We start from the raw sequence: 245772 nt of genomic DNA on the forward strand, positions 1-245772 counted from the left end.
GCCTCTCCCAGGGTCGGTGTAAAAGTCGGGGCCACGGGATTCAGGTGGGAGTGATTCTCTTCCTTCCTGAGCCCGCGGACACCCTGACGGGCTCTGCCGTCAGCTCTCAGCACCTCCGCAGGTGTGCCGGTGCCGCCCAGTCAGACCCACTGCTTCTCAAACTGGTCCCCAGTCAAGGCATCCCTGTGTGTAACTCCCACTCATCTCCCCAAGTCGACAGTTTCCCAACTTTGAGTCCATAATTCTCCCTCCCTTAAAAGTTTCTGCTATACTACTATATAGCCTGGTATCAGATTTAGCAGATCCTACATATTTTAAGTTTAAAACATCAATATTTCGTGATCTTCCACAAATGTTCCACAATCCATTGAGCTAGTTTGAGAATCACTGACACCACTGGTCTAACTTCAATCTCTTGCTGAAATTCTAGTTCTGCTTCCTTTTTTCAACCTTCAATACAGCTGGATAACAGCTGGCTACCATACTTGTAATAACCCTCCACATACTGTACTTGAAGATTGCCATTAAATCACCCCTCAAATTTCTCTTCTCCAGGCTAAGTAATCCCAATTCCTTGAACCTTTCATCATTGGTCCTTTAATCATTTTCATTACTATCCTCTGGAACCTCTCCAATTCCTCCTCATTTAGCCCTAAACTTGAACCAGGGGAAAATATCTATTATGTTCAGGGGACCTACTTGTTAAAGGTTTCATACTCATTTGAAATTCTGTTTTCTTAACATACATGAACCAAGTGGTTGTAACTGTTTAAAGCTGCTACTGTGTTCTCTCCGGAGTTAACTAGAAAATGCTCTAGGAAGTGACACTGTACTTTGGAGGGAAAAAACAGTAGAAGCAACACATTGTCTCTTCTTGAGTTTTAGAAAGAAACTGATTAATAGTAAAAAGTCTGTCCACCAAGCAAATAGAGCAAGGATACAAGTGAGACTCAAGCCTCAGCCAAAGCCCACTCACGTCTCCTCTCCCGGGTTCCTCCTCTGCATTTAAAAAATGAATAAATGATATTGAATAATGGCTTGTTTGAATCTCCTGAGCCAGTCGTTTCTTCCACAACTTGGTCCCTCCTAGTTCCCGGTATTTCCTTCAGAATAACTCTTCCCAGGTAACTTGGATGTCCTGGCAGTGCCCATCCTGGCCCATTCTACCCAAATCCTGCTTCTGCGGACAGGAGAGTCCAGAGTGCCCGAGAGGCACACACAGAACGGGGACGCTCTCCTGGGGCATCAGGGCAGAGGGACTCCCGGCCCCTGCTTCTCTTCAGTCTTGCAGGGATTCTGCCTCCTTCCCCGCAGTGAGCTCTGAGCTGGGCCAAGAGAAGGACAGGCCAGCCTTCCTGTTGGGGCTCAGTTTTTCTCGAGGTTACAGCTGGCCCTCACAGAGGGGTGCTTTCCTCTTGGCTTTAGTTTGTTTGCTTGTAGGGTTGCTAGCAACTACCTGTTTAGCTGGAAGAAATCTTGAACAGTTTCACTGTCCTAAATGTCACTTTTTTCCTCTATACTTTGGTCTAAGGTTCCAACAATATGGAAACCTCTGATCAGAGGCCCATGAGCAATAACGAGATGTCTGCATAGGTTTCCTTTTAAAGGAGAGAAGTCAGGAGGGAGAGAAGAGAAACTCCACGTGACATAGTAGTTGTACAAATGATTACATCTGCCACAGGATGTTATTGTTCATACATAGAAACTTTAAGAGCTGCCCTGTGAAACCTAGGGATACATACAGATACATGCACACAAGATTTGAACTACTTTTTAATAGAAATTGAATAGACTAACAAAGGGCCATCTAGTCAAAGCTATGGTTTTTCCAGTAGTCATGTTATGGATGTGAGAGTTGGACTATAAAGAAAGCTTGAGTGCCGAATTGATGCTTTTGAAGTGTGGTGTTGGAGAAGGCTCTTGAGAGTCCCTTGGACTGCAAGGAGATCCAACCAGCCCATCCTAAAGGAGATCAGTCCTGAATATTCACTGGAAGGACTGACGCTAAAGCTGAAACTCCAATACTTCAGCCACCTGATGCAAAGAACCAACTCATTGGAAAAGACCCTGATGCTGAGAACGATTGAAGGCAGGAGAAGGGGACGACAGAGGATGAGATGGTTGGATGACATGACCAACGCAATGGATATGAGTTTCAGTAAACTCTGGGAGTTGGTGATAGACAGGGAGGCCTGGCATGCTGCAGTCTATGGGGTCGCAAAGAGTCAGACAACTGAGCGACTGAACTAAGTTAAGCATCTTAATACTAATAGAAGAATGTGATCCTCAGCAGTGTCATAGGCATAGTAAACCAGCATTAAACACAAATGGTCAATGCACTCATTCAATACTTATTTACTGAGCACTTGCCCACGGGCTCTACTGAAATAACTTGCCCCCTAGGAAAATGTTTTTTGCTGTTGGTAAGCTTGTTCACCACCTGCATTTGTTATAACACAGGCATCCTTCTCTTCCAATAGTAAACTTTAAATATCAAGTTCTTATAATGGAAAGAGGTTCACAGTGGGGAAAGCCCAGGTTTGGAGAGCTGGACAGTGTCCTCCAACCCTCAGTCTACACCTCCTCTTGGGCTGGAGAAGACCTCACTGACCTCACTGAACGGACAGGGAGTGGAAAATGAGAGATGCTCCACACATACAAAATAACTAGCAAATGAATTTGTCTTTGAATTGCTTCATAATCTATTATTAAACAGGTTTCCCCCCCCCCAATGTAAAAATATACTTTGTTTTTATCATGCCTATAGCCATAGAACATGGGAACATATTTCTTCTATCCATGGAAGCAGTTAGTAACCAGACCTAACTATTCTGTTTTGGACCAAAGACAGAGGAAATACTTACACAAAGGGGGCAGAGTCTGGATTTTATTGTGTCATTTACACTGCTGTGTTTATTATTTTTCTTTACCTATAATACCTTGAGATGTTACCACCTAAATTAACTTTTGATCTCCATTAAATACATGGAAAATCTGGTAGGAAATGTATTATTTGCTGGATGGAATGAGAAAACTGCCTACAAACAGACAATCACACAACGGTTTCTCTTTGTAGTCACAGAGGGATTAGTAGATTAGTTAGTCTCTTCTGTTTGTAACTTAATTGTCTCAGAATTTGACCTGAGTAGAATCACTGGCTTATGTTCTACACTGTAATAATATTTTCTCTCATCAGGAAAAAGGTACAAAACAAGCAAAGTAAAATAGAGCCTTACACAAAGTGGCCTGAAGTTCTGACAGGTCCTATCAATCTTGCTCAATTGGAGAAAGGCAACCCACGGTTTTAAAATCTAGCTCACTCTAATGCCCGGTTCTAGCCATCAAGTTGTACATAAAGCAAAGCCTGTGCAGTGCTCACGGGGACTTCAAAAAGCCCAGAGGTACCTGCTGAACAACTTCATCTGTTCCCCACATGCCAGCATCTAGCACAGGCTGTGCCTGCTCCAATTCCAGTGTTCCAATTAGCTGGGATTCTTCTTTCCTCAGTGCCTGATCTCAGAGAGCTCCAAACCATCCAGGCACCCCTTACAAAAATGGCCCATTTTCCAGAAGACCTAAAGAGACACTTCTTCAAAGAAATACAGATGGCCAATAGGCAGGCACATGGAAAGATGCTCAACACTGTTAATTAACAAAGAGATACAAATCAAAGCTACAATGAGGTACCACCTCACACCACTCAGAATGGCCATCATCAGAAAGTCTACAAAAAAATGCCGGAGAGAGTGTGGAGAAAAGGAAACCCTCCTACACGGCTGGTAGGAATGCAAGTTGGTGCAGTCACTGTGGAAGATAGTACGGAGGTTCCTTAGAAAACTAAAAACAGAATTACCATATGATCCAGCAATTCCACTTCTGGGCATATATCCAGAAAAAAACGGGATAATTAAAAAATATACATACACCCCTATGTTCATTGCAACATTATTCACAATAGCCAAGCCATGGAAACAAATTAAATGTCCAATGACAGATGAATGGATAAAGAAGATGTGGTAAAGATATGATACATATATACAATGGGATACTACTCAGCCATAAAAAGAACAAAATGTCATTTGCAGCAACATGGATGGACTTACAGATTATTCATAATAATGGAATTCAGAAAGAGAAAGCAAAATACCATATGATATAACGTGTGGAATCTAAAATATAACACAAAGGAACCTATCTAAGAAACAGACACGCTCAGGGACAAACAGAATAGACAAGGGGGAGGGATTTGGGAGAGGGATGGAGTGGGAGGTTAGGGGATGTAAGATTTTATAGAGAGGATGGATAAATAATAAGGTCCTACTGTAGAGCACAGAGAACTATATTCAATATTGTATAATAAACCACAGTGAAAAAAATATAAAAAAAGAATGTACATGTATATATATAACTGAATCACTCTGCTGTACAGAAATTGTTCAGTTGCGAAGTCCTATTCAACTCCTTGCAACCCCATAGACCCTGGCCCACTAGGCTCCTCTGTCCATGTGATTCTCTAGGCAAGAATACTGGAGTGGTTTGCCATGCCCTCCTCCAGGGGATCTTCCCCACACAGGGATCCAATCTGAGTCTTCCGACGTCTCTTTCATTGGCAGGGAGGTTCTTTATCACTGGGCCACCTGGGAGCCAACCCCCGCACCCACCCAAAGGGCAGCAGAATTCTCTCTAAACATCCCCACACGCGTAGGTTCTCAGCCTAGGATGTGCGGGCATCCGCTGAAGCTCTGCCAGGTGTGCAGGCCTCCTCTCAGGATGACGGCTTCCCTCCCTCACGCATCACCTTTTCCCTGACGCCAGTTAAGCAGGAGTGTCACCTGGGGGCATTCAGGGTGGACAGTCTCTCCCCTGGACGCGACTGGAGGATGGAAGTCTATAGGACCAAGCGGGGCACACCCCTCTGCCTGCCTGGCCTGCCCCGAATCCATGTGGCAAGGCAGGCTGCCGCTGTACCCGCACGCTTCCCTGGAACTTCAACACGAGTGGAAAAGCTCTGGAAATCCACCTCCCACGAGCAGGCGGTGAAACCTCCAAAGGGCTCCAGAGTTCAGCCCTTCAAACACTGCGACCAGAAAGTTTGGCTCAAACATGCCTTACTCCCCAGGTCTGTGGGGGACGCTTCTGTTTCCTGTCTTCTAAACCTCATCGAGGCAAGTGATTATTTATGAGTTCTTATAGGTTTTCCCTTCCGGCACGTGCTCGCTCGCCTGAGAACAGGCTCCGTGTTTCTGGCGGGCACGAGGCCTGGACACCCAGCCCCGCCACAGCCCTGTCCTTGTGAGGCCTGCCCTTCGCTCAGCCTTGCTGACCAGTGGCCCTCGCATTGATCCTGTTCGCGTACCACCCCTGCCCTGATTTCCGTCTCTCTTAGGAGCCTTTTTTCCGAGGTCTTAAATCATCCGCAGCCTACCAAACACAATATTTCAAATACCTGGGAGACAGATGCCTCACCAGCTCGCTGGACGCTTCCTGCGAGTTTCTTTTTCTGGGTCAGCCTGGAAAGGCCAGCACCGCTCCCACCACTTTGGGAAGCACTTCCGGAGCAGCTGCAGAAGTGGCCCCACGGCTTCACTTCTATGACTCTATTTTACTAGACCAGTGGGACTGTTCCCAATGTCAGCCCACTCCCCCAAGAGTTAAAGTTCAGGCTGTCTGTAAGCCTGTAGGTTTGAGGTGAACCGTGACTTCCTTTCAAATAGGGCGCAGAGGAGGGAGGTGGTCGCAATCCGTCTATTAAGCCCGGCAGAGAGCTCAACACCTGACATCCATCATCTCATTTAGTCTCAGCCACCTTGTGGGACAGGACCCATCATTCTGCCCATTCTGCCAGCTCTCTCCAGAAGACAAGTAACCCCCCAAGGTTAGGCTGCATAGGTAAAAGAGTGGAACTCAGCACTAGATCCCAAGTCTGTTTAATACCAAAGCCCTTGGTGTTAATCATTTATACCAATTAATTCTGCAACAACCATAGTTGGTCATTTTAAATAAAACATTAAATAGAATTAGATTTTTCTTTCAGGAGTTAAAATTTGTTCTATCATAGAAATAAAAACTGTGATTATGAAATATTGAGTGATTTTAAGAACAATTTACACAACAAAATGAGTTGAAAATGCAGCAATGCTTCCATTGTTCAAAGCACTTTTGATTAATATTTATGTACCATCAGTGCTTGTTGTTTACAGGAAAATTGGTTCCACAAAATTACAGCCACACCTTGTATTTTGGTAAGACTTAATCAGTTACTTAGATTGAAATGTTAAAGGGATTAAAACCAAGGTGGGTCAAGACAAAAGCTTGTTTCAAAGTGTGAAAAGTGTAATTTGCAAACTATGGAAGTGTAACTAGCGTATGTTGTTTAAGTGGTGACTGTACAGTAGCCAGTCCTGATTTAAAAGCAGGGGACCTGACTGACCGCAAAGACCCTTCTCCCCTCGCAGCCCTTGGCAGGCAGTAGCCGTGCTCCCTGAGAAGGCAGAGGCTGGAGCACAAGGCTGAGAAAGCCACTCTCCACTCCTGTGTGTAAGAAGATGTTCAAAGTTCTGTGCCAGACCCAAACATGACACATGCAAGAGAATTTTCGAAAACAACAAAAGAATATGCAGAGGCCAGGTGTTTGGACTTTCTGGCTGAGAGCACACCAAGAAGCCGCAGCCAGGGAAAGCCAGCTGCGACCCCCACCCTCACACCGGGCAGGCTGACGCCACATCACTGCGTTTGCTCCTTCCTGGAATCCAGTGGTCAGGAGTGAGCCCTGCCATTTCCAGGATGAGGGCCCTCATCCTGTGGGCAGTCCAGGCAGAGGATGAGAAGCAAAGAACGCCCCTCCTAAGCCTGGGGCTCCTGTCAAAGGCCAGGAGCCAGCCTGAGAGTGAGCAGGGGGCTGTCAGACCACAGGGTAACCTTCAGTAATGGAAATGGTGATGGTGTCACAGGTGCTTCCTTTTTTTCGTTAGGAAATATAAGAATAACCTACAAGTTTCCTAAACCAGGTTCTATGTGTGGTAGAAATGTATGTACATAGTTACTTTTCCATTATGCTCTAGTTAGAGTCAAGTAAAAAAATTTAATAAGCTCCCCTTTAGCCATCATGAAACGGGTGGAGGACAATCTCTTAAGCATGAGCATTGCGACTAAGAATTCCAAACAAGGATGCCTGTTTTAGGGACAGTCCTATATGGAAGTCTGGATTTGAAATTTTCAAATTTGCTACCTTATATTTTATCAAAACCTAGTTCGAATCCTGGCTCTGTCACAAAACTTCTGGTGGCCCTGAGCACATCACGTCAGCTGTTAATGGGGCCACTGGACCTCAGGGTTTCTGATGTCTTTCCAGCCTCAAAATTCTATCCTGGAAGACACTTTCTCAAGCCAATGATTATAAGAAGCTTATGTTACACTATTTCTTTTTATTGGCAAAGAAGAAACAGATGTTCCTGAAAAACTGGTTTTTGTGCCTTTATTACTGCTTTCCTGGTAAGAAATCTGGAGTGACAGCTACAGGCAGGTTGTACATAAACACCTTCTCCTGCCACTCCTTCCTCACCGTTACCACTCAGAAAAGTGACTACAGGCCAAAGATGGCACAGCTTCCACCTAAATTACCAGCCTTTACTTTTAGAACCATTTAAACATATTATGATTTTAAACTATACATGTTTATTTCAATTCAAATTTTCATAGATTAAAAAAACGGCATTTCATTAGAGTCAGTTTGCAGCAATGATTTCTCATGAGCAAAAAAAAAAGAGACAGACAATAATCATTCAGATTTCGGATATGAACAAAACATCTTTCTGCACTTGGAGATCTTCCCACGAATCCAGCAGCAACATCTCAGTGATGAGTGGAATCAAGACATGATACCTGACATCATGCCCGAAGGAGGGTAAGGCTTGAGGCTGCAGGCAGTAGATAACCCGGCAAAGGCAAGAGGCAGGTGCTGCCTCGCAGCCCTCCACAGACACAACACGGGTGTGTCGGTGGCTGGCGACTTTCCCGTGTGGCAACAATGGACACAGGATGCTCTCATTACAAGTAAACGAATTCAGGTTCTGGCACTCTTTATGAAAACAACAGGTTCAAAAGAAATGTTTGCTCCAAGGCACCAAGGGTGTAAAGCTTTTTAGAAGATACACAGAAATGAACAGACTAAAAAAGGGAAAGGGAATTAGTTTCTCAATGGAGGAATCTGCTATTACTCTAACTCTTGTAAATGATTAATTCAGATAGATGACAATCAAAATGTACATGGAGCAGACAGTGCTGTGGGAGGGACCACCTGACAAAGAGCATCCCCGCGGCACTTGGGGAGCTGCTGGTATGTGCTTACGGGGCTTCGTCCGCGAGCCAGAGAAGCTGCTCACTTGTATTTGTAAAATCCTTCTCCAGACTTCTTGCCAAACTTTTTCTCTGCCACCAGCTTATTCAGGGATGGGCAGGGCTGAAACAGGGGGTTCTTTGAGTCCATTTCATGCCAACCTATTGAGAGAAGGAAAAAGAGCTTAGGATGAAGTGCTGGGTTTATTTTACATCTCGGCATTCCCAGGGTGAGTCTGTTGGCCCAAGTGGCATAAGTGAGGCTCGTGGGCCTCTGCCACATCAGAGTAGGAACCCTTCTCCCCACGCTCTGCCTCCAGACTCGCAGAGGCAGAGGGAAGGCTGAACATGAGCCTCAAAGCAGGGGTCATCACTGGGCCATGTCTCGCTTGAGGCCCAGCTCTCCCATGGCCCTTCTGTTCATCCAATCCCTTCCTGGAAATAGCTGATGCTAAAGGTGTCCATTAATCTGGTGGCTGGACCCCTCAGTGACACAGTGAAATGACTTTCGGGCATGTTAAAAATCTGAATTTGCTGCTACTGGTATTTTGTATCCTCATAAAATTTTGAAGTTCTTGCTTCCACTAGAACCTCCCCTTGCTCCTTCCCATAAGTATTCTTTGTACAACTTGGTACTATGAGCTGCATTCAACTTTAGTAGCCACTACAGTAACATGAATACACATTTTTAAATGGTTTTGCATCTTGAATGCAGTGGTTACACAAACCAGGATACCTGACAGAATGACTGTGTACCAATGCCAGTTTCCTGGCTCTGAGATCGTATTATGGTTGCCATATGAGATACAACCCTAAGGGGAAACCAGAAAGGGGTACACAGGCCCTGTTTGCTATATTTTGCTGAATGTGGGACTTCCTATGAATTTATAATTCTTTCAAAACGAAAAGATTTTTTAAAAGTTGCCTCATGAGGAGACTAGGCAGTCATATTTTTCCTTCTGTCATGTTACCTGAATCTTTCAGCTGGTGGGACAGGACTTTGGAAGGTCTACTAAGACTCCTTATCTATTTAAATAGGCATTTAATTTAATTCACAGTTGAAAGAGACTACCTCAACTCAACTAAAGACAGACAACAGAGAATTCCAGTTCTTACCATCCAGGATGAACTTCGTAGTATCCAGCCCAACATAATCGAGAAGCTCAAATGGACCCATGGGGTACCCGGCACCCAGCTTCATAGCAGTGTCAATGTCTTCCTTGGATGCTTCACCTAAACAGAAGGGGGCAGCACTGAGTCACCACCGTCCTTCCCATGATCATCCAGTCACATAATTCGCTTAGTCCCGGAATACTAGTGTTTTACATATAATGCACATTCAAGAAAGTTCTGGAGTCAGGATTTCCAGCTTGGGTAAGATTTTTCTAAGAGGTCACAAGATTTTCAAAGCTACTACATGAAGTTACTCTGTGAGGTAAACTCTTTAAGCACTATTATTCCATTCATGGAGAGAGAAGGCCCCTGTGGCCTGGAAACATTAGTTACTTTCTAATGGATTGGGATTCTCCTTCTCTGAAATAACTTACTAAAAAATCCTTTAAAACTACAGCATGTTTGTGATTGATAAAGGGACTGTTTTTTAAAAAAGGAAACAATGAAGCTGTATGTTTTCCTATGTATTGTATGGATATTTTTCTTTTTTACCTTTCTTGGTTTTGTAAGTAATGAGTCATTCCTTTGGAATCCCATGCATATAAACTCTTTAGTCAAGATAATGTTTAAAGAAATGCCCAAACCTGATTTAGAACTGCCACTCTATTTTGAAAGTGTGCTGAGGAAACGAAGACAAGAACCAAAGTGTTTTATCCGTGGAGTATTATCTTTCACATAATGTCTGTGGACCAAAAGTCTTTATAAAGAGCAACCTGTCCCCTTTCTCCAAAATCAGGAACACAACTAGCCTGTAACAAGTGTCTATCTAGAATTTTGTTCCAAAGCATAAAGAAACGGTCAGTTAAAACAAAACTAAATTTAAAAAGTGATTTAAAAAACTTGAGAGGACGTCACAACCTAAATATTTGAGATATTTTAGGCATGAGGAACAAGAACTACTTAAACATGCATAAAGGTTCTATTTTTAAAAGCATATGAAGTACTAAGATAATGCCAAAGGATTTCAAGGTGGTTCAAGATGATTAAAATACCAACCAATTATTTTTCCTGGGTGACTTTATCAGTACTCCTCTGATTAGTCAACCAGAGGTTCCTGAAAATGATTTGAGTTTCAGGTCAGAAGAAAGCAAAAATGATCACACAGACATTAGCCTTATCAGGCAGCCTCACTCATTCATTCAACTTCTGTTTAATATCTGTTATGTATCAGGCACCAGAGACTTGGAATGAAATGAAGAAAAACAAGACAAGCACTGCAGTGTCCATGATCTAATGGGAGGATTCAGATGTGCAAACCAAAACTTTCATCTAACAAATGCTGAAGGTTCAGGAAGATTCACACGGCTGTGTGGGCAAAGATGGAGAGGTTTACTCACAATGCTATGACTTCACCAAAACCACCACCCAGGCATGGGTCCCGATGGTCCTGAAGAGAATCCACAGGGAAGAGCGGGCAGGGAAGGGCATCCCAGGCGGCAAGAACAGCATGTGCAAAGCAGGAATGAGAAAGAACATGGCAGCTGATAAAAGAGTCTGCTGGGAGGATTTCATTAGGCTCCCAGGCTTCTGCGGTGCAGAAGGCTGAAGCAAGCCTAGCATGCTCCTGGGGCTCGCTCCTGCTGCTCCTTGTATTGGGATCCTGTCCTCCATATCTGCAGACCTCTGCTCAGGTGTCAGAGCATCAGTGACTCCCCTGCTCTCTGCATATAAGCTGGGAGCTATCAAGACTCCAGGCTAGGACTCCTGCCACTTCCTAGCCTGTATATTTATCTTTCTCAAGGATTATTGGTCACAACCTAACATGTTATCTATTGGTTCACTCGCTATAGGCTGTCTCCCCTTATTAGAATATCAGCTTCCTGAGGATAGAAATCTCACAGCATAATGGTTCCAACTTACCTTAAAGCCATTTAAGCAAATCAATATTCAGGAGAGACAATAAACCCTAGAGTCAAGACTGTTATCCTATATTCAGAGACTCACTTGACTATTTTATTTCTAAAAAATAATATGAAGACATGGCACATCATGGGGAAAAAATCTGAACAGTTTTACAAAGTCAGCACAATTCTAAAAATTCTGTTCTGAGTAAGACAGTAGAAGGTGGGGGGGAAAAGAGAGAAATATACAATAGAGACTGGTATGCCAAGTGGAAGTTAAACATGGTATCATGCTTTAGACCATTAATTCCTAATCTTTAGAGTCAAGCACTTAAAATCTGACACCTTCTCCAAAGAAAATGTGCATACACGTGAAATTCTGCATCAACCTTAGAAGGTTGATAGGGCCTCCCTCCCCATCCCCTAACTCAACAACAAAGAAAAGCATCCTCAGTGAACTCCCAGCTCTTCTACAGGCCTGGGAACTGGGAACCTGCCCGAATAGGCTTCTTCTGCTGGCTCATCACCACCACCTACCGACCATTCTTGGCAAAACAACCAGTCAGGGTCACAGGCAACAGGATCAGAACTGCAGTGCAGCCACCATTCCTTTATGCATCAACAGCTACCTAAAACCTGGCTTACACAAGCACTTTGGAAGTAGGAAGATGAGGACCCAAACACTGAAAACGGAGCACAGTAGGAGAAGAAAGTCACGCACCATGCGGCAGGCACGTGCCCTGAAGCAGAAGCAAAGCAGAGAGTTTGACAACGACCAAGATTTACATCCAGCTTGGCGCACTGGGGACGGTCCCCGTCCGGCCCTGAGAGAAGGTGGGAGTAAGGCGTGAGGCGAGAAAGAAGGCAGAGGGTGAGGAGAAGGCTCCCTGGCGAGGGCATGGTATCTGGTCGGCTCCGACGGAACCACTGACCGTGTCCTGAGCACGGCAGGGACACTGTGAGTAGGATGTCACACGTGACTGGGGGACAGGCTCGTGACACCCCCAGGTGTCGCCCAAGAAAAGCTAACCACGCAGCCCCACCACCCTCCAGAGCTGACTCAGACCACTCAGTGGGTCCGACAGGAGGTGCTGTCTGCTGCGGTCACCAGCTTGCTCAGAGGTCTGCAGAGAGCACCCTGACCCCAGGGACGAGATTATCATGGGAATGCCAACAGCACCAGGAGAGAGGACAGAGGCTGCGAGGCACTGGGGAGGAAGGCCTGACCCAGAAGCAAGGAGGCCCACAGGCAGTGAGCAGCGCTGAGGGGCAGTGGTGCACCCAAGACCCCACGGACAGCTGGCAGAAGCACTGCTAAGGGCCTGTGAACTCTGAAAGCTGCTCAGCTGCCCAGGAGGCCCGAGTGGACAGTGATGGAGCTGACTGTCTGTTCTAACACCCCACACATCCTTCTGATGACCCCCTACCGCTCAAAGCAGCATTCTGCCCACCTGTCTTAGAGGCATGCTCACCTCAGGTATATCAAGTATTTGTTATGTGCTCCAAATTCACATTGAAGCCCTACTCCCTAAATACAGTGGGGTAAGGAGGTGGGACCTTGTAGCAATTAGAAGAGTCACGGGGGTGGAGGGCGCATGAAAGGGATCAGAGCCCTTCCCAGAGTCACAGGAGAGCTGGTTTCCTCGCTCTGCTCTCTACCATGTGAGGACCCAAGAAGTCAGCGGTCTGCAGCGAGAGGAGGGCTCTCACCAGATACTCGATCGTGCTGGCACCCTGGTCTTGGACTATTGTCTCCAGAAATGTGAGAAATAAACTGTGGTCATTTATATGCCACCCAGTCTATATTGCTCTCTATTTCTTTTCAAGAGCACATAAGCTGACCAAGATAATGTCACGCAGAGACGTTCTCCACCATGAGTTCCGAAAGGGCTGGGCTAAGCTGCCTTCATGGTCCAATTCTGCTGCCATGCAGAAACGGGATGCACGGTCCCCTCACCCTCCCGGGCAACACAATATTTGCGGAGACCAGTTTGGAAAAGACACAAGGTAAGTGAGAATCCCTTGTTGCCTGAGGAGCCGCACTAAAGGCAGGCTGACTGGCACAGGGAGACCAGATGACAGGAGTCGTCAAGTGACAAATGAACAGACATGGCGGGTGAGAGAGGGTAATCCAAAACACTTTCAGATTTCAAAGTAGAATGGAGGCAGCTCAGTCAGTCACTCCAAGGAGGTGAATGCAAAGGGGATGGCAGGCGGGCATGTGAGCATGCTTGCCGCAGGCAGAACCATGAGGTGGCAGAAGGGACACAGTAAGAAGCCTGAGGCTGAGGAGTCTGGACCACAGTGTGGCTTTCCAGGAAACAGCACCCACCCACTCATAAAACTCAGCACCTCCAGGATACAAGCAGCACCAAGGGCAAACTAAGAGCACTTCCCCCGTGGGCTCAGATTCCCTGCCCACTTTCATCTCCCAGGTGGCTAGAGATGGTGAAGGTCAAAGGTACTCCATCTGTACAGAAAAGGACCACTGCTGACGGGAAGAAAGCAGAAGACAAGAAAGTGACTTTCAACTTACAGCCAGACACACAGTTCAGGTGAAAACATATCCAAGTGACAGTATGTGTCAGTGAGAAGAACACCATTAAGAGGTGGATCACCCACATGCTATATTCTAAAACATTACATTACCAAGAAAACCCCTGTCTTTCAAAGTAGGGCAAAACGCTTCATGCTGTCTTTGAGGTGTAATTAGATGTATTTGTTGATAGAGAAACACAGAAGTGTTGGTTTGATCTTGAAGCAAAAGTGAGGCAAATGCCTCCATAAAACACAGAGAAAAGTTTTAATATTTAAAGCAGATTTTGAGGAAGCAAATATGCTTTCATCTCTCTGGAAGAGCTGGTATAAATGTTTTGTTTCAAAAATGACATTCTCAGGAGCAAGCATTTGTGAATGAAGTAACTGAAAACAATTACAGTTGCTTTTCATTCAGTCTTATTAAGGCCTGTTTGCCTTTGAAGCAGAGATGAAATAATTACCTTTCCACAAATGCCGTAGGGAAGGTAGGCAGGAGGATACATGACATTTTCTAACCTTGGATCATGTCCCAAGTCTATTTCTACAACAGGGAAAATCATTCTTTGTCAATCTACCAGTATTGAGGAAAAACCATTTTAGACCATTCTTCAGGTTAAAAAAAAATGCATCATAAATAACATCATTCAGTAAGAACAGACACCACTGTCAGAAACATTCCCTGACACATTACAATCTTGTTACTAATTTCCCATCTCCTATCACAATTTTACAACCTTAGGGAATTTTAAAGGTTCCCTAGCCCAGTGATTTTTATATCACTGTCATCGTTTTAGGCAATAAACCTCTTAGCCAGAGAGCCAGGATACAAACCCACATTGGCCTATGACTGCTCTGGCTGAGACTGTAGTTGGAGGTGGCAGAGTGGGAAGTCCCCAGAGTCATCCCAGAGGCCTCCAGGGGAATCGAGGGGGTCCTGGGAACACAGTGACAAAGGGACCAGGCTCAGGGCGAGGCTGAGTCACAAGAGTCTGAAAACAGAAGTGCCTGCCCTGCTCCACAGAAGGACTACGGGCCTGCTGCTCCCGGCCTGGGTGGGGCAGCTACCTCGTTCACACAGCCTGACTGCTTCCATGAGGTACGGCACCAGAAGACGGTTCACGATAAACCCAGGCGTGTCCTGTCAGAGGAGAGAGAAACACAGACAAGTGAATTTCTGTGAACTTTACCTTCTGTAAAGTCACCAGGTCGCTCCTTCTCACCCTGGATCATCACACACATTTATCAAGCTATACATTTTCAATGTTTCAAAGCGCCAAGACAGCCTCACTTCTAGGCCACATGACAATTTAACCAACTATTACAGTAACCAGAAGCCCCTACTGCCTGGGTCACTAGAGAGGGGGTCACTAGAAAGGGCACAGCTTTGGGAGCGGGTGGATCTGGGCTCAGGTTCGAATACTCTTTGACCTTGCATCATTCTGATACTCAGTTTCATCATCTGTGAAACAGGAGCAGTAATTTCTACCTCACTAGTTGTGAAGGCAAATGAAAGCACATAAAATGCTGCGCATATAGCATTATTATGCTCCACTCAAACAGCAGGCCCTTTACTCCTCTCCTCTCCTGCATTTCTTAACGAGTCTAGAAAAAGTCACACTCCTTCCTGAGCACGCCTCGGGAGCACAACTTCCCAGCTGTTGAGGCTTTCCTCAGGCTCTTTCCGATGTGCAGTCCGGTGCTTGGCACAGGATGGTGGAGCTGGGGACAGGGCCCGGGACCAACAAGCAGGTCCCGGTGGACCAAGGGCCTCTCACAGCTCACCGACCAAGACTCCTCCCCGGAAGACCCCTTTCTTCCTGTGCCTCCTCACTCAAACACTCCACCATCTCTCCTGGAGGGATGGTGGGCATGCAGATTCTGCCTACTGCGAGCTTGTGGGGCAGGCTTGCTTGGTAACTTTTCGGTGGCTTTTATGGGAAGTTGATCTCCCCTAGGTAAACAGAGTTCCCCTCTTTTAACAAAAGGTTGTGACCCTCCCTCAGGAAAAAACCCTCACCCTGGGCCAGGCTGTGAGTCCCGTGTCAAGTACACGCTGGGCACCCCATGAGCATCTGAACAGAAGACGCCCAGGCTCCTGTATTGCTCTTACTGCCCGCCTGCCTGCATACTGTGACCTCAGGGTCATTCCTCCTTTCACTGGACACACTGGAACCACCCCACCCTACCTCCCAGGAATACACAGATACACAAAAGGGCTTTATCTGTTTAACCAAGACTATATTAATATAATTATGCTGATTTATTAATAATAACCAGGGCAAACCTGTTTTTTAACTTCAAAAAGTTTATTGCAGAGATTCAGGACAGGGTAGGGTGCCTGACTACAGGAGGCCACACCATACACAAGGTTAGAAATTGGAAAGTAGTCTGGGAAAAATATTTTCTACAATATATGGAGTGTTCATATAATATCGTTACAAGGCTGCTCTGGTGGCTCAGTGGTAAAGAATCTGCCTGCCAATCCAGAAGACATGGGTTCAGTCCCTGGGTCGGGAAGATCCCCTGGAGAAGGAAACGGCAACCCACCCCAATATTCCTGCCTAGGAAATCCCATGGAGAGAGAAACCCTGCAGGCTACAGTCCACTGGGTTGCAGAAGAGTCGGACACAGCTTAGCAACTAAACAACAAAAACCGAAGAAATATTCAGTAGACCAAAATAGCATGTTACCAGTAAGGTTACTGGCAAGGGGCTTTTTCCCCATTATGATATTCAATGCTGTTGAAGATACAGAGAGATACTCTCATAACAGTGGAATGTAAAGAGACACAGCCCTTTGATAAAGCAATTTAACTTTACATACTCATACACCTTATATTTTTCATACACATTTACTTATTTATTAAACACACTGTATATACTATACTTATTATATAGCAGGAATTGTTTGTCCTAAGTACTTTACAAATAGTCATTCACTGATTCCTCACAGTAACCCTGTGAGATGACTCCTATTGTCGCCTCTGTGCGAGGGAGCGGACACCGAGGCACAGGGAGGCTGCGAGACAGGCCTCAGATTACACACCCAGTTAGCGCCAAAGCCAGGATGTGAGCCCAGGCAGGCTGGCCCGAGGCCATGGCCTTCACCTTTTCACAGCACACTTTGCCTGTGAAGTCTTCCTATGAAGAAAGATCCATTTTAGGCACATTGATGTCATTCTTCTATGCTGGGTGTTCCTAAGCTATCATCCTGGAGGTCAAATCCACATCCATTGTGTAAATCAAGTTTTAGCGGAGCACAGGCACATTCCTCCTTGCAGGTATGGCCCACGCTGCTGTCCTGTTGCAGCAGCAGCCTCCAGTAGTTGCAGCAGACTCTACACCCTAGAATACTACCATCTGGCCCTTGACAGGAAAGTCTGCTGACCTTTCGTCTATGTGATTTCCTCTGCTCTCTGATGCCTCACCAAGGGCCTGAATAACTGATCCTGAGAGTTAATCAGGGTCTAAAAGACTCTCTGAATGCCTAAGGAGCACCTAAAAAGAGACTTCTGCGATGACGTAACAAGTGCAGTTTCATGAGACCACAGTTCCCAGGCCTGCAGCTGCCACGGCTATCCCGAGGGAAAAATGGCTCATCGCACTCCATGCGTTAATGACTCTGCTGCTGAAGACCTGGCTTGTTCCTGCACTCGCTTCACACCTAGCGTTTCATTTGCCGCACACTAATGTCTTTTCTAACACAATGGCTACTTCTTGCCATGAACAAAGCAAAAACTGGTACCAAAGTACAACCATACCCTCTGGTTACTAATGTGATATATATATTTTTTAATCCAGAAGATTTAAAATCATAAAACTACACCAACAAAAAATGAGTGTTAAAAAATGACATTCCCTAATATAACACTACAGTCCTGGAATGCAGGGGACTGGCAGGCTTAAGTCTGCTCTCTTTGGCTGTTGGGGTCCACGCTGACAGATGACTTATTTAGATGATTCATAAACAACTGGAGCTTTCATGGATTAATACAATACTGTGAGTTCACACTTGAGACTATTTTGGAAAGTAAAAGTATGCTATGAGAAGAACCACAATGATATTGAAAAGATTACAGTCAACTAGCTATTCCACACCTGGGTATATATCTGAAAAAAACAAAAACATTAATTCAAAAAGCTATGTGCGCCCCAGTGTTCACAGCCAAGACATGCAAACAACCCACGTGCCCATCTGCAGACACTGGCGTGAGGAGACAAGGTGTCTATACAACGGGATACTGCTCCGCCATATAAAGAAGAGTGAAATTGTGCCCTGTGCAGCAACGTGGATGGACCTGGAGAGTACTATGCTAGGTGAAATAAGTGAGACAGAGAAAGACAAATACTGTACACCACTTACATGTGGAATCTAAAAAATACAACAAATGAATGAACAGAACAAAAGAGCAGACTCACAGACATATAGACCAAATTAGTGGTTACCATGGGGTGGGGTTGGGGTATGGACAATATAGGGGTGAGAGTGGGAGAAACAAACTAATGGATATAAGACAGGTCAAGGATGTATTATTATTGTACAACATGGGGAATAGAGCCAATATTTTGTAATTGTAAGTGCAAAGTAACCTTTAAAATTTACATTAAAAAATAAAAATTTTTAAAAATGTAAAAAAATTAAATTATGGTCAAAAAGATAAATGACGTATTTACAAATAATTGGGCTTCCCTGGTGGCTCAGTCAGTAAAGAATCCGCCTAGAATGCAGAAGACCACCTGAAACGTAGGAGACACAACCCACTCCAGTATTTTGCCTGGGAAACCCCGTGGACAGAGAAGCCTGGTGGACTACAGTTCATGGAATGATAAGGGTCGGACACGACTTAGTGACTAAACCACCAACCATCATAAAAATTTGTAATGGCATCTTGTGACACAATTGTCCTTACAGAAAAACTACCTGGGTCATGCAGAAGTGCCGTTCCTAAATTTGGGGAAAACTAAACAAGAACTACAGCAAATGCAGAGACTGAAGGTAATCAGAGCAAAAGTAGGTGAGAGCACCAGGAATAATTTTACATATAATCACCAGGATTCCTTGCTAGATGCAGCTTGCCCTTCACAGCCTGTGGACAGACCTGCAGTTAAGAGCGCCCCTCTCCCACATCAGCCTACAGCAGAAGAATCCCTCCTGGAATAAGTCAGGGTCCCGGAAAAATCACCCCTCCCCCGGCTACCCATACACGACCTTGCAAGCAACAGGATGCTTTCCCAGGGCTCTGCTAAAGTCTAGCAGAGATTCAAATGTCTTCTGGCTGGTCATTGGTGTTTTAATGACCTGGAAATGCAAAGCAGAGAAGAATTAAAACCATAAAATCAACAGTTAAAGGAAACATTGAGAAAAAACAGCCACACAGGTGGCAAAAATAATTTTTTGTTTCAGAAAAGAAGGATCTCAAGCCAGAAACAAAATGTCCACTTCAAGACACTGGACTATCACAGAACACACAAAATCAAGGCTAAAAAAACTGATATAAATGTGTGTATATGTGTGTAGGAAGAGTTTTACAGACTTTGTCACTGAGACTTGGGTTCAAACCCCAATCACACCTCTTACTGGCTCTGTGACCCTGGGAATGTTTCTAGAAACTGTAATAACTGAAATCACTCTACCTACCCTCAAGGGGCTGAGATGAGAATGGAATTAGATTAGGAAGTAAAGCATTAAGGGCAGCTCCAAGGAAATGCTCAGTAAATGCTGGATCTTACTAGGGTTTTACTTGAGGCTGTTCATGAGTTCAGGGAAGCAACTGGAAGTCTACTAGAGTACAAGGCTTGCCTTTAACACTCTGCATGAAAACGCACCTTCTCTTAGTACAAAGATGAAGCAAAGGAGCCCTAGGAAAACTGAGTGATGCGCCCAGGCCACCAAGGTCCTGTGGACTCTGAGATGAGTAACCCGCTATTACTCCACCCTCTCCCACACAGATGCCCCAAAGGCCAACAGCTCGCTCTGCCTCAGAACAGGCTCATCCCATATGGCTGGGGCACGCCACCTGCCAGGACCGCAGGAAGGCCCAGGCCGCCCCCTGACCCTCTCTGTGAGGGGCACGGCAGGAGCACGTCTGCTGCCCTGGCACGGCGGCTGCAGGGCTCAGCGGGGGCCAGCACCCAGCACCACGCCCGGCAGTCAGCTCGCAGGAAAGAACTCGCCTGTTGGGAGTTAGATTTCAGCCGATGAAGAGAGACCCAGAATTTATATAAACTAAATATGTAATTTAAACGCCAGTTAAGGGACTTCAATGAGAGTCAAGGCCGAACAGGCTTGGCCTCTACAGCAGACCCTTTATATAAGCTCAGGTGAGTCAAAGCAACCCCTGGTGCCTCACCTTTCACATATGAAACAGGGATGACGATATCTGACACATCTTCCCTCTTTAAGAGGACTGTATGGGGTAATGAGCTAGTGTCTGTGCAGGATGGAAAGTGCTATATAAATGAAGAGGATCATTATCATCCACCTTTTAATGTGATCACAGCTTGGGAAGTGCTGATATGCCATAGCAAGAAGGGAAGTTAACGAGTGAAAACAGAAAAAAGGCACCACTAAGATGGGGTTGAGGAATGGGAATGATACTGCTCTGCAGGTATCACAAATCAAACAGCAACCTGAGGATTGTTCAAGAAGATGTGGACCAAACAGACTGGGCTGTGACAAGCGCTGCGAGTCAGGGAGTTTTAACAATAATTTGGTGACTTAAAGGAGTCAACAGGAAAGAGTTTTGTTTTGTTTCTAACAGGATGAATGCATATTTATTCACTCATCCAACAATGTGCTGCAGATATTCTGTTCCAAAACAGGGTCTGAAAAATTAATACACATACACATATAAATGTGCCCAGTCCCAAGTAAAGGAGAAGAGCCGCTCAACTTACCATTTTGGTGTTTACCACCAAGGACATACACTCGAATGCTCAAGTTTAAGAATAATAGTTGCATAAAGAAGAAGGCTTTTAGAAAACATTTTCTAGAAAATGTTAACATTTGTCAAACATTAACTGTTAATAATCAATGTACCATATTTCCAAAGACACAAATGGACATTATCAGCTAAACGCAGTTGAAAACAGTATTAGAGTTGGAATATGTCTTTATCTTCAAAAGACGTATGGTACATGATATGGTAACCGAAAACATGGAAAATTTCATTTCACTTCCATGCTCTTTCCTGTGTAAGGGAAAATGCTTTCTATTCCCTGTGCCCCTTTCATTCCTCAACTTCTTCAAAAACAGCCTTAGAGGCTGGCAGTAAATTGGAAGAAGCCAAGAAGCAATGAGAGTGGAAGAGAGAATTCCTATCACAGGATGGTTCAGAGCAGTCCCTGAAAGAAAACTGTAAGGAAATTCAGTCATGCTTAAACTCGAGGCTAATGCTTACAGAGCGGAGGGGCTGAGCATCAGGAGGTGGCAGACACAAGGGGACACCGGAGGGAAGGGGGCCTGGAGGAGAAGGCAGCAGTGGAAGACCACATCTCCACTCTCTCCCAGGGAGCCCCAGCTAGTCTCTGGAGGGCTGCCTGGATCCACAGCCCCCACACTTCGCACGGCAATAACTCTTCAACCTCAGAACAAATGCTGTTTTAATAGAAGCTGCTCCTCAGACCCTGTAATTAGCCCCCCTATAAAAGGCAAGTTGCCGCATTTCAGGGCAAATTATCTACCGTGACTCCACCTCCCTTGTACCCGAGTCTCAAGCAAGCAAGCAAGCGGCAGCAGCCCAGCAGCCCTCCCTGGCCACTTCCCTCCACCCCCCGGAGCTGAGGTCAGGAGGTTCAAGGCTATGAGGAGCTGCTTTGATAGCTCTGGTCACAACACAGAGGGGCTGTGCCTCCTGTGGGGACAGTACAAAGGCCCGTCACCTGGAGCTGACACCACTGTGACCCACCAGCAGTGGACAGTGAAATACAGCGGCTCCTGCAGGAAACCAGGCTCCTAATAAAATTTCTCATCCAGCCTGGACAAGACAACACGCACACGTGTGGTTCTCCCCTCCGTGGTCTCATCAGGCCAGTGGTCTTCAGTACTGCCTTCCCAATCTGATGCTTCTCTCTGCACTGCTCACCAGCCACGGCACAAACAGTAAGTGATAACCCACACAGTTGACAGCCCTCCTGCACACCACTGGTCAAGAGAGGCCTGCAGAGAAATAAAGTCCAGGCGCCTTCCTAAAAATTAGGTGCTGTTTCTTCCTTTGGCTCTGAAAGGAGACTCTGGCTAGAGAAACCCAAGCACAAGCACAACCAACCTGCCAACCTCCCCCTAAAATCCGTGCAGTGCAATCCTCGGTGGCAGGGCAGGTGCCACTCAGAAGCGGGGCTGAGAGCGGGCAGAGCAAGCAGGCATGCACAAGCAGACCCCCACTGACCTCCACAAGCTTCATCAAAGGCACTGGGTTGAAGAAATGGAGCCCGGCAAATCGGTCCTGTCTGGTGGTGGAATTGGCTAGGCTTGTGATCTGCAAAGAGGAAGTGTTGCTGGCAAAGATTGTGTGTCTGTGGAGAGAAAGACATTGGAGTGTTGGAATGAGTCCCATCTTTGGAAACAGTCAAGGAAAAGACACAACTTCACTAACATTAGGCTGAAATCAAGTGACCTGCTTCATTTAAATTCTGAAATTTTTAATTTAAAAGTTACCTGCTCCAAAAGTCTGCTTAGTCTTTGCTAATCCTTCCTTAATTTTAGGGAACAAAATTTCTCCTGGTTACTTGCATTATTTAGTTTATATGGGACGTGAAGAACACAAGGAGGCAATAACGTCCGTCACAAGATGAAACTGCAAGTGAACAAAGACTGAGGAAAAACAGGATGCATCACAGACACTCAAAATAAACAAAAAACTGTGAAGACACCTGAATCCTCCATGAGAAACATCTGACGTGAACTAAAATCACCTCCCCTCAAATGAAAAGCTTTACTTTCCCACTGATTGGGAATTAAAATGAAAACAGAAGAAAACCAACATGGTCCAAAAGAAATTTTAAGGTTACACGGGTAGATTTGGAGAAGGAAGGATACCTGTATACGCATGATAAACACAATTCAACATATTCTTATTGTAGTGAAAGTGTTAGTCGCTCAGTCATGTCCAACTCTTTGCAACCCCATAGAATGTAGCCCACCAGGCTCCTCTGTCCATGGGATTCTCCAGGCAAGAATACTGGAGTGGGTTTCCACTCCAACCATTTCCTTCTCCAGGGGATCTTCCCGACCCAGGGATCAAACTCAGGTCTCCTGCATTACAGGAAGAATTTTTACCGTCTGAGCCACCAGCAAAGCCCTATTCTTATTATAAAATCTCCTTAAAAAGCAGTACCATCTTCCTTTGTGTATATAAAATATTAAATTATTAATTTTAAAAACTCCATGCTGATTTCAAGCAAATTTAATTTTTAACGACCTCAGTAGAGTGGGGTGCCAAAAGCATGACAGGCAAATCTTCAGAGATGGGCAAGACTTGTCAGCTTTCCTAGAGCACCACCTTGTGGATAAATTTACACAAAACGGCCTAACTCTTCTAACCACCACCAGGGCTTGTCCACACACAGCACAGGAAGCGCAGTGGTTCCTCACGGCCAGATTAGGGTGCTCCTGCTTGCCCAGAGGGCAGTACTCCAGTCCGCCTGAAATCAGGAGCGAGTGGGAGGAGAGAAGAAGGGAAGGGGGAAGAAACCAGCAATCTGGGAAGAGCCGAGAAGAGTGAGGTGAAAGCAGCTGGTGTGCTGGCAGTGTGCACCAGTACAGCCATGCGATGGAATACACTCAGCCACGAAAAAAGGAGAAAATCACGCCATCTGCAGCAACATGGACGGACCTAGAGATTATCATACTGAGCGAAGTCAGTCAGAGAGAGACAGATATCACATGATATCACTTACAGGTAGAATCTAAACTGTGGCATAAATGAACCTACCTATGAAACAAACAGAATCATGGACATAGAGAGCAGACTAGTGGTTGTCAAGGGGCAGGGGTTTGGGAGAGGGACAGAGTGGGAGGCTGGGGTTAGAGATGTGAGGTTTTATACAGAGGATGGATAAACAACAAGGTGCTACTTTACAACAGGGAGAACTACATTCAGTATCCTATGGTAAACCATAACGGAAGAGAATATAAAAAGAGAATGTATGTATCGCTGAATCACTTAGCACTACAGTGGAAATCAAACACTGTAAATTCACTATGCCGCTGCTTCTTAGATGCTTCAGTCATATCCAACTGTGCGACCCTATGGACTGCAGCCTGCCAGGCTCCTGTGTCCATGGGGATTCTCCTGGTAAGAATACTAGAGTATGTTGCCATGCCCTCTTCCAGGGGATCTTCCCAACCCAGGGATCAGACCCGGGTCTTCTGCAATGCAGGTAGATTCTTTACCACTGAGCTGGTATACTTCAATTTAAAAATGCTGATAGAAAAAAACTGACCAATTTCATGAGTAGTATTCCACTGTATATATATACCACATCTTCCTTATGCCAATGGATATTTAGGTTGCTTCCATGTCTTGGCTATTGTAAATACTGCTGCAATGAACATTGAGGTGCATGTATCTTTTGAATTATGGTTTTCTCTGGATATATGCCCGGGAGTGCAATTGCTGGATCATATGGTAGCTCTATTTTTGGTTATTTAAGGAATCTCCAAACTGTTCTAGAATCCTCCTGCCAATGCAGGAGAAACAGGAGATGGGGGTTCGATTCCTGGGTTGGGATGATACCCTGGAGGAGGAAATGGCAACACACTCCAGCATGCTTGCTGGGATAATCCCATGGACAGAGGAGCCTGGAGGGCTACAGTCCATGGGGTTGCAAAGAGTCAGACATGACTGAAGGGACTGAGCATGCGTACTGTTCTCCACAGTGGCTGCACCTGTTTACAGTCCGAGGACCAGTGCGAGAGGGTTCCCTTTTCTCCACATTCTCTCCAGCATTGACTGTGCAGAGTTTTTGACAGCCATTCTGACTGGTGATACCTCTCTGTAGTTTTAATTTGCGTTTCTCTAATAATTAGTGATGCTGAGCAGCCTTTCATGTGCCTTTTGGCCATCTATATCTTATTCTGAGAAACATCTACTTAGATCTTTTGCCCATTTTCTCATTGGGTTGAATGGTTTTTTGATATTGGGCTTCATGAGTTGTCTGTATACTTTGGATGGCCAACATTTCATAGGGCTTCCCTGACAGCTCAGACACTAAAGAATCTGCCTGCAATGCAGGAGATCTGGGTTTGATCCCTGGATCGGGAAAATCCCCTGGAGAAGGAAATGGCAACCCACTCCAGTATTCTTCCCTGGAAAATCCCATGGACAGAGGAGCCTGGCAGGCTACAGTCCATGGGGTCGCAAAGGGTTAGACACGATAACATCTGATGGAAGTACTTTTTCCTCATTCTGAGGGTTGTCTTTCATTTTGTTTATGCTTTACTTTGCAATGCAAAACATTTCACATTTAATTAGGTCCCATTTGTTTATTTTTATTTTTGTTTTCATTACTCTAAGAGGTGGATTGAAAAAGATCTTGCTGTGATTTATAGATCAACACAACAGGACAGAAAGCCCAGAGATAAACCTACGCACCGACGGTCACTCCATCTACAACAAGAGGAGGCAAAAATACACAGTGGAGAAAAGACAGTCTCTTCAATAAGTGGTGCTGGGAAAACTGGATAGCAACATGTAAAAGAATAAAATTAGAACACTGTATGCAAAAATAAACTAAAAATGGATTAAAAACCTAAATGTAAGGCCAAATACAATAAAACTCTTGGAGGAAAACAGGGGCATAACACTCTCCTACATAAACAGCACTTCACCTTTAAGGCATGAGAACAGTGACCTTTCTCAAACAACCTCCAAGTTGGCCGATTTAAAGGCCAGGCAAAGGGGCTTCTCCTTAAAAAACAAAAACAAAAAAAACCTTTTTAGCCAACACCCCTAACCAAGACAGTCTGGTTTCTGTCACATGGCGCTACAGCCCCTAAGAGTAGTGAAGTTGCTCAGTCGTGCATGACTCTTTGCGATCCCATGGACTGTAGTCCTACCAGGCTCCTCCGTCCATGGAATTTTCCAGGCAAGGGTATTGGAGTGGGTTGCCATCTCCTTCTCCAGGGGATCTTCCCGACCCAGGGATCGAACCTGGGTCTCCTGCATTGCAAGCAGACGCTTTACCCTCTGAGCCACCAGGGAAGCCTGTAAGGTACGCGAGCATGCTGATCAGCTGAGTGACACCCTGGGGACATAAAAACAGCCCTCTTCTCTTTGTCAGGGTCCCCAGACCACACCGCCAAGGGCCATCAGTTCAGCAGGCTAGTCTGCAAGTGTCTCTCTTTAGCCACTGCTCACTGGTGGCTGCCTAAGAATTACGGTTGTTGTATAATCTTAATCTGACTTTAAGTCCCAATCAAGATGGGTGACGCATGGCCAAGCAAACCACAAGATGAGCATGAATGAATATGTCAGGGGTCAACATCACCAGGAGCCACAAGCAGAACTAGAGTTGCACATGTGCACGGCTTGCTGAAGCCGCAGACAGTCCTGAGTCAGGGGCCCTGTGTCTGACCTGCACAAGGCTAGCTCTCCTCGCCCACCCTTTGCCAGGAAGCTGGGTAACAACTCTGTGCTCCTTAAAGGATCCCAACAGTTTTGACTTAACCCACAGAAGGCTCAAAGCAAGAGGATCCTGGAAAACCATGGAAACAGAAGGCATGCCCTTCAATTATATTGTTCTCTGGGTTTCATCCAAAAGATGAGACACACCAAATTGCTCTGACATTGCTCACAGACGTTTAAGGACATGACCGAGCGCCTCCATCGGTCTGGGAGGGGCCATGACACAGACGCTGCAAGAGACCAAGACCTGTCCCTGGATGGACCCTCCAATTCACGTGGGAAAAACTCTACCCTCCTTTGGGGACAAGGATCAGATTCAGGGCAGCCCACACCTCAGGAAGCAAACTGGGGGTGGAGGATGGAGAACAATGGAAACAGTGTTGGCTCTTCTGGAACCAGCTGTAGAGTAATAAAAAGAAGTCTTAGTGTCAGGAGACTCCTTCCCAGGAGGAAAGCCCAAACGCCAGGAAGGGAGCCCCCAGCACCAACGAGGTCTCCCAGAGATCACGTACTCAGCGGCAAACTTGTCCAGCCTCTTGAACAGCTCGTTCTTCACCTGTAGATTCTCTACGATGGCCTCCACCACCAAGTCTGTGCTGTGGACCACGGATGCTGCATCCGTGCTGGTCGATATGCTGCTCAGAGTCTTCGCCACAAACTCGTCAGCACCCTAATGCCGTGGAGGAAGGAGAAGAGGACAGTCACTGGGCTCACTGGAAAATGGTTGATGCGCTGCAAAGGAGGGAGGAAGCAGGAGGGAGAGGATAGGCCAGAACACCCCAGACAACCTGCACGTGCTCTGAAATTCCGAGAAATAAAACTGTCTACATCTCTTCTTAGGGTAAATGGCATCTCAATGTACTTCTGGACCCTAGGGCAAGAACCAGTCTGTGAACGACCTCAAGTGCTGGTCAGCACACTGCCGTGTGTCAGTCAAAATCTTTCAGGCTCTTAGCCGGCTCTGCTCAGGTCACTAAGCTGTTTGTTCACAGCATCGGTGCTGGCCTGTTCTATCTGCTCTGTGTGGACAGCCATGTACTATTCTATGACGGGCTTCTTGGAAGCCTGTGATCTGTCTTCCAGAAAAGGGTAAAAGTGGATCTCAGTCCCATCCACAAGTCTGAGAGGTGGTGCTGACTATTCCCCTCTAGTAGGAGGCAGGGAAGAGCTGCCTGACTCAGCAGTTGTTTATCAACTAATAATCACCCATCATGTGCCAGCAACTGGTGGTTCAAGAGCACACACCAGACACAGCCTCTGCTCTAGAAGAGCGTGCAGTCCTGTCTTTTCCTCATTTGTACCTCCAGGTTTCCACAAACAGATCTCAATCAGGGCAGAAACAGGTGGTCCCCTTATTGGCTGCCATTTTACTTCAAGATATAATTTGCCCCTGAGGATTCAAAACGGTCCAGCAAAGGCATCCAAAATCATCAAGGAATAAACAATTCTCAGAGCTGTTCCAATGTTATGTGGCATCCTGGGGAGGAAGGGAGTTTAGGGGAAAGTAGTTACATGTATATGTGTGGCTGAGGCCCTTTGCTGGCCACCACAAACTATCACAACATTGTTAATTGGCTATATTCCAGTATAAGATAAAAAGTTAAAAAAAAAACTATCAGAGCTGATCAACAGAAATGTAATACAAGATGATAGCTGATTTTAAATTTCTATCAGTTGCATTTTAACATGTGAAAACAGGTCAAATTTTATTTAACCCTAAGATATCTAAGCTACTATCACTTCAACATGTAATCAGTATAGAGATGTCTCATGTTCTTGTTCTAATCAGTCTTTGAAATCTGATGTCTACCTCGGTTTGGACTAGCCACAGTTAAAGTGCTCGACAGCCACTTGTAGTCAGTGGCAACTGTCCTTATCAGTGGAGAGCTAGATGAATACAGCTTATGTCAACTCAGCAAGCAGAAGCTGACCCTTCAAGCACATCCCTGGCAGAGGTGGGAAACACCAGGAGACCAGACTCCTGAGGAGTGACCAGTCAGGAGCAAATCATCTTGAGAACAGATGCCACCTTTTTACCCTCAGGATGGGGCCCAGAGCCTCGGCCCAAAGAGGGACAACTGGCAGAGGTGTGCGGAGTGAGCAAGTGAGAGTGCAGGTTATCTGGATTCCACTCACTCTGTCCTTGCTTCCCTCAGCCCTCTTCAAATCCCACCTGACCAGACCCTCGTCATAACAAGCTCCTCTCTATCACAATCACTAAGGACAGTGAGGACATGTGAAGGAGATCTTAATCTGCTGTGATACATTCTGCTCAGATTTCTTTAGAGAGAAAATAAAACGGTCTCCTCCCCTGCTCCTCTGATTTTAAAAGATGACTAGATTTTAAGAAGATGCAAACCCAAATCACAATAAGATACCACGTCACACCTCCTGTGATGGATGCTACAAAAATAACAATAATAATTATAGGTCAGGATGTGGAGAAATTGGAACCTCTGTACATTACTTGTAGGAATGCAAAATGGTCCAGCCATTGAGGAAGACAGTATGGTGGTTCCCCAAAAAGCTAAGCCTAGGATTGCTATATGACCCAGTCATCACACTTCTAGGTATATACCTGAAAGAACTGAAAGGAGGGACTTGAGCAGACAGTACACTCATGTTCACTACGGCACTATTCACAATAGCCAAAAGGTGAAAAGAACCAACAATATGGCTATTTATTTCTCCTGTTCTGTTATTCTATTTAGTGATTATGCTGTTATACTGGCCTAAAGTCAGGCCTGTTTTATTGGCCTCAAGTTTCAATTCAAACATTTAAAAAGCAAGCAAAGGCCATAACCCCCTAACAAATGCGAAGTGGTCAGAGAACTGGTCTTGAAGATACTGATGACAAAAAATCACCTTGGGGTTTTCTGCAAACTTCTTCTTGGCCACTTTCCGAAGACTTTCCTCAATTCCCTTTCTAGATTTTGCCAGGATGTCCTCTGTTTGGTCCACCAACACTACTGTGTGGCCAGTGGCTGCAGCAGCCTAGAACAACAACCAAAAAAAAAAGCAAGAAAACATAAAATTAAAAAAAAAATTAGTAGATAGGAATTCTCTGCAGGCCAGTGGTCAGACTTGGCACTCTCACTGCCGGGGCCTGGGTTCAGTTCTTAGTTGGGTAACTAAGATCCTGCAAGCTGTGCAGTGCAGCCAAAACAAACAAACAAAACCTGGTAGAGTTTCATACTCTACATGAACTCTAGCACTATTCAACTCAAAATACCACATAAACACAATAATAAGCCAACAGTAATTAAACACACACTTCTTCTCAGGCACTGCTTTCAATCCTTAACATGGATGACAGCAACTCTCAAAACAACCTTACAAGATTAAGAGATGGGCCCACAGTTACACACTGGTGTCTGGAGATGGACATTTGGAGAGGGTCCATGCTCGACGTACCTAAATTGTTTGCACAATGTGGCTTACACTCACATCTGCTTTCCTTCCGAGGGTCTGAAATTTTGGCACTGGCCAAGCAGAGGGGGCCTGTGTGACCAGCCCCAGTAAAAATTCTTGGCTCTGGATCTCTGATGAGCACCCCTGGCAGACATTCACAGGACCCGTCATAACTGGCTGCTGGAGGAATGAAGTGTGTCCTGTGTGGCATCAGCAGGAGAGGACTCAAGAAGCTGGTCCCTGCTTTCCTCCAGACCTTGGCCCGTGTGACTCTTCCCTCTGCTGATTCTGCTCTGTGACCTTTTGCTATAATAAATTATAGCCATGACGATGACTATATGGCAGTCCTGGGCTTCCCAGGTGGCTCAGATGTTAAGGAATCTGCCTGCAATGTGGGAGACCCCGTGTTAGGAAGACCCCCTGGAGAAGGGAATGGCAACCCACTCAGGTATTCTTGTATGGAGAATTCCATGGACAGAGGAGCCTGGCGGGCTACAGCCCATGGGGTCACAAACAGTCAGATACAACTGAGCACCTAACACTGAGAGAGGTGAGCAAGTCACCAAAGCTGGAGAAGAGGGGTGAATTTGGTGGGGAACCCTGACATAGAAACTAAGAAAACAAACTCAGATTTCAGATGCATCTAAGGGCAAAACTGAACTGCTCAGAGACAGGCACCCCTGAGGCGCAACAGCTGAAGGGAGGAGTGATGACCGCCAGTGGGGTACTTTCTCCACAAGGGGGCAAGCAGAGGTGCTGGCTTGGGGACCTTCTATTCTTGTCTCAGCTCCTCTGTGCAACAGTCCCTCTGGAATAACACAAGTGATTTTCACCTTGTTCCTCTTAACCTCTGCCCTAGCTCATCCTTTGAATAAGCCAGACAGGATTCCTCAGATTCCTCCCTGCCCAGTCCCAACACACTTTCCCTCACGTCCACTTCCAGCATCACTCAGCCTTTTTTGCCCTCAGGGGGTTGGGGAGGAAAATTCAAGCACATTTGGAACAAGAGAAAAAGCTGAAGGCAACAGAGACAAAGACAGCAGAGGGACTTCGCTGATGGTTCAGTGGCTAGGACTCTGTGCTTCCACTGCAGGAGGCATATGTTTGATCCCAGGTTCAAGAACTAAGATCTCAGAAGCTACAGCGAGTGGCCAAAGAAATAAAAAGAGAAAGTTAAAGCAGTGTCCTTTTGTTTTGAAACTTTAAAATCCCATTGAGAAAAGACGGGGTGGGGGCAGGGGGTGGGGACCACTCAAGAATACAAAGCTCCGTATGTCAGAAGTCAATGAAAATAAAAGCCACATGGTGAAGAACTCTGACAGGAATCAGATCTCAGAAGGTTGGGTACACCTTCTGTACCCAGAAGGAGGGGTACACCTGGAAGACGCCATTTTCCCAAAGAATAAGGTATTAACCTTAAAGAGGTTGAGCGGAGTCAGTGAGGGAGGTGGGATCACGCCATCTCCCTAGAAAGCCACTTGCAGAGTTGGTATCATCATGTTTGACTTTGACAGTAACGGGGCATCTTTGGTTATGTTGCAGATAAGCTATAACGCTATCCCCTTAAGATTACTTTTTTAAAAAACTGCAAACAGAACCAAACCAAGAGATGAAGCAACCCTCAAAAATTCAAGTGAACCAAGACAGACTTACAAGAATACTAAAATTCAACTGGGAAAATCCGTGGCTAAGAGTATTTTCAGCCTAAATGAGGACTTATCCAAAGTCCTCTGATAAACACCCCCAGCTCCCCCAGCCCCACTCCCGCCCATAAGGAGACACTGGGCAATTCAGTCATTGCTTTTCTTCATCCCGCGTCTGCATAAGCACACTGGAGGTGATAACAGTATGCAGACACCAGCAAAAAATCAGCTATTAAATCAAAGCCTTCTAGGCAATGTTCTAGAAGAACAAAGTACACATGTCAAATGATCCATGTCAAAGTTACTGTGTGCGTAAAATGTCTGTTTACTTTCCCATATCAACCAGAATATACAGGAGGTGCAAGGAGGGGCCAAGTCTCAGGAAGGGGGCAGACAGACCTTCCCGGTGTATCACTGATCACAGCCTCACTCTGCAAAACGTCCCTCAGCCCCACAGCGCCTCAGTGGTCTTTACAGAGGCTGCTCTTGTAGGAACTTCGTTTTAACTGTTTTCCCTATTTCCCTCTGTTGCCTTGAACATTTTCTATAATTTCAGGATCTTCAAAATGCCTAGACTAGTGAGAAAGCAATAATTGCATGCTCTAAATGGTTATCCCTCTGAACACTTTCTACTTTAGCTTTCCTAATCTTGATGTACTCATAAAGCTTCAATAAAATATGAAGAAAATCTTATAGTATTGCTATTCCACAGGCAGAAAAAGATACTCTAGCTTAAACCCAAAGTAGAGATGGCTGGTGAGGAATTTCCTGGCAGTCCAGCAGTTAGGACTCCAGGCAGATTTCACTGCCATGGCCTTTGTTCAAACCCTGGTCAGGGAACTAAGATCTCACAAGCTGCATGGCGTGGCCAAAAAATCTACAACAACAACAAAACCCCACCCAAAGGGGATACAATTAAGACTGAATGGAGGAAATTCAGATGAAAAAGATAAATTTAAATTCTTGAAATATTATCCATTTTAGGATGAAGTTCTTGGCTGCATAGCAATAAACTACCATTTTAGCACAACTTCAAGTAATTTCAATGAAAGCAGTGTTTTCATTCTACCCATCCGCAGACAGCAACCCCATCCAACCTAAAGAACTTTCCTTACAATCATTTGTTTGCAGACATACCCAAGAGACACAAGGTTGGCAACATCTTGAGGGTAACTTCCTGTCCTATTCATCTTCACAAACCCAGTGCCTGGTGCATGGTGGTGAGAGGGTAATAGGCAGGAAGACCAGGGGTCTCCAAACAGAGGAAATAAGCTGCAAGTGTCAGACAATTTTTTCTCTCTTAAGCGGTAGGAAGAAACAAACAAGTGTTAGATTCCACCCCCCCCCCCACTCCCCCGCCCCGTCTCTACACAAATTTAAAAACAGGTTTCTTCTGTGTTGCCATGACAACATGTGGTTCCACCTGCCCTTAACTTTTCTCAAACCTTGAGCTAACCAATGCATTTTTCCTATGGAAATATGTCTTAAGCTATGTTGATGAACTATGTATTTACCATTGCCTAATGGCCCCGGACAACTCGCCCGGTGCCAGTGTTATGCCAGAAGGCATGCTGTGGGTGAGGGCTGGTGCCAGTCTCTGAGTTCTGAGACGCTTCCTTTCTCCAACTAGCAGCCTGCTAGTAGCTGTATAAAGTCCGGCTAAAGACTAGCAGCAGGGCACTCTCTCTGCCCCCTTCTGATGTCTATGTCAGAAGCCTTCTCTATCTCTTTTATACTTTAATAAAGCTTTATTACACAAAAGCTCTGAGCGATCAAGCCTTGTCACTGGCCCCGGAGAGAATTCTTCTCCTCCAGAGGCCAAGAATCCCAGCGTCTTTCATGGCACAACAACAACCTTTTGGCAGGCACTCAATGTATATCTGCTGAATAAGTAAATGAACAAACAAACCACAGGGAGTCCACTGCCTGGTATGCGGCAGATACCTGACATTTCCATGGCATGAGTCCAGTGTTCTGATTTTATTCATCTACTCCAAGTGGGGTTGGTATTCCTCCCTACTGCTGTGTCTAACGGGCTATCATTGAGATAGAGTGAGCATGCAGGCAGCCTGTCCCTCGGCCCCATGCAATCCATGTCAGACCTGAAAGCTACATGACTGAATCCCAGACTGGTGCAATAAGCAAATGCAACCTTAAGCATGGCCAGTAGTTAGATCTTCACTCACAGCTTCAGCTACATGCTGGTTTGAAGGCTAAAGCCAGAAAAAACATAACAAAAAGTGCTGTGTTTTTCTTGGAAGCCAAGTAATTGTACTGGGATATACAAACAATCTGGATAGTGGGGGAAGCCTTCAAATAGTTTGGGTGAAAAAAATGCAGATTATTAGAACATGATTTACACCAAATGACCAAGGGCCACACAAAAACTTTGGCTTCTCTGAGGTGAGCACTCTTGCCCCACCACCCCAACACCTGAGCTCCCCTGGGGGAGAGAGGAGCCCCCTTACGGCAGCACGCAGGGCATAGCTCTGCATTCATTCCCTTCACTACTGCCACCTCCTCTCGACTCAAAACCGCGCGGTGCCAGTTTCAGGCCCCGGGATAAAGTGAAGAACAAAACAAATCCCCTGCTCTCAGCAGCTTTCACTCCTCACAAATTATCCTGTCTGGTCTTCATAATAGCCTTCGGAGGAGGCCCTGTAACAGTAAGTGAACAAAGTCTGGATGTGAGGGGCTTTGAAGCTAGGCATGCCTGTATCCCGAGCTCACATGCTGCCTCCAAGGGGAGCCAAGGCATGGCTGGGTCCGAGGGGAACGGTCTGAACCAGCTCTGAACTGGGCTAGAGCCAGACTCTGGAGCCTGTCTACCAACTCTGAGACAAAAGAACTCCTTAACTCTCATAGGCTGTCTCCTCATCTAAAATTGGAGCAGAAGAGTTGCTGAGAGGATCAAAAGAGTTAATACTTGTTGAGAGGATTAAGAGAGTTAACACAGTAGAATTGCTGAGAGCATTAAGAGTTAAAGAACATGTGATATGCTAGGCACCCAGAACAGGGCCCAGGATATCACAACAGCTTAATGATTTTATTCTAGGCAGGCCCCTCCTTCTGCCTTCTGTAAGAGTCCAAGGCCTAATAATAGATCCAGGTACTGCCTCTAAAGGAAACTATTTTACTTTGTCTTTAAAATTACATCTTTGGATCTCACGACTTGCCCCCTTTCTGGTTTTCATTTCCAGGTTTTCTTTTCTGTGTCCCTGTCCCTACATTTTTACAAACAGGTTAGGATCCCTCTTCATTTAAAAAGAACGTTTAAAAAGCAGGGGGACACCCACAGACCTCGTTAGCCACCTGAAGCTGACCTGTGCTTCAGGACAGAAGTCCTTCACTTACCGGGGGGCCCAGCTGTATGTGGAGCTCCGGCACTACTGGAGGCAAGGACGCATCGATGGTCTTCTAAGCGCTAAAGCCAACGCCTGTTCTAGGCCTCATCTTCTACTTTCCCACAGCACTACACACTGCCCACTAAGCGCCCCCATTTTAAACGCTCCAATTTCTTATCTCTATCTGTTCCTTTTAGCCATATTAATTCTCTCAATCTTCTCAAAGGAATCTCTCAGGGTTCTGCCTTCAGCATTCTCCTCTGGCTCTACACCTTTTCTTTCTGGAACCTTACTCATTCTCATGATTCCAGCTAGCTGTGAAACCAGCACATTCTGTCCTAAGCTACAGTCTGTACCACGTGCAGGCGTGCTAGGTTGCTTCAGGCGTGTCCGACTCTGTGACCCTATGGGCTGTAAGCCCGCCAGGCTCAACTGTCCATGGGATTCTCCAGGCAAGAATACTGAAGTGGGTTACCAGGCCCTCCTCCAGGGCATCTTCCCGACCCAGGGATCGAACCTGTGTCTCTTACGTCTCCTACATTGGCAGGTGGGTTCGGTACCACTGAGCCACCTGGGAAGCCTGCAGTCAATACCTCGTGACCCTAAAGCCAGTTCTCTTGACCTCCATTAACATTACCACTATCCTGAGGGTCACAAGCGTTGCTGGACAACACTTTTTTTCTTAACTTCCGCCCTAATTACATCCAAAGAAGCTCTGTCCATCATTTAAGGCCCATTTCAAAAGCTACCCTCTCCACATGCATGTCCTTTTTCTTGTTTTAAACCTTAGAGCTAGGTTTTTACTGCTGTCACCAGACTGCCTGACGCCAAAGTCCACGGTGCCATGTGGCCTCTGCTCTTAGATCTCTCTTAGCGGCAGGCACTGATCTGGTCCTTGCGGCCCCTGCCACTCATCACCTGCACGCGGTGCTGGTCCGGTAACTAACTACTCAATACCAGGTGCCGAGAACAGAGTGACCCAGGCCTGTGCCCGCCCCCAGCGCCGTCACACTGCTCCGTGGGCTGCCTCCCGGCTCCACCACCCCGCCCCGAGGTTCCCTCCACCTCACGGATGCCAACCCATAATCGGACAGAGAGGCCCTCTCTCCCTCTGTCAACCTCGAGCATAGGCAGTCACTCCTCTGTGCCTCTACTGATTTACAGATACAGCAGGTCCTTCCTGCAGTACCCTAAATATAGAAAGAAAAAAAAAAGAAAAACAGTGTGGAGCTGGTGAGAGTCACAGCTACCAATGATCACTCAGTGATGTTAACAGTAGCTCAAACCCCAGGACATGAATATAAGAGAGAAATAAGAAACAAACGGTTGTAAGCGACTTCAAGTTGCAAAAATCTCACAAATTTTAGAATAAAGGTCATAAATCAATGAGGATGTAGGAGAAATTCCAGATGTGAAAGATAAATTAGATATGGAAAAGTTAACTACCGTCAGCTTTTGATGATGAACTCAAAATACTGAATAATAGCTAGAGACCTTTTCAAAAGACCTGCCGCATGGTCCACTTCTTCAGAATTCGAAGTAGCTGTTACCACAAAGTCCAACATAGGGTAATTCTGTCATACGCTGAACTTCAGTCCAACCAAAATTTCCAGTAATGCAAATTTCATATACATATATGTAGTGCAGTTACATATATGCCTTTCTTTAAACATATACTTTTTAATGTCCCTTTTTCCTTACCTAAGAAGATATATCCTATGTATCTATAACATCATATTTTCAGTGTCTAAAGACTGTATCTTAAGGTAAGGTATTTAACCCACTGAAACTTTCATCTGTATCAGATGACACCCCAGATAAGATAAGCAGGTCATCTGTGCCTTCATGACAGTTAGCTGTTCATACCTGTACCTCCTCTGGATGGTGAGCAACTCAAGAGCAGCAACCACACATTACCTCTCACCCGCTTCAATGCCTAGCACAAAGGTACACTTAATCTTTGAGAAAAGAATGCATGAATAACAGATCTAGTTTTTAAAATCTTCAATTTGTGAATTATCTTAGGAAAAAGTTCTCAAGAAATCATGACTGGTTTTGCTACTAGAAACCCTTTATAACAAATTTTACACAATCAAGTTACTGATATAATTATGAAAAATCACACACAAAAAAGAATAGACAGAAAAAAAAATAACAACTGGATTCTTTAGTCAATTACCAAATTTAAAAAAAATACCACAAAAAATCTCTATTATTTTGGTGGGCAGATCAACCATTTTCTGGCACTGGTGGTGGAGATGCCAGGCTAAAGGGGAACTAGAGGGCAACTGCCGTGTAATATGACCACCTCTGTACTTTCCAAACTGGATTTATGCTTAATTTCCTCCAGCATGTCAATGTGTCCTATACCATTTATCCAAGGGGCTGTGGGCAAAGAGACCCGCAGACCCTGTGTGTGTCCGTCCATCTGTGAGGGACATGTGTGAGCCAGGTCAGGGATGGCCGCAGACACACAACACAGCTTTCCCTCCAATGCCGCTTTCTTCTCTATCACAGTGGGGAGAGTGAGAAGCACCTTAGTCTCTCGAGAGGGAAAGCATTTACTGTTCAGCTTTAGTAGCTACAGATAACAGAGATCATCAACCACCAGAGCAGGAAGGCAGTGCAACAGTTCTCAGGCTTTCTAGCCATGAAATTATTCCTCCTAAGAAGGTATGCAGAAGAGCAATACATAAAGCATAGGTCAGGGGAGAGGGGTTTGGGAACCACCAAGGAACCACACTGAACTCCTAACCCTAAAGTCCATCAGAGTGTAGTGTTAAAAACCTCTGATCTGTAAAGTAATAGCCTCCAATTAAAATATTTTTTAAAAAATTAAAATTAAAAAAAAAAAAACCTCTGATCTATTCAGGCCTACTATGATGGCTATTATTAAAAAAAAAAAAAAAAAAGGAACAAAAACAAAAACATAAAATAAGTGTTAGCAAACATATGGAGAAACTGGAACTCCTGCACACTGCTGATGCAGCCCCTGTGGACCGTGCTATAAGAGTTCCTCAAAATACTAAAAATAATTACCATATTATCCACGAATTCCACTTCTGGATATATATCCAAAAGAACTCTAACACAGACTTCGAAGCAAGACTCTAACATAGCTGCAGACCATGTTCACGGCAGCATCCCCAATAACCAAAAGGTGGGAGCAGCCCAAGTGTCCAGTGAAGGATGAACGGGCAAATAAAATGTGCTACAGACATGCAATGGAATATGACTCCACTAAAAGTATCCCACTGTAATATTATTCCTCAAAAAGGAAAGAAATTCTGGCACATGCTACAACACAGATGAAACTTTTAAGATTTTCAGATGAAACAAAGCAGTCACAAAAGGACAAACACTGAGTGATTTCTCTCATACGAAAAATCCAGAACAAATTCATTGAGACTGAAAGTAGAAAGATGGCTGCCAAGGGCTGCGGGAAGGAGAGATGGGAAATTATTATTTAACAGGCATGTACTTAAATGTCACTGAACTGTACAATTTTAAAGTAAGTTTTCCTGTTTTGTTTTTTTTTTTACCACATACAACACAAAAACCTTTAATCCAACATACCTTCATTTTACTAAGAAAAGCAGCAGCAACGAAAGCAAAAATATTATTCACCTAAGATCACATATCTATCAAAATCATAATTCTGTAAAAGGTACTTCTGTCTAGATTACTAACTAAGCTTTTCAATGGCTCCTGGTGATCACAAAATAAAAGCGCCTACACATGGCATGCAAGGCCCTCCAGGAAAGGGATCCACCTCCTCTCCAGACACACTGCTCACTGTTGCCAGAGACCACCGCAAGGCGTGTGTAGGTGCCTACATCTGCTATCACCTCTCACCTCCAGGCCTCTGTACTGTCCATTCCTTCTCCCCAACTTCCCCTCATTAACTAAGCATTGCCACCCCCAAGACCCTCTGAGTCCCAACCAGGGAGTCCTCCGTGTTCCAGCAACAGCCCGCACACCCTCACCGCTGCACCACCACACTGGGTTACAACCACCCGTTCCAGCGCCATCTCCCCCACTCCTGTGCTTAGCACCCAGTTCCTCAGTAGTGTCCAACCTCTGCGACCCCATGGACCGCAGCATGCCAGGCACCTCTGTCCATGGGGTTTCTCTAGGCAGGAATACTGGAGTGGGTTGCCATTTCCTCCCCCAGGGGACCTTCCCAACCCAGGAATCGAACCCTGGTCTCCTACATTGAGGCCAGATTCTTCACTGTCTGAGCCACCAGGGAAGCCCAAGAATCCTGGAGTGGGTAGCCTATCCCTTCTCCAGGGGATCTTCCCGACACAGGAATCGAACCAAGGTCTCCTGCATTGCAGGCGGATTCCTTTCCAGCTGAGCTACCAGGGAAGCCCCTCCTCCTGGATTCTGACTAAATGAGACCCACACCAAGACACACTGTAATTAAAATGTCAAAAGTCAAAGACAAAGATTAATATTGTAAAACATTAAAAGCATCAGGAGAAAACCAACTTGCAACACACAAGGGAATTCCACCAATAGCAGAAACACTGTAGGCCAGAAGGGAGTGGCACAATGCATTCAAAGTACTGAAAACAAAAGCAAAAACTTACAACCAAGAACATCCTCCCTGGCAAAGCTCAGAGTGAAGGACTTCATCACTACTAAATCTGTATTACAAGAAATGTTAGTGGGACTTTCAGCTGAAAAGAAAGGGCACCAATTAGTAAGAAGAACACATATGAAAGAATAAATCTCACTAGGAAGGTAAACATATATAACAAAGGTAGTAGATTAATCATTTACAAAGCTAGTATGAATGTTAAAAGACAAAGAAGCAGTTAAAAAAAAAGCTACGATTACTATAATTAGTTCAGGGGTTATTGTTGTTGTTCAGTCACCCAATCATATCCAACTCTGTGCGACCCCATGGACTGCAGCACGCCAGGCCTCCCTGTCCCTCACCATGTCCCAGAGTTTGCCCAAGTTCATGTCCATTGCATCAGTGATGCCATCCAGTCATCTCATCCTCTGACGCCCTCTTCTCCTTCTCCCCTCAATTTTTCCCAGCATCAGGGACTTTTCCAATGAGTCAACTGTTCACATCAGATGACCAAGACACTGGAGCTTTAGCTTCAGCATCAGTCCTTCCAACGAGTACTCAGGGTTGATTTCCCTTAAGGCTGACTGGTTTGATCTCCTTGTTGTCCAAGGGGCTCTTAGGAGTCTTCTCCAGTACCCCAGTTCGAAGGCATCAATTCTTTGGTATTCTGCCTTCTTTACAGTCCAGTTCTCACAACCCTACGTGACCACTGGGAAGACTATAGCCTTGACTATACGGACCTTTGTCAGCAGAGTAATGTGTCTGCTTTTCAACACACTGTCTAGGTTTGTCATCACTTTCCCGCCAAGAAGCAGCTGTTTTCTGATTTCATGGCTGCAGTCACCATCTGCAGTGATTTTAGAGCACAAGAAGAGGAAATTTGTCACTACCTCCACCTATTCCCCTTCTATTTGCCATGAAGCAATGAGGCTGGATGCCACGATCTTAGTTTTTTTAATATTTAGTTTTAAGCTGGCTCTTTCACTCTCCTCCTTCACCCTCATCAAGAGGCTCTTGAGTTCCTCTTCACTTTCAGCCATTAGCATGGTATCAGGCACATATCTGAGATTGTTGATATTTCTCTGCCTATCTTGATTCCAGCTTGTAACTCATTCCGTTCAGCATTTCTCATGATGTGCTCAGCATATAGGTTAAACAAAACAGGTTGACAGCAGACAGCCCTGTCGTACTCCTTTTCCAATCTTGAACCAATCAGCTGTTCCATACAGCATTCTAACTTTTGCTTCTTGACCGTACAGATTTCTCAGGAGACAGATAAGATGCGCTGATATTCCCATCTCTTTAAGAGCTTTCCACAGTTTATTATGATCCACACAAAGGCTTTAGCACAGTCAATGAAACAGAGGTAGATGTTTTTCTGGAATTTCCCAGTTTTCTCTATGATCTAGCAAATGTTGGCAATTTGACCTCTAGTTCCTCTTCCTGTTCTAAACCCAGCATGGACATGTGGAAGTTCTTGGTTCACATAATGCTGAAGCCTAGCATGCAAGATTTTAAGCATGACCTTATTAGCATGAGAGATGAGTGCAATTGTCCGATGGTTAGCACATTCTTCAGTACCACCCTTCTTGGGAATTGGGATAAGAAAAGGTTCAGTCCTGTGGCCACTGTTAGGTCTTCCAGATTGGCTGACATATTGAATGCAACACCATGATGGCATCATTATTTAGAGTTTCAAATAGTTGTACTGAAATAGAATAGTTAAGGGATACACAAGATAAAAAAGTGTGAAATGTGACATCAAAAACATAAACCAAGGAGGGTTATTAATGTTGAGCTTCAGAATAGGGCCAAACTTAAGTTGTTATTAAATCAAATACAGACTGTTACACATACAAGTTACTATATGTTAGCCTTATGGTAACCACAAAGAAAATTAAAGTCAATGCAGGAAATTGAAGATATCTGAAATACATATAAGAATTCATAATCAGAATTTATAAACATTTCCTACAAATCAATTAGGGGAAAATGTACAACACAATTCTAAAATAGGAGTTAAATCTATAAGATATTAAATAAGAATATATATGGCCAATAAACATATAAAAAGGGGTTCACCTCATTAGTAAACAGGAAATTCCAATAAAAATACAATGAAATACCACTAAACCTACTAGAATGACTAAAGGAACAACAACATAATCCTATAGAGCAAGGAGGACCTTCCGACCCTGATGGTAGAACTCTAAACTGATATAACCACTTTGGAAAACGGCTCAGCATTATCTACTGAAGTTGAATATATTCATATTTTGTAATCCAGCAGTTTCACCCAAGAGAAACATGCACACATGTGTATCAAAAGACAGGACCATGAGTGTGGATAGCAACAGTGCCGTGAGGGCTGATTCCAGCAGGTCTAGAATCAGTCCGAGTAGCTCTGCTGAAGTTCCCGCATCACAATGACCCCTGCTCCAGGTGTGAAAGCTACTGCTTCACAGTGTTGCTCTTAACATGAAGAAGTCTGGGGGTGGTTGTATCAGCTTATCAACACTGCTGATAAGAGTGATACTGATGATTCACACCTGATTTTTAAAGTTACATTATTGAAGGTTCTTACTTAGAAAAGAATTTCACATGTCTTGGATGCAAGGAAACCAATCATACTCATTTTTCCCAAATTAATCAATGAATTATTCCCAACTTCCCGAGGAGATAGCAGTGGAAGAGTAGATCACAAAAAGAAGCGATCTTTTTTCATCTCCCATAGATATACTTTCAATAAATAAGGAGGACTTTCCCTGGCACTTTAACTTGAGTGCCAATAATCTGAATCAACCCATTGAAGATCCACTGAGGACTCTAGTTTTATATGATAGTGACTACAAGACCTCCAAGACAAGAAGTTTGCAATGGGAAAAAAAAAATGTATTTGAAGGCTATGTCCTCAACTCCACGACTTCTCTAGCTTTGGTGGAAAGCAGGCTTAGCCAAAGAGAAATATTTTTGGACAAGGATGCTTCAGAGCTATAAAAATAGGCCCAGTAAATAGCACATTTGTCAAAATGCCCGAGTACTCCAGCCACAGGGCCAAGGAAACATGCCAAGCAGAAGCGTAATGGATTTCTATATTTTTGCAAACATACCACGACATTTGAAGCCCCTTCTCTGAATTATTGCTTGAGTGATCAATTTGTGAGAATTGCAACAACTGGTCCAGTGAGGGGTTCCAAGTGCCGTTACACTACAGGAGGGCTGCATTTCAACATTACATTCTCTCTGAAAACCACTGAGCTGTATGTACCCTCTGCCACAACCAAATTCTGACTTCTTGATACCCAGAGGAGGTGTTCACCCAGAACAAGCACACTGAGTCACTGCTCCCCCTGAGGCTGCTGCACCTCTGCATTAAGACCTGCCCTTGAGTTCTCAGGACTTGATCCAGGGAGGAAAAAAGTCATAAATCAGTTTTATCTCCCAGAGCTGGCAAGTCTGGGTTCATGATTCTCTCTGGTTATGCAATGCCTTGAACTTTGCCATCAATACAAGCTGTGTTCACTGACTTTAACAATCGGAAAAAGGCCTTCTGTTGAAGTGTTCAACCACCACCACAGCTGGTTTATACTAAAAACCATTAAGTTCACTGGTTGGCCTCTTTTTTTAACTTAGATTTTTATACCTAAAAAAGTATTTCTAAAAAGCCAAAGGAATGTGCCTCCATTTTTTAAATGAGTCTGTTAAATACACAATTTTTTTAAAAATTCAATAAGCATCTGGGTTTGGTGATGGAGAGAAAAAATAACTTCTCTTCCTGGACTCTCTACTCCCATCTCCCACAAATTCTGGAAAGGAGATGAGATAGACGGACCCATCAGTGGCATCAACCAGCTCTCAGTTATATTAAGAATCTCTGAAGGACATTGCCAGAATGGACACTTTCTGAGTAGAGAAGAGAGCTGCAAATCCTAACTATTCTCCAGGAAGATTAATATGGCAATGGTTATTAGGATGAGGGTTTTTTCCTCTATTAGATTCTGCTGAAATGAACCAATTAAGATGCTTCCTCAACAATTCAGGAATCAATCCTTGTTCTAGGAATTAGAAGGGAAAGAACAGGGGCAGGAGCACTCCTCAGAGCCTTCTGCAAAATGGTAGACATTCCGACAGGAACCCCGTCTTCAGAGGGCATGAGGTGGCCACAAAGTCAACAGTGGCAATCACAGAGGGAGAAAGCTCTCTGGGAAAGCTGGAGAGAACAAAGAAGTCATGCCAGGGGAGCCTGAGTCTATTATGGGCAGAAAGATGGTAGCAGAGGATGGAGATGATCAGCTGAACCTGGAGCTGAAGAAAGGACAAGCTGCCAACTGTTGACTCCAGACACACACAGATTCCCTTGACCATGGAGGCCACACTTCTCCCCAAAAGACAGTAGAGGCCAAAAGGTACAGATAGGACTGTGGTCATCTCAGCCACAGGAATCTCCAGCCAGCAGAACCGTAAGTGAAAGATTTGAGTTCCAGCCTCAGCTCTGCCTCTGACCCTTGGGCCCAGGTGACAGCTCTGCTAGGATGATTATCATAATGGTCACATGAAATGACAGACATTAAAGTACTTAGAACAGGAAAAAAGTGCACAAAAAAGACCACACATTTGTAGTGTTTTTTAAGTGCCAGGCTCAGATTTAAATGCTCTATGAGTATGAACTTATTGTAATAACCAAATACAAGTAAAGAAAGCACTAAGATTATCTCTCAACAACCCACACAATTAGTCTTAAAATCTTTAGAATTATCTGAACTCTCCCAAGCTATCAGATCTTCAAGCATTGCTAAAAGAATCTAAAATAAGAGAAGTCATCACCAGATCAGAGCTGATGGATCTACACTACATAAAAGCAGCTAACAATTATTAAACAGCTTCCACTGAACTCACTAGCACAGCTCTTAGCTCATTTCCACCCTCAAAACACTAAGACAAGTAACATTATCTGTTGATAAGGGAAGAAGCGGGGAGAGGCTAAGAGACTCGCTAAAGATTCCCACAGCCAGGAGCAGAAGGGCTGGAACCCAACTCCAGCAGGCACCTTACAGCTTGCTCACTTTCAACCACACTCAGCAGAAACCATCACACGTTTCAGCATAACCTGGAGGAAGATACAGAGCAGCAACCAGCAGCATCACCTGCCTGTGAATCCAGGAGAGCCAGGCAGTGAGGTATGTGCCTAAGGCAGAACTGGGGAGAAGATGGAGGGCAGGGAAATGAAAGGGGCAGATAATTGTGAGGTGCATCCAGACACAGCAGAGAAAACCCCAAACCTGACTGAGGTACCATTTCTGCTCCAAAATGTCCAAACATGTTTCGTGGCATTCATTTTTCTGCCTGTCAGCCCCATCTCTTCTAGAGTATCCCCAGCCACACTCCACGTCCAAAGACTAGCATGCCAACAGAAGCTGATCCATTACATCACGGAGATCAGAGAACAGACCAAAAAAGAACTGTGTGACAACACAGGAAGTGAGGGAAGAACTTCACTACACACCCACCCCATGTGCTTGAGGACAAAGTTAATACCTGGGAATAAAACTATTCCCTCCATAAAGAAGTCTGAGTCCCAAAGGACAGCTTACAACTTAATGGTGGTGCCAGTCTCCTGAGATCTTAAAACTTCTCTTAGGCCCCTGCACTGCTTTCAAGCAAATTTCAGCAGAGGCAAACTCACTGAGGCAACAGGGGAAACGTACAGCTAAATAACACAAAGCAATTCTGATCATTCTTCTATCCAGCATCAGAAAATTCAGAGTGGGGGCGGGAGGGTGGGGGGGCAGGAAAAAGAGATGGGCGAACCAATGCAGAGCCGAGAGAGAAGACTTCTAACCTACTTGAGCCCTCAGCAGTACAATGTCAGGGGAACTTATCTGTAGTTTAGAATATGGCTCCCCCAACCCCATCCTCTTTTAACAGCCTAAGGAGTTCTCCCCAGAAAAAAGTGCACTTTTTGCTCTTTAAGAGGGACCAAAAAAAAAATCTTTGGGTGCAAACCCAGCTCCAACCCCCTTCAAGATGCAAACTCTCTCTTCCTCAAAGTATGGCATACTAAAAGGAAGGTAAACCAGAAAGCCAAGAAGTCCACTCCTGAAATGCCATTCCCAGAAATCCCACTGGCTGCACACCAGTAACTAAATGAAAGCCATAAACTCTCTGAGCTCCTTATATGAAAAAAAGGCAATTCAGGAAGCAAAGCTTAAACTCATTCTACAAATGGAAGAAATGCACAGCTAATAACTTTCTTTTTTCCCTTTCTTTACAAAGCAAAAAACAACCTATCCCCTACTCGAGGGTCAATTACTGGTGGAAGCTTCTTTGCTGGCCTAAGTATCCAGCTGAAGATAAATTGGCAATCAGACCCAAGTAAGAATAATGTGTGAACACACAAAACAAGTTAACCTTACTTAAATATTAACCATGAGTCAGGTGTGTTTTTTTTTTTTTTTTAATTTAAAACAACCAAAAAAAATGACAGGCAAAGTACTCTTGGACAAGACAAATATACATATGGTCTGTGCTCTGATCAACTACATATTATTAAACACAGAATTCACTTGTCTTAAATTGCTTAATTGCTTGAGAAATGTGTCAGGCTCCCACAAAATCTAGGGTTGTTTTTTTTTTTCATCCTACTCAACATGAACTGAAACACATGCCAAAAATGACATTTTTAAAGTATTAAAAATGTTTTTAAATTATTAAAAAGTTTTAAAAATTTTATTAAAAATTTTAATTATTAATAATTAAAGTATTAAAAATGTAAATAGAACTACACCTTGATTAAAATTTAAACTATTTCAGAAAGAGTTCTGCAGAATGAAGCTAAATGCAAATTAAGGGCATAATTTAGGTGTTACTTTGTGCTTATGCTTTTAAAGCTTTACTGAGGACAATAAAAGAGGCCCTCCCTCTCTTCAGAGGTCCCTGAACAAACTGCATTGCCAACTGGCATTCACCTTGAAGATCAAGCAAGAAGGGACAGAACCACAGCCAACACTCTCCATCTTAAGGTTACAGTCCTACCACAGCAGCAAGATCAGAGATGGGAATGGTGTGAGGGGACGATGGCAAAAGGACAAGGGTAACGCCATAAAGGTAATAACCCTCAAGACAGCTAACATTCAAGTTCCTACGAAATGCCACTGGGCTAAGTGCTTGATGTGTGCTAATCCATTTAACCCTCTCCACTCTCCTAGGAGGCTGGTCCTACCTCAGAGATTAGTAAAATAAGGCACAGAAGCACTTTTCCCATGTCAGTACAGCCAACGTGAGGCAGGCCAGCAGAGGCCATCCCAGCTCCCCACAGTGAACTGAATACAATCTACAGTCAAGATATGTAAACTAATAAGTCTATGGCACTAAATAAGCAAAACAGATTTACCCAGTACCAAAAGCTGTAGGTCAAGGAGCATAAAAAATGAGGCAACACCGCCTCAAACAGCATGATCTAGGGTAGAGTGCAAAAACAGATCAAAGCCAACCAATGGGCAGAAAGTGGCACAGAGATATCTTTCAGGAAAGGGTGGTTCCCCTCCACAGGATTAAAACTGCCACCCACAGTGGCCGAGGCTCTTTTAAACCTTGTTATGTAAGGACAGAATTACTTAAATCTTTGGTCTTTATCAACTTCTTGATCAACAGTTCCATTATATTTTAAGCAAATATAGTATTTTATACCTGCCCATGATAAATCTCTCTCTCTCATGGCATTGGGAGATTTGGGTGGAGCAGGGAAATACAAATGCACTCAACCTAAACTTTCTTTTGAGTATCATGTAGTATGTAAAGTGTGGAAATTTCAAGGTTAAAGGGACTTACCCCTCCCACCTCACATATAATAAAGATTCCATAACCCAGGCATGTACACAACAAACAGGGTGATCTGAGAAGAAATAGGAGCGTCTCAGGGTAAAAAATTAATGAAATACAGATTTCAGGAGAAATTGCTATCAAATTAATATGTTGCAAAAAACCTGCAGTGTAGGAAAGTTTAAGGTATATAGTAATAATAATAAAATATTTTTCTAAAAAGGAAGCACAGAAAACAGACGCTGTGGCTAGAAACAGACAACTAAAAAAAAACAAAAAAATTAAACTCTTTCATGATCATAGCCACTTAACTTGAGTACTCCTCCAAGAAAAATTAGATAAATGCCTCCCCGCCCACAATACAAGTAGCAAAGCACTGAAATGCTGAGAATATTATCAGCTAAGCTATGAAAATCACGGCTACCTGATTCGATCTGGAAAATAACCGCTAAATATCAGTAAGTAAAAATACAAGTATCACAGCGTGTGTGTGCGCACGCGTGCTCAGTCGCGTCCGACTCTTTGTGACCCCATGGACTGCAAACCCGCCAGGCTCCTCTGTCCATGGAATTCTCCAGGCAAGAATCCTTGAGTGGGTTGCCAATTTCCTCCTCCAGGGCATCTTCCCAACCCAGGACCTAGGTAAACTGCACACCAGACTGTGAATCACAGTCCAGCTGGAACCAAGCAGAGTCCTGCAGATGCAGCGAGATTAAAGGCTTCTTCAGAGCCCTCAGCCGCCCGCTCCCCCAGTCTCCCCAGCGCCAGAGGGCACTGGGTCAAAGACATCTCGTGCAGCTGTTAGTGAAGTCTCAGGGCCTCATACGCTCCGATTAGGTAACTTTACAAAATGCTACAAAAGTGCTGACTACTATTCTTTTCAGCAAGCAAAGGAAACATTCGGAGGGGAGAAAGAAGACCATTTAGGAGAGCAAAAAACTGCTCTGACTAACGACTGCAGAATAACTGATAAAATTAAAACTGATCGCAGTCCGGGTCTCGAGAAGCAAACCCCAGAAACAGGCTCGGCCCAAAGACACTAGACCTTCGGAGGAGTGGAGACTCAAAGGCCCAGAAATTTCAAACTACACGCGGGAGGGTCGGGGTGAAGACTCCCCGAGTCTCCGTGGGCGCTGGCCTCGGGCTGGACACCCCACTCTATGTCACGGCCCGCCAGCGCCTTCCTGTCAGGAAAAGCGAGCGGGCATTGGTGCCCGCGGACGGCCCACCTGGGCAATGCCGGCGCCCATCAACCCACCGCCGATGACCGTCACGTGCTTGACGAGGATTTTCTTCGCCGAGGCCGCGGCGGTGGAGGAGGAGGACATGGAGCGCACGAACTGCCTGGTTACGAAAGCCATGGTGCAGAAGGCGAAGGCAGCAACAGGCACAAGACCTGGCGGAGAAGCAACCTGCAAAGAGCCCGAGAAAGAGATGCGAGCCGACGTCAGGGGGCGGAGATCCAGGCGCCCAGGAGCCCGCGCGCCCTGGGCGTCGCCGTGACGTCATCGACGGCGGGGCGTGGCCTCGCGGCCCGCTTTCCCCATTGGCCGAGGCCCCAGGGACGGCGTTCGAACGTCCGAGCGCGGCGTCCAAGCCCAGTTAGGCTGGTTCGGGCAACCGCCCTCCTCTGGAAAACCCGAGGGCCTGGACTCAGTCACCGCCGCCAGGCCAGGCGCAGAGGGGCGGTTAGCGCTCGGGTACCGGCCCAGGGCAGGTGTTTCCTCGGAAAAGCCACGGGCCCCTTGTAAGGGGAAGTCGGTGGTGTTGCCTTGTTGAATCCTCGCTGTTTGTCCTAGTGTGTAACTCGGCGCCGAGTAAATACGGGCTATTTGGCAGTGGTGTTGGGGAGACCAAAAATGAGCACCTTCCGTTCACGTCACCAAATAACCAAGACTAGGGAATATTCTAACCCAGTGCGTATTGTTCCTGCTAAAAACGGAAGGAAACAAAGTGCTCACACCCAAAGCAATGTCTACTGACACACGAGTTTTAATGTAAAAATCAGGCCCATTAAGCGAAAGAGGTTTAACCTTTAATTCCCCGTTTCAACTTTACATCTTTATCAATGCAGGGAACGAACGTGTGGACGGTTTAGTCAAAGAGCAACCTTTGTAGTGTAACTGATAACAATAGGCCAATCCTCTCGCGTGAGTAATTTTTAGTTACTGTGCCTTAGTAATACGGCATTCTTAAATTTTATTTTAAAATATTTTATAAGGATTCACCAACCCACCATCCAAAGTCGGCCTCTTCCTATTGGAAGTAACTTACATAGTGAATCCCTTGTTCACCATTCCTTTGCTTTCATCTCATTTCTATTTCTAATTCTGTAAAAATATGGGAGAAGTGCTTGTGTTGAGCACTCCATTAGGCTTGGGACATTTCTAAGGAGATCATTATTGGCTGAAGACACTGTCACATCCAAATAAAGTCTGCTAAGTGCTATAGAGTGTGTGTGTGTGTGTGTGTGTGTGTGCGCGCGCGCGCGTGCATGTGTTAGTTGCTCAGTCGTGTCGGGGTCTTTGCAACCCTATTGACTGTAGCCTGCCTCCTCTTGCAAAAAGCAACAAGACTAGAGATTACACAGAAAACCTAATAACTTGAACAGATGAGTTAATTTACGAAGAAAAAAGCATTCCAGGCACAGGAAGCAGCACATGTAAAGGTAGAAATGTAAAAAAATATTGCCCATGTGAAAAGGATGAGAAATTAGATACGTTTGGGGGTGAAGCTAGGATGGTAGAATAGGAGTATGCACAGATGATTCTGTCAGTGGATTTTCGTTCTCATTTCAAAGTTGTGTCTAATGCTAAGCCAAACACATTCTAATTACATTGTCATCACAACATACATTTTTTAATGAGTCTGAATGCTAAGTCGCTTCAGTCCAACTCTTTGTGATCCTATGGACTGTAGCCCACCAGTCTCCTCTGACCATGGAATTCTCCAGGCAAGAATACTGGAGTGGGTTGCCATGCCCTCCTCCAGGGGATCTTCCCGACTTGAATGGAATTCATGGATCTCACTAACAGGCAGTTTCTTTATCACTAGCACCACCTGGGAAGTGCTTTACTGTGTGTAATGTAAGACATAATGCCTGAGAAATTGGTCCGTTTTCAGATCTCTGATTTCCTTTCCTCAGAAAAGAAAGAACAACCACACAGTATTTTTTAGCAAATCTGAGGCAGTCTGTATTACGTGAAGAAAGGAGCACTGGAGTGAGAGTCAGGAGTCCTGCTCAGTCCCTGGTATGGAGTGTGACCATCTGCAGACAACCTTCCTGGGCTTCAGGTCCTCATCTTTGAAAAGAAAGTACTGAACAGGTATCTTTCGAGCTGTTACATACTCAGAATCTAACCCTCATTTATGCTCTTCTGAACCAGGAAGACCACACTGACCTCTATTCCTGCCCAGTCCTGATCAGATGACAGTTATAATAGAGTCATTCTTCTTTTCGCCAGAACTGCAATTCTTTTCCTAAGTGCAGCCTTGGACTTTTGGGCACCTGGTAACAATTTCTGTGGTCCTTGACTTGCACCTTCACCCTGTTCTTGGGGGAGTGCTTCATTTCTCTCTGCAGGAAGAGTGGTATATCGGGAAGCATGGCCCCGGTCACCGATTAATTCAGAAACAGCAAAGGAAAGGGTATCCCTTTTTACAGGTAAGGAAACTGAGGCCCAGGGAGGGTCAGGAACTTAACTGAAGTCACACAGCTAATGAATGGCACATTAGAATTCAACCCCAAGACAGTCTGTTTTAAGGACTCATGTTCTTGACCACTGTGTTTTTTTCCCTCCCTTCATAGCAACCCTAAGGTTACCACTGCTATCCAACTCCAAAGGTGAAGAAACTGAGGTTCTGAGTGATTAAGTCATTTGTTAAATGTAACTGAGATTAATCACTGGCTAGGCTGGGATTTGAGTCCATTCTAACGTCACTCCTTTCATAATTTCATACTCCTTAGAAAGTGCTGCTGCTGCTAGAGGGGAAAGAAATTGGGGAATGGGCTCCAGTAACACATCTGTAAGTCTAGATTTGGAGCTTTAACTGTTACACTGATGTAATCATTAAGGTTAAGCAGATTAACTTTTTTAGACCTTCCTGCTAATTAGCCCCAGTGCTGTAAGTTTTGCACAGTGATTCCAGCACTTACACCTGAACATTCTATACAGCCATGTGTTTTATACCATCCTGATTTCCAGCATGTGGACTCAATGCTTTTCAAATGGAAATATCCATTGGTAATTGTCTACTGATCACCTCTACTGGGAAACCCCTCAGCTACTTCACTGTAACTTACCAAATTTGAACCTATTATTTTTCTCCTTCCACAATGCTTGTTGCTTCCTTTTGCATTCATCATCTCAGTTCATGATGACCCTGGTCATCAACCAAGAGTATTTTCCTTCCCACTCACCACCATGTTGGTTGGTCAGATGTCATCAATTCCACCTCATTGATTTCATCCAGGAGTCCTCCCTTTTGTCCCCCTCTGCATTTATTCAAACTGTCTCCCGAGTAGAGGCTGAGCCCATTCCTAACATGCCTTCATGAAACTAAGGTCTCTTCCTCCCAGTTAACGTTTCACATCCTTCTCAGACTGATTTCTCAAGTTATAAACTGGATCACTGCACTCCCATCCTTTTAAAAACTTTGTCCACAGGATAATGACCTAACTTCTCAAATCCTGGCCTCACTACTCTAAACTCACTTATTTCCTTCTACTCCTTTTCAAATACTTTAAATCCTAGTCACAAAGAACCAAGTCGATTTCCTAGCTTATAAATTGGAAACTATCTGATATAAAGATCCTAATATTTATAAATGAGTTGAAGGGTAAAATATATTTTGACTAGCTATACTTCTGAGATCTTCAGAGCCAGGTATTTATTTATTATTTTATTGAACGGGAGGAAGCAAGGGTAAAACAAGCATTTAACGAATGCTTAATTTGCCAGGCTCTGTGCCAAGCATGTGATGTGTATCTTCTCATTCACTCCCATCTAATGTTGTTGTTTCATAATGTATATGTTTATTTATATTCATTCACTATATTCATATAATTATATATAATAATACCTAATTATACTCATAATGTATATGTATATTTCATAATGTATATGTTTCACATCTGGGACAACTGAAGCTTAGAGCAGAAAATAACTTGCCTGATGTGTGAGAGGGAGAGAGTTTAGAGCCAGGTGTTGAGCTTCAGGCTACCCGAGTGCAAAATTGTTGCTTATAACCGGTGTCTTAACCTACTTCATCATGATGGATGTGTTACAGCAGAGTGGTGAGGATAATTAGAAGGTTTTCAAGCAGAGAAGATGTTATAAGCACATTTCAGACAGAAAAATGTATATGTAGCCTGTACAGGAACAAAGCATAGAGAGTGGTCTAGAAATGGATAACAAAAGCCCGGGGAACTTTCAGGTGAATGAAGGTAGGCAAGGGCCAGATCAGACTGGATGTCTTTATGAGAATCATAATCACAATCATGTTCTTTTCAGTATTTTTGTTTAGAAATAATTGAACTTATAGAAAAGTTGCAAGAATAGTGGATAGAAACCTGTATACCTCTTACCCATATTTACCTATTGCTAATGTTTCATCAAATTGCTTTATCAACTGTCTATATTTATTTATCTATAATAGATATTTTATATACATATGATGAATAATTTCTGAACCATTTAAAGGTAAGTTACATACATCATGGTCCTTTATAATATTTCAGTGCATGTTTCCTAGGGATAGGGTGATTCTCTTACATAACAATAGTAATCAACTTTAGTAAATTTAATATTGGTACAACATTTCTATCCATTTGGGCACCTGTAATCCAGTTTAGCTAATTGATCCAGTAATGTCCTCTATAGTTTTTTTTCTTCTAGTACTTAGTTCAGTCTAGTGCCTCTAGACTGTTCCTGTCTCTTTCTCTTCCTCTTTACAATAACAGCTTTATTGAAGTTTTAATTTGTTTTTATGTTGAAGCACTGGCTTTTCCATGAACATGAGTTTGTAGACAAGGAAACCATAGAAAGGGCCAAATATCCTTGGAAGATATCTTTCAGAAACTATAATAATCAACAACTCACTACAAGTCTTTGCATTTCAAGTAGGAAGAGGATTGCTCAACAAACTCAGACTGGGAAAAAAGCACAGTGAGAACAAATGTTGCCAAATGCGGTATAAGGGAGAAGAGAGTTCTCAGTGGCGGAACTTCCATTGTTAGTGTCATGTATTAGAAATGCCAAACTGGTATATTTGTTGTGGAAAATTTTCTTTCAAATGAGGCACAACCTAAAGAAAGAAAACTGAATAGTAAATCTCAATAAGAAGGAACTATACAATATAGGTCATTTAGTAGTAGTCTTTTCATTGTTGCATTAGTAATTTAAACATATTTGAGAAAAATAACCATATTCTTCTGGCCTGTGTGACATTCTAAAATATTTTCTAGGGCTATTTTGTCAGTATATATTTGTGCTGTGCTGTGCTCCATCGTGTCTGACTCTTTGCAACCCAGTGGACTGTAGCCTGCTAGGCTCCTCTATCTGTGGAATTTTCCAGGCAAGAATACTGGAGTAAGTTGTTATTTCCTTCTCCAGGGGATCTTCCTGACCCAGGGATTGGACCTGTGTCTCCTGCATTGGCAAGTGGATTCTTTACCACTGCAGCACCTATATCCCTTGTCAATATTTACAACTCGAGATGAGCCATCCTTGCAAGACGTATTTTACATTATGAATATGCTCGTGTGATGTATCTGAAATTTGCTTCTTAATAAATCAGTACAGAATGAGGCTGGTGGGAAGTGGGATAATGTAGATGAAACAAGATTTGACCTTAAATTCTGTGTTTCAAAATGTCCATAACTTTTTTATGCTTGGAAAAGTCGCTTCCCATTCCCATATAACGTATTTCAGGAATGCATACAAATGTATTATGTTTACTTATTAGACCTCTTGGGATTAATTTGGGTGTTTGGAAAAGAGGGAAGAGTTGTTTAATTTTCTAAGCAATTAACCAAGTGCCTTTCCCAGGTTGCACCAGTGGTAATGAATCCACCTGACAATGCAGGAAATGCAAGAGACGCGTGTTTGATTCCCTGGAGAAGGAAACAGCAACCCAGTCCAGTATTCTCGCCTGGAAAATTCCATGGTCAGAGGAGCCTGGCAAGCTAAAGTCCACAGGGTCAAGAGTGGACATGACTGAGCACGCACACAGCAACAGCCAATTACCCTAGCACTGTTTTTTTGTGTGTGTTTTTAATATTTTGTTCTTTCATAATGTGATGCCAGAGGAGACTCTTGAAGAGTCCCTTGGATAGCAAAGAGATCAAGGATACCAGTGAATCCCAAAGGTAATCAACCCTGATATTCATTGAAAGGACTGACGCTGAAGCTCCAATACTTTGGCCACCTGATGCAAAGAGCCGGCTCATTGGAAAAGACCCTGATACTAGGAATGATTGAGGGAAGGAAGAGAAGGGGGCAACAGAGGATGAGATGGTTGGATAGCATCATTGATACAATGAGCATGAATTTAAGCAAACTTCAGGAGACAGTGAAGGACAGGTAAGCCTGGTGTGCTGCAGTCCATGAAGTCGCAAAGAGTTGGACACAACTGACTGAACAACAGCGTGATGCCACTTTTATATGTAGAGGATGTGCTATTTTGTTTCACTGATTCATCTGAACATTCTGATGTTAGTGCAAAACTGTTTAGTGATTCATTACTTTAAAAGTACTATCCAGTGACTTCCCTGGTGGTCCAGTGGCTAAGACCCCACACTTCCAATGCAGTGGATGCAAGTTCCATCGCTGGTCGGGAAATTAGGATCCCGCATGCTTCACTGTGCAGCCAAAATAAAAAGACAATGAAAGAAAGAAAAAAAAAAAGTATCCACCAAGAAATAAATCCTTGTGTATATGGTCAAACAATTTTGGACAAAAGTATCAAGATCATTAATTGGAGAAGACAGCCTTTTCAATAAATAGTGTTGGGAAAATTATTATTATCCACATGCACAAAAGTTAGACCCTAACCTTACACCATATACAAAAATCAATTCAAAATGGATTAAAGACCTACACATAAAAGCTAAAATTATAAAACTCTTAGAAGAAAACAGGGGAAAAGCCTCATGACATTAGATTTGGCAATGATTTCTTGGATATGACACTGAAGACACAGGCAATAAAAGAAAAAAATAGACGGACTGGACTTCATCAAAACTGAAAACTTTTGCATCAATGGTCCTCTGGCCAGAGGTGGAAGAGATGATGGAAACTGAGGATTTTAATAAACAGGGTAACTGTAAATAACGAGGAGGTCTCTGGAGGAAATAAACTGGGTGATAAATCAGGGAGTATTTTATATATTTATGGTATTATAACAAAACACCATAGACTTGAAATTCTTACAGATAAATTTATTTCTCATGGCTCTGGAGGCTGTAGTTTAGTCGCTAAGTCGTGTCTGACTCTCTTGTGACACCGCGGACTGTGGTCCACCAGGGTCCTCTATCCAAGGAATTTCCCAGGCAAGAATGCTGAAGTAGGTTGCCATTTCCTTCTTCAGGGGATCTTTCTGACCCAGGGATCAAACCTGCGTCTCCTACATTGATAGGCAGATTCCTTACCACTGAGCCACCAGGAAAGCCCTTCCTGGAGGCTAGAAGTCCAAACTCAAGGCATTTGCAGATTCAGTGTCAGGTGAGCTCCTGCTTCCTGGTTCATGGATGGCTGTCTTTGCACTCCGTTCTGATTTAACAGAAGGGGTCAGGCAGTTCTCGGGCTCTTATAAGGACCCTAATCATTCATGAGGGCTCCACTCTCATGACATAATCACCTGCCAAAGATTCTACCTCCAAATATCATCACACTGGGGATCAGATTTCAACTAATGAATTCTTGGCGAGGGACACAAACATTCAGTCTATAGCAGAGTTCTCGGGAAAGGCCACTTTAGATTGGACTTTAGCGGAAGCTGAGCCTGAGGAGGTAACCTCTGAGCTGTAACCTATAGGAGGAAGACTGGGCCATGGAAAAAGGCTGGCAGTGGGCTCATCTAGAGGAAAAGTCCATAGGGTGGGATATTTTAAAAATTCGTCTTCCTGAGCTAAGAAGTGTAATTGAGACAAGCACTTGGTACTTTGCCACCAGGGGCTTATAGAGATTCATCCATCCTTCAAATCATGCTGGATTTTTATGTGGGAAGTAAGAAACATGGGCTTTAAGACAACTCTGAGAGTAACTATGTAAAAGAGAGCATATTTTAAAAGAAGTATCCTTCTGCCTAGAGATTATGCTTATATGTGGCCATCTCTCTCTTTATGGAGGTCTGTCCCTCTTGCACTTCCTACCTTGACATCTGGTAAAAGAGAATTTTGCTTAGCAACTAAAATAAACCCCCCAAAACCCAGAAGTGACACTATCTCAGTTAAAATTAAAAGTTTAATAAAAACATCAAAAATTATGTTCATGATGAGGGCTAAAAGTAGGTACTAGGCAGACTTATAAAACAAAGTACTATTCTTTTTACACTTCAAGTAAATCATAAAGTACAAAATTGTAGAACATCAACACATCGGAAAGCACTAACAGTCTTTGCAGTGATTTGCCATAAACAGATGTTTTTAAAGTGCTACAGTTTAAGGCATTATGTTTTAAAGTTTAATAAACATCTGATTTCTCACAGAATAGTTTTTTCTCAAATTAGCTGCAAACTGTTTAGGGAATACTGAAAATGTATTTATAAATCGAGGAGTAATACATTTGCTATTGCAAAGTTAATAGTACAATTCCAAAGCATAAGCAATTCCAAATGAGGAACAAACTGCCCTGCTCATAAGGCAGGGTAATCCACACAATCCATCCAAGATCCACACGACAAACTCTCCATTCACTCTTAGGTGCCTAGGCATTTCATTCATTAGTTTTTCTTTTTTAATTAACAAAAAATGCTCAAGGCACCTAAAGATTGGCCTGTAGTTCATTTATCCATGTTGAAAATGCAGAGAGATAGGCTGCAATGGATCTAGTCGAGGCGGTACTAAGAAGTGGTACAGGAAGAACTCTCCTGTTATAGACTGGTAGGTTCGAAACAAACAGTGGTACTTCTTATTAATAACTACAGGAAGTCCTTAACTTTTCTAAGCTTGACCTTCATCAGCTACAAAATATCATCCTATTACTGGACAATCTGTAAGAATTACATAAGTATTCAACTGAAGCATAAAGTATGGTGCCAGAATGAGAAGGCTCAAAAAGTACAGCTGCTCATATTGTATCACAATTCCTTCTATATACAGAGTATAATGGGAGAATAAAGGAAAGTCCTGTCCACTTTTGGAGCATGTTCTCTATGGACAGGTCTGCTCTTCATTGTCTAGGACTGCTCAGACATTTATCATCCTGGCTTCATGGCAGCAAAAAAGGCCAAGTAGTACCCCCATGATTGTGATAACTGGAAACACAACCCCAAATTTCCAAACACCTCCTGAAAGAGGTCATTACTTTTTCGAGAACTGCTCTTTCAGAAAGAGCTTATTTATTTAGAAACAATTTAGTTATCTTAATAAGCAAAAGAATGCCTTCCTGTCTTTGCGAGTCTTCAAGGATGAGATATGTTAGGTCTAGTGGCAGGAAGGAAGAACAGGAAAGGAACATTCAGTACAGCTCGAATCCTTCCCTTATAAATCCCAGTATCAAAATTCCTGAGCTCACTATTCAGGGCTCAAGTCAAAAGCTAGAGCTACATCCTTATTGGTAAACACAGCAGAAAGGAATCCTGCCACGAAGCCACTTTTTCATCTAGGCTCACTCTTCAGGTAGTTGAAATAGAAGGCAGACATATACATTCAGATCATATCCATTCCTCAACATACTGAACAAGGGTTCTCTTCATCCTATGTCTACAAAAAGTAAAAACTAAAATCATAAAAGGGTAACGATAACAAGTCCCCTAAAACTGACATAAGCTCTGTTCCAAGATAAGTTCTAATTCATTGTCACTCAAGCCCACATCCTTCACTGATGAAGTATTAAAAGTCTGAACACCACTTTCATGTTGCCATGGGTCTTAAACAGGTAGGTCTTCCTTCTCCCGAATTTGTTCTCCAGACATCTTAGTGATGTCAGAAAAGATATGAGGCATTTGACCATCGTTCAAGCAGAGATGAGTGTCTGCAGTAGCTCAATGGTAAAGAATCTGCCTGCAATGTAGGAGCTGCAGGAGACCCAGGTTCAATCCATGGGTCTGGAAGATCCCCTGGAGACGGGAATGGCAACCCATTCCAGTATTCTTGTCTGGAGAATCTCATGGACACAGGGGCCTGGTGGGCTACAGTCCATAGGATCACAGAGTCGGAGACAACTGAAGTGACTTAGCACGCACACATGCATGCCAAGATATAAGGCAGGTTTTGTTACCTCCACCTTCCATGTGGAAAGACTGAGGCACTGAGAGATGAGATGAAATGCCCACTGGTGGAGCCCGCTGGGCATAAAAATCCGTATCCCCTGCTTCCCCATCCACTACTTTGGTCGCCATCCCCCAAGTCACATGCATTATTGAAATGGCTGAGGTTTCCTGCAGAGGAATGCACCCCCCAAAAGGAAAAGTCCCACAAGTCCCTCTTTCCAATCTCTCTCTAGTCTGAGCCCAACCTAGATCTTCAGAGTTGCCAGATCCACTGTCAATTACAGAAGGAAGAATCTGTTTAGAAGGATGTGTATTTACATTCTCTGCACCATCTCTTCATGGAGATGTTCTTTATCTCTTTGAAATGATTATATTAAATGGATGTGGGGCTAAAGTTAGACCATATTTCCCAGTCAGGATTGGCTTTGAGTCCTTAGGCAAAACAAACGTGAAACTCTGCATTAGGCTCACGAACATCAGAAACAGCTCCATCTTTGCCAGCTGCTCTCCCATACACACCCGCTTCCCTAAAAATGAGACCAGAGAAAAGGGATTACAAGACCACCCCACCCCTTTTCCTACCTCAAAAGGGATACATTTATACGAAAACTCTAAATTGAGTGTTTTAAAGGCAGACATGGAGAGGTCTGAAATAAAATTGCTACATATAACCCAGGGCTTCCCAGAGTCTATGTGGATCAGAATTTTTACCAAGTTCACATTTTAGCTAACTTCTACTCACAAAAATCTATGCTCATCCTAGATAGAAACTGGAGACGGAGCCAACAAGGCAGGCTAGCTCGTCTCCTCCATACCTACTTATCTCTTTCCCTGCTCTTACCTGGAAGGTTGAAGAGAAGAGACATCACATGAGAATCTCTGGAGCATTCCTTTTCTATAAAAAGAAGCCTCCTTGCCCTCATCTAGGAACCTAAAAGAGTAAACTGCTGAGATCAGAGATCCCACCCTCTCACCCACCATTCAGGCAGGTCGAAGGCTGCTCTTAACTCTAATAGGTCTCTGAGACTTAAAATAATCACCTGGACAACTCAAAAAGGAAGATGTCTAGTCACATTTACCAAGTTAAAATCAACTGCTTTCCTTTTTTAAAATATGAACTGAACATAGTGGAGATGCATTATCTAAATTATTTCTCTCATATATTGGCTTGTCAAGAAAGACACATTTTTAAAACAATATCATGAAATAATGAAAGATTCTTCTGGTTCTACTTCTTTCTTAATTATACCATTAAGAAAATAAAAGTTTAACTGACCTATGCCAAAAGGAATAAACGTTTCCTTTTTAATAAGTTGTCCTTGATCATCCAGAAATCGATCAGGGTAGAAATCATTTGGTTTCTCCCAGATGGCTGGGTCTCTGTGTACTGACCATAGGTTGGGTAATATTATCGTGCCTTTAGGAATGGTATACCCTTGGAGCACTAAAACAGAACAAAACCACAGAATCATTCAACATGCTTTTACTAATAGCTCCCGGTAAACATCACTGTTTGAAAAAAAAGAGCTAGTTACATGTCTAGGGTCTTAACCTTCTAAACGGAGAAGGCAATGGCAACCCACTCCAGTACTCTTGCCTGGAAAATCCCATGGATGGAGGAGCCTGGTAGACTGCAGTCCATGGGGTCGCTAAGAGTCAGACATGACTGAGCGACTTCACTTTCACTTTTCACTTTCATGCATTAGAGAGGGAAATGGCAACCCGCTCCAGTGTTCTTGCCTGGAGAACCCCAGGGACGGGGGAGCCTGGTGGACTGGCATCTATGCGGTCATACAGAGTCGGACACGACTGAAGTGACTTAGCAGCAGCAATAGCAGCAAACTTCTGAGAGTAAACTTTCAGGTACTTTGAGGGCAGGGGAAAAGGCCTTATTAACTGTCATCATCTCCACATGGTCCCTGGACCCAGCCTAAGACAGAACACAGGAGCTGCTCTGATGCATGTTGAGTTAATAAATTCAATCAAACCATTAAAAATTATAATTCAGAGAAACATTAAAATAGAAATCATGTGGGATTTCAAGTAAATTATAAATCCCTCCCTGGTGGCTCAGTGGTAAAGAACCCACCTGCCAATGCAGGAGACAAAGGTTTGATCCCTGGGTTGGGAAGATCCCCTGGAGGAGGGCATGGCAACCCAGTCCTGTATTCTTGACTGGAGAATCCCATGGACAGAGGAGCCTGGCAGCCACACTCCACGGGGTCACCAAGAGTCGGACATAACTTAGCAACTAAACTCATATGGTAAAGAATCCACCTGCAATGCAGGAGACCTGTGTTTGATCCCTGAGTCAGGAATATCCCCTGGAGAAGGAAACAGTTACCAACTCCATTCTTGTCTGGAGAATTCCATGGACAGGAGGAGCCTGGCAGGTTAGAGTCCATGGGGTCGCAAAGAGTCAGACATGACTGAGCGACTTTCACTTCACTTCACTTCAGACAACAACAATTCTTATATGTAATTTTACAGCTCACAGAGTCTTTTATGTCCACAAAACAATGCAATGAAGGTAAACTAGAGGGATATGTCGGACATCAGCACTGGCTCTTACCAGCTGACAAGATCATATGTGCTTTAAGCAATGCCCCAAAGATGCCACACACAGTTCGTATCTAATTTCCACCAATGAAACTGTTGAGTTATCCAATGTCATTTATAAGTGATTGCCTCCTGCAATTGTCTTATAAGTAGATGTAAGCCCATTTCATCACAGGCTGTCTCCAGAGGACAACCCCTGGCTATGAAGGACCTTTAGAGTCTGAGCGCCTGTATGTGACTATAGGTGAGAGGCTGAAACGTGTGCCCTCAGAATCAGATGGGCTCTTCTAATCCTTCACCATTTGTGCTTCAGTTGCAGAATTGTTAAAAAAACAATGCAGGGTAACTCCCGGTTGAACTCCTTAATTCCAGATTTAGGCTAGCTCTTCGGACCGCCAAGAACAGGAGGACTGAGGGACCTTTGTTGATTATTGTATCTGCCAATACGGCCACCTTAAGTGGCAGCACAATTTGCTGACCAGTGTACCTGAGCACGCTTTGAAGGCTGCAGAGCTGTTTACCAGGAGGCAATGCTGGAACTCCGGCCAGGACAGCAAACAGGGACAGTGGGGCTGAAGCATCCCCTCGACATCTGATCACCCACCACAGTGCCAACCCCCGCCGCACCCGCACCTCAGGTCCTCTGGGAGCAGGGGCTGGGTTCCCCTCAAGGGCCCGGGACTCGCCTGTTTTCTCTGAGGTCATGTGAGGGATGGAGAGCGGCACCACGGTGCTCAGCCTCTGCACCTCCATGATGGTGGCTTCTGTGTAGGGCATCCGCGCCTTGTCAGTGAGGGAGGGGGCGCGCTCAGCACCAATGACCCTTGCAATTTCTTCATGAACCTTTTCTGTACAAAAACAAGAAGAAAGCAGAATCCAAAGGATAAGCCAGGAGAGACTGCCCTCCCACGCACACTTCCCATCACCACACCCACACAGCTGGGAAGTGGAAAGGAGAACCTGACCCAGCCTCTGTGAAGCGAAGCACCGGTCAGATATCCCAGTAGAGGCAGCTGGTCCCAGGGACACTGTACTAGCCTGAGACTCTTAATGGAGCGCGGCAGAGCACATAGAGGGGCCCAGGGGAAGGTGCATTGGATTCAGGACCTGCCTGAATCACTCTCTCATATCAACTTTGAATTGGCTCTAAGCCAGTTCTCTAAGCTAAACCTGTGACAACGTGTGACAGCTCAACATGACCCCCAGTGACCCCACCTCTTAGTGGTCACATATTTGTGCCGTCCCCTCCCACTTGATACCAAACTGGTCTCTGTGACCAACAGAATAGGGAGAAGTAATGGTATGACCATTCTGAGCTGGGGTTAGAGTTGACCACTAGGGCTTTTGTCTGGACCACTCACTCTCAGGTCATTCACTCTGGGAGAAGCTGGCAGCCAAGTCAAGGTCTGAAGGGTAAGGCCCACCAGCTGTCATGTGGATGAACAATCTTGCTAGAGGATCCTTCAGTCCTAGTCAAGTCTACAGGTATTTGTCGCCCTGGCCAACAACTTGATGATAATTTTGTAAGAAATCCTATGCAGAACACCCATGCTTTGCTGCTCCAAACTCCTGATCCTCAGAAACTATGTGACATAATGAATGGTGGTTCTTTTAAGATGCTAAATTTTGGGATAATTTGCTACTCATCAATAGTTAATGAATGTAGGTAGGCAAAATCCCATCTATAGTAGGCAGAAAACGGTCCCCAAGATGTCCATAATCCCTTAGAACCTGTGAATATGCTATCTTATATGGTAAAGGAACCTTGATTAAATGCAGGACCTTGAGCTGGGGAGATGATGCTGGATTTTCTTGGCGTGCCCAGTCTAATTACATGGGTTTTAAAATTGGAGAACTTTTCCCATTTGAGTTTAGAGTCAGAGGGAGATGTGACTACAAAAAAAAATGGCCAGAGGGATACAAGATTGCTGGCTTCAAAGATGGGAGCAAGGGGGCCCAGTCAAGGAAGCTAGAAATGGCAAGGAGATGGATTCTCCTCCAGAGTGTCCAGCAAGGCATGCAGCCCTGCCAATGGCTTGATTTTAGCTCACTGAGACAGTGTCAGACTTCTAATGTGCAGAACTCTAATATAACAAATTTGTGTAAAGACACTAAGTGTGTGGTTATTTGTTGTAGAGGCAATGGGAAATGAACACACTTCTTCCCCCTGTCCTTCCACTGTGAACTTCCACTGATATTCACTACCTACTGGTATTGATGTGGTGGAACTAGCTCTGTGACCATGTGAAAATCACAGAACTTTGGGCCTCTGGTCTCATTTTCAAAAAAGATAGATGGGTTCAGATGATTATGATACTCTTCAACTCTAAAAGAGTCTTCTCTAAAGTTCTTTCTTCATCCTAGATTCCACACAGAATCAGACCTGTAGAGATTTAAAGCAGATGCATGCAAGCTGTGACCTTAGAGCCACTGTCTAGAATCTTGGAGTTTCATTGTTAACACCTTACCAATTCCCTATGAGATGCAAGCATTTCCATTTTGTTTTCCAGCCTGAAGACGTTGCTTATTGATAGGAGCCACAGGATCACCAAGGTTGTTGATCCTGATTTAAATATCCTGGTTTTGCCATGAATAAAGGAAACACCTGTTTATTACCTTGAATGTTGGGGTGCAGTGACATATACAGGAGGCACCAAAGCAAAGAGTTAGTTGTGGTATCAGTGCCAGCAATGAAGAGATCGCCAATGATATAAAATAAGTAATCTTCATCAAAACCACTATTGCTATTATTTTTCTTCTCCTCCTCCACATGGAGAAGATACATGTCTATGAAGTCTTGAGGGTTCTCTACATCCAAAGACTCTCGATGGTCTTTGATGATTTTTTTAAGGAAAATGGTTAAATCCTTTTCAATCTGTCTTAATTCCTTAAATGGTCCAAAAGGAAGGTAATAAAGCCAGGAGCATATGTTGACCAGGAGGAGCTGGGTGTTCAGACAAATTTCTAATGCTCGTGACATAAAATTAAGCATTTTCTTAAATTCACTGTTGGTGTAATCAAAGCGCCGACCAAAGCACAAAGAGCAAATGATGTTAGAGACGGCGTTGTTGACGATGGGGAAAGGATTGAAGGGGGCTTCTCCATGCTTCTGAATTTCCTCTTTCACATATCTGAACTCCTCAATGATCTTGGGCTCCAAGCTCAGCTTTCCCAAGCCAAAATGACGAAGAGTTGAATGAGAGAACTTCCTCTGTTGTCTCCAGACTGGACCATAATGTGCAAATACAATCCCTGCAAAAGGAAACCAAGGAAAGAAGGTGAGAGACAGCAAAGCTTGACAATTAATACTGAAGAGGGCCAACCATGAAGTGGACTCGTATTTCTCCAGTCACTTGTGCAAAGCTCACATACGTACAGATAAGGACCACCAGTCAAGAAGAACGACTGGCAAGATTTAGTTATCCAGATAGTGTATGTTTCTAATAACAAAAATCATATCTAATTTCATTAGAAAACTTTGCTAAAAAGCTTATTATTATAACTCCTGGTGAAATAAGAGAAAACAAGTTTCGATTTCTAGAGTTACATAAATTTCAAAATATTATTTTCTTAAAGTGAACCCAGACTTAGAAAATATCTCAAGCTAGGTACACCCATATTCTAAACATTCTGAACAGAAGAAGCAGCACGTAAGAGTGCACATGAGGGCAGGGACAATATCTGAGTTTGCTCATCATTAAAAGCCAAACTTCTGGCAGAGTGCTACATACAGGGGAGGAGCTTGTTAAGTATTAGCTGAATAAATCAATGACTCAACTGAATTAGAACAGTGCTCATCAAAGCTTGGATCAAAGAACTGGCAAGTAATCTAAAATGTCTGTTGTTGCAAACAGCCCTAATTTAAAAACATCTGAACTCTAGGACGTTCACAACTACATCTTATTTGATTCTCATTTATGTTTTACATCTTTCACCATCAAACCCAACAGAATAGCTCTCAGATGTTGTATCAAATTGTTCTCAAGCATTCCTTGCTTCCTGTCACTTACTTCATCCTCCTCTTTTCCATGGTGTGCTTTATTGTTTCAGCCAGCTCTCCTCCTTCCTTCCCATTTTTCATCTACTTCATTCCTGCTAACTTCAAGGACATGCTTAACAAATATTTCTGAATGCCTACTATGTACCAGACATTGGGATGCTGTGAATACAGCTGAGAATGAAAGAAAGAACCTCTCTCAGTGGTTAAGACTGTCTATGTAAAATTATTCTCAATTTAAAAAAAAACAAACAGCCATATGGTCAAACATTTTGAATGATTTATCAGGTTCATTTTCCTTCCCGGAATCTTCCACACATCTGCTTAAATATGATATTCTTTCAAGGCCTTTTGTTTAGGTGTTTTATGACTTCCATTTGTCATCATCTAGAATTTTTTTTAGGGGCTTCCCAGGTGGTGCTAGTGGTAAAGAACCTGCCTGCTAAAGCAGGAGACATAATGAGACATGGGTTTGACCCCTGGATCGGGAAGATCCCCTGAAGAGGGGCATGGCAACCCACTCCAGTTTTCTTGCCTGGAGAATCTCATGGACAGAGGAGCCTGGTGGGCTACAGTCCGTGGGGTTGCAAAGAAATGAACACAACTGAAGCGTTGTAGCGCAGCATAGAAATTTTTTTGGACCCTCCTGTGTTGAACCCATTTCCCTGGAATCTATGTCTTTTTTCTTCTTTCACTCCTATATTTTGTTGAAGCCCATCCTCTAGTAGTTTCCTGGGAAAGGATACATCAGAGAGAAATTTCTAAAGACTTTTAGCAAATGTATTAATTGTACCTTTCCCCCTCCATCAGAATTTTGAAAACATTGCTAAGAGTACACTGATGTGTCATAAAATACATTCACCTTCAATGTGACTAGATATTGCCAAACTCCTCTCCAAAGTGGGGAAGACCCCAAAAGTGTGCCTACCAGAAGTATATTAACGATCTCTTGTCAAATAGTTGCCATCACTTGGTAATCAATTGTCAACATGTTATTTTTGCCAATCAGAGGGCTGAAATGCATCTCGTCTGATTTTTATTTGCATGTCCCTGATTGTTACAGTGAGTTGGAACAGCTTCTCAAATGGCTATTGCCCAAGTTTCCTATTCTGTGACTTGTACTTATAAACTGCAATTTTCTTCTTCTTATATATTCTACATGCAAAGCAGATATTGCCTTCCATCACATGAATTGCTTTTTTCATGTTTACATGCTATTACTTGATAAACAAGTTTTAAATATGAGGGTAGTTACATTTACCAATCTTTTCTTAGTGGTTTGTGGTGTGTACCTTATTTTAAAAATCTCTTCCTACCACAGGTTCATAAATACAACTATTTTCTTGTAAAATTAAAACATTCTGCTTTTTCACATTTAAGTCTCTATAGCCTACCTGGAGTTTATACTTATGTTAGGTATTCCTACTTGTTGTGAAGAGGGAATCCACTTTACCCCCTATTTTGATAATCAAGCACCATTTGTGGAACAGCTCCTCCTTTTCCCGACTGACCTACAACACTGCCTCCGTCATGCATTTGCCGTATACAGGCAGCTCCATTTACAGCCTTTCTAGGCTGCTTTACTGTATTTTGTTGCTGTTGTTTAGTCACTAAGTCGTGTCCAACTCTTTGGGACCCCATGGGCTATAGCCCACCAGGCTCCTCTGTCCATGGGATTTCCCAGGCAAGAATACTGGAGTGGGCTGCCATTTCCTTCTCTAGGGGATCTTCCCGACCCAGGGATCAAACCCACGTTTTCTGCATTGGCATGCAGCTTCTTTATCACTGAGCTGCCAGGGAAGCCCACTAATTTTCAGACCTTCATCCCGATAAAGGATAGTGAAGGCTCCACAAGGGCTTCCCTGGCGAGTCAGTGTAAACAATCTGCATGCCAATGCAGGAGACAGCCTGGGCTGGGAAGATGCCCTGGAGAGGGGAATGGCTACCCACTCCAGTATTCTCGCCTGGAGAATCCCATGGACAGAGGAGCCTTGGGCTACAGTCCATGGAGTTGCAGAGCCCGACACTATTGACAGACGTTCACTTTTCAAGACTCTATAGTCGCCTTTGAGGTCCACTTTAGCTGCAGTCCACAAGTATTGTCTGCATGTCTCTTCAATGCATTTGAAATATAAACTTTTTCTTCTATTACGATTCTCTTTTGCCACCTAGGTTAACTGGCTTATGCTGATTTTTTACATCGATGAGGCTAGCTTTTTATAGTCTAGTATGTGATCAATTTTAATAAATCTCCAAATAAAGTAGGGAAGAATTTTTATATAAGCAATTGTTGGGTATAAGGTCCTCCTTTTTTGAAATTTTTTAAAAAACTTTTAATTTTATATTGGAGTATAGCCAATTAACAATGTTGTGATAATCTCTGGTGAACAGCCAAAGGGACTCAGCCACACATATACATGTATCCAGTACAACTGAAATTCAGCATTTTAAAATTGTCATTTTGAAACTAAAGAAGAAACTGAAAAGACAGTGATTTTTGCATATTGTTACATGACCTTATTAAATCTTTTTTTCATATGAAGGACGAGAGCACTAAGAAATGATCCACTACAGGGTATAAATACACTAAGCATGCCACTGTATGGTCCGTTGCAACAAAGAACGCTAGATAACTGTTAGAATCAAATCTTCTTTATCCTTACCAAATTTTTATCTGCCTGATCTCTCAACTATTCAAATACTTACATTAAAATATTTTGCTCTAACAGTACTTGTCAATTTCTTTTTACAATTATGTAAGTTTTTGTTATGTGTCTATCTATATATCTATATATATGTATATAAAAAATATTTTAAAAATTAAAGTATATAATTAAAATGCACAAAAATTTTATGTATCTATGTTGCACATATATCAGGTACATATATTAATATATGCCAGACAACACTGTCAGCTACATTCAAATTTAGAAATATTTTATCTGCCTGGTTAAAAAAAAGGGTTCCTCTTATCACCATGTAATGCCTTCCTTACTCTTTATTTCCTTAGTTTTGGGGCTGTGCTAGGTCTTGGTTGCTGCACTCCGGCTGTCTCTAGTTGCGGCAAGTGGGGGCTACTCTCTAGTTGCAGCGCACAGGCTCCTCACTGTGGCAGATTTTCATCTTGCATGGTACAAGGTCATACCTCTCTGCCCTCATTCCCCTCCCTACTTCAAATCACTGGCTGACCAAGAGGTCACTAAAATCCAAAGTTCTTCAAAAGCATCTATTTTCTATTTTCTGCAGGGAAGGTGGAGGTGATAAGGAACTGGTCTAACTATAGTTTATATGCACTTCAAGCAGTTGCTGTTTTCAGCTCTCTGGCTCATCCCTATCTCCTGTCATCATTGGTACTTCCGATTCCCGAGCCTTTCTGGGATTCCTTAGGAAGAACTGTATCACACTCCATTAGTACCTCCCTCTGTAGAAACTTAAGGGTAGTCACCCACCACTCTTTGAAGTCATTTGCCAATCCTGTCTCCGCTTTTTGTCTTCAGATGTTGTGGCACATTTCATCATGGATGGGGTAAGTGCTTCTGTGAAAAGTCCCTCTGGTGTACTGTGTGATTTTCAAGACAAAGAAGGAATAAAAATACATTAACTATTCCTGAAACTAGACTCTCTTTGTTTACTAAAGCCCTATAAACTATTTTATAGGGAACCACAGCTTAGTCACACTTCCTGTCTTTAACCATGCCCAAACCTTTTGCTGCTGTCAGCATTCAGAGGCTGTGTTATTGGGCTCCCTTCTCTTTTCTTGGAAACATATGGTTACTCTAACTTCAGGATTTTACCCTAATTTTAACTACCATCTAATTTAAGATGTCACATATGACATCTCCGGTCTGTCCTATTTCTCAAGGGATTGTATTCTTTTGTTAGGTCCTCAGTCTGTGTCACCTACTCATCATCTTTCAAACTCTCACCTTTAAACTCATGTTTAAATCCATACATTTGGATTTTAGAAACATTTTATCTAGCAAAATGCCCTCTGTTAGTTTTTCCAATATTTATTTAGAGTCCCCTATGTGCCAGCTATTAAGGGCATATGGATTTAAAAGACACAGTCGCTGTTCTCAAGATGCTTTCAGTTTTTTGAAGAACTGGATAAATCAACAACTCTAATATACTGTTTTACACGGGACTCTACTGAAGTTGCATAGCATATTGAATGTTGTATGGTGGGTCGCACTAAAGTTGCATAATTCGTATGTATGGTATTGAATGCTGCATTGTTAGACTGTACAGGATTGAAGGCTATATTTTGGACTATACTGAATGTTCCACTGTTGGGATACATTGTATTAAATGTATGTTGGAGGCTATTGAGGTCTCAATGTAGACAGAGGAAAGAGCACCCTGTCAGCTGAGTGAAAGCAGTACTCCTCAGGACATCTGAGTGATACTTCATTTGTAAATAAGGATGTATATGAAGGCACATTTTAGAAAAATAAAGAACTTGGGGAAAGTTAAAGAAGGGCTGGATTATCTTTAGGGAAAAATTCAGGTTTAGATAAGGCAGGGAAAAGGAGGGAACCCTCTCAAGAGAGGCTGGTACTTGGGCACTGGGTATTGACAACAACTTAACAGGTATGAGGACTTCCCCCGTAGCTCAGATGGTAAAGAATCTGCCTCAAATGCAGGACACCGGGTTTGATCCCTGGGTTAGTAAGATCTCCTGGAGTAGGAAATGGCAACCCACTCCAGTATTCTTACCTGGAGAATTCCAGGGATAAAGGAGCCTGGGGGGCTACAGTCCATGGGGTTGCAAAAGTCAGACACGATTGAGTGACTAACACTTTGACAGTTATGAAGTGCAAGACGTAAGAGGAGATCAAGGAGACTGTGTCTGAGAATGCCAGGGATGAGAGGCATGGACAGAATTAATGGCATCAGGGTTTCAAACCTTGTAAAATACCCTGGTCGGGAAGCCAGAATGGCTTAGAGTCTGAGAGTGTTTGGAAGAGGTTCAGGTACATCTTCCAATTGCTGACACCTCCATTCTATTTTTTTTTTTTTTTTTTTGACATCTCCATTCCTACGTATACAATGGTTGTCTACAAAGACTTCATCTCATAAAAAACACTGAAAAATAAAAATGACTCCAAAGCAAAATCAGGACTCTGGTTTGGAAATAACAAAACATACCCTCAAGTTAGTTTGGCAAAAAGTAGGCTGTGGATGGAATCAAAAAGCAAAAAGAGGTGGGTATCACCACCTCAGAGAGGACTAAATGTCACAGAACTCCTTCTCTCCACACCCACTTTCACTTCTTTCTGCCTGCCTTTCTTCTTTCTTACTGTGAACCAGCTTCTCCAAGAATCAGGAGCTACCCTGAGATGCCCCTTCTCCCGTTTTCACCGCTAGAGAGAAAAGACCTTCTAAAACCTTCTATTCTCTAGTTATAACCTGAAAAATGCTGGAGAAGGACTCAAATGTTTCAGTCAGGTATTCCATGGTGACACCACTTTGGAATAATTTACATTTATTAGTTGTGCCTTGAGGTTTTCAAACTATGCCATTTTGACAAGTAAAGTACTTCTTGGGTAGCCTTGGCTCTGACTTAATAAACTTTTTTTATTTGAAGTAGAGTTGATCTACAATATTATATTAATTTCAGGTATACAAAATTAGTTTCAGGTATACAAGATGATTCAGTATTTTTTAATTATACTCCATTTAACATTATTATAAACATTGGCTATATTCCTTGTGATGTACAATATACCCTTGTAGCTTATTTATTTCCTACCTAGTAGTTTGTACCTCTTAACCTGACTTTGTAGCTTTATTAACTATTCCTGCTCAGGAACAGAATCAGATGGATCAGTAGGTTTGATGGGCATAGCTAATGTAGAACATCTTTACGGCCAATCTAGCTGACTATAGTTTTTATGCTTAAAAAGAACAACTTGTCTAAGCACAATCATTTGAAAAACTCAAATAAATAACTTCCCTACATGCTAGAATTCGTTGACAATGTGTTAAGTGAACAATTTCCAGCACATCACTGTTCATGAAACATTCCTTCTCTGCTAGTCTCACCAACTTTAGTAGCAAAATTCTTTAAAAAACATCTTGTAAGAAACATTTAATAACACTATTGGTCTCCAGTTCCTACTATCACCTTCTCTTACAGCCTACACATCCTCCTTCTGGACAATTTCACATTGTATAATGTTGCCGTTGGAAACAACACTGAAGGGACTGAGCACCAAAGGGAGAGAGGATTGCCTGGGCACTCCTCAAGTCTTGCTGAGCTGTCTCAGCCTTTCACTCCTGCAAGCTGACCATGCCATCCACTTCCAGATCTATGAAGTCAACCCAGAACTCATCTGCTCCTTTGTCCCTTGATGGGCATCTTGAGATAAATTCACCTTCTCCCGTTTTATTCTTCGCCCTTGAAACAATTCCATTAAAAGATTCCTTGACTATCTACATATCCCTATGCAGATGGCCTACTGTTTATTCCAAGTAAAAACCATAAGCATTTCCCTTGTTACATATGGTTCTTGCTTTACCGTCTCCTGTCAATCACCTTCACTAGCAACAGAAATTTCTTCCAGCACATTTGCCCAACATGTGTCCACCAGAACACCAGAGCAGCATCACCTGAGAAGTCCTAGCTGTGTTTTGGGGGAATTAACACTTTTAGGTTAAAGCATATCATCCTGGGCACCCAAGACTTTCCTAAATAAGGAGGGATCTAATAACAAGCTGTGATCCAACTGATACTTAAAAACTGCCTTGTTATATATAACAACTGCCTTATATATGTAATAACAACCACCTTATTATATATAACTACCTTATTATGTATAATAACAGCCTTACAATATATTTATGTATAATAATTGCCTTATTGTATTACATACAACAATAACTGCCTTATTATATATAATAAAGCAGTTTTAAAATATTAGTCAAATCACAGCTTGTTATTAGATCCCTCCTTATTTAGGAAAGTCTTGAGAGCCCGGGATAATTTGGTGCTTCACTTAAAGTATTAATTCCTCCAAGAGACAGAGCCTATTGTACAGAGTGAAGTAAGTCAGAAAGAGAAAGACAAATATTGTATATTTGGAATCTAGAAAGATGGTACTGATGAACTTATTTGCAGGGCAGCAATGGGGACACAGACATAGAGAACAGACCTGGGGACACAGTGTGGGAGGGAGAGGGTGGGATGAATTGAGAGAGTAGCATGGAAACATATACATTACCGTATGTAAAACAGATAGCCAGTGGGAATTTGCTGGTGACATATGGAGCTCAACCCAGTGCTCTGTGACAATCTAGAGGGGTGGGATGAGGGGGGAGATGGGAGGGAGGCTTCAGAGGGAGAGGACATATGTATACCTGTGACTGATTCACGGTGACGTATGGCAGAAACCAGCACAGTATTATAAAGTAATTATCTTCCAATTAAAAAAAAAACTGCCTTATTATGGATTTTTTTTAGTGTTTTTTTTTTATTAGTTGGAGGCTAATTACTTCACAACATTTCAGTGAGTTTTGTCATACATTGATATGAATCAGCCATAGAGTTACACGTATTCCCCATCCCGATCTTATTATGGATTATTGACCAAACTATACATCCACCAAGAAGGACCTCAACTAAGAAAATCTAATTCTTACCTTTAAAAAATCAGGAGGAAAAGACAGGCAAGCAACAACAGTGACAATACAATGTGGTAAGTACAACAATAGGTGCTTGGGTGCATGCATTCATTCATTTCTTGACTACCTACTGTGTGCCAATTAGTGGGGGTACAGTGGTTAAGAAGATGACCTAAATCTTTACCCTCACAGAGGTCACATTCTGGAGGTAGGTGGGGTTGGTAATAGGCTAAATGCTTTCAAAATGTTTAATGAATGAGTTTAGGGAAATATGAATGAGATTAAGTTATGACACTGGACAATGTCTAAAACAGGAGTGAAAGGTGACATTTGACCTAAGAGATGAGAAAGAGTCAGCCAAGTAAAAAGCTATTCCAGGTCCAAGAATAACAAAACCCAGTAGCCTGAGGCAGTCACCGACTTGCCAGGAATCAGCTTAGGGTGTCCAGAGCAGACACTGTACTTGAAATGAACAAGCAAAGGGAGAGTAGAAAAAGATAAAAGTCCGAAAGGCAAACAGACACTAGATCCTTTAGGGCATGTAGGTTAAGAACAGGGTCGGAAGCAATTAGTTTCAGTGGCAGAGTGACATGATTTGTTCTGATTCGTGTTTTTTAAGAGATCCCTTTGATTGCTTTATATATGAATGATCGGAGCAGAGGCAAGCAGGCTAGTTAAGAGGTTTCTGCAGTAAGAGATGAGAACTGATTGTAGCTTGGATAAGATGGAGATGGGGAAAAGTGAATGGATACAGCACATGGATGTATCTGCTGCAGTAGGAACTGACAAGACTTATTGACTGACTGGTAGGGAATGAGATGAGAGTTTAAATGGAAACAGTGGTATCACAGAGAAAAGAGTAGCTCACCTCTGCCTGGGAGGGTAGAGAAGTATGTCATAGAACATATTCTCAGAGAGGAGACATTTAAGCAGGTATGAGAAAACAGAGCACAAGTATTGGTGAGGATGTGGAGAAACTGGTTATTGCCGGTAGGAATGTAAAATGGTGCAGCTGCTACGGAAAATGGTATGGCAGTTACTCAAAATTAAACATCGAATTACCTACGATCAAGCAATTCCACTTCTGGATTTACACCCAAAAGAACTGATAGCAGGACTTTGAGCGGTTATTTGTAGATATACCATGTTCAAAGCAGCAATTTTCACAATAGTCTAAAGACAGAAGTACCCAATATTCCATCAAGGAGAAGTGGATAAACAAAGTGCAGTGAAAACATTAAATGGAACAGCTGTCACTCTTAAAAAGGAAGAAAATTCTCACACATGCCTCAAAACGGGTGAACCTTAAAACATTATATGAGGTGAAATATATCAGTCACAAAAGGATAAATACTGCATGATTCCACTTAAATAAATTACCTAGGATGGAAAATAGAATGGTGGTTGCCAGAGGTTAGAGACTCTAATGTTTAGCGGGTGTTTAGTGTTTGTTTAATGGGTATAAAGTTCCAGTTTTGAAAGATGAAGACAGTTCTGGAGATGGCAGTGATGGTTTCACAAACAATGTTATTGACTTAATGCCGCTGAACTGTATGCTTAAAAATGATTAAGATGGTAAATTTTATGCTATCTGTACTTCACCACACTAAAAAAAAAAGAGAGAAGAAAAGCAGGCAGTTCTCCAGATGGCCATGAGATCGGAAGAGAATTCCAGGTAGAAGCAGCAGGCTGTGTGAAGACGTGGGGAGGGTGAGGTATGGACTATGATGTGTGCAGTTTGTTTCTCAGTAATATCAAAATTAATGTTTTAAACATTAAAATATTAAGGTCATCTTTACTATTCATTTAAAATCCTGATGCAAAAATCTGGCTTCATCAGGGTCTAAAAAGCATGAATCTCTTTATGCCACATTCCAAGAGGCTTACTTAACAGTTATTGACTCCTACTTTCAGGTGGCACAATGGTAAAGTATCTGCCTGCCAATGCAGGAGATGCAAGAGACAAGGTGTTCAACCCCTGGGTCAGGAGATTCCCTGGAGAAGGGAATGCCAACCCACTCCAGCGTTCTCATCTGAAAAATTCCACGGACAGAGGAGCCTGGTGGGCTACAGACATGGCCGAGCACACACACACACTACACTACTACGCTACTGTGTGCTAGGAAGGACAAGGAAGTACTCTGTCCTCCTAGATGTCAGTCTAGTGGTGAAGACACACCTTTGAGCCCAAGGTTACAAAATTCTGAGCCCTCAGGACTGATAACTTCAGCGAAGGAAAAGTTCTCTTGCAATTAAACAAGTTCTAGCAAGGGAGCCTAACTTACCTGGAGCAGAAGAGAGGGAAAAAAAATACAAAACCAAACCTCCCTGCAGGAAAGACATTGAAATTAACACCTGAGTTAAGGACAGGATTGGCACAGATGGAAAAATAGTCTGGGACCCGTGCCGGCCAATACAACAGAGGGAACACTGATAAATAAAGGGCAACTGTGATATTCGACAGCAGCAGATAAGATGTTTACCAACCCTCAAAACTGCCCAACTTAGACTTCCGTAAGTAGGAATCAGTGAGGCTCTGAACCTTATGTATTAGGCTTGTCTATTGGCTCCTATCTTATGGGAAAATAATCACATTAAATTCTTGCACTCAGAAGGCCAACGGTGTAAATATCCCTCTCTCTTTTTAACCAGGCCAAAGTTTCTCGTCGGGAACACAGCCTGAAGAGTGAGGCCTTGTTCTGGGAAGGAGTGAACACTCCTGGGGCGGATGGAGCCTATCACAGCTGGACGGCAGGTATCTCAAAGGCCCCGGGAGTGGGAGGCGCGCCTCCCTCCACCTCTGGGTGTGAGGCGGGCCAGGTGCGCGGCCGCAGGGGCCCAGGACCCACAGCCTTTGCGCACCTGCAGCCCCATCCGCGCGTTCACACGGCCCGTGACCCCCAAGGCGCGGCCCAGCTCACCCTTCCCCTTGGTCATGATGGAGGTGAGCGGCACCCGCGGGCGGTCGCTGAAGACCTCGGCCTGCTGCACCAGCGCCTCCCGCACGCTGTGGAAGTCGTTGAGGACCACCACCAGGTAGTGGCCGATGAAGAAGCTAAAGATGTTGCCGTACACACGGCCCAGGTCGGTCAGGAGCCACTGCACGCCCTGGCCCGAGGTATTCATTTCTCCGGTTCTCGCCCGGCGATACGGCCAGCTCTTCCTTCGGAGAAAAGGCGGCAGCAGCACGAAGCCGAAGTTGCCCACCACGGGCCAGGGCGCGGGCCCGGGGGGTATGCCCCGCTCCGGGAACCGCCAGAGCCAGCTCCAGCCCAGCAGCGCGGCGAGGACGAGCAGCAGCAGCGCGCCGCCCGTGGGGTCCAGCCGCAGCAGCCCCGGGGGCGCGTGCAGGAGGCGCAGAGGCCAGGGCGCGTCCTCGGTGGGGGGCTGGGGAAGCCCGGGGGAGGCCATGGCCTGAGCGCCGGTGTCCGCAGCCCCGGGCTCTTGCCGCAGAACCCACGAGCCCGTTCCCCGACACTGGTGCCCGGCCTCAGGGCCAACTCCCCGCGACGCCCAGGGGCGGGGAAGAGACGCGGATGCCACTCCGGATTGGCTGCGCCCACCGCCTGTCCGTCCAATCAGCGGCGCCCGAGCGGAAGCGGGGACGCGCTCGCGACCGCGCTGCTGGGGTCTGCGGCCCAGGCTGGCGGCGCGGTCTGAGAGTTGGTTGCTCAAGCCGGGTCGTGCCCCTCCGCTGGGTCGGACTTGGCAATGACCTACCCCTGAAAAAAAGATGCTCGCACATGTTTACGCTCTGATTGGTTGTCGGGCTTCCTGTGTCCATTGTCAGTTGCGTGCTTAAACCGTGCCAGGTCAATAGGCCGCTCATATGACTCAGCCTGAACATTAGCACTTTTACCCTGAGCTGGGAGAGAGGTCCTCGCCCCGTCGCCTGCAGCAAAAAGACAGGATTGCTGCTTTATCTAAATCGGGATTCGGAAAAAGAAATGACCCTTTCCTCCACCCAGAGATAGCAGGATGATGGAAATGCAATGTGTAGAATTTGTAGATGTAGGTGACCAACGCTCTGAAAGGACGGGTGGGGGAGGGCGGGTGATGGAGTAAAGCGCTTAGAACTTGCGGTAGACAGTGGTAATATCTCTTTTGTGCGGAAAGTGAAAGCTCAGCGTGCTTTTCAGCGTGTGGCAGAGGTAAAGCACGAGACCTAATCCAGAAATTTGCTTGGAGGGTTTAAGTAACTAACAATATAAAAAGCAGATTGGGCGAGGAGGGGTGACAGTATCGTTCTCGCTATGATACAGAACCAGAAATGCTGAGGTTGACATATTAAGAATTGTGTAATGCTTTCGAAGTCTGTCTTTAATTTTCCGTAATCATGGCTCCTCCCTTTTCTCTGACATTACACAGGACATAATTACATTCACGTTGTTTTCCTACGTCTCTTATTTCTGTGATGCAGATAGGAAGTATTATGGGCCGAATTGTGTTCACCTGAAATTTCATGTATTGAAGTCGTAGCCCCGAGTACCTCAGAATGTGACTGTATTTGGAGACAGGGCCTTTAAAAAGGTAGAGTAAGATGAGGTCAGGTAAGTGGACCCTAACCCGGTACGAAGAAGAAGAGGTTAGGAAGCGACAGACACAGAGGGAAGACCACGGGAAAACACAGGAGGAAGATGGCCATCTACAAGACAGGGAGAAAGGACTCAGAAGAGATCAACTCTACCAACACCTTGATTCTTAGATTTCTAACCTCCAGAACTTTAAGGAGATAAGTCTGGAGTACTTTGTTATGGCAGCCCTTGCAAACTAATTCAGAAAGGGACCTTGTTCATAATACATACTATGGATAAATTATTTTAACATGAAACATATACCTCACCCAGTGCTTCTTAAGGATGAATTTTCCCAAATGATATTCAGGCCTTTCTTGTCAGAAAAAGGAATACTTTCTGCATCATCAATCCTATTTTAAATAGAGGAATAATATAACAATCAGTGGCAGTAAAGGAAAGGAATACCAAAAGATCTTTCGGGGTGAGGAGAGAGGGAAAGGAAGAGGAGAGGAGTATTAAGGGAAACATTTTTAAATAGAATCCCCAAAGATCATTTAAACCACTCACCTTCCCACTGGAATCCTTCTTGCTGGATTTCAGCCAGAATTGTTGGTAACAGTATATCCAAAATATCTAAGTACTATTATTTTGTTATCAAGAGTGGTGTTAAATCTTTAAAAGAGAGGTGTTAAATTACTCTATTTGTAAAACTACAATTGTCCAGCTGGCTTGTAATTCCCTGGGAGGTAAATGCTACACTGGATACCCATCCAGAGTCAGTGAGCATGAACAGAGAGAGCTTATGGCTTAAGAAGAGTTTGCAAAATGCTAATGAAAGGAAAAGTTGAAATGCTAACTATATTATTTAGTTGCACAACTCTACTAGCCATTTAAAAATTAATTCCTTCATTTCCTTTAAGTTCCTATGATTTGCTTCATATATACTCCTTCATGCATACTTCCACATATAGTATATAGGTGCTTCTGTGCACATTCTCTGAGCGTCCATTTGCCCTACAGGAAACTGGGTTAACCAATGTGCCTACATCAAGTGTAAGGATTACATGAAGTAATTAGCACAATGTCTAGCTTTTAGTTCAGTCTCAATGAGTACAAGCTGTAATAGTAATAATTATCTCTGGGCCCTGACTCTACAGGTTAGTGGTATTGCCTTCCTTTTTCACCTCTTGCAACTTTACCTGCCTTTTTCAAAATTAGATTGTGAGACTGGCCAGTATATTAACTTGTTTTCTATATTCAGCCTTTCAGACTTGTATGATGAATAAATAAACTGGCCCATCTTCAATATTACCTGTATCATTCTTCTTTAGTTGAATGTATTATGATTTTCCTAGAGAGGAGATGAGGGGAGGGAGGACCCTGAGAAGTATTGATAGAAGGCAGAATCTCAATAGTAACAAAATCCAATTCTCAAAACTTTTTAAAGTAGGATCGGAACATATATTTTTGTTTAATGCCCAAACTGGTACAGATGTCCAGATATCCTTCAAAGAAGAGGAGGAGGATTCCATCTCTTTGTAAAATAGACTACTGTACTTAGTTGCTCAGTTGTGTCTGACTCTTTGCAACCCTGTGGACTGTAGCCCACCAGGCTCCTCTGTCCATGGGATTCTCCAGGTGAGAATACTGGAGTCATTTGCTTCTCCAAGGGATCTTCCTGGCCCAGAGATAGAACCTGGGTCTCCTGCATTGCAGGTAGATGCTTTATCGTCTGAGCCACCAGGGAAGCCCAAAATAGACTACTACTCATCAGTAAAAAGGAATAACCTATGGTACACCCCACAGCATGATGATTCTAAAAAAAAAAAAAAAACTATTCTGAGTGAAAGAGCCAGACATAAAAGACTGCATACTGAAAGAACTCATTTATAACAAGTTCTAGAAAGGCACACCTAACTCATGGTGATATAAATCAGGGCAGAGGGCAGGACTGACTGAGAAAGGGACATGAAACACTTTTCCAGGGGGTGAGGTAGAAATGTTTTATGTCTTGATTGGGGTGTTGGTTACCTTGGGCATACACATTTGTCAAAACTGAACTGTACTTTTCACTGAAGGTAAATTTTGTCTCAGTAAAACAAATTAAAAAAAAAAAATGAAATCCAGTATCTTGGAAAGAAAAGACACAGGTGAAGTAAGAAGACTTATCTACCTATTGTGAAATGCATGCCCAAGAAACGTTATGTGATGTACTGTTATAACAAGAGTGACCAGTACTTTAGTATGTAAATAGAGATAGGAAAGAAAGTGGTTAAATAGTAACATTCCTCTTAAAGAAAATAAACATAACCTTAATTTAATTAGCCTGGCCATATGGTTACAGACTGTGGACTTTGAATTTTATGTAAGCCAAAGCCAGCTGGAATCCCTGTTCCTCTTTTCTCCCTCATTTACTTCCATTTATTTTGCAGAAATCAGCATAGAGCCTGCCTAGATCTAAACGGGCTGCGTGGACAAGTTGTTAACCTTTCTGTCTTCACTGTAAAATGAGGGAGCTTAATCCAAGGCTCTAAAATGCCTCCGGTTCCTAAGATTCGCCCTCTTAAGTAGATTGTCAGGACCTTGAACTTAGCCCTTGATTAATAACATGTTTAGTTAATAAAACCTGAAAGAAAGTGCATCCCCAAGGTCAAGTATAAGCCCTTTGCCTCAACACAGCATAGGGCTTTCACTTCCTGGTGGCAGTCAGCATGCTTTGGCTAATAATGAAGCTTCTAAGTTTCTAAATCTCGTGTAGAATCATGTTTTAGGAGGGACACGAGTGGGTAAAGAATCCACCTGCAATGTGGGAGACCTAGGTTCGATCCCTGGGTTGGAAGATCCCCTGGGGAAGGGAACGGCTACCCACTCCAGTATTCTGGTCTAGAGAATTCTACAGACTATACAGCCCATGGGGTCGCAAAGAGTCGGACACGACTGAGCAACTTTCACTTGAAAGGTTACCTACTCTTTTCTTTAGGCAAGAACATACTTACAGCAAATCAGATATTTGAAAGTCGATAGTTTCATTCTGATTTTAAAAATGGCAATACATAGTTTTGTAGAAAATTTGAAACTGCAAGAAACTGTAAAGGAGAAAATAATAATCTTTTTATCTTTTCCACCTAGGGTTAATTTATTATATTTCTGTACGTATCCTTCCAGTCTTTTAATTCATATATCTATGATATTTTTCATCTTTATAAATAAATATGTATATGTCATTAACATTTTTCATGTTCTCCCACAAATTATTTTTAATTACTCTCTTCTAGCCCAATGATTCAGCAACGGTGTCCTGTAAAGGACCAAACAGTAAATGTTTTTGGTTTTCTTGGCAATTTGATCTCTGTCACAACTCTACAGTTGTGCTGTGGGAGCCAGATAGTAGCCATAGGCAATAAATAAATGGTCATGGCCATATTTCAGTAAAAGAGGCAACCAGCTGGACTTATTCTGCAGGCCATTATCTGCTGACTTCTGGACTTATAAAAATCTTGTTCCTTGTTTAGGAATATTTCAAAATTTATCTGACCAATATCCTATTGTCAACATAAGCTATTTTTTATTTTGTTGCTATTATGAACAATAATGTGATATATATACCTATGATTATTTCAGTAAGATAAATACCAAGAAATAGATTGGTACTAAGACCAAAGTACCAATAGAACAAAGTACATACACAAATATACACACACATACACTCATGCACTTTGTCCTTCTACCACTGAGAGAGAATCTTTGTGAAAAGTGGGATGTATTTCCTCTGGGATTACTCATATGCCTACATAGATTCCCCCTGCTGCCCCATCAATGGCATCACACTGTGTTTTTGGTTTACTAATCTGCTCTTATTTAACACTGATGTTTTAATAGAATCATTTTGACTGTTCTCTAAAGGGGCAGAGATGAAACCAAGACTACAGGTATGTCACAATGTTAGTCCAATCCTGTTAAGAAATACCTAGTTTATTTCCGATTTCTATTAAAATTATACCGGAATAAACACAGGGGGCTTGTTTTTATCTAGTGTGGTAAATGTGGGGAAGGTAGGTGGAGTGGGGACTTTAGAAATATAAGCTCAAGCATCTGACATTGTTCTCAACTGAAATCCAAAAAGCAAGTACAGCATGACAAACATATGTATCTTATATTAAGTAGAAAATTATTAAATTCTTGCAGTTTAAAAATTCTAAAACTTCCAATAAAATTTTAAAATTCCATGAAGTTTATTTTCTAATTAGGCATTATTATATATGTCTAATATATAATAGATGTATATAATCAGGTAGTATCCACTGCTTTACTATACATTACCTCCAATCTGCAACATGATGTTAGGAGGTAGAAAAATATTCAACAAATACTTCCTGTGGTCAGAACTTTATTAGACACTGGGATGAATACTAAGACAATTCTTTCTCTGAAGGAACTTTAATTTGATATATTAACAGGGCTTGTCTTTTAAGATCTTAAACCAGTGAGTGTATCTCACATTTTAACAATTTTTTTGTATGTATCTTTTAGGGAGGGATTCAGATTCAGAGAAGTAAGGCAAAACTTTCAGGAGACGAGACTTCTGCTGAACTTTCAGGACAAGCAAGATCTGGATATACACGAATAATTTCAGAGCTAGAACTACTCTACCTAAAAGATTTAACTGCATTTGGCTAACTCTGAATGTGTACCCTATCACAACCTCTGTCATTTCTTTCAACTGTTCTGAGAGACAGGGACTGTTATGATTTCCATCCCACAGATAAAGAAACTGAGGCGCAGAGGTTTCTTGTTTCAGGTCTTCACCTCAGCCAGTGCTGGAAGCAGCGAGATTCAAACCCAGGGAGCACAGGGCCACCGTGTCCCCTGCCTTCCTCAGCAGACAGGTGACAGGCTGTCTGGGGAAGCACCTCTCGTGGTTGGATGGGGCGCTGCAGCGCAGCAGACCAGGATGAGAGCAGCCTGGCCAGGACAGAGGGCGCTGCTCCCTGAAGCAGGGGGAAGTGTCTTGCATCCATCAATAGGCTCACAGATCAGAGACTCGGGGCCCAAAGAGCTTCATAGTTTATAAAATGTGCACGTTGCTTTTAAAAAATGTATTTGTATAAAATCAAGAAACCCATATGTTACGAACTACATGTTTGTGTCCCCCCCCACCCACCAAAAAAAAAAAAAAAAAAATCCATCATGTTGAAATACTAACCTCTAGAGGACCGTATTCAAAGGTGTGGTCTTTGGGAGGTTATTGGGTTTAGAGGAGGTCAGAAGGGTAATGAAAGGAGGGTCCTTAGAAGAAAGGAGATCAGAGCTCTCTCTACGTGCCATGTCCCACGTGAGAGGAAACAGGGAAGTCGGGCCTCACCAGAAACTGACCATGCTGGCACCCTGGCCTCCGACTTCCCAACCTCCAGAACCAGGAGACGTGTTTGTTGTTTAAGCTACTCAGTTTATGGTATTTTGTTAAAACAGCTTAAATGACTAGGACATCAGGGAAATGTCTTTCCCCTGGTGTCAAATGTAAGCATTCCCTTCAAACCAAGGACTGGGAAATTGACCAGATGTAATACAAAGTATGTTCAAAAATATGTTCAAAAAGTATCGCTTCCTCCCTGCCAAGCCCTGTGTGCCTGGGGACCCAGGGGTGTGTGCTCTGGGGGTGAGTCTCCTTGCAGACCCCGGGTCCTGCCATCTGCCAGAGGCAGGTGTGTGTGTGATGAGGGGAGAGGGAAGATGCTATCATTGCACATCGGTTACAGGGCATGGGGTTATAAAGAGGAAAAGAACATATAGATGAAAGGACTAGAGTTAACGTGGAGACAGGACATCTGCAGAATGTGGGTCATAGCATCTTACAGAGTTAAAGGTCACACACTCCTTTACTTTGCTCTCAACAACACAAAACTCGGTTGTCAAAAGATTTCTGCAAGAGGCCATTCTTCTTCTCCTTCATTCCTCCCGCGTGGGGTGGTTCTTCCATCCCACTGGTGCAATGGGAAAATTACGGGCTTTGGGCAGTCACGTGCCGATCAGCAGGGCTCCTTGCCCCATTTATCTCTCTAAGTCAGAATTCCTTCAAGCGTAAAAGGAGCATAATGAGATTTGCCTGGTGTTAAACATGAGGACACCAACTTGCAATGCCTGATCCATGGTAGCTTAAAGGCACTTAGGTAGAGAAAGAGGTAACTTCTTGGATACAAGAACTGAGGTAAAGTGTGCTCAGACACTTGGTCGGATGCAAGCACATGTGTTGGACAGATTTTTAGTACGGAGAACTCACCAGTTCACACTAGGGCCAAACAATCCTATGGCTTCACTTTGGTCGCTTGGGGAGCCCAGAATCAACCCAGACTATGTGTCCCAAGACTCCGTTCCATTTCCTCGGAGCTTTGCTGTCCTTTGAAAGCAGGTCACTGTATCGCTTCCTCCTTTTGATTTCCCCTCGAGACTAATCCCTGAGAGTCACATTTAGAGATAAAGTCATATGCACTCCCCAGCCAACGCCCCCGCAACCTGTGTAAGGCTAAGGTGCATGACAGTAATTATGTTCTATTGGAGGAAATGGCAACGCACTCCAATATTTTTGCCTGGAGAATCCCGTGGACAGCGGAGCCTGGTGGGCTATAGTCCATGCGATTGCAGAATTGGACACAACTCAAGTGATTTAGCTTTAGCATCCTATAAGGGATACTTGTAATAACTTTGTTTTATTGTAACAAATTGGTAAGCTCAAACCCAGCCATTCCTTTGTTTTCAAGGCCATTTTGCACTAGAAGAGTTCTCTTCTCCCCTTCTGAAATGTAGTAAATCCAAACTATGAGAAAAATCAGCTGCATCTGACAAAGAACTTGTTCCAAGGATCAGTTTCCCTCTCAACAAACGAATTGGCTAATAAGAGAATAAACTTTTCTAAAAACAAGCAACAACAACTACAAAAACAAGACCTCTGAACAGTGATGGTAACCATAGTAATTATCACAGGGAGGCAGAAAAACAGAAAACAAGATTCAGGTTCCAGCTGTAACACTTCTTAGCTCTTTCATCTCACAAAACGAGGTCACCAACTCTTTGCTTGTCTACCTTGTGGGATTTTGTAACGATTCAAGATGTATGCCAAGCATAAAAACTGTAAAATGAGATGCCTCATTCTACATCTGCCACATATAAATCAAATATGCTTTAGGCACACAGTACTGCATAATCCACTATTCTAACACACATTATTCCTCATGATTAGGTGAGTAATCTAGTGTTATGCTTCTGATAGTCTTATATATTTTATTAGAAGAAAACGAAATGTAAGGACTTTTCTGGTGGTCCAGGGTTGAGAGTCCTCCTGCCAACGCAGGGGACATGGGTTCGATCCCTGGTCCAGGAAGATCCCACATACCACGGGGCAACTGGGCCCGTGGGCCACGGCTACTGAGCCCTCAGCCTAGAGCTCGTGCTCAGCAAGAGGAGAAGCCACACCGCAATCAGAGGCTTATGTGCCACAACGAGAGCAGCCTCTGCTCTCTGCAACCGGAGAAAAGCCACGTGCGGCCTAAAACAAAAAAATTTTTAAGGAAAAGTTAGGTGTCAAGGTTTGTCAAACATCACATTAGTTCCTTGTATAATGCATTCTAGATTAAAAAAAAAAGGCAATCTTTGAGGCTCTGGCCAGCAAAATCAGCAAGCCAATATTTCAAACAGAAGGATGAAACAAGTTTTTCATCCAAAACTGGGGTGGAGGTGACAAAAGATTATTGTGATTTAGACTCACTCTATCATCTCCAGATAATCCAAAGAATCCTGAATTATCCAACAATTTGACCTCTGAACCATATTATCTTAACCCTTGTCCCCTCATCCCACTGAGGTACTTTGAGGGTCCTGCCTTCATCTTTTATCAGGGGGCCCAAAAACAACTTAAAGCAAACCACTGTTGCCGTGACTACTGAACTCTGGCTAAGGGCTTTACCCTGGGGCTCACTTTGTGAAAGAAGAGGGTGAGAGTTTCAGAACTGAGCAACAGAAAGGACTCTGCTTTTCTTGAAGAATTAATGATTTATCATCTTGTTATTTTTTACTCTGAACAATGAGAGTCTGAATTATGATTTTGTTCCTCTGTGAACAATGAGAATCTGAATTATGGAGCAGGGAACTGATTTTATACCTCTCCACGAATGACCTTATACTGTTGTGAATCATTTCTCACCTTAAATTCAAGGGCAGGAAAATAACACACTCCAGTTTAATTAGTATGCTGTTATCAGCTTATTTTAAAAATAGTGCTTGAAGAAAATAACCCTCCTGTGGTTTTAATAACTACTTAAAACTAAATAATTTTTACAAACATTTAAAGAAAGCAATAATCTGTTTTAATTGAAGAAAACCCATAATACTAATTTTGAAAAGATTGTTGATGTCACGGTGGTTTATTGGGTAAATACAAAGTATAGGCTCTTGCTTTTTTTTTTTTTTAAGCAAAGCCAAAGAGATTAGAAACCAAGTAGACATTCTTTTTAAGAATAGAAACATAAATTAGTTTTAACTAACAATTAGGCACTTAAAATGTAAATGTAAAATGGCATTTTGAAGTACAAACTATAGTTAACATGTCCAAATTCCTCCTGAAATGTTTTTACAAACACAAAAGCACAAGTCTGGAAAACATATTTCTAATCTAAGAGAATTTCCCCTTTTGAAAAAAAGAACCTGAATTCAAATCTGTATGACAGACCAATGATTAAGGTACCAGTGGGTAGGAGAAAAGAGTTTCTGAAATTTACATATTTAATTAAAACATAAGCATTTAATAAAACTATTACAATAATATACAGTATACATCATAATGAAAAATATATGTCAGGAAAATAATGAATTCTAGACTTAGAATTTTACTTTACAACAAGGCACTTAACACATTGAAACAGTACAGCAAATTTCCAAAAGATGCAACTGGCTACCTCTCAAACCTTGTAATAATATTTCTTTTGTGAATATAGTATAACATAACCATACATTTTGCAGCATTAATCATTGCATAGGAGGTAAACTAAATAAATGAATTCCAACTTGGCAATTAGATTAGCTTATAGCTTCTTTTTCTTTTAGAGGACAGTTTTAAATAAATGCACAATAAAGAACTATTCTTATTCATGATTCATTCAGAACAAGTTAGATTAATGAGTAACAAAATCAATCAGAACTTACAAGGTGTGTATCTGTATAAAAACTTATCTTTGGGTACCTTTCCACATGATTTTCAGTGTTTAGGTATTGAAGTCAAGAGCACTTCTTAATAGAAGAAATATTTTTAGCAAGTAAGTCAAAGGAGTTAAATTATTGCAACACAATGACATTAAAAAAGGACTCTTTATACATACAAATAGAAAAGCCTTCAACATATGGCATATTAATTATAATATGTCCAATTTAAACATGTAAACTCATTTATTAAGAAATTCCTTCTCACACTTCCTTACACTACAGGAGTGAGTGTGTTAAGACTGGCTTATATTTGAAATCAGCTTTACAGCGCAAAACAAAGTCAACAACATAAAAGAATTTTAAGAGAAATATTCAAAATATTCAAGGAACAAGATGTTAACTCTCAAAAAAGTAACTGCATGAATTCTAGCATGTAAAAAAAAAAAAACACACGAGAAAGACGGCCAACTTGGTGTTTCAAGGTAAACAAAATATAGGGAATTATAAAGGGAGACATTAATGATTGTGATAGTGAGAGGTAAAAATGGTCTGCAAATTTTCTTTGATCAGATGGATAAAAGACTAGAATTATAATCCCTGTGATCTAAGCACATTTTCCCTTTGGAAAAGGCTTAAAATGCCTTTAAAATAATTCTTTTTGAAAAAGATAATTACTTTTGCATGATGCTTTCATATTACTGGTAAAAATAATAATTTTAAAATGCCTTTAAAACCTTGGAAATACACTTGTGTCTATTTTGTGTTCCAAGTCATATAACATATTTCCACAAGGGGGCACTGCGGGACAGCAAAGAATCTCATGCACTGTCATCCATCCACCAGCTCATCACAACCGCCTTCCCACCTTCCATAGCAAAACTTGTCTCCCAAGATGCCAGGAAATTAAATACCAAATTCCAAATTACCTTGGGTGGAACTGAGTGGGTAAGAAGACTTTATTTTCAGAGCTAGTGTAGGAACTAAAAAAAAAAAAAGAATCTGAAAGGAACTCATTTTCACTTGAAAGATCTTTTTAAAAATGTGGCATCATTCATAGAAATTATATATTAGAGAAATATTGCACCAAGGACTTAATCACAGAAAAAGCTTCAAACCAGGGCACTGGCTTACAAAAACAGGGATAATAGATAAGACCTTATGTTGTTTCAAAAGGCAAGCTTGTAATTATGTTTTTTTCAATCAAGGTATAACTGACATAAAACATTATATTAATTTTAGGTTTACAATGTAATGATTTATTTGTACATATTGTGAAATTATCACCACAGTAAGTCTAATAATTGCTTACGTTTTATATCCCCAAGTGGCATATTGGGTTGGACCTCAAGTTTGCTTTCCTAAATGTAAATGGGTTTTGCTTTCTGTTTTCCCATCTAGAAACTCTGATGGGACTAGAAACTCTAGAAATTCTCCCTTTATTTTCATGCCGCATGCTTCCACAGCATTTATTAAAGAGCAATGGCATATACATGTAAACAGCATGGGAGCAGTAGTGTCCAAACATGGGGTCAGAGATGTTTTTAAAGTTCTTCAAAAGGTGATGGTATTTTAAAAAAAAAAAAAAAACTGGATTACTTGACTAAAATGCAAAGTTTATACTGTTTTCAAGGTTGTCCAATAATCAATACACCATGATTTTTAAAGCTTAAACATCTTTCCTCGCTTAATTTGAAAAAGAGTGGGTTATACCAGATGTAGCTGAATGAGGCTCTAAGGTATATCAGGTTGTTTTATTTGAATTCGAGGCTCAAGGAATATATCAGTGTTAAGAGAACAAAGCTCAAGTTTCCATGTCAGACACTTTTCCTCACAATTAGACAGGAGAAATTTAAAATCAGTATTTTCAAGTAGAATACATTGTCTTATCGCAAGCATCAATATTTAACAAATGAAAATAAGTGAAAATCATGTAGAATTATAGCTAAATACACCATGTAAGCTGTAGATATGGTTCTTATTGACTTAATAATAAATACTGGAAAGACTTCTTGCATTTCAAAACCTGCCAAGGATGTACAGGGTTTCAATTCGTGTTTTAAATAAGTAGGTTAGTCTTTTTGCCTTCTGATTCAACCTTTAGTGTTTCTCTTTTACAGAAAGAATCATACTGAAAACATACACAGAATTTTAGCACCAAAGGATGATGACCCTTCTGAACAGAATTGTTTTGTGCTTCTTTTAGACAAGTTAAAGTTCAATTTTGTGTACCGAGTCAAGGCTGACTCATTTGCAATGACAAACTTAGGGATGGTTTTCATTCTAAGTGGGGAGAAATCTTCACCATCAATATAAATGTAACTGCCTCCTGCTACCCATACTGACTTCTCCCCTCTCTGACTAGTGTTGATGATTTTGTAACCTTAAATTTTTTCCATGATTACTAGAAGTTTAAAGAAATCAAGCCAAGAATTATCCAAAAGATTCAACAGCATTAAACAATGCACTGAATCTGGCCGGATTTTTTAAAAATCCATCTTGTTTTTTTGTTTTTTTTACATCACCTGAAAGAACTTCAGAAACAACTACCCCGCTTTACTGAGTAGCCGTCACCATCTAACACACCCATTCCAACCGCAGATTACAGTGCAGCACCGTGGTATAATTTCAGGGTCAAAGTAAAATTACTCAACTGCGGTATGTGTCCTGAGGACCAGTACATAAGAAACGAGTCTCTTGCTAAAAGGCAAGGATGCGATAAACTTTTGGACTCCATCTTGTTTCTTCCATAAAGCACAATGGAACTTAGGAAGAAATGGTTTTCAGTGACATGTGACCAATTGGATTTCTGAGTTCCAATTCACAGCTCTATGACAGATCTCACCCAGGGTGTGTGTGACCTGGGCGAAAAACACAGGCTTGTTGCCCACAGGCCAGGAGTGTGAGTTCACACACCTGTGTGTGTTCAGCCTGTGCTACACCGCTGACTGCCTTGGGGGGTACAGGGGTGAATTTACCAGGTGGAGAACAAGCCCCCCGCATTCGCAAACACAGCCCCATGTCTCCTGGATGTCCGTCATAGGGAAGCTCAAAATGAAATATTTACACACATGTGAAATCTCTGGGGTGTCTCAAATACTTCTATAATGACTGAGTTCACTTTTTAAGTTATAAAATTATCAGTTAAAAAAAAAGATAAAGTGAAAGTGACACGTGGTACATTGGCCGGTAGCAGCAGCACGTATTCCCGGGCCTGACCCTGACCTCCCCTCAGGCAGGGCGGAAAGAAGGTTCGCCCAGAGTTCACTCACAACCCACGGCTGAGAAGCCTGATGCTAAAAACCACTCTCAACATTTGGAGATTTTATTTACACAGTAGCTGTCTACATCCAGATATTTTTATTTATTTAAAACTTTAACAAATTCTTTTGACCTTGGAGGGAAAAAAAAAAAATCCTGAAAACATTCTGAAGTAGAGAGCTTTCCTGGAGAAAGAATAAGGAAGGAGTAGTATGTTCTTTGGCACCTCTTTAACAAGCTCATTAGTAAAATCCCAGGTGGAGGGCTTGTCACCAATGAATGAAGAGCCGAAGGAGAATATAACTCTCAGGATGAATAAAAAAAAAAAAAAAAAAAAAACAGTCAAAGGGTAATACTTCGTTCATCTTTCTAATCACTTGCACAAAACTTGGTCCGCTTCTTCCTTTAGTGATCAGTTCTCCTAAAATAAAAATCAAAACTATACCTTTGGTTACAGCGATAACTCTTTTGGTGTAAGAGCCGATGCCTCTGCTCTGCTCCTCAGGTAGATTTCTCATTATCTTCCCCGATCTTCTGAACCCGTGAGTACTTCTTGCAAGATGATTTGAAGCATCCAGGAGGCCACGACAGAGGCCAGGAGAAGCAGCAAGGGATCGAGCCTTGTACATTTTTCTCAAAAAAATAAAAGATGGGGAACCACCATGCTCGAGACAAGAAATTAGTCTGTGAAGAGACCTTCAAGTTCTGTAAAAGGTAAAGAACAGGAAAACGGGACATATTTCTCACGATTTGCATCCTGCTTTGCTTCTTAATCAAGCTGTCATTTGCTATAACTGAACAGGGAAAGCAGCAGAATCTGGATCACAAGACAACAGTCATCTTTGCTCCTTTCCCCAACTCTGATAGGGCTTTCCAGGTGGTGTTAGCGATAAAGAACCTGCCTGCCAACGAAGGAGACATAAGAAACACAGGTTCGATCCCTGGGTTGGCAAGATCCCCTGGAGAAGGGCATGGCAACCCACTCCAGTATTTTTGCCTGGAGAATCCCCATGGACAGAGGAGCCTGGCAGGCTACAGTCCATGGGGTCGCAAAGAGTTGGACATAACTGAAGTGACTTAGCACGCATGCATCAACTCTGACAAGACTCTGGCTCCACCTTCGAACCCCTCCCCTCTTGGTGGCCCAAGCAAATCTGCCTGTGATTCCAGGAAGAATGGAGACTCAGGAATGGCTATGAGAGATCTCCAGGAGGAAAAATTTTCAGGATGTGTGAGTGGTCAGATCTATGGCTCAAGGAAGGTGGAAGAATGAAAGGAGAGCTCATAAGGTTAACAGTCTTTAAGGAGAAAGATGAAGATTTTGGTTCAGTGGTGTCAGTAGATATCTAGATGGGACCGGAAGAAGGAAGATGGAAATAGGAAATAGGGCCACAAGGACAAACGAAGTAATCCGTGGAAAGGGCATTTATTAGTGGGCACAACACTAGCTGAGAACTGGAGCTAGATCCATGGGGAATAGCATATTTCATTGTTCACAAACTCTTGCAACACTGTAGGCATCAGACAATATGGACAACATGGTATCAGACAATAATCAGACTATCCCAGGATAAGTGGGCTTTGCTGGAGGCTCAAACAGTAAAGAATCTGCCTGCAAAGCAGGAGACCCAGGTTCAACCCCTGGGTTGGGAAGATTCCCTGGAGAAGGGAATGGCTACGCACTGCAGTACTCTTGCCTGGAGAATTCCATGGACAGAGGAGCCTGGTGGGCTACAGTCCGTGGCATTGCAGAGTCAGACACAATTGAGTGACTAACACTTTCACTTTTTTTCCTCACATCCCCAGATAAGTAGGTCATGGCACGCAAACTAACTCTATTAACACCAAGGACATACACTAAGGCTAGGAAGACACAGTGAAGGAATCATTCTGTCTTGAGACTAGGGGCAGAGAGCAGGAGATAGGCAAGGCTTCTCAGAAGAGATGACACCTGAGCCATCTCTTTCAGAATGAAAGGGAGAAGAAAAAACAGTCATCTGGGAACAAGAGGCAGCAGAAATAAGGAAGGAAAGACAAGGGAAGTCGGAGAGCACAGTATCACTAAAAGATGTACGAAGTCCAGTTATTCATTAGTTACTCATTTTTGCCTGACTTTAAAAGAGTTGGTGTCTTTTCCTCAAAATACGTTCTCTGAGTGTAAGCAGTGTCTCACCTAGCTGCACAACAAAGCTTCTATAGAGAAGGCTCCTAAATTTTTATTCAATTTTAATTCTCCTATACATTACCTGATGAGTAAAACACTGTGTTCTACAATTACACAGGATTTTACCCTTGTGATTTATATTTGTGACATTCTTTAAGAGGCAGTCACTCCTATCAGTCAACTGACCTCAACCACACATTTAGGTGGCAACAGCAGTTACTCCCATTAAGCTACATGAAACCCCGCTGTGTGAAAAGGGGTCCCCTGCCTTTAAAGACGTTATCCGAGGATAATTTCACTGCTCTCACCTTTTCGTTGGCCATGGAATGGTACCACCAGAAGAGCCGAGTTGTGATGTAATAGGCAACGATCACGTCGACGGTGTAGTGTTCGTGAGCTACCAGAATGCAGATGATCCCGGCAGCGCTCAACAGCCAGCAGATTAAGTGATACCACCAGAAGTGGCGAGGCGAATCTGCAGAGCAGGAAAGTGACAGAGGTAAGCAGCATTCCCCGAGATGAATTGAATGATGACAGTCTACCCTGACGACCTGAGAAAAGTCTTTCTAAGGCCAAGAAGTCACTGGAGGAGAAAATGGATCACCAAAGTTATCAGTCACTGTGAACCGCCCAGGATCAGCCCAGGTTGGGGGTGGGGGGAGCAGGGGAGGCTGCTGGAAGCAGGTCTAATAGTCATTTCCCTGCGCAGGTTGGTGACACTGCTCACCAACAGTTTAATAGGTTTTAGGTTTTGCTCACACAGTTTAATAATAAGGAAGAGAACAGAAATATTTCACATTAGGTTGGGACTGGGTCCTACTGGCTCCCGTAGGGACCCCACTGGAAAGCAAAAGGGTAGAGGTCAAAAGAAAAGGGTATTGTCTATGAAAACGAGGGATGAGAAAGCAAGAGTGATTTTAGCTCTTAGACATAAACTTATTTTCATTTCTGCAAGGAGAGAAAAATGGCATTGGTGCCTAGCAATATTGTGATTCTCAGCAATTTTATACTGTTACTGCCAATAGCAACTACAAGACAGTCCCTGTGTAAAGCTTGGGCTTCCCAGGTGGCTCAGTGGTGAAGAATCCACCTGCAGTGAAGATGTGGGTTCGATCCCAGGGCTGGGAAAATACCCTGGAGAAGAAAATGGCAACCCACTCCAGCATTCTTGCCTGGGAAATCTCATGGACAGAGGAGCCTGGTGGGGCACAGTCCATGGGGTCGCAAAAGAGTCAGACATGACTTAGGGACTTAACAGCGACAGCAAAGTAAAAGCTAAGGATTCTTGCTAATTCACTTATGGGTTGGAGCCTTACCTCGTGAGGCCACTAAGTTCATGATACTGATCAGCTTTAAGAGAGAACTAAAGCCCTTCGCAAGTTAAACATGATCCTGCGCCCCCAACCTTCCCACACAGGCGGTAATGACACCGGTATAAATGGAACCAGCACTCATTTCTAAAAAGTCTTCTTTCTCTAGAATAACTGTTTTTTTTTTTCTATTTTAAAGCTTTATTAGCTCACAAAGATAATTTAATACTGAAATTTATTTCATATTTAACTGCGATTATTTTTATAGTGATATTTACTTTCAAGTGTGGAAGAATGGTTGAATAGCAAAAAGATCCATTTCCACAACTTTACATGGCACATCAAATCAGGCATGGTTCAAATAAAAAATAAAATAGCTACTGCTCTTTAGGTCCAACGTGGAACAGTAAGATGATAAAACTGTATTTGTATTTGAAAATCTGATTTTCTACTTCTGAATGTGCAACTCATTAATTCTTACTTGCTTCATGCTGCCACTAGGTTTCAGCCAATAGCTCATGGAATCCGAGAATTTTATAGCTGGGAGAAGCCTTACTTCCATAATGTGGGGGGGCCAGATCCAGTCCCCATAACTGTTCTGTTAGGCTCTGAATGTTAAAAACTGAAGTAACGTTCAGAAACCTGGAGCTTTCACTAAACATGCATTCTCCAGCACCACAGCCCTTACCCTTCCCTGAAATCTCACACCAGCCTTGCTTCCTTCCCATCCTCAGGGGTAACCTGCTATTTACATTAAAAGTTCAAAATGCTTGAGCAAACCAGAATTACTTTGTGTTGGTTTATTCACAAGAGGTGCTTCCCTGGTGGCTTAGACGGTAAAGAATCTCACTGCTAATGCAGGAGACCCTGGTTCCGTCCCTGGGTCAGGAAGATCGCTTAGAGGAGGAAATGGCAGCCCACTCCAGTATTCTTGCCTGGAAAATCCCACGGACAGAGGAGCCTGGTGGGCTACAGTCCATGGGGTTGCAAAGAGTCGGACATGACTGAGCAATTAATACTTATCCAAAGAAGCAAAGCTGAAGGAGGTGGGGAGTAAAGAGGTGGCCCAAATAATCATTTTACTACTCACAGAATTGAAAATCAGGCTTTAGGAATATCTGGACGCCCTAGCACTGCTCTCCCATAAAAATGGATTCCCTACTAGCTCCTACATTGGGACCACTGCTCATTAATTGAGAACACTGGTTGACCCAAATAAAAGATTTAATATAAACTATTTTCAAACAGAAATGGCAAAATGGCAATCCTCTCTGCTCTCTCATTCTACCGCCAGGGATAACCTTGAGCTGAGAGATGATGACACAATTCTTAATGAACTCCACTGTCTGTGGTGGGATCCGATCCCTGCTTGTCCATGACTACCAGAGACAATGGACTTTGTGTAGTAGCAAGGTGAAAAAGAAAAAGAAAGAAGAAGTTTTCTCAACTAGTAAGACATTTGGTACTAAGAGCTAGGTGGATTTCTCCAGGCTAACTTTATAAGGAAGGAGCCTAGGTCCCAATGATAATCCACTCATGACAACAGAATGTCAAAGAAGGAGTGCCCAAAATGATCAAAAGTCAGGAAAGCAAAAATATACAAATGATGCATTTAACTCTAGAGGCGGAATGGTCAAAGAAACCACTGGAACCACTGCTTACTCATAACGATAACTCATGGTATAATTTAGAAGGCGGCTGTTTCCCCTAATTGCATAGGAAGCGGACTTAAACATGGTATACTTGGTTTACATACAGAACGGATCCTAAAGTTGGGTTCATATCCAGTATTACAGATTTGCCCTTTAGTTTCTCACCAAAGCTTAGAGAAAGCAGAATGTAATTCTTTCCTTGCTATATGTAAACTTATACAAGCTTAAAGATCTCAAGCCCAAACCATACCTGGGGAAGAAAATGTGTCTACGTACTGCCCTTGCCTTTATTAAAGCAGAGAAGTTGCCCTATTTCTCTGAGGTAAAAGAACAACAATAAGCCAACATCCAGGCTATTTCTTAGCAATTCTACCAGATCAGACAACTTGGGTTTCCAAAAATTCTAAACAGAGCCAAGAAACTGATAGTGGAACTGCTGAAGTTAGCCTCCAATTACTAACTGTGGACTGTGGCTAATTCACTCACTTTTCTTATGCTTAAGTTTCCTCTGAAAAAATGGGGGGAAACATTCCCTCCTGGGGTGGTTCCAAGGATTAAATAAGCTAATCTGCACCAAGGGCTTAGAATAGTCCCCAGCACAGAGTAAGTATTCTGTCTCTTCGTTGTTATTGGTAATGTCATTTGGTCTTCAGTTATCAAACTGACCCTCAGTTTCATGGGGTATTTTCTCTTCATTACCTTGTTTTCCACCCACAGTAGCTTCACTCCTAACTTGTAACTCATCCCTGCCATCATCCTCACCTTCTATAAGTTTTTATGATACACAGATTAGAGAGAAGATTCTACCACCCAAATGAACCTCTAAACTGGAAAGTGACTGGCCTTACACAGAGATGGGAACTTTCCAGAGCAGAAGTTACAGTGAGAACCACACACAGCATAAATTGCTCTGCCCGCCACCCAGAACCCACAACTAGGTATTAGAAATTTCAGAAGACTGAAGTTGAAGGAGATACTGGTGCACAGACAAAGCTAGGTCCCTGTCTTCCACCACTTCCCCAACAGTGTAAGAATATAAAGAGGAGGGGAAAGGTGCTCAAGGCCCTCTGCTTTCAAGGCAGACCGTATGACAAAGGCCGAACACTTAATAGACTGTTCACCCTACTCAAGGCTTATATGTAGCAGTTAGAAAGAAAACAATTCAGAAGATATACAATTGCCATAAAAAAACAAAAAGACTTCATCTACTATAGAGACTCTCATCTCTTTGTCAAAATGCCCTCAAAGCAGAATTAAAACCTATATATCCCAGGCAATCTAAGGGCAAGAATTCTCCTCTGCTCCACTGGAAGATAAACCTTGATGGGTCTAAACCTGTTTGGATTGATGATGGCTAAAAGAAGAAGGGAGAGAACTGAGTAGAGGGGACAGAAGGGAGGTCTCCTTCTCCTGCTTTCTGCCCAATGACCCTTATGATATGCTTTGCGAGTGAACAGAATTGAGATAAGGCCCCAAGAGAACACTGGCATGGGGATGGGGTATCTTGCAACTGAAGATGAAGGGTAATACTGACCAGCTGGTAAAAATGGAGGAAGAAGCATCACTACTTCAAAAGAATTTTGAGATAATGGGCCCAACTACACAAAGCCTCAGAAATTTACAAGAGGACGTGCCGGCAGCTAAAATCAAATACAATCCCCACCCCTCCCTCCAATGAACAAGACATTATCCTAGACCCCCTTCCCCACAAAGTTATTGGAATACACAAGAATTTTGCATAATGAGAATTAAGCATATACATATGGAAAGATATTTCACATTCTCATCTCCGTGTTTCTTTTTAAGAAGAAAATGGTCAGAATTGGCAAAATGTTTCATGAAGATGCCTATTAAAGCATAGAAAGCTACTGGAAGTGACAAAATTAGAATAAAGTGGGACAAGGAAAAGATAAAAAAGAGGAAAACATTAACCAAAGTATTGGGGATGATGAAATGAATCCGTAAAATGGCAATTTCACTCAAAATTCCTTCCCATTTGGCTCTGGAGCACATTGATTCTTTTTGCAATAAACTAACAATTCCTCTTAATTCCAACACTAAAATAGCCTTTCACACCTTGGTAGCACTAGTGGTAAAGAATCCACCTGCCAAAACAAGAGACTATAAGAGACTCTGGTTTGGTCCCTAGGTTAGGAAGAGCCCCTGGAGTAGGAAATGGCAAGCCACTCCAGCATTCTTGCCTGGAAAATCCCAGAGACAGAGGAGTCTGGCGAGCTACAGTCCATAGGGTTGCAAAGTCGGACACAACTCAAGTGACTTAGCACGCATGCGCCTTAAGAAGTACTAACCAAGGAGGGAGACATTTTGGAGGCATGCAAGGTTAGCAAGAAGGCAGGGCTAAGATTTAACCCTTCAGTGTTCATGACTGGTTGAAATGATTTTTAATACACACACACACACACACCTCCTCCCATGGCTCTCAATTTCAACAGAATAAGCGCTCATCAGTCTCAGGGCCCAGGGATCCCACTCGCTGCAACAATAAACAAGGCAGGAATGAGTTGTCACTTACATTCTTTGATGAACAAATAAGTAAGTGTCAGCACAACTGTGTGGCCGCTGAAGAGGAAGTCCCCGCACAAGATGTGCGACCCCGTTATGGACAATCCGCCGCCAGAAATCAGCCGTAGAATCCGCTGTACTTTGGCCTGAGAGTCTCCGTTGAGCTGAAGACACAAGAAGATCAGGAAGAAAATTCACAAGTTGATAAATCAAGTTTTAGCCTAATTTATGTGACATTTACAAAGGTCATCAGTTGTGATTTTTTTCCTTTTTAACTTAAGTCAAAAAGAATTCAAGGGGGAAGCTCCTCAAACTGGGTTTTATTCATTGCATTGGCCAGTTTTAGTGACACGTTTTACATTATTCAGTATGTTACTAATAATACGTCTTGGTGGTGGTGTGTCCTTGGGCAAAGCTTTTAAAAATATTAATAACCAATGACTTCACCACAGTTACGCACTGAAAAGACCAAAGCTCCTCTCTTTCCTCTTTGCAGGGGAAGTCGGGGTTTCGGATAGTTAATATTTGATTCGGCTGCCCTCCACATTACTAATACTCTATAGAGTATTCCTACCTTGTGTTAAGTGGGCAGCCTAGAGGGTGCATATAGTTGTATTAATGTCTGATCCAAATATCTGCAGTTAAGAGCTGCAATATGTTAAATAATTTAAATAGGTTTGAAAATGATGGATTACGGATGTACTGGTTGCTTTAAAAGAGTGGCTTGATCAGGAAAAACATCCTCAGAGCAATAACCTGTGTGCCGTGGCAGGGGGTGAGTGAAGGGCTCTCTTGGGCAAGGGTGGAGAAGCCCCGAGAAGCCATGATGATGACACAGGAGACAATGGGTTTGATGCAATAGTCAAAGGTTTATAACCCATTAAAACTTCATCAGATAGAGATCTCTTACATGTAGAATCTACTGCAAAATGCAACAAACTAGTGAATATAACAAAAAAAGCAGCAGACTTACAGACATATAGAACAAACTAGTGGTTACCAATGAGAAGACAGAGGTGGGGAGAAGCAACACGGGTTGAAAAGTGAGAGGTACCAACTCCTGGGTGTAAGAAATGGAGACGCGCTTGTGGACACAAGCCATCATCAATCCAAAGGTTGAGACCCATGAGTTCTATCTTTCAGGGGAGCACAAGTGATGAATTCTTGCCCCTGGATTGCCCAGGGTTACAGGTTTTACTGATGGACTGACGGACACAGCGGGGCTAGGAGAGGATAGGGTGAATTGAGAAAGTAGTGGGAAGCTGCTATATAACATGGGGAGAGCAGCGGGTGCTCTGTGATGATCTAGAGGGGTGGGACGAGAGAGGGGAGGGAGGCTCAAGACGGAGGGCGTTTACATATAATTTTGTCTGATTCCCATTGTTGTATGGCAGAAATCAATACAACATTGTAAAGCAATTATCCTCCAATTAAAAAAAAGCCTCAAGGATGTATTGTACAACATAGGGAATACAACCAATATTTCATAATAACTGTAAATGGAGTGTAACCTTTAAAACTGTACTAAAAACCAACAACAAAACCCAAACCTTAGGTATACGGGAAGGAATAGTGGATTGAGTGGGAATACATGAGAAATTGGAATACTGAAATGCTGGGCCACCAGATGGAAGACTTCAGATCAGCCTAATGCCAAGTGAATAGGTTTAGAAAGTCAAAGAATGAGACTCAGAAATAAAATGAAGTAAGAGTAGACAGGAGAAGAAAAATATAGAAAGACCATCAGTGACTATTCACTTGGGGCCTGCGGGCACAGCTATGTGATATGCTGCCTTCCATGCTCAGTGACGATCCTTCTAGGCAACTGGCCCCGGAAACGCAGCCAGGCCAGTCGTGGTGGTGGCTCAAGTCTTTGGCAGTGTAGACAGGCAGTGTCTAGTCCAAGTAGACGTGCAGTGGTGAAAGAAGGTAAGATGTATACAGATGGGTGAGAAGACAGTCCAGTCTCCAAAGCAGGTGGAAAACCATCCTGTTCAGTACCATAGAACTGGGGCAGGAATCTTTGTCTAAAAATTTTCCAATGAAAAGCATCTTATGGATCTGGAAAGATTTCTGGTATTCAGATGACCCCTATAAAAAGGCAAACACACTATGCTGGGGTGATAGTTAAGCGTAGGGCTCTGCGGCACAAGATGATGGGAAATAGGATCAGAGGTCAAGGTAAGAAACTGGAGGTTTCGAGGAAACTTAACCTCCTTCCAAAACTGGCTCAGGCCAAGCCCTGGAGGAAAATCTGAGAGAACATACAGGTTTCATTGAGTTGACAGTCCTTAAAACAAACATGCTACGTAACAGGTGACCCTGCCTTGAAAAGATAGATCTAGAAGGCAGTAAAGGATCCACAGGGGATTCCCAAGGGGTGCTAGTGATAAAGAACCTGCCTGCCAATGCAGGAGACATAAGAGACACAGGTTCAATCCCTGGTTTGGGAAGATCCGCTGGTGAAGGGCATGGTAACCCACTTCAGTATTCTTGCCTGGAGAATCCCAGGGACAGAGGAGCCTGGTGGGCTACAGTCCATGGGGTCACAAAGAGTCGGACACAACGGAATTACTAACACTTTCACTACTTTCTAGCTTTTCAAAGGATGCAAACCCGGGGAAGAGAAGGACTGTTGACAGAGTTGCAGGACTCCCTGCAAACCACATGAAATGCTGTGAAAGCCCTTGATGTGCAGGATAGAATCTAGCATGCGCTTTATCAGATCTGAGGTAGACCTTCAGGAATTTCTGGTTGTGCGGTTGGTACAAACTGTCAACACTGAGATCAAATAAAAAGGTATGTACACTCCACCCGACCATTGTGTTCTCAGTTTTAAGAACACATTATTCTTCACTTCAAAACCACAATAATTTTTTTTTTAAATCCACTCACCCACCCCAACTCAATGCTTGGATTTTCTAAGCGCAAAAACACTTAATCCAAAAGTATAACCAAACCAGGAGCTAAGATACACTGCTGCCCCTTCTCTTCTCCCCCCTCCCTCTCAGCAGCATCGAGGTGTGGAGATTTCCAACAGCATTCCACAGAACAGAGGAAGGACTCTCTTCCGCTCCTCCTGTACTTTCTCAGTTCTTAATCTCTCAGTCCTGTCACTGCTATCTTAGATGTCAGAACATGCTCAGCATAAATGCCAAATGGAATTTCAAGAAAGGAAATTCAAAAAGAAGGTGGAAAGAAAACTGGGGAAGGGGTGGGTAACCGAGTTGAGATTAATGGATTATTTCCTGCGTGTGTGCATCCTCAGTCGCTTCAGTCATGTTCGATTCTTTGCGACCCCATGGACTGTAGCCTGCCAGGCTCCTCTGTCCATGGGATTCTCCAGCCAAGAATACTAGAGTGGGAAGCCACTCCCTCCTCCAGGAGATCTTCCTGACCTAGGGATCGAACCTAGGTCTCCTGCATTGCAGGCAGATAATTTACCTTCTGAGTCACCAGGGAAGCCCTAGATCTGTTCTCTTTCGTTGGGACCTGCATCATACACCACCTAAAACTCTAGTTTCTCTAACTTCCTCATTTTTTATACCATTCTATGCTATTCCTGGATATAGAGTTGAAGATGTAAAAAAACAGAAAGAGAAGCATTGATCATAATAGCCAAAACAGACAAAACTCAGTGTTCTCAAGGGTTCCTCCAACTGTGACCTCCACACACCATCTCCCACAAAAATAACAGGTACAAAAGAGATCAACTTGGCTGCTGCCAAACCAGAAATGTTCCCATCCATGCATTCCCTTCAATTTAGAAGAGAAGAGGTTCTCTGGACCTCTACAGCAAGGATGAGAGGGCAGCTTTCTCGGGAAAAGGAAAGAGCTGTGCCAGCCCAACATTCCTGTGGAAAAAGGGATTTGAAAACCTAAAGCATCTGATGCGAGTCCTGATAAGGCCAACATTCATCTAAACACAATGGTCAGAACTCAGATTTTGTGCCTGCAAACCAAAGCCTGGGTGGGTGGGATGAAGCAAATCACAACCTAAGGACTTAAACCCCAAGATGGAGAAGGAAGGAGGGCAACCAGAAAACTTCAAGTCAAGGATTCTACCAAGGGCCCTTCACTGCAGCGGCTTCTGTGATCATACCCAGCGAGTAACAAGTGACGTCAGGCATCAGTGACCGGTCAGACTTTCTCCCAGAGCAAGTGGTTTCAGGACACACAGTTCTGTCATTGCTCTCAGTCACTAAGGGCATTCTACAGAGTCAGCAACAAAGGAGACAGGTATATTATCTAACAGTAACCACAAATCTAAGGAGCGCTGGAAGCCGGAGGTTGGACCACATTTAAAATGCAATTCTGTTTCCTGTTCTGTCAAACCACGTCATCTCTAGTCAAACAAACTGATGTGTGTTTGCTTTACTGAGCCACAGTCTAGGCACCCACAGCCTGCTGATGCTTCAGAAAGAGGTTCTGGGTCTCGACAACTGAACACTGGGGCTGATTAGCAAGGATGTCCCTTGAGTTTCCTTGTAGGTCTTTGCACCTCAGTTATTCAGCAGTACATTTGCTCTTGTGGCTTCTGAAAATTGTATGTTTTCCATAGAAGAGAATCTCTAATTTACTTCTTTCTGTAATCATAGCAATTCATCCCTGTAAACCAAACCTTTTACTAGGATGGGCTTGCCTTCTCTCCTGTGGCCATTTCCTCATTTAGCCTACCACAATAACCCCTTAGAAGTGTTTATTATGCTTCTGAACTTCTCCCATGCCTTAAATTAGTTTCACTAGAAATCAGCCAATGTTTAAATTTAATATGTACACTGTTTTAATTATACACACTTTCTGCCTTGATGGCTTTAGAAAATTAGAGCTTCTCAAACCACACCTATATTTGGTGAAGGAGACTGTTGACTTCTTTAGAACAACTCTATTTTTTTCCCTCCACCTTGGACATCTGCTTAGTGTTCAGTAAAAAAATGTTAGGCTCTACTCCCTTGTCCAGAAAGCACATGATTTGCACGTTTCCTTTTTTATAAACCAGGGCACACTGCAGTCTAAGATGATTAACAGCTCTCTTAGAAATGACTCTACCTGGAGAAACTATAAATCCTGCGTACAACAGTCTCAGTATCCATTCTCACACTCTGTCTCAGCAAATGGGTGAATTAACTCAGATGGCCATTATATCTACTACTGTAGGCAAGAACTCTGCAGAATGGAGTTGCCCTCTTAGTGAACAGAAGAATCCAAAATGCAGTAAGTAGGTAAGTGTTAGTCACTCAGTCATGCCCGACTGTTTGCGACCCCATGGACTACAGCCCACCAGGCTCCTGTGTCCATGGGATTTTCCAGGCAAGGATACTGGAGTGGGTTGCCATTTCCTTCTCCAGGGGATCTTCCCAACCCAGGGATTGAACCTGGGCCTCCTGTACTGCAGGCAGATTCTTTACCAACTGAGCTACAATACTTGGGTACAATCTCAAAAATAACAGAATGATCTCCGATCATTTCCAAGACTAATCATTCAATGTAACAGTAATCCAAGTCTATGCCCCAACCACTGAGGCCAAAGAAGCTAAAGTTGAATGATTCTATGAAGACCTACAAGACCTTCTAGAACTAACACCAAAAAAATACATGTCCTTTTCATCACAGGGGATTCGAATGCAAAAGTAGAAAGTAAAGAGATACTTGGAGTAACAAGCAAGTTTGGCCTTGGAGTATGAAATGAAGCAGGGCAAAGGCTAACAGAGTTCTGCCAAGAGAACAACACACTAGTCATAACAAACACCTTTGTCCAACGACACAAGAGACGACTCTCCACATGGACATCACCAGATGATAAATATAGATATCAGACTGATTATATTCTTTGCAGCCAAAGATGGAGAAACTCTACACAGTCAGCAAAAACAAGACCTGGAGCTAACTGTGGCTCAGATCATCAGTTCCTTATTGCAAAATTCAGACTTAAATGGAAGAAAGTAGGGAAAACCACTAGGCCATTCAGGTAGGACCTAAATCAAATCCCTTGTTATTATACAGTGGAGGTGACAAATAGATTCAAGGAATTAGATCTGGTAGACAGAATGACTGAAGAACAATGGACAGAAGTTTGTAACACTGTATAGGAGGTGGTGACCAAAACTATCCCAGAGAAAAAGAAATGTAATAAGACAAAGTGGTTGTCTGAGGAGAATTTAAAAATAGCTGAGGAAAGAAGAGAAGCAAAAGGTAAGGGAGAAAGGGAAAGACATACCCAACTGAATGCAAAGTTCCAGAGAATAGCAGGGAGAGATAAGGCTTTCTTCAATGAACAATGCAAGGAAATAGAGGAAAACAACAGAATGGCAAAAGCTAGAGATCTCTTCACAAAAACTGGAGATAACAAAGGAACATTTAATGCAAGGGTAGGCACAATAAAGGACAGAAATGGTAAAGACCTAACAGAAGCAGAAGAGATTAAGAAAAGGTGGCAAGAACACACAGAAGAACTATACAAAAAACATCTTAATGACCCAGATAACCACAATGGTGTGATTCACTAACGTAGAGCCAAACATCCTGGAGCGTGAAGTCAAGTGGGCCTTAGGAAGCATTACTACCAACAAAGCTAGTGGACATGACGGAATTCCATCTGGGCTATTTAAGATACTAAAAGATGATGCTGTTAAAATGCTGCACTCAATATGTCAGCAAATCTGGAAAACCAAGCAGGGGCACAGGACAGGGAAAGGTCTGTTTTCAGGCCAATCTCGAAGAAAGGCGATGGCAAAGGGTGTTCCAACTACCGCACAACTGCACTCATTCCACACACCAGCAATGTAATGGTCCAAATCCTCCATGCTAGGCTTCAGCAGTACGTGAACCAAGAACTTCCAGAAATACAAGCTGGGTTTAGAAAGAAAAGGCAGAGGAACCAGAGATCAAATTGCCAACATTTTGTTGGATCACAGAGAAAGGAAGGGAATTCCAGAAAAACATCTACTTCTGCTTCATTGACAACAATAAAGCTTTTGACTGTGTGGATCAAAACAAACTGTGGAAAATTGTTAAAGATATGGAAATACCAGACCACCTTACCTATCTTATCTGTTTCCTGAGAAACCCGTATGCTGGTCAAGAAGCAACAGTTAGAACCGGACATGAAACAATGGACAGCTTCAAAATTGGGAAAGGAGTACGTCAGGCTGTATATTGTTGTCACCCTGCTTACTTAACTTATATGCAAAGCACATTATGTAAAATGCCAGACTGGATGAATCACAAGCTAGAATCAAGGCTGCTGGGAGAAATACCAACAACCTCAGATACGTAGATAATAACACTCTAATGGAAGAAAGTGAAGTGGGATTAAAGACCCTTTTGATGAAGGTGAAAGAGGAGAATGAAAAAGCTGCCTTAAAACTCAACATTCAAAAAACTAAGATCATGGCATCTGGTCCCACCACTTCATGGCAAATAGAAGCAGAAAAAGTGGAAGCAGTGACAGATTTTACTTTCTTGGGCTCCAAAATCACTGCAGACAGTGACTATGGCAATGAAATTAAAACACACTTGCTCCTTGGAAGGAAAGTTGTTACAAATCTAGACAGTGTATTAAAAAGCAGAGACATCAGTTTGCCGACACAGGTCTGTATAATCAAAACTATGGTTTTTCTAGTAGTCAGATAAAGATGTGAGAGTTGGGTCATAAAGAAGGCTGAGTGGGAAAGAATTGATGCTTTTGAACTGTGGTGTTGGAGAAGACTCTTGAGATTCTTTTGGACTGTAAACAGATCAAACCAGTCAATCCTAAAGGAAATCAACTCTGAATATTCATTGGAGGGACTGATGCTGAAGCTGAAGCTCCAATACTTTGGCCACTTGATGTGAAGAGCTGACTTGTTGGAAAAGACACGGATGCTGGAAAAGACTGAAGGTAGGAGGAGAAGCGGGTGACGGAGGATGAGATGGTTGGATGGCATCACTGACTCGACGGACATGAGTTTGAGCAAACTCTGGGAAGATGGTGAAGGACAGGGAAGCCTGGTGTGCTGCAGTCCATGGGGTCACAAAGAGGTAGATATGACTTAGTGAATGAACAACAACAATCTGTTGTTCAAAAGGCCACTCTATCTTTCTAGTTATAAAAACTTTGAGTTCACCCTTGATTTCTCTTAAACCCATGTCCAACTTATTAGCACATACTGTTTGCTCTACCTTCAAAATACATCCCAAATGGAATGACTTCTCACTTCCACAGTCACCACCAAGGTTCAAGTTCCTACAACGGGCTAAAAGTCCCATGAAATCTGTGGCTGCATCATCTCAACTTTTCACAACTCTGTTCAGCCACACAGGTCTTTCTGCTTTTCTGGAATGCACCATGGCTGTTATTTCCTTGTCCTGGAGTTCTCACCCCATCCACATAGCTCACTCCCTAATCCTGGTTGTCTAAAAGCTTTCTTATTGAAGAAGTTTTCCTGACCGCTCTATAAAATAGTGTTGTTGTCTTTTAGTTGCTCATTCATGTCTGACTCTTTGTGATCTTATGGACTGTAGCCCACCAGGCTCCTCTGTCCATGGGATTTCCCAGGCAAGAATGCTGGAGTGAGTGCCCATTTCCTTCTCCCCAGGATCTTCCCAACCCAGGGATGGAACCTGTATCTCCTGCATTAGCAGGCAGATGTATACCACTGAGCCCTGGGGGAAGCCTATATAAAATAATACCTACCCTCATAGTCCCTTTCACCCTTACTCAGCTTTATTGTTCTTCAACTGACTTGACCTACCAACATATAACAAGTTATGACTTTATTTATTCATTGCCATCCTTCCATAAGAATATACATTCTCAGAGGAGGAGAACTTCATTTTGGTCACTGCTATTATACAGTGCCTGGGATACAATAGGAACTTAATACTTTCAAAATGAACGGATGAATGAGAAAATGAGAAGGCAAAAAAAAGCAGAGTCCAAAAGCCGGCAGTAAGTTCCGGGTAGGAGAAAATAAAAGTTTTACGCACAAAGACATACATTTTATGACTACATTTCCATTTCTCCCCCCAAAATCTAAAGCAAAGCAGAAAATGTGCTAGATTTCAGTTAACACATATGAACGTGTGCAGGAGAATGAATAACAGAGAGTAGGTGCTCAGTCACCGCTTAACGTCTTCTAAAGGGTAATTCGGAGGGGCTTACCTTTGGAGCACACTGGAAATGCATTCCAGGCACCGGGAGGGTAGTAACATACATCGTGATACAGCGATATAGGTATAAAGTTCCAATGATAAAAAAGAATCTGCGCCCCACTATTGACCTAAGGGAAAAATAGGGACGGGGAAAAAAATAGGTTTACTGGGGCTTTTTGATCCTAAAGGCAATATAAAATAATGTTTAACAGTATAAAAAATATCTGCAGTTTTTCTGAACTAAAGATTCACATACTGTGATCAATCTAGGTGGGCTGGGCCCCAAAGGTGTGATGAGTCTCTGGTGAGTTAAAGTAGTTTAAAGGTTAAATAACCACCACCCGTTAAAAGAGCACTCTTTGCCAGAGAATTCAATGATACCTCTCTACGTTGTCAGTCAACACACTGCATTAATAAGCCCTCTCTCGGGAACATAGCAGAGGTATAAGCGAGCCAGGGTCACAGAGGAATTTAGTAATGAGCTAAGGTGATACTACATAATTGGGCACATAGGGAAATGGGACAACTCATTTAACCTAAGTTATATAAGCAAGGGTTATTTGGGGACCATCCAAAAATATTCTGACAACTTCGGCATGAACTATTTTGTCTCTGACTACAGAGATTTTCAGAGAATTATATTTTGAAGATGGTCAAAGGGTCCTCGTGCATTTCAGGATATTTAAGAGTGAAGCTGTAAATTTCACCCTTATTTTATGCATTCTTGATCAAAAGAGGCAAAAAAATTTTAAAAATCCACAAGTCCTTTATCACTTTGTCTGTTTTGGTGGAGACAGCTGTCTTGACTAACATTAGTCCTGTCCTTTGCCCTCTGAGTCCTTAGTCTAAGGCAGTGGTCCCTAGAAGCTGGCTCTGAGCACAATGTCTCCAAAGGGAAAGGCTTTGCCTGTCTGCACCACTGCCTCATGGGTTCCCAAATGGGCATGGGAAGCTCTGAAGATAGGCCTTCCCAGTGGTCCAGGGACTAAGACTGCTTGCTCCCAAGGCAGAGGGCCTGGGTTCGATCCCTGAACTAGATCCCACATGCTGCAACTAAAGATCCTGCATGCCACAACTAAGACCCAGGACAGCCAAATAAATACTTTTTAAAAAAATTAAAAAAGAGTTCTGAAGATGGCCCTGCTATGCAGTCAGAGATGGGTCTATAAACTAACTCTGGGCTCTGGGGATTAAGACATGGGTGAGACCCACAAAGCCCTTGGAATTACTAGTTGTAACTTTCCTATTACATAAAATATATTACTCCAGGTCCCCCATTTTCAGAGCTCTCAAACTTCCCAAACCAGTACTGATCAAAGATCTCTGGAAAAACAGACAGTTCCAGGCATGTGGCATATTTTAAGTTTTCTCTGAGACTGCAGTCTGCTGTGGATCAAGGCCTAATTCAGGTAACTGTTGGGACTTCTAATTTAAAGAATTATGTACAAATATAATTTTAGCTGTCTGTCTCCAAGAGCTATTTTAAGAAGATTTCAGGGTTTCTGGGGTCAAAATATAGAGAGAAAAACCACCTTGACTAGTTGATGAAAGCATTTATTTATTGCAAGGCATTGCTTTCAAAGGCTTACTATTCTAGCATTGCCTTTTCCAATACTGAAAAGGAACAGGTGCTAAACATTGCTGACTGTCTCCATCTGGTTAAGTGAAAAGCAATTCTCCCTCTGATTCAACCCCAGGCTCAAAAGGAGCGCTGAACTGTGCTCCTCTCTGTTAGACAAGGTGAGGTAATAAGCAGGAATTATGATGAGTTGATTATATTCACTCCAGTATTCACAGTTCAGCAGTACTCAGAACAGAAAATTAACTTAAGAGGTGAAACATGCACTCTGAGTTTGAGAACCACTGCCAATTATTTTTTCCCCCATCGCTTTGAAGGTGCTCTTAAGTGAGAGAGAGTACAAAGAGAATTTTTATTCAGCTGGAATGTGCAAAACAAGTTATAAAAATTACTCCACCGGTTACTAAAATGTGAGACCCAAATCTACCTGAAAAAGGAAAAGCAGTGCGATTTCCCCCAACAAGTTTTTGCTGGTGGACTGTGACCAAAACAGTGGATGCTATTAAAATGCATGGCTGGCTTGTGTGACTATAAGTTTTGATGTGGTAAAACTGAAGATGGCCATGGAGAGGCAAACAATCCTCTGGGTGAACATTCAAACACACCAAGACAGTACTTCAGGCTGGAAGCCAGCTGCTTACCAAACCCTGGAAAATTTCTATTTTCACGGACATATACGAATAACACTTTGCTCTAAAATAAAAGAGAGCAAATACCTTTGGCCTGATCAGTCTCTCTATATTGTGTCAATTCCAGACACTGAAAAGGAAAATGCTAAAAGTTTTTTAGCTTTCAGCATGAAGCATGTCATAACTAACACCTTCTGTAAAAAGTTCTAAGACAAATGACAGCTATGTGATTCACTTATACATAATGAAAGAGAGATTTTATTCACAAGAAAATGCTCAGGAATGACTTCAGTTTGTGGAACAAGTTTTCAAAATTGCAAACTTGATATGGAACTCTTCAGCAAAGACAGATTGAACTCTTCAAATCTCAAAGCAACAACCAATTGAGAAAATAATACAGCAAAAATTTCCTCTTCAAAAAATGATCTTGTGGCATTAACACTGAAATCCTATTTGACTCCAAAGTGTATTGAATACATTAGCATATATTATACTTTCAAAAGCCCTATTTGTGGGCAATGTTTTGATCAAATTTATATTGTTACTTAATTACTAGAATCTTAGCAGAGAAAAAAAATTCTGAATGCTGGCTGAGAAGAAAAGAGGAACTGAGCCCCCCTCCCTTTTTTTAATGGGCTAGCAATCTGAATTCACAGGGAAACAGAAATAACCACTTCAGAGCTTTGTCCTATTTTTAAGTTTCTTCAAAGCAAAAGTACCTGGCTTACTACACTTCCTGATTTCTGTTATTCTAAAAAGGGAAGACTGAAGCCAGTGAACTAGATGCTCCTTTGTGATGGCGTGAGGAAACTAGAAGGCATGTTCACTACAGGTATGTAAAACCCAAACTGCATGGACCCAGGTCTAAATGCAGCTTATTAAGCAAACTCTTGTGGTTGAATTGCTAATAGGCAAATGGAAAAGAAATGTAAAATCTGAGAACTCTTGGAGAGAGGCAAACCTCAAAGCCTGCTGTGATTGACTGTAGACCAATATAGTCATCACATTCTGAGTAACAGCCGACTACTTTCCCCACCTGTCAAGAGCCTGGAATAACACAAGCATGATGAAGTGAACGTATTCCTTTCCAAGCCTCTTAATGTATCATGCAAATACCATAGTGCCAAGTTGCTTGAAATCAGAACTGCACCTTAAATTTACAAGCTTTGAGTCATTCACCACAGCACTTCTGCACCTTCACACACACCTGCCACTTTCATACAGTTGCTCAATAAATGCTGATAGAATAATGACTGGATTTACTCAAGGTTGTAGATCTTTCTTTCTCTTCTTTTTATCAAGTGCCTGGATAAGACTGAATTTATCAGATAAAACCAAGACAGATCATTTTGATCACACATCTACTCACTTAAATATAAACTCATGGCAAACCCCCCAAAACATGTTAGACCTTACTTACTTGTATCTCAAAAACAGCCACTGGGTGATCCATAATCCAACTAATATAATCCCATTTATTTCTGATACAGAAAATGCCCATTTCACCCGATCTATGTAATCAAAAAATTTGTCTGGGAGTGGAGGGCTGAGTTCCTTGGGAGGGACCCTCTCGTGCACAACCGTGATCATGACGGTTGTCAGGACGAGGTTGAAAAGCGCGTACACAAAAGCGATGCCCGTTTTCCACCACTCGAGGGGAAATTTGTTCCTCGATTCTGTGGGCATAGCAATTTGGATATAGTCTGGGTACTTTTTGGTGCCCTTCCGCAACCCATTGGATAAGCTCTTAGCTTTACTGTTGCCATTTTTGTTCTCTTCTTCAACAGGCTCAGCAGGTCTTGTGTAAGTGTTTGCAGGATCATTGGTTTGGTTTTCCATGTGTTCCTCGAGTTTTGCTGTCTCTATGATATCCATTGTCCCCTGGTCTTCAGGTCAAAAAGGAGATGGTAAAGTTCTTGATCTTTGTGGAAACTCGACTTTTTTTAATCCTTCTATTTCCAAGATCAACATGGACTCTTCAGACTTATCTTGTTTCCTAGTATAAAACATAGACGGTCTCCATCCCTCTAGGGTTCCTCCTGGGCCGCCATCTGCTATACGTTTACCGCTTTCAGGAAAGGAAGCCAATTTTCTTTCCCCCAAAGATGTTACTATCCCACCTGGAAAAACAAAACAGAACTCTGTTCAGAAACCGTGCTTGTCCACTTGTCAACCATCCAAAACAAAAACATTATCAAAATAAGGAAATAAATACCAAAGCCATTTGCTTTATATCGTCAGAACATAGTTAAAAGCTGCTGAGATGGAGTTTATTTATAAAACGCTGAACTGTTTCATCTCGGAATTCTTCTCTTTCTGAGCTGATTTCAGTATAAATAGGAACATTCTAATAAACAATTCCTTTTAAATTTCTTTAAATAAAAGTCAGCACTCAGCATTGCAAACACTTCAGCAGACACTATCACTTGTTGCTAACCATGAAGTCATAATAAGCCAGAACCTCCCCAGAGATCATATCATTCCTTCCTAAGACTGCATCTTCTCTATGAATCTTAAAGAATAAAAAACTGTGATGAGTTGCTTACATGTATGGAATACTTGTTACTCTCTGAATCTGTCAACTTTCTATTTTCATAGTAAAAAGCTAGAATCTTTAAGTGACTACTTTTCAGAACATATTCAAGATATTTTAAGCGGTACTAACTCTGTTTATCCTTTTACAGTCAGAGATTCACACCATACAGAAGGAACGCTGACAGCCTACAAAATAACACAGTGAAAAGATACCAAAGCCTTACTAGCTATCTCTTATTTAGGGAGCGAATTCTACTGGTTTCTGGAAGAAGAAAATAATTTACTACAACCAACATGGTGAATTAGTAACCGAGAACATTTCCACGCAGCCGCCACAATTTCTATCCAACAATAGAAGCAGGCAGCCAGAGGACCAGCTCAGAGAACTTACCCACCAAGACACCAGGGACGAAAGGTGCTCTCTGCTTGAAGCGCCACAGGCTCCAAAGAGCAGAGACTTCTCTCCCCAGCACAGAGTCCCAACTCTTTTATATGGGCCAGCAATACAGCCCCAGCTGTTCTCAATTTAGGACAGCAGTATTTTCGTCCTGCTGTAGATCCCAGCCACCTGAAGAGGTTTCCAAACCTCGTAATTAGTCCCCACACAGAGGACACTGCACAGCTTAAGCACAATCCTTCGCATTTTAAAGACCTCCCTTTCAGAGTAACCTCAGGGGGTGGAAATTGGGAGGAGGAAGAACTCATCGTGATGACAGCCAAGCCTTTATTTAACAAAAGGACAAGGAAAGAAAGTTAAAATGGCATAGACAGTATGGACAGGCAATATTTGTTGACAGTTGTGAATGGTAAAAAGATCAACCAGAAATGTTTATTGTGCACTTAAATGTCCCGACACTGAGGGATGTGTAGGGGCAAATAAAAAGAAGTTAAAAAAAAAAAAACAAAAACATACACGCCAACCAGAATGCTACCCAAAGAGCTCAAAGTCTAACTGAAGAGGCAGAACCAAAGTGATGAAACTTTGAAGACGGACTGACATATTGGAAGAAGAAGAAGAATGTGGTGGATGGCTAGCTCAGAATGTAGCTCTAGTTGTGTCCCCAAAGATGTGTCCACAGAAAGGCACTGTCCATTTCCGAGGAAGTGAAAGCAAGAGGAAAGTTAGCCTAGCAGGGCTAGGAGGATCACTAAGAGGTGGAGATTCGCTAAGAGCTATTAGATAAAATTTCGGGCCCCTCACCTTTCTCCTGGCCCTGGAAAAAGCCTCCAGATACTCAGGCATGAGAGCAGAGTGAGAAAGGACCTCTGTAAAATAGGTCTGACAGAGACTCTGCAGCGCCCTGGCTCAGTATTGTGGGAAGAGTAGGTCTAACGAAGAGGTGACTCAGTAAGTATTTTCCAAAACAAACCATCAACACCATGGACAACTACTTCTAATGGAGGTACCGAAGCACTAAGTCAGCCATCACTTGTTTCTTTTTGCCAACTTCAGGCTGCACCGCTCATAGCATCTTGCCAAACTATCATCCAAATTCCATCCAACTTCACTACTCCACAACTGCTCTGAGTTTGGTGTTTGTGGGTGAAAGCAGCTTGTAATTTTGAAACCCAGGTCCACTCTAGTAGACATACAGATGGTCTTTAAAAGGTAGCTACCTAATTCTGGAACATAGAATGTAGAACAGAAGAAAATAGTTGCCTTTTTTTTTTATTTTAAAGAGGAAGCATTCAGCTATCTACCTACTGGGACAAGTGTGAGAGTGACTGAAATAATTAATCATAAAGAGCTTTGTGCTCCTGGGAGGAAGAGCACTCTGTGAGCACAAAGCCCATTTATTGTCATTAGTGGCAGGATTGATGTTTTCCTTGGGGTTTCATTAAGAAGATTAAACATATAAAGCACATCATCATGTGTCAACCAATCTTGGGACGCAACATTCATCATCACAATGATCATTACAACATACTCATTCCCGCAGTGAGACTTTCCTACAAGCAAGTATCTGGAAAGTGGCAAAAGCCACAGCAGTTCCTTTTGAGGCTGGCAACCCCATTAGGTCATTTGTTTAGGGTATACTCTACCAGAGCACAAGCAGATGAAAAGCTTCCCAAGTCTTCTTACATTGCAAAATACTGGAAGTTAGTCTAGATAATATTTTAAAAGTTTAAGATCCCTATAGACTAATCTTGCTTTTGAAGGCAAGTGCAAAATTCAGAAACTGTTAGTACAGTAACACTGCTTTGCTAGGGCTTTTTTTTTTTCTTTTTCTCTTTAAGAACAAAGAATGATTTACTACAGAAATACAAGCTTGCAAATTAGGAAATGACTGTAATTTGTATTTTACTAAATACAAAGAAATGTAAACCAAAAAGATATGATCACCTTGGGTGATGTTTAAAAGGCATTGATAAAATTCAGTATCCACTTTATTTGGGGGAGAGAAAGCACTCAACAGTAGGAACAAAAGTATATATATATATATACAGCTATGCTCTTTCAATGCCAATATCACAATTTTAGCTGTGTAATATGTGTTCTAATATCTAGTGGGAAAAAAAATCCTATACTTTTCATCCCTAAGGGAACTTTAGGATCTTTCTGTCAAATTACAAGAAAATACATAATTTTGCTTATATGTTTTATTTTACTTCTGTTACACCATAAAGGGTTTGATGTTACCATATTAATATACATTAATCACTTTCTCTTAATAATCCCAATAGTATTTTTCCTATAATTTGACAAAATGATCCTATGGTTCATCAAGGAGTAAAAATGGGCGCAGCAGAGGCTTTGTACCAGTAGATAGCACATTACACAACTTATATTGGGGCAATGGCACCCAGTTATTCTATTTTGGAAATTTATTCCAAGGAAATAAGGATGTACATAAAATATTTCTACAAGTATGCTTTCAATACATTTATAAACAGAAATTGGAAGCACTCTAATATCCAACAATAGGGAATTAAATAAATTACAGCCATCATAATACACTTAATGTACTATATTTGGATACAGTAACTAGAAAACTGTGAGACAAGTATGAAAATACTATATAAGAAGGATGCAGTATCAAATTAAGTTCTGATTTAGATCTGGATAAGTGTAGAGGGCTTCCCTGGTAGTTCAGATGGTAAAGAATCTGCCTATAGTGCAGGAGACCCCCGTTGGATTCCTAGGTTGGGAAGATCCTCTGGAGAAGGGATAGGCTACCCATTCCAGAATTATTGAGCTTCCTTAGTGGCTCAGATGGTAAAGAATCTGCCCGCAATGCGGGAGACCTGGGTTCGATCCCTGGGATGGGAAGATCCCCTGGGGGAGAGCGTGGCAACCCACTCCAGTATTCTTGCCTCAGTAATTGCTATCAGAGGTTATGGTCTACCAAAAATGGAAAAGGAGTAATGTGACAGAGGCTCAAGGCTTGAAGAAAGGTGCAAGTGTGAGGCTCATGACTCACTCCCAGCTCTGATCTGAGGCTCGCGGCCAGCATTCCCACAGAGGAGTCTAAGCACAGACATGAGCTCCAGTCAACAGGCTAAGAAGCACTTTGCTTGTTAAAGCTGTATGTTGATCTGGTTGTACATTTGGAGTGGTTAAAAAGATACGATGTATTAAATGTGTGAATATAGTTTAAAAATTAAGGAAACTTATTGAAGTCTATATGTGGGTTTCAATGTTTAAAAAGATGTAATCTGTTGAAGATGGATGTTAAACACTGACCAAAGAGAATGTGTTGCTAACATCCACAACTGCAACTAGGAATGAGATTTAGATGTTGCTTTTTAAAGGCTTAAGAAAAACAAGGTCCTGAAACAGAGTTGAATGACCAATGGAAACAAAAGAGCTGATGACTCTACTAAATGACTATGTGACTCTAATGACTAAATGACTAAATGACTCTACTGATGACTACTAAAGCTCTACCAGCCCTTGAAAAAGAAAACCCAGGGGCTTCCCTGGTGGTTCAGGGTAAAGAGGCTGCCTTCCAATATAGGAGACACAGGTTCGATCCCTGATCCTGGAAAATCCCACATGCTGCAGAGCAACTAAGGCCCTGTCCCACAATTACTGAACTTGTACTCTGGAGCCTGGGAGCTGCAACTACTGAGCTCACATGGGCAACCACTGAAGCCTGCGCACCCTGGAGCCTGCATTCCACAACAGTGAGAAGCCCAAACACGACAATTAGAGAGTAGCCCGTGCAGCAACCAAAACCTGGCACGGAAATCAATCAATCGATAAAATTAAAAAAAGAAAAAGAAACCCAACTGTCACCATAAAGCCATGAAAAAGCCAAGTTGTAGAATAAAGTGGACACAATATAATATTTCCCAAATATGTGTCAGGTACTCTGCTTTGTCTATTATATAATTAACCCTAGGACAACATTAGGAAATCCTTTCAAATGTTTATTTATTTAGCTGTGTCGGGCCTGAGCCGGGGCACACGGCTCTCCCTTGACTCACTCGGGATCTCTCAGCATGGCACACGGGCTCTCCAGTGAGGGCAGGCGGGCTCAGGGGCTGCGGCCAGTGACTCCAACATGCACAGGCAGCATCCGGGCTTAGTTGCTCCGGGCCACGTGGGATCTTAGTTCCCCGACCAGAGAGCGAACCTACCGAACCTACCCTGCACTGCAAGGCGGTTTTCTCAACCACGGGACCACCAGGGAAATCCCAGGAAATATTTTAAAGAGAAGAAATTGAGATCATGGGAAATGCTCAAGGCCAGATGGGGAGGAAGTGGCAGAGCTCGGATCTGAACCAGGAATTTGATCACAGGAGTCCCTGTTCTGTCATAGAAGTCAAGAATATAGTCAGTGGAAAAGATCGAGACCATCAATTACAAGTTTTTTTTTAAAGAAAAGGAGAGATGCACACATAGAAAAGTCTCCAGATAATATAGGCATTTTAAAATCTTTATAATTTTGAAAAAACTAATATAAACTTAGAAAAAAATTTAATACATAAATCACCTCTCTTGAGGGGAAAAGGGAGGAGCCTGTAAAGTATTTCCCTGTTACCCATATTTCCCTTTTAATTATAATTACTGTAACACACCATTATATTAAATTTATAATATAGATATATTGCTATGTTAATAGGATCCCAGTTTAGCTAAGAAATTTTACGCCTATAAAAGTTTTTTCAGAGACCAAGACATCTTAGCTTTTCCTTACTAACTTTCTTAGAGCTTAATTTACTTGTAAAAATCCTCCTGCCTAAAATGGATAGGTGTTAGATGGTATGATTACAGAAACAAGGGTGCCTTATGAGTCAAGGCATTCTACTCCAGAAATGCCCATAAAACTTGCTAAATATTTTCACTAACAAGTTCTTGAAAACTGGAAAAAAGACCCACTATTTAATTAAAAAAAAAAAAAAAAAAGATCATGTATATTTGTGAAATACTTCCCCGACAAAAGTTACATGGAAAAACATCCTTGCCAGACCCTTACAGGCCCCACATCTGTGTAAGTGTGACAGATTTAAATCAGGGAAAGAGGCAGGCCTGGAAGGTGGCTTTGTGACACTATTCTGAGAATGGACTGGGAAAAAAAGACTTAATTTAAAAGACAAGAATTGAAAAAGCAGCTACGTAATTCTGAATACAGGGAGACTGTAATTCTGAATTGGGTAGAGAATAAACATTTTGATTTCTGGTACTAATTTGCTATCCCACACTAAGATAGACTAGTTACTTTAGTTCTGTAACTAGTTATTATAAGAGGAAGACTCAGCCTATCAATAGTGGTTGCTGGTGGGAATGGAGAGAGACTGCAAATAGGCTGCCATTTTCTTTTTGGGGTGATGGAAAGGTTCTAAAATTATATCATGGTGGTGGTTGCACAATTCTGTAAATTTACTAAAAATCATTGAATTATATGCTTAAAACACATAAATTTTATAGGATGAAAGTCATAACTCAATTAAACTTTACTTAAAAAAAAAAAAAGCTATAGCCCATCAAGACACATAGTTTCTAAAGAATTAGAAACCAAAGACTAACCCATGTTCTGTTATTATATATTCCAGGCTCACATATCCCTTTAAAGTGTTGTTATTTACCAGCTGAGCACTTTCTTAGCATGAAATAACATACATTTTAAAGTTTTCTACAGACAGGATCAAGAACCAGCAAATAAAATGAAAACTGTTTAACAAAATTTGTGTAAACTGTGCTCTAAAAATAAACTTGTAAGTAAATAAGACGAAGTGACAAAAAACAGATGGGTTTTCTAACAGAATTCATCAAAATATACTATGAGTTGGATCTCAAGGGGAAAAAGTGAGGGTCTGTTTTCTTTCTCACTGTTTAAAAAAAATCGGTCACTTTAACTGGCGAGTAGTTTAATACTTGTTGAAATGAATATTTATTGACACAGAACAAATATTAGCTGTGCAAATTTGACAACAATTTGGACTCGGAGTATTTCACAAGAAGTGATCATCTGGGGTCTGTCCACAGGGCGGCGCCGCACTCGGCCAGCAGTGACTGTTTCTGATGTCACTAAGTTGGATAGAATAAAGTACCTTCACTAAAATCTGCTGTGCAGAGTGTTCCATAGGATGTTTTCAATCTTGTCTTCTAGTCCTTGTTCATCTGGAGAATTCCAAAGATTAGCTCCAATTCCAGGAGAGGAATCTTAAAGAGAGGTGGAGTCCCAGGGAAAAACAATTTTAACAATCCCTGGTACAATGTAGACCATGTGGTAACAAGGAAAATGAATAAACAAATGCATAAATAAAAGAATGAGCAAGTAGATGGACAGATTAGATAAGTAATCAGACAGACAGACAGATGAGACCCTGAAGATAGAAGAGGGCTATAAAACAAGGTCCGAAGCTAGGGAATATTTTAAATAATCCCTTCTGTTTCTTGGGGATATACTCTAAAGCAGAGGTTCTCAGAGTTAAGGGGTAGATTGGGGGAACACAGGTTTCTCCCAGATACTGGATGATGTCTGCCCCAAGCCCCTTTCCCCGCCTCCATTGCTGATACATCTAGGAGTTGAGAGAATTTCTGGAAGGTGAGGAGGGGCTTTCCAGGTGATTCCTCCCTCCTTTGCCTGCGTGTTTGCAGGGTTTAGAAGAAAGACCAAGGCAGGAAACTTCTACTTCCCATCCCTTTATGTATTTACAGCCAGCATGATAAACCTACAACCCTGGAGAAGTAAAGAGGGTGGAAGTCTGGTATTTCTGGTAAAATGCTTACATCCACTGCAGCAGGCAAGCAAAAGACTTTCCTGATAATATAAACAGACGTTTGTACCTTTAACAACCTGAGCTGTGATTCTATTAATTTCCAAGCAACCCTGTCCAAAAGGTGTTTGGTCAGAGAATTATTCCGCGCTAACTGGTACCACCTGCTCCCTGTTTAATGGTCAAACAAAAGTCGCAGGTTTAGTAGAAACACCCTGGGGGCTGTATCAGAAAGGTTAACTCTAACAGCCTAACTGAACAACAGTGATAATTATCTGCTTCTTCATATCTAGCTTCCATATATACCCCAAAGATTTACACACCTAGAAACTGATTCCCATAGGTTTTAATAATTATTACTCTGTAGTAGGAGTCTGCACAGATTACCTACTCAAGTGAGAGGTTTTTAAAAATCATAAAAAACCACATTTCATTTAATATTTTCAAAAGATAGTGGAACTTACATTTTCTTCTAACAGTGGCTGGTCTGAAAGCAAAGCAGAAGCTGGGTCTAACAGCTTAACATTATACTGTCTAAAACATATATTTTCTAAACCATATTAGAGATCTCATTCTAAATAAATAAATAGATCACAAAGTCAACAGCATATTTCTTCGTCAACATCAACAACAAAGTTTCTAGATTTGGAAGCGTAGTCTCTTACTCTAGGAAAACCATGAGAAGGAAAAAAAGAAGTTTCTTCAAAATAATTTCATAACTCTTTCCTTTAATAAAGCTCCTTTACTACATGCCTTTCAGATTATTTTAAAATATACCTTTTGATTTCTCCCTTTACCATGTTGTGACCAAACTTGGTGTTTGTTTTATACAATTTCAAAAAGTTTGCATAAAATAATATTAACAGGCTATTCAAATGAGTATTCAAAAAAGGTGACATCTTGGAACTTTGCTTAATGTTTACAAGTACATTAGAAGAAAGTCCTAGCACTCAGAGATTTGAGTGAAGTCATCTTTAAGCAAGAATCTACAGGAAGGAGTTAAATAATCCTGCTCTAGGGTGGAGGCAAAGGCGAAACTTCAGGACAAACATTTAACCTGGGGCTGTGGTTAGCACATTTTATAGTCGTAAACAGAGGCAAATGCCTAAGAACAGGAAGCTTACTCAATCCCCAGGGCTGCTGTAGGAATGGCACCTAGGTACACTTGAACACAATTTCCTTGTAGAGGTCTAAAGTCTAGAATCAGACATTTCAATATGTATTTAAAATACAATGGGTTCCTTGTTACTATATTTCTGCTTACTGCACTGTGTCAACAAAACAAGAAATAGCTTAAAACAACCTCAGAGACAAAGGGGAACACTTCCTGTTAGCAAGAATTAAAACACTGAAAAATGAAGGAAAAGGGAGGTTCTGGAGTCTGCACCCTCAGCAGGTTAGTTCCATCTGCTTGCTGCAGTTGAGGTGTGTGTTCTCCAGGCTTTGGCAGAGGGCGAAGAGAGCAGGAAGGCTAGACAGCTCTTCAAGTCGTGTGCTGCAGCCCATCTGGCATCCTCAAGGCAGAGCACAGTTTCATATAAGGGAAGGAAAAAGTAGGAGAGGAAAGGAGGCATGGAAGAGCCAAGAGAAGTCTGTATAAAGCCTTCATTTCTCATTCTCTTATGCCAACCACAAAAAGGTTCTTTTGCATGACTAGCTGAGTAAGCCACTGCTTTCAAATGGTATGAGGCTATAAAAAGGAATACTTTCTCCAAAGCCATTAAGGTCACTACACCTGGCTTCCAGAACTTAAACTACTATGTTGTATTTCAATAAATTATTTCTTGCTCAAAAGCACTTATTTGACCAATGTTTCCAACCTTGGCTTTGGCTTCTGCAAATAACTCCAACACAAGGAATGGCACACATGGAGAAAAGGCAGCAAGAATAACTTAAAAGATGGAAATCCTGAGTCTAACAAACGCCACTTTCAACAAGTGTGAGGGACACAAGTGAATGTTAAAATTGGAATTTGAAACAGATCTCTAAAGTATTTACCTATTGAATTTTTACTTATCCTAATAAATGAAGGAAAAGAAGAGACTGTCACAAAATATTTATTTCTTTTTCACCAGAAGTTTGCATATTAAAAAAAAAAAACTCACTTGAAAATAAAAAGACGTTTGGTTTATACATCATAGCATTTAAAAACTATTTTAGGAAATATTAGTAAATACTTGGATATTCAGAATAACTGCCAACAGACATGATCTGCTAAGGAAAATGAGGCTGTTCAGAGGTAAACCTCAATGTCTTTAGCAAGAACAAACGATCCAGGAATCTTCAGCTGTTGTCAAAACGTTTTGAGGCACTTCTCTCTCAAGACAGAGAGTAGGCTCGCTCAGGAGTTTAATTTCCTTTTGTGACCAACTGTGCTGGTTCACAAAGTTGCAAAGTCTCATCAACAAATGTGTCTTCTGTTGCCTGTTCTACTAAATATTCCCTGTATGGAGTTTGAACCCTCCACCACAAAGCATAGGTGGCTGTTGGCATGATAAAGACCATATCTGAGTGACTATCTACACACCTTTGGTTTTGTAGTGATCCTTGACCCTTAGCCAACTGCCTGTTCCCCTTAAACAAAGATCCAGAACAGAATACACAGTTCTATTTTGTCTTTCTCTTAGAAATACCATAACATGGGAAATTTTGTTCCATACCCAAGCTGTCCCTCCAGGAGATAATTAGAAAAAGAGAGAAAAGAGTTTGGAAAGAAAGATACAAGAAAATGAGTCAGAGTTTTTACAAGGAACCCTGAAAAGAGAAAGACAATATAGAAACGTATAGACAGCAGAGCTGATTCAAATGGCTTCTAGGGGCCCAGAGTGTGTCCCATAAAAGGGCACTTATAGCTCGGGGAGTGCAGAGCAGCCCTGGAGGTGAGTGAGCATCAGTCCTCTTCATCAAAACCAGGAGAGAAAAAAAAAAAAAAAACCAGGAGAGCTCCAAGGAGGTGGAGAAAAAACCAAAGAAGTGTGGTAGGGATGGGGGTGAAGGGGGCATTGACACTGTTAAACAGTAACATAACTGAAAGTATGGGGACTGCCTTTACCGAAACATTTCTATCTGAGCAATAGTAAAGGAAGAAAAGTGAAAGTGTTAGTCGCCCAGTCGAGTTCAACTCTTCGCAACCCCACCGACTACAACCTGCCAGGCTCCTCCATCCATGGAATTCTCCAGGCGAGAATACTGGAGGGTGTGGCCCTGCTCTCCTCCAGGGGGTCTTCCCAACCCGGGGGGTTTAACCTGGGTCTCCTGCATTGCTGGCAGGTTCTTCACCATCTGAGCCACCTGGGAGTGAGTGAGTGAAAGTCGCTCAGTCGTGTCTGACTCTTTGTGATCCCACGAACTATACAGTCCATGGGATTCTCCAGGCCAGAATACTGGAGCGGGCAACCTTTCCCTTCTCCAGGGGATCTTCCCAACCCAGGGATCGAACCCAGGTCTCCCACATTGCGGGCGGATTCTTTACCAGCTGAGCCACGTGGGAAGCCCTGAGCAATAGTAAATACAACCACAATTGAGTCAGCATATGAAACAATCAGATAGTCTATTTAGCAGAAATGGTTAGTTATCATATGTAAATAAACAAAAATATATCATTTAGCATGTATTTATATGATCTATATTCTATCTATATCTGGCTATATTATTCATTATAGACAGATTCACTACAAGTGACATGTAAAATCCTTTAATTATGATGATCTGTTTAATCAAGGCTCTCACGTAGGGCCTTGACTTTCATCTTTCTTTCTTTGCATATTAAATCGGCTTTTCATTTCCACAATCTTTGCAGTAAGGGCAGGTGATTTGATGAACCCAACCCCTAAAATACACCCTCAGAGGCCACTAGAAGAACTTGGAAAGAGACAAGAGAAACGGAGAATGATTTCTGCTGGTTTATCCATGCAGTGAGTGAAGAATGATCAGGAAAGGAAACAGGAGTAGAAGATAAAATTCTGAGGCTCCATCTCATAGCCAGAGTTCATTTCCTTATCTTCTACACCTCCTCTGACAAATCCTAAGAAAAGAATTCCTATGACTAAGTGTCTTCCAATTACTTATAACAAAAATTTCCTACAGAATGTCTCACTGACAGATTTAAATACACAAGCTTCTACTCTATTGTAACCTGTGGATAAGAACACTGGAAAGTTACCTTGAAACAAAGCCTATTAAAATGTAATTTAAGCTGTAATCAGAAAGAAGCATAAAAAATACAAGGATCATAAATTGTACAATTTTTATGAAAATCTCTCTTTTGAAGCACATGAGTTTTAAAAATGTTTACACTACTTGACATATTAACTACTACTGAGAATTTATTTTGGAACAGTTTTAAATACAGAAAAAAACATTATCCAAAAATATATTTGGCTAAACATTAAAGCAACCTAAATGTCTACAGCAGCTATTTTGAAGGATTCAAGAAAAACATTAGGGCTTCCCTGGTAGCTCAGACAGTAAAAAGTCTGCAGTGCGGAAGATCGGGTTCAATCCCTGGGTCGGGAAGATCCCCTGGAGAAAGTAATGGTAACCCACTTCTGTATTCTTGCCTGGAAAAAGCCATGGACAGAGGAGCCTGGCAGGCTATAGTCCATGGGGTTGCAAAGTCAGACATGACTGAAATATATTATAGTTTCTGTTTAAAAAACAGCATCATATTTTATTTTCATAAAAATTTAAATGCATGACATTAAAAAAAAAAACAAGTTAAAAAACACACTCTAAAGAAGGTAAGGTGTTACTGTTGGTTGTGGGACTTATCAATTTTTTTTTTTTTCCTTTGGCACTTGCCTACTTTCTCCAAATTTTCTGTGACAGAAGTATTCACCCATATATCTATTAATAGATACAACTGTATTTTCAGTTTATAAGTATCATATTAAGATTTTAATGATGAGGAAAATACAATATGATTTCAGCGATGTAAAGATGTATGTTACATATATATTTTTAAAAGTCTGAAGAAAATACACCATATATTAATACTGCTTAATGAATTTATGGGTGATTTTAATTTTTTTCTTTATTTTGGATTGCATTTTCTAATTTTCCACATTGGTTACTGTTGGTTAGATAGCATCACTGACTCATGGACATGAATTTGAGAAAACTCCAGGAGATAGTGAAGGAAGGAAGCCTGGAGTGCGTCAGTCCATGGGGTCGCAAAGAGTCGGACACAGCTTAGCAACTGAACAACAACAACAAATAATCAGGAAAATGCTAATGGTTATTTTAACGATAAGAGTATTGACAGAGTTAACAGGGAAAATGTGCTTCTGTTCTTTAAAAAGGTGTTTTGTTTTGTATAATTTCAAGTATGCAAAAAATGCATCTGCAGAAAAGCCAGAGCACAAGCACACTAAAATATTAAGAATGGTTGCTCAAGTGGTAGGAGTGTGAGATTTTTTTCCTTCCTACATCTGTGGATAATCCACATTTAGAAATATTTTCATTACCACTGTGTCATTTTATACTAACAGCTAAAAGTATCGGAAACCATGTATAGTTGTTGCTGCTATTTTCACAGAAATATTTATCCACTGAAATCTTTATTTCATGTCTTCACTCAGCCTCAATTAACTGCAATAAAAAGCATATGTTTAGGGACTTCCATGGTGGTTGAGTGGCTAAGACTCTGTGCTCCCAATGCAGGGGTTCCGGGTTCGATTCCTGGTCAGGGAACTAGTTCCCACAAGCTGCAACTAAGAGTTTAAATGCTGCAACTAAATCCTGGTACAGCCAAATAAAAATTTTTTTAAAGTATATGTTTGCATTTTGGACAAGTCTGCAGTATTGCTGCTGTAGAGAAAGCCTGGTAAACCAGTGACATTTTGGATGTTACAATCCTAACTTGAAGTAAACACACAATTAAATTAGTCTTTACTTAGTGTTCAACTTTCAAAAAGAGACTTCACTGTACTAAAGTGTGATATCTTCTGCAGGGTTTATTCCCAAGAAGGGTGAAGACTGCTTTATAAATTTCCATATAATGGATGTCATTCATTCTCTCACAAAAGAAAACCAGCCAGTCATTTAACAAATCTCCAAGCCCTCTGGGTGAACTTTGGTAATTTTTGTGCACCACAAATGTTTTAGGAAGCCTGTGTATTTAAGCACGTTTGAAAATCTTTTTCCTGATACTTGGTGGAGTTTGGGTTTGTTGTGGGCTTCTCGGGTGGCTCAGACAGAAAGAATCCAGCTGCAATGCAAGAGACCCGGGTTTGACCCCTGGGTCAGGAAGATCCACTGAAGAAGGGAATGGCAACCCACTCCATATTCTTGCCTGGAGAATCTCACGGACAGAGGAGCCTGCTGGGCTACAGTCCACGGGGCTGCAACGAGTCGGACACGACTGAGTGACTGAGCACATACACAGAGCACATATTAGGTCACGAGGCTCACCACGACCACCTTGCTGGATCTGGAAAACACCAGACACTCAAACATTAATATATCTGAATGAGACACAGGGATATATTGACACCGACTTGGGTTATCAAGAGGAGGAGGGAAGGAGGGACTGAAGCGCCTTTTATTTTTAGAAGTTTAGATTTTGAAATTGCAGATCAGTGATTCTGAACCTATACAACTCAAATCACATTATCCATCAAGATGGGACTAGTTATATTATAAATATTATCTGTACAATAAAATTGTTGCTGTTCAGTCACTAAGTCATATATGATTCTCTGCAACCCCACGTACTATAGCCCACCAGGCTCCTCTGTTCATGGGATCTCCCAAGCAAGAATACAGGAGTCGGGTGCCATTTTCTCCTCCAGGGGATCTTCCCAAACCAGGGATAGAACCATATCTCCTGCATTGGCAGGTGGGTTCTTTACCCCTGAGCCACCAGGGAAGCCCATACAATAAAATACCATCATACTAATACAATGTTAGGTGAAGAAAGTTACAAAATGGTATATATATAGCACAATTTTTTACCGTGGGGGAAAACTGTGCTATGCATAAATAAACTATGTAGTTACTAGAAAGGTGATATTATATGGAACATTTACTTCACTTTTTACCTTTTTGTGTTGAAAAAATAAGTAAGCAGCATATTTTGCTTCTATTGCCTAAGAGCAAAGATAATTGCAAATTCAACAATATTTAGTGAGTACATACTCTGTATTAGGGTCTGTTGTAGGGACACAGCAGTTTTTTAAAAGTCACTTCTTTCATGGAGGTTAAATTCTGCTAATGTTGTACTACAACGGCAATAAAAAAATTTCAAGTGCTATGAATAGAAATAAAATAAGAGGGATGTTTAAAGTAAGATCACCAAGCTTATGAAGCAATATTCAATTTTAAATTTTTAAATGAATACTCATCATGTGGGGAAAAAATCAGTACCCCATCAAGTCAAATGAATATCAAGAACACCTATGTTTCAACTTGCTGAGACTCATCACAGTAAACAGCTTCTAGAAACTTGTACAAATAAAACTTCTTGAAACTAAAAAGGAATTCCACTGAAGATGCTCCCCTACATACTCAATTGTAGATTTTTGCCTTTGAGTTCTTTTCCATTTCTAATAGATTAAAACAATGTATATATGTGTAAAGTATTCTAGTTATCTTGGTCATAATGGACTTTTAAAAAACTGACCACCCCAGTATACTCTTTAAAGAAAGATTTAACCCACATGGGACTTTTAAGAAGAAAAGGTTAAAGATGCGATATTGTAAACACAGGAAGATTAAAAACAAAAATATTATGTAGGAACAGAAAAGTTGAAGCTGTCATATAGCCAATAAGGATTCAGAACTCAATTTGAGTTTTGCTGCAGAAATTATATTTCATCTTAAATAAGTAGGAGAGAAACTACAGATATCAAAAAACTTATAAAGCTATTTAATGAAAACGGTGACCAGTCTCAAGATAAGCAATACTTGAGGGTTAGATATATAGTAAATGTTGTCTGCACTGCTGAAAGCTTAGATGAGGCAGATGAATGGCTGGCCAATTAGAACAGAGAATTATTTCTGGCTTTCTGTTCTGTGTGGATTTCGGCTATAAGTGCTCAGAACGGTAGCAGAAGGCTGGCTCCTGTCCTCAAGAGATTTTTGATTAAGTAACTCCTACCTTCCCTCCTTCTACCCAGAAGCCACTTAAAAAGATGAATGAGCAATAAAAACAACTTTTATAAATTAGAGAAGAGCCTCAGACACATTTGAAGTTTAGTAAAACCGTGTATCAGATAGAAGTGAAAGTCAAAAGAAAATTCAAATAATGAACATAAAATGGGAGACGAGGGAAGACATATATATATATATATATATATATATATATATATCTTAGAAACTTTAAATGTCTAGGGTACACAGATGAAAACTGAAAACAATTTTTTAAATGTAGAAGTCTTCTTTTTTAAATGCCAAGCTCCACAGATCAGTAATGAATAGAAAATAATTCTATTCAGTTTAGCACTAGTCTATCCTTGGGAATGAACTATGGTCAGACTGTTTTCTACAGAGTGAAGCAGGTTTAGAAAAAACACAGGATGATTAAAAGCATTGTCTCTAAACCCGAACCTCATGCTAAAAAGCAGTCAGGAAACGCTATAAACTCAATGCTCAATTAGCATCCGGAAACTAAAAGATGTAATTCCATATATAATCTTATTTCCATTAAATGCAATTTTCATTGATGATTCTACATAAAGATTACTCATTTGAAATTGTCTTTTAAAAACATGCTACCAAAGTGAAAGTGAAAGTTGCTCAGTCATGTCCGGATCTTCTCAACCCAGGGATTGAACCTAGGTCTCCCCCATTGCAGGTGGATTCTTTACCAGCTGAACCAGCTGATTCTTTACCAGGGAAGCCTAAGAATACTGGAGTGGGTAGCCTATCCCTTCTCCAGCAGATCTTCCCAACCCAGGAATCAATCCAGGGTCTCCCACATTGCAGGCAGATTCTTTACTAATTGAGCTATCAGGGAAGCCCTAAAATATTTTTTAAAAACTGAAGCAAAGTAACAGTCTAGACGTTTTTCATATTCTGATTTTGAAGGTTTTTTGGTTTTGTCTTGGTTTTTTTCTTCTAACATCTCCTGTAGCATAATATGCAGTAATAAAGATATTAGAAAAGTGGGAGCCCATTTCCAAGGCTTGTACTGAACAAGAGTAAAAATGACATTCCAGTTAATATGTTTCTATACTTTAGAGGCAAATCTTAAGAATGTCAAAAGGGATGATGGGTTGATTAGGGGTATCTTTAAAGGACATGAGTGAATTTCATTTGTGGGTGGGGGGACCTTCCCTGTGGCTTAGCGGTAAATAATCCGCCCGCAATGCAGGGGACGTGGGTCTGATCCCTGGGTTTGATCTCTGGGTTGGAAAGATTCCCCTGGAAAAGGAAATGGCAATCCACTCCAGTATTCTTGCCTGGGAATTCTCATGGACGGAGGAGCCTGGCGGGCTACAGTCCATGGGATCACAAAGAGTCGGACATGACTGAGCATGCATGCGGGGGGGTTATTTACAGGATAAATAAAACCTTAGTGATCCTCTTAGCTTCAAATTCCCTCCTCTGCTCTCCAGGCAGTCAGCCCACATCCCATCCACTTTAATCCTGAATCTATCTCACTTCTTATCTCTTTAGCTTAGTTTAGCTCACAAACACCTTTCCTTATATAAAGCATGAATGAGTCCAAACATATCGATAGCCACAACAAATTTCTAATGGATTAAATTTATCTACCAGAAAGACACATTAAAAAATATTTTTTAATAGTGATAAAAGCTGGGACTTCTCTGGTGGTTCAGTGGTTAAGACTCCGTACTTCCACTGCAGCGGGCCCAGGTTCTATCCTTAGTTGGGGAAATAAGATTCCGCATGCTGTGTGGCACAGCCAAAAAATAAAATAAAAAATAAAAAGAAAGCCGAGTTGGATACTAGGTATATAGAGCCCTACTAGTACTCTGGACTGCTGGATAAAAAGTGAAAGTATTGCTATTTAGAGGAAGTGGACAATCGAGAACAGGCTACGAAGAAGACATGAGTAATCTTGCACAAGGCAAAACTGGAGTCCCACAGACAGTCACTGTGGGAGTACTTAACGCAGCACTCCCTCCCTCTCTGGTTTTGTTCCCAGTCCATTTCCTGCTTTACTGGCTCCTTTAAAGCCCTTGAATGGCTTCTACTGGTCAAAGCCCATTGCTTATTTTCACTTAAAAATAAAAAAAAGTTATAATAGAAATGTTTCAAATTTTTTATTAAAAGCAGAGAGAATAGTATAGCAAGCCTCTTCAGTTACCATGATCATCATGGGAAATCTATTTCAACTATCCTCTACCCTGAGTTGTTTTTTTTTTTTTTTTTTTGGGAAAGAATTCCAAACATCATTTCACTTGTAAATATTTCAGTATGCGTCCTTGAGGCTAACTCTAAAAAAAAAAAAGAAAAGAAAGAAAAACTAATGCCATTATAGGTAAATAAAATAAATTTTATTTCCTTAATAACAAATATCTGGTCAGATCACCTTTCCCTAATTATCTTTTTTCTCTGGACTGCTTCTTAGATGCTGGTGTGTCCTTCTATCGGGTAACACTGCTTAAAAGGACCTTCATAATCTGGCTTCTGCCTTCATTTTCAGACCCACTTTGAGACTCACTTTTTTCCCTTTCCCTAAATCCTGTTTCCAGACAGAGTTGCTTAATTTCTGTTAATGTTTAATGCTTAATGTTCCCTTCCCATGCAACATCCGCTTTCCATATAATTTTTCAGCAGCCCAAATCTCCTTTTACTCCCACCTTCATGCTTACATATATGCCAAGAAATCTTTCCTGCTACAGTTCCTGGACACAGAAATCGACAAACACTGTACTCACCATCCAGGGAGGTTACAAAATCTAGTGCACCCTTTCTTCAAGTCCCCACTGAGACACCAATGCCAGCTTACAACTCCAGCTTGTCATGACAGAAACCAACCTTTACCTCTGGGGTGCTTTGCGTCTGATAATTTCACCATTTTTTACTTTGCCTTTTGACTGTATATTCCTATGCAATTACTAAACCTCTTATAAATGGTGTTCTGGAAGTCAAAGAAGACTTTAGTGCAAAGATTTCAGTAGTAAGAAAATGCACAGAATTACTTAAACATTATATTTAATAATCATGAAGCTTTCAAATGAGAATTAGATGCTTGGCAAATATCTAGCTGTGGAAGTGGCAGGGACAAAAGAGCTAGCGGCAAAAGAAAACCCCAGGGCTCCCCAGGTGGCTCAGCGGCAAAGAGCCCACCGGAGGTGGGAAGATCCCCTGGAGAAGGGAATGGCAGCCCACTCCAGTGTTCTTCCCGGGGACTCCCATGGACAGAGGAGCCTGGAGGGCTACAGTCCACGGGGTCACAGAGTCAGACTCAGCTGAGCACCCATGCCGTAGTTTAGGGCAGCATGTTCTGACCCCCATGATATAAACTCCTTGACGCAAAAAAAAAAAAAAAGAAAAGAAAACCTCTGATGCACAGCATATAGTAAGCTTTTAAGAAATGTTTCCTTCATCTACAAGGACCTATTGTATATAGCACATGGAACTCTACTCAATGTTATGAGGTTTGAGGGGGATTGGATACATGTATATATATGGCTGAGTCCTTTCCTTGTTCACCTGTAAATACCACAACATTGCTAATTGGCTACACACCAATTCAAAATAAAAACTTTAAAGCAAAATAAAAAAAAATAAAGAGGCAGAAAAAAAAGACTTCCTTCATCTAATTACACTGGAAACACCTAGTGTTGTAGGAGTACAGAGAAGCACAGAGAAAGGAATGATTAACTTTTCTACAGGTGACTTGGTGTTAAAGGAAGCTGGACCAGTATTTGCGCCGGTCCTTGAATTTACTGGGCTAGGGGGAAGGACTTTTTAGGCAACAGGAATCACGTCATCAGCGGAGGGGGAGTTCCAGCATTCAGGTGTGACTTTACCCAAGCGCACCAGTTGATCAGTGCATTGAAAGAATGAAAACAGAGACCTCCAAAGGCTAGTGTGCTGCTTTGAAACAAACATGTAAACAATGTTTCCTTAACTTTTGATTAAATAAATCATTGGAACATAAGGGAAGGCAAGGAAATGTGTTGGCTAAGGTGAAAATTACTAAGCTCAAATCTGCACCCTCAATAAGTGAGGTAATGTATTTGGTTAGAACTTTAGTAATCAAGATAACAAATTCCTACTGCAAACATTTTTGCAACAAACAGACAAAATAAACAAAATAAGTGAACTCCAAAATTTATTTGAATCATTTGAGACATTTATGGCTTCCTCTGTTTTTGAAAAGAAGTTATGTATGTTCAGTAACCTTTTATGAATAATGGGTAATAAAGTTTTCCATCAAATAACATAAACATTTCTGATGAAAGACTGAGAATCTAAATTAATGGGAATTAACCCTAAAAGAAATCAACACTGAATAGTCATTGGAATGACTGTCACTGAAGGTGATGCTCCAGTAGTTTGGCCACCTGAACCAACTCATTGGAAAAGACCCTGATGCTGGTAAAGACTGAAGGCAAAAGGAGAAGGGGGCACCAGAGGATGAGATGGTTAGATAGGATCACCGACTCAATGGACGTGAGTTTGAGCAAGCTCTGGGAGATAGTGGAGGACAGAGGAGCCTGGTGTGCTGCAGTCCACGGGGGTGCAAATGGTTGGACATGACTTAGCAACTGAACAACAACAACAAGCTATCAGTTATAAAATAAGCTACAAGGATATACTGTATAACAGAGAAAATAAAGTCAATATTTTATTATAACTATAAATGGAGTGTAACCTTTAAAAATTGTGAATCACTATACTGTACACTTGTAATTTATGTCATATTATTGTATATCAACTATCCTTCAATAATTAATTACTTCGGTTCTCTTTAAAACAAGTCAAACTTAAAAGCATTTATCCTAAGTCAACATGCTACACTCAGAAAATTATTCAAAGTATAAGACTGCATATAAAATAAAGCTACCTTCAATGAAAAATTCAGTGAATGAAGCACTGTATAGTGTGACTTTAGGGAAAGTGAGAAACTTTATAGAGTTAAGTGGGTTTTTCTCTTACTTTTTACAGAGATCCCAAAGCTAACCTTGGTTGCTTCCCTGGTGGCTCAGATGGTAAAGAATTTATTTGCAATGCAGGAGACAAGGGTTCTATCCCTGGGTCAGGAAGATCCCCTGGAGAAGGGCATGGCAACCCACTCCAGTATTCTTGTCTGGAGAATCCCAGGGACAGAGGAGCCTGGTGGGCTACAGTCCAGGGGGTCGCATGGAGTCAGACACGACTGAGTGACTAACACTTTCACTTTACACACACTACTGTCCTACTATGGACTATGAGGATGAGCTCTTGAGCCAGCCCCGAGAGACACTCTTCTAATCTCGTTTCTCCTCTTGACTTCACAGCGGATACTTCCCTGGGAAACTCCTCCACCTGACAGAACCAGACTGCAAACTCAGGAAGAAGAATGACTCCTAATTTCACAACTCTCTCCCATCACTCAACCACTGCTGGGCTAGTAGGCCAATGTACAGCAACACAACCCAATCTGCTAACATTCTGCTTTCCTCTCAAAAAATAAATTCAAGAACGCTTAAAAGCTCAGACTGGGATCTGATGTCAGGACTTTCTCGCTTTACCAATGCTCCTCCCATTTCTTTCGTCCAGCCTATGGGTTTGTAGTTTGCAGCCTACACAGGGCATCCCCTCTGCTGGCTTAGGAGGTGCAAGCACGGTTCACGTCTGACGTGCGTCAACGTCGCCGGCCACCGGCCAGGTGCCTGGCGTTCAGAGGCACTAGAATGGCTGTGAATGAACGTGTCATCTCACACACCGAGAGACTCCAGCCCTGTTGCACCCTTCTCCACAGTACCATAGGCACCTTTCTTTTTCTAATGGACTCAACAACATGTCTGCAAAATTATAATTTCCATATGGGATACAGGACCCCAAAATTTCACCCAACTTAGAATGCTTTACTTTGTGTGACTGCATTTTTAAAAAACATCGTTTATTTATTTGGCTGCTCCTGGTCTCAGTTGTGGCATGCAGGATCTTGAATTTTCGCTGCAGCATGTGGGGTAGTTTAGCTATGGCTTGCAGGATCTTTAGTTGTTGCATGCAAAATCTTAGCTGTGGCATGTGGGCTCTAATTCTCTGAACAGAGATTGAACCTGGGTCCCTGCATTGGGAGCGTGGAGTCTTAGCCACTGAACCACAAGGGAAATCCCTGTGTGACTACATTTTTATTTTTATTTAATTTTTTGGCTGTGCCACAAGGCCATGGGAGATCTTAGCTTCCCGACCAGGGATCGAACTCATGCCCTCTGCATTGGAAAGGCAGAGTCTTAACCACTGGAATGTCAGGGAAGTTCCCTGCATTTTTAATTATAATGTATCTTAAAGAGGAGGATAAAACATAAGGTATAAAGAAATAGTAAAGCAAAAACACACATAGGTTCAGATACCCTGAAAACTCCCAACCAATCTCCATGATTAGATCCCCCTGCACCCGCCTAATCCTGTAGTAGTTTTTTGATATATAAATAATTTTCTAAGTAAGAAATGCTGAAAACCCTTGGAGAGGTTTCTTAAATGGGGCTACAGTGTCTATAATTGCAGTTCTCAACATGATAAAAGAATAGATAAATCCCTAAAAAGTTCTCACCTATTGTTGGGTGTTCCTTCATTCCTACACAGTTCTACCTTTCCCCACTCTCAGCCCACCACGCCCCACCACTTACTTAGGGAGTTGCCTGGAGGGTGGAGGATGTGATTGGAGCTTCCCCAATATTAGCTTGTTAATATGCACAACCACTTATGGAGTAGGTATCATTATCACCTCCATGTGAGGCATGAGGAAGTGAAACCCAGAAATCCAGCAAGTGGTGAGAGCTGAGATTTTATTCCAGGCAATCTTAGCCACGATGCTAGATTTTCTGAGATCTTGATCTGTTTTTACAATTTGGAATGTGCTGGCTTTTTTTTTCCCCTAAGAGCAGTGGATATGCTTCCCCATGAGTCCTTCTGGGGAGATTTCACCTTTTATTCCTCCATGTTTTCTTCCCCACAGTTACCAGTATTAACAGATAACAGTGTGTTTGTCCTAGGAGGTGCATCTTCCCAGATGTTAGCTGGCCCCACTGTCTAACACAGCGCCCAGCTCCGGGTCATCTGGTACCTTCAGTGCCTGTGTGGATGTCTGTCCAGCTCCCCAGTGACGTACAAGAGGGACACTTCCTGGAAATCTGGCCGATGGACATGTCACTGGGGTGAAGTGTTTAGAGGGTCTGAATCACTCCTGTTGCCTGGTAACCTGTTTGTATTTGGCAGGAGGAAGGTGACCCAGGCACAGGTACATCAGACGAAGGACAGATATTTATTCAGTGCAAACTCCTCCCAGCACTAGACTGTTGATTTCATGTTTAACCTTGACACTGCTCTTTCTCATGTCATGGGGAAGGGGGAGAGGCACTTTCAATTCAAGTCTGTGCACAGAATCAACAGATCCCCTCGAAGCTGAAATACAGCCTGTTTTATTCCTTCTACTGAGTTCTGAAGAAACGCTTTAACAGAGAAAGCAATTACAGGATTCTAACACATACAAGTGAACTGGAATTATAGGCTGTCATGGAACTTACCTGCCATCCCCATAAAATTCTCTCATGAATTCATAGTTGATATAACACATTCCTAAACAGCCCTGAGTCACTAATTCTGACCTCAGAGTCAAGAAGGAATTTTTTTCAGGCAACCAGAGAGTTGACTCATTTGGTGGGCCACATTCCAGGTCAGAAACATTATTACACCTTTACACATATCTGTCTTTTTAACCTGAAAGAAGTGGTACCACAACACAACTAGCTTTAGGACTGAAGAGGTTCACCCTCAAACGCCACCATGAATATAAATCAATGTCACTGGCGGCCTGAGGTCACCTCTCTGAGCTTTCTCTTTAAGCATAAATTAGCACCCACGCCTAGGTCACTGTAGGAACCTAAACTCTAGAATAAAACACCCTGGGATTGCATTTCATGACATTTCTCCACTGGTTATTACTAGTTCCCTAATACTTTATGGAACCACCTTTCCTCCTAGTCATTGTTATGCATGAAATATTCAAAGGGGGAAAGTGTTTTGAAAAAACCACACACAAGCACACATATCAGATACTGTGTGGCCTTTTGTTTTGTCCTTTTCATCCTTCAGAAGCCATCTAATTTCTTTTCTTTTTTAAAGTAGCTTAAAGACATAAATCTTATGTTTAACACTTTTATCAGTTTTCCTTTCAAAAAATTTTAAACAGGATGTTAATATAATACAAAAACAGTATGCTAATATAATACAATGCTAATATAATAGAATAAAGCAAATATAAGCTTTATTTCCATCTTTAGGCCTTATGTCCTATTTGGCCAAAGATCTGCTGTCCTAAGTGATGCTTCCAGGACTACTGATTTGCAGTTAAGCTTCAGAATCAGAGTATATTTAGGGATGACACTGGCTAGCTAAAATTCTGTGGCTATGAAGCCAAAGGAATTTGAGTAAGTCCATTTACCTAATAACCAAAGTACAGAAAGTTAAAGCAGTAAGTTTTTAAGCCTAAGTATAGGCACTGGGAAGACCAAATAACCAGCTGTGGACTCATCCATTAAACATAAAACTCTCCCTTCCCAGCACCCATCTTGTTGCCTCCATTTGTTAGATATAAACACTAAATCACAGAAATCTAAAGCATTACACACCTTACAATAGAACACAGACTATATGTCAAGACACAATACCAAAGTCAATTCATTGCATGCTAAAAATATCTGTGTCACTCACCACTAATACCAATACAGACAGAAAATGTTAGTCTTTCCAAGCTGTTTGGGGCAGGGTCCCCAAGACTCCCAGTTTGATGATTCACTAGGACTCACAGGACCCAGTATACAGTCGTACTCATGGCTGTTCGTTACAGCAAAGGGATGCAAAGCAAAATCAACTAAGGATAAGGGTATGTGGGGTAAAGTCTAGAGGAGACCAGGAGCAAGCTTCCAAGGGCCTTTTCCCAGTAGATTCACACAGGTGGTGTTTAATTTCCCGCAAGGAGTTGTGACAACACCTGCAAAATACCGTCTACCGGAGAAGCTCATTAGTGACTCAGTGTCTGGGGTTTTTATCGGGACTGGCCACGTAGGAAACTTCTGCGAGGCACATACCTAAATTCTGTACTCCCGGAATGCAAGCAGGTATTCAACAGAAACCAATACTGTTTGCACAAACAGTTCAGGCACGGTGAGCCATTCTTACCAGGAAGTGGTGGGAACCCCCTCCAATCTACGTTACCACGTGCCACCGTCAAGGGCTAACCTTGCAAGCCCTGATTCTAAGAAGGGCAGTCTCAGGCCTGCTGTGTCAGCTCATCTTTGTACACTGTCCTAGTTCAATCAACTATCATTCAGGACCAAACTATGTAAGAAAGGTCTTACTCCTGGCAGGTCACCTAGGTATATCACGAGCCTAGAAGCACTTTTACCTTGTATTATTTTCAGTATTTAAAATGTAGCATTTTCAACAAGGACAAACTTACCTTACATAATAGAAGATCTAAGATGGCCTTTAGTGTCTTTTTTGTACAATAAAAAGAGCTGAATTCTAGCCTTCTTTACATTTCTGAGCACTTTCTTTTAAAAAACAATATACCACTGAAATTTCTGATTGAATAGTACTCCTAAACTGAAACTCTGAGAAACCATTGAATTTATTGGACTGACAATCCAGACCCAAATAACAGCTAGTCTCACAAATTTCTAGCAGGGGTTGAGAATAAGATAAACCTTCTTTGGGGGGCAATTTGACAAGACAGCTATCAAAATTACACACATCCTTTATGATCTGCAATTCTACTTGGCAAATTTATACACGTATAATTGTGTACATGTAGAATAACCTACACACAAAGTTATTTGTTGTGGCATTGTTTAAGAGCAAGGACTGGCTACAACCCAAATCTCCATCAATAGGTCACTATTTAAATTGCGGTACATCCATACAATGGACTACTCTGTGACGAGGTGGAAAAAAAAAAGGAGGAGGATGCTCTCTTTGTACTGATTTGCTAAACCCTCCTACATATATAAGGAGAAAAAAAATACATTGCTCAGAAGTGTAGTTTGCTATCTTCTATTTTACGAATGGGGCAAACATGAATTCACACTGTGCATAGAGATAATCTGGAAAGCTGCGTTAGACTGAGGCTGGGCGAGGGCAGTGAAGGCAGAATTGGGGCAGAATTTGTAAACCTGAAAAAAAATGACTTAAAATGGTATATTTGAAAAGTAATCCTTCTTTCCTAAGCCTAGGTCAAATCACCCTGGCACATGGTTTTTGGGTTTATTATTTTAATAAGCTTCTCTATTTTGCAGTGGTTAAAACTAAAGCATTATACGATGGCTTTCTCCTATTTTCCAAATCAGGTTCCCGCTCTATCCTTTGCATCCTGTGTCTGTCTGCCATTTTGAAGGAGCTTTCCCCAGGGACATCTGAGAGCAAGTCAGTTCTCTGCGCCTCCTTTCTCCCACTTGTTTGCTGAGGATGTTTGGGGCTTTTAAAAGAAAGCTCCATGAAAACAGAGGTTTTACTTTGTTCACTGCATTCACGACACTGAAATGAGCGCCTGGCACACAGAAATCATTCAGTAAGTATTTATTGAACAAATGAATTCTTTTCTTTACCCAGCTTCAACGGGAAAGACACTATCAGACAAAGGGAGAGATATTACTGTGGTCAAATATTCAGAAATAGCTGTCATTCCTAGCATTGGCCCATTATAGGCATTCTAATCCCAGCAACATTCTTAGAACTAGTTTGAATTTTACAGAAGACAAACAAGTAAGCCTATAGAGTGCTGTGCTGAACAACTTAAATGCTCATAAAAATGTATTTTTAATTAACTTGGGATTACATGGCCCTGGGGTCCATCTTTGGCTGAAGACTTCTTAGGCAAACATGACGCTAATGAGTAATGATGATAAAGAATGGCTATCGTCAGAAAAAACAGCCCCAGTTGTAAGGTGCCCATTGCTGTAGAGAAGAAAGAGAAACCCTTCTGTATTAAAGATGCAACTGCTATTTTTACTTTCAAGAATAAAACTATCCTAGGAATTCAATTCAAATTACCAATACTCCAGACAGTGGATTGAGTTGCACAGTGTCAACCAAGCGCGTGAAAACTTCCTTTCTTCTCAGTGGGCAAAGAATGTGTACAAGTACCACATCTCTCTCTTTTTTAAAAAAAAGATAAATGGTTTTAATTGAGCTAATGAGATGAAAAAATCGTGAAGCCCTATGTGCTACTTACATGAAAGTAGATTTTTTCAAAAAATAATCACTGCACAAAATACAAAGGGTGAGGTTATGCTGTGGTATTAAATTTCTCTCCATTATGTTTTTCTTGACTGTTCAAGAGCAAACTAAAGTTTCCACATCTCTTCACCTTAGTTTAAATACTACAGAAACAGAGTAACTTGGCTAGTAATCATTTCAGTAATGTTGTTAAACAGTTGCACAGCTGACTGATGGTTCTCTGAAGACTTTCAGGACCACTCATTTTTCTCAAAGCACACTTGAGGCAGTGACTGAGTGCCCTGTCTGTGGGCAGTCATGCAAAGAGGTTAGGAAGTTTTGGTATCACCTCTATTTCTCTTGCTGTCATTTAAGACAACAATCCAACACATGAGGAAACATCCACACACCTGAAACAGCTTGAAATCTAAGACTCTCCTGAAGACAAAACAGAAATTCTCAAAGTGAAGGCATTTTTTTCTTAAGGCATTTTTGAAATGTCTTAACTAGGAAAGCGAAGATAGCAGAGAAGTTGCAGGACAACCAGTAGGCATCCAAGATTCAGCAGATGCGAGTCATCCTTGTGATCTAGCACCAGGAAGCACCCAACCTACTGTTTGCAGGCTTCCCTGGTAAACAATCTGCCTGCCAATGAAGGAGACGTGGGTTTGAACCCTGGGTCATGAGGATACCCTGGAAAAGGAAATGGCAATCCACTCCAGTATTTTTGCCTGGAGAGCCCCATGGACAGAGGAGCCTAGTGGGCTACAGTCCGTGGGGTTGCAAAAGAGTCAGACACAACTTAGCGACTAAACAACAACAACAACAACAACAACAAATCCCACCATGGTCCGCGATCCTCGGGGCAGTCAACACTGTTCAGTCTCGTCAGAGATCCTTTCCATGAAGAGTGGGAAGGGCAGAGGATGGTAGCTGTAAAAGAGAGAGTGAGAGTGTAAGTCAGAATCATGCTTTGTTATGGTTTTTTTTTTTTTCCCATGGTAGCAAGCAAATTGGATTTATTAAAGAGGAGGAAAGTACAAAGCTCTGAGCATAGACACTGAGAGGGGGTAAGGAGTCCGCTTTGTTATGTTTTGCTGGTTTTCTTGGAGTGAGAGTGAAATGATGAGTTCTCGGATACTGCCCTCCCACCCCCTGGAAGAGTCCCTGGGAGGACGCTGGGTCTAACAGGTACCAGGACTTCAGGAGGAGAAAGGCAGCTTGTGTTTCCCACCAGCATTAACAATACCAGACTGAACTGTTCAGAGGTGGAGCAAGGGAGGTAGGCAGAGTCCCACCCCCATGATGCTCAACGGCAGATAAGAAGACTGTGAGAAACGCCCTGAGAGAAGTTAGAATCAGAGAGGCTGGCGTGGCTGACTTGGGGATTAGTGGTTAGGAAATGAGCAGACAGTACTGGGCTGGCGATGTAATGGGAACACCCGAATGAACTTTTTGGCTAACTCAATATTTGCATTGACTTAATAATAACGGGAAGGGGGTGGGGCATGGAAGTCAAGTATTTCAGGTCACAGAAGCTGTTGGTTCAAACCCTGAGGCAGGAATCAGCCAGGCAGATGCAGAGAATGCAAAGGCAACGGGGCATTGACACCCGGGAGCAGAGAGGTGCGGAGGCCAGAGGCCAGTCCCTGAGGGCTTTCCAGAGCAGGCGAGGAGCCGCCAGTACCCAGGACGCTCGGTATCACTGAAACTCAGGCTGCTGCGGAGTGCGAAATGCATCCCATTCCAACAAAACGGTGAACGATTCCCTTGCAACACGTACAACTGCTATGATATTTTAATGGATTTTTTTACAGACTTTATTTTTTAGAGCAGTTTTAGATTCACCCAGAGTCCACAATTCACAGTTAAGGTTCACTCTTGCTAGTGTACGTCCTGTGTGCTTGGACACGTGTATAATGACATGTATCTACCATTAAACTATCAGAGTAGTTTTGCTGCCCTGAAACTCCTCTGTGCTCTAACTACTTACTTTAACTAAAATTTGACTTGTAGATAGAAGTAAAATGTACACCATTTTTCAGAGGTTTACAATTCACAGAACCACCTTATATCCTAAGAGTATAGCCCAACACACACACACATATACACACACACACACCAGATTTAGTATTTAACGTATATATATCCTTTAAATGCCCAACCAAAATCATTAAAATCTATGTTTAACAATTACAGGACATATATGCATCCACAACTAGAAACTGATTTTCAACTGAGATCCCACTTTCACCCAAAATACTCAACTGTTGGAAAAGACTTAAGAATGAATGTGTCACTCCTAGTTATATATCCAAGAAAAATGAAAACCCTAGTTCACACAAAACCTTGTATACAAATGTTCATTCTGCATTATTCATAACATCCGAAAAGCAGAAACAATCCAAACATCCAGCTGATGAATGGATGAACACAATGCTCTATACCCATATAATATTATTTAGCAATAAAAAATAATGAAGTGGTGATACATGCTAAAACACAGATGAACCTTAACAACACACACATACTTCATGATTCCATTTCTATGAAATGTGCAGAAGAGGAAAATCCACAGAGACAGGACATAGACGAGTGAAATGTGCAGAAGAGGAAAATCCACAGAGACAGGACATAGACGAGTGCTGCCAGCGGCTGGAGGCAAAGGAGAGTGGGTAGTGAATATCAGTGGGTAGGTGCTTTCTTTGGGGGATGATGTAAATGTTCCAAAATTAGGTAGAGGCAATGGCTGCACACGTATGTGAATATACTAAAAGAACTGTACTCTTTAAAAGGGTGAATTTCACGGTTATAAATTATATCCCAATAAAGTTGTTATAAAAATTAAAGAACAAAGGTATATCTGAAATGCTGGGTACAGATGAAATAAACTTCAACTGGTCAAAAATGCTATGTTCCAGTAAGGCCCATAATAGGAAGTAAGCAACTCTGTGCTCATTTCAGATACCATACAATACTCTCAGTGGGACATGTTTAATCCTCTGAAAAGATCAGCCCACCATCAGAGGATGTTTTTCTCATTTCACTTGGGACCTCACTCTAGCTACTCTCTCTCTCTCTTTGCTCTCCCCACCAACTCCACTAACCTGACCCTGTCTGTCCAACAGCTCCGCTAAGAGCCATACTTCCAGTCACCATCGTGTTTCCCCTGGACTGCATTAATCCCCTCCTGTCCCAATTTTCCACACTGACCTTTCTAAAAATTTACTCTCTCATTTTAAACCCTTCAGAGGTTCCCCCTATTGAAGCCATTTCTGGAACACTAAGGTACTATTAGAAAAAATTAATTACATTCATATGCAATTAGGTAGTTCATGGATCAAAAGGGTCATGTGCCTCTTAATACCAAAGTTAAGTGTTAAGTGATAGCTGATCAGTAGTGTCTGTCTCTTTGCGACCCTATGGACTGTAGCCCACCAGTCTCTTCTGTCCATGGAATTTCCCAGGCAAGAATACTGGAGTGGGTTTCCCTTCTCCAAGGGATCTTCCCGACCCAGGGACTGAACACAGGTCTCCTGCATTGCAGGCAGATTGTTTACCATCTGACCCACTAGGGAAGCCCCTTAATATCAAAGGTGCCTACAAATGCAACCTCAGAGTATCCCCAAACTATGCCTGTCTCTGCCTTCAGGGACACTGTCTGCAGTGCTAACACCCGCCAGTAATTTCATGGGCTAATCTTTGCATCTGCCAACTTAAGCTACTCTATCAAAAGGATCAATTTAATTACCTATTTATAAGGTCAAGAGTTAAGTTAGCTTAGATAAATACCTGATTAAGTAAGAACTGGGCTAATGAAGAGATTTTTCAAGAAGACACAATGGAAGGTCCAATATTTTTCAGGTACCTACACAAAACTGTGTATAAAAACAAGCCCAGAGTGTCAAGATGGGAGAAGGTGAAACTTAAAGTAGCTCATAAAACAGGGCCAACATTTTATTTCTTAGGTAGCAAAGGTAAATCAAATAAAAGCAGAGGAGAGAGTGGCTCCTGGCCTGTAACATCTGTGGACAATTATAATTGTTTATAACATGATGGTCTTCCCAGGTGATGCTGGTAGCAAAGAACCTGCCTGCCAATTCAGGGATACAGGAGATGAGGGTTTGATCCCTGGGTCAGGAAGATCCCTTGGAGGAGGGCATGGCAAACCACTCCAGTATTCTCGCCTGGAGAATCCCATGGACAAAGGAGCCTGGCGGGTTATGGTCCAAAGAGTCACAAAGAGTCGGACATGCCTGAAAGGAGTTAGCACAGCACACATATTAATGATGCTGATAAAATCATCAGCCTAGAGTTTTTTTATGTAGTCAAACTTAAAATGTGTGCTCTTGTTAAAAAGGAGGTGGGTAAAAGGAGAGAGTGTTAGACTGTAAATTCATGCTGATCACTCCAAACACTCTGTCCACATCCCAAAGTAGTTAAGAAGACCCATTTAAAAGAGTGTTATGGAAGCTCATTTATCTTAATCTACCATGCATCACTTCATAAAGGAATAAAATAAAGCATACAACTTACAAAGTAAAATACTCCTACAAGAGGAGCAATGCAGAACCCAAAGCCAAGTACAGACAGGGTTCTTGATCACAGGAAGCAGTGGGATGGGCAGGGATGTGTTTCCTGTGACTGAATACGTCTCACCAGCTCCCAGGAGGAAATCGCCATGCTCAGCACCTCTGGAGCTCCTGACATGATGCATAACCTTCCAGCACCTCAGTTTCCTTGCCTATAAATAGGGATAACAGCACTAACTTCATAGGGTCCTTAAGAGGGGTGAAGGCATTAATATTTATAGAGAGCTTAGAAACAGCACCTGGCACAGAGCATGCATGATCCATATTTGTTAACTGACTAAAATAGAAATGAAAAGAAAAGGGGTAATAGAGTGTACTAGGTAAGTCTTAAAACATGACAAAAACTGGGCTACATATTCAGTTTCCAGTTCCTTCGCAGCTAGAGTAAAAGAGAGAGGAAACGAAATTTTCCAGGCTCAGAGGCAGACTGTGGTGTCTGTATGTACCGGGAGGGGAGGAAGGGGAGTAGGGAAGCGTGTTCTGTTTCCCAGGGGAAGAAAAGCTTTTCTTGACACCGAGCTCTAAGATGCTCACTGCAGGCCTGTCCACAGGGGCGGTGAGCAACAGCACAGCCCCGGAGACCACCGCATGACGTCACATGACAGATTTTCATCATGTGTATGTTAGTCGCTCAGTCGTGTCCAACTCGTTGCGACCCCATGGACTGTAGCCCACCTGGCTCCTCTGTCCGTGGAATTCTCCAGGCAGGAATACTGGAGTGGGTTGCCACGTCCTTCTCAGGGTATCTTCCCAACCCAGGGATCAAACCCATGTCTTCTGCATTGCACGAGGACTCTACCGTCTGGGCCACCAGGGATGCCCCTCAATAAATTCTGAAGCATAACTCTCCAGAGTGTTTTTTTTGTTTTTATTTTTTTAGCAGGAAACCAAGGCAACACAATGCAAATAAGCGGCTCTAATGGTCTGGATCATTTCAGGGGCACAACTGCACCAGAAATCCATCCTTTACTTCAACATCCGTCAGTCACGCATCTGATTAGAGCTGAAGAGAAGGCAGTTTCAGATTTGTGGAACAAATTCTCTACATCAGGAGACACCAAGATGCAGCCACATAAAAACACTAAGTAACCTGATGCATAGAATGTGACTTTCCACGGAAGCATTTGTTTTTAGGTCTAATGGACTGGAGAGTCATTGTCTGGCCTAAGAACAGCTATGATCATCTCAGGGAATTAAACAACTCAAAAGAATATTCCTCTCTGTCATAGTCATCTCAGGCTCTACCCAACAGTTAAATGTGGAGTATTTCCAAATACAAGCACAGAAGCCCTTGTGCTTAAGGAGCATTTTATTGTAAGCTGGAAAATAGATGAAATTTTATTTTAAAGACTAGCTGCATGAGTGCTAAGTCACTCCAGTTATGTCCTACTCTTTGGGACCCTGTGGACTGTAGCCCACCAGGTTCCTCTGTCCTGGGATTCTCTAGGCAAGAATACTGGAGTGGGTTGCCATTTCCTTCTACAGGGGCTCTTCCTGACCCAGAAATTGACCCTCCTGCATTGGCAGATGGATTCTTAACCACTAGCACCACCTGGGAAGCCCCAAAGACTAGTTATAAGAGAGCAAACCTTAGCAAGCAAAGGACCTTTGTTCCCTCAGATATTCGCATGCTGTTATATGGAAGACATGACATCTCCCACGGTTACTCCACAAGTCCTGTGAGTGCACTGATACTCCAGTGATTTGTCGGCTTTATTCCAACAGGCAAAGTGTGTTGTTGTTCTTAAGACGGATCATCTAAAAATGTTTCTTCACATTAAAATAGTGTTCACCTTAAAGTTGTTAATCAACTGTAGCAATGCATTCTCATTTTCATTCTTAGGGGGGTATTACCAAAGCTGAGGGCTTCCCTTGTGGCTCAGCAGTAAAGAATCCGCCTGCAATGCAGGAGACCTGGGTTCCATCGCCCAGGTTTGGGGAAATCCCCTGGAGAAGGACATGGCAACCCACTCCAGTATTCTTACCTGGAGAATCCCCATGGACAGAGGAGCCTGGAGGGATACAGTTCATGGACTCCCGAAGAGTCGGACACGGCTGAGCGACTAACACTTTCAGTATTTCACTCAGTTACCGGTAAAGAGTTACTGGATCTTTTCTGCCAGACTGTACACCCCACGAGGGAAGGGACCTCATGTGTCAGGTTTCCTGCCGTTTTTCTGGCTCACAGTCGATATTATTTGTTCACTGACTGACCCCCCACTTTATAAGACAGTCAGCTGTGTTCCTAGAGAGTCTCATGTGAGCCCCTTGCAAGTAAGACAGGGAAGTCATCAAAGTAATATTACACAGGGGAGAGGAAGGGAGGAAAGCATTTTAATATCACACAACCCGCAAGTCTGATGCCTTGAAGAAGAGTGTCAGAAGCAAAGTCCTTGGAGTATACATGGCAGGTATGAGTGAGAAAGGGTGAGAGAGATGGGGGTGGGATGGCCCACTAATCCAGATGGGTGCTATACGAGCAAAATTGTATGATGAGAATGCAAACAGTGTTTTCTAATTATAGACTCTTAAATTTGAAATATCTTGAAAGGTCACTCTGTACTTCTTTCTGCCTAATACAGTAGGCAGCATTCAAGCATCCCAGAAATAGAAGTCCTTAAAAAAAAAAAGCAAAAAAAAAAAGCCCAGAGAGAAAGGTTGAACTAACAGATTGAAAAGCCCTGTGTCTCCCCTAACTCTACAGTTTCTCTGTTAGGTCTTCCATGAAGAAACAATCAACAATCTAGTTCTTTCCTTCAGGACACAAAGGTACTGTTACATCCCAATTTCTCAACTCCTTACAGTAAAAGTCACAAGAAATAGTATCACATAGTATAACAGTGAAACTTCAATAATTACCTGCTTTTAAGGAATGCTTTTGGACCTTTTCCAACCAAAGAAAACAACTGTTCATACTTTAACGCTGAAAGTGAGACGGCGTTTTAAATTCCTTGGTGAGCAAAGAAACCCAAATCAAAAAAGTAAGATACCACGTTTCACATATTAAATTGGATTAAAAAAAAAAAACCCACAAAAATATCAAGCCACCCTCTAGGACTACTGTAAAATAATTTCTTATATTTTACAAACAAAGAATGTGACATCACATAGCCTCTGACATCATCAATAAGAGTGAAACACTGCAAACAGCTAAGCGGCCAACACTAGAGGGTTGCTTAAATAAACTGTGATGGATGGATGCAACAAAACACAAAATACCTCTCTACCATGTCATGTGGGCAGTGACAAGAGGTTCATGATACATTCATGAGAGCAAAACAGTGAAAAGTGATGACCCTATTTATCTTTCATTTTAAAAGTTGCAAGCATAAACACTGGAAATATCATGCAAAATTTTAACTGGTGATAGATTTATAGATGGTTTAAGTTTTCCCTTTGATTATCCAGGTTCAAAATTTTCTAAAATAAACATGAGCTGTTATTTTTATAATTTAAAAGTTAAAGAGAAAAGGTGAGTCCTAAACTCCCAACATAAATTTCCAAATATTAGCTATCATATTAATAGTCTCTTTAAAGAGTTTATTATGATAAGCACACAGTCTTTTTAAATACCATGTACTAAGGATAAAAATAACAAACCTCTTTTTCATTTTGGTTACTATGTGTGGAGTGGGCAAATAAAAATATTCTGTCCTGGAAACTTAATGTTTTCTTTTTACTAAGATGCCATTTGTGGTGATGTACCACCAGGTAGCCTCTCTAGTTAAATATAGCATAATTATATAGTTCATAAAATTAAAGTAAAATGTACATATTTACTGTGATGATTACTCTTGCTCAAGTATAATCCTGTCTTTGAAAATAAAAATGAAACTAGAAGTAAAAATGAAACCTGACAAACCAGAAAAATGGAGTGGATAAGTATGAATTAAGACAGAGAAACAAATTAGGGTTGGGGGAGATATCATTAGAAAGTAGCTGCCAGACAGAGAGAGTTCACCTCTGGTCAGGGAGAAAGGACGTTTGTGGGGGAGGCAGAATATCTCCTCAGGATCTGGAAATACTACAATCAAAACTGCAAGGATTCTGTAGAACAGATACCTGAGTAGGTTAACAGAATGAGCAGACTAGCTACACCTGAGTAACGTAGGGATCCGTAAATGTGTGCGAGTTCATCAGCCCTTGTTTGGAAAGGTTTCTTTAGAGTCCTAAATCTCTCCTTCCTGTAATCTGTTACCTTTAGTTCTTGTTTTTCTCTCTTGTAAACTTGTTGTCCTTACTATTAAGATTTCTAAGAGGTTGTTTACTATAGCCTCCTCACTAGTTATCAGCAGTTTGCTTCTTCTGTTCAGAAAATGAATAACTTGTACTTACTTTAACTCTTATAAGGGGCTTCCCAGGTGGGAAGTGTTTTGTGGTGGATCACAATAAACTGTGGAAAACTCTGAAAGAGATGGAAATACCAGACCACCTGACCTGCCTCTTGAGAAACCTGTACACAGGTCAGGAAGCAACAGTTAGAACTGGACATTGAACAACAGACTGGTTCCAAAGAAAAAAAGGAGTACGTCAAGGCTGTATATTGTCACCCTGCTTATTTAACTTATATGCAGAGTACATCATGAGAAACGCTGGGCTGGAAGAAGCACAAGCTGGAATTAAGATTGCCGAGAGAAATATCAATAACCTCAGATATGCAGATGACACCACCCTTATGGCAGAAAGTGAAGAAGAACTAAAGAGCCTCTTGATGAAAGTGAAAGAGGAAAGTGAAAAAGTTGGCTTAAAGCTCAACATTCATAAAACTAAGATCATAGCATCCGGTCCCATCACTTCATGGCAAATAGATGGGGAAACAGTGGCTGACTTTATTTTTCTGGGCTCCAAAATCACTGCAGATGGTGATTGCAGCCATGAAATTAAAAGATGTTTACTCCTTGGAAGGAAAGTTATGACCAACCTAGACAACATATTAAAAAGCAGAGACATTACTTTGTCAACAAAGGTCTGTCTAGTCAAGGCTATGGTTTTTCCAGTAGTCATGTATGAATGTGAGAGTTGGACTATAAAGAAAGCTGAGTGCCGAAGAATTGATGCTTTTGAACCATGGTGTTGAAGACTCTTGAGAGTCCCTTGGACTGTAAGGAGATCCAACCAGTCCATCCTAAAGGAGATCAGTCCTGGGTGTTCATTGGAAGGACTGATGTTGAAGTTGAAACTCCAATACTTTGGCCACCTGATGCAGAGAGCTGACTCATTGGAAAAGACCCTGATGCTGGGAAAGATTGAAGGCAGGAGGAGAAGGGGACGACAGAGGATAAGATGGTTGGATGGCATCACTGACTCAATGGACATGGGTTTGGGTAAACTCCGGGAGCTGGTGATGGACAGGGAGGCCTGGTGTGCTGCAGTTTATGGGGTTGCAAAGAGTCAGACACGGCTGAGTGACTGAACTAACTCCCTCCCAGGTGGCACTAGTGATAAAGAATCCACCTGCCAATGCAGGAAATGCAAGAGACGTGGGTTTGATCCCTGGGTTGGGAAGAAGAGAGTTACCTGGTCTACCTGTGTCTCATGACCCAACTCAAACATCCTCACTCTTAGGCTTCCTTCTAAACAATGCCAAAGCAAATTACACATTAACATATTTACATAATCTGCTGTTTCACAAAGGGATGTGTATCATGGTCTTCTTTTAAGTCTTGGATGATATTCAGAGGACAAAATATGAGTCAAAAAAGTAAACTCCCAGGGACTTCCCTGGTGGTCCAGTGGCTAAGACTGTCTCCCAATACAGAGAACCCAGGTTTGAACAAGGGTCTGTATAGTCAAAGCCACAGTTTTTCCAGCAGTCATGCATGGATGTGACAGCTGGACCATCAAGAAGGCTGAAAGTCAAAATGTTAGTTGTTCAGTCATGTTCAACTCTTTGCAACCCCATGGATTTTAGTCTGCCAGTCTCCTCTGTCCACAGAATTCTCCAGGCAAGAATACTGGAGTGGGTTGCCATTTCCTTCTCCAGATGGTCTTCCCAACCCAGGGATTGAACCTGGTCTCCCACATTGCAGGCATATTCTTTACCATCTGATCCATCAGGGAAACCCAAAGTGAAAGAAGGCTGAGCAGAATTGATGCTTTCAAATTGTGGTGCTGGAGAAGACTCTTGAGAGTCTTCATCTTCTGCAAGGAGATCAAATCAGTCAATCCTAAAGGAAACCAACCCTGAATATTCATGGGAAGGACTGGTGCAGAATCTGAAGCTCTAATACTTTGGTCACCAAAGATGCAAAGAGCCAACTTACTGGAAAAGACCAGGATACTGGGAAACACTGAAGGCAGGAGGAGAAGGGGCGACAGAGTATAAGATGGTTAGGTAGCATCACCAACTCAATAGACATGAATTTGAGCAAACGCTGGGAGATAGTGGAGGACAGAGGAGCCTGGTGTGTTGCAGTCCATGGGGTCACAAAGAGTCTGAAACAACTTAGTGACCAAAGAACAAGGACAACAAGGAACTAAATCCCACAAGCCGCAACTAAGAGTTTTCATGCCGTAAATAAAGATCCTGCATGCCTCAACACAGATCAAAGCTCCTACATGCTGCAGCTAAGACCCTGTACAGCCAAATAAGTAAAGAAATAGAAAGAAGGTAACCTCTTGGGACCAAAAAGATTTATCTGGTTTTCAAACAAAAGAACTAAAATACCAGGAATAACTGGAAAAGGGAAAGAAAAAAAAAGTGAAACAAGGGGCACACTAGTAGAAGTTTTTGCAACTGAATCTTAAGCAAAAGAAAAGGAGAATGAACCAAAGCACCCAGAGCCCAAGGATGATGAGCATGTGTTGAGGATAGGGGCCAGAAGTGAGAATCAAGACGTGAATCAGATATCCTGCTGGTAGCACCCAGGCTCTAATGGGCTGGCACAAAAATGCATGGTGATGCTGACCAAGTACATAAATCAGCCATGAGTTTTTACGTTGAGCTTCTAAATCATGCATAGTCAGAGGCCACACCTCAGAGTACATAAAGGAAAAGTCTGAGTAAGCTTTATGAATGTTATTATTAATGACCATCCTAGCCTCTCTCTTTGGAGGAGGCAATGGCACCCCACTCCAGTACTCTTGCCTGGAAAATCCCATGGACAGAGGAGCCTGGTAGGCTGCGGTCTGTGGGATTGCTAAGAGTTGGACACAACTGAGCGACTTCACTTTCACTTTTCACTTTCATGCCTTGGAGAAGGAAATGGCGATCCACTCCAGTGTTCTTGCCTAGAGAATCCCAGGGACGGGGGAACCCGGTGGGCTGCCGTCTATGGGGTCACACAGAGTCGGACACAACTGAAGTGACTTAGCAGTAGCAGCAGCAGTCTCTCTTGCTATTGAGATACAATCCATGGACTTTGAATACTTTGGATATCACCTTGATTTCTGAATATAGTACCTTCAAGAGAAGGATAGGGTTTAGCACATCAAGAAAGAAGCTTTGAGGTCCCCCTCAACCTCCCTACAGTGTCTAAAGCTTGCTATAAAGAAAAGTGAAAAACTCCTATTCAATCTTACAAAAAGGTTTACAGATAGAAATGTTATATCACATTGTTACATCCCAATGCTACATCACATTTCTAAACAAACTTACTAAAATATGTCTAGGAAATGCAAGCATGTGTATTCTCTCCAGTGAGAATATACACATTCATTTTTCATTGTTTCATGGTACTTCAAACTGTAATAATATATTAGGTGGTGAGTCACTCTCTAATTGAGAGCAGTGGGAAATATGATGAAAACAAGAAAGTAAAGAGGCTTCCTGAGGAGAAGGCAATGGCAGCTCACTCCAGTACTCTTGACTAGAAAATCCCATGGACGGAGGAGCCTAGTAGGCTGCGGTCCATGGGGTCACTAAGAGTCAGGAACGACTGAGCGACCTCACTTTCACTTTTCACTTTCATGCATTGGAGAAGGAAATGGCAACCCACTCCAGTGTTTTTGCCTGGAGAATCCCAGGGACGGGGGAGCCTGGTGGGCTGCTGTCTATGGGGTCGCACAGAGTCGGACACGACTGAAGCGACTTAGCAGCAGCAGCAGCAAAGAGGCTTCCTAAGGGACAGAGCATGCGCAAAGAATACTTTATTACAAGCAGAAGACCTGGTTTGAATCTGGATTCTGATATTTCTAAGTGTGATCTTTGAAAGTCACTTTAACAGATTCAACATGCAGAAAACCAGCAAACTTATAGTTGAACTCAATAACACAATCAATGCATTGGATCTAATTGACATCTCTAGACAGCTTCATCTAGTAGCAGCAGAATACACATTCTTCTCAAGCTCACATGAACATGCACCAGGAGAGACCATATCCTGCACCATAAAACACACCTTAATAAATTTAAAAGAACAAAAAGTCTATTCTATTCTTTTACTGTCTCCTTTTATATCAAAATGGAATTAAACTAGGAATCAATAATGAAAGATAGCTGGAAAATCCCCAAATACTTGGAGATTAAATAACACATGAGCCAATTAACACATGAGCCAATAAAGAAATCCCAAGGGAAATTTTTTAAATGTTTTGAATAAAAATGAAGATACAACTTATCAAAATTTATGGATGCATCAAAAACAGAGGGAAATTTATAGCAGTGAATGCATAATTCAGAAAAGAAGATCTAATATCAATAATCTAAGTTTATCTACCTTATGATACTAGAAAACAAACAAATTAAACCCCAATAGAAAAAGAGAAATAACACAAAATTAGAGCATTAATGAATGAAATTAAAAACAGGAAATCAAGAGAATTTAATGAAACCAAAAGCTCATTATTGGAACAGATCAATAAAATCAACAGGTCTCCAGGCAGGTTAATCAAGAAAAAAAGAGAGAGAACACAAACGACTGATACCAGAAATTAAAAAAACAGACTTCCCTAGTGGTATCAGTGGATAAGGATCCACCTGTCAATGCAGGGGACATGGATTCATCCCTGGTTTGGGATGATCCCACGTGCTGTGGAGCCAGGAAGCCCATGCACCAACTACAGAGCCCACTTGCGACTACTGAAGCCCCCACACCTACAGCCTCTGCTCTGCAAAGGGAGAAGCCACCACAACGAAGAGCAGCCTCCACTCACCACAACCAGAGAATGCCCATGCGCAGCAACAAAGACCCAGAGCAACCAAAAATAAATAAATGAATTGGTTAACTTAAAAAGGAATAGAAAGGAGGACATCATTGCACATCTCACAAATATTCAAACACAATCTGCCAAAACTCGAAGAAAGAAACCATCTGCATAAGCCTGTATGTATTAAATAAACTGAATCAGTAATTAATAACTTCGAGAATGTCCTGGAGATCCAGTGGTTAGGACTCGGTGCTCTCGTTGCCAGATCCCTGGGTTAGATCCCTGGCTGGGGAACTGAGATTACCCTGCAGGCCACATGGCACAGTAAAAAAAAAAAAAAAAATTAATAACCTTATGAAATAGAAAGCACCAGACCCAGATGGGTTCACTGATGAATTCTACCAAGTGTTTAAGAAAGAAATTATACCAGTGTCTTTCAGAAGACAGAAGCAGAGGGAATATTTCCTAATTCATTCTAAGAGGCCACATAAATAAAGTCAACTGATCTCTGACAAAGGAATAATGACAATATCTTGCAGCAAAGACAGTCTTTTCAATAAATGGTACTAGATCAAGTGGTCATTGACATGCAAAAAATTAACCTAGACACAGATCTTATACCCTTCACAAAAGTTAACTCAAAATGGATCACAGGCCTAAATGTAAAGAACTAAACTACCTCCTAAAAGATAACACAGGAGAAAACCAATTGACCTTGGGCATGGAGATTATTTCTTCAATACAACAGCAAAAGCACCATCCTTAAAAGAAAATAATTGATAAGTTGGACTTCACTAAAATTAAAACCTTGGACTCTGTGAAAGGCAATGTCAAGAGAATGAGAAGACAAGCAACAGACTGGGACAAAAATTTGCAAAAGAATATCTGATAAAGGACTATTCTCCAAAATATACCAAAAAGTCTTAAAATTCAACAATAAGAAAACAAAAAACCCAATTAATAAATGGGTCAAAGACTTGAACAGACCTCATCAAAGAAGATAGAGAGATGGAAAATAAGTGTATGAAAAGATGCTTCACATCATATATCACAGGGAGATACAAATTAAAACAACAATGAGATACTACTACAACTATCAGAATGCCCAAAATCTGGAGCACTGACAAAACCAAATGATGGTGAGTATGTAGAGCAACAAGAAGACGCGCTAATGAATGGTCAAAATGCAAAATGGTACAACCACTTCGGAGGACAGTCTAGCAGCTTCAACCAAACTATACATACTTCTATCATACGATCTAGCAATCGTGCTCCTTGGTATATACCCAGAGAAGCTAAAAGCTTATGTCCATACAGAAACATGTACAAAAAAAGCTTACAGCAAGGTTATTCAGAACTGCCAAAAATTGGAAGCAAACAAGATGTCCTTCAATGGGTGAATGGATAAACTGTGGTATATCACATTATTATTTATTAATAATAATGGTATATTATTCAGTGATAAAAAGTAATGACCTATTTCAAGCTACAAAAGGGAAAAAAAAACATGGAAGAGCTTTAAGTGCAAACTGCTAAGTAAAAGAGCCAATCTGAAGCTGGTACATACTGTATATGATTTCAACTATATGACATTCTGGAAAAGGCAAAACTATGGAGCTAGGAGAAAGATCAGTGGTTGTCAGGGGTTGGTGGAGAGAGGAATGAATAGATGACACAGAGGGGGTTTTGGGCTTGAAGAACCTATTCTATATGATACTGTAAATGATGGCTATGTCATACATTTGTCAAAACCTATAGAATGTACAAGAGTGAGCCCTAATGCAAACTATGGACTTTTAACAATAATGTGTCAACACTGGCTCATCAACTATAACAAATATACACTATTATTGCAAGATGTTAATGACAGGGGAAAACTGGGCAATGTGGGAGCATAGCCTGTGAGAACTCTGTTACTTTCCAATCAATTTTTCAGTCCATGGGGTCGCAAAGAGTCAGACAAGACTGAGCGACTGAACTGAACTGAAAACCACTCCAAAAAATAAAGCCTACTAATTTACAAAAAGGACTTCCCTAGTAGCTCAGACAGTAAAGCGTCTGCCTACAATGCGGAAGACCGGGGTTCGATCCCTGGGTGGGGGATCTGGAGAAGGAAATGGCAACCCACTCCAGCACTCTTGCCTGGAAAATCCCATGGGAGAAGTCTGGTGGGCTACAGTCCATGGGGTTGCAAACAGTCGGACACGACTGAGCAACTTTACTTACTTCAATTTACAAAAAAGTACTTCTCATAATTATCTATAAACTCACTCATTTTAAAGTTATTTTAAGAGAGCAAAAGTTTTTCAAAAATAAAAACAAAAAAAGCCCTCCAAATATTGTGATTTAACCTGTAAAGCAACACTCAAAAATTAATGTCAAAATAGCCTCCAGTTATGTCCTTTAAGGACAATGACAATTTGCTTAAGCACAACCACTGATCTAAAACTGCCTTATAATTCAAAAGCACTTAAGTCTTTTAAATACAGAGAACTTTCTGAACACAGCTTAATGTTGATGAAACAACATTTGTGGCCAGGGCAGCATTCCGTTTTGTAACTCTGCCTGCGCAGGTTTTCATACTCTAGGTACATACTCATTCCAAAAGACATGAAGATGACATTTTATGTACCAAAGGGCAGGGCAGAGGTTATCCTGCTGAAATGAAAGGTTCCATTCAGGGTGGAGCACAAGCACAGATAAGGAGGGGGCTTAGCACAAATCTCTAATGTGTCATACGCAGAGGTGTACCCTGTTGAAAGTACAACTAAGACTTGTTTTCCTTCTAAAATGACATTTTTAGGACATCCCTTAAGAATATTCTCACAGCCAAAGATGCACTTTAATTGAGCTCCCTGGTGAAGAGGTCCCAAACTGCTTGCCTCAAGGAACCTTGCTGTCAAGAGCTTTGCTATCAGCTAAGAAGACACAGCTAACACAAGCTCATCTGCCAATAAGACAGAAATTTGACCACAGAAATAACAGCCAGGTCCCAAAAGATATCTCTTCAGTCATTTGCAAAATTCCAGGGAAGTTTTTATACTGTGATTTTAAAGTAAACCATTTGCGCTTCAAACAGCCTTCTTACGGCTTCTGTGAGTTACAGTTGAAAACTACACGTGCAACCATGTGCAGGCGGACTTAGCCGGTCACCCTGAGCACCTGTGGCAAAGTAGCACAGTGCTGCATATGATTCTCTCTGTCCCACCTCACAGGGGGTGGGATCTTTGCGCCTTTTCCTGTGAAGCCATCCTTAGGATGGAGGCAAACCTAAGGACCCTGGACCTCAGAGCTCCACCTCCAGTTTCCTGCTGTAGTCACACCCTTTGCTCACTGCTGCTCCCGGACAGCCCTGAACCAGCAGCTCACAGCTGACACCACACCACTTCCACTACTTCCCTTTCCAGACACAATATTTAGAAACTATTAGTAACACTTGTGGTTGATTAGAAAAAAAAAATAATAAAGCTGGCTCATCAGACCACTATATTTGTTAAATTAGTTACATTAAAAGAAACACTCTAAATTCTCATTAGGATATGATCAAATCTCATATAGATGAATAAAAATGTATTTGAGGACAAGTGATTTTTTAAAAAATCACTCTGTCAGGATGTTCCTTGGTGGTCCAGTGGTTAAGAATCCACCTACCGATGCAGGGGGGATGGGTTCGATCCCTGGTCTGGGAAGATCCCACATGCCATGCAGCAACTAAGCCAGGGTACCACAACTACTGATGCCCATGCGTCTTAGGGCCCATGCTCTGCAACAAGAGAAGCCACCGCAATGAGACACATGTGCACCAGGACAAACAGGAGTCCCCACTGGTCGCAACCAGAGAAAAGCCTGAGTGCTACAACGAGAGCCCAGTACAGCCAAAACAGAAATAGATGCCTTCTGTCAATATTCTCTTCTTTCCAGGTGTCATGTTGTAAAGGATCAAAGGATTCTTAGATTTCAAAAAGAGCTGATTAATCACTTACATGAAAAAGTGAGTATGTACCCAACCTTAAGATTATTTTTTCAATTAGTATTTTGGAATCTAGGTTCAAGCACATCATTTAAAATAAGAATCCAGCCGCATTTTCTTTCATGATATTGGCAGAACAGGGAAGGGGCTCAAGTGTTCGGCAAAGGGGGCAAAAAGAACAGAAATGAAACTTAGGGTCTAACATCATATAATACCTTTAGTAATAGATATAGATGATATATACATGGATTATATACGTATATGCATATATACACACACATAAGCTACATATGTTTTTTCTTTTACTTTTTTCAATTAAACTTATAGTTTAGAACTTGCCAAATACCTCGATACTATAGAAAGATACATATTTGTTGTTGTTGTTGTAAGCAAATCAAAAGACCTGTTCATCTTCCTGATTTCCTCATGTCATATTTTCACTAAGACAAACTCAACTGTGATAACACAGAACCCAGCTCCTCCTAGGTGGGCAGGATCTATTTTCAGGGGGTGAAATCATCTCCGCTGTCCTGATTTGAAAGGACTTCCTGTATGTCAATTTTTGTTTCCCTCTGCCCAATACACGTCACCTCTAGTTCACATGAGACTATCCCCACCCCCCGCCCCGCCTGCGGGATGGGTGTCTGTCCCAGACTATTCCATTGCCTCATCTCTCTTTTAGCAGTTTCACTACTGACACACCCTAAAGTAGAACAACGGTTGCTAGAATAAGAAAGGAAAGTTCTTTTAAAATCTTGGACACCTTGAAGATAAAAAGGGCTATCTAGATATTCAATCTTGCATTTTAAAAATATGCACATTCCTTCCCTAGTCCATTTCCCTTAATATCAGGTTTATTATTATAACAACTCTGAGAATCATACTCAAGTTTTTATATTTGATCTAAGATCCTTGGAAAAATTTCTGGCCGGTTATGCTCTGGGGTCAAGAAGACCTCACAGTGATTTTAAAAGAAAGTATGGATGTGAGAGTTGGATGATAAAGAAGGCTAAGAGCCAAAGAAATGATGCTTTTGAATTGTGGTGCTGGAGAAGACTCTTGTGAGAGTCCCTTGGACTGCAAGGAGATCAAACTAGTCAATTCTAAAGGAAACAACCCTGAATATTCATTGGAAGGACTGATGCTGAAGCTCCAATACTTTGACCACATGATGTGAACAACCAACTCACTGGAAAAAGACCCTGATGCTGAGAAAGATTGAGGGCAGGAGAAGAAGGAGGCAGCAGAGGATGAGATGGTTAGATGGTATTACCGATTCAACAGACACGAATTTGAGCAAACTCCGGGAGACAATGAAGGACAGGGAAGCCTGGTGTGCTGCAGTCCATGGGGTCGCAAAGAGTCAGACACAACTGAGCTACTGAACAACAACAACAAAAAGTGAATTAGGAGTACTGGAGACCATCTCTTGCAGTTAATCTCTGGAAAGGGTGCTGACACACCCCTCTGTACGTCAGAGGAATAAAAGCTGGTCACAGGGAAGGGTCTGACAAGAACTAGCAAGTGTCTGTTTTGCAGCAGGCAGGGTAAACTCCTGGAAACAGACAGACATGGTCCATCCCCGTGGAGCCTACCACCCAGGGTGGGAGACAGCCTGTCAAAATAAGGAAACAAGCACCTAATTACAAATGGTGAAAGTGGATCAGCAGTGCTGAGAGAAAATAAGAGGAGAAACTAACTTTAGACAGAGGACAAGAAAGGACCCCTTGAGGAAGAAGCATTAAAGTTGAGACGTGCAGGATGAAAAGATGCTGGCACTTCAGAGTTGTTAATCCAAGCAAAAAGTCCATGATTTGGTGGTACAGCAAGGTGCGACTTGGGTTAAATGGAAAAACTCAAAGAAAATAACACACATATCTTTATATGTATGCATGTATGTATATAATCCACATATATATTCATATATATCTATTCATAAATTACATGGATTAAAACAAAAAATATAAAACACTTCGTTACCTCAGTTTCCTATTAAGTATGGCCTTTAATTAGGGTGGTCATTTAATTTAACATCCTAACCAGACCAGTTCTGAGTAAAAGAGAGATTTACTAATAATTACACCAGGGGGCTTCCCTGGTGGCTCGGTGGGAAAGAATCTGCCTGCCAGTGCAGGAAACATGGGTTCAATCCCTGGTCCGGGAAGCTCCCACGTGCCACAGCTAGTGCGCCTGTGCTCCAGAGCCTGGGTGCCGCAACTACCGAGCCCTCAAGTTGCAGCTCCTGAAGCCTGGGTGCTCTAAATCCTGTGCTCCGCTACAAGAGAGGCCACTGCAATGAGAAGTCTGCACCGCAACTAGAGAGTAGCCCCCACTTGCTGCAGCTGGAGAAAAGCCCGTGAGGCAACAAAGACCCAGCACAGCTAAAAATAAATAAATAAGCAAATAACTTAAAAAGCAGTAACCACACCAGGACAATATGTATACGCAGGAACTGTCCCAGCAATCAGGACACACTGCGTGTATGCATGCTAAGTCGTTTCAGTCCTGTCCGACTCTTCGCAACCAACCCCATGAGCTGCAGCCCACCAGGCTCCTCTGGTCATGGAATTCTCTAGGCAAGAATACTGGAGTGGGCTGCCATTCCCTTCTCCAGGGGATCTTTCTGACCCAGGGATGGATCCCACATCTACCTACATTTCCTGCATTGGCAGGCAGATTCTTTACCACTAGCACCACCCGGGAAGCCCCATCAGGACACATAATCACCTTAATTATAACAGACTCCATGGAACACGGCAAGATGTCATGAAATACAGATCAGATGAACAATATTAAAATGTGTCTCCTTTAGTAAAGTTTTTAAAAGAAAAAAGCTTTTAAGAATTGAATTGTAAAAAAAAAAAAAAAAGAAATGAATTGTAAAAATCTAAAGTCCACAGAAGATTTTGTCCATGTGAAGCAACATCCTATTACACAAACTAGTGAGCCTGTGCTTACAAATTAAAGGATACAAATTAAAGAATGAAGAGTAAAGTATTAACATAAGGAATTAACCTATAATAGGACCAGAAGCTTAAAGTAATATTTTCTTTAATTGAGAAAGCTAATCCTTTCTAAAAACATAAACCAACATCATACAGACATTTCCGCACCAGAGTCTGCAGTACCACTTAGTCATTGCCGTTACTGGGAGACATTTGCACAAAAACAAGATTTATATCCTTCTCTTGATTCTATTCTTCCACCTAAAGGAATAATCCTCCATTATTAGCAATGCACTTAATATCTCCACAGCAACTAGTATAATTGGGGTGTTGTGGCAGGAGGATAATGAAGTGGAAAACCAAGTGATGAAAAAAACACTTCCCCACAGCCTTGGCGGGAAAATAACTACCGAGAAGAAAAAAAGGAAACTTGCTAAAAAGAATCATTTGGGGGTTGCTTCAGTCAGTCGCGACTTGGCCTTTTAAGATACTAAAGTATGCAAGGAGGCAAATAAAAGCTTTCAAAATGATGAACTGTATGGAGGAAGTGCAGATCACGCAAAAGAACTCTGAGGTAGGGAAAAGATGAGGTTCCTAAAACAGACAAGAAGTGATTTCCACAGGTTTTCACATGTGGCTCCCAAGAAGGTAGAAGGGTACCAGGCAAAGGGAAAACGCCCAAGAGGGCATTAGAGCTAAGCTAGCCTCCCAGACCAATCACTGGCCACTGGGGAGAACGGGGAGGGGAAGAGGGGCCATCCCGAGCAAATACACCCTGAGCCCAGGCCAGACAGTGGCTGCGGAAGGCTGAGGGCAGCAGGTTGAGAATCAGGAAACCTGGGCTCTTTGCCGGCTTCTGCCTGACACAATGCAGGAGTAAATAATGCAGGCAAAAAAGGGGTATTGGAGAATACCCATTAATTTAGAAACCATGTGTTGAGTGCCTACATCATGCTAGGAAATTAAAAAAAAAAAAAAAAGAAATGAAAATTTTGCTCCTGAGGAGCTCAGTCTGGAAGAAATAGTTCCAGCAGAAAATCATATTACAGTATGGTTGGCCAGTGACAGAGAAAGGCCTGACTCTTCTGGAACAAAGAGGGGACACCTAGCCCATGAGGGTGATGGGGAGAAGGGAAAGAGTGAGGAAAGAGTGAGGGGGAGGCTGGAGATCAAGGCACTTGTGCTTGAAATCAGTCCTCTAAAATGTCCAACAAGATCACCACATAAAGGAATCCTCCACATTGTAAAACCCAATGAACACTGTGTTCTCATCTTACTCAGCTCGAGAACTCAGAACAGAACTGATTACTCCATCCTGCTTTACACACTCAATTTTGTTGGCATCTGGAACGCTGCCTTTTTGGTCCTCCGCCTACCTCGCTGGTTACTCCCAGGTCTCCCCCTACTTGATCTATTTATTAACTCTGTTAGTCTGCAGGGCCTAATCTCTGCCTCTTTTCTTGGCCTCCAAAATCTCCCCAGGTGACTCTAGACTTCCCAACACTTTATACAGCACTCCTCTGCTGACACAGATCTGACACACCGCTGGCCATGATCTTGTCCCTGAACACAGTTTTCAGAATCACTGCTGGTTGTTTGACAACTCTCTCCATTAGGATGTCAACTGGGCAACTAGCTGACCAAAATAGAACCCTATTCGCTACAACCCCACCCCACCCCCCAGCGAAAAAAAAACAGGATTTGTCCTTGATTTCTCCTACTCTGTCATTTCACCCATCCAAGCCTATCCAATCTTGTCAATTCTGTCTCCAAACCTCTCAAATCCATCCACTGCTCTCCATTTCTAATACCACCACACAGCTCCAGCCCACATTGGGTCATGCGTCTCTCCTTCTTTTAAAAAAAATACTTATGGATTTGGCTGTGCAAGGTCTTAGTTGCAGCACGCAGGAGCTTCAATCCTCATTGCAGCATACCATGCGGGTCTTCAGCTGCAGCATGTGGACTCTTAGTTGCAGACTATGGGATCTAGTTCCCTAACAAGGGATTGAACCTGGGCCCCCAGCATTGGGAGCTCGAAGTAGTAGCCACTTGACCGCCAGAGAATTCCCTGCCTCTCCTTCTTAGATCACTATACAATGCTTTCTCATTGCATTTGGAGTAAAACTTGTTGCATTTACAAAGTTGGGCTTCCCAGGTGGCATTAGTGGCAAAGAACTCGCCTCTCAAAGCAGGAGATAAGAGACACAGGTTCGATCCTTGGGTTGGGAAGATCCCCTGGAGGAGGGTATGCAACCTGCTCCAGTATTCATGCCTGGAGAATCCCATGGGCAGAGGAATCTGGCGGGCTATGGCCCCTGGGGTCACAAAGAGGTGGACACAGACTGGAGCGACTTAGCACACACGCCCCTCCTCACCGGGTCCTGCCTGCCTGGGCACCTTCTTTCTCACTCCTCCCTGCTCAGACACTGTGGCCAGACTGGCCTCCCTGCCTTCCCTTGCATAACCAAGCACTTACCCTGTTCCCTCTGCTGGCTCCTTCTCATCCTTCACATCTCCAGTGCAAGTTCAACCTCTTTAACAAAACTTTCCTGACCGTGCTCAGGTAGGATTCCCCAGTCACCCCGTCACGCTCAGCATATCTCCTTGAAAGAACTGGTCCAAGTCTGAACTGATCTTGTTTGTTAGTTTTACTTGCTTATCATCTGCTCAACCTCTCTTTTCAGCACTTTTTCCCTCTCTCAACACATAAACTCATACAATCTCTGTTAAGGGTAGAAACTTTGATGATCTATTGCTCACTGAATCTAGAATCAAGAATAAAGTCTAGCAAACAGCAAAAATTCAAAAATAGTGTTGGATGCATTAATCAATTTCAGAAGGAACCGAGGCGGGCTTGGGTCTAGTCTCAGCTACCTGTTTAGTATAGGTATTTGATAAAGTCAATATATTCATGAAATCCAAAGCAACCTATCTTGAGACCTCAGTGAGAGCATCAGTTTGCCCAGTGGCTGGGGGAATTTTTTGCCACAAAATCATCCATCATGATTTCCTTCCTCTGCATTTAGGTGATTTTCCTGCACGAACTGTACTCTCTCCTTCCTTCCTTCCTCCCTCGCTCCTTGCTTCTCTCCCCGCACCAACCTCTCGCTTCTTATCCCTCTCTCTCTTCTTCTCTCCTTCTCATACTGCACCTGAGTCCTCTTACAGTCTAATCTTATCTATTCCTGGCAGACTGATATTTGATATCAAGTAATGATTTCTCTGATCTAGGCTTTAGAGTGGCCTTGCTTCCTAAATTGTCACAATAAGCAACTGAACAAGAACACAAATTAGTAAGCAACATCATGCATATAAACAGGGCAAGGAAAGAGTGAAGACCAGGGCAGATACCACCACATCCCACTTATCACAGCTCACAAAGGTATATATGAGCAGCCATCCTTTCTATACACATGAATCTAATAATCTAAATATTTCATTTATAGGCCGAGGCACACCACTGGCACTGATATTCATAAATTTATATTACAGATAACCTTAGAGAGATATTTCACTGTAACGTTCAGCCTGTTCATTCATTCTTGCAACAGGAACCAGAACCAGTTTTCTCTAGTTACGCCAGGATATAATTCAGTTTATAAAACACAACACACCGAAGTCACGGATGACACCTATTAAGGGATGTTCTAAGAATAACCTCAGGTTCATGCAGGGTATTGTTCCTTAAGGATAAGGCTGGTCAGAGCTTCAGTGCCTGGCAAAGCAGCCACTAAGCCCACGTGACTCCTGAGCACGTGAAGTATGGCCAATCTTCAGTTCAGAGGTGCCGTCAGTACAGAATACACACCGGATTTTTTGCAGATTTAGAAAGAAAGTCAAAATGTCAAGAATGTTTACATTAATATTAAATATGATAACAGTTTAATATGTTGGTTAAATAAAATGTGTTCTTAGCAAAGTGGCTCCAAATATCCCATCTCCATGGTTCTAACAGTTTCCAATTTTTTTCTACTTCTACACGACACAGTCTATTCCCTCTGGGAGAGAGGCTTCCCTGGTGGCTCAGATGGTAAAGAATCTGCCTGCAATGCAGGAGATCTGGGTTCGATCCCTGGGTCAGGAAGATCCTCTGCAGAAGGGAATGGTAATCGATTCCAGGATCTTGCCTGCAGAATTCCATGGACAGGGGACCCTGGCAGGCTGCAGTCCATGGGGTCGCAAAGAAACTGCTATAGATATAGATAACATCATCTAGGTAATGGTCACCCATATTTCTTTAAAATGACCAGAAATCCTTTATTATCCCTTATTTCATTTCTTAAGCAGGAAGATTCCCAAGATTTTAGTTCTTACACTGGTGCTATTTCCACTTTGCACAAAAGGGCAATCCTTAACTGATGCAAGCTGTCTCCAAATCACAATGTAAGACTGTTACTGGAGGATTCCTTAAAAAACAAAACCCCCAAACTAACCCCATTCATTATGATAATTCTTGTTATTTTAAATTTCCATAATGGACATGCTGATTCCAAGATACTGTCTACTCCAGGGTCTACAACCCTCTAGGTACTTACTACATCTGTCAGAATGACTATTATCAAAAAGACCACAAATGTTGGTGAAGATATGAAGAAAAAGGAACACTTACACACTGCTGGTGGGAATGTAAATTGGGACAGCCACTGTGGAAAACAACATGGAAGATCCTCAAAAAAGTAAAAATAAAGCTAAAATACAATCCAGCCATCCCACTCCTGGGTATATATTTGAAAATGAAAACACTAATGTGAAAGGATACAGGGAGCCCAATATTCATAGCAGCATTATTTACAATGGGCAAGATATAGAGGCAACTCAAGCGCCTATCAATAGACAAATGGATAAAGAGGTGAGATAATGTACGTACGACAGAACATTACTCAGAGATAAAAAGAAGGAAATTTTGCCATCTACAACAACACAGATGGACCTGGAGGATATATTATGCTTAGCGAAATAGGTTGGACAGAAAAAGACCAATCTTTTATGTTATTACTTATATATGGAATCTAAAAAAACAAACTAGCAAAAAAAAAAAACAAACAAAAAAGAAACAGGCTCACAGATATAAAGAATAAACTAACGGTTACCAGTGGGGAGAGAGAAGGAGCAAGATAGGGATAGGGGACTAAGAAACACAAGCTATTACGTATACAATAAAAAAGCTATAAGGATATGTTGTGGCTTCCCCAGTGGCTCAGCAGTAAATAATATGACTGCATTGCACGTGTTCGATCCCTGGGTCGGAAAGATCCCCTGGAGAAGTACATGGCAACCCACTCCAGTATTCCTGCCTGGAGAATCCCATGGACAGAGGAGCCTGACAGACTAAGGTCCAGGGGTCACAAATAGTCAGACACGACTGAAGCGACTAAGCATTCACACATGCAAGGGTATATTGTATAGCACAGGGGATCTCTTAAGAAACCTGTATGCAGGTCAGGAAGCAACAGTTAGAACTGGACAAGGAACAACAGATTGGTTCCAAATAGGAAAAGGAGTAGTGCAGAGTACATCATGAGAAATGCTGGGCTGGAGGAAGCACAAGCTGGAATCAAGTTTGCAGGGAGAAATATCAATAACCTCAGATATGCAGATGACACCACCCTTATGGCAGAAAGTGAAGAGGAACTAAAAAGCCTGTTGATGAAAGTGAAAGAGGAAAGTGAAAAAGTTGGTTTAAAGCTCAACATTCAGAAAACTAAGATCATGGCATCTGGTCCCATCACTTCATGGTAAATAGATGGGGAAACAGTGGAAACAGTGGCTGACTTTATTTTTCTGGGCTCCAAAATCACTGCAGATGGTGACTGCAGCCATGAAATTAAAAGATGCTTACTCCTTGGAAGGAAACTTACAACCAACATAGATAGCATATTGAAAAGCAGAGACATTACTTTGCCGACAAAGGTCCATCTAGTCAAGGCTATGGTTTTTCCAATGGTCATGTATGGATGTGAGAGTTGGACTATAAAGAAAGCTGAGCACTGAAGAATTGATGCTTTTGAGCTGTGGTGTTGGAGAAGACTCTTGAGAGTCCCTTGGATCGCAAGGAGGTCCAACCAGTCCATCCTAAAGGAGATCAGTGCTAGGTGTTCATTGATAGGACTGAGGTTGGAGCTGAAACTCCAATACTTTGGCCACCTGATGCTAAGAGTTGACTCAATGGAAAAGACCCTGATGCTGGGAGGGATTGGGGGCAGGAGGAGAAGGGGACAACAGAGGATGAGATGGTTGGATGGCGTCACCAACTCAATGGACATGGGTTTGGGTGGACTCCGGGAGTTGGTGATGGACAGGGAGGCCTGGCGTGCTGCAGTTCATGGTGTCACAAAGAGTCGGACACGACTGAGTGACTGAACTGAACAGGGGATACAGTCAATACTTTATAATTACTATAAATGGAGTATAATCCATAAAAAATCTGAATCACTACATTATATACCTGAAAATAATATACTATACCTCAATAAAAAAACTAAACTAAAATAAAAGAAATCTGGAGTCAAAACTCAAGCAATAATGCCCACATCCATCACCAGCATCATATGCGGACCATCATCTTACCCCAAACAAATGCATGGCAATGTGGGGTGCAGAGCCACATTTCTGTTAGGCAAATCTGAAGAAAGGCTAAGAGGCTCGACTTGCTCTGGAATCAAGACGACTTCTTTTCTTGTTTTGCTGAAACCTTGATACGGTCTTTTAAAGTGGACAGTATATATTTGTGTGCTGTGCTGTGTTCAGTTGCTCAATCGTGTCTGACTCTTTGAGACCTATGGACTGTAGCCCGCCAGGCTCCTCTGTCCATGGGATTCTCTAGGCAAGAATACTGGAGTGGGTTGCCCTGCCCTCCTCCTGGGGATCTTCCCAACCCAGGGATCAAACCCATATCTCTGGCAACTCCTGTATTTCAGGCAGGTTCTTTACCCACTGAGCCACCTGGAAAGTTCATTCACTTGTATACAATATACAAATGCATGGAATTATCGAAAGCTAAGTCCCTCTGCCCTAAAGTGGTTCAGTTTACATGCAAACTAAAACAACCTCCGAAGTACAAACACTGCTATACCTGACCTGTCCATACAATAAGTCGTGAGATTAAGCAGCTCTCTCACAGGACTGGCATAAAGGGAAAAAAATCAAAGCACTGATTGTTCCAGTAACTGTCTGTATTATCAGTTTCCTGCTGCTGCTGCATAAGTTACTATAAATTCACTGGCTTAAAATAATTCAAATTTCTTCTCTTACAGTTTGAGAAATCAGAAGTCCAAAAGGGGACTCAGTGGGTTAACACTTAAATGTCAGCAGGACTGTGCTCCTTTCTGGAGGCCCTGGGGGAGAATCCATTTCCTAGCCTTTCCAGCTTCTTAGAGATCACGTGCTTCCCTTGGTCCATGGCCCCTTACATCTTCAAAGTTGGCAATAGCTGTTCAGGTTTTTCTAATGGTGCCAACCCTCTGATTCTGACTCTTCTCCTTCCCTTTTCCACTTACAAGGACCCTTGTGATTACATTGGGTCTCCCCAGATAACCCAGAATAGTCTCTGTATCCTGTCTGCTGATTAGCAACCTTAATCCCTCCTAGCCAAGTAACATAACAGATTCATCGTTTCAGGGGGTTTGGATGTGAACATCTTTGGGGTACCACTATTCTGCCTGCCACCTTGTCCAAGAGTAATCAGCAAACATTTAAAGAAACCTCACATGTTCAAGCTATTCTCTTACAATAAGGATTCTTTTAAATATTTAAATTTACAATAAGTGAAAGCCTAAAACTTAAAATAAGTTATATTAAAGCAGCAGGAAGGCTGATTCACATCAATGTATGACAAAACCCACTGAAAAATAAAAAAAATTTAAAAAAATTTAAAAAAATTTAAAAAGCAGCAGGAATAGGTTCAGTTGAGTGTACTGATCAGGGGACTGGGAGAAAGAATTCACTGCTGCTTTTCCAGACAAAACACCCAACCTGATTGAGCTCTCACAAGCTTATACAGAAAAGTTTGATGATACCATATCATCAACATATTTCAATAGCGATACAAATGTATGACCTAGCTATAGCCCTCTACATGGTAAATCATAAGGAGTTGATAGCATGTATGGACAGGTGTGATGTTCCTTTGCTAAAACTGCATGTGCAAGGACAAAATTAGACCCGAAGTGTGAGATACATGCTAGATTTCTACAAGCGACAGTGTGATGCTTAGACACCACAGCCAAACTGTCCACGTTCAAGACCCAGGCTTGCTTCATACCAGCTGTGTGACTGTAGGCAAGTAACTTGCCTACAAAAGACTTGCCTACTGTGTCTCAAAAGAGGATTCTTAAAATGGGGGTAATAACACCTGTCTCAGAGTGTTGAAGGAGGAACAGATGAAGACGAGTTCTAAGTGTTCAAAGCAAATCCTGGGACATAGTGAGCACTTTAAGTATTTGGAAAATAAAACTGTAAATGTTGTAAATGTTCCTGCTTGCTGCTTATAAAACTTTTATACACACACACACACACACACACACACACACACACACAGATGTTAATTTAACAGAAAAAAAAAAGTGCCCTTTGCTGATACTAAAGTTTGGAAGCAACTACTGGGGCAGTCATAACTGGATGGTTAAAGAATACAAATCTCAGAAAACAGTAGCAGCTGTGTTAGATAAGCCGTCTCAGGGCCTCCTAAAGAAAGATGCCCAGCATACTGTCCAGGGAGGACAGTAGGGTCTGTGATCCTTAATGGCCTTGGCACTTTCTGGGACAGTGGTGCTCATGGTACAATACTCCTCAGAAGGCTGAGCTCTGAGGGACAGTGGTGTTGTGCTCACCATTGCTACCAGCATCTGCTCAGAGGGCTGGCATATTGTGATGGCAGCTTGGAAGGCTTTTCAGCGTTCACAGCTGACGCTATACACTTCTTATGAAAGTTCTTGAATGCAACGGCAATGCATGATCAATTTAAAAATTTTTATTTTAACCCCCAAAAAAAGGAAGAGGAGAGGGTGAGAGATAGGACCCAGACCCTACATTAGAGGTGAGATGTGACAAATGGTCATTCCATTACCTAAAAACATGTTAACTTCATGAGAAATAATGAGAAACAATTTGATCCTTGAGACAACAGGAATGAATCCTTTGTTTTAAAAGTGAGAAATAGAGTCTATATGCAAAAAGTGATGTCTGAGACACCAAATATTGACAAAGAACCGAGCATTATCCTCAGTGTTTTACGCACTTTATAAAGTAGTATGATTCATAGTTACCTCAGGAAGTAAATACTATCTTAGTCCCATTTCACAGCCAGGAAATGGAGATTCATCGCTGGAAGTTGCTCATAGTCACCTAATGGTAAGGGGTGTTTCTGGGTCATAAATCAAAGCTGGCCTGAGTAACCCTACGGGGCCTTCGTCTCTCTGGCGTTACTTCATGGCCTGAAGGCAGCACAGACCAGAGAAACAGTCTAGGAGATGGGGTGGTAGACATACAACCACATATCAAACTAAATCCCCTCAAATCTCAAACCTGTTGTATCTCCAAAGCTGGTAGAGAGATTACAGAACACCCAGGGGGATTACTGGGCAGAGCGTGGGCATGAGAATCAGCGGGTCCTGCCCCTCGTCCTACCAGCTTCCCAGCCTCAAGCACATTAACCTTTCTAAATTGTTTCCCTATTTCCACAGTGGAGATAATACAATTTTTATTGTGCACAGCTGCCTGAAAATAGAGAATGTGATTTAATCTTCGCTAGAACCTAACTCAAGAGTACTCACCACTATTTAACCATCACTATTTTACTGTACCATCTCCGGCTTCTGTGTCTGGTGAAACTCAGAGAACTAACTTGTTCAGTTCAGTTCAGTCACTCAGTCATGTCCGACTCTTTGCAACTCCATGGACTGCAGCACTCCAGGCCTCCCTGTCCATCACCAACTCCCGGAGTTTACCCAAACTCATGTCCGTTGAGTCAGTAATGCCATCCAACCATCTCATCCTCTGTCGTCCCCTTCTTCCCCCGCCTTCAATCTTTCCTAGTATCAGGTTCTTTTCAAATGAGTCAGCTTTTCACATCAGGTGGCCAAAGTATTGGAGTTTCAGCTTCAACATCAGTCCTTCCAATGAACACCCAGGACTGATTTCCTTTAGGATGGACTGGTTGGATCTCCTTGTAGTTCAAGGGATGCTCAAGAGTCTTCTCCAACACCACAGTTCAAAAGCATCAATTCTTTGGCGTTCAGCTTTCTTTATAGTCCAACTCTCATATCCATACATGACTACTGGAAAAACCATAGCCTTGACTAGATGAACCTTTGTTGGCAAAGTAATGTCTCTGCTTTTTAATGTGCTGTCTAGGTCAGCATTGGGCATCTCTCTGTCTTAAAGGTTGACCTTCATTTTCAGCTACTGCTGCCAGGCTTTTCCTAAAAGGCCTTCACTTCTCACTGGAGGTGGTCTGCTACCTAGAGGTCCCTGGCAACCCAGTTAGCTAAGTGATGCCTGATCCAAAACCACTTATTCATTAACACTTTTTCCTACCCCTAAAGGAAAACTCATTCCTTCCAACTTTCTCTAGTCAGATCAGACTACCTACTTAAAGTACTCCCAGGTAAGGAAAAGTATCCTTAGCCCATCTGGGAGGGGTTCATGTTAAGAGGTGCTTCCTAGGATGGTTCTCATCAGCTGAGCAGGTCAGAGAGGCCCCTAGCATGCATTTTCACTCCTGGGAGGCCAGATCCTCCAGGATCACATGAGATCCCAGTTTCAACAGCAGGAGCTGAATCCCAGCAAGCCTTGGGATTAGGTATGTCTTCCCAAGGGACACAAAATCCGCCTTTGGCACATCTGCATCCTTCTTTCCATATCTGTTTTCCCATCTCCAGGACAACTCCTCCCTCGAGTCCCCCCATTTATGGGAAAGTTTTTTTTCCAAAGTTTGACTCATCGAGTATTTTGCATTTCTAATCATCTTAATTGAAAAGAGGTGATTAAAGGGACTTCCCCAGTGGTCCAGTGGTTAAGAATTCACCTCCCAATGCAGGGGACAAGGGCTAGATCCCTGGTCCAGGAAGGTCCCACCCTCGGAGGAGCAAGTAAGCCCGTGAGCCACAACTGCTGAGCTTGAACTCCAAGAGCCTGTGAGTCGCAACTACTAAAGCCCACTTGCCTAGAGCCTGTACTCCACAATAAGAGAAATCACCACAAAGAAAAGCCCAGGCACCGCAACTAGAGAGTAGCCCCACTTACAGCAACCAGAGAAAGCCCGCACGTAGCAACAAAGACTCAGGGCAGTCATAAAGAAATAAATAAAACAAAACCAAAAAAGAGGTGATTAAATTCTAGAGTTGATACTCATCTCCTGTTGTGGTTGCTCAGTCACCAAGTCATGTCCAACTCTTTGCAACCCCATGGACTACAGTATGTCGGGCTTCCCTGTCCTTCACTATCTCCTGGACCTTGCTCAAACTCATGTCCATTGAGTCAGTGATGCCATCCAACCATCTCATCCTCTGTAACCCCCTTCTCCTCCTACCCTCATTCTTTCCCGGCATCAGAGTCTTTTCCAATGAGTTGGCTCTTCATATCAGGTGGCCAAAGTATTGGAGCTTCAGCATCAGTCCTTCCAATGAATATTCAGGGTTGATTTCCATTAGGATTGACTGGTTTGATCTCCTTTGTGTCCAAGGGATTCTCAAAGAGTTTCTCCAGCACCGCAATTCAAAAGCATTAATTCGTCAGTGCTCAGCTTTCTTCATGGTCCAACTTTCACATTCATACATGACTACCATATCTTTGACTATACAAACCTTTGTTGGCAAAGTAATGTCTCTGCTTTTTAATACACTGTCTAGGTTTGTCATAGCTTTTCTTCCAAGGAGCAGGTGTCTTTTAATTTCATGACTTCAGTCACCATCCACAGTGATTTTAGAGCCCAAGAAAATAAAGTCTGTCAGTTTCTACTTTTTCTCCATCTATTTGCCATGAATTGATGGGACCGGATGCCAGGATGTTAGTTTTTTGATTGTTGAGTTTGAAGTCAGCTTTTTCAGTCTCCTCTTTCACCCTCATCAAGAGTCTCTTTAGTTCCTCTTCACTTTCTGCCATTAGAATGTTATCATCTGCATATCTGAGGTTGTTGATTATTTCTCCCAGAAATCTTGATTCCAGCTTGTGCTTCATCCAGCCTGGCATTTCACATGATGTACTCTGCATTTAAATTAAATAAGCAGGGTGACAATATATAGCCTTGACGTATACTCTTTTCCCAATTTTGAATCAGTCCTAGTTTTTCATAAATATGATGTCTCCAGGTCCACGGTTTCAATTGGACTGCAATTTGCCCTTATACAGGTATTTATCAAGCACTTTCTTGTGTAAGCAAGTCCTGTCAGGTAAACTTAGAGTTAAGGATATCCTAGAGGGAGTATTTCAGCTCAGTTTCACAATTTTGCCTGAGGCCAAGCCCTAACATTTGGGTATCTCCCTTTCCACCCTAAATGAAGCTCCTTCGTTGGAAGGACTGTTGTTGAAGCTGAAGCTCCAATACTTTGGCCACCTGATGCAAAAAGCTAGCTCATAGGAAAAAACCCTGATGCTAAGAAAGATGAAAGGCAAAACAAGAAGGGGGTGGCAGAGGATGAGATGGTTGCAGAGCATCACCAGCTCAATGGACACGAATCTGAGCAAACTCTGGGAGACAGAGGACAGAGGAACCCGGTGTGCTGCATCCACAGGGCCACAAAGAATTCGACACTCCTTAGTGACAGAACAGCGGCAGCGAAATGAAGCTCACACAGGCGCGAGCAGGCGGAGACACACTGACCTGAAGGGGGTCTCCAGTCTGTACCGCATTTGACTTTTAGTAACTCGCTGTCTTTTGTGACACTTTGGCTTCAAAATTATCTTTCATCTCCTTTTATGCCCTCCCCTTAACACTTTTATTATGTGGCTTTACTCTTTTTAAAGAGTACAAGGGATTCCCTGAAAGAAAACATATAAACATAAGACAAACACTCAATCCAGCTAATGTTGCTTTAAAAAAGAAACTAAGAACATGTGCAAGTTTGTTTGAAAGTTTCAAGTGACGCTATCAAGCTAAAGACACAAAATTCTGAGGCTGAACTTTAAACTGCAAGCAAATGATCATATAGGGTGTTAGAGTAGGGAAAACCAATCATCAAATAATTGAGTATCCTATTTATACTGTAATTTTATTAGCTGTTTCTTTAAATTCTGCTTTGAATTAATAATTATTGTTGGAATTAATAAATTGAACTGATCTGAGTTTCTATATAAAAAGGCTGAATTGAATACTACTCATTTTCCAACATCCTTTATCAAAATCATGAGGATAAGGTAATGTGCACTGGATATGCAAATATACACCCAAAAGAAAAAGCATGACTGAGAGTAGCAAAGACAGTATGATATTATAATAAAATTTGAGAAATATTTAAATGAACATATGCTTTATACCTATAATAAAAGCTAGCTAATAGGTTTTTTTTGGGGGGAGGGGCACTTGGATTAAATCAACTGGAAAATGTCTTAGCAATGATACACTTTTTAAGAGATCAAAGAACAAATGTCTAGGATTTTCTTTTTTTGGCCACCCAGCATGTGGGATCTTAACTCCCCAAACAGGGATCAAACTTGTACCCTCTGCATTGGAAGCAGGGAGTCTTAACCACTTGACCACCAGGGAAGTCTCTAAGATTTTCATTAAAGATGACTTATTTAAAAATGAAAGAGCTTATTCTAAACCTGGTGATAAATCTGCCTAATGTAATATCTGCAAAACGTAATCTGCCTATCCTACTAAGTACCAATGATGTAAATTGTAGAAGCAGAATTTCTTTTCTGAAATACGTGTAGAACCTGAATTTCTTTTCTGAGATACACACTCACTGCAGCACTATTTACAACAGCCAAGACATGGAAACAACCTAAATGGAGTGGCTAAAGATGTGACACATATTTACAGTGGAATATTACTCAGCTATAGAAAGAATGAAATAACACTATTTGCAGCAACAGAGATGAACCTAGAGATTATCATACTAAGCAAAAAAGTCAGAAAGAGAAAGACAAACACCATATGATACCACTTATATGTAGAATCTAAAACAAGATGCAAACGAACATATCTACAAAACAGAAACAGACTCAAAGACATAAATTACAGATTTGTGGTTGCCATGGAAGGAGGTAGAGTAGGAAAAGGAAGGATTAGGAGTTTGGGATTAACAGCGCAATTTATTACGTATAGGACAGATAGACAATAAGGTCCTGCTATATAGCACAGAAACCTATATTCAACATACTGTGATAAACCATAATGGAAAAGAATATGAAAAAGAATATATATGTATAACTTAGTCACTCTGCTGTAGAGCAGAAATTAACACAACACTGTTGATCAACTATATGTCAATATGTTTTTTAAAAATTCTTTTCTATCTGGCAAAGTCAGTACTGTTCCATTCTGCTATATTTCCCCATAAAAGAAGTTCAGCTTTCTGTGTAATAGCAATAATACAAACACAAATAGTTCTTTAAGAAAGCCTCTGTGTTCCATTTTCGTCAGATAAATCCCTTGTGTAATGAGCTATGGACCTATTGTGCAGCTCCACAGAGAATGTTGATCCTATTGCTGAAATCTTATGAGAAACACTAAAGGAACATAGAAATTAAAACAAAGTTTAAAGAGAAAGGAGCAAGTTTTCTAATCCTGAATATGGTGGGGGGCGGGGGGAAGGGCACATAAATTAAAGATCAAAATTCACTTTTCAAAATGCAAAATGACTAAAATAATCATGAGTTGCACACAGATACAGTCAGAAGAATATTTACTGCAGAGCTGTTTAAAATAGTGAAAATTGGAAACTTAACTGTCCAACAATAGGGGACGGCTTGAGATGCAGTCATTCAACTGAAAACTATAATAGATGTCGTTTAAGCATATATTTTAGTGATATAGAGGCATCCATATTTGGATGGGGATTTTTAAAAAAAGTTAGAAAACAGTATGTAAAGAATTCCGTAGAGAATAATTTTCTAGCTGTGTAACTTTAGGAAAGTTAATTTCTCTAAATCAGCCTTTTCCTCCATAATCACACCTAACTCACAGGGCTAGGGTGAGCATAACAGGGGATCCTAAATGTACACACTAACTGGCACATTGCCTGGCTCAGAGTAAGCACAATACAGGTGAGAAAGGATTTAAGAATATAACACTAAGAATTTTCTGGGTGGTGGCTGATTTGATCACCTGGTACTTTTAAACCTCTACAAGTAACATACTATTTTTTTTTTAGTTATATACTACTTATGAGGAAAAATAAACTGAAATACTATTCACACAACAGTGATTATTCTCTTAAAGTTTAAAACAGTGCTTTCTTTCCTCACAGTAAGTAAATCTTGGTTGAACCGATTTTACCCCTCAGATTTCATTTAAACAAGTCTGCTCTGATATGTTTAAAATTATTTAAGGGCTAAATTTGTCTATAATATTTTTACTGGGTAAAGCAAAGCATACTTACATTGCTCAGCCTCATAGCTTATAAGCCCCAATTCAGCATACTTTAGATAGCAATGGACCTCAAATCATCAGTGGGAGGCAGCCTATCATGGCCTAGTCACTTCTGATTTCCTTCCAATTCCCTACCTCTCTCCTTTTTGACTCTTTCTTCCTCTCCATAATCAAAGCTTAGGGGCTGTTTCTACCAGACTGAAAGCCAGCTACAGTGCCTCCTTCATCTTAGCATTGCTAGTACCTAGCACAGTGGCTGGAATATAGCAGCTGCTCATTAAACATTCACCAACTGAACAAATACCTGATAATTGTAGTTCAGGATGAAGGCTTCAGGGGAATTGGATAAAAGTGAGTAGGCTACTCTAGTCTGAAACTGTCCAGAAGTCTCAGTAATTCTTCCTTTTTTAAAAAGAAAACAAACAACATCTCACTTCAAAGTATCACTTCTCTAAAAAGTTCTCATTTGTGGAGAAGGAAATGGCGATCCACTCCAGCATTCTTGCCTGGGAAATCCCATGGACAGAGCAGCCTGGCAGGTTACAGTCCATGGGGTCGCAGAGAGTCGGACATGGCTTAGCAACAAAACAAAGAGTAAGTGCATAGCTTCCTATATCTGATGTCAAAATACCAATCGTAATAGTTTTCTATTGTTATAAATTGCAAACTTTTTAAAGCTTCTTGAAATGAATAAAGGTTAAGCATGAAAAGAAAGTTCTCATTTGTATTCCAATGTCAATTTTCATAGATGTAAGATTATTTCTATTTTTTCCCTGTATTTCATTTAAATGTCCCACAAGAATTCCAGAGAGTTTAAGTAAATTGTTCAAAGTAACACAGCCAGTAAGTTACCACTCACATAGCCTTAGGTCTTCTGAATTCTGATGACCAGATCTTTACCCATCACGGGTGGGGGGGGCGGGGAGGATTCCCTGTGACCTTTGACCCTAAAAGTTGGTGTAGATATGGTAAAAACAAATGTTTTTAATATAACACCTGAACAAAAGCTCCTATCCCTCCAAATATTTCCTAGAGACTTTCATAAAATTCTGTGAAAAGAGAAACCGAGGACGAGAGGCAATAACCCAAAGGTGTCCAAGTGTTTCTCTCCATGTTCATAAGTCAACCAGCTCTACTTAAAACTGAAACTAGAGAAATCAAATTAAACATTAACTCGTTTAAAAAAAAAAACACAACATTTCAACCAGAAGACTATTGTGAAGTGAGACAAGCAGCAAAGCAAGAAAGGAAAGGACTATATTTTTGTACTGATTATTTTTTTTAAGAAAAAAAAAAACAAACAATTAAGGGTAAAGTAGAGAGTTCTCCATACATCCAATCTAACTCCAAATTCCATTTGTCACTTTCAGCCACTGCTCTGACTCTGTTTCAAGAGTGAATGGCAGTTTCCCTAATACGGTGTGGGAACCCCAAATCTTTCTGGTATCCACAAGGAAGCATGTAACTTCCTGAAAACCACCTGCAATGCCGGAGACCTGGGTTCGATTCCTGGGTCAGGAAGATCCCTTGGCGCAGGGCAGGAATGCTACCCACTCCAGTATTCTTGCCTGGAGAATTCCATGGACCGAGGAGCCTGGCAGGTTATAGTCCATAAGGTCGCCAAGAGCGGGACAGACTGGGCCACTAACACACACACACCAAATCTTCAGGGTGTCCACGAGGAACCATTCAACTTCCTGAAGACGTCACCACACTCTGAGGAGCCCGCCAAAGGATTTCACACGCTAAACCTCAGCCCACCAGGTCTATAAGTGGGAAATTTTGTGGAAATTAATGGATGATTACCTATGCCAGCTGGAACACACTATTTATCCATAAACAGTTAAAATTTGCTGAGGTCGGCTTCATGCCAGACATCATGACAGGTCTTCTGAGCTTTAATCCTCATTATTATCCTCTCAAGTAGTTACAGTCCCGTTTTGCTGGTTCAGAGTGTTTCACGTAACTGAGAACCCACCGATAACAGATGAGACTAGGAGTGAAACCAAGGATTTGAAAAGTTCAAAATCCACGCCTACCCAGAGACACTAAACAACTGAATCTCTTCAAAAATTTAACGTACGTGTCAAAACGATTTTATGGTCTTATTAGAGCAAGGAAGACGAAACAGAATGGTAAAGGTTGACATAAAAAAGAGATGACAGAAGCTAACATTAGAGTTGTTTTAAGGCGTTGCCGCGGGCTATTAACTATCCGTACCTCAAAGTAGGAGGCAGGTCCGCTCCTACGTGCGCTGAAGCACCAGACCTCCCTTTCCTGAGGAGAAACTCTGGAATGCCGAAGGCTGAAAGGTTTCAGTGCGGGCAGCCCGGACCTGGGCTCTTTCTGTTCACACATCATCGGTAAGTGCCTCTCAAAAGAGCTTCAAGGCAGTCCCTCCTCCAGCTCCGGAACTTCAGCACTGACCTCCAGAGTGGCTCTGGACAACCTACGGTTCAATCTGGGTCCTTTCACCGGCAGGACCGAGTTACCCGCAATGACTGCAAATGAATGAGTAGAACGCTCGGAGCAAGGAGACGAAGACACACGTCCATCCCCTACCAGGCAAAATCAAGGAAGGATGCCCTGGGGCGGGGCGACCGGGGGCCGAATTAGAGCCACGTCCGCGTTCGCAGTCCACCCTCCCTTCCCCGCGCCGCGCCGCTCTCCAGCCCATCCTCCTCCCCGGCCCCTCCGGTGCTCCTTACCCGCTCTCAGCCCGGGCTCCAGACCTTCCCAGCCCGAGGCACTAGCTCCCGGGCCGGGGTCCGCTAGGGGCCGGAGCTGGCTGCCGCAGCCGCCCCCGGCTGAAGCCCCTGGAAAGTTTGCTCGGGGGTCGAGCCCTCTCCCGCCTCGGCCCACCAGGCAAGCCGCTCTCCGGGTCGCTCGCGCGGCTGCCGCCTCCGAGGCCGCTCTCGGCGGCGCTGCAGCACCGGCCGGGCTCGGGCGGCCGAGGAAGGCTCCGTGCGCGCCGAGGGCGGGGTCTCCCCGCTCGGCCCGCTGCGCGGCGCTCCGTGTTTACCGCGGCCCCGCGGCCCGCTCTCCCCGCCCGCCGCCCTGCGCGCTCCTGACATCATTCATTCTCTCACACCCTTGCCCGCCCACTCCATTTCCAAACAGTGACTCACTCGGCGGCGCCCGCTCCCCGCGGCCGCGGCTCCCCGGGCGCAGAGCGGAGCTCGAAAAACCGGTGCGACTTCTTAAGAAGGGAACCTCAGCCGACTCTCTCTTCTCCTAGCCCTTAAAGGTGCAGGGAAGGAGGGGCTTGGCAGGCTGGGCAGATTGGCTCAGGCAGGGAAAGCTGGAGCCGACCTCCCTGAGCGGCGACACGGAACGATCTGCCAAAGTTCTTGGGGTACCACTCCCTGCAACTTTCAGGGGTGGGGCCGGGAAGACGTCCCCCACCCCCGCACTTCGCCTTTTTCGGGAACTGCTTCCTGTCCGCGCGAGTGGACTTGGAGCACCAGCGGTTACTCACGGGGTATTGCCCGGGCCTAGGTCAAAGAGGTGGGGTTTCCGAACGTCACAGGATCGCCCGGCAGGGTTAGTCGTGGGTCCCTACGATGATTAACTCTAGATGTGAGCTGGAAGGATTCTCCAAGTTAATGAGGCTAATAATACTTTCCCTTAGGTGACTAACTACAGTGTCATAAGTCCTGTTAATTGATTTGCTTCTCGTTAAGGATGAAAAACAATAACCAAAATAAACAGTGGAAGAGTATGTCTTTGCTCAGCTGAACACCGCGCTTTTCGCAGGTTTTTGGAGCACAAGGCACTGGGTGAGGTTTCTTCGATGAACTCAGCAGTTATGTTTTTAGCAGGGGTGTTGCCGTCTTTAAAACGGTCAAGGCTCTGCATTTTTTGGAGTTGCTATTCATACACCTGCTGGGCAGTTTTCAGAGTAAACGATCACTGCCTCAGATTCCAAGTAGGATGAAATCAGAGGGAATTTGGCCAAATCTTTATTGAATTTAATTGACAGCTATGTTTTATGTTAATTTTTACTTTAGGACAGGGTAATTATGTTTAGGATTTGCAGTGGCTTATGGGTGATTCCATATAATCAACAAAAATAATCCAGAGGCATGTCTTAGTGGCCAGTGTAGAAATCGTGGAGATAAACAATCATCTGTTTATGATAATTAAACAGGATGGTAACAGAAAACCAAACAAGCAAACCATGCATAACAGTCCCAAAACAGACAACTGTATGATGTTGTCACTAGTGGAGTTTCCCTGAAATGAAAATGCTCCTGAAATTAACCAGAAGTTCAACATCACTGTTGTGGAAAATGTACATTTCAAGGTACAAAAAGGTAAGAACCCCAGAAGAAAACACCAACAATCGAAATTTATTTTCCTTGGGCTTATGTTTCCTTTTCAATAGGAATTTGGGTTTTTTTTTTTTTAATAAAACCCAGGCATTTTGCCCAGAAGGCACTAGCAAATGGATTGGTTTGCTAGGATGCAAAGTAAATAGAAATTCAAACCAACAGATTTTACAGACAATCACAGATGTAACCAGAGGCTTGCACGTCCTGTCCACTGATAACACAGAAGGACTAGATTGAAATGTGTAGCCACAGGCAAAGTTTGATTAGTAGTCCACCTATTCCCTACTTTATGACCCAAATATTCAGACATTATAGAAATATGTTTAAATAAGATTTTCTACAGATCTCAAAAACTAATGTTGTGGACTTTGGGGTCTATGTACATGGGTAAAGTGAAAAAGCTCAAAAGAAGGCCTGCCATCCTATGTGTCTTGTTGCAGATGTAAATTCTGTAGCTTTGTCATACGAAGGTCACTGAATATATGGGAGACTGTTTAATGGTGCTTTTGCATGTGTAATTACTATTGTGTCTCAGTTTAAATACTGTGAAATAAATAATTAAGTGATTTTATTATACCACTTCAGTATCCTCTAGTAAAAGTAATAATATAATTGTGATAGAGTTCCATGAAGTTTTTCCATTATACTCTTTATCAACATATGAAAGGACTTCCCTGATGGAACAGTGGATAAAAATGCACCTGCCAATGCAGGGGACATGGGTTTGATCCCTGGTCCAGGAAGATTACACATGCCTCAGAGCAACAAAGCCCGCATGCCACAACTACTGAAGCCCGCATGCCCTAGAGCCCTCACACCACGACTACCAAGTGATGTAACTATCAAGCCTGGGAGTACCTTGCTGTGGTGAAGGTGCTTGCATAACTCAGTGAAGTTATGAGCCATGCCATGCAGGGCCACCCAAGACACACGGGTCATAGTAGACAGTTCTGACAAAACATGGTCCACTGGAGGAGGCAATGGCAAACCCCTCCAGTATTCTTGCCATAAGAACCCTGTGGGCAGTATAAAAAGGCAAAAAGAAGAAGAGGCCCACAGGTCAGACAGTGTCCAGTGTGCTACTGGAGAAGAGTGGAGGGCAGATACTAACAGCTCCAGAAAGAATGAAGTGGCTGGGCCAAAGTGGAAGTGACGCTCAGTTGTGGATGTGTCTGGTGATGAAGGTAAAATCCGATGCTATAAAGAACAATACAGCATAGGAATCTGGAATGTTAAGTCCATGAATCAAGGTAAATTGGACATGGTCACGCAGGAAATGGCAAGAGTGAACATCAACATTTTAGGAATCAGTGAACTAAAATGGACCAAAATGGGCTAATTTAATTCAGATGACCATTATAGCTACTGCTGTGGGCAAGAATCCCATAGAAGAAATGGAATAGCCCTCATAGTCAACAGAAGAGTCTGAAATGTAGTACTTGGATGCAATCTCAAAAATGACAGAATGATCTCAATTCATTTCCAAGGCAAACCATTCAATATCACAGTAATCCAAGTCTATGCCGCAACCACTGATGCCGAAGAAGCAGAAGTTGAGCAGTTCTGTGAAGACCTACAAGACCTTCTGGAACTAATATAAAAAAAAGATGTCCTTTTCATCATAGGAGATTGAAATGCAGAAGCAGGGTGTCGAGAGATACCTGGAGTAACAGTCAAGTTTGTCCTTGGAGTACAAAATGAAGCAGGGCAAAGGCTAACAGTTTTGCTGAGAGAATGTACTGGTCATAGCAAACACCCTTTTCCAACAACACAAGAAAGGACTCTACACATGGACATCACTAAATGGTCATTACCAAAATCAGATTGATTACATTCTTTGTAGGTGAAGATGGAGAAGCTCTAAACAGTCAGCAAACACAAGACCTGGAGCCAACTGTGGCTCAGATCATCAACTTCTTATCACAAAATTCAGGCTTAAACTAAAGAAATTGGGGAAAACGACCAGCCCATTCAGGTATGACCTAAATCAAATCCCTAATGAGTATACAGTGGAGGTGACCAATATATTCAGTAGATGAGATTTGGTAGACAGAGTGCCTGAAGAGTTATGGATAGAGGCTTGTAATATTGTGCATAAGACAGTGAACAAACCCATCCCAAAGAAGAAGAAATGCAAGAAGGCAAAGTGCTTTTCTGAGGAAGCTTTACAAATAGCTGAGAAAAGAAGAGAAACAAAAAGCAAGGGAGAAAGGAAAAGATATACCAAACTGAATGCAGAGTTCCAGAGAATAGCAAGAAGAGATAAGAAGGCCTTCTTCAGTGAACAATGCTAAGAAATAAGGAAAACAATAGAATAGGAAAGACTAGAGATCTCTTCAAGAAAATTAGAGAAATCAAAGGAACATTTTCATGCAAGGCTGTATGATATATATTGTCACCCTATTTATTTAACTTATATGCAGAGTACATCATGCAAACTGCCTGGCTGGATGAATCACAAGCTATAATCAGGATTGCTGGGAGAAATATCAACAACCTCCAATATGCAGACACCACTCTAATGGCAGAAGGTGAAGAAGAACTAAAGAGCTTCTTGATGAAAAGTTAAGGAGGAAAGTGAAAAAGCTGACTTCAAACTCAACATTCAAAAAACTAATATCATTGCATTTGGTCCCATCACTTCATGGCAAATAGAAAGGGAAAAAGTGGAAGCAATGATACATTTTCTCTTCTTGGGCTCCAAAATCACTGCAGATGGTGACTGCAGCCATGAAATTAGAAGACACTTTCCTCTTGGAAGGAATGCTATGACAGACCTAGACAGAGTATTAAGAAACAAAGACATCACTTTGCCAATAAAGGTCCATCTAGTCAAAGCTATGGTCTTTCCAGTAGTCATGTACTGATGTGAGAGTTGTACGATAAAGAAGGCTGAGCACCGAAGAATTGATGCTTTCAAACTGTGGTGATGAAGAAGACTCTTGAGCATCCTTTGGACTGCAAGGAAATCAAACCAGTCAATCCTAAGAGAAATCAGTCCTGAATACTCATTGGAAGCTGAAGCTCCAATACTTTGGCCACCTGATGTGAAGAGTCAGCTCATTGGAAAAGACCTGATATTGGGAAAGATCGAAGGCAAAAGGAGAAGAGGGCAGCAGAGGATGAGATGGTTGGATGGCATCACCGATCAATGACATGAACTTGGGTGAACTCTGGGAGATGGTGTGGGTCAGGGAGGCCCACACCTCCCTGTGTGTGCTATAGTCCATGGAGTTGCAAAGAGTTGGATATGACTTAGCAACTGAACAACAACAACATTATCAACATATGAGAGGACTTCCAGGGTGAAACAGTGAATAAGAATCCACCTGCCATTGCAGGGGATACGGGTTTGATCCCTGGTCTGGGAAGATTCCACATGCCTCAGAGCATCTAAGACCGCATGCCCTAGAGCCCTCACACCGCAACTAAGTGTGAACCTGAGTGATGCAACTTAACTGAAGCCTGGAAGCCTAGAGCGGGTATTCTGCAACAAGAGAAGTAATTGCAATGAGAAGCTGGCACACAGCAAGAAAGAGTAAGCCTGACTTTTTGCAACTAGAGAAAGCCCATGCAAAGCAAGGAAGTCCTAATAAATAAATAAAAGAAGACAAAAATAAATAAAAATTTTAAAAACCATATGAGAAAGTAATTTATTCATCTTAATTTCTGTGTTTTGAAAAGCATTGACTTGACCATCTCACAGAAAGAGCGATTTTTTTTCAACTGAACCTTGTTGTTCATATAGTAAGTCAAAGTTTACTAAGTCCTTGATTTAATCACCTTACAAAACCAATAATGCTGAATGCTCTAAAGGAGAGACAGAGCTAGCAGTTGTGTTCCTGTCAATTATTTTTTCTAAACTAGTACATACTATAAATCAAGTTTTACAGATATTTCTTTGGTATGATAAGACATACTGATTAAGTTAGGAAAACATACATATCTGTAGTACTTATCTGCTCTTATAATAACTCCTACTCTGGATGTGCCTAAGTCATTGACTCAAGCAACAAATATTTATTGAGTTCTCACTTTGTGCCCACATTGTTTATCTAAAAATCACCATGTGCAGCTTCTAAATATATGACTCAGCAATGGGAAAGTCTTCTTCTTTAAAAAAATTACATCTGGGTGGGGACGTCCCTGGTGGTCCAGTGGCTGACTCCATGCTCGCAATGCCAGAGTTAAATCCCTGGTCAGGGAACTAGATCCCACATGCCACAACTAAGACCCAGTCCAGCCAAATAATTAAGTAAATTTTTTTTTAATTATATAAAGATATTTATAGCAGTACTGTTTATAATTTTCCCAGGATCCAGTGCCTGGCCTATAATTATTCAATGAGCGAAATAAGTGAATGAACAAGCTTTAGTGAACAAACTAATAGTGAAGTAATCCCATGTTATGACATACTGTATAGGCAACAGAAAAAAAAAATAGTTTCATAGGCTCTGACTTAGAAAACTGTCCTTGTTAAGTGAAAAATACAAGAACAATACAATGATGGGAAATACACTCTCTCTCACACACACACAGACACACACAGATGCACTATTTTTAATAAATCAAACAAATATACCTTATCCTCAAAATATCCAGAACCAAAGTACATATTACCTCTTGCAAAGAGATACAGTCAGCTCTTTGTATCTGTAGCCTCCAATTCAACCAATTGCAGATTGGAAATACTCAGAAAAAATGTCTAGGAAATTCCAAAAAGCAAAATTTTAATTTGCAGTGCTAGCAATTATTTAGAGAACATTTACATTGAATTAGATTCTATTAATATAAGTAATCTAGATTTAAACTATACAGGAGAGTACGCATAGGTTGCATGCAACATCTTTGCCATTTAGTATAAAGGATTTTAGCATCCATGGATTTTGGTATCCATCAGGGTCCTGAAGCAAACACTCTGCAGATACTGAGGGCAACTGTAAAGAAGGGAAGCATGTGAGGAGGAAACTAGCATTTCTGGGCTAGTTTTCAATCAGCCATACTACTTTTGAAATTAAAGACAACAGCATAAGCAGTATTACAGCCAAGAAGGCAGTAATACGAATCCAAGACATAAGGAAGCTTACTGTCTAGTTGGAGAAACAGTAACACCCAGAACAACAAGAGATTAAGGCTGATCACTCTCTGAATTTGGAGTTTCAGATACTTACTCTGTGCCAAGCCCACCCAAAGAGCAATTACCTACCATTTACTGAATACTTGTTATATGCCAGGGGCTATGCAAATTGCTTTATCTATAATATCTCATTTAATAATTTAAGCAACAATCTGAGATAGGTACTCATAGTGCCCTCTACATATGAGGTAACCAAAGAAAAGAAAGATCGTCATTGTCCAGAAATCACATTCAAATAAGTGGCATCACTGGGGCTTAAAACCAGGGTCTTCCAATCCCAAAGTTCATGCTTTTGGCCACTATTCCATAAATTGTATCCACATTGATATACCTGTCTTGATGTAACAATACTCTTACTTTGGTTTTTAAAACTTGTATTTTAAACTTTATTTTTAAAAATATGAAGTAATAGTATCATATTGGAGCAATTGGAAAATGAAGAAAAAATATAAACACTATTAACATTTTCATGTTCAGCCTGCTTCCCTTAGATTTCCACATCTTAAGATAATTTCAACAAACATCATAGAAATGATTCTAATTCTGATTTTTTAAAAATGTAGCACTATAGCATATGTTCTTTCCTCAAGATTATTCTTTTAGTGTCGGGGAAGTATGCCTGTATATATACATACGTACATATATATATGCTTGTGCATGTATGCATGTGCACTGAGCTTGTACTCTCTGAAATCTGGTAGTCTCTTGATTAGGGAGCAATTTATTCTAATATTTTTGTTTACCTTGGGCTATTTTTTTTAGACTTAGTAATACTATACTATATGTATTTATACAGATGTTCTATATTAAAGGAAATGGTTTAGGTATTCAGAAAAGTAAATGAAATGTACTATTTGCCACATCTTATTAACTACTATCCTTGCTATTTCTGGACTAGAGGAAAATGGAGAGAGAGCAGGGACAGTAATGAGCATCTTTGCAGTAGTCCAGGTGAGAAATGGCAGTGGTCTGCCTTAGGAAAGGAGTGATGGGAATGTAAAAAGTAGAGCAGATGTGAAGTATAGTGGACAAAATTTGCAAATCAATTGTATATAAGGAATGAGCCAAAGACAACTACTACTTTTTTTGTTTGCTTGAGTACTTGCTGGATGGATGGTAGTACCTTTTACCAAGACAAAGAATGCCAAGACAGGAACAGGTTTGTAAAGGAGGATGATGAATTTTATTTAAACATGATGACCTTGAGATATGAGATGTATGATTGGAGATGTCAGGTGGGCAGCTGATAACAGTCGTCTAGAACTCAAAGAGCCAAGAACTGCAGATATAAATTTGAGAATAGTCAGTATGTAGATAAGAAAGTCATAGGCGCCCTTGGTGAAGATGGTGGAGTAGGAAGACCCTGAGTTCACCTCCTCTCATGGGCATAACAAAATTACAAATATTTAGAGCTCAACTATTGATTAGAAATATCAGAAAAGATCTTGTACAACTAAAAATGTAAAAAAAGAAACCACAATGAGGTGAGTAGGAAGAGTGGAGTCATGGTACAGTCAAGACCCACACGCTGGTGGGTGACCAGTCCCGGAATCTCTTGGTCCCAACCCCACACAGAAGCAGGCAGTCACTCACCCCAGGACCAATGCATCCCTACAGTTTGCCTTTTCGGGACCCATTCAACACACAAGCATCCAGACACCAGGCCCAGAAACTCCCAGGTCCCGGCCATGACCCCAGCTCTGGGACACCTTGGACCTTTTAGCCAGCAGCCCCAGGATCCAACCCAACCAGTCAGACTGAATCAACAGACTGAAACCAGGTTTGGAGAATCCAGAGCCTTATAGCTAGAGACCCTAGGACCCAGCTCCACATACCAGCAACTTGGAAAATGAGCTGACAGAGGACAATTGCTCCAAATGAAAGAACAAGATAAAGTCCCAAAAGAAGAATTAAGTGGCATGGAGATAGTCAACCTAATTGATAAAGAGTACAAAGTAATGTATGAGCAGAATGAGAAATTAGGAGATTTTAACAAAGAGAAAATATAACAAAGAACAAGAGATAAAGGATATAATAACTGAAATGAAAAATTAGAAGGAATCAAGAGTAGATTAAATGACACAGAGGCTGTAACAGCCAGCTGGAAAACAGAGTTTTGGAAATCGCTGAAGCTGAAGAGGAAAAAGGAAAAAGAACAAAAAGAAATGAAGACAGTTTAAGAGACTTCTGCAGGCTTCCCCAACGACTCAGAGGTAAAACAATACACCTGCCAATGCAGGAGACACAGGAGATGCAGGTTCAGTCCCTGTGTTGGGAAGATCACCTGCAGGAGGGCATGATAACCCACTCCAGTATTCTTGCTGGGAAAATCCCATGGACAGAGGAGCCTGGCAGGCTTTGGTCCATGAGGTCGCAAAGAGTTAGACATGACTGAATCAGCTGAGCACACATGGGACAACATCAAACACAGTAACATTTGCATTATAAGAGTCCCAGAAAGGAATGCAAACTAGTACAGCCACTATGGAGAACAGTGTGGAGATTCCTTAAAAAACTGGAAATAGAACTGCCATATGACCCAGCAATCCCACTCCTGGGAAACCAGATCTGAAAGAGACACGTGTATCCCAATGTTCATCGTAGCACTGTTTATAATAGCCAGGACATGGAAGCAACCTAGATGCCCATCAGCAGAAGAATGGATAAGGAAGCTGTGGTACATATACACCATGGAATATTACTCAGCCATTAAAAAGAATTCATTTGAATCAGTTCTAATGAGATGGATGAAACTGGAGCCCATTATACAGAGTGAAGTAAGCCAGAAAGATAAAGACCAATACAGTATACTAATGCATATATATAGAATTTAAAAAGATGGTAACGATAACCCTATATGCAAAACAGAAAAAGAGACACAGATGTACAGAACAGACTTTGGGACTCTGGGAGAAGGCAAGGGTGGGATGTTCTGAGAGAACAGCATTGAAACAAGTATACCATCAAGGGTGAAACAGATCACCAGCCCAGGTTGGATGCATGAGACAAGTGCTCAGGGCCGGTACAATGGGAAGACCCAGAGGGATGGGATGGGGAGGGAGGTGGGAGGGGGGATCGGGATGGGGAACACATGTAACTCCATGGCTGATTCATGTCAATGTATGGCAAGAACCACTACAATATTGTAACGTAATTAGCCTCCAACTAATAAAAATAAATGGAAAAAAAAAAAGTCCCAGAAAGAGGAGAAAGAGAGGTAAGGACTGAGAACATATTTGAAGACATAACAGCTGAATACTTCCCTAACCTGGAAAAGGCAACAGGCATCCAGGTCTGTATCCAAGAAGACAATGGAAAGAATTTTTGAGGAAAGTTGAATGGCCATCTATATCAAATTCTCCTGAGAGAGCAGGTAAAATAAAGATGTAAAGGTCCATTGGATTTGGTAACATAGAGGTCTTTGTTAGTTGTAACCAGAGGGTTTGGTTATGTTCTGGTGCAGTGGAATCCTGGTTGAATGGGAATGAGAAAGAGTTGAGTTCAGCAGTGGGTCAGGGAGTTGGCTTCCTGGAGGGCCGATCTATAAGGGATGCTAAAGCATTACCAGAATAAATTTATAAAATACAACCTGGGTTGGGGAAAAAAATGAGGACTGACTATAAGTTATAGTTTCTTTCTGAGGTAAGGAAAACATCACTGAAGGCTGACAGGAAAGAGTCTGTAAAGAGGGGGGAGGATAAATAGTCAACATTCAGGAGGAGTCAAGAGGTATCCAGAGCACAGATGGAAGGGACGGCCTGAGGCATGAGAAAGAACAGCTAGACCAACACAAGGGGGAAAGAAAAAAAGAGGAGTGCGGGAATGACACAGTTATGCTCGTAGACTGTGGAAAGTTGAAATCACCCCTTCAGCTGCTTCCATTTTTCTGTGAGTTATGAGGTATATTAGTCTTCTGTTGTTGCTGTAACAAATTAGCACAAACTTACTAGTCTGAAATAACACAACTGTATTAACTCACAGTTCTATAGGTCTGCTGGTTTCTCTGCTGCAAGGCTGAAATCAAGGTGTGGCTCTCTGGGCTCTTATCAGCAGCGGCAGACTTCCAAACTCCTTCAGGTCGCTAGCAGAATCTAGTTTTTTCCTGGTTGCAGAACAAAGGTTTTTATTTCCCTGCAGGCTGTCAGCTGGGAGCAATGGGGGTCAGGGTGGGGGGCATCTGATGCCTATGGCAGCAAAGGCATCTGTCCCAGAGCCAGTCACAGCTTGTTGAATCCTTCCCACAATTGGACTCTTGCTTACATCTCTATCTGCCACATCTCTTTGCCTCAGTTGGAGAAAATTCTGTTTTGAAGGACTCATGTGATTAAATCAGGCCCATCTGCATAATTAAGGATACTTTTTCTATTGTAGGCCCCTAATCTTAATTAAAATATAAAGAAGAACAACAAATAAAGACTATAATAACTGAAATGAAACATAAACTAGAAGGAATCAAGAGAAGATTAAATGATGCAGAGGAATGTATCAGTGAGTTGGAAAACAGAATTGTGGAAATCACTGAAGCCCAATAGAAAAAAGAAAGAGAATAAATAAAAGAAAAGGAATAAGAATAAAAGGAAATGGGGACAGTTTTGCCATGCGATGTAACATATTCACAAGTTCTGGGGATTAGGGCATGGCTATCATCGGGGGACCCATTCTGCTGAGCACAAAGTGACATCATTAACTGCGAATAAGAAGTGGAAGAGGGGGGAAGTTTTAGAAAGAATAAGAACAGTTTGAAATAGCCATGCTGGAGAGCAAGAACATGGACTGATTAGAAAAACTCTAAATCTGACAGACGGCACTGAAGATTGAACTGAAGTTGGGGCCATAGTGATACCAAGAGTGACTTTTTCTGGCAGCACTCAGCCCCCTGGGCAGGACACAGAGAACGGAGGTAGTGATGGAGCAGGCAGGCAAAGGAGAGAGAGAGTAGTACCCGGGGTCGTGTCAATGAAATGAGGGACGAGGAAATAAAAGATGGTCAGGGAGACAAAGAGAAGAGCTGATGGGTCAATAGCCTAGAGATCTTGGACACACTGCAGAACGGGTGAACTAGGGCTAATAGATGGAAGACTTTGGAAGTACAGAGATCAGGTGATGAACCATTTATCTGAGCTGTTTGCGGCAATGGCAGGGCGTGGATGTAGGATGTGGCTGTGAGTGGATGGGTGAGGATGTAGGGAAGGAAGGGAAGAGAATGAAGTCACTTCAGAGTTCAGGGCATTGGAAGAGTAATTCTCGTGGATGCTAAAGTTACTCAGAATGATGACCAGACTAGAGGTAGGGAAGAAGATGGTAAAGCAGGTGCCAAACCAACAATGATGGGTTGGAAGGAGGAGAGGAAGAGGGCAGTACAGAGGACATGAATGCCTCAAAGGAGTGGGGAGTTTCACAAGAGCCTGGTATAATCTTGGTCCAGAAGTAGCTCTAGAAATCAAAGGGATGAAGACTTTACCTTTCAGCTTCAAGGACACAGAGAAGGTCGTCAGACATCCTTGACCGGCTGCAGACAAAGTGTGTCCTCTGATTTCAGTTAAGACAAAAATTATAGGAAATATTCAGAGATGCAATTGAGCATATAGGAGAGTTTGTGATCCTAAAGTAGGGATTTCAGAGGATATAAGAGAAGGTTAGGGAGTGATGGGAAGAGTTCGGGAGAGCAGGGGAACAAAATCACAGAGCATTATGGAAATAGATGTATGAAGATGGAATAGGTATGTCAGTAGGAAGGGGGAAATTTTCTCCCTAAACCTAACCCTACCTTTTTTGGGAGCTGATAGCCTGATTCTTTGCCAAAGTCAAGGTAAATAGAAAGTGGGTAAATAGTAATGTAACTCAAGGCTCAAATGGAGACATACTTATTTAGCATTATAAAGCTCAGGAGGTGCATCAAGAAGAGATTCATCTTAGTGCAAATGGTTTCATTTTATGGCAGCTGTTTCATTCAGAGGCCAGACTACTGTGAGGATCCCTGATCCTCCACTCGCCCTCCCTAAGGATCCCCAAACCACTAACGTTCCCCTCACCACCTGCTCTCACATGCACCTGCTAATGAATGACAAATCATGGCCATATTTGGGGAATAGGCAGGAGAAAATCAGTTTAAAACGCTAAACAACTCTTTTTGGGGGAAGAGAGAAAGTGTTCCAGTAGGGGTGGAGGTTGCAGGGACGAGAGCGGGCAGCCTCTGCTGACTAAGAAAAGAAGCCATAAGTCAATCAAGTGAGTATACAACTGTGGATGGAGCAGTAAATTGACTGGGCTGGAGAGAATAGTACCAGGAACAGCCATCATTCGGGGGGATCTGGTTGGTTGAAATACAGTACTTTAACAAGAAGGGCTGGTCTAACCTCTGGGGTCTGCGTATATTCTTGACTGGCTAATGTTGAGATTGCCTTGCTTCTACTGTCTGACTCTCAATTCCATGATAAAGGGGTAAGTGTTGGGACCCCATGAGAAATGGCAGATACAGTTCCGAGAATCTCCGCATTGGGCGACGGGCTCTTTACTGCTAATGCCACCTGGGAAGCCCAGGGAAAGTTTAAGTAGGCTTCACCAGATTCCCTGGAGACACTGGAGGGGTTATCCCCCACCTCTCCACTTCCAGCCTCCTCCCCTGTTTAACAGTCATGGGTCTAGACTCTAACCAAAAGAAAGGGAATTCACTAATGAGTTTAATAGTGATATTCTGGTTAAAGCGTTCTCTGACATAATTTTTGTCAGTCAGTACCTAGAAAGTCAGTCACCTTGCTATTCTAGCAAAGTTGAATTTCAAGCCTATCAAACTAAAGACTGGACTTCACAGACTGGCGCCCATATCAGGAAAATGACTCTCTCCGGCTAGCCTCCCAGGCCACACTCACTTCTTCATTAGCTGGATCTCCAGTTGTTTCCCTGGTTATATCTCAGTTAGAATGTGCACACACATACACACACACACACATCTTCCTCCATAGAGCTTATTAGGGCACCGAAAATGATTAAATGGATGGGACTTGAATCACAAATTAAAACAGACATTTCCCCCAATTTAAAATGTGAAGGAGGATGATATTGCTGAAGGACATGGTAACCCTACACAGCCCTGACTTTTCAGCTGGTAGCTCAAACTAAAATGTTTAATGAAAGTGAGAGCGAAAGTCACTCAGTCACGTCCAACTCTCTGTGACCCCATGGACTATACAGTCTGTGGAATTCTCTAGGCCAGAATACTGGAATGGGTAGCCTTTCCCTTCTCCAGGGGATGTTCCCAACCCAGGGATAGAACCCAGGTCTCCCTCATTGTAGGCGGATTCTTTACCAGCTGGGCCACAAGGGAAGCCCAAGAATACTGGAGTGGGTAGCCTATTCCTTCTCCAGCGGATCTTCCTGACCCAGGAATCAAACTAGGTTCTCCTGCATTGCAGGCAGATCCTTTAAAAACCGAGCTATCAGGGAAGCAAGAAAGGTACAAAGTCTGCCTGTTTATCCAAGCCTTTCTTTAAGGATATAACTGTAAGTAATAACTGTATCTTGTTGTGCTTCCTGTATAAAGGTATTCAGTCAACAACCTCAAACATGTAATATACACTATATCAGTCATCATCTTTATAACTTTCTAGTAGTTAAATATTGTCAGGGAGAAAGATGTAGAAGATGAGCAATAATAGGCAAAAATCTTTGACTTCCCAGTTTCTTCAACCCTTCTAATCTTAGGTGTGTTCTCAGATAGTGGCCATTAGAGTATCTATCATATGTGCAATCTATAAATTTAACATGACTTAACATCTTGCTTTTATACTGATGTTGCTGCTGAAAACAATCCAGAGTACTTTCATATCATTAACTCATTTATTATCTCTTTAAAACATTCTCTTAAATTATGATGGCTCTGTGCTCAGTATTTAATATCAAATGCTTTAAGATTCAGAAGAAGGTGAGTGCTTCTAATAGTTTCTAAAAACCATTTTTCTGTTTTATTTTGTGACTTTAAAACATTGTTTTCCATTTAATTTCTTGTCCTTATATCACCCCTACCTACACAAGCTAGCATTCTTCATTCTCTGCTGCCCTTGCACTTGCTAAGCTAGGTCTCATAAATTAATTGTGTCCTTCTTTTAACTCTCTCTTCCTCTAGTCTGGTTTCCTTCATTACACAGTTGAGACAATTAGAGGGTCAGGGATGTCAACCCTCCCCACAGTTGAAAATCCAAATACAGTGACTTCTCTGGTGGTCCTAAGACTCAGTGCTACCAATGCAGGGGGCCTCAGCTTGCTCCCAGGTCAGGGAACTAGATTCCCCATGCCACAACTAAGAGTTCAAATGCCACAGCTAAAGACCCCACATGCAGCAATGAAAATTGAAGGTCCCATGAGATGCAACTTGACCGGTGCAGCCAAGTAAATCAATAAATAAATATTTAGAAAATCCAACTACAGTTGGTAGTTGGCTCTCTATTTCCTAGGTTCCTTGTATCTGCAGGCTCAACCAACTGTAGACCATGTAGTACTGTAGTATTTACTACAGAAAAAAGACTGAGTTTTTTAAGGGAGACAAAAGTATAGCCTCTATTGCTTGTTTCAAAATGTTCTCAATACAGTTGGGAAAACACATTAGAGTTAAATTTATCAAAATGTGATCATATTTCACCTGGAAATAACCTAAATCTTAATATATTTATTTCACATTTGTTTTCAAAGGTTGTCAACTCATGGGTGACATGCCATGTTGTTTGCATGCATGCTCATTCAGTCATGTCCGACTCTTTATGACCCAATGGACTATATAGCCTGCAAGGCTCCTCTGTCCATGGGATTTCCCAGGCAAGAAACAGGAGTGGGTTGCCATTTTCTCCTCCAGGGGATCTTCCCAGGGACTGAACTCCCCAGGGACTCCAGGGGATGTTTCCAGGGACTGAACTCTCGTCTCCTGCACTGGCAGGCGGATTCTTTATTGCTAAGCTACCTGGGAAGCTGCCGTGCTATTTAGGACCCACTTTAACTGTATCTACCAGGGCAAATAGCTCCTGGCTTTCCAATGCCCCTCCATCTCTAGGAGATTTCAAATACCCTTTGAAACATGCTAGGGAATTAAAGTCAAAGATAATTAATAGGAAAAATCAAGAGAAAAAATGTAAAATAACAATAGTAGTTATATTCACTGAATTGCTGAACCGTAGGCATTTGGCTATACATGTCTTCATATAGTTAGGGTTGTCAACTAAAAAACAGATACACAACATGAGAGTTGTGGGACTTCCCAGGTGGCGTTATCAGTAAAGAACCTCCTGCCAATGCAGGAGACACAGGAGATGTGGGTTCCATCCCTAGATCAGGAAGATCCCCTGGAGGAGGGCATAGCAACCCAGTCCAGTATTCTTGCCTAGAGAATCCCCCAGACAGAGGAGCCTGGCGGGCTACAGTCCATAGAGTCACAAAGAGTCGGACATGACGGAAGAGACTTAGCACAAGAGTTGTGAATTAAGTTTGATTTGGGGCAAAATGAGGACTGCAGCCCAGGAGACAGCCCCTCAGAGAGCTCTGAGAGACTGCTCCAAAGAGGTAGTGGGGGAACGTCAATATATAAGATTTTGGTGATGGGGGGTGTTCAGTGCAATCAAGCACTCATTTTACAGAAGGTTTTCTGCTAGTCACAAAGAGCTGATATCACCAGGCTTTAGTGCTTTTCTAGATATGAGGAGATGCAAGGATTGGATTATGAAATCAGTCCCTGAAAATATCTAACCATCTAAGGACCTGTTCCACCAGTTTCCCTGGCACACAGAGTGCCTCAGTCTCCACCCTGAACTCCTTTGCAGGGCGTGTCGAGGGTGAGCAGCTGCAGCGGCACGGGATTCAATTGCTGCAGAGGCAGATGGCAAATGCCCTTGGCAAGCACCAGTTTGTAGTTGGCAGGGTCTTGGCAAGAAAAAGATGATGTACCCCAAAATGCTTAACTACAAAGAGTTTAATGAAGGGACTAGTTAGACATGGTATAGTCAGAGAAAAAGAAAAATGTGAAATTCACTCAGTCGTGTCTGACTTTTTGTGACCCTGTGGACTATATAGTCCATGGAATTCTCCAGGCAAGAATACTAGAGTGGGTAGCTGTTCCCCTACCAGGGGATCTTCTCAACCCGGGGATTGAACCCAGGTCTCCCGCATTGTGAGTGGATTTTTTTTTTTTACCGTCTGAACTGCCAGGGGATCTTCCCATAGTCAGAAAGGCCAGTACAAAGATAGAGCAAGACATGATGAAGCTCCGAGGGACTCTGGGAAATCATTACCAACTCTAAGGCTGAAGAGGGAAAAAAAAGAAAGATGTTTCCAGCACCAGAGAAAAGACAGCTCTGCTCCCGTCCTCAGATGACCTGCCCATGACTGACCCCAACCCAAAGCTGAAGGGTGATGAAGCCCAGATGATGCTATAGGGAAAGGTTTAGTGTCCAGAGCTGAGATGAATGAGAGTGTATCTGGGAAGGCAAATAGGGAATAGCAAGCACAAATCCCTACAAAGCTTTGGGAGTCTGTGCAGGTGGGTTTATGATAAGTTATTTCTAAGACAATGAACTCCAGCATCCTCCACCTGGTTGGAAAGAGGCATAATTGGGCAAACTGAAGAAACAAATGACCTGAGAATCTCACTTAACCAGTCTGTCTCCCAAAGCCCTCCCAACACACCAACTACCATACAGCTTAAATGTAGCCAAGTTGTTCACATTTTACCCCTGCTTTTTTGGTGGGAACAGGCTCTTTTGTTAGGCCAAACTTACCTTAATAGTAAGGGCCAAGTGGTATAAAAGATGGGCCAACACAAAGGTACGATAAGCAGTCATGCATGGATGCCATGGACAATCCCAAGTTAAACCACACACACAACAGAAACCGCCCTGAGGTTTGTAACGCAAGGACTCCCTAAATGACCTGTCCTCAGAAATATGCAGATAGTCCATGCTCAGGATCTTGATTAATTAGAATTGATTTGTGAAAGCATCCTAGGGGTACAGTAATACACAAAATGATTCTCAAGTGCCTCAGTTTACCAATTGCTTACTCAGTTAAGACTCTGGGGCCCCATGGACTTCCCTGGTGGCCAATGTTAAGACCCCACACTTTCATTGCAGGGGGCACAGGTTTAATCCCTGGGTGGGGAACTGAGATCTGCATGCCACACAGCACATAATCTGACGTTGGATTCCAAAGCACTGCCTGCTTTTTTTTTTTAATTTTTATTTATTTTTTTTATTTTGGCTGTGCTGGGTCTTTGTTGCTGCATGCAGGCCTTCTCTAGTTGCAGCGAGTAGGGGCTACTCTCCAGTTGTGGTCCCAAGCATTGCCTGTTGATTCTCCTAAACAACTGGGCTTTGACCAAGAAAGCAGTGAAAGGAAAGTAGCCTGCTCTTCTCATCTCTAACCTACTTCCTGGCCTCCAATTCCACACTATCTTGGTCATTTTAAATAGAACCTCCATGATCAATAAACTGCTATAGATCAGATGAGGACAGAGAGGCAGGCACTGCATTTGTCAGTGAGGTCACTGGTGTCCTTGGCCAAAGCAGTTTCAGTGGAGCAGACTCTCCCATCTGGTATGCCAAGGTAGGTTAGTGAGGCATGAACAATGTAAGTGAGCTGACCACCAAGCCCCGTTAGTGCCTGACACGGCCAGGAGCAGCTAGAGTGATCTTGAGGCTGCGTTCAGGATACCAAACAAATACGGGAATTTTCTCTGGTTGCCATGACATGGAGAAGTTTGGAAAGCACTGCCATAGAGTGATGGAAGTGGAAGTCAAATTGCAGTTCAGGAGGACAAAGTGGAGAAATGGAGGTGGAGGCTGTGAGCGTAGAGAATTCTTTCCAGACATACAGGTCAGTGAACGAAGGGAGAGAGAGCAAATAGACTGATTCTAAGGAGGATTAATAGGCAGATGCTTGAGGACATTCACAAATAACAGAGAAGGATCTGGTTGCAGAGAGAAATTATAGATACAAGAGGGAGAAAAGTAATGCACTGTTCAGGTGGGAAGGAAGGATGCTGAGGGAGTTCACTACTCTAGCTACTATTTCCTTTGTTAAAAAAAAGGTTGAATCACCTGCTGAGAGTGAAAGAGATAGAATCTTGACATGGGGTTTTAAGAGGAAAATAAAGATTCGAAATATCCGCTATCAGAAGTGAGACTGCCAAAAGATAAGTAAAAATTTTGCCAGTGTTGAGAGTCAGACTGGGAAAGGAGCCACAAATCTGTGATGAAGCTAATCAGCAGAGTTATGTTTCACAAGGCGGAGCCAGGACACCTGGGTGCTTGAGAAGAGATAGTGTTAGGACCAGGACCTGGAAGAGAAAGAATAGTAGAAAAGATAAGCTAGCAAGAGAGTTGCGGCAGCTGGTAATCGAAGGAGGGATAGGATTTGAGCTTGTTAGAGTTCTGTCTTATTTGTCTTGTTTATCTCTGTATCTCCTGTACTTGGATCAAAGGTGCTTATCTGTGGATTAGAATCACCTAGAGAGCTTTAGAAATTCCTGATACACCTTGAACCAATTAAATTGGAATTTTTTGGTGGCTTCCAAATATAGTACTTTTAAAGGTCTATCAATGATTCCAGTCTACAGTCAAAGATGAAAAACATCTGGTCTAGAATACTGTCTAGATAAAAGAGAAACCTAATAAATTTACTTCAGTGAATGGAATTCAGGTTATATTAGAGAGGTTCTAAAGCTATACTTCCCAAGTGGCTCAGTTGTAAGGAATCTGCCTGCCAATGCAGGAGATGTGGGTTTGATACCTGGGTCGGGAAGAATCCCTGGAGGAGGAAATGGCAACCCACTCCAGTATTCTTGCCTGGAGAATCTCCATAGACAAAAGAGCCTGGCAGGCTACAGTTCATAGGGTCGCAAAGAGTTAGATATAATGAAATGACTAAGTATGCATGCACAAATCCAGGAATGGCTGAGGTTGCGAAAAGGGATTAAGACTGAAGTTTCCATGAACTTGAAATGTAGGTTTGAGACCACTGTTTTTATAGAGGGATTTATATAAATGCTTATTATTTTGGAGTGGGCACAGTCCAAGTGATATGATTAAAGTATTTCTGGCCAAGGAAAATTCTGCATAAGTACCATGGTGTGAAGCATGCTACAGTATTGAAAGCATTCACCTCAGATTGGGACTTGAATCCGACCAAAACCCGTGGTCTTCCAACTAAGAAAACACACCTGGTTTCAAGACCTAATGAAGCTCAGGTTTTGAGGTCTCATCACCGGAAGAATTCTGTGAGAGACAAAGTAATAGAGAAGAAGTGGATTTATTTAGGGAGAAACACACTCCACAGACTTCCCAGGTGGCCCAGTGGTAAAGAATTCGCCTTCAAGGCAGGAGACGCAGGTTCAGTCCCTGGATCAGGAAGATCCCCTGGAGGAGGGCATGGCAACCCACTCCAGTATTCTTGTCTACAAAGTTCCATGAACTGAGGAGCCTGGTGGGCTACAGTCCATGGGATCGCAAAAGAGTGGGATACAACCTAGTGACTACACAACAGCACACTCTACAAACAGAGCATGGGCTATCTCAGAAGGCGAGAGTGGCCTCGAAATGCAGTGTGGTTAGCTTTCATAGGCTGGGTAATTTCATGGGCTGATAAGTGGGAGGATTATTCCAACAATTTCGGGGAAGTGGCCAGTACCCACCTTTGGATCTCTGATGGTCAGCCTTGGAACTGTCATGATGCCAGCCTGCGGGTGTGTTGCTTAGCTTGCTGCTGTGTTATAATGAGGACGAGATGGTTGGATGGCATCACCGACTCAATGGACATGAGTTTGAGTAAGCTCCAGGAGTTGGTGATGGACAGGGAGGCCTGGTGTGCTGCAGTCCGTGGGGTCGCAAAGAGTCTGACATAGCTGAGCAACTGAACTGAACTGAACTGAGCCTCAATGTCTAATGGAAGTTGACTTGTCTGCCATCTTGGACCCATTTGGTTCTAATGGGAACTCATTTGGTTCCAATCGGTTTGTGTTGTGTCCTTGGGTTGTGTCATTCTTTCAAAGGTTGTGCCCTGCCTGCTTTCCTCCTGTTTCATTATAGTAGTTAAAGATTTGAAGTTAGGGAGTTGGAGAGTTTGTGAAGTTAGAAGTTAAAGTTGCATAGAAGAGAGGAAGAGAGGAAGACTTGAGGTCCATGGCTCTCAGACTGGACCTTGATCTCAGTTGAACTTGGACGTGAATTTGAGCAAACTCCAGGAGATGGTGAAGGACAGAGGAGCCTGTCTCGTATGCCACTATTCATGGGGTTGCAAAGAGCCAGACATGATTTAGCAATGGAATAAAAACAATTCAGTTGAACTGATACAGGCTTACACTTCCTTCTATATCCTCATGACCCTAAATTCATGTTTCTCACCAATTTTCTCAGGCTCCCTTAGTCTGAGATTACCTTTGCTTCCCTGGGATTGGGTTCACCTTATACTAAGACACACATACTAAAGTCTTATTGTAAACTAGTTAATCCATTTTCTTGCTGTCAAAAGAGTATCAGGTGAAGGCATTGAAGGTTAGGAAAGCAAAGAGTGGTAAAAAATGGAAAATTCACCACTCTTACAATTGTGCTTCTTGTTTAGTTGCTAGGTCAAGTCTGATTTTTTTTTGTGACCCCCATGGACTACAGCCCACAAGGCTCCTCTGTTCATGGGATTTCCCAAGCAAGAATACTGGATTGGGTTACCGTTTCCTACTCCAGGGGATCTTCCTGACTCAGGAATCAAAACCATATCTGTTTTGTCTCCTGCATTGGCAGTTGGATTCTTTACCACTGAAACCCCAATTTTGCTTGAGGCTATTCCAGTCAGGGCTTCTACTTAGCAAAGATGACAACAGAAGCAAAAACCACAAAACTAACCTATTACACAAGTACCATAATACTTTAGGAGAAACACAGTGATGCCAATGACCTCTAAAATGGCATTTTTTCTTCATTTGATTAGATAGTTACTGCTCACTTCTCAGGTGACTCAATGGCAAAGAGTTCACCTGTCAACACGGAAGACGAGGGTTCGATTCCTGGGTGGGGAAGATCCCCTGGAAGAGGAAATGGCAACCCACTCCAGTATGCTTGCCTGCAGAATCTCATGGACAGAACACCCTGTCAGGTCACAGTCCATGGACTCACAAAGAGTTGGACTCAACCGAGCATGCACACATGAAGCGTTATCTTATCACAACTCACAACCTCTGTATGGGATCACATTGAACTCTGATGGCACATTAGGTGATTAGGGTGGGTTGGGCTTTCATGACAGAGCTAATTTATCCTCCCCACTGCCCAACACCTAAGTCATTTCCAAGGAATTGTTTATAAATAGTTGGGTAGAGTATGGTCAGGTGGTGAAGAAGTTTGTAAATCATTATTTTATTATACGAGGAAGCAGTTGCATTTCTCCTCCTGGTGAGGTAAATATTAACTTTCTAGATGGAAAACTGTAATCCTAATCATCTTGGCAGCTCTCTGGTCATATGACATACCTGGGGGCAGCTCCAGGTGGCCGTGCGTCAAACAAATGACAAGGAGCCTCAAGTAATATTTGACTAAGAATTGTTTTCTCTGTGGGAGACAATCAGCAGTCATACCACCAAAGCTGGCAAACTCTCCTCCAGCTTGTTGCTATGGCAGGATGTTGGAGGAAGTTTCTGGAGGACAAGTAATACCCCTCACTGCAACAGGTGAGCCAAAGAAACATTCACAATGGAATCGACATAGGAAAGCAGACTTTAGACTGAAGACGTGGCGTTCTCCCCAGAGCGGCAGGACTGAGGAAGCACCAGGTCTCTCTGCCCCATTGTTACTACCCTGTCCCAGGTGCCTCCCGCCACCTAGAACCTAAGGCAGCTTCCCACAGGCATCCTGCCTCCAGACCTGGTCCTCCATTCCATACAGTCTGCAGCCATCAGGCTCTTTCTAAAATGCCGTTCTGAGGACTTCCCTGGTGGTTCAGTGGCTAACACTCTGTGCTCCCACACAGGTTCAATTCCTGGTTGGGGAACTAGATCCCACATGCTGCAACTAAGAGTTCACCTGACTCAACTAAATGTCCTGCATGCTGCAATGAGGACCACATGCCACAACCAAGGCCTGGTGTAGCCAAATAAATAAATAAAATTAAAATGTAAATAAATAACACCATTTATAATGTATTATTATTGATAATAATATATATTAAATAAATATATGAATAATATAATAAATATAAATGTCTATAAACATAAAATATATTTATATATTAATATAATTGTAAATTATATTAATATATAAACCATATAAATATATATAATAGAAATATATATATGTTCATATATACATAAATCATATAATAAATATACATAATATAATAATAAATGAATAAATAAACACCATTCTGGTTTTATCAGCCCCAACTAGAGTCCATTTTATGACTGCTCGTTTCTCCTATTTCTCAGAATAATGTCAGCTCTGAGTACAGCTGAATATCTCAATTAATGATGATTTCTGCCTGCAACTCCCAGTTTCCATTCTCCACTACATTAAACATCTAGTTTGTTTAAACCAGTAAGCTCTCTGGCTTCTTCTTCTGGGAACCCACTTCCTCCTCTTTTTCTCACTAACTCCTTATTTTTCAGGACTCAATTTAGATATCCTAGTGGGGATCCCTATAACACCCTAAACTTCTCTTATCATAGGCTATTGCATCTTTTAGGATGTTTAATTATCTGCCTGTCTTGCTGTACAGTATTAGCTCACATCCAGTGTTTAATACTCACCACACCCTATCAAACATTTTCCTTGGCATATCTCGTGTGATTCCCGTAACAGTCCTGTGAGAAAAACACTTGATTACAAATAATTAAACTGAGGTCCATGTTAAGTCATTTGCTTAAGTCCTACAGCTAGAAACCTCCATAGGGCAAGATGGTGTCGGTCTTACCTATCATTTAATCCCTAGCAATCCTGAGCCTAGCCCTTTAACATAGCTAACACTTACATTGCACTTAAACTGTGCTGGGCATATCTCAATCTTCTGTCAATAAGATGGGGAAACTGAAATAAAAGTGACCTGCATACGATCACACAGTAGAGAAGTAGTCAGGTTGGGATTTAAACATAAGCAACTGGCTTCAGAGCTGCAGCACTCAATCTCTAGACAGTTCTTCCTTTGCTTAAGCAGAAATGTTTCAAGTTGCAGAAATGTTAAGGAAACAGATGAAGCAGTCAATAAAGCAAAGCAAATGGAGACCACTTTTAGTAAGGCAATTTGTTAATTGCCTTCAGACAGCCTCCCATGAAGTCTTCACAGTGCCCACGATAGGATAGATGCATAGTTCCCACAAATGAAAACATGTCTGGAAGCAAAAAAAAATCATTTTCTATCTTCGAGTGTCTCAGCTTCAGTGAGTAGCTGTTGTCAGTGATTAAAAAAAAAATCAACTAAAATTTCCTTTTAGTACTGCAGTATGTACTCAAATGACATTTTTTTGTCATTTGTCATTTGTTGTCATTTGTCAAATGACGCCCTAGAGAAAATAGGGCAGAGAAGGCAATGGCACCCCACTCTAGTACTCTTGCCTGGAAAATCCCATGGACGGAGGAGCCTGGTAGGCTGCAGTCCATGGGGTCACTAAGAGTTGAACACGACTGAGCAACTTCACTTTCACTTTACTCTTTCATACATTGGAGAAGGAAATGGCAACCCACTCCAGTGTTCTTGCCTGGAGAATCCCAGGGGTGGGGGAGCCTGGTGGGCTGCATCTATGGGGTCGTTCAGAGTCGGACACAACTGAAGTGACTTAGCAGCAGCAGCAGCAGCAGAGAAAATAGGGAGGGAAATCCAGTGGGATTATGGTGAAAAAGTCCACCAGCTATATTGGTAGAGGACTACTGTGACCTGGGAAAAAAAGAATGGAAAAATCCTTGCATTTCCTAAGAAGGCAAAAAAAAAAAAACAAAAACCTTAGTTTGCCCTTGTCAAGTACAAATAGAACTTGGGTGGCAGAGAGAAAGAAGCAAAAAGAATGCTTTCATAGTTGTTTTTATCTCCCTTCCCCAAAAGGAAACTTGTATTACTGTTTCTTCTGATTTTTCCTGAATCATTTTGATGGTTTCTACCACAATGACTTGTTTTAGAAGATCAACTCCATATTTTTTCCTTTTAATAAAACAGAAAAAAAAATTGAATAAATTTTTATTTCTATTTATTCAATTGAAAAATTGAATAAAATGGAAAACATTTTACTTTTTGGAGAATGAGGGGAGAATGATGACTTGGGGGAATGAATGCCCCTCATCATCAGATGTGTTCCGGCAGCAGCTGGCAGGTCCAAAGCTGGAGATCCCCATAACTGTCACAAAGGCAAGGACTTTATTTGACTTGGCTGCTGCGTTTTGTTAGAGACAGGAAAAAACAGTCCTTGACCAGAAATAATGGCTTGCTGATGGGGAGGAGCTCAGGTTAGGAATAGGATTTGTTCATAGATTTAAGGAGGAGTTGATAGAAAAGGAAGAAACAAGCATAACTCCTAGGTGTGTGGCTTTAGCTTCTGGGTGGGGTCAGTTATTGACATAAGGAAGGCTGTGGGGAAGAAGAGATTTCAGGAAGAAAATTTCTAAATTAAATTTTGCATGTGTTAAGTTTGAAATTTCTGAATGAGGGTCCTACTTCGTCTTCCTTGTTCTACTTATACTCCATTACGGTATCTGCTCAGCAGCAAGAGCAGCCTTTTAAACTGTAACTCAAAGCCATCCAACAACTCCACATCTAGCTTCAAGTAAAAACGAAAGTCATGACCTTGTCTTCTGCACATATCCTTACTCCTTCCCTTCCAGCTGCGTTGTTCTCCTTGCTATCCCTTGAACATACCAGATACATTCCCACTTCAGGATCTTTACAGTGTATCTTCCTTTTTTCGGGAATGCTCTTCCTACAGGTAAGTTAGCTATCTTCCTGACCTCACCTCCTCCAAACCTTAGCCTGAATTTTGGCATCTTGGTAAGGTCTATGCTGATTACCCTATTTAAAACCACGACTGTTCTTCCATACCCAGAGCTCTACTTTCTCTTCTTACATAGCACTTTTATTTCATCACCCCCCATTTTGGGGGCGGTCAGCATGCTGCATGCTTGTGGAATCTTAGTTTCTTACCCAGGGACTGAACCCAGACCTTCAGCAGTGAGAGAGCAGAGTCCCAGCCACAGTACCACCAGGTTATTTCTTATACTATGACTCTTTTATAAGGTTACTCTTCTTTTCCTCTCACTGGAATGTAAGCAGGACGAATGACAATTATTTGATACTAGTATCAAATTTGATACTAGTATAGCCCAAGAACCTAGAATATTCTATGGCACATACTAAGTCCCCAATAGTTATTGGTTGAATGAGTAGAAATAATTACCTGCTGTCTAAGAAATGTCAAAAAGATGGTTGGATAGATGAGTACAGACCTAAGGAGAAAAAAGGTCTGGAAATATTCATCTTGATGAATTAGTTAAAACTATGAGAATGGATGAAGCTACCCAAGGTAAAGACATGACTAGCAAAGAGAGGTTCCAATATTAAGACCTGGAAAATGTCCACATTTTGACATCAGGCAGAGATGGAGAAAAAAAAAAAAAGATATTTAGAACAAGTAATGTAGGAGAAAAACTAGGAGATACTTGGGGAGAGAGTGGTATTGTGTGAAGGAGAGAGGGGTCAATAATCTCATCTCCTGCTGTATAGTTGGGTAAGATAAGGCTAGAAAAGCCTCCATTATATTGGCAACAGTGGAGATCTTTGCCAACCTTGGTAAGAACAGTTTCTGGGAAGATCGAAGTTGAGATGGATTGCCAAAATGGCTTGAGGATACTACTGGAGGACTGTACTTAAAAACAACTTCTCAGGTGCCACTAGTGGTAAAGAACCCATCTGCCAATGCAGGTATACGTAAGAGACAAGGATTTGATCCCTGGCTTGGGAAGATCCCCTGGAGGAGGGCATGGCAACTCCCTCCAATATTCTTGCCTAGAGAATCCCAATGACAGAGGAGCCTGGAGGGCTGCAGTCCATAGGGTCGCACAGTGTCGGACATGACTAAAGGGACTTAGCATGTAGCTCAACGTGTGTGTGTGTGTGTGTGTGTGTGTGTACTTAGTCACTCAGTCATGTCCAACTCTTTGGACTGTGGCCCACCAAGCTCCTCTAGAAGTCCATGGAATTTTCCAGGCAAGAATACTGGGGTGGGTTGCCCTTTTCTTCTCCAGGGAGTGGGTTGTACTTAAATATAGCTCCGCCAAATAAGAACAAAGGATAACTAGGAATAATAACTCACAGGGCCAGAATAGGAAATGAGACAGCAGCAGGTCAGCAACATCAATTTTTGGAAGACGAGAAGCACCTGAAAAAGTAGAAATTGACTCGACTCAGTAGACCAGGGGGATACACGCCTATGTGCCCGGGAGCAGTGGTAGAATCGGGGTGTTTTGATGATGAACAAGTCCATTTGCTATGTAGAACTTTTCAAGCATTTTGCACTAGGGTCCAGAAGGTACTACAGAAGGTAAAGTTAATCTGCCTGGATAGAAACAGGGAAAGTGGTTGAAAACTTTTATAGAGTAGTTGATCTCACTTTCCTTATATGACCTGCCTAGAGAACTACAATTCCATGTACCTCCAGCCTGCCCAAAGAGTTTTATTCTCTGGAGAAACTGGATTAGTGAGAGAGGCTCGACTTTGGGACACAGAGATAAGGATAGAACAAGACATGGAGTTATAAAGGTGGGAATTAAGTGAAAATTTTCATACTGAATTATAATTATTAGACTCCCTTCTCCTGCTGTGCTTCTGGAATTCTGTCCACAGATTGGAAAGTATATTGGGGGACTTTCTTTGAAGAATCTAAGTTACACACGAGAAAAGACTGACAGATGCTGGTATCTCCAAGATCATCCAATAAAAAGGCGCTGTCTTAGTCTGCTCAGGCTGCTATAATGAAACACCATAGACATTTTTCACAGTTCTGTAGGCTGGGAAGCCCAAGATCACTGGAAGATACAGTGTTCGGGAGCGCCCTCTTTCTGTCTTGAACACATGGTGGAGAGAGGAGAATTTTCTCTTCCTCTTCTTATAAAGCCTCCAATCATCTCTTTTAATCATAATTACCTCCTAAAAACGCTATGTCCAAATACAGTCGTATTGAAATTAGAGCTCCAACATATGAATTTAGTGAGAGAGGGGGTCACAATTCAGTTCATATCCCTGAACAGGAAATAACCATTGAGAGTGTGCCTTTTTATACGTTTGGGATCTGGTTTTAATGGCAGTTATCCCACTTCGATTAATGTAAGGGATTTCAACAGAGGAGAGGAGTGAAAAGAGAGCCACACACTAGACTTTTCTAGAGGACAGCTAACCTCTCCTGCTTAGAAAAGAAGAGAGAGGCTTTCAGAGGGAGGGCACCAAATGAAAAATTAAACTGATTTATTCGAACATCTGGGGAAAATTATTGGTAAAGGTTCAGCAAGTCTATTGAAACATTTAGAGAAACAATAAATGATAAACACATGGGGAGCTTAGCAAAGGCAGTTTCAACTCCAGGAAAGACAAAATGTTGTATGAAGAGGAGATATTCATGCATCTTGGGTTAAACAGGGAATCTATACTGGACATAGTAATGTAAACAACAGCCGATTTAGCTGAAAATTATAATAACTTTACATGGAGGGGATGAAGCAGGAAAGGGAAGTTGTGTGTGTGTATGAGAGAGAGACATGACATACTTTACCTTCTGTAACAGGAGGTGTTTAGAAAATATTTAAAGTATATTAAGAAATAGCATTATTATCCTATAAAAATATGTCAATAATTACTAGTAAAAAACAGCAAAGAAGTTGAAAGTGGGTTCCACTGGGAGTGGGGTGGGAGTGCCAGTTGAATATTTAAGACTTATTTGTATATTGGATAAAACTGATACATGTAACTTTTCAAAATACATGGTATATATACTTCAATTAAAAAAATATATATATATATATAGTCTTCCCCAGTGGGTCAGAAGGTAAAGAGTCTGCCTGCAATATGGGAGACCTGGGTTCGATCCCTGGGTCAGGAAGATCCACTAGAGAAGGGAATGGCAACCTACTCCAGTATTCTTGCCTGGAAAATCCCATGGACGGAGGAGCCTGGTGGGCCCCAATCCATGGGGTTGCAAAAAGTTAGACAAGACTGAGTGACTAACACACACACACACATATATACACACATATGTGTATATATATATATGTGACAAATGCTGTCAGTCAGCTCAGTTGCTCAGTCGTGTCTGACTCTTTGCAACCCCATGGACTGCAGCACGCCAGGCTTCCCTGTCCGTCACCAACTCCCAGAGCTTGCTCAATCTCATGTCCATCAAGTCGGTGATGCCATTCAACCATCTCATCCTCTATTGTCCCCTTCTCCTCCCACTTTCAATCTTTCCCAGCATCAGGGTCTTTTCAAATGAGTCAGCTCTTCACATCAGGTGGCCAAAGTATTGGAGCTTCAGCTTCAGCATCAGTCCTTCCAATGAACACCCAGGACTGATCTCCTTCAGGATGGACTGGTTGGATCTCCTTGCAGTCCAAGGGACTCTCAAGAGTCTTCTCCAACACCACAGTTCAAAAGCATCAATTTTTTGGCACTCAGATATCACTTTTATATGTGGAATCTAAAAAAATAAAACTAGTTAGTATAACAAAAAAGATTCACAGATGTATAGAATAAACTAGTAGTTATCAGTGGACAGGGGAGAGAGGGGAGTGGGACAAGATGGGGGTAGGGGCTCGCAAGATACAAACTACTGTGTATAAAATAAACAAGTCACAAGGTTATGTTATACAGCAGAATATAGCCAATATTTTATAGTAACTATAAATTCAATATAACCTTTAAAAATTGTGAATTTCTATGTCAAACATCTGAAACATATAATATCATGAATCAACTATACTTCAATTTAAAAAATACATAAAATACATTGTACAGGAGGTTTAAAAGAAGAGATGGGAAGTATGGACAGCTCTTTCAGGAAGCTTTGCTGGCAGAGAGGAGCAAAGCAATGGGGTAGCAACTCATTCAAGGGTGAATTAAAAAAATTTTTTTTTTGGCTGCACCACGTAAGATCTTAGTTCCCCGGTCAGGGGTCAAACCAGTACCCCCTGCAGTGGAAGCTTGGAGTCCTAACCACTGGACTACCAGGAAAGCCCTTGAATCTAACTATGTTTCAAGTGAGAATACTTAGTTACCAAATCAAACAGTGCAGGCTTTATAATGAAAAGTGGAGTCTCTTGCACCCACTTTCCAACACATTGCTTTCCATTCACCTATAAACATTTAAACCATGGTTTCTCTCAACTCAGCAGTGTGAAGGAAGTTTCCTGCCCTGGGAGAGGAGGGCATAGACAGGATTCCTGCCAATGGAGAGCAGTGTCTCACCAGCCCGTGAGCAAGCCGAATGGTACATGCTCGGCTGGCGTCTTATCACCACCCAGCCTGTAGGAAGACAGGAAAGCCCAGAAGAGAAGCTGGGAAGCATGCTGTTAGCGCATTTTTGCAGCACTGCTTTGTAGAATTCTGTGATCTCTCAGACTCACAGTGCCCTCATTAGGACCTGTGCAAAGAGGAAGGAAACACCCAGATCTGTTTGCCACATATCTTAAAGCCTTGAGGTCTAAATTTGATTTGGGGAAATCAAGAGAGTGATTTCCTACCTCTGCCCGCCTTGAGAAGAATAGGTGAAACACTTTCTGTTGGTATCTTTACCCAGACCCTGTACGAAAGTGAACGCGTTAGTCACTCAGTCGTGTCCAACTCTCAGTGACCCCATGAACTAGTCCGCCAGGCTCCTCTGTCCATGGGATTCTCCAGGCAAGAGTACTGGAGTAGTTGCCATTTCCTACTCCAGGGAGACCCTGTATACCATAATTATAAAGAGGAACAGGCTAGTTCTCATGGTCACACCTCTACTGAGGGTGCTGTAAGTAGGGATAAATTTTATTGCACTCAAGTGGTTATAATCATAACAATATAATGCAAACATACAGTGTTTACTTTCTGAACATTAATGAAACAACCATACGAGTACAGAAGAGCAACCAGAACTATGAGGGATTTTAAAACATAAAAAGCCCCTCAGGAAAATGGCCTGTAGATCATCATCTAAGGATTTTTAAAGATTATGTTTCTTCTTTTGCAGCATATTTAAGAGGATGACAGATTTGCCAGGTTTAATGCAATATTTAAAATAATACATTATAAACGTTACTGAACTCAAATATTAGAGGCAGGACTAGTAGACAGACGTATGCCACTGCCTTGGAGTGGGAATTCGTTTTGGAGGGAGGTTGCCGTAACTAACTTGGGAAGAATCAGACGACCATTTCCAAATCGGTATTTCATGTTTTCCCCATTAGGGGCCTAACTCCCTGATATTTTCCATGATACCATCTGTCTATGGAAATGTCAATAGAAGAGAAAAGGTACCATGCCTCTTAGCTGTGTTACATGGCTATGTCAACCTAGAGGAAACTCAGATGTCTTCAGGGACCAGACAGGCGAGTAAAATGCATGTGAACGTGAGGCCCAAGAGAACATGGATTAAATTAAAACCCACACTACACATCCATGGGCTTTCCAGGTGGCACTAGTGATAAAGAACCCGCCTGCTAATGTGGGAGACATAAGAGACACAGGTGTGATCCCTGGGTTGGGAAGATCCCCTGGAGGAGGGCACAGCAACCTACGCCAATATTCTTGCCTGGAAAATCTCATGGACAGAAGAGCCTGGTAGACTACAGTCCATAGGGTCACAATGGGTTGGACATGACTGAAGTGACTGAGCACTCACCCACACACACACACACACACACACACACACACACACACACACACACACACTCTCTCTCTCTCTCTCTCTCTCACAGACACACACACACACTCTCACACACACACACACTCTCACACACACTCACACACACACACACACACACACTCTCTCACACACACACACCCCAGCCATACTGTGCCGGCCAAACAGGAGTCTGCTGCTCTCCTCTTTCCTGGGGGCTACCCATCTGTGATCTCTGCTCAGCTGTGGGAATAACGCCCCCGACAAAGTGAGACCAGAACGCCCTCTAGAGCCACGGGGGTTTCTAACACTCTCCTGGAGCAGAACCAATTTAGGCCTAAAGGAGTTAATCCAAAATGACTGCCTGAAGTCCCACCTTGCCTTCAGGCCGTGCTCAGAGCTAACTCCTCCAAGAAGTCACCCCTTTCTCCCTCTGAGACGCGGCCTTACCTCCTGCTCAGTACCTCTGTTACGGCAGCTCCAGTGTTATGTGCGGCATGGCCTGGGTTTGTGCCAGCTTCTGCTCCCGGAAGTCATGGCCCAGCCTTACTGTGTAAACCTATATCTCTCTCTGTAAAATTCAAAGGAAGGAATTTCTGAGTATTTGAATTGCATATAGAAATTATTTTAAAATCCTAGAGCTGTATCCAAAAAAAGAATACCTCCTACCCATATTCTCTCAGTGTTTCCCAAACTGGTGTTCCTCCGAACATTCGCCCCAGGAGATGCTCCCTGAAAAGTGAAAAGGGCCACATGCCACTCTGTATCCTGATCGAGTCACATGGCACGCTGGCATTGTAAAGGTTCTGAGACGATCAGGAAAAATTAAAGAGAAGTTTACTTTTCTTCACCGAGATTTCTCCTCACGTACTTAGCCATGGGATTCTTTTAATGGGACCATTTAAGGACTTGCTCCTTGGTTATACACTTTATTTTTTTCATTATGAATATGAGTTTTATTTATTTATTTATTTATTTTCCATTTATGTTTATTAGTTGGAGGCTAATTACTTTACAATATTGTAGTGGTTTTTGCCATACATTGACATGAATCAGCCATGGAGTTACATGTGTTCCCCATCCCGATCCCCCTTCCCGCCTCCCTCTCCATCCCATCCCTCTGGATCTTCCCAGTGCACCAGCCCCGAGCACTTGTCTCATGCATCCAGCCTGGACTGGCGATCTGTTTCACCCTTGATAGTATACTTGTTTCAATGCTGTTCTCTCTGAATATCCCACCCTCGCCTTCTTCCACAGAGTCTAAAAGTCTGTTCTATATATCTGTGTCTCTTTTTCTGTTTTGATATAGGGACTTGCTCCTTGGAATGTAACCTTTGCAGAGGCAGCCAGGACAGACTCTGGCCCCAAGCTGCCTACAAGCAACCCTCAGCATTCATTGTCTGTTGGTAAGTTACTTGACCTGAACAGGTTACTTAACTTAAGCTGTCTCATTTGTAAAATGGGCATAATAGTAGGACATCCTCTCTTACAGGGCTGTTGTGAAAGTTAAATGAGTTAATATACATATAAACTATGTGTGTGTGCATGTTAAATTGTTTCAATCGTGTCTGACTCGGTAACCCCATGGACTGTAGCCCGCTAGGCTCCTCTGTCCATGGGATTCTCCACGGCAAAATACTGGAGTGGGTGCCATGCCCTCCTCCAGGGAATCTTCTAGACCCAGGGATCAAACCCCCATCTCTTACGACTCCTGTATTGGCAGACTGGTCTTTATCACTAGTAGCACCTATAGCTCAGCCTAAATTTGGAGTTTTGGTTAGAATATCAGACTTTTTTCCCTGCTTCAAATTCAGGAAAAAAAATTAGCAACAAGAGGACATTGAAGTATCTTTGCTACCAATAAAGACTGTTTAGAGGAAGCTTGCTATTAGGTTTGTTAATATGTTTCACTACCTTCCTGCCTTATCCACTTCACCCCCATTTGATTCCAGCCTCTCCATTGCAGGTAGAGATGGTTGCAGGCTTTTTTTTCGTAAGGTTAGGTCATTTACAGCAGAGTGGACAAAGTAAGCGTTTGTCTTGTGTATTAGTTTGTTAGGGCTGCTATAACAAAGTGCCACAAACTAGGTGGTTTAGAATTACAGAAATTTACTATTCTGGAGGCCAGAAGTCTGAAATCAAGGTATCAAGGACCACGCTCCCTCTGAGATGTGTAGCGGAAGGCTCTCCCCTGGCGTGTTCCTATCTCTCTAACCCTAAGTGTTCCTGGGCTTGTGCAGCAAACCCCCATCTCCACCTTCATCGTCATACAGCATTCTCCCCGTCTATTCACACGGCCTTCCCTCTCTTCGTCCCTCTCTATGTCTACATTTCCCCTTTTTATAAAGACTTCAGTCATGCTGGACTAGGGACCACACTCACGACCTCATTTTATCTTGATTACCTGTGTCAAAACCCTGGTTCCAAATAAGGTCCCATTTTGGCTTACCAGGGGGGTCAGGACTTCAACACAACCTTTTTAGGGGGACAGAATGCCACCTGTAACATCCTGAGACCAGACCTTCTGAAATAGAGGAAAAGGGACCGAAGATAAATTCTGATCCTTCTTCCCTATGTCGCCGATCAGAGACATCGTTCCTCCTTGCTTGGGGAAGCGCCAGAGGGGATCAAGGAAGTCCAGCATGCTCCTACATCTGAAACGGAGAAATCTCCCTCCCTCTCTATGGAAAATGAAGGAGGGAAACCTCCCCATTCCCACCCAGATCTCCAAACTGTGCTCCAAGGAGGACTTTGGGAATAAGAGGTCTTTGGAATTGCTTGTGATCCTGCCCTAACATTTGTCAGTTGGAGTCCCTCCATCTCTCTTGGGGCTCAAAGAGCATACCTGTGTGTACTGAGAACACTAGTTGCCTAGATGCTGGGAGACTTAAGGATGCCCTGGTGTTGCATCTGGAGCCAGTTTCAGTTGGCTATGCCCTCGGGAACAAAATTCTTCCAAGCCTAATCATTTTGGGAGGTTGAGGAGAAAATATTCTCAATAGTCTTAGAAACAGCTATTAGCAGTTAGTACACTATATATATATATATATGTATATATATATAAATTTAATAAAGATTTGAAGAAGGGGAATGCATATTCAATAATGAGGGGAGAAATGGAGATATACATGAGGCAAAGATAACAGCTCAAATGGCAATGGGTAGTGTGGGAGGGAGGCTCAAGAGAGAGTGGATATATGTACACGTATGGCTGATCCATGTTGTTGTATAGCAGAAACCAATACAACATTGTAAAGCAATTATCCTCCAATTAAATTTTTTCAAAATTAATTTTAAAAATAGCAATGGGTAGAACAAGCTGTGTGCGCGCTAGGTCGTTTCAGTTTTCGACTCTTTGGCAAACTATGGACTGTAGCCCGCCAGGCTCCTCTGTCCATGGAATTCTCCAGGCAAGAATACTGGAGTGGGTTGCCATTTCCTCCTCCAGGGGATCATGTTGGATTAGGGGCCACACTCATGACCTCATTTTAACTTGTGTCTCCACCCAGGGATCGAACCCATGTCTCTTATGTCTCATGTATTGGCAGGTGGGTTCTTTACCACTAGCGCCACCTGGGAAGCCCACAGAATGAGCTAGGCATCTTCATTTGGGGAGAGGATCTACAGCTGTTAAGTGTTTATCGTTTGCCTGACCTGTACTATCTTGTTTAATCCTCGTACCCTCTGAGTCTCGCTGGTGAGCTGTGGGGCAGGGCAGCTTATCACCAGGGCTTGTGCTCTTAAGCGCTGAGCTACACAGCCTCCTTTGTCTGAAACCCAGGAGGCTGCTCTTCCTCTGCATCCTGAGAATGTTTTGTGTCATTTCTTCTACAGCACTGAATCCATTTGGAGTTGTTCCCTTTCTTGATTATGAGCCACTCCAGGAAGAACTGGTCCACACTCATCTTCATTGTTTAATCTGCTGCCTGTCACCTTGTGGGTAAGCTTTTAGTTAAATCAATGGATAATTTTTTGTTAAAGAACCCTTGAAGATTTTTCTGATCCACAGAGTTGCTATAATACTCATGAACTGTGATTGCTTCACACACAGAAACAAAGACATTCAGGCTAATGATCTGTATTACAGCAGTGACAATATGTTAACCAGTCTCTTTCATTATTTAGAACTTTCCCCACAGTTTAAATTGAGAAAGCCCGATTTCTTCCTAGGTCTTTTCGTGGAAGTATCCAGGGTGTGGTGCTCAATGCTAGTGTCTTGGTGTCTTCAGGGAACCTGCTGAGTGGTCACTGACTCAGGCTCTTCCTGGACTAGGTAGGACAAGGGTGACTCTGGGCCACTGACACTAGAAAAGTACTGACAAATCTGTTGCCCCATTCAAACCCAGCATTCATTTACATAGTGAATTTTGGAACACAAGAAATTAGCTGGCCTTTATGTTACATTCTGCTCTCCATGAGATGCCTAATTTTTGAAACCCATGGAGCACAGACTTGGTCTAATAAATGCACAGAGGGACAAGCACATATTAGAAAAATCTCAAATCAAAATCTAACAGCAACTGACCATGTGACCTGTTTTGGGAAATGGAAAGGGAGACAACCCCAGCTGTTACCTGCTTATTAAACTAAACATCCTGGACCTTGTGCTACTCTAGATGATTTTCTTATATAGAACAAATGGAAGAGCAAGGGGAAATAGTACGTTTGTGAGAAAATGGCAGGTACTGGAAGCTGAGTGGAAGCCAAATGGAAGGAATGGTGGCAAAGACTATATCTCTTCTGTTTTCTAAACTCAAAGAGAGAGAAAAGTGAATAGTACTTCTTGGTTTGGTGGTCTCTGGGCAGCTTGGATCTTTAAATATTTGTTCAGTGGTTTCTATTTCTTCATTCATTCATCTATGCATTTATTGATTCGTTCAGGAAACATTTATTGTGTACCACTCTGTGCTAGACACGAGGTAGGACACTGAGGATGTAGGGATGAGTGAGGCCGCTTGCCTACCTGCCAGAGTTTAGGAGGAATTTAAACATGGACAAGGAGTAGACTGAAGACGCTTTGAAGGCAGAGATGGAGACTTACTCATCGTGGTAGCACCAATCCGTGGTATGGTGACTGCCACATAGGAGACAGTTAATAAATGTTTCTTGAATGGCTTAATGAAGGTATTGGTTATACATTAATAAAGCAATTTTCACACTGTAGTGTTAAACTACTAAATATAGTTGAAGACTTCAAAAAATACTAAAAAGTTTCTTGCATGGTAGTAACGTCAATAAAATAGATTTCTAATTGGAAAAATAGCCAACGTAATTTATACAATATATATCTGTTAATATACTGAAACCTCCATGGTGCTCTAGTGTTGCTGAATGCTACCTATGTTTTAAATGATTCATCCTGAGTTAGAAGTTCCAGGATAGAGTGTTCTTCCTTAATACTAGTTAATATTTTTTTTCAGTTGTGGCTCAACCTGAGTGAAGCCACTGACATAGAAAAGGCATCAGTTGTTCTAGTCACTTTGGTGAAAAGAGCATGGCATGGGTTGACAGTCGTTGTGAGGACATTTGAAACAGCGCATATGTTTGTATTCTTATTGATTTCTAATAGCACTTTAAAAATAGAAGACATAAATTATGTATAGCCAAGAACTATTAAGAACTTCAAGGCAACTACACTTAAAATAAATGGCCCAAGAACTGTAAAGTCAGCTGGCTTAGAGCAAGAATTTCTAACAATAATTCATTTCTAGCTGTTACTAGTCATGCCCATGGTCTTGGAGGATGCTAAGAGGGATCTCTGGTGTGGCTACAGCCATGGGTCAGGTACCAGCTACGGATGGGGTGCACATAACCTAAAGCCAGCCTAGGGCTAGGGTTTGTTCCTGCGAGTGGCTCCAGGCCCACATTCTTCTCCACAGATGGCTGCCCACAGAAGGCCACCGAGCTCCTCTCATGAGACTGTCCTTGATACCTGAGCAGTGGTCTCATGGCATGGTCAGAAATTTCAGAAAAGCATGAGATAGGACTGAGTGTAGTCAATATCAGGGCCAGTGGCACTGCTAGTTTGAGCATGCTTGCGGCCATAGCTTGTGCCTTAGCTGCATAAAGAGGACTTGAGTCAACAGCTACCCTGCAGCAAAGGAGTAGCACGCACATTAAGTTCTCCTAGTTAGAGAACTCTGTAGACAAAGGATTGGAATAGGCACTTACATGACGTGGTCCCCTTACAGTTCAGGGTTAACAATGTGTGACAATTTGATTTGAGGCATCTTGAAAGATAACATTCCTTAACACCACCTAATGACCATGGAGTTATCATAACACATACAAACAGGCACAGGAGTGCTTTAATGCCTTCTCACTGTGCAAGCAGAGGAAGATGCCCAGAAGAATGTGGAGTAAGTTGTACAATCTGTATGGAGAACAAAGGGAAGCATACAGATAGCTTCTGCCTATCACACACACCGACTTTGTGGCCACCTATACTTAGCCTTCTCTTGCTAGAACCAGGCAGAGTAAGCTAGTTGTTTTTCTGAAGAATGGCTGAGTGACCAGGGCTGGATAACAATCTCTGGGCATGACCTGGCTTAGTGGCAACTGGAAGGCACCTTCTGGCCCTTTTAAAAAACTCATCAAAGGTCAGGGACGGAGAATCTGGATAATGGTTGGCCAAATGTTCTGAGACCTTTCTTCTTGGCATGTAATGTAGAAGTATAGTTCATTTTTTCAACTAATATTTAGCCTTTGCTACATGCTAGTTACCAGTACTACACAGGTAAATGAGAGATCCATCCTACCTTGATGGAACTTACTATTATCCAGCAAGGGGAAAATTTTCAAACCAAGCCACCAAAGTAAATATATATTTTCAAACAGTGATATGTCTACCAGAAGAAGTATAGGATACTTTGTGAGGCATTTTTTTTTCTATAATTATTTAATTAAAAAAAATTTTTTTTATTAGTTGGAGGCTAATTACTTCACAACATTTCAGTGGGTTTTGTCATACATTGACATGAATCAGCCATAGAGTTACTGAGGCATTGTTATAGGTGAACCTAATTTAGATTTGGGGCTAAGGAAGACCCTACTTTGAGTAAATGACATTCAGCTCATAGCTGAAGACTGGAGTTGGAGTTGGCAGAGTGTGTGTGCATGTGTACATGTGCCTGTGTGTGTGAAGAGTGTGAGTGCTGGGGACATTGGGAAGTGTTGTGGGCTGAAGGAGTAGCAAAGGTCTCATGGGGGAAGTTTGACTCTTTGGGGAATTGAAAGCAAGCCAGGGTGGTTGTCATGGGATGTGTGAGTCAGAGATGGGTATGAGTTGAAGTGGGAGGTAGGCAAGATCCATGCCATTCAGGGCTTTGTAGATCATGTGGAACATCTGTGATTTATCCTAAGGATGGAGTGTGTTTGTCGGTGATCTGCTGTAGAAAGATGTGATGAGGTGTACCCTAGCTGTCAACCTAAAGAAGGATGCTTGTCAGCAGTGGTTCTTGAAAGTGAACCAGGATTGAAGTGTGACCTTGGGTGAAATGTCAGTGAGACAGGGTCGCATTTCATAACACATTTTATAGATTATCAGTGACGGTGATAGAGCTTTATTGAGGTTGTGGGAAAGGAATGAAATCACGCAGGAAAATACTTCATGTTGACTTGACGTCCCCCACATCTCAAATACCATGAGCACATGTGCAGACATCCAGGAAGGCCGAATCAGTGAACACCAGGGTCCCTTCTGAAGCTGACTCTGCAAGCAGTTGTTCACTCCACATCCTGCCCTACTAGAATCTCTCCTTGTAAGCGCTCTCTCCTGCTCCTCAGTTCAGGAAATAGGAGGGGAGTTTAAATAACTCACTCTCAGGACTCTTCTCCTAAGCTTGAAAAAAATTTTTTTCTTGTATGTTTCTTAGGAAAGGGTAATAGAAAATACCAAGCTGCAAAATCTTTGACAGTGCAAAGGAATGCCTGTGGTGCTGCCCACATTTGCAAAGCTTGGACTGAGATTTTTTTTTTTAATCAGTATTTTTCTTATTGAAGTATAATTGATTTACAATGTCATGTTCATTTCTGCTGTACAGCAAAGTGATTCAATAATACATTTTATCTGCATTCTTTTTTATGTTCTTTTCCACTACGGTTTATCATAAGATATTGAATAAAATTCTCTGTGCTCTACAGTAGGACCTTGTTATTTATCCACTGGGATTTTGCTTTTGATTAAGGTTTTAACAAGGAGCATGGACCTTATGAGAAGTTTATTTTAAGTCCTTAATTTAGCATGTTTTGCATTTCACTTGGGGAAGTGACTTTTCTTTTAAAACTGGTGAATGGGAAACATATGCACAATTATGTGTTGAAACCTACAACCCCAATGAACCAGGGAAAACTATGGATTAGTAGAGGAAAAAGTTGTCATTTCAAGTTATGTTTCTATGAGTTCAACCATCAAATATTAAAAAAGTTGTCACTTAAAAACATTATTCATAGGCTACCAGATGGATTATATATAATCTATTGTCTACAGATGTATCAGGTTAGAAGACTAATGAATTTTTGGCTTTAAGTAAATACAGATCTCAACCATGATTGCTTTGAAATGAATCTGAATGAGTTGGAGAGGTAATGGACTAATTGTTTCAAAAGACAGAATGAGAATAAAAATATGATAGGAATTCACAGTATATATGAATTCTGCCCAATAGATGGTCAAGTCTCCATTCCTAAACCAGTAAATCTGAATTAATACTTATCCCATTATGTGCCTTAGTTCATAGAAAAATAGCTTGCCTTTCCTCTGTTTCACTTGCTCAATCTTAAGAAAAATAGAAGATAATAATAATCTTGACAGTTAGAAGTATGATCAAAAAAAAAAAAGATTCTAGAACCATTGGCAGATCCAATGGATCGACAAAACTGAATAGTATGAGGTTTGAACAAATATTTCTAAAGTCCTATTTGCCATAGAACTATGAAACCGGCCTTCTAGAGAGCACAGGCTGGCCATTTTTATCCCCTAGCTAGGCTGTCTTGGACAGTGAGACTGGATATAGCCAGATGAACTAGACTGTCTAACCATAAAATGTGATAGAAATGAGATGAAAAGAGACTCAGTGTTCCATAAAAACTTCACCATCACTAATGCTGGTTCTCTATTGCCCACCGATTCCCATTTTAAAAATCCAGATGATTACATCCTAGAGCACAAGGGAAACGAGCACTACTCAGCTGTGAAAATGGCATGAAGGTGAGAGGGTAAAATTCTGATTGCCATTCAGAACACAAATGATTTCAAATGCTTTACTGTATTTTGGGTTTCCCTGCTGGGTCAGTAGGTAAAGAATTCACCTGCAATGCAGGAGACCTAGGTTCAATAATTGTTTCAAAATAACTTTCCTTTACAGTTACTTAGATTTCAAGAAACTTAAGGACCCATTTAGGTAACATGCTAATGTTTAAGGAATGATACCTAAAAAGAGTTTTTCCAAAGATTTATTAAATAATATTTGAGAAGTTCTAATAAAGAAGGAAATGACTTGACCATGCTAATCACTGTTTTGTATAGAATTGTATAGAAAGTTCTTCTAATTTTACAATATGTGTTAGTGCTTTTTCTGCTGTTACACCCTATGTGTGTGCTAAGTCACTTCAGTCATGTATGACTCTGTGTGATGCTATGGACTGTACCCTGCAAGGCTCCTCTGTCTATGGGATTCTTCAGGCAAGGATACTGGAGTGGGTTGCTGTGCCTTCCTCCAGGTATCTTCCTGACCCAAGGATTGAACCCACATCTTTTATGTCTCCTTTGTTGGCAGGTGAATTCTTTACCACTAGCACCACCTGGGAAGCCCAAAGTACACTAGAGCATTATTACAGTAGAAAATGTTGGGAATTCCCTGGCAGTCCAGTGGTTAGGACTCAGCACTTTCACTGCAGGGACCCCAGTTCAATTCTTGGTCAAGGAACTAAGATTCTGCAAGTCATGCATGGTATGGTCAAAAAAGAAAGAAAGAAAGAAAATGTTATGCAATTTCTCTATTCTAATATGTCACACTTTATAATCTCCCAACAACAAGTTGTGATGTTCCTAAAAGTAAAAACAAATAAATGCTAGGAACACAAGCTACGTAACTTCTTCAATAAACTGGGCATTCCTGATATAGCTATAATCAAGAAAAGAACTGTCTTGTTTGCAGATGACATGGTACTATACACAGAAAACCCCAAAGATGCCCCAGAAAGCTATTAGAGCTCATCAGTGAATTCAGTAAAGTTGCAGGATATGAAATTAATATACAGAAATCAGTTGCATTTCTATATACTAATAACAAACTATCAGAAAGAGAATTCAAGGAAACAATTCCCTTTACCATTGCATCTAAAAGAATAGAATACCTAGAAATAAGCCTATGTAAAGAGGAAAAAGGCTTTTATTCCAAAACTGTAAGATGCTTATGAAAGAAACTAAAGAACAAATAAACAGATGGACAGATATACTGTGTTTCTGAATTGGAGGAATCAATGTTGTCAAAATGACCGTATCACCCAAGGCAATCCATAGATTCAATGCAATTCCTTTCAAAAATACCAATGGTATTTTTCACAGAACTAGAAAAATAATTTTAAAATTTGTATGGAAACACAAAAGACCGTGACTAGCCCAAACAATCTTGAGAAAAAGGAAGAGAGCTAAAAGAATCAGGCAGCCTGGATTCAGATTATACTACAAAATGACAGTAATCAAAACAATATGGTACTGGCACAAAAACAGACATATAGATCAATGGAACAGATTAGAGAGCCCAGAAATAAACCCATGCACTTATGGCTAGTTAATCTATAACAAAGGAGGTGAGAAATATATAATGGAAAAAAAGACAGTCTCTTCAATAAGCAGAGTTGAGAAAACTGACAGCTACATGTAAAAGAATGAAATTAGAATATTCTCTAACACCATATAAAAAATAAACTCAAAATGGATTAAATACCTAAATGCAAGACCAGAAACCATAAAACTCCTAGAAGAAAACATGGGCAGAACACTGACATAAATCGTTTGGCATAATCTATCTCCTCAAATAAAGGAAATAGAAGCAAAAATAAACAACCAAGACCTAATTAAACTTAAAAACTTTTGTACAGCAAAGGAAATCATCAACAAAATGAAAAGACAATCTACTGAATAGGAGATAGGATTTGCAAATGATATGACCCATAAGGGGTTAATATATAAAATATGTAAACAACTCATATAACTTAATACCAAAAAAAGAAACAATTTGATTAAAGAGTGGGCAGGAGACCTGAATGGATATTTTTCCAAGGAAGATATACAAATGGCTAATTATATTGCTAATCACTAGGGAAATGTAAATCAAAACCACAATGAGATGTAGCCTCATAACTGTCAAAATCACTATCATCAAAAAGGCTGCAACTAACAAATGTTGGTTAGGATGCAGAGAAAAGGGAACCCTCGTACATTGTTGGTGAGGATGTGAATTGGTGCAGCCACTGTGGAAAACAGTATAGAGGCTCCTCAAAAAACTAAAGATAAGGAGTTTCCTGGGGACCTGGTGTTTAGGATTCCGGCTTTCACTGCCGTGGCCTAGGTTCTACCCTGGTCAGGGAACTGAGATCCTGCAAGCCATGTGGCATGATCAAAAAAAAAAAAAAAAAAAACACAACAAACTGAAAAATAGAACTACCATATAACCCAGGTTTCCCAGCAGGAGACACAGGAGATGTGGGTTCGATCCCTGGGTCGGGAAGATCCCCTGGAGAAGAGAATGACAACCTGCTCCAGTATTCTTGCCTGAAAAATCCCACGGACTGAGGATCCTGGTGGGCTAAAGACCAATGAGTCTCAAAGAGTTGGACACGACTGAATGACTAAGCATAGCACCATATGACCCACAATTCCACTCCTGGGTATATGGCCAAGAAAAATTTACCCTCAGAAACTCTAATTCAAAAAGATACATGCATCCCAAGTTTCATGGCAGCATTATTTACAAATAGCCAAGATATGGAAGCAACCTATGTTGTCATCAACAGATGAAATAGATCAAGAAGATGTGGTCTTGTATATATATATATATATATATGTGGTCTTGTATATATATATATATATGTATACATACAATATATTAATACATACACACATAAAATGGAATACTTGTCAGCCATTTAAAAAATGACATTTTTCCATTGCAGCAACATGGATAAACTTAGAGGGTATTATGCTAAGTGTAATGAGTCAGACAGAGAAAGACAAAAACTATATATCACTAATATGTGATATATAAAAAATACAATAAACTAGTGAATAGAGCAAAAAAGGAGCAGACTCACAGGAATAGAGAAAAACTAGTGGTTGCCAGTGGGGAGAGGGAAAGGGGGGCAAAATAGGAGTAGGGGAGTAAGAGGTTAAAACTATTAGGTACAAAATAAGCTATGAGGTGGTGGGAGTTGCAAAATGATATAATCTCTTTGAAAAACCGTTTGTTAGTTTCAACTAGGGTTATGTTTCATGATACAACAATTCCACCTTTTATCCTCCAAAGAAATGAATGCATATACCCTCTCATTTGTAAATTATATTCATGGCAGCTTTATTCATAATATCCAAAAGATAAAAGAATGCAAGCGCTTATCACACAAACAGATAAATAAATTATGATAATTTATGTAATGGAATACTACCCATCAATTAAAACCAAGATAGTTCTAACACAAGAAGGAGAAATCTCACAGGCACTCTATTGTGTGAAAGAAGTCAGATACAAAAGAGGTCGAGTATGTGATTGTATTTATATACAGTTTAAGAACAAGCAAAACTAAGAGATGTTTTTAGAAGCCAGAATAGTGATCAACCCATCAGAGGAAAGAGTGAAAAGTGCATGAGACTCTTATAAGAAATATTCTATCATTTTATCTCAGTGATGGTTATTAAGATACATACATATGTAAACATTCAAACTATAATGCTTACAATTAGTACATTTTATGCACTTTGCTATGTGTATGTTATTACTTGCTGAGTAAAATAAAGTTGACCAAATCTGCAATCAATCAATCAATAAGCTGTAAGGGCATATTGTACAATACAGGGAACATAGCTGATATTTTATAATAGCTATAAATGGAGTATAGCCATTAAAATTGTGAATAACTATTATTGTATACCAATAGCATATAATACTGTACTTCAACAAAAGAAAGTAAAAACAAGTAAATGCTGATAGTCCAGGGTGCATGACTTCTTCAGTAAAACTGAGTTTCTAATACAGCTATTAACAAAAAAAGAAACTTCGGATGAACCTATTTGCAGGGAAGGAATGGAGACACAGATGTAGAGAAAGACTTGTGGATCCGGTAGGGGAAGGAGAGGGTGGGACGAAGAGGAAAAGTAGCATTGACATATATACACTATCATGTGTAAAATAGATAGCTGGTGGGAAGTTGCTATATAAGATAGGGAGTCCAGCCTGGCACTCTGTGATGACCTAGAGGGGTGCGGTGGGGGGACGAGAGAGAGGCTCAACAGGGAGGGGCTGCATATGTAATCATGGCCGATTCACATTGCTGTGTGGCAGAAACCAACACAGCATTGTAAAGCAATCTTCCTTCAACTAAAAAAGAAAGGTAAAAATTTTTAATGAAAAAAAAAAAGATAAAAGAAGCTTCTGAAATAGCAACTAAAATTAACTTTGCATATCCTATACATTTCACTTATGTTAATAAAGAAGTCAGATGAAGTCCAAAATTCTGTTACTTATTTTAAATTTTATTTTATTTTTTGGCAGCACTGCACAGTATGCAGGATCTTCCCTGATCAGGGATCAAACCTGTGCCCTCTACAGTGGATGCATGAAGCCTTAACCATTGGACCACCAGAGAAGTTCTGTTAAATTATTTTAAAAGGAGCAAACATCTAGATCCTGAGCTATTTGGGAGTTACAGCAATTTACATGTACAGTTGAGAGGCCCCGTCTTCCTGCCTTGCTCCCACCAGCTGCCTTTATCTGAACACTCTTCATGTGACAGTGTGAAAAATGGAGGAAAAGGTGGTCATTTGAAATTGTTTCTTTGGATTCCTTGGCAGAGGAACAAATGCACTGCTGAAAATATCACAAAGTCTTGCAATGAAGCGATAATAAAACTTTTTTATATAAACTATGGTTATTTTCATGGAAACAGTGATAGACTATTTTCTTGGACTCCAAAATCACTGCAGACTGTGACTGCAGCCATGAAATTAAAAAGTGCTTGTTCCTTGGAAGAAAAGCTATGACAAACCTAGACAACATATCAAAAAGCAGAGACATCACTTTGCTGACAAAGGTACATATATTCAAAGCTATGGTTTTTTCAGTAGTCATGTATGGATGTGAGAGTTGGACCATAAAGAAGGCTGTGCACTGAAGAACTGATGCTTTTGAACTGTGGTGTTGGAGAAGACTCTTGAGAGTCCCTTGAATTGCAAGGAGATCAAACAAGTTAATCCTAAAGGAAATCAACCCTGCATGTTTATTGAAAGGACTGTTGCTGAAGCTGAAGCTCCAATACTTTGGCCACCTGATGTGAAAAACTGACTCATTGGAAAAGACCCTGATGCTGGGAAAGACTGAAAGCAGGAGGAGAAAGGGGCAACAGAGGATGAGATGGTTGGATGGCATCATCAACTCAATGGACATGAGTTTTGAACAAATTCTAGGAGATAGTGAAGGACAGGGAAGCCTGACATGCTGCGACTCATGGGGTTGCAAAGAGCTGGACAAGACTGAGTGACTGAACAACAAAATGGTTATTTTAAGGTACTTAATACATTTTATTTGCTGAAAGAATGGGCTTATTAACAAATGCTTTTTGATATTATGTTGATGCATAAGAATATAAGCTCTATCTATTAACTGTGGGAGTTAACTTCAATTACCTTGCAAGATTTGAAATGGTTTATTGCATTTTAAAAAATTTTAGATAAAGCACAAGAATGTTGTTTCTACCCTATTGATTAATTCTAACACCTAAGGTTATGTTTCCTACAAAGATCTATGGTTGGACTTTGGATCGTAGAATTTCCACACCCTGTGCTTCTACATCATCCTGTTCTCTGTGGTTCATTTCATAGATTGCTAGTCTCTTAGAAGAAGGAAAATTAGTCAATTGTTTTGTTATTTCAGTAGTTCTAGTAACTGAGGTGATAGCAATAGAAGTAATAAGCTTCTTTCATTGTGTTTTCACCCACACTTCTTTTTGCCCTTAGTTCTCAATATTATTTCTGCACAACTTTTGTAAGTTGTACTAAGCAATAAAATAATAAAAGTCTCAAGATATGGTCCACGTGTCCTAGGCAGATTACATCTAAAGAATTAGTAATACTCTCTGAGACTTGGCAGAGCCTTTCAAGTGAGATTTGCCTCAGTTCTGCTTTAAAGAACAAAACTGTGATCAATGGCATATAGAGTACTCTCAATTTTCACACCATTGAACAGCTTGGTCTACCTTCAGTCCGTAATTTACTTCTGGAACTCTGAAGTATTTTGAGTGTGTTGTCATTCTGGATAAAATGAGCTGTGTAAATAACAGGTAAGGTGGAGACTGCCAACGGTCTACTAGATCCTATTCCACATTTTAAATTATAGACTTTCAGGTGAGGCCATGGCTATCAGGCTAGGAGTGCCATTTCCAAACTTCCTTGTAGCTAGTTACGACCATGAATTTCAGGTCTGCATAACAGAATGTAAACGGAAGTGATGTGTGCCATTTCCTGGTTCAGACCGTGAAATGCGACGTGTAAATTCCTCTATGCTCTTTCCCTTCTCCGGGAGTCAAATATGGACCATGCTTGGACCAGGTCTCAACCATGTAGGTAAGTAAAACACCTAAATTATGGAGAAGAAACAAGAGTCATTCATTCTTGCAACTAATATTTACTGAAAGGTAGGCTCTAAATGCAGGCCACGTTCTAAATTCTGGCGATACATCAGTGAACTAGAGACCAAAGTCTTCGCTCCCCTTGAGCTGAAATGTGCAATAAAGAATAAGTAAATATAAAGCATAGTTTGTTAGAAATAAATGTTAAGTAGAAAAATAAAATATAAAGCAAGGAAGGGAGATTTGAAATCCTGACTGGCTGTTAGGTGATCATAGGCAACTAAATGAGACAAAATAGTGGTATAGACAAGGCAATGGGAGGAGAAGCTGTTGTATTCTGAAGGTTTTGAAGGCAGAGCCAAGGAGATTTGCCAGGGAACAGGAAACGAGGTGTGGGAGTGATCCAAAACAGGAGTCAAGGTTAACACAAAGATATTTTTCCTTGAGGAGTTTGGCAAAATACTGTTGTTGTTGATTAAGACTGGGAAGATAGTAGGAGGGTTTGGAGGGAAACATTCAAAACTCAGTTTTGAATATTGAGGTGGTGATGCCAATGGGGGTATTAAGTGATCAGTAAAACGTGGGTCTGAAGTTCACAAGAGAGATCCAGATTACCAGTGTTTGGGAGTCATCAATAGAGCTGTTATTGACTTCACTTTTGGCTGTGCTGGGTCTTCGTTGCCACGCTGGCTTTTCTCTGGTTGCAAGCCGGGGTCTCCTCTTCGGCTGCGGTGGGCGGGCTTCTCATTGCGGTGGCTTCTCTCGCTGGGAAGCACAGGCTCTAGGGCGCACCGGCTCGGAGTTGCAGCTCCCAGGCTCCAGAGCACAGGCTCACGGGTTGTGGTGCAGGGGCTTAGCTGCGTGGGATCGCCCCAGACCAGCGACAAACCTGTGTCTCCTGCATTGGCAGGCAAATTCTTTACCACTGAGCCACCAGGGAAGCCCTACTTCTTTTTTATGAATGTAAATATTTTTTATTTTACTATTTAATACCACAAGACCAGATGAGATGACCTAGGGAGTGAGTGATACAGAAAACAGAAATAGCCCAAGGACTGAACTCTGTACCTTTAGAGGTATGGCTGATGAGGGACAACTAGCCCCACCTCCAAAAGTTGAGAAGGAGCAGCAAAAATGATAGGAGGTATACAGTGTCATTTAAACATATTCAAGGTTTGCCTGGGGCTTTCCCAAGTGGCGCTGTGGTAAAGAACCCACCTGCCAACGCAGAAGAGGTAAGAGATGTGGGTCCAACCCCTGGATCGGGAAAATCCCTTGGAGAAGGGCATGGCAACCCACTCTAGTATTCTTGCCTGGAGAATCCCATGGACAGAGGAGCCTCTCCTCCAGTCCATAGCATCGCGCAGAGTTGAACACGACTAAAGTGACTTAGCATGCAACCATGCATATAGATGGATAGATAAAGGCAACGGAATATTGCTCGGCCATAAAAAAGAATAAAATTGTGCCATTTGCAACAACAAGGATGGACCTGGAGGGTGAGGTAAATCAGACAGAGAAAGACAAGCACTGTGTGCTTTCATTTAGATTAGACTCTAAAAACCAAAGCAAACATGAATAAAACAAAATTGAAACAATCTCCATCATTGATATGGAGAACAAAGTAGTGGTTATCAGCGGGGAGAGGGATAAGAGGAGGGACAAGATAGGAGCAGGCAGTTAAGAAGTACAAACTACTATGTATAAAATAAATAAGCTAGATGGATATATTATATAACACAGAAGATGTAGCCAATATTTTATAATAACTAAGTAGAGGATAATGTATAAGAATAATGAATCACAAAGTTGAACACCTGAAACTAATACAATATTGTAAATAAACTAAAAAAATTTTTTAAAGAAGAACACAGTCACTTGGGAGACAGTTATAAGCTGTGTGTGTGTGTGTATGTGTGTGTGTGTGTGTGTGTTAGAGATTAAGGCATGCTTCCTTAGATTCCATCTTGCATGCTATTCTTTCTCTAGAGACCTGGGTTGATGACATCAGTCTCTACATTCTGACCTGAGGCATCATTTCTAGTGATTCATTATGTTACTTCGGTGTGTTTTGAAGAAATCCTTGGTTTGTCTGGTCATCTGGGTTTTGCTTCTTCCCTTTTGCCATTTTTTTTCTTAAATAAGGAGTAGACAGGAGAGAGGGAATGATTCCCAAGGGGGAGGTAGGAAGTCTAACTTCCTGTGCATTTGTGTGTATTTCTGACCGGAGTGTCTGTATGGGGGACAGAATGTCCAAGGAGTCTGTAAAAGGGCAGATTTTGAATACTCACAGAAGGAAGCATAGCGGGGTTATCTGAGCTTGGTACTTCAGATTACAGGCACTGATTTACAAGACATGGCAAAAAGATGGAAAGGAAATACACTGAAAATTCTGCAACAGCTATGCTTCAGGTCTAAGCCCTTTTATCTTTTTGATTTTTCTATATTCTATAATTTTTGTACAGTGAACATTTATTATTAGAATGTGTTGGATTCCCAAACTGGGGGTAAAAAGAAAACAACTAAAGAACTTTGGTTTTAGTTCTCCCACTTCCTAATTCTGTGACCTTGGGCAAATTTTTAAATATTGCTTAGCATTAGCCCTCTTGTTCTTAAAATGTGAATAAATCAGTTAATTGAGTGGATTAAATGAGATAATACATAAAAAATGCTTAGTATACATTAAGAACCTGGCATATAATTGGGTCCAATGAATTGTCTCATCATCATATTCATTTTTATTACTAGGGGATACGCTGGCAGTAATGACTTATATATAGGAGTAGTTGACTATTCCAAAGACATTAAAGGATAAGAACTTTTTCAGATAGCGCATTGCAGTTCTCAGGAAACTAAGTACAAGAAGACTAAAAATAAATCCTACACCCTTTTTTTACAGGGGGCCTTCAGATAGAAATTCATTTTAAATCTGAGGAAAACTATGTATTTTAAGCAGTATCTTCTTACCATAGGTGATTATGTACTCTCCAGATTTTTCTCATGAATCATAATAAATTAGATCTACTTTTAAAATCAGACCAATATTTGTTACTAGTGGTCATAATGCCAGCACCAATAGTTATTATTTGATTATTCGAAGAGAGTCCCAGATCAAACTCAGTTCTTGTGAAAATGCCTCTTTTGGGATCTAATCCCTAAACCCATCCAATCGGGAACTCTAATTCTTAAGATTTTAAATTTGTTTGTTAAAAACCTACAGATAATTTCACTTCACTTTGGAATATGTTTTTGCTTTCACAGTTGAATATGGACTGTTCTGATTCCTTAGAATTTACATGTTAAGAGAAATAAAGCCATATTAAATTTCTGGCTAAGGACGTTTTCAACTTCCTTAATTTTAGTCATTCATCTTACCACTTTAGCTTTCCTGCTGGCTGTAAGCAGCTTCCTCCCTCTGACTATCACAAAGCACTAGCCTGAAATGTTGTTTTTTTTTTTCCCTTGCTTTTCAGATTTTGTGACTTCCATCTTCATGTTTTGAAAAGTCTCTGGCTTATTCATTATTAAGTGATGGATATTGTTACTCTCAGAATTTTCGTTAAAACTGTGTATAAATCTGAAAAAGAGTCTTTGGGTCATCTACTTGGAAATCCCGATTCTAGTGTTCGTCTATATTCTAGAGCCATGAATCCTCATTTCTTATTAGTAAATATTTTGTTATTGCCATTTATGTTCTTATTTTTTAAATTATAGCTTACTTGCAAACCAGGCCTGATGTATTTAAAGAGTTTGCTTCATGAAATACGTGTTGGTGCGTATTCCTTTTACAGCAAAAAAAAATGATGGAGGATTTTTAAAAAATAATACCTTTTAAAGAACTTGAACTGCAGGTATGTCGTGAAGTCCTTAATTTTCAAATACTTTTGTATCCTCAAAGCCTAACAGAGAGCGTGGTCCTTGCAGGCCCTTGGTGAGGGTTTGTTGTTCAGTCACTCAGTCATGTCCAACTCCTTGTGACCCAAGGACTGCAGCAAGTCAGGCTTCCCTGTCCTTCACTATCTCCTGAAGTTTGCTCAGACTCAAGTCCGTTGAATCAGTGATGCTATCCAACGATCTCATTCTCTGATGTCCCCTTCTCCTCCTGCCCTCAGTCTTTCCCAGCATCCTGGTCTTTTCCAATGAGTCAGTTCTTTGTATCAGGTGGCCAAAGTATTGGAGCTTCAGCATCAGTCCTTTCAATGAATATTCAGGGTTGATTTCCTTTAGGATTGACTAATTTGATTTCCTTGCTGTCCAAGGGACTCGTATTAGTGCTAAAGTAACCATTTCCTTTGGTTAAAAATCTGCCTGTGTACTTTATTTGATAATATGTGGATCTGTATTATCATCCTTCCAGCATATTAAACCATCTTGGTGATTTTTAAAAAGCCAGTGCTCAGGCCCCACCGCAGGCCAATTCAGTACCTAATTTTGTATTATTTAAAAGGTTTCCAGGTGATTCTAATGTGTGCTGGGGTTGAGAATCACTTACACAGGTCAGAGATTTTGGGAATTTATTTTAACCTTTACCTGATTACAGGCTTTCATTTTGCAATCATTTATATTTAATAACCTAGGCTGCCTATGAGATTTAATGTAGACATTTGCCTAATCTTTTCTTTTTTAAGCCAAGAAAAAAATAGTTTCTCTACCTTCTCCTCCTTCCCACTTTTATTCAGTACATTTAAAAATTCAGTGTGAGAAAGTAAGAGATCTTGTAGGTTACAGAGTTTTGCTTTCTTAGCTGTTGTTTTAGCCCCTGGGCTTATTTGGTAACTGGTATGGAAATTAGCTCTAGAAATGATAGCTGACAAGTGCATGTGCATAGTTATTGAAGGCCTCTTTTACAAATGCTATTTGTCATTCAACAAATAGTGACTTTGGGACTTGAAAAATTCAGTGAGAAAGTGAAGTTAAAATTTAAAAGTTATTTAAAGTTCAAGGAGATTTTCCCTTCAAAGGCAAGCCAAAGTTAAATTGAAGGGTTTAAAATCATAGTTCTGAGTGTGATGTTTTTAAAAAGACTTATTTTTGTAGTTTGTTTAGGGTATAGTTTTGCCTATGATTATAAACACTGCCTTCTAATCTCTTTTCTTCCAGAAGCCTAGCCTGTTTTTATGACTCAAGGATAAGAAGCACCAGAATTACAGGGCTTTTTGATGTCCTTTTGTAGTAAAACATTGCATTCTTTCCATAGTAAATGAAACAGCTACAAAGATTATGTTTCCACTTGTAAGATGCATAATTATAGTAGTTTTAAAAAGAATGATGCCACACAAGAATATAAACAAGAAAATGCTTATTTAGTAGATAAAACATGCTATCAGTAAAGCACAAAATTTTGAGAAAATATTTGTTCTACAGAAAGTAGCATTAGTGGAAAATCATGAAAAATAGGTTTATTCAAATTATAAACAAGTACCTTTTTACTAAATTTATCAGGTACAAAGTAAGAGAAAAATCGACGATTTTTTAAACGAAAAATCTTGTCAGCCAAACTAGATCACTCAGACTACCTAGATTAGACTTAGTTAAATTAGCAGGATAATTAATTACCAGTTTTGAATTTATATTTATACTTTATTACACTATTGTCATTCTTTTTTTTATTACCATGCATGATCATAATTTCACTATCTAGTAAATAATCAATTCCAAAATTTAATTTTTTTTTTATCTTAAATAGAATAACAACCTTAGTATTTCTTGTTAAGATTATAATACTTAAACTGAGTTGAACTACCTAATGGTTTAGTCAATATCTACCCATGACAATAAAGCAATTATCCTCCAACTAAAAAGAAATTTAAATTAAAAGAAAATCTACCCTTGGGTTTTGAGGTGAGTGTGAGTGTTAGTTGCTCAATCTTGTCTGACTCTTTACAACCCATGGCCTATGGCCCACCAGGCAAGAATACTGGAGTGGGTTGCCATGCCCTTCTGCAGGGAAGCTTCCTGACCCATGAACCAAACCTGGGTCTCCTGCATTGCAGGCAGGTTCTTTATCATCTGAGCCACCAGGAAAGCCCATCTAAAAGCTACACTTTGATTTAGCCTGTGTACGTGAATTATGCTTCGTTCTGTATTTTCCCTCATACCTTTCAATGTATTTGTGTAAACTAAATGAATGAAATGCTTTAAAATTTTTGGAACTTTTTAAATATTATAGAAAGCACGTCTGTAAACTGTATTATAAATGCACGTGTATAGCATTTTCTCCCAGAGTCATGAGCTCTGTTTATCTAAAACTTGTACCCTCCCCACTCTACTACCATGCATTGGGTTCATGAATATCCTCCAAGTCAACCCTGACAGACCTGACTCATTTCTTCAATGACCATGTATTACATATAGGTCTATTAAAGTTTATTTAACCATCACCCTATGGGCAAACATTTAGATCACTTCGAATTTTTACTATTAGATAATGCAGCAAAGAGCATATATATGCTTACACAGTTCTGTAATTATCTCTCAAGGACAGAATCCAAGAGACAGATTTGCTAGGTCAGAGGATGTACATTTTAAATTTGACAAGTATTGCCCGTGCATAAGAGTCCCTATTTGTCCACAGTCTACTAAAAAAAAATTGGAAGAAACTGTAAATGACTAATGACAGAGAAACAAATAATTATGGTACTACTATAGATGATATATAAATAGATATATATAGATACCTATAAATATACAGATATTTATAGGTAGATTATTGTATAAGTATTAAAATAAGTATGAAGAAAGTCTTATAACATGAAAATGTTTATAATATGATACCAAGGTAAAAAGTATAATACTTTATATGTAAAATTATATATTTATGGGAATGAGAAATTAAAGAGTTATATGAAAAAAGGAAAAACTGTTTCTTTGGGTGGTAAAAGTATAGACATTCCCCCCCCCCCCGGCTTTTTATTTTGTTTTCTGTTACTATTATGTTGTTTCTACAATAAATATAATAAAAACTATAGCTTTTAAATAATTAACAGGAACCATCAACATAAAAATTAATTCTTATCAGATTTATTGATATCTTAATCTAATCTTGATTTACTATTTGTCCCTTCAGATAGGCACTGAAAAATTTTGTGTGTGTTCTTGTTGGGACTGGGTGCCTTAAAGAGATGGTCCTTTAATAGCAAATGCCACAATGCTAAAAAAAAAAAAATCACTGGTACATCACATTGTGGAAATTATTGGTATGGTGCCAACCCAATAGATTCAACACATTTGTCTTGAATTTAGACAAATGTTCATTTGTTTAAATTTTCTTTTGTCTGAGAAGGTCATAAACAAAATTTTCAAATTTTTTCTTCAGTAAGTAGTATTTTCAAATTGTAATGATAAAAAGTTCAAGGATGATAAAATAGTAGAATTATGATGAAAAATATCTTTGCCAATCCTGAAGCAGGTTTTGAAGGATAAGAAGGCCTTGGCCAGGTATAGAGGAAATGGGCCCAGATATTGAAGTCATAGCTTGACCCAAAAGATGAGAGCAGGCATAGCCCAGAGTGGACAGGGTTCTGAGATAGCCATTTAACTCGAACAGAAGGTGCTTATTATGATGAAATGAAAAATAAGGCTAGATAGGTAGAAGTCTAGCCTTTAGGGGAGAGGAGGACAGGCTTTCAAAGCCAGGAAAACAATGAGTTTGGATTGAATACATTAAACTGGATTGATTGAAATAAGGAGAAACTTTAAGATCCTTAGCCAGGAAGAGAAAGAGTGAAGAACTGTTTTCACCAGGATCGGGAGGCATGTTCTTATCCAGTTCTGTGGAAGAGGCAAGAAAGAGTATGTGCAGTTTGAAAACAAAACAGTATTTTGTCTCATTGCTTTATTTTTTTATATTAACCTATGAACTTTATTTTTGTCTCATTGCTTTAAATTGTTTTTAGCCACATAGTTTGCTTCATTTCAATCTCCAAATAATATTAAAAACAATACATGGTTTTTGTTTGCTTATCAAATGCAATCATGATTAAACATTGCTGAAAAACACAGAATATAAGCTCATGTATAAGCTACTATTTGATAGTATAATTAAAATAATGGGCTACAATAGATAGTTATAATTTTAAAAAACTCTCCCTATGGCCAGTCTCACTCACTATTTCTAATCTTTTCCCTGTGTCTTGTGGTATTTATTTTTATACATGAGAATTACAGGTTTATGCTGATATAATTTATTATGTCTATTTATACATGGTCTATTGACTTTTCACATTGGTAAGTGAGGGTTTAACTCTCTTATACAATCAGTTTACTTTCTTTCCCTCCAACCTCCCAATATAATCAGATCACAGATTTGACTAAATTTTATTATGTGTTTACATTATTTTGACTGTCTACACATAATTCACTGCTGAAACTAGGAGTGTACCATGATCATGCTTCTTTTCATTTCCCCTGGAGTCAACAGTTGTATCAATTGTTCATTTGGTAATCTTCCAAATAATTTTTCTAAATATGGCCCAATAGTTGTCAAATAATCTGAGTTCCATTTTAAATTTATTTCCAGAAACTTTTGTTCTCCTGCTCCAATCTTGAATGGTTGCTTTCTAGCCATAGTTTATGATATGTATGTTTATTTGAGACTGCATGACTGACGGTGGCTTTGAATTTGCAGAATATTCTCAGGGGTCACTCAGTTTCTACGCAGAGGCCCTCAAATCTTGTGCCTGGCTACAGGTATTTGAGAATCTGGATGGAGAAACAGGGCTGGTGAAAGGGTGATTGTGTGTTTTCTCCCATAAATATACAAACTTCGCTTAATCCACCTATTTTCAGCCCCTTGGCTCCTCTTGAGCTTTTCTGAACCTTTCTCTCCTTAAGCTCAGAACCTTTTTGATTCATGTTCTGAAGGAATCAATCTCATGTCTGAGGTTTCAGAAGAGGAAGTCCTTAGGCTTTTTGGGGTCTAACTGCCTCGTGTGCAGGCTTTCAAATGAATCTTTGAATTCCAGATCTGTGCCTCACTGTCCTTCTGTACAACCAAATTCCTGAGTTTGGTTTTTCCTCCTTTTTGGAAGAAATTAGGTTCAATTTTCTCCACTCTCCTAATTCATCAGCTTTCCATCCTGCAAAACCTGTTGCTATCTCCTATCCCCTGGTGTCTTCTCTCCTGTTTTTTTTTTTTTTTTTCAGTCCTTTAGACCTATTTATTTTAAATATTATTGTTATCGTTTTAATAGGAATTCAGGAGAGAATGGAAGTGATACATCCATTCAATTTATCATATGGAATCAGAAATCCCCATTTACATTTTAAATCCTGTGATAGTAGTATACTATTTTCTCTTATTCATTATGAAACTTATTTTTTCAAAGGTAGTTTTGGCAGAAATATGTCATGAATTGAGTCATCCTACTCTTTTTTTTTAACGATTTAATTATTTTTGGCTGCACTGGGCCTGTATTGCTGCGCAAGGGCTTTCCCCAGCTGCGGTGAGCAGAGGCCGCCCTCTGCCTAGGTGTGCAGGCTTCTCATTGCGGCGTCTCCTCTTGTTGCAGTTGTGCCACATGAATTTAGTTGCCCCTAAGGCATGTGGGATCTTCCTGGTCCAGGAAGATCATTCTCCTTACGGTCTTTTCACTTCACTGGTGCCTCCTCATAATTTGTTATATTGACTCAAATACAACATTCAAGTATCATTCCTCCCCATATTCTTCACTTCCTCTAAAATTGCATTTCTCAGGAAACTCACAGTAATTGTTCTAACTTCTCTATGTAATTGTATTTTTGGAGAATAGAGTGACTGCATGATGCAAAACTGTCAAAGTCAGAACAAGACAATGTTTGGGGTTACCTATTTTTATACACATAACTTCAAAATTTTATAACAAATTTCTTTTAAAATCCCTAACTTAATACCACATATACCTGCCTTCATCTCTGAAATTGTCTATGCACTTAGTATAGGAAGCCATAAAGGAAAGAATAAATAATAGATAATAATGAGTTAATTAATATAATGTTGATATAAAATAAGGTGATAACAGTTGATATATAATATAAATAATTCATATTTAAGAAATAAACACTGAAGGAAGAAAACAAAAGCATTTCCCATACACCAAGAGCTAGTATAGCGGTTCTTCATCATCATTTCTAGTACTTAGGGTGACAGATTATTACCCTAATATAATATAATACATAGTATAATATAATACCCTAATATAATATATTATCTATATTGAAAACATTTGACATTTGAGATGCCAGACTACTGATATTATTTCTTTTGTTCACTGAATTGACTGTTGGTAATGCCCTGGTGGCTCAGCTGGTAAAGAATCTGCCTGCAATGAGGGAAACCTGGGTTCGATCCCTGGGTTGGGAAGATGCCCTGGAGAAGGGAATGGCCACCCACTCCAGTGTTCTGGCCTGGAGAACTTCATGGACTGTATAGTCCGTGGGGTCACAAAGAGTCGGACACTACTGAGCAACTTCCACTTTCACACTTTCAATGTATAAGTGTCATTAAATTTGCTCTAGTGTTCACACTTTTTGAGTTTAGTTTCATGCATGATAGGCCAAAAATACCTGTGTGTATATACTCAGAAAGCAATATGGAAAAATGAAAATTTCAATCAATCATACACTGTGAAAGTGAAGTCGCTCAGTTATGTCCGACTCTTTATGACCCGACAGACTGTAGCCTACCAGGCTCCATCCGTTCACGGGATTTTCCAAGCAAGAGTACTGGAGTGGGTTGCCATTTCCTTCTCTAGAGGAAATTCCCGATCCAGGGGTCGAACCCGGGTCTACCCTCATTGTAGGCAGATGCTTTACTGTCTGAGCCACCAGGGAAGCCTCAGTCATCTGCTGCTGCTGCTGCTGCTGCCAAGTCGCTTCAGTCGTGTCCAACTCTGTGTGGCCCCATAGATGGCAGTCCACCAGGCTCCCCCCCGTCCCTGGGATTCTCCAGGCAAGAACACTGGAGTGGGCTGCCATTTCCTTCTCCAATGTGTGAAAGTGAAAAGTGAAAGCGAAGTCGCTCAATGTGTCCGACCCCTAACACCAAATCCTCAATTATAACCCTTACAGCAGAGTTATCTTTGAATAAATTGGGAGCTCAGTACATATTTGCTCCCTTTTTTTTGTTTTGTTGCAATTTGTTAAGGGCTCTCCGTAAACAAAATGTAGGTAAACCATGAGGGCATTTATCTAACTTAGTGTACATATATCATGTTAGAATGATTTTTTATTTGATACATAAAAGATAGGAATGGATGTCCTTGTTCTGAACTGGAAATCATTATTCTGCTAGGAACTCTTCACACAGTTTCCAGTTAATCTAGTAAATTATCAGCTCACTTTGTATCGTTTTGGTTCTTCTAAATTGTGTCTCATTTTCCAAAACTTTAGATAATAGAAGGCTTATGGCCTAGTCAGGATGCTATCTGCCTTGTTGACCTTCCTCTACACCTTCCAGCATAAATACCTGTTTTTGTCCAAGTCTTACTTCCTGACCACGGAGTACAGCTTGGAAAAAATAGGCAAAGCTCATTGACTCTAAAACTACTTAGTGATTTCCAACATTAGCTCAGTTTTACTGCCTAGATAACTTCCTTACCAACTGATCCCAAAGATTGTTCCAAACTTCTATTACTTTAATCAGGCTTATCTCTGTAGGTGTATGCCCCTTATCTCTTATCAGAGAAAATGACAACACCAGCTGCCACTTACTGAGCGCTTACTGCCAAGTGCTTTACAACACAACTACACAGAAGATCTTTTATTCCCTTTCTGTAGGTGAGGACAACCTCAGAGAGGAAAAGAAACATACCTGAGGTCACACAGCTCATACACACACAGCTCATCAGATTGCATCTGATTCATGCCTTACTCTCTTTTTCTTTGTTCTTCCTTTTATTATCTTTTAAAGTATAATATTTTACACGTACAAAAGTACAGAATGTATCAGTTCAGTTCAGTCGTTGAGTCGTGTCCGACTCTTTGCGACCCCATGGACTGCAGCACACCAGGCCTCTCTGTCCATCACCAACTCCTGGAGTTTACCCAAACTCATGTCCATTGAGTCAGTGATGATATCCAACCATCTCATCCTCTCTCATCCCCTTCTCCTCCTGCCCTCAATCTTTCCCAGCATCAAGTTCTTTTCAAATGAGACAGCTCTTCCCATCAGCTGGCCAAAGTATACATAATGTATACATAGTTGTTAAAGCTACATAATAAAATGAATGTCCACGATCTCATCATCTAGTTTGGGGACTAGCACATCATCAGTACTGTTGCATCTACCTATGTGTTCCTCCCTTTCCCACCCTCAGGCCTCTCCCACTTCTCACAAAGGTTACCACTGTTTTCCGTTTTCTATTTATTTTTTCCTTGCTATTTTTAAACATTTTATTTCAAAATAATTTAAGACACAGAGAAGATTAAAGAATATTGCCCCAAATTTCTGTATACCCTTCACTAAATTAAACAATTATCATTTGCCACATTTGGTTTCTCATTTTGTGTCTCTGTGCCCATGGTTATTGTTGTCATTTCTGAACCATTTGAAAATAAGTTGTAGATATTATACCTCTTTGCCTCTACATACTTGGGTATATATTTTCTAAAACAAGGACAGCCAGTTAACAGAATTGGAAAATTTAACACTGATGTGTGGCTATGTTTAACCCATAGCCCATTTTCAACTTTCACCAGTTATCCTAATAAATATCCTTTGTAGCCATCCCAGTCTACCCTGGTGCTTCAAGTATCCGTGCTTGGGGAATCTCATGGATAGAAAGAGCCTGGTGGTGGTGGTTTAGTTGTTAAGTTGAGTCTGACTTTTGCGACCCCATGGACTGTAACCTGCCAGTCTCCTCTGTCCATGGGATTCTCCAGGCAAGAACACTGGAGTGGGTTGCCATTTCCTTCTCCAGGGGATCTTCCTGACCCAGGAATCAAACCTAGGTCTCTGGCATTGCAGGCAGATTCTTTTCCGACTGAGCTACGATCAAATCTACTGGTAGGCTGCAATCCTTGCGGTCACAAAAAAGTTGGACACGACTTAGTGACTAAACAACAACAAGCCATGCTACTGTTACCAAAAGAGGAGCCTGTGGGGTCTGACTGCTTGTTGCTCAAAAGCCAATAAACAGGCCAAGTTGGTGGAAAGGAAAATTAGCTTTACTTCAGATGCCAGCAACTGGGGAGGATGGTGGCGGACATCTGTCCAAAGACTGACTCTCCCCCTCCCCAACCCCACTGGCAACCAGTGAGGCAAGAGGTTTTATAGACAGAAGAGGGGGGAGGGTTACATGCAGAAACAGCACAGACAGTCATCTCCTAACTGGTCACCTGCGGTCTGACCAGCGTCATCTTGACTGTTTTAGGAAGAGTGAATCTTCATTTCCAGGGTCCATTTGTTCCCATTTCATTGAGGCAGATTCTCAGAGTTGTGGCAGCTTCTGTCGTGGGTACAGTCTGGTCATCAAATAGTTAACTTCTTCCACCTGGTGTTTTGGTATCTATGACAGCTCACAGGATATGGCTCAGAATATTATCTACAGCCCTTGGGAAAGAACTAAAGGTCCCTGACTATGCTTAATGACTACATGATTACTAGCTGGTCTCCTTTGACTGTTTCCCTTTTTTCCTGGATTTCTCATTTTTCTGATTAAACTTATTCTTTGACTAGTTTTCCACAGACAAAAGGCATGCAGAGGACATGGGGTGAGGGGGCAAGGACCATAGGGTTCCACTCCATTTCACTCCTCCACCCCCCAAGCCCATCCCCCCGCCATAGGATCTAGTCTGGGATCCCCCCATTCCAGGATCACATATTGTTACTTAGTGGAATTATCTCTTCAGTCTCACTTAGTCTAGAACAATTCCCTAGTCAGTCTTTGTGTTTTTTGACCCTGACATACTCGAACAGTTCACGTCAATTATTTTGTAGACTGTCCATCAGTGTGGCTTTTCTTCATGATTTTCTTCACGGAATGTTTCTTCACAATTAGACTTAGGTAATGACTTTTTTGGCAGGAATATTATGAGTGAGGTTGTATAATTTTCCATGTAACACTCCGGAAGCATATGGTGTCATTATTCTCTATTTTTGGTAATGTCAACTTTGATTACTTGGTTATAGTGATACCTTCCAGGTTTACCATCTCTAAAAGCACTATTTCCCCCTTTGTAATTAATAAGTAATTTGTAGAGAGAGACTTTTAGACTATGTAGCTATCTTATTCATAAAATTTCAACCCAATAGCTTTGGCATCCATTGACATTTTTGTCTGAACCAATTATCATTGTCAGTTCAGTTCAGTCGCTCAGTCGTATCCAACTCTTTGCGACCCCGTGGACTGCAGCACTCCATACCTCCCTGTCCATCGCTAACTCCCAGAGTTTACTCAAACTCATGTCCATTGAGTCAATGATGCCATCCAACCATCTCATCCTCTGTCGTTCCCTTCTCCTACTGCCTTCAATCTTTCCCAGCATCAGGGTCTTTTCTAATGAGTCAGTTCTTCACATCAGGTGACTAAAGTATTGGAGTTTCAGCTTCAGCATCAGTCCTTCCAATGAATATTCAGGACTGATTTTCTTTAGGATGGACTGGTTTGATCTCCTTGCAGTCCAAGGGGTTCTCAACAGTCTTCTCCAACACCACAGTTAAAAAGCATCAATTTTTTGGCACTTAGTTTTCCTGATAGTCCAACTCTCACATCCATACATGACCACTGGAAAAACCCTAACTTTGACTAGACCGACCTTTGTTGGTTTAGTAATGTCTCTGCTTTTTAATATGCTGTCTAGGTTGGTCATAACTTTTCTTCCAAGGAGTAAGTGTCTTTTAATTTCATGGCTGCAGTCACCATCTGCAGTGATATTGGAGCCCAAAGAAATAAAGTGTGTCACTGTTTCCACTGTTTCTCCATCTATTTCCCATGAAATGATGGGACCGGATGCCATGATCTTAGTTTTCTGAATGTTGAGCTTTAAGCCAACTTTTCCACTCTCCTCTTTCACTTTCATCAAGAGGCTCTTTAGTTCTTCTTCACTTTCTGCCATAAGGGTGGTGTCTGTCATCTGCATATCTGAGGTTATTGATATTTCTCCCAGCAATCCTGATTCCAGCTTGTGCTTCCTCCAGCCCAGCATTTCTCATGTCGTAATCCGCATATAAGTTAAATAAGCAGGGTGACAATATACAGCCTTGATGTACTCCTTTTCCTATGTGGAACCAGTCTGTTGCTCCATTTCCAGTTCTAACTGTTGCTTCATGACCTGCATACAGGTTTCTCAAGAGGCAGGTCAGGTCGTCTGGTATTCCCATCTCTTTCAGAATTTTCCACAGTTTATTGTGATCCACACAGTCAAAGGCTTTGGTGTAGTCAATAAAGCAGAAAAAGATGTTTTTCTGGAACTCTCTTGCTGTTTTGATGATCCAATGGATGTTGGCAATTTGGTCTCTGGTTCCTCTGCCTTTTCTGTAATAGTTGCTAAATGGTCATTTACTATCTCTTCATTCCTTCTACACGAGATTCCCCTAAAAGGGAGAATTTTTCCTTCTTCCCTGTTTATTTGTTATCAGAAGAAACTCACCTGTTTGTTTACTCTCAGTTCTCAGTTCACCACTGATCTGCATTGTCACCTCTGTCATGTACCAGGTGTCCATATATTCTTGGGTCTTTTCGGGCTCTCCCTTTTGTTCAACGACCTTTTTTTCTTCTCTGTATCAAAACAACATTATCTCAATTACTATGGTTTCATCATTAGCTTCAGTTGTTCCAGTGTCTGTTTGACCAAGTTTCTCCTTCAATAAAAATTGAAAAGTGCCTTGGGTTTTCTTCCTTTTCCATATAAACATCAGAATCAGCTGTCATGTTTCATAAAACCTCTGTTGATATTTTGATTAAGAATATATTAATTTTACACATCAATTGGTGGAGAATCACTTTAAAAAATTCAGCCTTTGTTTCCATGAATATGTTTCTCCATGTACTTAGATTTTCTGAGTGTCTTTTAATAATGCTTTATATATATATTTTTTCTGTACAGAGCTTGTACATCTTTTATTAAATTTAATTTAGATGTCTATTTTTTAGCTATTGAAATACAGTCTCTTTCTAAATTATGTTTTCTATGTGTATATCGTTACAGAAGCGTTTTCTGAATACTTGTTAAGTTTTATAGAAAAGGAGTTGAATCTTACATATTGATCTTATGGTAAATTCTTATTACTTTTAATAAGCAATCTTTTCGATTTTTTACATAGATTATCATACCCTTTGTGAAATAATGTAGTCTGAGATCTTCTCTTCCAATCTTTTTGTCTTTGATTTCCTTTGTGTCTTTCAGTGTGAGATTAATAAAATGGGTAGGAGACCCTACCGGGTCCTGGGCTGTTGTTTTGCTATCCAAAATCCATCCTGGTCCCCACTGTAGTTTGGCACCATCTAGCGGTGATTGTTCACTCCAGTTTGCAGTGATGGGAAGGATTCAGGGTCTGCAGCTGACTTGAGAGCAGCACCAGTGATTCCAGGAAATTGCTGGCTAGATGGCAAAATTATTGTTGGCCCAGTTTGGGAATATTGAGTTCAGAGATCACTGAGCTAGCAGGATTCAAACTCCACCTCCCCTCTGGGTTTTGTGCTATTTTCCTGCCAGGCTCTTCCCTCTACCCCCTGTCATTTTCCATTCCCCAACCCCAGAATAAGAACTTTGCCCTCCTTCTTTTCTACCATCTGCAGGGCTTGGTGGTGGAGAGGAACAAATCATCCATTCTATTATCTCAGAATTCATCATATCCTGTGTGTATTTTCACAGGATTTTACTGTACTTATTTGTATATTTTGCTCTCTTCTTTCATTATAGTAAACTTCAAAAGGATTCTTATGTCTCATTCACAGTCATATTTTCATGAGTAGAAAAGTTCCTAGCATGCAGGCACCCGAGAACACTTATTAAATAAAATGAGCAAATGACACAGAAATTTTCCATTACATGATACATTTGTTAATTTCTTCCTGTAATTTTTGGATGAAGCACAAGCTGGAATAAAGATTGCTGGGAGAAATATCAATAATCTCAGATATGCAGATGACACCACCCTTATGGCAGAAAGTGAAGAGGAACTAAAGATCCTCTTGATGAAGGTAAAAGGGGAGAGTGAAAAAGCTGACTTAAAGCTCAACATTAAAAAAACTAAAATAATGGCATCTAGTCCCATCACTTCATGGCAAATAGATGGGGAAACAATGGAAACAGTCACAGACTTTATTTTGGGGGGCTCCAAAATCACTGCAGATGGTGACTGCAGCCATGAAATTAAAAGATTCTTGCTCCTCAGAAGAAAAGTTATGACAAACTTAGACAGTGTATTAAAAAGCAAAGCCAATACTTGGCCGACAAAGGTCTGTATAGTCAAAACTATGATTTTTCCAGTAGTCTTGTATGGATGTGACAGCTGAAGTGAAGTGAAGCGAAGGCTGAGCGCTGAAGAATTGATGCCTTCAAATTATGGTGCTGGAGAAGACTCTTGAGAGTCCCTTGGACTGCAAGATCAAACCAGTCAATCCTAAAGAAAATCAAACCTGAATATTCATTGGAAGGACTGATGCTGAAGCTTCAATGCTTTGGCCACCTGATGTGAAGAGGCTGACTCATTGGAAAAGACCCTGATGGTAGGAAAGATTGAAGGCAGGAGGAGAAGGAGATGACAGAGGATGAGATAGTTGGATGGTATCACTGATTCAATGGACATGAGTTTGAACAAACTCTGGAAAATTGTGAAGGACAGGGAAGCCTGGTGTGCTGCAGTCCACAGGGTCACTGTGAGACACAACTGAGCGACAGAACAACAACAGTTACTTAGAAAATTTGAGGGTTTTCGATCAGATGTATACAAAATTAAAATTGCTGCAGCTTCTTGATGAACTCAGTCTTTCGTAATGATATTTTTAGTTTTTTGGTTTTGGTTTTCATATTTTTGGTCATGAAACCTAATTCAAGGCAGTGCGCTCAGTGGTCCTGCCAATCTGTCTCTTGCTTCAACAGTATTGATGCAACAGATTCTGGGATGTCCCTTGCTCCAGCCTCTGACCACCCTCCAGCTTCTCTTCCAAGTGCAACTTTAGAACCAGCCACTCGTCCATCCTTGACCTCTGGGACCAGCCAACACCAATTGCTGAGTTTAGCTCTTTATTACCGATTAACCATGAATTCCAAGATTCCTCAGAATTATTCCACCAAGGTCGAGGCTGCCTTCAACTGCCTGGTCAACTGCATCAGTCAGCCTCCTATACCTACCCCACTGGGCTTCTATTTCCACCACAACAGCATGACTCTGGAGGCCAGGCCACTGTTTCAGGGAATTGGCCAAGAAGAATTAGGGTGCTGAGCCTCTCTTGAAAAGGAAAATCCAGGGCAGCGGCTGAACTTCTTCCAGGATGTGCAGAAGCCATCTCAAGTTGAGTGGGGGTAAAACCTAGGACACTGTGGAAGCTGCACTCTCATGGAGAAGAACGATCACCCATGCAGACCCCCACCTCTGAGAGCCACTTCCTAGAAGAGGAGGAGAAACTCCCGGAGAAGGTGGGCAATCTCCTGACTAACTTCCAATGGCAGATAGGTCCCCAGGCTGGGCTGGCTGAGTGTCTCTTCCAAAGGCTCACCATTCAGCATGACTAGTTGGAAGCAGCCTTGGAAGCCCAGCAGCCTTTGAGGAGCTCTTCTGGTGTCAGGGCTTCCGCCTGAAGCCTCTCCCTGCAGGCACAAGGCCAATTTTTCACCACCCTGGAGCCCACTCCCAAGCCTTGGACCAAATGGAAACAGTAAAGTTTTTTGCAGCAACAAAACAAAACAACCCTCCTTGCCCCACCCCCCACCAAAACCCCAAAAAACCCCTCCTATTTCGATGCTAACATGCCATCAAGCTTTCTTCTGGTTAAAATCTACCACATGTCTTTTCACTTGCTTTTACTTTCAACCTTCATATGTCTTTATGCTTTATGTAAACCCTCTCTTCCAAACAGTATTTAGCTGGATTTTTAAAAACACAGTTGTATAGTCATTTAACTGGTAAATTTAATTCATTTATGTTTACGATAATTATTGATGTATCTGAATTTATTTCTATATATGTTTAACCTGTTTATTGCCTTAAATTTATTTTTTTTGATGATTGCACTTCTAAAAAATCCTTTTGTTTCTTTTTCAGATCAGGTTATTCCTATTAGTCTTATTTTACCTACTCATCTTTAATTCTATTATAATTTTTTAAATTCCATTGTTTATTTCTGTAAAGATTCTATACCCAATCTCCATTCTCGAGTCAAGTTGTAACAGTTATACTAGTCACATTTAAATAGTGCTAACATAGCTGTTAAATAATTAGGTGAGCCCATATGTGCCAGATACTCTCTAAAAATTTTAATAAAGTATTTTAACCTAGTATACCCAAAGTATTTTTTCAACCAAGTACTCTTTTAAGAACTTTACTTTCATTAGATCATTTAAGTCTCATTTTACTGATCAACCCCATTTTATGGAATAGAAAACTGTAACAGAGAGGGAGGTCAAAAAATTTGGCCAAGGTCACATAGGTAGGTAGATTTTTAGCTGGGATTTGAATGCAAGTTGTTAACTATACTCACTATGTGCTGTGCTTAGTAGCTGAGTCGTGTCCAACTCCGCCAGCCCATGGACTGAAGCCTCCTCCCAGGTTCCTCTGTCCATGAGGATTCTCCAGGCAAGAATACTGGAGTGAGTTTGCCATGCCCTCCTCCAGGGGATCTTCCCAACCCAGGGATCGAGGAGAAAAAAAACCCAGATGTTTTTGGCAAAATAAAATGTTATTTTTGCTTTTTTTTTTTTTTAATGCTAGTGATTTTCAACTTTCTCATGCAGTAATTGGCTATCTGTACATCTTCTTTAGTTCATCTTTCATATTCTTTGTCTATTTTTATCACGGAGTCATAATCTTTTGTATTAAAAACTCCTTGTCTTAACTACAATAAAATGTATTTTCATTTAATAAATTTTTCATTTTACCAGAGATAATTTCTTGGTTAACATTTTAATTTCCTAAGGAAATTTAGAAGAGTTATATAATTCCCTTTTCAAAGAAAACATATCTCTGCTCTCTTTCATCCTCACTATCAGGAAATTCTCAGCTATTATTTTATGGTCCCTGAGCTCAAATTTCCAAAGGAAACCATGAAGAAAGTTAAAAAAAAAACCACATTCTTCTTTTATGTGTATTATGTAAAATATAATTTCTGAATCTCTATAAAATTAAATAAAAATATATTAGTTATATCAAAGAATTAAATCTATTTAATATGATATAAGCATAATACAGTACAATGAATAAATAGACAATTTATATTTGTGTTATTTTAAGGAAAAAAACAAAATTTTTAAAAAGGTGAAGATTAGTGATTATGAAAGATATCAAAAGGAATACTCTGTTTTCAAGATGAGCCACTACAGAGATTCTTTATGGAGAGATCCAAAGTCTTATTTGATTTTTAAAACGAACAGGCAAAGAACCATGCAGTCCCATTTTGAGGCTCTCAACATTTGCCATGGTCAGAAACTGTCCTGGGAAAACAGCACAACATAGGAATGTTGCCATCTAGTGTTCACTTTTAGAATTGGCCCCACAAAATTAGTGTAATCTAAACATATTATTTCAAAATGTAGTGACTCTTTGGAGCCAGAGATCAAGAGAGTTTTCAGAGGTAACTGAGAAGCTTTTAAAATTAAGGAGAGAAAGGAGGATGTTACTAGAGATGTGTATACGTACATGTAAAGGTTGCAATGAATCAGAATAGACAACGGAAAGAGAAAACAGCAAATGCGTAAGACCCTTTAGAGGGGATAAAGAATGTTAGAAGGCGGAGGGTCAAATCTTTGAAGCAGTAGAAAAGTAGCAGTCTTTGAAATGTATTGGATGGGAAATTTAAAGAATAAAAGGTATTGTATGTTTACAACTTTTGAAGGATTTTTGTTTTAGATAATGAAAAGTTACCATCTGTTGAGGACTTAGTGAGTACCAGCTATTATAAATGCTTTGCATATAATATATATTTGACTTCTATAATTACTCTGTTACCCCCATTTTAAGCATGAGAAAATTGAGGTACAGAAAGTTTACAGAGTTTGGTAAGTGGCAAATCCTCGTTATTGTTTTGTCTAAACCAAGAAGCTGTTTCCAATGTCCATGCTCTTAACCCACATACTATGCATTTCCTTCTAAAGTAAGTATAGCACTTGAGCTGGGGTCACCATGTAATGTTAGTTAGAAGGTTTAGTCAACTATCCAAAGAATTCTGATGAAATTTTATTATTTTTACTATCTGGATCTGGTGTTTGAACTGATAAACTCATCTAACAATTGCTCAGTTTTCCCTTTTACGTCTGTATCATGTTCTTTTTTAAAAATATTTATTTAATCGCTTCTCGGCCTTTTGACTAAGATCAAGTGTAAAAATATTTATTTATTTACTTGGCTGCATCAGATCTTAGTTGCAGCACTTGAGATCTTTCATTGCCATGTGCTGGTTCTCTAGCTGCTGCGAGTGGGCTT

The 245772-nt window shown here is 41.6% G+C and overlaps 3 protein-coding genes across 8 annotated transcripts; all 3 read right to left on the bottom strand.

Moving 5' to 3' along the window:
• Positions 1 to 7651: 7651 nt before the first annotated feature.
• HADH (hydroxyacyl-CoA dehydrogenase) lies at positions 7652 to 48777 on the bottom strand. Its single transcript, XM_065907186.1, has 8 exons — positions 48542 to 48777; positions 29377 to 29505; positions 27024 to 27181; positions 22273 to 22399; positions 19095 to 19184; positions 14952 to 15024; positions 9451 to 9567; positions 7652 to 8496 (listed from the first exon to the last, which is right to left on the bottom strand). Exons 1-8 carry the CDS (start codon positions 48671 to 48673, stop codon positions 8378 to 8380), a joined length of 945 nt encoding a protein of 314 aa, XP_065763258.1. The 5' UTR covers positions 48674 to 48777; the 3' UTR covers positions 7652 to 8377.
• A 6271-nt stretch (positions 48778 to 55048) lies between these two features.
• On the bottom strand, positions 55049 to 76425 carry CYP2U1 (cytochrome P450 family 2 subfamily U member 1). Of its 2 annotated transcripts, XR_010659419.1 has the most exons (6): positions 75846 to 76425; positions 63921 to 64556; positions 61991 to 62152; positions 60022 to 60189; positions 59587 to 59676; positions 59151 to 59272 (listed from the first exon to the last, which is right to left on the bottom strand). XR_010659419.1 is itself a non-coding variant. In XM_065907435.1 (5 exons), exons 1-5 carry the CDS (start codon positions 76333 to 76335, stop codon positions 59097 to 59099), a joined length of 1632 nt encoding a protein of 543 aa, XP_065763507.1. In that variant the 5' UTR covers positions 76336 to 76425; the 3' UTR covers positions 55049 to 59096. The 2 variants fall into 2 exon arrangements, 1 of the variants encoding a protein (XP_065763507.1); XM_065907435.1 differs by lacking the exon at positions 59587 to 59676 and having other exon boundaries at positions 55049 to 59272.
• A 9373-nt stretch (positions 76426 to 85798) lies between these two features.
• Positions 85799 to 177364, bottom strand: SGMS2 (sphingomyelin synthase 2). Of its 5 annotated transcripts, none has more exons than XM_065907378.1 (8): positions 177175 to 177364; positions 142457 to 142664; positions 138766 to 138853; positions 110298 to 110997; positions 106680 to 106797; positions 97548 to 97701; positions 92361 to 92527; positions 85799 to 90593 (listed from the first exon to the last, which is right to left on the bottom strand). In XM_065907378.1, the coding sequence occupies exons 4-8, from the start codon at positions 110750 to 110752 to the stop codon at positions 90390 to 90392; spliced, it is 1098 nt and encodes a 365-aa protein (XP_065763450.1). In that variant the 5' UTR covers positions 110753 to 110997; positions 138766 to 138853; positions 142457 to 142664; positions 177175 to 177364; the 3' UTR covers positions 85799 to 90389. The 5 variants fall into 5 exon arrangements, with proteins under 5 accessions (XP_065763450.1, XP_065763449.1, XP_065763447.1 ...); XM_065907377.1 differs by lacking the exon at positions 177175 to 177364 and adding an exon at positions 176755 to 177076; XM_065907375.1 differs by lacking the exon at positions 142457 to 142664.
• Between the last annotated feature and the right edge of the window lie 68408 nt (positions 177365 to 245772).

This window comes from Muntiacus reevesi, chromosome 16 (assembly GCF_963930625.1).
Source record: "Muntiacus reevesi chromosome 16, mMunRee1.1, whole genome shotgun sequence".
In the NCBI taxonomy this organism is placed as follows: domain Eukaryota; kingdom Metazoa; phylum Chordata; class Mammalia; order Artiodactyla; family Cervidae; genus Muntiacus; species Muntiacus reevesi.

What these genes read in the sequence shown, in the direction of transcription:
- HADH (XM_065907186.1), bottom strand. Translation starts at nt 48,673, where the DNA reads ATGGCTTTCGTAACCAGGCAGTTCGTGCGCTCCATGTCCTCCTCCTCC. An exon ending in AGTTTGCAGAAAACCCCAAG is followed by an intron (nt 27,182 to 29,376) that starts GTGATTTTTTGT and finishes CCACGGCATTAG; the next exon opens with GGTGCTGACGAGTTTGTGGC. An exon ending in CTTTGATGAAGCTTGTGGAG is followed by an intron (nt 19,185 to 22,272) that starts GTCAGTGGGGGT and finishes TTGCATTTCCAG; the next exon opens with GTCATTAAAACACCAATGAC.
- CYP2U1 (XM_065907435.1), bottom strand. Translation starts at nt 76,335, where the DNA reads ATGGCCTCCCCCGGGCTTCCCCAGCCCCCCACCGAGGACGCGCCCTGG. An exon ending in ACTGCACCCCAACATTCAAG is followed by an intron (nt 62,153 to 63,920) that starts GTAATAAACAGG and finishes GTTTTTGTACAG; the next exon opens with AAAAGGTTCATGAAGAAATT. An exon ending in GTTTATTCCTTTTGGCATAG is followed by an intron (nt 59,273 to 60,021) that starts GTCAGTTAAACT and finishes TCTCATTTTTAG; the next exon opens with GGAAGCGGGTGTGTATGGGA.
- SGMS2 (XM_065907379.1), bottom strand. Translation starts at nt 110,752, where the DNA reads ATGGATATCATAGAGACAGCAAAACTCGAGGAACACATGGAAAACCAA. An exon ending in TGGCTGTTTTTGAGATACAA is followed by an intron (nt 106,798 to 110,297) that starts GTAAGTAAGGTC and finishes TTTTTCCCTTAG; the next exon opens with GTCAATAGTGGGGCGCAGAT. An exon ending in ATTCCATGGCCAACGAAAAG is followed by an intron (nt 90,594 to 92,360) that starts GTGAGAGCAGTG and finishes TACCTTTTACAG; the next exon opens with AACTTGAAGGTCTCTTCACA.